This window comes from Zootoca vivipara, chromosome 7 (genome assembly GCF_965207765.1).
Source record: "Zootoca vivipara chromosome 7, rZooViv2.hap1.1, whole genome shotgun sequence".
Classification (NCBI taxonomy): domain Eukaryota; kingdom Metazoa; phylum Chordata; class Lepidosauria; order Squamata; family Lacertidae; genus Zootoca; species Zootoca vivipara.
In genome coordinates, this window is record NC_142590.1 from 51,411,636 (window position 1) to 51,630,369 (window position 218,734).

The following is a 218,734-nucleotide window of genomic DNA, read 5'->3' on the forward strand; positions in this document are numbered from 1 at the left end:
TGTGGTCCTGAACCGTTTAAGACTTTATAGGTCAAAACCTGAACTTTGAATTGGTAGCCAGAAACTAATTGGTAGCCAGTGCAGTCAGACTAGGATTGGTGTAATATGCTCAAACTGTCTTGCTCCGGTGAGCAACCTGACCGCTGAATTCTGCACTAGCTGAAGTTTCCAAACCATCTACAGAGGCAGCTCTATGTATAACACATTGCAGTAATCTAACCTTGAGGTTACCAGAGCATAGACAATAGTAATTAGGCTGATGGAAGGCACTCCAGGCCACTGAGGCCACCTGAGCCTCAAGCAACAGCAAAGGATCCAGGAGTACCCCCAAGCTGCTTCTCTGCTTCTTCAGAGGAAATGTAACCCCATCAAGAGCAGGCAATCTCCCACCCATCTGATCTAGGAAACCACCCACTAACAATGCCTCGGTCTTATCTGGATTGAGTTCCAGTTTGTTGGCTCTCATCCAGTCTGTTACTGAGGCAAGACGTGTCCAGCACTTCCACTGCCTCACCTGCAGATGTAAAGGAGAAATAGAGCTGAGTGTCATCAGCATACTGCTGACAATGTACTCCAAACCTCCGGATAACCCCACCCAGTGGTTTCATGAAGATGTTAAACAACATGGGGGATAGGATTGAGCCCTGAGGAACCCCACATTGAAGGTTCCATGGGGCTGAAAAGCATTCCCCAAGTAACACCCTCCGGGAACGACCATCCAAGTAGGGCTGGAACCACTGCAAAGCAGTGCCACCCACCCCTAGTTCGGAGAGTCGTTCCAGAAGGATACCATGGTATCGAAAGCCACTGAGAGGTCGAGAAGAATTAACAGGGACATGTTTCCCTTATTTCTCGAAAGAGGTCATCATACAGGGTGACCAAAAGCAGTTTCTGTGCCAAAATCCAGCCTAAACCCCATTAGAATCATAGAGTTGGAAGAGACCACAAGGGCCATCCAGTCCAACCCCCTGCCAAGCAGGAAACACCATCAAAGCATTCTTGACATATGCCTGTCAAGCCTCCGCTTAAAGACCTCCAAAGGAGACTCCACTACACTCCTTGGTAGCAAATTCCACTGCCGAACAGCTCTTACTGTCAGGAAGTTCTTCCTAATGTTTAGGTGGAATCTTCTTTCTTGTAGTTTGAATCCATTGCTCCGTGTCCGCTTCTCTGGAGCAGCAGGAAACAACCTTTCTCCCTCCTCTATATGACATCCTTTCATATATTTGAACATGGCTATCATATCACCCCTTAACCTTCTCTTCTCCAGGCTAAACATACCCAGCTCCCTAAGCTGTTCCTCATAAGGCATCGTTTCCAGGCCTTTGACCATTTTGGTTGCCCTCTTCTGGACACGTTCCAGCTTGTCTGTATCCTTCTTGAACTGTGGTGCCCAGAACTGGACACAGTACTCCAGGTGAGTTCTGACCAGAGCAGAATACAGTGGTACTATTACTTCCCTTGATCTAGATGCTATACTCCTATTGATGCAACCCAGAATTGCATTGGCTTTTTTAGCTGCTGCATCACACTGCTGACTCATGTCAAGTTTGTGGTCTACCAAGACTCCTAGATCCTTTTCACATGTACTGCTCTCAAGCCAGGTGTCACCCATCCTGTATTTGTGCCTTTCAATTTTTTTGCCCAAGTGTAGTAATTACATTTCTCCTTGTTAAAATTCATCTTGTTTGCTTTGGCCCAGTTGTCTAATCTATTAAGGTCATTTTGAAGTGTGATCCTGTCCTCTGGGGTATTAGCCACCCCTCCCAATTTGGTGTCATCTGCAAACTTGCTCAGGATGCCCTCAAGCCCATCATCCAAGTCATTGATAAAGATGTTGAATAAGACTGGGCCCAAGACAGAACCCTGTGGTACCCCACTAGTCACTACTCTCCAGGACCCTTTGGGTTCAGTCAGTCAGCCAGTTACAAATCCACTGAATGGCAGCATTGTCTAGCCTGCATCTTACCAGCTTCTTTACAAGAATATCATGGGGCACCTTGTCAAAGGCCTTGCTGAAATCAAGATAGGCTACATCCACAGCGTTCCCTTCATCTACCAGGCTTGTAATTCTGTCAAAAAATGAGATCAGATTAGTCTGACATGACTTATTTTTCAGAAACCCATGCTGACTTTTAGTGATCACAGCGTTTCTTTCTAGGTGCTCACAGACCGTTTGCTTAATGATCTGCTCTAGAATCTTTCCTGGTATTGATGTCAGGCTGACTGGGCGGTAATTGTTTGGGTCCTCTCTTTTCCCCTTTTTGAAAATAGGGACATTTGCCCTCCTCCAGTCTGCTGGAACTTCGCCTGTTCTCCAGGAATTTTCAAAGATTATTGCCAGTGGTTTTGAAATCACCTCTGCCAGTTCTTTTAGTACTCTTGGATGTAGTTCATCTGGCCCTGGAAACTTGAATACATCTAAACTAGCCAAGTATTCTTGTACTACCTCCTTACTTATTCTGGGCTGTGTTTCCCCTGCTGAATCATCTGCTCCATATTCTTCAGGTCGGGCATTGTTTTCTTTTTTTGGAGAAGATTGAGGCAAAGAAGGCATTGAGGAGTTCTGCCCTTTCTCTATCCCCTGTTCACATTTCACCATCTTCTCCTATAAGTGACCCCGATTGAAATGGATCCAGAAAATCATTTTCTTCCGAATAATATAGTATATGCAGAGACTGGTCTGCTAAGACAACCCAGTGAATTTATAGCAGAGGAAACATTTCAGATTTCTAAGTGTCTCCATGCACAAAAGCACATTTTAGCATACCGCTGCAACAACACAAAATATGGAATAGTCACCATGTGCCAGTTGGTTGTCAGTCATCTGCCTCTCAGTATGTAGTGAACCACAGATAATTTTAATTCTGGTTTTTGAAGTATTTCATTTGTATTTTACTGGTGTAATGGAATTTGATCTGTATTGCCATGACGTGGAGTTTACAATGTGCTGGATAAAATGAAGAACCCAATTAAAATGTTAATGTTTTTTAAAGAATGATAAAAATGGATCATACTTGGAACTACCCTTCTTCACCTGTTCAAATGTAGCACAGAGCACTGGGTGCATCTGTCTTAATTTTGGGGCTTAGGAAGGGGACAGGGGGCCCTAGGAGAACAGAAAAGGTAGGATAACAAGCAAGCTTTGAAGTCAAAAGTCTGTTTCTAAGAACAGGGTAAATGTATACCATACAAGGCAATTCTAAAGTACAGAACATCTTTAGCCATCTGGCCATAAATATTATTTCAGTTTACAATAAAAACAACATAGTTTATTTCTTCTTCTTCCACCTCAAATATAACTAGCAGGATGATACATATAGTAGATGCCCTTTTGTATAAAAGTAAACAAATAAAAATAAGATAAATAATTTCTCAGTCATAAGGGGAGTTAAAAAATGAAGTTATGGGTAATTTTCTGTTATAACAATGAAACAAGTTTATATAATAGAATTTAATGCTTGAGTTTTCTGCACATACTGTATGCACTTTTTAAAAATCCAACCACTTTTTCTAATTACCGGTACAGTATATGATTGCATAATATTTCTCCTTCCTGGAGTGGCTATGTGTGCCTCTACTACCATGGTAACTACTTTGCTTCTGATTGAGCCATATGGTGTTATTCCCCCTTTCCACGCTGATTATCATGTCTCATAATCTATTATAGCGAGTAAAGGAGTACAGAATGCTGTTTTAGGAGGACACTCTAGGAAGTTGCTTCTTTCTAAAATGGCAAAAAATGTTTACAGCTTGCAACTGCCTACAATTTTCTTTCAGCAAAGGTTTAGAATGAAATGCTAGTTAAATGTTATATATACCACCCAAAGTATACAGTAGGGGGAGCATCCGTTTGTAACCTTCTCTCGGGTGCATAGCATTTAGGTGTAGGAGGTAACTTTGAAGTGCTAAGAGCACTTTGAAACAAGCAGTTAACCACCTTCATATATGAGAAATGTACAGCCCCATAAGTACTGCACCACATGTTTTAATGTTCTGCAAGTGCTTAATTTTCCAGAGGTACTATTATTTTGAGAAGTGCAGCTGTCACGGTGATAAAGGTACCCCCAGTGGTTGTTCCTGCAATAAATTAGTAGTAAAGTGAAAATACAAAAGCACCAATGAGTGAAAGACAGAGGTGCTATGTGTCTCAGGTTCTCACATCCAGGAGACAGCCTGCCCTTAAACAGGGGTTACACCGCCCTGGAAGGAGCAGGTTCACAGTTTGGGGGTGCTCTTGGATTCAACACTTCACTGGAGGCTCAGGTGCCCTCGGTGGCTAGGAGTGCCTTTTTTCAACTCCAGCTGGTTCCCCAGCTACAACCCCTTTTGGACAGAACTAGCTTGGCCATTGTACTCCGTGCGCCAGTAACTTCTAGATTGGATAATTGCAAGGCGCTCTATGTAGGGCTACCCTTGAAGATGACTTGGAAACTTCAGCTGGTCCAAAATGCAGCAGCTAGATTACTGGCTAGGGTTCTGTTTATAACCCCTGTTTTAAAACAGCTGCACTGGTTGTCGATTTGTTTCCGAGCCCAATTCAAGGTGCTTACATTAGTGGTGAAAGCCCTAAATGACTCAGGCCCCCAATATTCGAAAGAACATATCCTTTCCTACAGATGCTCTTGAGTGCTGAGGAGGTCCTCTTGGTAGTTCCTCTACCCTCAGAGCTTCGGGGGAGTAGGGTATGACCTGGGCTTCATCCTGTTTCACAACACCTAAAACATGATAAACGAGACCGCAGATAGATGATGTCAATGCAAGTACTTATGATCTCAACTGATCCATTAGCTCAATAGCTTACAACCAACATTACAGAGCTCGGCATTCCTCCAAAGACTGCAGCTTATTTAGGAGCATTGGGTAGTATTCAGTTTTGTTCAGAGTAGACCCACTGAAATTAATGAACACGACTAAGGTCCATTAATTTTGATAGGTCTAAACTGAGTAAAGCTTAGGACCGTGAATACCATCCATTAAACTTCCCTGAACAGTCAAGTGCTGCCAAAGAAAAAACAAAAAAGGCAGGCAGGAGCTGTGCAAGCAAATTCTTAAAGAATCTTCATGCGGTAGCATGGCATTTTAGAACTGATGGCACTAAACACCTAAAAATCATCACCACAACATTCTTTCTTTCTCTGACAACCCACTTCACCTTTCCTCAACATGGTCATGATGGCTACTTGCCTGATAAACACAGAAGTGACATTCATAGACACTAAACCCATGTTGTGTCAGCAGAATGAAAAGAAGAAATGGAGCAGCAATTCCCTTACTGGAGAGAATAGAGCAGAGCCCAGGGAGAAAAAGAAAGGTATGATGAAGCTGCAGAATTGCAGCAGAGGAACAGAGAAGAGAAACAGCCCAAGACCATTGCACTTCTTCTGTGGTGATCTTTGTCATAACCCAGGTTGCTGCAGCTGCATTGCCACAAGTACATCTTACAGCCTAATTACTATCACCATATCAAAGCATTATGAATGCAAAGCTGCAGCGTCGCGGCATTTGGACAGAGCCGAGATACAGCCCAAAAAGTTGTGTGTCTCATTACCCAAACACTGCTGCAACTACTTTACCACAAGTACATCTTGCAGTGTTACTATATTATCAGCAAAAACATAAATCTAAGCTCATTACAAGGCTGCAGATTCTGTCCTTGGCTAACATTTCTAGCCAGTTGCAGCATTCAGTTCCTTGAGCACCAACTGCATTCACCTTGAATAACTTCAGTGGCTTATCTCAGGCACAGTTGCCAACCAGGTTAATGTGATAAAGGCTTTCTCCCCACACCCTTAAGACCAAGTGAAGTTTTTCCCTTGCCAAAGCTGAGGGATCAAGTGAGCTCACCAATCAGCAGTGTGTTGTGGAGGTTGTCAGCTCCTGTGGGAGAATGTTAAAACTACTGAATCATAATAAGAATTGACAATGTAAATGCAATACTTGACGGGAAGAATTGTAAGAGAGAAACAAGGGAAGTATACAACCCCTAGGGCAAAACTAAAATGGAAACACATCTTGCTTTCCCAGTTTTAAAATGTTAATTCTATGGGCTGACCAAACGGTCAGGGGTAACTTTACTTTACCTAAGGGACGTGGGTGGTACTGTGGTCTAAACCGCAGAGCCTAGGGCTTGCCAATCAGAAGGTTGGCGGTTCCAATCCCCATGATGGGGTGAGCTCCCGTTGCTCGGTCCCAGCTCCTGCCAACCTAGCAGTTCGAAAGCACGTCAAAGTGCAAGTAGATAAATAGGTACTGCTCGGGCAGGAAGGTAAACTGCATTTCCGTGCGCTACTTTGGTTCACCAGAAGCAGCTTTGTCAAGCTGGCCACATGACCCAGAAGCTGTCTGCAAATGTCAGCTCCCTTGGCCTATAAAGCGAGATGAGTGCGCAACCCCAGTCGTCCGCGACTGGACCAAACGATCAGGGGTAACTTTAACTTTACTTTACTATGGGCTGGCAAGTCTCTGGCTGCTGTTATTCAACCAGGAAGTTCATAATCAGCCCCCTATGTGCATGGATAGAAGCTACATCATCTGGTGCTCATAGTCCAAAAGAGCAGCATAGGGGAAATGCTTTTATGTTTATATAGAACACTACTTCCCAACATACCCCATGGTTTCTTTGGAGGCAAATGAGCTGTCTCTTGTTTATATAACATCACAGGCTAATTTGTGCTAGCCCAGTCACTAGATTTTTGTTTACCAGGGTTGATTCCTCACCTCCAACAGGCATTCATGGGAACTGGAAACAGATCTAATCTTTTCAGTGACCTCAATGGCGTTGGAGAATAAGACTCCATTGGCAGTGGTTTCGGAGCAGACAGCTAATGCTTTTAGCACAGATCTAACATTTCCTCATAGTGTTTTTCCCCCTTCAGTGTTTTCTATACAACTCCTTAGAAATCCTCAGGAAAAAACAAGCATTTTACAGTACTGTGCCTTTATTGCTAGTACATGGCAACAGGACAATAAAGATAGATGTAGCAAGAGGACAGAAGCACTTTGGATACCCAAATAGGGTTCTGCTGCCAAAAGAATGACTTCACTTTTCTGCAACCATTGGCAATTCACCAAAGAAATCATCCCAACAGTTTTGCTGAAATCCAGTGAATTTGTGAACCCCCTAATGATTTCTAGGCTACAGCACAGCAAAGGATTTTGGGAAGTTCTCCGCCTTATGAAAGAGCCTCAGAGATTCCTTGGCAGCTGAAAGTCAAAATTTGTCAAGTGTGGAGTAGCATGCAAAGGGCTTGTTCTTGCTACGGTAACTTGGCAACCATGGATCCTGCTTGCTCAGTCACAAATTACTTGCATTTATTAAATGGTTTAGGACCACCATGCATGAAGAACCATATCCTTCTGTTTGAACATGCTGGTCAAAAGAACATAAAAAAGTCAGCTGGATCAGGCCAGTGGCCCATCTAGTGCACCATTCTGTTCTCAGAGTGACCAACCAGATACCTGTGAGAAGCAACACAAGCAGGACCTGCGCACACAGCACACTGCCCACCTGTGATTCCCAGCAGTTGGTACCTGTATTCAGAAGTGTATTGACTCAATTGGAGGAGGTCCTGCTGTGTGTCCCAGCAAATTTGTGTAGAGATCCTTTGTCTACAACAGGGGTGGGACTTTTTTTAGCTCAAGGGCCTTATTTCTTTATGGGCAACTTTCCAGAAGACACATCATGCCAGTGGTTTACAGGGTCAGTGCCAATTATGAGTGGGGCAACAGATACAAATGGGTTGTCACATGGAAGATGGAGCAAGCTTGTTTTCTCCTGCTCTGGAAAGTAGGACCCGAACCAATGGTTTCAAGTGATAAGGAAGGAGATCCTGACTAAACACCAGGAAGAACTTTCTGACAAGATGCTGTTATGACAGTGGAATGGACTCCCTCATAATGGTGGACTCTCCCTCATCGGAGGTTTTTAAGCAAAGCTTGGATGGCCATCTGTCTTGTATGATCTAGCTGAGATTCCTGCATTGCGGACAGAGCCGTAGTGTGGGGGATGCCATGGCCCCACAATTTTGAGAGGGCGTGCAAACAGGCATGACCCCCAGGGTAGGAGAGTCGGGGGCAATACTGCTGCTCACCCTCCCTGGCTGCGAGGTGCCTCACACCCTGTGGCAAACATCCCACCTCGGCTGCTGATTGCAGGCGGTTAGACTAGATGGTCCTCTTCCAACTCTTCAGTTCTGTGATTCAATTAATTCTACATTAATAAAGTAGACAACATTTGACTCATGACCTCATCTCCCCCACCTTTCCGTTCCTTTCCATTTTAGTTTTTTGCTTGTTTGTCACAACCCTCTCCCCAAAACACAGATCTCTCCATTCGGGCAAGCATGAGGCATTGTCACAGTTCAAGGTTGCATTCCAGTCAGGCAAAAGCACCTAGGAATATGGAGCAGGGTGGGCGAGTTATGTAATCTGGGGGATGCTTGGAGGGCTGCATTTGGACTCTGGGCCTGAGATTCCCTGCCCATGATCCATGTGGCTAAGGCTGGTTCACATATAAGTGAACCATGGAATTGGACGGGACCCCAAGGGTCATTTTGTGGGGTGCCCTGGTTGCATGATATATTTAGCACTAGTACAAATGTGATACATTTGTCAATCCTTACATAAGAGTGAATTCCAGTTCTGCCTTGGCTCATATAAGGACTTTTGATGTAGAGATGCCTATATTAAGGAAACAGCTGCAGCCCCTGAAAACCTGCTGCAGAGGACGAGCCCAGAGTTAAGGTGGAGAATTCTGGAGAAAAGGGTTAGTGTCCAAACATCTTTGGCTGAGCTACCTGAGGTAATCCCATTCCACTCCAAAGTAGCAATGATCAACGTAGAAATTACAGTAGTTTCTCTCCCACTCTCCTCCTCCTCCTTGCTTGATTTATATGTGCCTGTGTGCTGGATACATGGGAAAACCTGCTTAAACTGAAAATTACCTTGGGGCACAGATCCATTAATTGTTTGACTGAGAAGTCATGCTGTAAACCACAAAGACCTTGTGGAAGTGATGCAAGGTTTGATCATTTCTCTACTCTGTTGATGGACACACGGTGATAGATTAGCAGGCTGGGCAGACAGACACACAATCCCCAACAATGGTGGCCTGAAAGCTGCATGGCATTGGTGTCTGCATCTTTCCCCTTCCTCTCCCCCCCCACCCCCGCCCCGGTGCAGTGGGGCTACTAATAGCTTGGCGGACGGGGAAACAGAAAACACAAGGGAAAGACTAACCACCCCATAGCACTGTTGCTCAGATCAAAACCAGATCCACTGTGCCCAGCTTTAAAGTTGTAAGTGGCCTCTCTACCAGGGCCGGATTTAGGTTTGATGAGCCCCTAAGCTACTGAAGGTAATGGGGCCCTTTATATGTCCAGTTGTCCTTTGTCAACAACAAATTGTCGCTGTTGTTTGTGTTGAATATATGCTATATGGTAATTTATGGACCTAACAGGTATCTAAAGCCATTTGCACTTAACAAAATATGTATTTTATCAAAGTAATTGTTGAACTTATCTTATATTTTGGAAATGTACATCCAGGGGTTTTTTCCTTTAATTTTTTTTTGGGGGGGGCCCTCCAAGAGAGTGGGGCCCTAAGCTATAGCTTGTTTAGCTTATACGGCACTGCAGTTTCTGCCCAATTCTCAACCCCACTGGAAGTGTTCGGGCAGCAGAGAGCCTCTGCTCTCTATCCAGACAACAAAGCAGGGAAGAACCAACAAGTCTTGGCACGAAAGCTGCAGCTCTGTCTGAAAAGGCATTACAGTATTCAGCCCCCCCATATACGCCATTTGCCAACCTCCTAAGTGGAATCAGATCACCCTTGATGCACCCCTCACTCTGGTTCCATAGCTTGCAGTTAACTATTCTCTCCAAAGGAACTCCTCCACGCCAGTCCTCTCAATGGCCTCCCCAGGCTTTGCTCTCCAGCTGGAAGCCGAAGCCATGCTTGGAGGAACATGCCAGGTGTCCCTTGCTGGTGAACCTGAAAAGGCTCCCTAGAGGGTGTGCGCCCTGATCGGAGACTGCCCTCATTCCTAAGGCAAATGGCATGAAGGCGTGTCAAGAGACCTGCAAAAGGGGGCGGGGAGAGGAAGGTTTGCAGAGGAAATGCAGAGTTAAAGAAAAGCAGGGAGGATGTCCATCGTTAAGGCTGGGATGGATGGATGACTTGTGGCTCTGCAGATGTTGGCCCCCAGCTGTCAGCAGTCCCAGTCAGCATGGCCAATAGCCACAAGGTGGTGAGGACTGCAGCCAAGAAAAAACTGAGGGCCACAGGCTTCCCGCTGCAGTATGAAGAGAACCACAATGCATGCTTCTGTACACTAGGTGCAGAGAAAAACAGTGCAACCATTCCTAGCTTCCCACCCCACTCCCAGCTAAGGCAGCTGAGAATGGTACCCCATATGTCAGTGTTGTAATGAGATCCAATGGTGTCTGCACATGGAATGGCTGGGGAGCAAAATATCTTGGGCCAGGTGTGGATGGTAAATGCTGCATCTACTGTTCTCTCCTTACAGTTGCAATGCCGCTATTTTGTCCTTGCTTTATCTGAGAAGCAAACCAACATGAAGTACTCAATGAGTCTAGGAGGATGAGATCAACAATATATCATCATATATACAGCTGAGGTTTTCCCTCCCAGTTAACCACAGCTAAAAATAAAGGCAATCCATTTCAAGGAATGCTCCCTGGAAAGCTTATGTGCTAGGTGTCAGCCCTCTGGTGGCACTGAAAATACTTGCACTTGCCTACGGGGAGAGTGCTGCCTCCGAAAAACTCGGCTTTCAAGTAGGGCCAGCATCACCAAGAGGATTTTGACTTTTTGAAAACCTCTCCCACTTCACACATACACACAGTATGTATGTCCCAAATTGCACCCCCTCCTAACTTATGATGGAGAGAAGTAATTAATGGGAAAGAGACCTATCAATTATTATTAGCCAGGATGGCTAAAAATAAAACTGCTGTGGGTCCCATGCAGCCCAAGGCTAACTGTGGTGTATTAGCAGTATCATCTAACATGTTCCTATTCTGATATGCATTGGTATTTACCAGGCATTCCTGTCTCCATTACTGAAAGCCGATCATTGGAATGCTAATACTGAAGTCAATACATTCCCCAGGGCAGGCAGTATGATTCCAACATTAATGCAATGTGCTATCCTACACATGTAAATTATTAGTGTGTCTCAGGCAGGAACCACTGACAATGTGCAGTTGCTTCCCCTCATATTGTATTTGCTTTTGTCCTTAACCTTTCTCTCAGGCTCTTCTTTTGTTTGAGCTTGGAGACTGTTTTTTCAAGCACAGCACACAAGGTAATGAATTGAGCAAGAACTGCTTCATAAATCACGAAGTGCTACACACACTGCAATGTTTGAAGCAGCAGCAGCAGCAGCATGCATCTACAGTGGTACCTCTACTTACGAATAACTCTACTTATGAACAGAGCTCCGCCCACCATCTTGGATGTGGTTTAAATAGGATTTTTTCTACTTACGAATTTTTAGATAGGGTTGCTTCAACTTACAATTTTTTTCTCCCAATGCATTCCTATGGGATTCGACTAAAAAAAAATTTCGACTTACGAATGTGCGTTCGGAATGCATTAAATTCGTAAGTAGAGGTACCACTGTATTTCATCTTAAGCATGCATGTATACACACACCCTTGGGAGCCGGAACCAAATATAACTCATGGCCATATGGACAGTGGAAAAGGTATATACAACTCCAAGCCAAGTCTTACAGCAAGTGCGTGCACATAACACATACTATGACCATTTACTTGGAAGTGTTCCAATGAATTCATGGGAGTTACTCCCATGAAGTGTAATGTCCTTAAGATAGCACAAAGCACTGTGAGTGGCTGGTGGGAAGTGTAGCATGGGCAGAGGTTTCCCCACCTCTGATCTGTGTGTAGGAAAGCCACCTCCTCATTTGGTGTCTTAAACTGCACTGCATTAGTGCTTTCAAGTTAGAAATTGTACCAATAAAATCTCAAAATAGTTTTGGGTTTAGTTCTTTGTGGTTGTACCTCAGTCACTCAAGTACTTTGCCTGGCTGGAATGTGTTTTTGAAATGTGACATTTGCCCGCTTAGGTTTAGGTACGTGTGTGTGTGTGTCTGCATAGAAACCTGACTTCCGTGCATGACTGCAATGTAGTTTATGGTACAAGATTAGAGTCACATCCATTGCTTTGCCCACTTTTGACTCTGCCCTCACCCACCACCTTGATTGGCATGGGACCATGAAAGGCTTCTCTGTGCAATCAATTGCAGTACCCAACTCTCATGCCTTTTCTCAAGACGTTTCTGTTAAGGGATTTTTCATTTCATTTCTCAATCAGCACATTACAATATTTTGTATTTGGATACATGCAATTCTTCCCTGAGAAAGAGCACTGTTAGTCATGGATACACAAGTGTTACAAGCACCTTCTGGGAATGACCTGTGATGGAATGAGTGAGATGTTTCCTCTTGCCTACTCCATTTTGTGACCTTTTAAACATTTTAACACTTGGAACAATTCAGCTCCAGTGCCAGTACCCTCATCTAACCATGTTGCTGTTGTCTTTAGTGTAGCAAAAACATCAAGACAAATTTCCCTATCCCAGCCCAGCAAAAAAAATACATTTTTTTGTAAACCGGGGGAAAGCAGCTGTACAGTTCCCAGTCTACAGCACTTGTGTGAGTGTCATGCACAGGTTGAAATATGGTTGGCATAAGCACTGACCAACTCTTAAGGAAAGGTCCTAAACGTACTACGTGAACAGCACAAACCTTCTTTTGCTACGCTCTAACCACCAATTGTATACCACATTAGTATTAAAAACTATTATTCTTGAACCACCTTCGTTGAGAATCAACTTATTTCCCAATTACAATTGACAATGAATACCCGAAAGGATTTACCTCTAATAAGAAAGAGCTGCAGAACAGAAAGGGATGGGGAAGATTTTATTAAATATTCCAGATGCCATTTCCCATTCTGTGCTGGGCACTTAAGAGAAGTGCATGGTCTTTTAGAGATTATGTGGTAAATAAAAACAAAACAGGTTACAGATCCTAGGCATTTAGGCAATGCTTATGACAGTAGGATTCACTATGCATTTTCATTAATATCTTCATTTTTAATTTTAAAATCTTAAAAATTCTCCATCTTTAAAGATTACGAGTTAACTCTGATACTGTGTTTGTTGTGCACTGTTTGTGACATTAAATACATAACACTGTGTAATATACATTAGCATGTAATAGAGGAAATCCCTCTACAAAACTTAACTAAATACCAATTTCAGCCCACATTTTAGTATTTTTTTCATCACTGATAGTAGCAATGAAATCCATGGTCCCACAGTCTCCAGGCTAGGAACCTGAAATATTTTTGACAAACAATAATTGCATTGCTTGAAGCAGCAGGCAGCAGTCAGAGCCTTTATTCAACCTCAACGATGGTCATTAAAATGGGCCATGGTCTTAAGGGATCAATTAAGATTACCTTAGCACCCAGTAAATATTACACTAGTTGTTTTAATGAATTATCTGCTATAATTTCCAATTAATGCATTGTATACGTATTGCCCTTTACATTGAATTGGGGAAGGAGGTTAGAGAGACTGAGCATATAAAAGGAATTGTAATTTAAGAGGAAACAAGTGCATTTGTGTGTTCACATGTTATTACAAAAGATGGTATTAAGCCATATTCCTTCCAGTGTTAAACTAGAAAGTGCTCGTGTTTTTGTAATATAATACTTGTAATTACAAACATATGTGCCCCCCCAAAAGCCACTTAGCAACTTTTTATCAACTGAACAAACTTCATAGATAGCTAAGTTTACATATGAAAATTTGAGTTAGAGCAAATACGAAGGTATATTATACAGAGTCAGACCAGTATTTTCTATTCTGGCAACAGATCTCAGATAGAGGTCTCACGGTTTGAGTTCCTTTAACTAGATGTCTCTATTATACCTGGGACTTTCTGCATACAATGCATATCCTTGATCATGTAACTATGGATCCTGCCCATAGTTGTGAACTACACAGCATCACAATTAATGTAAATCTGGGACTAGGAGTAGAATCCCAGCCTCCTGAAATCTATGGTGAAAACAGAAGCTATTCCTATCTCAAACTTGAGCAGTTGGGCAGCCATGCACATTTGCAGGCACAAAAACAGAGCAGATAAGTTGTTTACTTTCCTCACCTCTAGCAAAGGAGTTATTCATTCATTTCTTTTAATTTAATGATAGGAAAATTCCAATTATTAACAATGATTTAAAAAACCTTCCGTTAAAAGTTCTATTTCACTTCTTTCTACTCACACATCACATGGTCCATAGATCTCAATGGCCTCATAGCCGATGTGCCTCGCTGAGGACAGCAACATTAAGGATGGGGCAAGAGTTCATCTTGGGGCCATTTGACATATATGTTATTGAACTTCATGTCCCAAAATAGCAGCGCCCTGCTATACTCAAATTAGCTGCCCATTTTGAGTTTCATTTCTCAGAGGGCACACTAAAATATAATATCCAAACATGAGACAAGTGCTTGGCAGAATTCAGCTGCAGTCTGTCACTATTCAAGAAGCCATCTCTCATAATATGCATTTAACAAAAATAAAGGGGAACCAGCAAGTACAAATTAAAACATGAAAAACATTGTCAGACTGTACAAACCCTCTTTTTATACTGCTCAGTAAAGTTGACAGTTTTGCGGAGCACTGAGAATATAAAAGGCTACCTCTTGCCATGTCAAAGGGGACACAGGTGACATTTGGCAGAATGGTCCTCAGATACTTTATTTGTCACATCCTACATCACAGACAAGAAGCAATTAAAGACAATAGATAAAACATGAGGTGTAAGGGTTCAGAAATAAACTTTTCTTCAACAAATCCACGAACATTCAAATTTGAGACAATGGCCCAATTTGCCTATGGTTTAATGTGAATGAGCTCCTCCCCCACTTGACAAAACAAGCCAATCTGGCTTGCCATGTCATCCAAGTGCCTGCAGATTGATTCCCCCAAATACACAAGTGGAACCATGGTTTGTTCCTGACTTACTGCTCATGGTATATTTGAAGAGAAACAAACTACAAGCCCAGGTTCTGACAACACAACAAGCCACGCTCAGGCTTGTTTTTTGAAGCAGGGGAACTGGCACCACTGTAACTTTTGAACAATGTGCACCAGCATGCTGCTCTTCCTATTTAACTATAGCAAACAAGGCCAAAATAAATGATCCTACCCCTCTCTCTTAAAGAGTGCCAAACAAAAGCAAGCATTCCCCACTGTTGAGAGTCATGTGAGACAATAAGCTAACAAGCCTTAAGCAGCACTGGTATCCTCTAAATCAGGGTTTCCCGTATTTAGGTCTCCAGCTGTTTTTTTCAGACTACAATTCCCATCATTCCTGACCACTGGTCCTGCTAGCTAAGGATGATGGTAGTTCAAAAACAGCTGAAGACCCAAGTTTGGGAAACCCTGCCTAAATTTACAAGTAGAGGACCATGCTAGAATTGTACGGAAATTTATCCACAATTCTACCATGGAGAAACTGTTTTGATGGTAGGAGGTGTGTCTGGGTTTTGTTTTTTAAAGGTATACCCCTTCAAGGAGGTTATTTGCTTTTGCAAGTGGCTGTGATATTACACCAAGATTACTTGACTGCTCACTTGCATTATTTACTATACGTGTGAAAGACTAAAATGCCAATCGAGCTACATGGACAGTTCAACATTCATACTTAGCAAACGATCATACTGAAAAAATGTATTAATGGTTCTAATAAAATCCGTTGTCATGAGAAGTGGCAAATAGTACTCAAAAGCAGCTTCTTGGACTTCCGATTTCCCGCGGCTCGACTCCGGACGCGCCTTCAGAAGCTCTGAAACGCGCACTCACTAAAGGGCAGAAAAGGAGGGGTACTGGGCTTCAAACCCCCTCCCAAAGGGTCTCTGGAGGGTTATCCAGAGCCTGGCGATCGGCAGCAGCGTCGGGAAGGATCAAACGCCGGACTAGAAGGTGCGGTGGGAAGACACCTCCCTGGACGCCTGCCCCAGCGATCCTACCCCAGGTGAGAAAGCCTGAAAACCGGAGCGCTAAAGCGGTGGAATCTCCAAGTAGAACCCCGACCTTAAAATTGGAACTCTTTTTCAAGCGCCCCCCGGGAAACCCGCTAACATAGGGCGTACTGCGGGTTGGCGTCTTGTGGAGCTTAACCGGGAAGGTCGGGGGGGGGGGAGAGATTGAAGGAAAGAAGAAGGAGGTCGCGCCTGTAGTGCCTTGCATAATACCAAATGCAGCAAGAGTCAAAAGTGAATAATATTTTACAGCTAACAGCGCTGCAAGTGGATTAAATCCTTTTTTTCCCTCTTAAGCAAAGCAAACTAAGAACTGAAAGCAACAAAGTAACAAGCGGTGGCTGAGAGGGGAGGCGGAGGCGGAGGAGAGGCGAGGCGATACATAATATCCCAGGGGAAGCAAACGGAGTGGATATTTGACTGCTAGCAACATAATATCCCAGGGGAAGCAAATGGAGTGGATATTTGACTGATATTTGACTGCTTATGAACTCTTCATAGCTACAAACTAACCTTACCCCCCTGCCTGAGATATCTTGAACTGGCAAATTCTGGAAGGCTGAGGATGGGAAGTGAAATGCTGTGAGCTTAACCCCCCTCTCTCCGCTCCGAGACGCTGAGCTGATTTAGGAAAAGGAATGTTTGTTGACTGAATAAATTTACTCCTTCGGCAGCAGAAAAGAAAAGACAAAGCCAGGGAAATACCCTTTAAATTAAACTCTTCTAGAAGGGTATATACTGCGACATAGCTTTAAGGAACTCTGATTGAACAAAGAGATACATTGCTGAGTCATTTCTGTATTGAATTGAGAACGCCAAGAGTCACTGAGGGAAGGGAGTATCGCCATCTAGTGGGCATAGCAGAAGTGCTGCAAGACACATGTATTATTGTATCCCACTTTTTACACAACCCGGTTGGCAATAAAAGGAACTGGAAAGAGCGTTCTGGTGGATACCAGGAGGACGCGAGTCGGTGGAGACCAGAGGAAATCTGCAACCTTTGAAACAGCAACTGCAACCTATAATTTAATGGGGATTATTGGGGATTTGTTAAACAGCTGTTAATTTATAATTGCTTTTCCCCAATTAATGTACTCTTAGTATTTGGGGTCCATACATCCTGGAAATCTGACTTATCCCTCTAACTAATCTCAGATAATTTTTCCTCATCTATCTTCCTTATTTCTATTTGCTTTTCCTTATTTTTACTTATCTCCCTGCTGCCATTCAATCCCCCTTTCTGGCCTGCTGACCTCTTATACTCACCCCCCTTTACCTTTTTCTGTGGTCCTTATTTCCTATTTCCTGTAAGTCTTATCTTAGCCCTCTCCTTTTTCCTTTTCCTTTCCCCCCCTCTCTCTCTTCCCTTGCACTTTACCCATCATCTCTCCTTTCTCTCTCTCTCTCTCTCTCTTTTCCTCCTTTTTCTCTCCCCTTTTTCTTTTTCCTCTCTTTTTTTCTTCCCTTTTTTTCTTTTCTCTTTTTACTCCCTCTTTTTTATTTCTTTTACCATCACTCTTGGATTGATGATATACACTAGGTAGCAGTCCGGAACGATTGGAGGTTAGAAAGTTCTATTTGTTATTGAGACTAAAGGAAACTAAGTAGTAGACTAACCAACTTGATTGCTGCCAGAAGCATTATAGTAACAATATTGAAATATGGGAAGTAAAAAAAATCTTGCTACGGCAGCAGCAGGGAGTGCCGGTAATTCAGCTAGAAGAGGCTCAGGTATAGATAATGATGCCAACATGGATGTAAAAGAATTGATTTTAAGCCTCAAAAGAGAGTTCTCTGAGATGAAAAATGATGTGAATGAAAAGCTTGATACCTTTGGAGAAAAAATTGATGGGAACGCTAAAACGGTAGCAGAACTAACCGGGAAAATAGATGAGGTAGTGATGAAAAATTTAGAACTTACCAAAACGGTACAAGAATTAAAAGGTAAAGTAATAGGACTAGAGGAAACAGTGAGGAAGCTTCAAAATGACAACAGAGAATTGAAAAGAGAGGGGGAAAGGGTAAAAAAAGAAATGGCGGATATGAAGGAAACCCACGAGGCTGTATTGGATGCAATAGCTATGATAGAGATGCACAGAAGGGAGAAAACCTTGAGGTTCAGAGCCATACCTGAGGAACCAGATGAACAAATAAGAAAGAAAGTGACTCTAGAACTAGCAAGTTGGTTGGAAATGACTGAGCAAGAAATGGACCAACATATAGAAAGAGCATTTAGGGTGAGATCTAATGTTGCTAAGGCAAATAACTGGCCGGGAGACTGCCTTGTAACGTTCAAAACACTGGACATCAGAGACAGAATTTTACAAACTAGCAACAAAAAAAGATTGCAAATTGATGATAAGGATATAATTATCCATAAAATAATCCCGGCCAGATATTTGAAAAAACGTGACAAGTTCAAACCATATGTTGAAGCCCTTAGAGGGAAAGGTATAACCCATCGGTGGGAATTTCCAGAGGGCTTTTCGTTTTTCTTTAAAGGAAAGAGACGAAAATTTGTGCTGCCAGGAGATGCAGCAAAATATTGGAGGAAATATGCAAAATTTCTAGGAACTGTAAGAAGGCCAAGCGGAGGAGCGGAGGACCAAGACGCAGAATCTGATAATCCAATAGAGATAGAAGAAAGCTAAGAAAGAATTGAACAGATAAAAAACTTGTATTAAGACAATTTTTTTGTAATTTTTTTAATTCTGATTGTAAGTATTTCTAAATAAAGCGATGGCAGAAGGAATAATCTAAATAAATAAACAAATAAAGAGACTAACCAAAAATGAATCTAAAATTACTAACTTGGAACGTGAATGGATTAAACGATAAAACCAAAAGAAACAAGGTGGAACATCAATTAGCCAAACAAAAAATTGACGTGATCTGTTTACAAGAAACTCACGTAACTCAAAATCATGTAAGAGTTCTTTCTAATAAGAAATTAGGACGGGAATTTATATCGGCGGATAAGACCAAAAAGAGAGGAGTTGTAATCTATGCAAAAGACTATTTGGAACCCAAATTGTTATTCAATGACTCTGAAGGAAGGATTGTGATTATAGAAATAACAAGCCGGGGAGAAAAGATAATAGTAACAGGAATATACTCACCTAATAAAAGACAGAAAGAATTCTACAATATATTGGGGGAAAAATTATTAGAATACGTGGGAGAAAAGATAATCTTGCTAGGAGATTTAAATGGGGTCACATCACCAGACATGGATAGAACAAAAAAAAAGAGTAATCAGGACCCCAAACAATCCAAATTACCAAAAAACTTTAGTCAAACTATGGAAACGTTAAATTTAGAAGATGCCTGGAGGGTTAAACATCCAGCAGAAAGAGATTACACCTTTTATTCAGAACCCAACAAATCAGCCGGCAGAATTGATGCAATATGGATTCCAAAAGAATATACCTTAAGAATACAAAAAGCCGAGATACAACCTAAAACTTTATCTGATCACCACCCGGTCTTTATTGGTTTAAAAGAAGAGGAGCCCAAAGTAAGGAGGTGGAGACTAAATGAGTCTCTACTGAGTGATGAGAAAATACTAGATAAGGCAAAAAAGACTCTTCGTGAATTCTTTTCCTTCAATTTAGATCAAGGAACCTCCAGTACAATGGTATGGGACGCTGGGAAAGCAGTGATTCGAGGGTTCTTTATCAAACAAAACTCAATTTTAGTTAGACAAAAGGAAAAAAAGAAACAAACAATTTGGGAGGAAATTAGGAAAAATGAAAAAGAACTATACAAAAACCCTGAAAACGAGAAAATAAAACAAACTGTCAAACTGCTGCAATCGCAGTACTCCGCATTATTGGAGGAAGAGATCCAATGGAAAATCAAATTGATGAGGCAAAAAAATTTCGAACATGCAAATAAGCCAGGCAAGTTCTTGGCCTGGGAATTGAAAAAAAGAGAAAAAGGAAGAATTATTAATAAGATGAAAATAGGAGACAACATCACTAATAATCCTAATGAAATTGAAAAAGTTTTTCTCGACTTTTTCAAAGAATTATATAAAGAAGGGAAAGAAACTCATGAGGAAATTAATCAATACTTGGGCCGAAACAATCTGGGAAAAATCAATAGGGATCAGGTTAAAATCCTTAATGCACGGATCTCAACATTCGATATAATTCAAGCAATCAAAAAAGCCAACCCAGGAAAAACTCCAGGCCCTGATGGGTTGCCCGCAATTTATTATAAAAAAGTAGAGGAAGTTATAATAGAACCATTGAAGGAAATAATGAATAACATACTGGATGGGGGAGAAATGCCAAGAACATGGACCGAAAGTTATATTTCTTTAATACCAAAGGAAGGGGTGGATTTGACACACCCATCAAATTATCGGCCCATTTCGTTATTAAATAACGATTACAAACTATTTGCTAGCATCTTGGCAGACAGGTTGAAGAGAGTCTTGGTTACTATTATACATGAAGACCAGGCGGGCTTCCTCCCGGGGCGCTTAATGCAAAATAATATACGAAATATTGTAAATATTTTAGAGTACTTAGATATGAGAATTGACAAGCCAGGCCTTATAATTTCAGTTGACGCTGAAAAAGCGTTTGACAAGATATCATGGAAATTCATGACAGCCACCATCCAGCAAATGGAATTTGGGGAACACTTTTGTAATGCGATTCAAGCAATTTATTCTAAGCAAAAAACAAGGATACTGGTTAATAATAACATCTCGACAGAATGCGAAATAAACAAAGGAACCAGACAAGGGTGCCCCCTATCTCCTTTAATCTTTATCTTAATAATGGAAATTCTAAATAATAAAATCAGAGAAGAGAAGGAGATTAAGGGGGTAACACTCGGTAAAAGAATATATAAATTGCGAGCGTTCGCAGATGATTTAATAATTACAACGGAAAACCCCAAAGAAAGTATAACCAAGATATTAGAAATTATAGATGAATATGGGCAAGTGGCCGGCTTTAAATTAAATAGTAAAAAAACAAAGCTCATGGCTAAAAATATATCAGCGGAAGAAAGGACGGAAATTGAACAATCAACACAGTTAAAATTCTTCTCTAAAATTAAGTACCTTGGGATCTGGTTAACACCGAAAAATATTAATCTGTACCAGGACAATTATATAAAAACATGGGAACAAATAAGAAGGAACATGGAGATCTGGAGCAAATTGAAGTTGTCTTTTTGGGGACGTATCTCAGCAATTAAGATGAGTGCCTTACCGAAGCTTATGTTCTTATTCCAAAATTTACCAATCCTAGGGAACACGAAACCCTTAACAGCTTGGCAGAAAGAAATTTCGAAATTCATCTGGCAGGGAGCACGGCCAAGAATCAAACATACTCTTCTTATTGACATTCAAGAGAGGGGAGGGTTCGGCCTACCCGACCTTAAAATATATTATGAGGCCGCGTGCTTTTCATGGCTAAAGGAATGGTTTTTGCTTCAAAAAATGGATACCCTGGATTTGGAAGGATTTGATCTAAGATTTGGCTGGCACGCCTATTTGAATTATGACAAAAATAAAGTTCATAAAGGATTCACCAACCACATAATTAGAGCCTCCCTGTTCAAGGTATGGGTCAGATATAAGGACCTACTAGAACCCAAAACACCATCATGGGTCTCACCTGTGGAGGCCAAGGCGGTTAGAAGAAAGAATATGGAAGGCAATTGGAGTACCTATAGGACACTATTGGTGAATATAGAGGGGAAATTAAAATTAAGGGCGTATGAAGAGGTTAAAAACAACTTAACAAGCTGGCTAGACTACCACCAGTTAAATGAAACCTTTAAGCAAGACCAAAAGAAGGGATTTAACACCGAACCAACAAGACTGGAAAAAGACCTATTAGATAATAATAAAAAGATTATATCTAAAATGTACCGCCTCTTGCTTGACTGGGAAGTCAAGGAAGAAGCGACGAAAGAGGTCATGATAAAATGGGCCCAAGACATAGGCCGCAACATAATGCTTGACGAGTGGGAAGCCCTCTGGAAGAACAATATGAGATTTACAGTGTCGTACTCCATTAAAGAAAATATGTTTAAAATGTTTTACCGCTGGTACCTGACACCTGCCAAGCTCTCCAAAATGTATAAGAGTATATCGGATCGATGCTGGAGGTGTGGGGAAGTAAGAGGGGATTTTATGCATATGTGGTGGAGATGTCGGATGATTAAAGAATTTTGGAATGCAGTATATGAAGAATTGAAAAAAATTTTTAGGCTAAACTTTCAAAAAAAGCCAGAAGCTTTTTTGTTGGGAATTCTGAACAAGGATATACCAGTTAAGTATAAGGAGATTTTTTTATATGCCTCAGCAGCCGCTCGGCTGCTAATTGCGGGCAGGTGGAAAGGGGACATTGTCCCAACCATTAATGAGTGGCAAAATAAATTGTCAGATATGGTAAACTTAGCCCAATTAACAGACAATCTAAGGGGAACCACCAAACAGTCGTTTGCAAAAAAATGGGATGTGTTTAAGAGATATATACAAGAGAAAAACAATTATAACGTATTATCCATGGCAGCCATAGAATGACCAGCTTTGTATTAGAGATTATAAGAGTTATGGGTATGATTGGATTCATTGTGGTACAAAAGAAATTATAAGAAGATGAAGAGGAAAGTATGTACTTTGCAAAAAAAGATGAGAAGCACTATGGGAGGCGATGGGAAGTCAACATCACAATAATAGTATAAATGATTTTGTTATCTTTGTGCTTGAAGATTAATTATCATTTGAGTTAAAAAAAAAAAAAAAAAAAAAAAAAAAAAAACAAAAGCAGCTTCTTTATTACAGAGATTAAAGCATACATACCACTCCAGTGTAAAACAGGCCCACAACACTGCCATTTCTCTCTCTCTCTCTCTCTCTCTCTCACACACACACACACACGCTACCCCCCACCCCACCACCAGTGGGGTGGGGGTGTCTGGAAACAACCATATTGACAGATGAATAAAACCAGACAAAGCATTATGAAATATGCACAATATTTGATTTAAACTGTTATTTTCCCCTTTCAGGACAAGTTGCACTTTTAATGTTAGAAAACAGGTGAATTCAGTCACCACCACACAAGATTCCTGGAATTTTTCACTACAGTAATACATACTCCAATTATAATTCTTAGAGAGTAACTCATTTTAAGGAATCTGATTTCAGAATCAGCAGGAATTTGAATCAAATTTCATCAATTATCTTACTTTCATGAAAAACGACACCCAAGTTGGAAGAAGTTACGTTGCTGAGCTTGTACTTCTTGGCTCGGAAGAACAAGGTTTAGGAGGCTCATCCTCCAAATTGTGTAATGCTCAATTGCAAAAGGATTGCAACCCCCCAACTTCTTCTCTGGCTCAAATTTTAATTCAAATTTCTCTCAACTCCTGTCTTCCTAACCTGCCCACAGACATGCACACCCCAACATCCCTCTTCCCTTCAACCCTTTTTATGGTATTGATATAGGTGGCAGCAGCTAACTACAGCTTTAAGGAAAGAAAGGGAGGCATCCACCCTTCCAGTAGCCCTTGGGAAAACTCTGTACCCCAGAGCTATTTGTGGCTGTGCAGTGCACCATAGGCCAGAAAGGGGACATGAAGAATCTCTTCCCTGCCTAACTCCACAGCCCACTGCTGCTACCTGCCATACTTGCAAAGCAAGTCAGGCTGAGGGACTGATGGTTAAGTAGGAGGGAAGGGGCTGGGTAGGTGGTAGCTGAGAAGTAAGTCTGGGTATTCAGAGGGCTGGGTAAGCCTAATTTTAATAGCCTCAGAATTAACAGCTTTTTTCCAGAACACAAGCAGCTCACCAATCTCTTATTTTGTAAGTTCTGGTATAACTACTAACTAGGAGAGAATGGCACTCCATTTCTTTCTTGGCAAAATTTTAAACTAGTTAACAAAATGAGGGCTTCTTAGAAAAAAGGAGAGTTGGCGACAGAGGGATGTGATTACAAGAATATGGCTAACAACAAGTATAAAGTTTTTCAGGAAATAAGAGCTATGCTGCATCTAAAATAATGACTGTAATTTTAGGTCAAACTTTCATACAAAGTTGTTTTTTTCTATTTTCAAGAGGATCTAATGGGAGCTAATTCAAGGTTAAACCCAAAAATATTAATTAGATACATCAAAACACTCCAGCATATTCTATTTACTCTACATCACACACTTTCTAATCTATGACACTGAAACACAGAAGGGATGTCATTAGAAAATCACTATTGCGGTTTTTTTTACAACAGGATGACAGATAAAACTGCAGAGAGCCTGAAGCTGGTTTTGTCCTCCCAGCAAAGAAAATCCATCTCTCTCCATACTGGAAAAACAGCAGAGGTTGTACATTCACTCACAATGCTCCCGTGCTTCAGATTCATGAAGATTACCCAGCAGTTACTTGCAAACTTGCTGCTAAAACTAGTTTTAAGCAGCAAGACAACCCTGATTTAAGTAGGGCTGCTTCAATGCAAAAACCAACATAGACCTCACATAAATGAGGAACAATACACTAAGCACTGGCATTAAATCTGAACAAATTATTTGTAAATATGTATCAACAGATCTATCACACTGCCCATGATATACCAGCATTTGTCTGACTCAAGTGCACAAGTTCAGCAATTATTTTTGCAATCAAAGATTCAACCTCCTCTCTGCAACTGTTAAAAGACTAGAAATTTACATATAAAATAAAAGCTGGGGTTCCCAAGGTCTATGAGATGCACAGGTTAGGTGGAGGGACAGATGCAGTCTTCAGGATGTTGGATGCTCAGCCTCAATTTAAATCTAAAACTTATTGGAAGGAATAATTCTTAAGCATTTTCACCTCCCTTTTCAGCAGTACCTGAATACAGTATATAAATCTAAAAGCTTTTTGGATTTAGAGACCAAAGAAAGCTGCATTGTTATGGTAAAGCACAGTAGGAAGTCTAAATTAAGACTTCTTAATGTTAAACCGAGGATCAGTCTACCTTCTTAGTACTGTTGTGCTTGAATCTAAACATCCCATTACATACCCTATGTTAGATGCATTGTTTGCCAATGCAGAATGTTCCAGTGTGGTAATTAGAAATGCTCTGAAAAGGTGAGTTGATATGGTGACATTTTCATTTATCTTGCTAAGGAAGTTTCATGAATTGTTAATTACAGAATACCCTGAGATACTGGGAAAGCTGTAGACTTATCTCTATAGTGCATTAATAGAAGGTGAAAAGGTGAGGCTTAATAAGCTGGAGCAAGGACTGGGTTAAAATACACAACTGGTGAAGAATTCCAGACTATTTGAACCTCAGGAGCTGCATCTTCCATTTCCAGTTAAGAAGGCAAACATCAGCCACTCACTGCAGTTGCATTAACAGCATAAATCCATCCCACATTAAACTACTTTCTTGGCACAATTTATTTTTCCTGGACACCCCCCCCCCAAAAAAAAATGCTGTTAGCAAATCATTAACGATATTCTATTCTAAACTGTCAGTTTAACAGCCCTATAAAAACGTTTTAGAGTGTTTTTTTAATATAAAAGTGTGCATGCTGTAGATATTAAAACTGCAGTCACCCTTACAGGCATCTCAGTTCTCTTTCAATCTTTCATGCCTAATCTATTCAATGAGACACAAAACCCCTTAGCTGAAGGCAACAGTTTGCTATATTGGAAAGTGCCACATATAGCTTAGTAAGAGAAATTATATTGTACACTTCAAGACACTAATCAAGCCCTTTGAATTAATTTTTTATTGTTTTGTTTTTTAAGATGAAGGGCAGCGAAGTGGCGCAGCATAATTTCAGATTTTTTCTAGACATTCACGTTTAAGCCACTCATTGAATAATGCCTCTCAGCCTTCTCCTGTGTAAAAACTTTTGGCATTAGTGATCACTGGCTTCACTTTTGCCATTGTGATCCCACACTATGGAATGCTATCCCTTCACTAAAAATAGGGAACTCAAGCAAATAAACAGAATTGTATCTCAAATTTGACAGCAACTTTCCAAAGTAGAAAGTATACTTTTACTTCATGCTGCATGACTATTTCATATATTCTTATGTTGTTAAGTATATAATGGGAAGAGATAATGATAAATTAAATAAGAGTACTGCAGGTTTAATTTCACATCTTGGCTATAATCTGACATAGAAGAAGTCACCAAATACAGCAACTAGGTCCTGTCCCAAGCCAGGGATTAACTAATGCCCCTCCCCAAACCTTCCCCAGGCCCACCCCCTCCCACAACCGTTTCCAAAATCTCCCAACTAGACAACACTGTTGGCAAATCAAGACAGCATGAAACATACATCAATAGAAACAAACATGTGACATGTGCCAATGCATCAGGTTAGGTATCCTATTAAATGACACAGTTCTCCACATCAGCATTTCTGCTTGGGAGCCAGTTGTACCTTTGCCACTGAGGGATGAAGTTTACATTTGAGCATGCTCCGTGGTGCATTTACAAGTGCTGCAATGCTACAAAGGACATGGAACACCTGAAGCTTTTCCCTGGGACTTCTTTTCAGGGACGTAATGCAACTGTCCCACCATGCAGTGACACTCAAAAGTACAATCCAATGTTGTAGCACAAATTACAACATCCAGTTTAGTAGGGTGTAAGGCATGTGGACAAAAAGAGATATCAGCAGTATGCAGCAGGAAGAAGAAGAATTCCACACCAGCAGAAAGCATTGGTGGCTCGATGCTTCAGTTCACTAGTTTTTAAACTCATTTTGAATCCCTGATTCCTATTTATTGAGGCTGGAATTCATTTAGTTTCTGAGGCCGTGTGCTGTTGAGTGAGTGGTGACAAATTCCTTGCGTTTCTGTTCATTGTTAGATGATCAACATATTGACTGAATCTGTAGAAAGAACGGAGCACCAAGAATGCTTCTCAGGGTATTGTAACTTGGCCTTCTCCTCTAAGTGTCACTGTTCTAAATTTGGGTAAGGGAGTGGGGTTCAGGGAGTCAAACTGGCCCAGCCATTAGCACTGTCACAAAATAAGTTTCTTTTTAAAAAAACAAACAAAAGGCAAACAAGATTATGAAGCCCTCCTTTACAGAAGCAGCTCATTTTAAAAAAATCCCGCAAAATCAGAGTGTTAGGCTTCTCCATCTAAAAAAAGGTTACACGCATGCGCTGAGAAAGTGACCACCACACAGATCTCAACAGCACCTTACTGTACAAAATCTAAGACTTAAAAGAACTGAGCTCACATTTCAGCCTTCTTTAACTGAAAGGATAAAGAGGCCTAGCTATGGCTGGGACAACATACATAGGGGCATTTCAGAAGACAAGGCAAAGGTGAAGCTAGTAGCCTTGCCTTTCAGGTTGTCAAAACTGTGTTAATAGGGAAGGGGCACTTCATGCACAATATGTGTTTTACAAAATACATATCCAAGAAAAAGCAAGAAAACCCCACTTTGCACTAGAATGCAACACTCAAATATTTGCTCTGCCAAAGGCTGCCGCTGATGTCGTGTTTGACAAGAGGAAGCATGTGAAAGAGGCAAGAAGAGGGGAGAAAAGGAAATCCAAGTTTCAGTCTACTTTTCAAAATCTGTTTCTCTCAAAAGGCCATCTTCAGTCATCTGATGTCGGACAGTGCACTCTCCTTTGAGAATGATGTGGTCACAACAGGAGTGCCATTGTTGGCCAAACAGCCTTGCCTCCAGGTTTCAAAATATGAAGCCTGCACAGGTTTGTGATACTGCAGAACTTTTATGGCATCATCTATCTGAAACCATTTCCGTTTCCTTCCTGTAGAAAGAGAGACGGGGAAATTAGTAACACAGCAAAGCAATTAATGATTTTATATTTCCTTCTATAGATAATTTCCACAGACATATAGTATGCCTATTCCTACTGCAAATGCACTGCAACAGCACACAGTAATTCAATGGCACCTGTGATACAATGACTCACTGAATGTTCACTTCTTCAATATACAACTGTAACGATTAACTTCGCACAATACAACATTGGGGGGGGGGCATGGACTGACCTCTAGTGTGTGGGCTCAATTTTGTGTGCTAGGCTTTCCCAACCATCCCACCAGCCTCTCCCTAGAACCTCATACCCTCTCCAGGTTCTCCTTTCCCCACCTTTGAGCAGTTTCCCTCCTACCAGCAGATCAGCACACGTATGGGAGGAACACGAGAAGAGTCTGCTAGTTCAGGCCAATGTCCCATTTACTCCAGCACTGAGTTTTCACAGTGGCAACCAGATGCTTATGGGAAGCCCAAAAGCAAGGTAAGAGAATGGGATGTATATCCTTTGGTAGTGTACTTTGAGCTTTAGCCCCAGTCATCCCAATATGCAGTCCCCAATAACCAGCCCTCCAAAGGAATGTGGCGCTTGGAGGAGGAAGGTTCTTCAGTCCTACGGTACATTACAGCAGCAAATCTTTAGTTTAACAAATATTTTCCAAAATTTAAAAAACAACAACTAAGATCTCACTTGTTTCTTCTAAAGGAGAATGAGCTGGAAAACAATGCATTTCGTAAGGAAGCTCCTGAGACTAACAGAATGCAGCTGCTCACTTTTCTTAGAGAAAATCAATGGGAGAAGGAAAGTTATAGGAAAAACTGTGTATCACTGTGTGCTTGTGAATTTCATTGAGAGATATATTCATCTCTTTCCATTCTGTAAATAATTTAGGCAGCAATTCTAATCCCACTTATCTGAGAAAAAGCCCCACTGATTTCAATAGGATTTACATCTAAGTAAACAAGGTTAGGACTGTGGTTAGTTTGAAGCTGGGAAATAAATTTGGTAAGAAGCAATTTTCTAAGTAATATGCTATTCTACAAGATGTGTAATATCATACAGAAAAGTGAATCAAAACATGGGCATGAAGAAGCATCGGATGAAAAGAATAATACATTAATATGAATTTTGCAATGATTTGAGACTGCTATAGGAGGGGCAATTAGTAAATTTCCACACACACTAAACATGGACAAACTAAAATTAAAAAATCAGTGATGCTGCAAAAAATCATGGAAACAGATAGTTAAGACTCTTCCACTTCCAAAATCTGGTTTTCGCCCTCTTTGTGACTGTTCAGTTTTTTTAAATCAAATTCTCTTTGAAATCATCAGGACTAGAATTCTTTATCTGTCTTTTTTTTTTTTTACAGAAAGCTGAAATTTATAGGAGTCTGACAAGAGCTGCCAAGCCCAGAGTATTTTGGAAACTGTATACTGATGGTTGTCCTTTTCTACTTTAAACAAAATAGTACAATTCTATTTCTTACACTTTCTCTCCCCCCCCCAAACACCCCGGCCACAATCACCTACATATATAAAACAGGAGTGAGGAAAATCTTTTCAGCCTGAGAGCTGCATTTCCTCATGGGCAACCATCTAGGCCACATGCCAGTGGGAGGGGGGGGGGAGTCAGAGACAAATGTGGACAGAGAATCAAATGTGATTCTTATTATTCTTACTGTAGGCTGCATTCCAGGCACACAAAACTCAGAGGTTGTTACGCCCACCCACACCCCCACATTCATCCGGTTAAGCAACATCTACCAAGGTTCAAGAAGCCAGGCAAAAGCAGTAAAGGAAGGTGTGAAGCAGGGCTAGTGAAAAGTGTGGCCTGGGGGCGAATCCCGAGGGCCAAAAAGAAAGGGTGAGAGGACTGCAGTCCCCACACCTGATATAAAGCTGAATCTAATACAGAGAAGAGGATTCTGCTATTACAATCCTACAGAGAATCAGGAATATAGATGAATGTAAGTGTCTCACCAATATTCACAGAGTCCTCCCAGTCTTCCAATACTTCTGTGACAATAAGTACGTAAACATATGTTCTGTGTTTTCTGTCCTGGTTCTAAAAGGAGGAGCAACATTAAAGTTAGGTTCCAAGGTTCATAACACCTGCAAAACTTTATTCTTATTATTCTTATTCTTATTCTTATTCTTCTTTCAAAACCAAAAAGAAGCAAAATACACAATCAAATTCAAAATCCATATTCGTTTTCTAACATGAGCCTATTACATAAATTACCTAAATTAAAATATACATCATTACTGTAGACTTCCCTTTGCTGTATGTAAATACAACGCAGTTAGAAAATTTATGTTATATATAATGTTACAGATTCCCACATACCCCCTACTCCCCCTCACCCGTGCATGATCTCAATATTTTACTTCTTCCATCTTGATGTGCTGTTATAATTTAATAATTTTTCAACTGATTCTATTGTTCTTTTCTTGCTTACCCCTGCACGTTTTACACATTGTCTGTTAATATTTCAATTCTGAAACAATGGTTTTTCACTCCATCCAACTCTTTGATTATTCTCTGATTTGAGTGGCCTTTAATACCGGTAATTGCTGTCAATTTTGCCATTTCTACAAACTCACAGAGTTTGTTTTGCCATTCTAATAATGATGGGATTTTCTCCCCCTTCCAATTCTATGCGATCAGTATTCTGGTCGCTGCAGTAACGTAAAGCAATACATTTTTCTTGTCTCTGGGGATGTCATTAGATATTAGGGAAACATAGGGAAATTGAACGATCTGTCTCAGTGGATGCTCTACGTTTTCAAAATTCAATCATGTAATATGCATGATACCACAATGGCTGTATCTGCAAGTGAATGTAAGGCATAAGTGATGATTTGCCACAGTGGAGGGGAACCTCCAGCCCACAAGGGCTTCAAATCACACCCAACTGTCCCACACCTGACATCAAACATCATATATGACACTGGGTTATGGGGCAGGTAAAGACATTCAGTAGCCAGCTTCTGATTGTCCCTTGGTAAGTGGGACTCACTGACAGCAGTCATCAGCTGACTGGCATTGGTAGGAACCCTGTTATAATTTATCCTTCTGTAGGTAGTTTTGCATCCCTGGTCTAAAGAGTAAAAAAAAACACATATGAGAACAAACTTGAACTAGAGTTCCTTTGCAAAGCAACTTTTAATTCATGTTCACTTCACCTAGCAATAATAGGAACTACTTTCAGTGAACTTTGCCAAACCAAAGTAGCTGATTCCAAGCACTGTTTGTAGCTTACAGGGATGTGTGAACAGGGCCAATGAGAAAAGTGTTAACCAACTCCTCAAAATGCTTAAACTTACCTCAAAAATTCCTACTAATCTTCCCAATGTCCCTTTCACTCCAGCCTGTGAGAAATTCAAAGACAAGAAAGAAAGATAAGTTACAGCTCAATATTTCAGTCTGGGCCAAATTACACATGGTGTAGAAGGTCTATGACGGAAAAAGCTTATGGAAGAGCCAAAGCTTAAAAACAGCTGGGAGGGTCGGGGGAGAGGATTGGCTTCTGATAGCAGCACTAGGGTAGAGGATGTTTAATCCTTTCCTCATGTAATTTTCATGATTACAATTGCCCCCAAAGCTGCTATCCATCCCCCAGTGTTTGTGAGTTAAGCAGCTTTGAGAAGGCACATCATGAAGTGTTTAAAACCAGCAAGGGGTGGGTGAGGGAAAATTTGGGCTAGGAAAACGAGGGGTTAAAATGCACATTTACAGTTATGAGTACTGGGGCAAATTCTACAGCAGTATCCATCTCAACTCACAGATGGAACTAACAATGAGTTTTGTTCATAAAGAGTTAACAAAACCATAGCACTATTAATTGGTTAGAGATTTGTTTCAATAGAGGGACTGTTTTGAGAAGACCAAGGAAAAATAATAAGAAATTGATAAGCAGCATGAACAGCTTAGGGCCGAAGCAAGTTTTGGAGATTTACCTCTTCACAAACTTCCCGCACTGCAGCCACACTAGGCTCCTCTTCAGGCTCCATACCACCACCTGGGACAATCCATCTATCTGGATGACGACTACTGCTCACTAACAGCACCTACCGGGGGGAAAACAGAGTACTTGCATATATATATATTATTTCACTGGCTGCTCAACTTCAGAATACAATCTTGTTACAAAAGAATGCTGCTGACTGGTTGGGGGTGGGGGTTAAGTTCTTATAAGAAATCTCTCGCTTTCTTTTTTGCTAATCTTCTCTCTATACTTATGGAGTCATCATGTCCTCTTGAGTTTCATTATACACAGGCAAAGGAAAAAGCTTAAGGAACTACTGGGTGAAGTCCCGTGGTCAGAAATACTCAAAGAAAAGCAAATCCAAGAGGGATGGGAGTTTCTTAAAGGTGACATACTGAAGGCACAAAGGCAGACAATTCCAACAAGTAAGCACCTGAAGAAACTGTGTGGCTGCACATGAAGCTTACAGATGAGCTGAGATGTAAGAAGTGCATGTATAAGAAATTACTCTTGTGGTCCCTTCCAACTCTACAATTCTATGGTTCTATGGAAGAAAAAATAAATCATGGAAGAAGAGTATACATGAGTAGTCAACAGTTGCAGGCCAGAGCTCAGAATGAATTCAGTGGGGAGAAGAAGAAGAAATGCTACTCAGTGACAGAGACATGGCGGAACTGCTCAACACCTACTTTGCCTCTTTCTTCACCCCAAAGAAAAGCAGTGCCCAACCTTGTGGTAACAGAATAAACAATGCAAGAAGGGAGTTGAAGCCTGTGATTTAAAAAAAGAGGTGGTAAGGGAACACCTAGCTACTTTAAATGAATTCAAATCACCAGGCCCTGGTGAGCTGTATCTAAGGGTACTAAAGGAGCTTGTAGATCAAACAGTGTGGTGCAGCAGCAAAGCAAAAAGCTAATGCTACTCTAAGCTGCATCAAAAAAGTACAGTGTCCTGATAAAGAGAAGTAACAGTACTGCTCTATTCTGCCTTGGTCAGGCCACATCTAGAGTACTGTGTCCAGTTCTGGGCACCACAGTCTAAGAAGGATCTTGACAAGCTGGAATGTGTGCAGTATGTTGGCAACTGCAGCCTGACTCACCACTCCAAAGGGATAGACTTGTATCAGACTTCCTCGAGTGGGAATGGACCTACTGGTTATCAAGAGCAATGGGGGAGAGTTTCTCATCGACAGTGCCTGGGCAGGCTACCTGGAGTCAACATCCACCTTTCCACTGGTGGTAGACCTGAGAGTCCAACCATTTCCATAATGACCCACTATGTGAGGGCAGCAGCTGGTTGAGCACCTGGCTGAGCTGCCTTAACAAAAGGCAATACATTTTTCAAGGGGTGCACCAGGCTTCAGAAGAACTAATCTGAACAGGAAAAGCAAGTCTGTTTTGTTTTCACCTCTTGCATTCCATGTTATTAACAGACATACTATATCAAGGAACTTGAAGATACCTCCTTTTTCAAGAGGTGTTCTATGACAGTATTCTTTAAACATTAATACTCTTACTGTCACTTTTACTTCCACATTCTCCCAGTAAAATATGGTGGCAAACCTAACCCTGACTAGAGATTAAAAGCATTGAGTATCCTGCCATCCTCTGCAACTAGAAACTCCTGCTGGCACTTGGTACTCCAAACCTCTGCCACGACTCTGATGGAGTTCAACATATTATAAATGTTGAACTCTATCAGAACAATTATCAAAGTGATCAAAGACAGCTGCTCTGGGGATTTCAACATAAATTATTAAATTGACAATATGATTACAATAGATTCAGACAACCACTTCAGAATGAACCTTCCAAAAAAGTAAATCCATGTGCCAGTTCCATAGCATTTATCCTGCACACATACATATACCGTATCTTTATCCATACTGAAGATCTGGAACGAACTCACAAGAAGCCACATAATGTTGAAGGTTTCGTCCCCTTTCACATTCAGTCAAAAGCAGAAGTGAAACCTTCCAATTTCATTCTTGCAGCCGTTGAAGAGGGGAGGGCGAGAATCTGATGCTTGCACAACCACATTCTCATAACACTAAACCATGCTTTAGCATTTTTCATGAACGAGGCCTTTATGTCACCTGAGCAAAAGACATTGTTGTATTATCACTTTGACTCAAAATCCTTCAGTGGAAGAATGCACATTAATTTAGTAATTTATGCTTGTTGCACTTTTGTTTTGCTACATAAAAGTTTGGTCTTACTGACAAGTTGTGATTTGCCCTTTCTGTAGACTAATTGTCCTACGAGTGGATTGTGCCTTTACCTCTCTCTGACAGCAGGCACACTTTTTATGGTCAACAGTTTTGTATCCCACACTCTCCAGCAGAGCTTCTAAAGGAAATAAGTATATGAAACTCTTTCAAGTTAAAACAGAAAACTTGAAAAGGGGCTTCATATAATTCAGAAATTCATCCACAAATCAGAACTGCTGTTTGGAATCTGAAAAGTTCAAATTGAGCTGTGGGGTGCAAGGCATATGAGATAAATAGTGTGGTGTTAAGTAACTGCTACTGCACCAGCCCCAGGAAAGGGTCCCATGCCCTTGCACAGGCATGTTTGAATTCTACCATTCACTCCCTGTCACATATTTCATTCTGCTCCCATCCAGGATTGGAAATTAGCCAGGTGCCAGGCGCATTTTGCACCTAGCTATCAACCACTTGCAACCAAGTGAAGATGCCTGGGCCAGACTTCTCCACCATCTGGATGTGCATGCCTGGGGATCATTGGATCTGGGCTGTTTTCACACACTAATACCACATCCTGTAGAATTCTATCTGAACCCTGCCCTCTTGGAAACGCTGATTTGAACCCTCATAACAACAAAACTCCCAATCTATTTCAAATTCCAACTGAGATAATTCAGTAGCAACCCTACGAAAGAACAGATAAATAGTCTCAACATCTACAACAATTTGATAACCATGCCCACAACCCACAATATAGACACCTGCATTTGTCTGCCCTCCTCTCTTTCTTAAGTTATTTCTCTTCCTCATTTGTCAGCTCTTGCTTCATGATTTATGTTTTAGTTCTAGATAAGCTTGATAACCATTTTCAGACTTATCATTCAGCTAGAGCACCTGTCACCACCTCTTCAGAATGTGCACTAGCACAAAGTCAATAAATAATTGGATTATAACAAATAACTTTATGAAATGAGTATAAGTGTTTCCAAGATTCCCAACACTTTAAAAAATCACTTGTAAGACTATGTAACATAATAACATTATCTAAGGCAAAATACAATACAATTCTACACTGATTTATATGAAACAAATTGTACACAGGATGTTCACCTATGTATAATTAATCACTTTGCTATGGGATCCTGCAGAGAAAAGGGTAGCATGAGAGAATATCTAGTGTATATACAACTCTCTGGTACATGTTTTTGTGAGAACACAGTATAAGGAAAGCAGAAGCAGTTAAACAACTAAATGGCCAAAAAATAGGAATACTGAAGAATGCATAGAACAGAAGAGAAACTGAATTCATTGCATCCATTATCCCTGCAGAAATGGTCATATGATACACACAGCAAACTTCTTTTTTAATGTAGTGCACAGGATCTAATGAAAAAGAATCAGAAGTAACAACTCACTAAGCCTAATGGTATTCACTTGGGAGTTGTTAAATATGAATATGGTGTTATTTAAACAAAGATCACAAATTTGTCAACCTAAATCTTGTTCTAGGTAAATTCATAGAAAGCATTTAGGCCTGTAAAGCCGTCAAATTCTCATATAAGACTTACTATGGAATGCTCTAAAGCAAAATAAATTGCCTCATCAATCTTCATGAGTATCAATTTCTGGAGTATCAACAGGCATGCTGACACACATGATCCAGTTAAAACTATGGTCCGATTCTCTGGTTGCAACTAGCCATTACTTGTTGTAAAGGAGGATCCCTAGTTGGTACACAACACTAAACCAAGTTTCTTTGAAAATGAAAATGAAAATTAACTCAGCAAAAGTCTTCCTGCCCATGCAGGAAGAAGAAAGGAAGCTTGAGCTCAAAGAGGCTTGTGCACAAATTGCTAAATAATGGTTAAATGTTACATGGCCTACTCAGTTGATTTTCAAAATGATGTCCACAACATTTTCCAACATTTTCTAACTAAACTTAAGATCCAAGTGGTAAAAGAAAAATTATCTTTTTGAATAGTACACTATCCTACCCTTCCTACCACTACCACTACCACTACCACTACCCTATCCTAATAAAATCACAGTTTGTACAATGGATAATAGCATTCCCCCTTCTAAAAAGGTTGACTAATGTGGTCGGGTGTATGAGGAGGAAGCCAACCATGCAGGTATAAAGATTGCATTATATAAAGGTCCCAAGTTGCATATCAGCTCATTTGTTTGAATGCTCTCCTATGTTAAAACTCGCTTCACATAAAAGGCTGTCATGGGGAGAAGGACTCCAGCCTAGCCTTCTCATTCACTTATTTGTTCTCTTTGCAGCAAGCATTTGTTTTACTTAAGGAAGCATTCAAACATGTGACCACCTTCCTGCAATCTGAACTGACATAATCCAGGAAAAGCTACCATGCAGTATTTCTAAACCAAAGCTTGATCATTAGAATTTTAAAAAAGAATTAGATCCATTTACAGAAGATGGTGAATCAATAACTGTTAGGAGCCTGTCATCAATATTTTCACTAGTATATTCCTACTCACTCCCATGAGCATATACTGCTAAAGAGGATTTCAGCCCATAAGAAAACCTGCTGGAATAAGAAGCCTTTCTCATTTTGTTGGCTACAGTGAAAGCCTGATACAGAGGAAATCTTAACCAAACTTGTCAAAGCCTAATGCTTTATCACAATCCTGCGTCCTAACCTATAGTGTCGATATAAAAGGGGAACCCTCCAATGTCTCTTCATCTATGAGGGTCATTCAACAGTGTTCTGAAATAGGTAAAATCAATGGGGTGAGAAAAGCTTGTTGCAAAATTGATTTTCAAATTTCCATACAAGTTTAAACATACTGGTATGTGGTATTACTCAGTGGAAACCACTCAGCAGTGAAAGCAATGCTCTGAAAGCAATGCTCTAATTAAGTAATTATTCAGAAAACAGCAAGAGCATGATCAGTTAAGTTAAGCTTCTCACTTATTTCAGCTGCGGACAGTTAAGTACATTATTTTGTTTGTTATATGGTTGGAAATCAATTTTTAGCTATTTTTGAAATTTATTTGATTGTTAAGTTGCTTTGAGCCATCTTTCTGTATATAAAGCAACAAATAAATGCAATACATATTAATAAGTATGTGCTCAGCATACTGTTATTGATGATATTCCACTGTGATATCCCACTGGTGCAACACACTTTCGCCTGCACAAACAGGGCTTCCCCTTCCTCCAGAGCAGATTACGGATGCAGAAGGTAGAAGAGGATAAGGAAGTCCCAAGTTGCTTCCACCGGCATGGTGTTGGATCTCACCCAGAGTTATTTGCATAGATCATTCCCTTGAGGAATCTGCTAAATTGAAACGCTCCACAGAACAAAAATTCAAAACAGCACTTCTCTAAATCTTCAGGGGAAGTGTGAGAGGCATCCTACTGTGTATACAACTATTAAGACTGCTCAACTGACTGTGTGAGAACACAAGCAGGAATTGGATCTTAATACTCACTTCACTCCCATGACCTGTCAGCAAAGTGATCAAATGGCAGAAAGAGTGAAGGAGGGGGAGGAGCTTCTGGCAAAGTTCAATAGCAAATGACATGGGTATAGCAGAAATAAGAAGGCTTGTTTCTCGCAGTTCGTACTACTTACTGAAATAGGAAAGAAAGAGAGCACATTTGAGAAAGTGGTAAAAGCAATCTGCCAAGTCCCTCCCAACAATTTTACTAAACTCTGAGAAAAAGGGTCGTGAAATCAATTTATTTTGGGATCTCTCTTATAACACCAATTAACGATTTTACCACCTCTCTTTTTGTTTCCTTTTCTTAAAACCCATTGTGAGTTCAGGTAATGAAAAGCATTATGTATTATGGTATTATGAAAAGCAACTGAAGAACTGTCAAGAATAAAGGAAGGAGGGAAAATGAGGAAAATATAGTTTGCTTCTCTCCCTTCAGCTTAACAAGCAGGTCTTTGTATGCACGATATACACAGAATGGAAAAGGGGGCGGGTAAAGGAGTTGCTTTCCTCTTTTGTTTTTGTTTTTTAAAAAGAGCAATTGAGTTGTGTCACGTTCTTCATTCTGAAGTAATATTTAAACTGCAGAATATGCTAAAAAGCAAAATGTTCCAATTGTACTTCGGTTCTCAAAAATCATATAATAACGGGAACATGTCACTTTCTGGAAAAGCCTCAAACCTTCAACTTTCAAAGGTCTTAAAATCGGATAGAACGTTTTATGCAGCCATTTTATTACATGACAACCCCCCCCCCCAAAAAAAGCTAAGGCCATCATCTATGAGTTCTATGTTTGGGGCCACATGGAGAGAAGAGGGTGTCCATGTAGCATTGGATACAGCCCTAAACCTTTAATCCTAATCCCATTTACCTAGGAATAAGCGCCAGTGAAATCAATGGGACTTCTTTCTGAGGAGATATGGTTAGGATTGCATACTAAGAATCTGAATAGTTCCCTAGCATGGAAAAGTCTTTTGCTTAATGCTTAAAAATAAGGTACCCATATATGACGCATGTTTATTTCAAGAAAGAGAGAATTGCCAACTTCTCTGGAAGCTTGTCAAAATTAAGAACTGTTCCAGGTGAGCAAAAAGTGAAGACCTCTAAATTGGAAAAGGGTAATATTTGGACTCCTCCTTTCACGTTGTGAATGTCTCAAACACATGTACTTATGAGTAGGCAGAATAAACATTATAAAAATACTCGTGCAATTTTGCAAAAAATAAAATAAAAAATGAAGTGACATACAACAAACATATATAAATAAATACCACCAAACTGCCAGATCACAGATCAGCAGCTGTTATAAAAAAAAAGATTCCCTTCCTCTTTAACTGTCTATGTATGCTTGGCAGCATAGAAAAAATTTCAGCAAATGTCTAAAAGTTAATTCTCAGGACACTTGCCAAATCTTTATTTGAAGAACATTCCATCCAACTGGGTCAACGATACTGAAGGCTCAAGTTTGTATTATCAGATGAGCCTCACCAACTCAGGGGTAAGTAAACTTTTTGTGGGATGCTAAAAATGCAGCCACCACTTTCAGACTGTTCACATTCCAAAAGTGACTTAATACACATGCATGTGAGTGGGCAGAACACACATTATTGTAGTAAACTTTATGAACTTATTTGCAAGGAGCAATTTTTAAAAGACTGAAAGTGGACATTTGCAACAATGTAAGTTTGTGATATTTACATTTCACTAGAGATTTCCAAAGCTTTTTGTTTTCCAGTGTCTATATTAGGGAAGGATACTTTTTGACAAGAAAAGAATACTTACACCCCAGTACCATGTGTGAGGCTGAATTGAAACAACAAAGAACAAATTCCAATGAAGTTTCAGCTGACAAGTCCAGGGTGTTTTACATGAGAAGCATTATGAATTACCGTAAGACTGTTTCCATTTGGATTTTGTACTCCAGTTGTACAGTAGATACTGCTGCTTTCTAGTATTTACGCAAGCTGATTGTAACATGTGTTTTAATTTGTAGATTCCAACCATAAGATTAAAAATTGCTATAATGATAACACATTAAAATGCAGAATACTATTTGAAGTATAAGGTAATAATAGTTAATTCGTTGAGCGGAAAAAGATGGATGCTATTATTGTTCCCATGAAACTTGATCAACTTCTCATCCTCCTGACATTTTTCGGAGTACACTTACTTTCATTGGTTTCCTAACACGTTCCCTAGTACGTTTCTGAGCACAATTCAAAGTGTTGATGCTGACCTTTAAAGCCCTAAACGGCCTCAGTCCTATATACCTGAAGGAGCGTCTCCACCCCCATTGTTCAGCCAGGACACTGAGATCCAGCGCCGAGGGCCTTCTGGCGGTTCCCTCACTGCGAGAAGCAAAGCTACAGGGAACCAGGCAGAGGGCCTTCTCGGTAGTGGCGCCCACCCTGTGGAACGCCCTTCCATCCGAAGTCAGGGAGATGAACAACTACCTGACATTTAGAAAACACCTAAAGGCAGCCCTGTTTAGGGAAGTTTTTAATCTGTGATATTTTAATGTATTTTTATATTTGTTGGAAGCCGCCCAGAGTGGCAGGGGAAACCCAGCTAGATGGGCGGGGTATAAATAAAATAATAACAATAACAATAACAATAATAATAATAATAATAGCAAAAGCACTTTTCATTTCATAATTCAATAAAGTTCCAGATTCACTAAATTTTGAACAGCATGCTTTCTACCCTGATCCAACAACTGCATATTTACAACATAATTCTATGCACGATTCTTCACATGTAAACACCACTATACTTAATGGATCTTACTCCTTCAAAGCTGGGTGGGCTTTGGGAAGGTGGTGGGAAGGCTCTTGGGCCCATATAAGCATGCCACCTTCCTCCCTAGCCGGGCAGAAGCTTCCCGGGGGACTAGTCTAATACTCCATGTCCACTGACACCACTGGTTAGGATTGTTAAATTGCTGTGTTAGTGTTAGCAAAATCATGATGGTTAGTCATCAAAAATGTGTTATTGATAAACAATACTAAACTTATTAGTATTACAAATCTGGATAAAATGCAGATTTGGAAATAAAGTTATTTCAAGATCCCACACTTTAAAAACACATTTTAAATGAGTTCAGTTTGGTTAGGATTCTTCATCTCACCGTAAGATTAAGTGCTGAGAAGATTACTTTCTCTTCCCAACACTACAATGCTCAAAATAAGATTGCATTAGGGTGTATTGGAATTTATCACTTTTTTGTAATGTGCTGAGTTGTCTCAGGAACAATCCCATTTGAAAATATATAAGTATCAATGACACTTAATGGCAACACCCCCCCACCCACAATGTGATAACACAGACCTTGGACCCAGCCCAAACGCATTGCCAACCTCTCAGTTATGATATTAGTTACCCATTTCAGGCACAAATGCCCAAGAATTGTGCCTTCATTGAGCTAATTCAGGCATAACATTCCTGGCTTCATAAACGAGAAGTGGTGAACCTCTTCAAACCCATCCATTTATATCAAGAGGGGAGCGAAGTGAGTATCATTTGACCTAGCCTGGACCAGTCCTAAAGCTGATCAGTACATGTGAAAAGGATCTAGGAGTCCTGGTAGACCACAAACTTGACATGAGTCAACAGTGTGATGCAGCAGCTAAAAAAGCCAATGCAATTCTGGGCTGCATCAATAGGAGTATAGCGTCTAGATCAAGGGAAGTAATAGTACCACTGTATTCTGCTCTGGTCAGACCTCACCTGGAGTACTGTGTCCAGTTCTGGGCACCACAGTTCAAGAAGGATACTGACAAGCTGGAACATGTCCAGAGGAGGGCAACCAAAATGGTCAAATGCCTGGAAACGATGCCTTATGAGGAACGGCTTAGGGAGCTGGGTATGTTTAGCCTGGAGAAGAGAAGGTTAAGGGGTGATATGATAGCCATGTTCAAATATATAAAAGGATGTCATATAGAGGAGGGAGAAAGGTTGTTTTCTGCTGCTCCAGAGAAGTGGACACGGAGCAATGGATTCAAACTACAAGAAAGAAGATTCCACCTAAACATTAGGAAGAACTTCCTGACAGTAAGAGCTGTTCGACAATGGAATTTGCTGCCAAGAAGTGTGGTGGAGTCTCCTTCTTTGGAGGTCTTTAAGCAGAGGCTTGACAACCATATGTCAAGAATGCTTTGACGGTGTTTCCTGCTTGGCAGGGGTTTGGACTGGATGGCCCTTGTGGTCTCTTCCAACTCTATGATTTTATGATTCTATGTGAAACTCAACCCTGTTGCTGTGGTGCATAGATGCAGTTTCTACTAAGGTACATTTCCTCCTTTACCTCCTCTTTGTTTTCCTTTCATTATGTCAAACCCTTTCAAAGCTGCCCCTATTTTCAAGTTGAGACATGAACCTGACAGACCTTTATCCAAAGGTGTTGATAGCTAACCATGGTAGTGTGTCCATAATTCCATGCAGTGTCCGCCCTGTTTTATTTTGCCCCAGCGTCAAACAACCATTGTTGGTTCATGACTTACCAGTAAACCTCACAACATTAGCTTAAAATAGCTAATAACATGGACATAGCCAGGATTTGGGGGGGGGGGGTCAGAACTTTGTTAGGGTGACAGAACCAATGTGATTGGTCAGTTAGTTTAGTATTTCTATTGTTTGATCGGGGGGAGCAGCTGCCCCCCTGGCTACGCCCATGCTTCATAATCTACTTAAACATGACCCAAGGCTCCCTCAATTGTTACATTGGGCCTAGTGATGTTAAATTCTCGAGAATAATCTTTTGGAGAATATTCTTGATTAATTAGATGTGCACATTTAAAGCAGCTGTGTAGATGACACAGAATTTACGGTTGGAGAATATTCTCTGCAGAATATTCTCACCTCACATCACTAATTAAGCCATTCAACTTTCTTCTATTTCCCGCTCCCACAGAGCAGTTTCTACTCCCACTTTTCATCCCTCATGGTTTGTCTCATTCTCTGCAGAGCTCTTCCTCTTACAAGGAGAGAAAGCAATAAAAAACAACTCAATGGAATATTCTGCTCTTTGCCACAATAAGCCATCTTCCAAGAGAGCTCACTTGCCCTTCTTCCACCACCACCATTCCTGCTTTGTCCCTTAGGATTGTGTGTGTAGCACACACTTAGTCAAGCAGAAGAGGAAGCCATCTCACATGCTTACAGAAGAGGGTCATTCCTGAGGCAAAAATGGTGAAAGGAAGGTCAAGGATAATCTTAAAATACTGTGGGACACATAAAATTAGGTTGTGCACCACATGGCATGGAGGCTGCAGGTTCTCCATCCCAGGCATAAATCTATGGCTCACAAAGTTGAGAACAAGCATAGAGCCTAAGTACTCCTCCCTCTTCCTCTCACACACCAGCTTCAGAAAGGAAATCCTGTCTTAATATCCTGTTCAGTAAATGGACATTAAACCAATGTTTAGTCTCAACAGGCAACTCAGGTTTAAACAAACCAGGATCAATGTCAGCATTTGAGGGGCAAAAAGGTAAGGGAGCAGCAAAACCAATTGTATGTGTTTGCAGCCACATAAACATTGTTATGAAGCCAGAAATGTTACTGGCTCACTGAAATCCAACTTAACTGGTTTAAGCCTGTGTAGAATAGCATACCGATAGGCAGGTTTCTTAGAGAATGGCTGACCTATAGGCATAAGACATGAAAACACTTGAAGGGATATTGTTTCCTAATGTATAAAACAGTTCACCTCCAAATCATTGTGGCATTATCCAACAAGAGAAAGGAATAATGGTCACAATAGTTCTGATTTTATTTCTGTGTTTGTAAATATGAAACCCACCTTCTCCACCAAATGGTGGAAATACTGTCTAATACCCTTTTCTGTTTGGATGTGACCTGTATTTGGTTGCCTTATTAGTAATTTTTAAAATGACTACCCTTTTCTTGAAAAAGTCAGACTGGTTCATTGTTGCCTGTTTATTTTGTGTTTAGTTGAAAGTGCTGGTTCTTAACTTTATGCTGCTATATGGCTTGGGACAGACTTAGTTGGTCTCTAAGGTGCTACTGGACATTTTATTTATTTATTTTATTTATTTCGACTGCGTCAGACCAACACGGCTACCTACCTGAATTTGGGATCCCAGGATCACCTCCACTTGTACATGCATGACCATGTACTCCATTCAACATCTTAGGTCCTACTTCTGCCAATGTTTGAAACTCCCATTGTTCCACCCTGTGATCCCCGATGAAGGGTGGTATAGAAAATTTAATAATAAAAATTTCTGCTTGTCTTTCATTCTATTGGTCTGTAATCTGAAATTTTTTTATTTTAATTTTAATAATTTTCTGTAAGTCACACTGAATTTATTAAAGATAAAGTAAGATAAGAAATACTGCTTTTAATTGATTCTGTGATTTGACTTGACTTTTATTCTAGATTTTGATATGTTAATATTATTGTACTGAATTAATTGTTATTTTGCTTTGCAATTTTAATGCAGATCACTTTGGAATGTCTAAAGTAGAAAATAGCTAATAAGTGCAATAAATAATAGTACATACATGTTTTATTTAAAAATACAAGCCATATACAGACAGACACCCTGGCAGTAGAATTAAGTGCTTCTACATGCCTTAAAAAGGCAATACTCCCAATTCATTTTCCTCCTGGTGGCAATTTCTTCTAGTTACAAATATAATGAGAATGACAATACATTGGATTCAAACTAACTTCTAGTTTAACTTAGGCCCAATGAAATAAAAGGGCCTGGTTAGTTATGGCTAAATGAAATACTATTGATTTCAATTAGAATAAATTTCAGCAATCTGGATACAACACAATGAACCTAAGTAACAAATAACTAGGTAAAACTAACTTGACAGAATATTGGTGCCTTGATATCCACCAACAGCCTCTAGCAACTAGGCCCAAGCACCATATTCCCTGTGCAACCATGCCAGCTTGCAGACAGAGGAAATTACTGACCATGATCTGTTGCTCTACAAAGCCTTCCTGCAGATGGTCAGCAGAAATACTGCAAACTTTAGTCTAGATGAAGATCAGATGACTGGAGAGGTCAACAATGTCCCATAATTGCTGATTTTGGCCCAATTCCTCAGTGCAAACTGCAACAGACTACCTGAAAGTCTACCGGAGCCTATTGAAATGGCTACATTGACAACCCCAATCCGACAGAATTTAGTTAGGGAGTTCTGAGTGGTAGCAAAGAAAGCTGCTTGCTACACTGCACTATTTACTTAGGACTTCCATAAATCTTTAATTTTAATCTCACCTCAGTTATGAAGTTAGTATGTAGGTAAAGAGAAGCTGCTCTCTCACATTTAACCTCAGCTGCCTATCTGCAGTATGATGGTAACAAAATTTAACCTGCTTTAGAAAATTATTGAAAGGATTAATGACATATTACTTGCATGTTAAGTACCTCGAACACTTCAACACTATATAAATGTTACAGATTATTTAAATAAAATTTACATCTAAGATGCCATGTTGTTTAATAGGAATATCTTGATATTTAACCTAAAATATGTGTTAAAATTTAAACTGAAATAAACTGTTTAAATGCAAGTTTACCCCCTTCAATATGTGGGGAGGGGGGTGGGACTTGTCAGGATAACCAGTCTCTCAATCCCATTTTCTCTCTCACAAACCCCTCTAATGGCAATTTCTGGCAAGTAACCAGTTCCTTTTATCCCAGTTTCTTTTTATAAATCCAGAATCAAATTTCTTTCTGCCATGTCATATGATGTGCTTAACTGAGCATGGTGGTAGCAGATCACTGCCAAATCCCATGCCATGCCACGCCACACCAGTTCATGTCACCGTTCATTGTTTTAAATCTTTCATTCTGCATGCTTTCCTCATTTCTATCCCATCACAATACTGAGCTCTCTTGTCCTCTTAATTGTGCCTTGAGAAAACTATTCCTTCATTCATCCACATCATTTAAGCGACTCTAGGAATCAGGAGGTGCTCTTGATAATTTGATTTTGCCTGTTACTTTCCTACTAAAAATCATATACTTACCCTGTACCACAGTATGTTTTGCTTACTCATGCTTCTGGTTTTTAAAGACCAAGGAGGTTAGTAGCCATTCTTTTTAACAGAACAGATTATGTATATATACAGCCCAATCAATTCACATGAAACTTTATCAGCAAAAAAGTGGGTCAATATTCCCCAAAACTTGCAATCTAAACCATTTACTTGTTGCATAGCATTCTATACATGAAAAGAGCCACAACAGTTTTGTTTCAACAACTGCACACACACACAGCCTTTGATCTCTTAACCATAATTTCTAGAGACTAGCACTTCTTTGTGGCACTCCCCTTCAAGCTGCAATCCTATGTGCATGCACACTTACTTGGAAGTTAGCCCAAACTGAACACTGTGGAAGTTACCAAAACATACATGGAATTGCACATTTCCCACATAAAAGTTGTAGAGGTAAGAGTATGAAACCCTGCTCAACTGCCTAGCTTTGGCCCCTAGAAATAATTATTGCACCACCTGCCTGTCTATGTCTTGGGAGTTTAATTCTGATGCCTCTGGAGACTTAAGGTCAGACATGTAATAATTCAGCACTTCCTATGAGGACCCCCTTCGTTTACACAGGAACTTACTCTACTCTAGGAGATTAAGGTTGTCTACATTGCACACATTCTTGAGCTCCGGGAAAGATGGCCAGATACAAAAGAGAACAGCCCTCTTTCACCTTTAACAGTTATGAAGGAGAATTTCAGCAAGTGTAGCTTGTATAACTATTTAAAGGTGCAGATACCGAACGTGCAATTGGACATCTGGACTGGCCACTGGGCCCCAGGCACTAAGTGTGCAGCCAGAGCTTTTAAACAACGGAAAGCTTTGCTTTTCGGAAGTGCCACCTCCCAGCACAAAACGATTCACAGACAGGAGACAGACGCTAATGAGGGGAGTCATGTCACTTCTTGCCTAGTAACAACCGCATGTTACTCTCGGTACTAGCCACTAAGGAGGAAGCAAGCCCCTCCGTCCTCTTTCAAACTGCCGCATGCCTGCCGTCTGGGGAAGCTCTGTCTGGGGAAAGGGAGTTGTTCGCACCCTACGAATCCTTTAAGAAAAGACACCCTCCCTCCCCCTCCCCCTCCCCCTCCCCACAAGCTCCACCCATCTCCTCATCCTCTGTCCCTCTTTCAGCAGCACCATCTAGCCTCCTCCCCCATCTCCCCCCGGCTTCTTCGGAGCTTCCCGTTTGCTATCCCGCCTCCCTTACATGTCGGGTGTGCCATTGCTACCCCCCCCCGCGCACTTGCAACACTTAGGGGGCCTCTTCTTCTCGCGCCTTAATAGCCACCCAGTTCCCACCACCACTACCACCCCCATCCCGGCTCATGCTCCCCCACCTCCAGCCGCAGCCCGCCCGCTTTCCTCACTCACCTCTTCCTCGCTCTCGTCGCGGAAGCAGAGGCAAGCCGCCCGTTTCTTGTATCCGTCCCCGTCGTAGGTGCGAGTCTGGTTGGACTTGAGCTTCATCATCCTCCGCTCGGGAGAAGGGGTGGGAGGACCCACTAGGGAGGCAGCTGAGGGGTGGGGGCGAGGGACGGGTGTCGGCTCCGCGCGGGAGAGGGTCGGGATCTCCCAACCACGGGGTGAGGGGGGGGGGAAGAGGCGCGGGGACCCGCTATCCCGAAGAGTCTCTGCCTCACACACCAGCCGAGAGGGAGGGGGAAACCCTCTCCGCAGCCGCTACTCGCTCCTAATGCTACCACCCGCCGTCCGCCGCCTCGCTCCCCCTCTCAGCTCTTCCCACGTCGGCACCCCAGCTGCCGCCAGCGCTCCGGCCACCGCCGCCAACGACGACGACCGCGACGCCATCTTGGGACATGCTACGCCAACGGCGCAGAGGCAGCGGGAGGAGAAAGTCGCTGGCTGAAGCTTCTCGCCTCCGACGGGCCGCGGCGCAAGCGGCGTAGCCGAGGGTTGGGAATCGCTCGCGCGCGCGCACCCCCCCCCCTGCCCTTCGGTTCCGGACACCCGTTACAGAGCGTCGCCTCCCAGCGCGAAGGTTGCGCCTAGACTAGAGCCACACTAAGAGGAACGGTGTCGAGAGCAAGGGGGAGGGGCGCCTTTCTCCCTCCGCCGCCATCGCAGCCTTACGCAGCCTCCGCGCGCCGAAACTACACTGAGCCAGATGTCTGGCGCAACGTTTTTGCACAAGGGCTGACAGCGGCCCTGCGTAAAACGCGTAGCCCGACTGAAACAATGCCCATCTTGTATGAGGAGGAGCAGCACGCCAAAAACGTAACGGCGGAGAAGTCTTGATGCCAGGCTTGTGAGTGTGAAATGAATGAGGGAGAGGCTGAAGAAAGGGGTGTCTCCTCTCTATGTGGTGGTGGTGAATTTTTTTTATATATAAAAGTCGCCTCTTCGTTAAGCCAACGGTGTACCTACTTGGAAGCCAGGGTGCATAGTAGGTAAAACTATAGGGATTTTTTTCTCCAATAAATACTGTATTGTAGTATTTTGCCACAGTTATGGTGTGTCCCCGCCCGCCCTCGAACGAGCATGCATATAGCGAGTTCTGTCTGCAAGGTGTGCTCTGTGCGACTGTCATTGATACAGGGATGTCTATGGGCGACCAGTGGCGTGAAATGTTATTTTTAAGCTGTCTTTCTCTTCTGCCTCCCCCACCGACTATACAACTTACCAAGCGGTAAGTCACACAGAACTCAATAGAACTTGCTTCCGAGCTGACAATAATAATTTTAAGGCCTGACAAAAAACGTTTCCCCTCAGAGCAAAGTTAACTCTCTCCTGCATTTTACAACAGCAGCAGGACACAGACTCCTTTCTATTCCTAAGAAGAGAACACATGGCATTTTACCTTCCATCATCTAGGGCAGCTTTAATTACATTCAAATTGAATGAGAGACATCCTGAAGATGGAGCCACATATGCAGGGCCGCAGATGATGATCGCAAGGTCCAGGTTGGTTGTTAGGAGGAAAGGGTGGGGACAAACTGTGTTCTTCCTTACTGACATATAAAATCAAACCAGACCTCTATCGGGTTTTTTTTACATTGTCAGTAGGGAACGGTGTTGTTTTCTAAAGGATGATTTCAGCCCCTGTATTGCTTTTGACATCTTAAAGCTACAATCCTATATCCAAGGAAGCCCCACTGAACACATTGGGATATCAGAGGTTATCATGAAATGCGTAAGACTGCATTGCAGATCCCCATTCATTCCTACAGTTAGAAGAAATGGCACTTACTTTGAATTACAGCAAGCCAGCTTGTTTTAAACTCTTGCAGCCCAACAGAGCATAACAAATTGAGGTGCCTCCCTCTCTGGCATCCATCAGGACCACAGGCAAACCACCCTGTCATTTGCTTAAACATTCAGGCAAAAGCTACCCTAAGCCATGAGCGGACATAGTTAGAAGTACAATTCAGTTCTCTGTTCCAATATTGAAAACCACTATTTAGTGTGGAGTAGCTGAGTGTACAGCCAAAAGTTCACACTGTAGCAAACAGGATAACTTTGCAAGGGGTTCCTTTGCAAAGTTTCTTTAATACAGAACACTGGTTGGAAAATATCCAACACAAACTATTAAATCTCTCTGTGTAGGCCATATAACAAAGAATGAACCTGCAGATGGTTACAAGCATGGCCTAGGCATTTAAGTAGAATTTGTTTTAAAAGCAAAGGTTGATGGTCCTCACATATTAAAAAAAATGAGACGGGATTTGGTATTATTACCAGTTTGTATCTTTATTTTATTAAGATGTGCAGGTGTCATTATTATTTTCTTGCATTAGTACATCTCATCTGTCTTCCCAAAGGAGCCAAAGGCAGCAAACAAAACAGTAATAAAATAAATATTAAAAACATTGACAATGCATTTACTATTATATCTGCAAGATATTTTAAACCCTCAGTTAATAATATGAGTTATATCATCAGTAGTATTTATTTTTAAAAATTGTTAATTTTTAACAAGGTAACTCAATATATAAACAAACACATTAAAACTGGCATAAAAGAAAACCAAAGACAAATCTAAGAGAATCCTATTTTTCAAAGACAGGATTAAAACATCCCATCCACTCAAGGAGGCTACAGGTAATAATTATCTATACCACCCTTTATTTGAAAACCACAGGGCAGATTACAGTATAAAAATACAAACATACTACAAAAAAATACCCCCCCTACACACAATTTAAAAGGCCATAGATTGTTTAATAGCCAAAGACATGGAATAGGAGGAATGTTTTCGCCTGCTGTCTAAAGATGTATAATGAAGGCATCAGGCAAGCCATCCTGGGGAGAGCATTGCACAAGTGGGGAGCCACCGCAGAAAAGGCCCATTCTCGTGTTGTCACCCTCCAGACTTCTCACAGAGGAGGCACATGAAGAAGGGCCTCAGATTATTATTGCAGGGTCCAGGTCAGTTAATATGCAGAGGTGGGCCTTGAGATTTTGCAGTCCTGAAGCATTTAAGGCTTTATAGGTCAAAACCAGCACTTTGAATTGGGCCCATAAACTAACTGGTAGCCAGTGTAGTTGGGCCAGGATAAGAGCCAGGGCCGTCTTAAGCGCCCCTGGCGCCATGGTGCGTCGGATCTCTCCAGCGCCCTTCCGCCCCGTTTCCCAGCGTGGTGGGCGGGCAGGCACAGCGCAATCTCTCCGGCGCCCTCCCGCCCCGTTTCCCAGTGCGGTGGGCAGGTGGGCGCCGCGCGCAGCTGCGCAGTGGACCGGCGGGCCAGCGGGCGGGCGCAGCTCGCGCCGCCCTCCTGGTGGGCCGGCATCATGGTGCCCTGCGCCACCGGGGGTCTACGTAGAGCCGGCCCTGATAAGAGCCAAAAGGCCTGGTGAAAAGAAATGCTTTTGCCTAGCACTAAAAGCTATGTATTGATGGCACCAGGCAAGTCTCCCAGAGAGCATTCCACAAGTGGGTTACCACCACTGAAAAGTCGTATTCTCATGTTGCCACCCTATGGAGTTCCTGAGGAGGAAGCAAATGAGGAAGGTCCCAGATGATGATTGCAAGGTTCATGTTGGTTCTGGGGTACAGGCTGGTTTTGGGGAGAGGTGGTCCTTGAGTCACATAAGGCTTTATAGGTCAAAAATGTCCTCCCCAACTTAAGTGGACACAATGGCCCCATGTTAAAAGTACAGATTTTATGTACTGTCTAGCATGCAAACATATATCGCTTAATCAACAAAAGCCTCTTAAGCGGTTTACTTGAAGCAATACAAAAAAATACCTAATACCAATAAACTCAAACTTTAAAAGCAGGCAGATACATTTATCAAAATATATCACTTCCACAGATCAAAATGGGCACTTATGTGGCCAAGGCACTCCTTTGTAAACTGGTCCCAAGCTGTTGAGTTCTCTCCAAGCAAGTGTGGAAGGGGGTCTTACTGCTGTCAGTAATTGGGCTGCAGCATTGTGCAGTAAATCTAGTTCCTGGATCAAACACAAGGCTGCATTGCAGTACAGTGGTACCTCGGGTTAAGAACTTAATTCATTCCGGAGGTCCGTTCTTAACCTGAGGTACTACTTTAGCTAATGGGGCCTCCTCCTGCTGCTGTGCTGCCGCTGTGCAATTTCTGTTCTCATCCTGAAGCAAAGTTCTTTACCCGAGGTAACTATTTCTGGGTTAGCGGAGTCTGTAACCTGAAGCGTCTGTAACCCAGTCCAGTCCAACACTTGAACTACTGTGGTTAAGCTATCCCACAACTGGTGCAATTGTCATACGAGCCGAAGGCATTCCTAGCCACTAAGGCCAGCTGGGCCCCAATTGACAAAGCTGGATCCAAAAGCTGCATAACTGTTCCTTCAGGGGAAATACAACTCCATCCAGGGCAAGCGGCTGGCCACTTTCTGAATCACAGGAACCACTCTCCCGCAGCACCTTCATCCTGACAGGATTCAAGCCCACTCTGCACCCAGGCACTAGTCCAGGACCTACACAAGCTCTCTTGATTCAGATGTTATGGAGATAATAGAACTCATCATCAACATACTATGTGTCATCAACATACTGATGGCTTACAGTGAAATCCTATGTGTATCAACCCTGAAGCCCTATTTAAATAAATAAATAAATGGTATTTGCTCCTAGGTTCAGTGTATGTGAGATTGCAGCCTTTCTTTGTTGCAGGCATCCATATAAATCAGAAATAGAGATCTTCTGCCAGTCCACTGTAGACACAATGCCCAAACCTGAAGGGATTCCCATAGCATAAGAGGTAAAGGCTGTGTTTCTTCCTCCTGCCTTCATATGCTGGCACTGCATGATGCTGTTATATTAAATGGGAAGCCTGTGCATATCCTCCATTAAACCTGCTTTTACTTTTCAGTGAAGGAACAGGAGCTTGAATGTCGTGTCCCTTAACCAAGAACAGCAGGGAAGGTGAGATGGGAATGCAAGGGATACACATGGGCCTACAGTCCCCTGCAAAAGCATAACATGCAGAGGGGCTGACTACCTATGCCCTTTAAGTGTCAGTTTCTCTTGTTGACTTCATAAAGCGCAAGTTCAAAATGGGTAGCATTAATAATATCTATGTTATCTGAACAGCAGTTAACCCTGTTAGGGAAACTCAAAGAATTCTAAAGAATAAAACTACAACATCAGCCAAAACAATTACACTTATAAGTGATGACTAAAATCCTAGATAACTATATCTAGAGTGATGATACACGTGTACCCTGCAACCAAAAGGGGAAATGTAAAGTAAGAATAAACTTTTGCACTAAGAATTATATTTAGCTGACCACAATGTAAAGGCAGTGCTGCCTTTGAATGACAGCAAGACTATTTCAGGACAGCTATGTATGTTTTGCAATACTCCTGTTGTGTGCTTGTGTACATTTAAAGACTAACACATGGATTTACTTGGAAGAAAGTTCCACAATTTATGATGAGCCTTTCTCCCAATCAAGTGGGTATGGGATTGCAGCTTAATAAACTTACATTGAAGCCCTGTGGCATTTCTACACAAAACCCAGATGTATACTAAAAGACTAGTGTGATCCATTCACAACAGCAGCTGGAAGTAATAGTAATGTACAATAGGGCAATAATTGGTACCTAATAATTTATTATTTCTACCCCGCCCATCTGGCTGAGTTTCCCCAGCCACTCTGGGCGGCTTTCAACAAAAAATTAAAAACAGAATAAAACTTCAAACATTAAAAACTTCCCTAAACACATCCCCTAAATACCTTTATTAGGACCAAACACCTAAATAGGAATGATGCCCACAACCCTCATTGAGTCTGAATAGATTTACTGAAATTCAAATTCAGCAATTTCATACCAGAACTTAGCATTGAAGGAATTACAGTGGACGCTTGGGTTGCGAACGTGATCTGTGGGGGAGGCACGTTTGCAACCCGCGTCTGCACACACGCGGGTCACGATTTAGCGCTTCTGCACATGCCGAAACCCGGAAGTAACCCGTTCCGGTACGTCCGGGTTCGGCGCAGAGCACAACCCCCCAAAAACGCAACCTGAAGCAGCTGCAACCCGAGGTATGACTGTACTGAATTACAACAGCACCACCCTGGCCACCCTAAATATGCCTTCCAGTAGTTGAACATTACTATTGTGTCCATTTATTCTTTTTCAGAGAGCTTAACCTGTTTTTTGACTTGTGAGGAAAGCAAAAGGTCATTATTGGTAGATGATGTGGCATATCACACTGGAAGGCGAGTCCCTGATGGTATGACTAACGGATTTATTTTGCAAGACTGATATCAGCCTTTCCACCATATGAAACATCTTAGCAGCATACAAATAGCTTCAAACAGTAGACAATTAAAAATACAGTGGTACCTCGGATTACAAACACTTCGGGTTACAAACACTTCAGGTTAGAGACTCCACTAACCCGGAAGTAGTACCTCAGGTTAAGAACTTTACTTCAGGATGAGAACAGAAATCGCGCGGTGGCGGCATAGTGGCAGCGGGAGGCCGCATTAGCTAAAGTGGTACCTCAAGTTAAGAACAGTTTCAGGTTAAGAACGGACCTTCGGAACGAATTAAGTTCTTAACCAGAGGTACCACTCTGAGTTAAATAACAAAAAATGCCCAGCTCCTACATCAGTAGGGAACCTCAGGCTGGGTGTGGGGGGTCAGGAAATGCAGCCCTCCAGGCCTCTCTATCCGTATCTCTTCCCCAAGCTACAGCCCTGCTTCACACCCTCAGGTTTTTGGCTTGCTTGAATTTCTCCTTTAACTTTGATGTCTTGCTTGCCTGGATTGAGAATGGAAAAGGGTTTATGTAGAAGAGAATAATGTGGGCTTCAAGCTGAAAAAGGTTCCCCACCCTGACCTTATATTAAGGGAGTGTCTGTGAGAATGCTACTACCCAAAACCTGTAATTTGTACAGAATGAGCTCCCAATGTCAATCTTTTTAGCTGAAAGCTATAGGCAGTGTTCTGTCACCTTCTCTTCCAGGACTGTTCTGTTGCAGGCAAGTCCTAGGATCATCTGGCTGTCAGTCTGTTCCTTCATTTCATTGAAATTCATTTTCACTTAATTTCATTCAGCGTAGTTTTAAGAGTACTTGGGTGGGAGGAGTTCATGTTTAAGTCCTTGTCCAGAAAAGAAAAATAAATGCAGTTGGAGTGTAGAGATTGTCTTGTAGCCAAATGGATCTTGTGGTGTATTCTAGTTAGTAAAAGAAAGCAACTGAGATGTCCAGAAATTGAATTTCTTGTGTGAACTGCTGGGGAAATGAAAGTTACAAGTCCTTGTAAAATTTCTTAAAGGCCACCTTGAGGATCCAGGAGTAAAGGAAAGCCTGTTGAATACTATGAAGCCCTATGTTACCCAGGACAGGGCAGTAAACTTGGGAGGTACAAGATATCCCCTAAATTAGAAATAAGCACCAAAAACTTTTTGAAACACACTAACACATGTCCCTTTAAGGGAAAAGGGATGTGAGTCTACAAACTGAACCTACCAACAGGGTTTCAATTTAGTACTGTGACTGTTCCTGTAAATAATCTGGAAAGCTCAGTGTTGCTGTCACCAACAAAGTGATTTCCAGATTATGATTCCATTAATGGATAAGGATGCCTCTGAATTCCATCTCCAGCTGGCTTTTGGGCAAAAGGCCAGGTACCAGCTGAGGGAGAAGCATTTCCTAATGGAAAGCAGACCCAGTGCACAGGGTGGGCCCTCATCTTGTTCTGAAAATAACTGGAGATCAATGTTGTGTTGCAGGAAGTGGGGGATGTTTTCATTTGCCTCAGATCATGCTAGGTGTGGGTTTATCTAGTGCAACTCAGTAACATCCTGAGATGGGTGGAAACACTTCCTAATGGAGCATTACGCCACAGTATGCAATCCACACAATATATATTTAGCCCAATATTGATTCAGTAGACAATTCCATGAGCGCAAAAAAGCTCAAAGATTTAGAAAAAAAAATCTTAAAACCATCTGTCACTGACAAAGCAGCAAAAGAAATGCCCTCTAGACATCCATCTCATTACCTAGTACTAGAAAGCATGCCAACTTACCCTAAGCAAGAAGCACATTTTTAAAACTAGCAACACAAATGTGAAAACAGTTGCAGCTCACTGTGTATTTTGACTAGCCCTATTACAAAATGCACTGAGAAAAAACATTAAACCATGGTCGCCTGCTGATATATTTGTACTTGTTATAGCCTCTTGTTAATATTGCGTTTAATTGCAATTCAGTAATGATGCTGGAAATGAATAAAGTTTGTTGAGTTGGAGCACAACATTACTTACCAACCACAGAAAAGTTAATATGCAGAGCCATTATGCTCTGTGCAAGTTGGGTAGAGTCAAGAGCTGAATTCTGGGAAGGGGGTGTGTGTGAATCAGAGATGGGAAACCTTTTTCAAGAGCCACATTCCTTCATGGGCAACTTCTAGGGGCTACATGCCAGTGTGGACGGGGTGAACAGAAGAAGTGTGTGGGTCAAAGAAGCAGATATTCCAGCAACACAAGTCAGATTTCTACACATATGCATATTTACATTCTTCACCCAGGCAAGCAAGAGGCATGTTTAAGGACACATTCTAATCAGGCAGCTTAACATGGTCTGTGAGGGATTTGGTCTGGGAAAGTGAGGCGTGAGAGGGAAGATTCCCAATAGAAGCCTGGAGGGCTGCATATGGCCCCATGACTTCACATTTCCCACCCTGGTATATATTATTTGAATTTTGTATATTTTGTGATTTATTCTGCTTTTGCAAGTCTTGAGAAGGAACCAGGAATTATGCGGAGCAGCAGAATCCTGCCTCACCACTGGAACCTCTATCTTAGAATCACAGAGTTGGAAGAGACCACAAGGGCCATCCAGTCCAACCCCCTGCCAAGCAAGAAACACCATCAAAGCATTCCTGACATGTGGCTGACAAGCCTCTGCTTAGTCCTTTAAAAGGACAAAGCAAATTTCTTCAAGACACCAAATTCTGTACTCAATGCAGAACTGTAAATTTGTTACTGTTCTAGAACCCTGGTCATTACTCACATACTTAAGCCTATCTTCACAAGCATACGGTCCTGACACTGTCTCTCAACCTAACCTATCCTTCATGGGGTTGCTGAGAATAAAATAGGGAGGAGAAGCATGTACACCACATTGAATTTCTTGGGAGGACATGTGAAATATAAATGTTAAAATAATAGAAGGGCTGAGAGCATGGTCTTCAGAGATCTCATTCTGCCTTAACACATTATACCAGTGATGGGCAACCTTTTGAGCTTGGTGTGTCAAAATTCGCCAAAAAACCTGAGCATAACCCCGGGTGGTGTGTCACTTCCGAGAAAAAAAACCCCATAATTTCACGATATTTGTAGTTTAAATAACAAAAATGTACAATTGTTTCCCCTTAAAAAAAGGAAAAAGGGGAGGGCCGCGTGTCACCGAAAATGGCTATGCATGTCAGTGCTGACACGCGTGTCATAGGTTCACCATCACTGCATTATACAGAAGTCACACCAAAAAGGAAAGCTGGGGATTTCCAATGTCTCCAGACTTCTAAAGAGCCCAGAACAAAGTAACACCTATAAGTAGGATATTACCACCACACTCTGCAAAAAGCAGGTCATTAGCACCAATGGTATCATGGTTCTCGAGATATAAGCAAGAAGCATGTGAAGGACTGCCCAGTACAGTCATACCTCGTGTTGCATTACGTTCATGTTGTGTCTTTTCAGCTTGCGAACGCGGCAAACCCAGAAGTGTAGACTTCCGGGTTTCGCCGCGTGTGTGTGTGCGCAGAATCGCTCTATCGCACTCCACACTTGCTCAGAAGCGCCGCTCTAGTTGCGGACTTTTCAGGGTGCAAACGGCACCCTGGAACAGATCATATCCACAACTAGAGGAACCACTGTATTAGACACTAGACCAATTTCCCCCAGCTTTACAACAGCAAACACTCTTCAATGCAAAATGGGTCTTAAATAGTAAGAGCCAAACATGGCTGGCATGCTAAATGCAGTAACTCAGCTAGACTCATTTTATATTTTAAAAAAACATACCCTACTTTCACATTGTTCAGCATCTACTGGTGAAACTATACATTGCCTAGATCTTTGGCAACTTTAAGAACTGCATTCTATAGTACCTTACCCTTCCAATTCATAAATAGAAAAGGTTTCATATATTTGCTGGTGACTTTTTCTTCCAGTTCTCTCCAAATGGTTGTTACTAGCAAATGCTTGGTCCACTGGGTCACTATCTCAGTTTCAGTTCTCCATCAGTAAAGTGGAAATTGTGACCCTTTGTGGAGTTTAATAGATGGAACCAAGCCTCGGGGACAGGAGGGACTATAGTTCCAACAACCACCAACTACAAATACATCCCAATACTGTAGCAAAGCTCTTTATGCTTGGTTAATTGAATCACAAGCTTGCTAAATGTAACAGCCTGTCCTGTTAATCAAAGCCTTATGATGCACAACTATGATTACATTGACTGCTAGTGGCACATCAATCCTCAAAGTTGTGAACTATGCAAGCCCGAAATTTAAGGCCAGAACAAATTGCATGTAAAATTTCCATTCATACTGCGTAACTTAATATAATTTCAGGAGGCAAGATGATGATGATTGCATCTAGATGCAAATAGGATAACATGGAGACTTCAGTTAGATGGCGAACATAATCAGGGAAGAATGGTCATAAGATAAGGAAGATAAGTTTTCCAACAGTTAATGCTTTATCCCTCTGACATCAAGAAATCCTTTCCCAATTTTCTTCAAGTTAGGAGTCTTAGCAAGAGCCACAAGGATTTGCTATCTGTCTTTTAAAGTAAATAGTCAAGATACCACATGATGTCATCTTACACATCATTCCTATTATGTTTTGGGGGGTTTATCCTCCATATTTTAAAACAAGCAATATTTCACCCATTAAGCTTCATAATTAAATGATTCAAAGATACAAAGTGCATTTTTCACCTATTTATTATACACAAGATGCAACCAAACAGCAACAGATTTCTACTGAGGTGGTTGACCACGTCCACGCCCAAATCCACCTCTCTGTAAATTAAAAAAAGAAAAAGAAAACATTATCAGTGCACCCACAACAACTACTACACCACATTTCATTCATTGGCATGATTCATCACTGCCTCGTCTCACTGCTAAAAATAACAGAAGTTACCTGAATTCTAAGATAGGCAAAATGGGGGGGAAAGTGCAACAAAACATCATTTATATGGACAAGAAGGCCATTCAAAGGCACTTATCTAGAAAGCAAGGGCCAGAGAGCATGCAGGTGAAAAGCAGGCAAACTGTAGCTCACACACAAGTTCAATTATTCTAGTCAATGAGAGCCTAGATCAAGTGTTATCAAAATCTCTACACCAAATTACACAAGCATAGCAATGCATTTAAACTATCAAGTAGCTGAAAAACACCAGCATTTATCTGGCAAGGCATGCATACTGCATAGGGATCAATTTGCCATAAATAAAATTGTGTTAGGTCAGGAAATAAAGAGCTTACAACGTGCAATGTGACAATGTAAAAAACCAACAAACGAAAAACATTGGGAGAAAGTTAGGTAGCTCAAAATTAATACGATTTACACTGGCAACATTTTGCTATCATTAAATATGTTACTTGCAAAAATAGGCAGCAACTGTCCCCAGCAAGAGAGATTCTCACATGGGAAGACACCTGCACTTACTGCCCATGAATATTTGGCTCCCCATTTCTATCTGTATTGGTGACCCCAAACTAGCCAGATGCAAATTTCAATGGAATGGGGACATGTGCCCGCTTTTGGGTTATTATGTGGGACTAGCTGCCCATGACTACAGTTTGCTGTTTTAGAATTCATATTGGACTGACTCAGAAGATAGCTTTATTAGCATGTGCCATCCATATTATTACCCCAGCAATATAAACAGAAGCCTGAAATACAGTGGGACCTCGACTTCTTTTTCCGCTCATAACTCAAAAACGTCGGATGTCGAGGTCCCATTGTACATGTAACTGTGCCTGCAATACTGTTGCCAACTCAACAAGGAAGATATGAAAGTGTCTGATTTTGGTCAGAGGCGCTTACATGTTCTTTTAAGCATTTGCATAAAATTAAAAGGCTCCAATTGGCCACCTCATGAGAAGGGGACGACAGAGGACGAGATGGTTGGACAGTGTTCTCGAAGCTACCAACATGAGTCTGACCAAACTGCGGGAGTGCTTGGCATGCTCTGGTCCATTGGGTCACGAAGAGGCGGACACGAGTAAACAACAACAACAAAATATTCTATATATACTTACAAACTGAAATTCAGTAGCTGACCCAGCTCCAGCCTCTGCCTTCTTGTCAGCACCAGCTGAGAAGAAAAAACACTCCACATTATTCAAGACAAGGAGTACCACGTAGAGACATATCTATAATCTTTGAAAGCATTTTTATAGTACAGTGGTACCTCGGCTTACAAACACTTTAGGTTACATACACTTCAGGTTACAAACTCCGCTAACCCAGAAATAGTAACTCAGGTTAAGAACTTTGCTTCAGGATGAGAACAGAAATCGTGCTCCAGCAGTGCGGCAGCAGCAGGAGGCCCCATTAGCTAAAGTGGTGCTTCAGGTTAACAACAGTTTCAGGTTAAGAACGGACCTCCGGAACGAATTAAGTTCTTAACCAGAGCTACCACTGTATCAGAATGCTAACAGTCACGGTATTATTTAGGCACACGTTACTTATGCAAGTTGATTGCATATATACAATATTCCTGCCCTACGAATGCTCTTGCCCTGGCAGCATCCCTTTCCTACTCTGGGAAGCTTGACAAGCCCAGCCAACCTTCCCACCAGTTTAGAATATAAGCACAGGGGAATTGTACCATTATGCCACACTTCACTTTTTATCTTGGCACAACTCCAAAGCACAACTGGAGGGATTATCGCAAAAGCCCAGGATTAGGGCTGTGTTGCACTACCCTGCTCATGCGCTCATATTCAGAGACTCTGCAACTCCCAATAGGGGAGGGTTCCTAGCTACCAGCAACCACGTTTTGGCTGGTTCCCAAGGCCAGCCAATACATGCTGTATTTCCTCCAAACTTCAATACAATCTCATTTTAAATAAATGAAAAGCTAGATGAATGGTACAAGAAAACAATGGCAGAGACCAGTTAACCTCTTGTTTTAAACACTTACGAGGAGCAGCACTGCGTCTGTAGGTGTCCCTGTCAGCCTCTCCCCGTGTAAGGCGAGCAGGACGCTCACCCTCCAAACCTGAAAAGGTAAAAACAGGACAAATCAATCAAGAAGCTTTCAGCTTAACAGTCACAGGGTTTTAAGTTGTTCTTCAAAAATGTATATATTATTTAAAATTACATCAGTAGTATTTATTAACCACATTGTGTACCAGTGTGTTGATGAAACGTTTTTATTACAAGGTAAAGGACTTCAAACACACCAAATACATTTCTCCCTTGAAAAGTGCTATTTTTTCAACAGTTCAGGTGAAAGCTAATCCATTTGGACCACTCTTAACCATTTTGAACCTTTTTTTAAAAAAAATCCTCTTTCAATTCAATGGAGGTCTATGCTTCAAACTACCAAAACATGCAAGTCACCAGGTAGACTTGAGCAACACAATTTGGCAACTCATTGCACTACTAAAGGCTACAACTCAGAATGAAATGAGATGTACTAGGAAGAAGGTGGATAAAACCAGAACAACCACCTTCACCATGATCTAAGCCAGGGGTAGGCAGCCTAAGGCCTGGGGGCCGGATGCAGCCCAATCACCCTCTCAATCCAGCCCACAGACGGTCCAGGAATCAGCGTGTTTTTACATGAGTAGAATGTGTCCTTTTATTTAAAATGCATCTCTGGGTTATTTGTGGGGCATAGGAATTCGTTCATGATTTTTTTCAAAATAGTATGGCCCCCTACATGGTCTGAGGGACGGTGGGCCAGCCCACGGATGAAAAAGGTTGCTGTCCCCTGATCTAAGCATTATTTGAGGCATGAGCAACCGTCCCTGCCCTCAACATGTGGGCCTGAATTCATGGTAGTGTTGAATGCTAACCTTACAGTTTATTCCCTATTTGTAAGGTAAGTTGATACACACAAAGCACTTGTCACAAAGCAGGCAGTACATAGCTACCTCCCCTGTACATTTAAAACCAGGCTAGATATTCATCTATTGGGAATCGGTAATGGTCAAAATTCTGTACATGGTTGGGCTTACAGCTGGATGAATCTGAAAACAGATCCAAGAGACCTCTGCTATTGTGATAAATGAATCTATAGCAGCAACACTCCTCTAATAACTGAATGCACTATCAAATATGTAAAGGTAAAGGGACCCCAGACCATTAGGTCCAGTCGTGACCGACTCTGGGGTTATGGTGCTCATCTCACGTTATTGACCGAGGGATCCGGCGTACAGCTTCCAGGTCATATGGCCAGCATGACAAAGCCGCTTCTGGCAAACCAGAGCAGCACACGGATACGCCATTTACCTTCCCGCTGTAGCAGTACCTATTTATCTACTCGCACTTTGACGTGCTTTCGAACTGCTAGGTTGGCAGGATCAAATATGTAAGAATCACCTAATCAAGTAAAGTTGTTCCTTGGTACTTAAGACGTTTTGGCTCCCAAGCGCCGCAAACCCGGTAGTGTTCCAGTTTGCAAACGTTCTTTAGAACCCGAACGTCCAACAGTGCTTCCACGACTTCTGATTGGCTGCAGGAGCTTCCTGCTGCCAATCAGAAGCTGCTCTTTGGTTTCCGAACGTTTTGGAAGTCGAACAGAAGTCCGGAACGGAGTCTGTTCGACTTCCAAGGTACGACTGTATACAACTGCCTGTAAGCTTATTCATTTGATACAAGTCAATGTGAGAGTGCAAAACATGTGTAAAAACCATAGGAAATCAATTCAAAAAGAACTCTGCTGAATGTGTCACGGTTCAAAACTGTACATGGCCTTGATGTGTTAAGTTTAAATTATTTTCTCTTCAAGGCAAAACAAAAGTTAGCAGTCTGACCAGTATCATTCTTATGACAGTGCTTTTATAACCAAAGAGACCTTTTAGGACTCATTCACCTGGACAACCTAGAGGTAAATTAAGCTAGAAACATTTCATTAAAATGTAGTTTTCTAAGATACCTCTAAGATACCATGTCTCCAATAGATTCACACCTACAAGGATAATGAAACACCTCCATTTCCAGCCCAGAAATGTATTTGGCTAAGTCAAACTTCTTAACACCAAGCTCCCCTTAATAAAATATAGCTGTAGAAATGAATAGGGGTAAGGAGTCTTAGTTAGCAAAAAGAAATGAATGCAATAAACTGTTCGTTCCTGCACTGCAGGGGATTGGATTAGATGGCCCTTGGGGTCCCTCCCAACTCAATAATTCTGATTCCTAAAGTCAATGGCCTAGTAATTTGTACAAGTTGAATTCATAGCACCTGCAACCTATCTATCAGACATTTGCCCTTCTGTAACAGTGCATTCATACAGCCGAAGGCACACCCCAGCAAAAATACTTAAATGTTTGTGTCCTAGTCTTAGAGTTAAGAGGACTTTGTGAGAATCATGTTAACAAATCCAAGGGCTTTTGCCCAAATGTAATTCTTGCTTTATCCAAGGAAAGCAATTCTGGACACTACGTCAACATCAAATGCAGGCAAGTAATGGGAATTAAAGCTTACCTTTTGGCCGGGGTCGTCCAGTTTCAGGACGACTGCGACGCAAGGTGGCAGGCACAATTTCAGGCGGCAGATGGAGATAGTCCCTCAAGTACTGGATGCCCTCATTGGTCAAATACCAGTAGAAATGCCTCCATGCAAACTGCTCCTTTACGTAACCACGAGATTTCAGCGACTAAGAAGATGTAAGTCTAGTTATAATTATTGTTAATACTTATTTGTTCACAACAATTCTTAATAACTTTAACAACTTTCTAAATCTTGAACTCTACATGCAAACATTAGTGGCCAAAGGCGGGAGGAAGCTCATCGTCAGGGATGGGGAGAGTGGAACGGATCGTCGCCAGTTTTAAAAGATGGATTATATTGTATAATGAGATTGCAGATGTTTATGTGTTCTGCAAAATATGGGAAGTATTTGGTATTCCCTTTCTTCCTACCACCATGTTAATAAAACTGTTAGGGCTCTTTAGGCTTCGCTACCTTACTAGCCAACCTTTCAACCTTTTCAGATCCAGAACTCACTCTTAATTCCAACTGGCAACATGGGACCCAATTTAAAATTATTTACTGCAAATATCTTTCAGGGAGGTGAAAGTTGCACTTCCTGCACTCACTTCTTCTATGCAACTATTAGAAGCACAGAAGCCTTGACCTAGAATAGATTGTTTAGAGGTTTTTTTAAAAAAAGATGAACAACATACAGAAAATGTTGGTGATGGTACCACTGGTGCAACTCACTTAGGGTCAGGGTGCAACATACCAATTGAAAGCCAGTGCCTTACCTGCATTGCTTTCATGACGTGGAGGTTGGGCACATTTTTGTCTGCCAGTTCTGGGTGTTTAGGCATATGAACATCTTTCTTAGCTACCATCACTCCCTCCTTAAAAAGGAGTTCGTAGATGGCAATGCGGTTTTTTTTAGGCATCAACATCTGCAGGAAAATATAGATTAAATTTTAAAGAGCTGCCCCCTTTTCAGTTCAAAGTTAACACACACACACACACACACACACACACACCAGGTTTTCTCAAGAAAATGGTACAAAGCAATCCAGTACATTATTTTACTGTTCTGTTGGAAGCTGAAGAGTATGAAAGAAAAGGTGCATACTAAGCTTACATTAAAATGTTGTAGATCTCAATTTTAAGCAACGCTAGACAAGACCTGTCATAGCAAACTGCCTTATACCAAATCAGACTTTGTCCATTTAGCCCAGTAGCATAATCTCTTAAGTGTCTCAGGAAGTAACCCTATTCATCAGAAAGTATTGTCTCTATTCATCATCTACCACCCGATTCTTTAAAATATTGATATGAAATATCTTCCTTTAAAGCACTAAAGCGGCCTCTCAGCACTCCCCGGTTTGCTTCTTTGCAGAACACGTTCAGAGACACACAACTTCCATTTTACGATAGGCTTATTATATACCATGCACGTGCTCCGCGAGGGCTAAAGCTAGTGTTAAGTCTCCCAAGCCCACACGTACTCCTACTTCAACTCTAGGGGAGCCGCGGCCTGGCTTAAACTGCCGCCTTCCAACCGGGCACCCAATCCCCGCCCCGCATCCATGCCCCGTTTTCTATCTCCGACTCCCCTCCGGCCAAAACGAGCCTGGCAGGGAGGAAGAGCAGAGCGCCCAGGCTTAGCAAAATGAGGAGCGGGGCCGACCAGGCGCAGGATGGGGGCGATGCGGGGAAGATGGGGCGGCCAGAGCAAGGCCTTACCGTGGCGGCGGCAAGAGGCTCGAACGCTGGAAAGGAAGGAGCATGCGCAGCGCGAGCACTTCCTCCCTCAGAAGGACCCTTGCGTTTAAAGAGGTGACTACGGCGCTGCCCGAGAGTTCCGTTCTCTGTGTCCCTGTTCAACTATCGTGGACCCGGAAATAGGGAAAGTGTCTGATTAGAAATACTAGTCTAATCGCTTCTCTGGGAAGCCATAATTATAGCTGTCTCTGATGTTACTTTATTTTCTTGTGAAAGTTCCTTTTTAAAAAACCATAAATATACAATGAAGACCCAAAACTGTAATAAGTAACTATGTCTCTAATTAACCTGTTGTGTACACTTCTTTATTTCATACATTACCTACCGGTAGCAAAAGACAGCTAGGCCTAGCATTTGCTGCATTAAAGCAGTCTTGGGAATAAGGAAGTACTGGGGCTTGAATCAATTTTGTGCTCCCTTTTTTAAAGGGAAATTCCCTTATGCTGAATAGGCTTCCTCGTGAGAAAAGGGAAAACTTGGCAGCTATGAATCTGAGTGCTGCTGAGGCCTTTTCTATATTGATGTATTCGTGGGGCAAATTAATTACAACGTTGCATTCATACACTGTTGCCTTTCAATTGGACTCCTGCAGTTGCACACTTGATAGATAGGGGCTGCCTTTGAAGACCATTCAGAAACTTGTAACTGGCACAATATGTCACCCTCCCATTCCTGACAGGTGCCAGGTGGTCAAAGCATACTACACCTATCTTGGTCAGCTGCACTGGTTGCCAGCACGTTTCCAGGGCCACACCACTGGTATGTGGCCCTTGGGAATGGAATGTGATCCTCAGGCTGAAATAACCGGTAGGTTTTTCACCACTGGCCTAGGATTGCCATATTTCAAAAAGTCAAAATCCGGACACAAGGGCGAGGGGAGAAGTTTTTGAGCTATTTTTAAGTAAATTCGCCAAAATCTACTCTTCCTACGTGGGTTGCCATACGTCTGGATTTTCCCAGACATTTAAGTGTTTTCCACCCAGGCACTTTTTCCGACGGCCGGATCCCGGCAATGTTTGGGAAATTCCAGACGCATGGCAAACCTAGATTATCATCATCATTAAATGTCATTTAATAATGCCAGCCTACCTGTACCTCAAAATCTCCATCAGAGAGTCTGCTTAGAAGTCTTATCCCATGTATCCTGTCAGTCAGCTGAAGGCCTATTTTTCCCATGGCACTCTTGATGGGCTAAACTGAGCACCTTTGGGAGCAAGGGTGGGGTGTCAATTTAATAAATAAAAAAAACCCCCAAAAGCTGGGGTCATAAATGGGCTGCTAGGCTGAAGCCATCTGAATTTTTATTGCTACAGTTTCATTGTTTGGCAATGGATTTTAGGGTTAGCCTTATTATAAATGAATATTTTAAATGAATTTATATTGTGTTTGGTTTTGTATTTGCATTTATGTTATGAGATGCTTTGTGAAGCATGTGCTTAAAAAGTGGGCTATAAATCATTTAAAGAAAGAAGTAACGGAAGGGTTGCTGTGCTATATTACACAAGGAAAAAATGCAAGATGCAGGGCATGCAGAGGGCTGGGCTGCGCAAGTAAACACAGAATGCAACGGTAATTGTCTACAAGGGGGTTTATGCAGAGTCTATGCCTGCACTGTACATCTGCATGAGATCCTGCATTCCTACAAGGGTCAACATTTTGAATTGAAGGAATTCAATAATTCTGTGTAAAGCTTATAACATAAAAAATACTGACCATTCACAATAGCAATAGTTGGTGATATCCCAAGCATCTTTGCTATATTATTTAACGCTGGTAGGGGGAGAGGTGACTCTTTCTTGATTTCCTAATCTAATTCAACGATTTTACCCTGGAGTGAAGTCTTTGAAATTCTCTTCTCATCCCTAGGTTTAAATATCTGTTATGTGGCCTGTAGCTGTAGTTGCTGGTGAGTAGCTATTCAGATAAAGTAGCTGTGTCAATGAAGAACAGGTTTCCCTTGAAAATATTTGACTTCATAATCGAGTTCTTATGGAGATGCCATGGTGAAATTGTTTGGTATGATTGTTCAAATACCAAATAAGGAAATAAGTGTGAAATAAGTGTGAAAAAGTGTGAAAATGCTTTTCTATATGTAAAGATTAAACAAAAGTTCCTTTTCTCCCTCGGGGGTATGGGAAACTTTCATAAACTATGGTCCTGCCCACAGAAGACCAGAAGGGGGCAGTGTAATTATTAAAATAAACTAGGTTCCTGAACTTTTCACCAAGGCGGGCCTTAAAGGATTCTTAGAAAGTGATGTAGAAACAAAATATCCTCCCTCTTTCTACTGGCCCACTCTTACACTTGTGTCATGCTTCACTGAGCTAAAATAGTCACTGAGTACTCCCCCCCCCCATTGTTAAGAAATGCAATGGATAAAAATACAGATGTTTTCTGCAAATAGTACAAGCTAAGGAAGGGAAATTGGTGCAGGGTCCTGATCCAGTTCAGGCACACATTCTGGATCAGGGCCCCATGACTGCTTTTTATTCAAAATAAAAGTGGCTGGTTTAAAAGCATGCTTTTTAAAAAGTGTGAATCATTTTAGTTTCAAAGAATATCACACAGTATTTTCTTTTTGGCCCCTGGCAGCTGTGCTGTGGGATGCCGCAGGACGCCATCTTTTCCTCGATGCTATGTGACATGTATATGAAATCATTGGGCGCTGTCATTAGGAGATTTTGTGCAAGGTGTCATCAGCATGATGGTGATATCCAGCTTTATTTCTATGTAACACTTGAATTAGGAGAAGCCATTCAAGCCCTAGGCCAGGGGCTGGATGAGGACCAACAAACTGATTCTGAATTCTGGCAAGCCACAGGTATTGCAGGTGAGCAGTACCCAAGTCTGTATAATTGGTCAATCACTTGCTTTGGAAGGGGGTCATACTCCCTCTGATTTTAAACACGGGTCTCTCCCAGCCCTACCTGGGCAGGCCAGGAATTGAATCTGGGGTCTCCTACATACAAATTATGTATTTTACCATTGAGCTATGGTTCATTCCCAAACTCTCAGACTACTTTAGAAATGCATGCTTAGGGCATGTCGCAGCATTGCGTTGCGTGGTTAAGCAGCGCTCTGAGTCAGAATACTAGTAGTCACTCACAAGCATGCCCAAGGCCAGTCCCTAAGCCAACTGTTGCAAGTTCAGACAGATATGAAGGATCAGCATGGGTGGCAAAGCTACTGTAATGCCTCACATAGTGGTGGTACCTCTAAACTTCCACAGTGTGGAGTATTCTCTAGGTTCACTGGCTATGCAGGTTCACTGGCTATTCACTGGCTATGCAGTTACTGAAGGAATTTAGAACTACCATCATTATTCAGTCGGCCTTTACTCTTGCTGTCTGAGCTGATCCTGCCAGGCCATCTGGACTAAGAGCAATCAGCGCAGGAGCTGGAACCTTCAATGTGGGTTGTCTGACTTGTAATCTGATTCAGAATGCTGATCCCTGCAAAATGCTATATATAGAAGCGACCATTTTTTGAGGTACTTCCAGTTGCGCTTCCTGATTCAGCACTATCCTTACTGCTGGGAGCCACATCTTCAAGTGCCCTTCCTTTGCCTCAGGGAACTTCCAGATTGTCTCTATTTTGGGGTGGCGTTCAATCGCATACTGCCAAATTCAGATTGTGCAGTTCAGATTAATTTTGGTTTTCTTGTGCAACAAACCTTCCTCCTCCACCCCCACCCCCAAAGTGACAGGAAAATGTACTGGGAAGTGCAGGATTAGGATAGCAAATGCTTGATGCACTCTTGCAGGCATCCCCAAACTGCGGCCCTCCAGATGTTTTGGCCTACAACTCCCATGATCCCTAGCTAACAGGACCAGTGGTCAGGGATGATGGGAATTGTAGTCCAAAACACCTGGAGGGCCGAAGTTTGGGGATTCCTGCACTATTGCATAACCTCCTTGCAAACAAATCAGAATAAATGCTTACTAAATAGCCAGCATCATTCAACCTCCCCATAAACAAATAGATCGAGGAAGAAGACACAGCAAAGAGATTGTCTGGAAGTGACCTTTGAGGGTAGGACACAGGTAGGGTTGGTTGGATTCTAGGGCACCCACAGAGTTCATTTTCTGCCCCAGATTGTTTTGGAGGAGATTCTTCTGTCTGCACACAAGGCCCTTGGGTAGACAGAACCCCACTGCTTTCAGCCTAGACAGGAACTGCTCAAGCATCGTGTCAAAAGGAGAGGCAACTGTGGAGAGGCGGGTGCCATTTGACTTTAATGGCAAATGAGTCAGCCGCTCTCATGCAGAAAGGCTGCAGTAATGTGGATGTCACAGCAAGACACTCCTGCAGAGTAGGCAGGTCATTTCCATCAAGATCAGAAGCTGTATCTGACAAGTTAAGTACTGTAAGTTTGTTCCCGTTTGGAGGAACTTAGTTGGGTGACTGTAAAGAGTGCAGGAAATGTTATAGAGCAAACCACCTTTCTACCTTTGATTAAATCAGGATCAAATCTCCTCAACTCCCACCTAGTCAATGCTTTGACTTGCCCCAGGAAATATCAGGCTGTCATTTGGTTTGGTTTGGTTGTTTGTTTTTGCAATTTAACCATTTTCTCATGACACAAAAGAGAACAAAGTCAGAAGCAAACATTTTTGAGATGATGTGACCTTTCCATGGGTGTAGCCAGGGAGCAGCTGCCTTCCCCCAAATAAATAAAAATACCTAACAATCTGACCAATTGCATCACAGAAAGCTCGCTTCTGCCCCCTCCCATAAATCTTGCGCCCCCCAACATATGCCTATGTTTGGGGCAGTAAGTAAATGTTAACATTATGCCATAGCATTGTTTAGAAGGAAAGCTGTTTCTTCAGTCCGTTTGTCCTGGATTCAGGAAATTATCTTTCCTTCATTTGGAAGTTAGGCTTTTTTGTTGTTTCAGTTACATAACAAATTCCTTTGGCTGCAGTGCAATTATTCCACATCTACAGCAGCAGCAGCAGCAGTATACATGAGAAGAAAATATTGGCCAGTCAAAGCCCGAGACATATTCCCTGGAGTTCAGGACTATTCTGGGCTGACTGTGTCAAGCAAGAAAGAAAAACTGCAGACAGAAATGTACATGAGCAGTGTCACACTACCTTTCTTACATTCCACTGCATACCACAAAGCATCACTGCTTTGTGATTTTTAGTTTGTCCTAATAAAAGCACTAGGATACCTTTCCAGTTTGGCTTGTATCAAGTGTAACACATTGCCACAAGAGGGCAAACTAGCGGCCTGATTCTCTCACATCAGGTTTTCGTCAATGGAGTTCAGTTTCTTTTGTTTAATAATTACAACATTCTTTCTAAAACTGTATACTACAGAATCCATCTTTGCATGTACTGCTACCCAGATTGTACATACTGCAAGTCAGGTAATCCAAGGATTATTTCCTGCATTACTCATATCTTTTTATTTGCGGAGTTTTCCAAACAAGTTTAGAATGTCTGTTGTTGTTTAGTCGTTTAGTCGTGTCCGACTCTTCATGACCCCATGGACCATAGAATGTCTAGCAGCAGTGATATTTATTCTACTTTAATGTTATTTTTATACAGTACAAGCTGTTTCAGTATAATGCACATGGGGAAAACATAGTTTGTTTGTTTTTTTAAGGAAACAAGCAGAGCCACAATGCCTGCTTCCAGACAGGTGACAATGACTTAGCTCCAGTCATTGCTCTTCAGCTGCAAGCTACAAGCAGAATTGCAACTGGCTATCCACATTATCTAGAGTAGTTCTGGGGAAGCTGTGTTCCCCAGAAGGTGTTGTTGGACTCCCAACTCCTATTGGCCCCAGCAAGCATAGCCAACGGCCATGGATGATGGGAATTGGAGTTAGGCAACACCTGGAGGGCCCCATCTTCCCTGTGCCTGGTCTATAGTATCATGCCTCTTTTGTGTGTACATCCTGCTATCTTCTGTCCATACCAGTGGGTGTGACATAGATGCTTTGGTTGGTAGCTCTTTGAAGCTCAGCACCCATCCACTATAACTGTTCTGATGGGTACCATTTTATGACCCCTATTCATTTTTTAAAATAAATTGTTTAATCATTGGTCAAATAGTTTTCCAGCGGCTCCCCACCCCCTTAATTGAGATAATATTCCTTTCAGCCCACACAGGGGCTAAATATGTGATTGACATCAGGTCTGCTTTGGCTCTGAGAATCTGGTGGTGGTGGTGGGAACTCTTGAAGTAACAAGGAAGGAAGAATGAGAAAGGGGAGAAGAAAGGAGAAAGAGTGGAGGGAAGTAGAAAGGAAAATGGGAGGTGGAAGAAAGGGACAAATTTGCAAAAGGCTGGATAAAACGACACAATGACAAGTATGAAAGGGGGGGTGAAGAAATGGGAAATAGGGGGATCCCAGGAAAGGGAGAGCACTTACACCCCATGATCTTATTTCTTGCTTTCTCTGCAGTAATGTTTTCACCTTGTGCTGTCAGCGAGTCATTACTCACAGCCTGGCCACCGATTGGCTGGCTAAAAATGCCTCTCTAATCTCTGGGCTGATCTTTACCCCCCCCTCCTCCCCATCTGCTGTGACCTTCCTTCCAATGTGTACAGGCAGAGAAAGAAAGGGAAGAATCCAGTATACAGTACAGTAGTTGCTTTGCCAGGCAAACTGGCATCCTAAACTGAAAGTGAGCCAGGCAGGCCAGACTGCTATCAACCTGACGGGCACTGGGACCTCGCTTATCTGGCTGCATCTGATGGTCTCTACAACCACCCCAGAAAGGTAGGCGCGTGAGGGATTCTCCCGTCCCTTAAGAGCATCTTTATTGTGTCATCTGGGGGGTTGTACTCACATTACAGCAGGCTGTTCCATCAGCCAGGTGGTCCATGGCATGAGACTACATTTGTTGGGATGGAGCCAGCCTTGGCAGGGTTGTACGTGGCTTTTAGTATGCTGGCAGCCAATCTGCTAGGCTGATCTGAAGGTGCGGGCGTTAGGCCTGTAATGTTCCCATGAGACAAGCTGGCATCAGGTGACTGTTGAGAACCGTAGAACAGCATAAGGTCCTGTTTCTAATTGCTGTGCTGCCGTCATTCCATTCATGCTCACAAAAGACACAGACTCTCATGAGGCATTCTCACAAGGGGTAGCACCACTTTGTGTAAGGATCCACCTTTGGTTATTATGGCAGGGTTTTTGTTTTGGGTGGTTTCCGCCTCCCAACAGTTCAAATTACCTGCAATGGCTCTCATTTCACCACTTCAGTTCAATAGCTCCCTCCCAGCATAAGCAAAGCCCAGAGGATTCATTAGATGCTATCCAGGTAGACAGAGAAGCTGCATCACTTATTATACAAAAGCTGGTGGCTAGGAATGAGGTTGATGGATGTGTTGTGTCTGAGAGGTGCTGGGTAGTCTCTAGCTGAGTTCTTATGCACAGTTGTTATAGATGTGTCATGTCATATTTCTTGTGTATGCTGCAACATGGACATTGATGGCACTATACAAATAAAACCGAAACCCAGAATATATTCAACACATGATAGAGAAATATGGTGTGCCTGTGATCTAGAACTCTATCGGTGTAATACCCAGACACCAAGCAGCATTTAGTGTACCATCTTGGTTGCAACTGTGATTTGCTGTCCCTGACTGGAAACATAAACACAAAGCTGGCACCATCTTAAGATCAGCTGTTGCGTCTCTGATAAGCGCTGATCCATAAGCTCTACAGAATCTATCTGGGTCTCCTTGGTTTTAGCTTTATACCTTTTTACACTGCCAGCTGTTTCTAAGGCAGCCATGCAGGAGAGGAAGCAGATTAGTGGGAAATGATTAGCCTAGGAGGGTGTTTTCCAGGTCTCCACTAGCATAGTCTTCCAAGGAAGACTGCGCAGTTATCCATTAGCACAGTCTTTTCTGTCTCTGCTCCAATGTACATGAAAAACCCCTCCCACCTGAACATCAACAATTGGAAAAGGCATAGAGAAACACCGCTACTTCAGTCCTGCATGACCAGAACAAACAAGAGAGCAAATTTATGCAGGTCTACTCAGGAAAGTGTGTATAGATAGGATTGCAGCCTAAGAGACTGATAAGCTCAAATTTTAGAATGGAAAATTATATCTGCACTTGGCTGGAATAGTTCAGAGATTGGGGCAGAATCACATTTTAATATTAATAAAGTTATAAACAAAAGGCTCGTGTGTTGTCTGGAAATATACCAGGGAGCCACATTTGAACTTGGCTTTCTGATGCAAAGTACACAAGGTTACTATGCTATAACAGCTGTAGCATTTGAGGTGGCCTTGAATGAAAACTAACTTTGTCAATGTAGATTCATCTTACCATTACTTAGAGAGTAGTTTAGTGACTCTCTTAAAACAGTTCAGTTTTCCGAGTATCAAGAGATGCCCACACTTGCTGCTAGAAGACACTGCTTTTCCAGAGAGAGCAAAGTTTTTGATAGCGATGCCTTCTGTTCCTTTCATTCCATCTTGTTCCTGCTAAGAAACTCTTCAAAATGTTAATCTCTTTAGTGGTATATGTACAATCAGCGCATCTCCCTGAATCATTAATTGTCAGTGCGATCCCTTGCATGTATACTCAGAAGTAAACCTCAGTGATGTTTACTCCTGGGTAAATGTATAAAGGATTGGAGCCTTAGATACCCATGACCTCAACCACTCCTGGATCCAGTGCCAGGCTATTTTGTGCCCTAGGCAAGGCCAGCTACTTGCCTGCACATACCGGCACCTCCCAAAATTGCTAACTTCGATTTTCAAAGAGATGTCTTTTAGAAAAAACAACAAGCACAAAACTTGAAACTTGAAACTGCTAAATTTATTTTAAATTGCAAGAATAATACAAAAATATTTTATTATTTTTCTCAAATACAAAAGAAAATGTTTTAACACACAAATCATTTTGAGTAATTTTGTGAACTGTGATGTTAAAATTTAAGTTCCTTAAGAGTTTCAATTTCAGGCATATCAAAATCTCACTTTGCATGCCTTTTCTTTTGCAAATGTTGTCACCAATTCCTTCAGGTCAAGAGCTGATGCTTAGGCATGTTCAACTGATATAGTTGCCAAAGCCAACTAGTCTCTTTTGCAGTGTATGCCAGTTTTTATAAGTTTGAGCTTTGAGAAACTGTGTGCATCACTTGCCGCTGACACTGGAAATGTGAGGATCCCTAGAGCAACAGAAACATTAGGCACATCACTCAGCAGTTTTTGTTGTGGTGGTATAGACTTCGGATTCTTTGAGTTATAAGTTCACAGCACAGACCTTCAGCATCAATATTGTGCATCAATGATTTTTCAAAATTCTTGCAGGCCTTAAGTACATACATCTTCAATAGATTTTTTTGTTGATACTGTATATTTCATACAGGAAGCCAAATTGGGAATTCTATTGTTGTAGCTGTCAGACTCTCTCTTCAACAGCTTGTATGGCCACATAGTAGAAACTAACTTTGAACCTCTGATTTGCATCTTGTGGCGCCTCTTCATGGGCCTCAAACTCAAACTGCTGTTTTTTTCTCCTTTTTCTAACTTGTTCTTTCTCAGAGTTTGGTAGTACAGTACTGTATTTCCAGCTGCTTTGCAGTATCTTATAAGATAGAACAAAAACTAATCTACGGAATATGAAATTGTGCCCCTGAAAGGCCAATGTTGTGACCCTCTGAGATCTGCACCCTAGGCAACTATGTACTGTAATTGGCCCAATGATAGCACTAGCCCTGGCTGGGCCCAGTGTCATCTAGGGCCCTTGCTGGCATTCCAGAGAAACACTCAGGCTGCTTCTTCTCCTTTTTGCACCCAAGGCATGTGTATTTTTTTTTTATGATAATGTTTTTCAGGGGCTTGTGTCTCTAACCCAATCTGCTTCCTCCTGGTTTGAACAATGAAATAAAAAAATTATGGGGACTGGTAATTTTCGTACCTGTTTAGCTGAGCCCACTAACAGTTTTATAAAGTTATATAAGTGATATTATAATGCAACGTTTTATTTTCAAGCAGTATCTCTTTTTCTGCTGCCTTGATTCCATACAAATACATGCAGGTTCTGAATCGCGAAAAAATATTTGTTTTGCTATTATGATTCTGCTTCTGCCTAAAACTTCACAATGCTACTGTCTAACATCAGACTGTGATAAGTGGACATTTATGGACTTAATTATTGTAGGGGCCAATAGGCTTTTAGTCAGCTCACAAGGCAGCTTGCCTGAGTGCAACTCCTTGAGGTGTCCTCAGGCCAAGAATCTGTGGAAGTGAGGGTTACCTTTTGTAAAAGCTGATGAACCTAGATCATATTTTGTGTCATTTTGGTCAAACACAGGAGAAGCATTACTGTGGGCAGATAACTCCATTATGATACGGTACTTATTTACGGTACATTCATTCATTAAGAATATTTCTAAACCACGTTTCAGCTCTAAACAAGGCAGCTCTAAACACACAGAGGAAAAAAATAAAATTATTAAACGCATTTTAGCAAAGATTAAGAGCAAAGATCAGATACATAGAGAACAGAGAAATTAAACACTATATTCAAATTGAACACAATTAAAAGCCTTATGAAAAAGAAACATTTTACTGCCCACTTAAAAACCACCAGGGATGGGGCTAATCTAAATTTCTTTTGGTACTGGGGTGCTGATAGAGAGGAAACCCTATCTCAAGTTCCAATCAACTGCACCACTTGTTTTAGATCAAGGATGGGAAACCTGTTGCTCTCTAGATTTTGTTGGATTCCAACTTTCATCCACCCCAGCCATCAGGGCCAATGGTTAGAGGTGATGGGAACTGTAGGGCAACAACATATGGGCAGCCATAGGTTCCCCATCCCTGATTTAGATGAAGAAGGATCTATAAATATATAAGGATATATCTGCAGAAGCGACACATACTGGGGGTTCCAATTAGGCATTTGTGTATTTCAGGGGTCAGCAACCTTTTTCAGCCATGGGCCGGTCCACCGTCTCTCAGACCATGTGGTGGGCCGGACTATATTTTTTTGGGGGGGGGGGGATGAACGAATTCCTATGCCCCACAAATAACCCAGAGATGCATTTTAATTAAAAGCACACATTCTACTCATGTAAAAACACGCTGATTCCCAGACCGTCTGTGGGCCGGATTGAGAAGGCGATTGGGCTGCATCCGGCCCACGGGCCTTAGGTTGCCTACCCCTGGTGTATCTGGATCACTTCAGATTTTGAAAAGTTAGCAGGGCCGTCTTAAGCAGGTCGGGCGCCCGGGCGCCGTGGTGCGCAGATCGCTCCGGCGCCCCCGCCCCGTTTCTTCCCGCGGCTGGTGAGCAGGCGCAGTGTGCAGCATGGTTTTCGCGCGGCTTTGCTGCGCAGTGCCCCCCCCGCCAACCCGGCGCCCTGCGCCACCCAGCCTACCCCTAGAGCCGGCCCTGAGAGTTAGTACAAGTTCAGCTCATAATAAACTCCAAGAGTAGTTTATAAAACAGGGCCTGGCTAGATGGACTTAATTGGAAACTGGAGAAAACATGCTATTTGGGTTTTGACCTGAACCCAGCTTGCCATTAAGCAGTTTTAGGCAAAGGATGGAGAAGTTCCCAATCTGTTTCTAGTTCAAAGCGTTCAGGAAATATCAGCAGGCATTACTCTCTGTCACCTCCGTTGGCAGGGAGATTAACAGTCTTGGCCAGGGTTCACGTGAGCAACTGGTGTAAACTGATATCCCCAATTGGAGTTCAGCACTGTGTCAGCCTCATACGCATGAGCATCTCTTGTCTAGATTCCCCTGCCTCTCTTGAACATAGATTCTTATTTGGCTAAGGCTCTAACAGGGCAATCCGTTGTTCGCCATTGTTAAGCTCCAGGCAGCAGCCTTTATCACAGCCCCACCCTGGGGGAATTACTTCCAGATATAATATCCCCAGGCTGTGGCTCTAAGCCTGTCACCTGCTATTGTCCCACAAATTGATAAAATTGATAACACACACTCACAGGTTCTAGTTACAGCTTTCAGAAGCATCCACCTACAGTATGTGCTGGGAGTAGAGCTGTCAAGAAACCATTAGCACCTATGCCTGGAGGGCAACTACCCTTTTTCACATCCTCGATGCTACAGCCTTTTACCTTGTCTGGCTACGTGCAGCAGAAATGCAAGGGCAGCTGTTGAGCTCTCATAGTGCACCAGTAAAAAGGCACAGCTGTGCAAGCTGGTCTTGTTCTCTGTGCAACTGGAAGTAGTGCTAGCAAAATTTTCACATTGCATTTATTGTATGGTTTTATGTATTACTATTGTAAACCGTTCTGATTTTTTTTAAATGAATAGTGTGGTACAAATATTTTAATTAATAAACTGTTTTTTCTTTATCCAGACAGCTTAATTAGGGCATTACTTATCTGATCTCACAGGGCAATTCCCAGCTGTTAGTCTGTTTCAGCATGTAGAAATATAAATGCACTAACAAACATCTAAAATGTATTTATCCCAAGTGGCTCTGGATGTGGCTATCAGGAAGGAGCCCTCCCTACTCCTAGGACTAACCAAATCTGGTGAGTGACACTGTAGGTTTTTTAGTAGTAAAGGTAAAGGTAAATGACCCCTGGACGGTGAAGTCCAGTCAAAGGAGACTATGGGGTGTGGTGCTCCGCTTTCAAGCCAAGGGAGCTGGCATTTGTCCACAGACAACTTTCTGGGTCATGTGGCCAGCATGTCTAATTGCTTCTGGTGCAACAGAACACCGTGACGGAAGACAGAGTGCAGAGAAACGCTGTTTACCTTCCCACCGCAGCGGTACCTCTTTATCTACTTGGATTGGTGTGCTTTTGAACTGCTAGGGTAGCAGAAGCAGAGCAACGGGAGTTCACCCGTTTTTAGTAGTAACACTTGTTATTGCCTATATCTCTAAATTGGCCAAGGCGGGTGGCGCTGTGGGTTAAACCACAGAACCTAGGTCTTGCCGATCAGAAGGTCGGTGGTTCGAATCCCCGCAATGGGGTGAGCTCCTGTTGCTCGGTCCCAGCTCCTGCCAACCTAGCAGTTCGAAAGCACATCAAAGTACAAGTAGATAAATAGGTACCACTACAGCGGGAAGCTAAACGGCTTTTCTGTGTGCTGCTCTGGTTCACCAGAAGCTGCTTTGTCATGCTGGCCACATGACCTGGAAGCTCCCTCAGCCAATAACGCGAGATGAGTGCCGCAACCCCAGTCGGTTACGACTGGACCTAGTGGTCAGGGGTCCCTTTATGTTTACTGCCTCACATAAATCAGACACTCCATTCCATATTAATGTTTAATTTTAGTTTATGCAACAGCCTTCAACAGACATCCTGGTGGATGGGAGATGGGGGCATTGTTTCCTACTTGTTAACAGCAATTAAAACACTGGCTATTCAAACTAGGACTCCTTGTGGCATAAAGGGATTATTTCTATCAAACAAATTGGTCAGCACTACTGCGGCTACCATTCTTGACTTACTCATTTGCTTACTCTTTTCTGAATGGGGCTTTGAATGAACAAATGTGGAGCTGATGTGGAAGATCCTGCCATGGAATTCAGAACCACCTTCTCTCTCTCAGATTGATGCCCTGGTCTGCTAAGTATGGCAGTTATGCCATAGGTATTTCATTTCTGACCCTCTCCGAGAATGGCTATACTGTACCACAAATTTCCTTTAGTTTCCTCAATCTCAAATGAGCTGCATTTATGCCACATCTAGCAAAATACTTGGTTTATTGTTCGTTATTGGTGCTTCATACACTTATTTCAGTAACTGATTTTAGGTATCTCCTGTTAAGAAGCACCCAAGTTTCTTATAAAACATGTAATATAAAAAATGGCTGGCCTTCTCCAAACAATTGTCTAAATATACATTCCTTCTGCGCCAGCAGCCACAGATGAATTCTTTTTCCTCAGTATCTGCTGCCGTCACACCTCCCTTGCAAATTGTAGCTGCAAGTACTTTGATAACTGGATTAAGGAGAACCTAGCCTGCTCACACTGCGGCTCCTCTCGGTGGCTTTTGTGTCCTCTGTGGAAATGCTAATTCAAACATTTCTACAGCAGCTCTCCCAAAGTCTCTGACAGCAGATTGATGCCAGGGGATGCTTAGCCTTCTTCCTCCTTCTATTTCTCGTCCCATTTAATAAAAGAAGAACAATGAGCAGCATACAATACTGTGGTGCATCAGCAGTCCTCTGTGGTGCCCACAGAAATAGGTTCTGCAGGGAAAATATGTGACGGCTAAAAGCTAAGGAAACATAGGGGTTAGCGCAGGTTTCTTCACAAGCAAGCACAGGAGGTTTCTGACACTGTTGATTAACAATGTGAATTTCAGTGTTAGCAGTGCACAAGCAGGGAATGAGTCGGACCAATAATCTACATCTGGCCTGAACAACTGTGACCTGAGTGGGAGTGGTGAGTGGTGAGTGGTGTGGCTTGGGAAGGCGGTATGACCTGTGAAGGGGGCATGGCCTAGGGAGAGTCCCAAGGGCCACACAGAGAAAACTGGAGGGGCGTATTTTGCTGCTCGGCTTGAGGTTCCCAACCCTTGTTGGATATGGTGCAAAGTTTGAGGGAAATAAGCATCTTAAACCTCAATGCCCCTACAGCTTGGAGCATGGCTCAGGAAGTTTTGCACAAGGGATTAAAAACAGAAGTGATGTGCAGATAGCTAGGTTGTGAATAATCTGATTATTTTGGGAATAATATGATCTACAGAGGTCAGGTGGTAACTGTAAGGGTGAACTGTGCTCAGGCATGATGGTGCGTTCCCTTTTCTAAATTGGGCTCACTTTTTTCTGCAAGCACCTGCCACGGCTGGCCAAGCCATGATCAGATCCTCTTCAGCAACTTTCCCTTGGCCTTGCTTCCTCAAAATGAAGCAGTGATTAATAGGCTGCTAGTACTGATGAAACTGCTCAGAGAGCCAGGATGGATTTAATCGTAAAAGGATTCTGAATCGCTGGCAATTGGATTCTGTTGTACGTTAAGGGTAGCTATTGATTTACTACACACGGGGGCAGATGGCAAGGGAATAATTTCTTTTTCTGAAAGAGACAGATGTGAATAGACCACGAGGCAGTGAAACTATTTGCAATTTGAACTGAATTCCAGCCTATTGCACATAGTCCCCCTACCCTCTGTGGAACAGTGATTGTTGGCCCTTGGTGCTCTTTAGCTCATTCTTAACAGCAAACTAGTTCCATGTGTCATAACACCCTCCTTTCCACAATGTTGGCGCCTTTTCTCATATCAAGAGTGGGGAACCTGTGGTCCTCCAGATGTTGTAGAGCTCAACTCCCATGAGCCTCAGCCAGCATGCCCAATGGTCAGTGATGCCTTTTTAAATTAAGAAAATGGGGGGGGTTGCATTGATAGCTGTTGATAATGTTAGTGCTTTAAGGAGGATTGCATTACTGTAAAGATGTAGATATAGGTAACAGATAATAGGCAAAAATGGTGTAAGGGCTTTCTAGGTACATAGATAAAATGGTAGAAAATAACACCCCATTGCCAAAAAGAACAGTTTCAAGTACACAAAAAGCAGAGTTCCTGACTGAAGCATATAGTAATTGAAAAGCATTTAAACAAAATTTAATGGACATGTTACCCAGGACATATAAAGCATACATGTTCAAAGATGGAGTGTGCAGAATTGGGAACTATGGCCTTGACAGTTTCTTGAAAGCAGGTGCAGGTACCCTGCGTGCATATAGCCATAGATCCCTGTAAGGGGGACTCCCTACAGGGAGCCAGCCCTCATCATCCTAACGTCCACCTCATCAAGAACAGAGAGCACCAGTGGTTCTGAAGCAGCCAGAGGGGGAGGGGGAGACTCAAGAGGGAGAGAAATCAGAGTGAAGGACAATGGGAAAGCTCAGAGGCGGAGGGAGGCAGGCAGACGCTTGGGAATACTGCAGAGCCAGGGAACCGACTGCTGAGGGAGGAAACTGAAAGGGCATTGCTCCTTCCGGTGCCAGAAATGAGGAGAGCACTGCAACACAGGTCAAGGGGGCGGCGTTTTGGGGTGCCCAGACTACTTTGCTGGCGTAGGAACAAACGTACACCATTGCCGGATTCTGATTCGGGATGAGAGGTCATGTTTTTAAGCTGTCTCTACACTGTAAATAATTAGCACAATAAACGTCTTTAAAGACAAACTGGACTCAAGCAGAGTTACTCTAGAGTAGCCATGACGACCCTCTGACAATCCCCATTCTCATCTTTTGCTAGATGAAGGACTGGGCAATATCTGGTTTTTAACATTGTGAGATATCACCAACTAAACATTGTGATACCAATATATCACAATGTCTGAAATAAGGATAGGCATTGGTTGGCTTCATGATTTTTGCCTGCCTGCTCTTGCAATTCACTGCCCCCTGCAGGAGGCAGGGGAGAACTGAGCTGGCAGAGTTAATGGGGCTGCAGGAATTGAGAGAAACACTGGCTGGCTTAACGGATTTTCCCACGGGATTTCTGCATCTCACACACACCCCATGATTCACAACATATTGCCAGGTCAAAAAATATGAAACTGATATCACAATATGGACTTCAAACCAGTTTTGGATGATATACTGATATATCGCCCTAGCTAGATGCACAGCAATCAAAGGATGGGACCAGTAACACATACATTGAAGCATAGCCAGCCATCACGATCCTGATCTCTCTACATGGGGTTAGTCTGCACATGAAGGATATTGTGAAAACTGGACCTCAGTGAGACAAGCAAATCCAATTCAAATGCTAGACTGTGTTTCGACTAAGAGAAGGAGGACAAGATTCTGTACTATTAGTAGGTGTATACAGGATAATTTCAACAGGTGCAGTTTTTCACACCTGCATGATGAAAGAGGACTTGACAAAATGCTCTCCACAATTCCTTCTTTTACACCAGATTTAGCTTTTTTTTTTTTTGGCCAAAGGACCACATTGAGAATTGGCCTACCCTCCAGGGCTTTATACCAGAGGTGGGCATGGGGAAAGTGGCCAACACACTCATCAGCACATTGGAGAAAATGCAATCTCCAATGAAATAAGCCATTTTAAAATGAGAAGGACTTGCAGAAACACAGCCTGAACTCGTCATTGCCTGCACTTTGCCCAGCCTCTCTCGCCAATGCCAAGTGGATGCAAAATGCTAGCATGATAGCCTGGCAGGGATTTTGCGCTGCTCATTGACACAAAGGTAGCTCTACATGCCACAAATCTCCAGAACTGGGCCCTGTCTAAATTAACAGCATGGCTGGGATCTTGGGAAAGCAGCAAGTCCCTTTTCCCGGCCTCACAAACAGCATCTTCCACAAAGCTCCTTGCAGCTTGCCAGAAAAATTGAGCCCTTCATGTCAGAGACCATGCCCCTTCCCTGGAAAGAGTTCTGGAGGATGCCTGAAGGGCTGGAAATTAGCAAACAAAAGGTGGATTGTTTTGGTGGAAAGAAGCTGGGTTTCTGATGCCACCTGCACAATGACACAGCCTTTCACAACGATTTGCTTTCTGAGCAAGCAACTGCAGAGGGCCCAATTATTCTGTGATTCTAATTAAGGACACAAATAGCGTAGCGTCTGCATTTTCCCAGGAAGTGGGGACGGGTATCTGAAACAGGCAACTAGCTGAGTGCATCTCTTGTCTGAAGGTGGAAGGGACTATGGGAAGCACAGAGGCAACAGCCAAAAGCTTCCAGCTGCTTCTACAATATGGCACAACAACAGGCCACAGATGACTCGAGAAAGCAGACATGAGATAGGATGGGAAGGTCCCATTATGGCATATCCAGCATCAGTCCTGCCTTGAAGCACAGTGAAACCACCTACTTCAGGCAGCACCTTGAAATGAAGGCAGGAATTGGTTTCTGAATGGTGCAGCAAACCTTTAACAGAGATGGCCTTAGGGGTGTGCAAGTGCACCATTTGGGATTTTCATCAGGCAGCAACAAGTCTTGAGCCAATGTGTGATGTTGCTTTGGTCCCTATGTAGATGGCAGTAGCATAATTGTACCAGTGATTGAACCAGTCCACCATTTAAATTCCCTACTTTGGCTCTGGGTCAGAGCTGTGAAGCTGTACGGCATCCTATCATAATATAATTAATTGCACATGAACATGAAGTGGATGCAAAATTTGCCCACATGTGAAGAAGAGAACTTGTGCAAAGAAGGAATAGGCCAAAACTAAACAGGGCATGGAATATTATGTATATTTATCCTGATTGTTACAAGAAGGAGAATTTGCCCCTCCAGTATATTTTCTTCCATTAGTGGAAAAGCAGCTTGCGCAACAATTTTGAGCAGATAAAAATGGTTGTGCCAGGGGTGGGGATTCTGCCATTCCTTCCCTTGAACTCATAGGAACTCATAGCATCTCATACCCATCTCCAATTTTTAAAAAAAAGTTGGGAGAAAGATATAAAAGGACTGCAATCCTATGCCCATTTATCTGGGAGTAGGTTCCGCTGAACTTAAGGAAGCTTACTTTTAAGTCAAAATATATAGATTGTACTGTATGAGTCTATTTATTTCCTCTGTTCCCTTCTGCTAGCTAATGAAAGTCAACTGAACTGCAGGAGAAAAAGCTTTGCATACTGAGAAATTGATGGAAATGTTACAATTGCAGTGTTGTTTATGGTGATGGGAGAGGAACAGCAATGAAGCATAACACAGCTATTTTTAAAACCTGTTTCACACACAACATTTGGGCTTGGACCTGAAAAAGCCAAGTGTGAATGAGCATGTAGCCACATGCTGTTAGATTTGCAGAGTCATCTCTCAAAAATGGCTCTTAACAGAGTAAGACTGCTTTTATTAACACATCTGTATGGCACCTGAATAATGGGGCTCTTATCTAAGCCAGTAGTTTACAGATGTTACGTTTGCCTGCATGGTAATGTCAGATCCTCTTGTCAGATATGTCCCAAAGGTGCTGGTTTTACACATGTAGGAATTATCCAGATCTGAAAAGCAAACCAGCATGCTCAAATAAAAATCTTGTCTATGAAAAGCCAGGTAGCAATAACAACAGCAGCAGCAGCAGCAGCAGCAATAATTCTCATTTTTTAAACCGTTTAACCATGGGGAAGCACAACTCTCTCATTCTCTTGTACTGGTTAATTCATCTGTAACTTAAACTGGCACAAGGGATTCAGTCTAGCGTATGCACATACAGCAGTTATACCAATACCTGTTTTGTGCAATTCTCTACTGTACCAGAGGAAGCTTCCCCCTACCCCTCTTCTCTGAAAAGTAGAGCTTTGTATTATTCCTTCCTTCCATGGGGTATATTCTTATCTCCTGCCTGGCCCCAGTGGATAAAAAAACTTTACCTTCAGGCAACGTTGGCCTATCTCAAAATGGGAAATCCGGTGAGAGAGCTTCTCTATGAGATCTTCAGGAGGCTTTTGATGAAAAAAGGGAAGGAACCATATGCCAGAGAAATGAAGGAAAGAAAAAAGAAACATCAGAAGTAACAAAGGGGATTTTAGTTTAGCAAGGTGCAGAAGGAATGGAAGGCAGAGATGAGCTATCAAAGGTAAAGCCATTTCTCACTTCTATTCCTAGCCTGTAAGTGAATTATTGTCTGTCTGTGCCTACACTCCCTCTCCTGCTGAAATGGGGAATCTGGGAAGCAAGAAGCCAGATGAAGGGTGCTGAAGACAGAGAGCCCTACTGTGCTTCATTAGGAAGTCAAATGTGCTCTTTAGAAGAAAGATGAGAGGCTGTCTGAGACAGGGATAAAGCCACAAGGGACCTGGTTTACGTTCTCAGAGCAACTTGATCCTAGCTCTCCTGAACAACAGAACAACCCTCCTTAGGCAAACGGCATCATTATTGCAACTGCTTCTAAGGACTGGCCTGTTGGCAGCTCTAACAGCTTCTAAGGATGTGCCTGTTACCGGTAGTAGCTTTAGATTTCCTCTAATCTCTTATTATCTAGCTGTACAGAAGTATGGGAGAATTTGTTAAAGTACCACTAAGGACATTGGCTTCCTCAAGGAAAGCACCATTCTCCGATAGACCCCAGCTGTGATATTCCAGATTAATCTTTCCATTTGTGCAACACAGCTAATTCAATGGGGACACTAAGTCTGGGGTTTTTTAATTCAAGGATGCAAGTTGTTTTTCTGCTTCAGGTGTTGTTTAACATTAAGAAAAATCACTTGGGTCAAAGCTGTGTTACCCATCAGGAGATCACATTTCTTGACACTGTCTGGCATTGTGAATCGTCTTGTATGCCTCCATTATGTGTTGAGATTGTGGCTCACCACTAACTTCTAGCCTAAGACACATTGTGGAGGGTTTTCAAATAAGCAATGGCCATACATCTGGAGCATTCACAAGACTGAACACCATGTCCAACATTCAAGCTGCGACCTACATGTTAAAAAGGTTGTATGAACTAGCCCTTGTGGCTTCTCTCTGTCCCAGTGGCACATTTTGGAAACTGGGCCAATACAACTTTCTTATCTTACATAATGCTGCAAAGAGATGCTGAGCTTTGTGGAAAGTTATGCAATGCATGCAGATCCCCCCCCCCCCGCTTTCCTTAAATAATTCCTGTTTGCTGCACTGGGCCTTTTATTGGAGGGGATAAATTTTCTGTGGTGGAGAAGGCTTGGTTGTGGGAAAGCCAGGTATAGATCTTCACTTGGCTATGATGCTGATTGGGTGGACTTTGGCAAGACACTTGAAAGAAAGCAGTGAGATCAAGGACAGAGTGGGGGTGGATACAGTAGGTCATAGCTGCCAAGTTTTCCCTTTTCTCGCGAGGAAGCCTATTCAGCATAAGGGAATTTCCCTTAAAAAAAGGGAGAACTTGGCAGCTATGGTAGGTAGAAACAGCTAAGTACAAAATAAGACAAAAACATTGCAGATTTCCAGATAAACACTTCATCCAAGTTCAGCACAGGCCTTTGATTTTTTTTTTTTTGTACAATAGCTTGGGTTGCACTGTGGAGTGGGGAGTATAATCCACTTGTCACTGAACAGATTTTAACAAGTACAGGCATTCCCTGCATAGACAGCAAGTCACATTTTAGCTTTAGTACAAGTCTCACAAGTTCTCTAGCATTTTATCCCATCTCCATATAACGGACGCTTATGGGGAGAGAGCGGGGAGAGACAGACAATGCAGGGCAGAATAGATTCAGAGGATTTGCCCCTATCTTTTTTTAAAGCCCAAACCACTTTCTCTTCACCTAGACATGGAAATTAAAATTGACTAGCCCCCCTGCTATATTATGAAGTGCCTAGTGCCTACTAAATCAGGTAGGCACTTCATAACATTGGCTATTTGCAGGAAGAAGAATGCCTTTGCTCACTTGTTACAAAGCAGTAACTCAAGTACCAACAGTTGACAAAATTGCAGGGCTCCATTGAGGGGGCTGAATAGATGGCTTTACTCGAGCTTGTTGCTTTTTAAATGACTGGATTGAGCAGTCATGCACATGATTTGTACAGCTGAGGGGCACACAGCCTCTAATGCTTCTTTTTAAAAAGACAGAAAAATTTGGGGCAGAGGAGTTGTATCATGCACTAGTGATGTCACAGGCACTATTCGAGTAGGGGCATGTGGTGCTCACCTAGCCATATTCCACAAAGTACTCATAACAGCAATGGATGGCATACTGGCTAGAAAAGCACTTTTTTAATGGAGCAAAATACTGCAATCACTAAAAATTGGGTATTTAGGGGCCATCTGGTTACCAGCTACTGGACCTTGCAAGAGCTGAAATTTTCTTCAGCTTATTACCGCACCACTTTAAAACCACTCTGGTCCTCCAGGGACAGCAGTTACTGTCAGTCTTCTCACACATGCAAAAACTTCCCTCCCTCTAGGAGTTGTTGTTTGTTTACAGGTAATTGGTTAGCATAGAGGAATGTCAATGAACTGACATTGCTGCTGTGATGAGGCTGCAGTAGGTGCACCTGGTAGACTGCTTCATCTTTGTCTTGCTCTGGAGAGCACTTTTTAAGAGGCACTTTACCTAGGGCAGGTATGGGGATCCAACTGTGACCCTACTTCCAAGTCTACTGCAAGTCAGTCCTCCTGTCCCGTTGACAAACACACACCCCACTTGAGCCTGGATTCCTGCAGGAAAATCTTAAAAGAGCTGCTGATACTCTTAGTGCAGGAAAAGAAACGTAGAAAACATTCCAGAAATAGGTTCCATAAGTAGATGCTGCTTCTGCAGTGGTCTACAAGAATGGTACATCTTGTATTACCTAACTGCACAAGCAAACCCAAAGACTTTGCTAGGCTAGGGAGACCATGTTGTTAGGGTAAAGGTAAAGGGATCCCTGACTGTTAGGTCCAGTCGCTGACGACTCTGGAGTTGCAGCGCTCATCTCACTTTACTGGCTGAGGGAGCCGGCATACAGCTTCCGGATCATGTGGCCAGCATGACTAAGCCGCTTCTGGCGAAACCAGAGCAGCGCACGGAAACACCATTTACCCTCCTGCTGGAGTGGTACCTATTTATCTACTTGCACTTTGACGTGCTTTTGAACTGCTAGGTTGGCAGGAGCAGGGACCGAGCAATGGAAGCTCACCCCATCACGGGGATTCAAATCGCCGACCTTCTCATCGGCAAGCCCTAGGCTCTGTGGTTTAACCATTAGGGTAGTCCATGAAAATGCATGGGTGGTCATCTCTCCAATGTTAGGGTTCCACTTTTGATGGCTTCATCTATTATCCTTTGTGGCATTACCAAGGATTTTGTGATGCATTAGTGCAGTTAGGTAATTTTAGCTTGGTCCTCATTGTCTTACGGGGGAAGGGTGTTCTTTCGATGGTAATTTGTTTTACTTCACTTCAGAAGTGAAGTTAAACTATGCAACTCGCTCCTCCCACAATGTGCAGCAATGACCACCAATTGGGATGGCTCTAAGAAGAGCGAGAAACACCAGTTCCAAGAATCTTTAGGTATGCTTGGCCATAATGTCCATGCCTTCAGGCAGTTTGCCTCTTGATACCATTTGCTGGGAACCACAAGGGGGGAGAATGCTGTTGAGGACAGGACAGGACATTGGAAGAGATGGGCCTTTGGCTGGATCCAACAGGACTCAAGTTTTCCTTAACGTGAGGCAGCCCTGTGGCATCTGAGGGTCCTCTGTTCATTCTGCTGCGTGGTGGGACCGTCTCCCTAAGTAGGTCTTCCACCCCGAAGTCCTGCCCTGAGGGACAGCAGAATGGCTGGAGCATGCACAGACCTCAAATTGTTCAGGAGACGTCTCCTCGGGAAGGCCTCGATATTTACCGTCTTGCAGCCTGCTGCGCACAGATAGTCCCTCGCGAGCAAGCTCGTGTGTCCTTACATGTATCACTTGAGGGAGCACCACACGTGTCGCACGCTTGCCTGTAGTCACGCGCACTTGCGTGTGTCAGCAGAACCCGGCGTTGCGCGCGGGGGGCGGGGTTGAGAAAAGAAGCAGGTGCGGGAGGCGGGTTTAGCGCGTTCTACTGCCACCCGCGCGCGGGAGGAACATTCCGCCGAGGCGAGAGCCCGCGCGCAGTGCGCCTGGACAGGCCGTGCATGCATATATGTGTGTGCGTGCGGTTTTGTCTGCGCGCGCGCAACCCGGGTGGTGGGAGGGAGCGCGGCTGGAGAGAGTGTGTGTGTGTTGGTGGGGAAGAGTCGGCGCTCGCAGGCAGGATGCGCTGAGCATTACCCAGTTGCCATAGAAACCAGCAGAAGGAGGTGGGCGGCCGGTCGAGGAGGGAGGGGTGGGGAGGGGGAGCGATTTGCCCGCAGTCGTCGCGAAGCTGCTGCTGGAGTCGGAGCTTCGCCAGAGGAAGCAAACCTCGCGCGCTTGCCGCGGTTCAGGTGGGAGAGGAATTTGAACTCCCTTTCATCCCCTGCCCTCCTGTGCGCGCGCGCGCTCACGAACACACATACAGTACACAGCTGTGGCTCCTCAGCCTTTCGCGAGGGGTCTTGCAAGGAAGCCTTCTCGGACAGTCTGCTAAGCTTCCCGCGTTAAGCAGCGGCCGGAACTGCGCAGGTAAGCCCTCGTCTCTTATGTCGGGGTGTGTGGTTGTGTGTGGGGGGAAGAGAATTATCGGGGTTCATATTTTGCACCTCCAATTCTTTTCCTCCTCCGCCCCCCCCCCCGCCAGCCCTGCAGCATCGAAGCGGGGACGGTGGGATTGGAAGCAAAGGTCCATCAGTTTCTGAGTGCAGCTGGAAAAGAGGCTGGGGGTGGGCACCATAGCTGCCAAGTTTTCCCTTTTCTCGCGAGGAAGCCTATTCAGCATAAGGGAAAATCCCTTTAAAAAAGGGATAACTTGGCAGCTATGGTGGGCACACAGCCCCACCGTGGAACCTTTCCGGGGGGGCAGGGGGCTGGAAGGGGCAGTCCCTGGGCTGGGCTTCATCTGTTTAGTTGAGCTTCGGTAGAAGCTTGTCCCGTGCATCTCTGGATCTCTCCCCTACTTCCCTTTTTTCTTGGTTTTTTTTTTCCCCTGTTGGGGTTGTACCTGACGAGATGTGGGTTGCACTACATGCAGTGGGAAGAAGAAGTGCACTACTGTGACAAGAGCCTGCGTTGGGGCTGAATTGTGGGGCAAAGCAGCTGGCAGTTCCACAAGCACCTGGTGGGTGGGTGGGTGAAAATGATACCAGGATGAGCAAAGGACTCTTAGCTGAACTGACATGTGGCTGGGTCCCCACCTTGATTGATGCCCCTTGCTGCAGGGCAGTCTGCCTCGGGACACAGGGGTGAACTAGATGATCCCACTGGGTACTTTCCAGCCATGGCACATTCTGCAGTTGTACTGACCTTTCATACTTAGACTGTCTGCACCATTTTCATTTAAGGAAGAATTGCACTGTTCCTTGAACGACAACAACAATTCTATGTGATGCAGCAGCAAAAAAAGATCATGTTATTCTAGGCTACATCAACAGAAGTATAATATCCAGGTCAAGGGAAATAATAGTCCCACACTATTCTGCCTTGGTCAGACCACACCTGGAGTACTGGGTCCATTTCTGGGCGCCACAGTTTAAGAAGGATATTGACAAGCTGGAACGTGTGCAGAGGAGGGCAACCAAGATGATCAGGAGTCTGGAAATCAAGCCTTATGGGGAATGGTTGAGGGAGTTAGGTATGTTTAGCCTGGGATATATCTATATATTATATCTGTCTTGGATGCTTTAGTTGAGATTCCTGCATTGCAGGGGGTTGGACTAGATGACCATTGGGACCCCATCCAACACTGTGATTCTGTGATCATCATTAATATTATGGGATTGCAAGACAGGTTCATTTGCCTCCTCCACCAGGGGTGCCAAAGGTTCTCAAAGAGGGGGAGGGTATTTCTTGGCCTCTTCAAGGAAGGAATGCTGGAACCATTTGGGGCAAAGGGAAGGACCATGATCCCTAACTCCATTTGGGATGCCTTCAGACCTCTGATCAAATATAGCCAGCCTTTTTTTAAAAAAAAATTGTCATCTCCAGGCCAAGCTAATGGGCAATGGTAGCAGGGTAGGCCAAGGTTTCCATCTTTTAGGATCCATTACATTATTCCTTCCATTTCCAATACTGCAAGGGCATTCCTCATGATTACAGGAAGAGAGAAGCTAGATCTGGAAAGAGGAACCAATGTGATGCACAAATGCCTACAATCTGCTTTATGCTGAATTATTTCTTTTAGCTATCTTCATCCTGCTCAATTTAAGCCATGCCCTATCACCCCCTCCTCATAGCAGAATGAATTGTTCTTGATAGGGGCAGGGAGGAATACGAAGATTAAAGTAAACAGATGAGCTATGCCTCTTTCCTGTAGGTCTGCTGTGGGAACTCTCTTCTGTGACTGAGGAGAAACCAGGTCTAAGGTGATATAGTTGGTGTGGGGCTTATAGCCCTAGATATGTAACCTGAGAGCAAAGATACCCTGTCTATCCTTATGTCTTCTTGCTGGGCAGAGTAACTCAGTCATCAGGTGCAGTGGTTTTTAGACATGACTTGAAATCATTGTGGTTATGTTCTGTCTGCCAGTCTAATAACACATAAAATCAGAGGTTCTTCATTGCATGCAGGCATGTTAAGAGTGAGAGGCTGTACTTCATGGGATTGGTGCATGACCTGTTCACCATGGACAGGGAGTCAATATGGCAGCACAATCCCATTGCCATCATTTCCCCAAATGGTCATGTGAATTGGCCCTTGGATGGTTTGTAGCATTCTTCTAGATTTACTTACCTTCAGTCACCCACTGCAATCACAGAAGCCTGCCACTCAATTTCCCCCTTTATGAAAACTTGCATCAATTTCCTGAAGCCATGATAGAAACCAAGTACTTCACTATCCTTAATACATCCCAAACATCCAGTTTTCAGCATAATACCATCTGATTTTGCCTTTATCTTTGCTTGCATTCTACAGAGTATCCAGTTCTTCTGTGACTCTCTTCTGCATCAAATCCAAATTACATGCTCCTTCATACCCTATCAAGCAAACCCCTTTTATATTACCGATGCATTTTCTCAACAACCTATTGTGGCAAACTGCTATCCCATTTTGATCCAGTCTGTAAGACTTTATAAAACAGACAAGGGTAGAAGTGGCACAGGTGCAAATTGGAACTGAATCCAATAGTATTTTATGGCACAAGTGGCAGCCTCAGGACCTCTTTGCATCACATAGCCTCTAAATTCATTCTTCTCTAAGTCCCATATTTGAATAAAGTTGACAGTCTCCGTGCTCTATCTAATAATTTGTCATGTCACTGTCTACTTTCATTTGCCTAGAGATACCTAAATATCTCCATTGCCTTGTTTCTGGAATATCTGTAAGCTCCTCTAGGCAGGGACCTGATATATCATCTAGTTTATCCTGTAGAACTTCATGTACATTTGGAGACTAGGACAGAAAACAGAGGCTGTGAAAATTTGAAGATGATTCTTGATTGCTGGTTCTTAGATAATATTATTCCCATCTCCAAAGGAGAGAAATTGCAAGCATGGAGGCAACCATTATCACGAGGCATGTGCAAAGCTGCTTCCTGTCATTGGCATGCTTCCAAGTGCTGCAGCAAGTATATATGCAAGTACAGATTCCAGCAAGATCACAGTGCATCCTTGGCATTTTGATTTTAAAGGATGCATGGCAATAAGTTAAAGGCTGAAGTGTTTTTAGAGCAAGCTTCAGCCTGAGGTCTTGTATGCACTAAACAAGACCTGCCATCACGGAAGCAGTCACCTGGAACACGGATGCAATGACTACACTTGCTTGTGAAGCCCTCATAGTCCCTGCCCAAGTGCCATGGTTCACTAGCTGCTGCGAGGGCCTGGATGACACTTGTTTAGACAGCAAAACTAGCCTCCCTTAACTGTTAGGTAGATGTATTTTGTTAAATAAGTAAGCAACATAAAAAGGAATCAGATTCTGTACCCGGTCTGCAAACCACAACTGTTTGCATAAGGCTTTTCGAGCATTTCAGCAGAATTTGATTATCCATTCCCTACCCTAGAAGGAAGGAGAAACGCGGGGGGGGGGGGAAGAGATTTAGTGGAAGGCAGAAGGTGTTGCACCATGCTTCCATTAAATCCATTCATAACAGATGCTAAGAATCAAAGGTTCCCTTTTTAGAAGGCAAATCATTATTTTCTTTCAAAATTGTAAGGTTGTTGGGTGTGGGTTGTTGATTATCCTCTTCCCATTTTGAAATTTTTGATGTTTTTTCTCCTACTAACATCTATCACTGCCAAGCACCAAAAGGAAAACACAAAATTATGACAGTTGGACACCTTCCCGTTGTTGGCTGGTGGCATCCAAGGGCATTGTTTTCTAGATGTCAGATTTGCAAGAAAGTATAACACATCTCTATATACTCTTTTTTTAATCTGAAGGCTGCTCAATCCTTGCTCTGGATTGACTTTCTTAATAAGGGTGTTCTAATGTATTAGATCCTTATTTGATGAGAAAGATGATAAAATTTAATATTCCAAGAGTTCAGAGTGCTTCAAAATCTAGCTGTAATCCTTACAACAAGCCTGTAAAATAAGTCACTCTTGTTGCCCCCAATATTGTAGAGAGAGATTGGCTGGCCTAAGGCAGCCTAGTGAGTTCACAGCAGAGGTGAACTGAAAACTGGCAACTTTCTGCTACAATAGTTCATAACGATAATAATGAAAAAGGGGAAAAAAAGGAAAACCAAGTACAGTGGTACCTCGGGTTACAAATGCTTTGGGTTACAAACACTTCAGGTTACAAACTCCTCTAACCCGGATGTACTACCCCGGGTTGAGAACTTTGCCTCAGGATGAGAATGGAAATTGCTCGCCGGCGGCAGCAGGAGGCCCCATTAGCGAAAGCACACCTCAGGTTAAGAACATTTTCAGGTTAAGAACGGACCTCCGGAACGAATTAAGTTCGTAACCCAAGGTACCACTGTACATATAACAAGCGCTGTGAAAACTCTGCAATTCTATGCTAGTGTAGAATTCAACATCCTGTTACTAATATGAAACAAAAATCTGGAAAGGTTGCGAGCAATGCCTGATGACATCCCAGGAGACTGAAGAGGCTTAGTAGCCATTTTCAGCCACAGGCAGACCTGACTTCAGTGCCCTGCATAGCATTTTGTCCTTCCTCATGACCTGCCGAAGCTGATTGACTTCTGCAAAGCAAGCATGTATACTGTATGCAAATATGGTTGGCAGGCATTACTGTTAGAGATTGCAGAATATGGCTTTTCTTGGCATAGGGCTTGAGCTACCTTGGTGCAGGAGTTTTATTTTATATATAAATATAATTTGGAAGTATAAAGAAGGCCCACCCCTGCTTGTTTTATAGCTTTGCATAGCATAGCAATTCTAATGGAGTTTAAAAACAAACTAACACAATCAGTTATATTAATCTTTAGCAGACGACAAGGTATTTCCATTGCATAATGTTTTAAACAAGACCTGAGGAACAAAGCTATGCACTGACTTCAGTGAGACTTACTCCCAGGTAAATGTACAGTGGTGCCTCGCAAGACTAATTTAATTCGTTCTGTGAGTCAATTCGTTTTGCAAAAAATTCGTCTTGCGAATCCCATAGGAATGCATTGATTATTTTTTTTCCCATAGGAATGCATTAATTGAATTTCAACGCATTCCATTGGGAAACAGCGATTTGCTAGGCGAGTTTTTCACAAAATGAATTCGTCTTGCGAGGCAACCTCCGATCGCAAAACCCATTCGTCTAGCGAAAAATTCGTCTAGCAGGGCATTTGTCTAGCAAGGTACCACTGTATTGTTACATCCCACCCCTATCTCAAAGTGGTGTGTGACTCCAGGGGTTCCAGCTGCTTACCCAGGTTTTGTGTTTCCATTGGAAATGAGGCACAGCGGAGACTGCAGTGTCTTTATGAAATATGGTTTATTTACACATGATTACAACCTGTGTCTAGATCAGGCACCCCCAAACTTCGGCCCTCCAGATGTTTTGGACTACAATTCCCATAATCATGACCACTGGTCCTGTTAGCTAGGGATCATGGGAGTTGTAGGCCAAAACATCTGGAGGGCCGCAGTTTGGGGATGCCTGGTCTAGATGGAGAGAGTTTCCAGCATTCACATCACAAGACAGTCCTTTGTTCCTTTTCTATGAGCAGCAAACACAGATCTCCAAAGAGAGGAAGCCATGCTACCTGTGCCCCCTGCGTTATGACTTCTTCTCTTTAGCCCCACATGACTTTCTGTCCACTTCCTCCTCCTCCTTCCCAGAACCACTTGCAGAAACAACTCCTCCCTCTTCTGCATACAGCAACACCCACTGTAAGCCTGGCAGCCTTCCCCTCCATGCTGGGCAACGAGTCTTATGGTTTGCAGCTGGCTAACATTTATCAAACAGATGAAGCCATTATCAGTCTTTTGGGTCTTCAGTGGCCCACCCCCAGTGAGCCATCACAAGGCTGGCCTCATGAGGAAGCTAGCTGGTGTTATTTCCAGCGCTTGCTAAATTCATGAATTTGTAGGTTTTCTCAAATTCTAAACCTTTACTGAATCTAGAGGTTTGGCGGGGCCTTGCCCCTCCCCAATTTATAACATATGTTAAGTTGCAGCCTTAAGCTGCAACCATTTTTTCTTTTCTTTTAAAGAGGGTTGTAAAAAAAACCGGGACTTCTTTGCTTTGGCAGCAAGTTTTATAAATGCTTAGAGAGCCAGTGTGGTGTCAAAGATAGAGGCTTGAACCAGGAAGAGCAAGGTTCATATCCCTGTTCAGACAAGAAGCAAACCTGGTTGATCTTGGGCCAGTTGCAATCTCTCAGCCTAAGCTACATTTTAGGCTTGTGGTGAGGATGAAAGAATAGGAACACAATGCATACCATCCTGAGCGCCTTGGAGTGTTAGTGGGATAAAAAATGCCATAATGAATAAACATGTAGGAAGGATCCTGAAGCCAGCTCCATATTTAAAACACATTTCTAATGGGAACCAGGCAGAGGGCCTTCTTGATAGTGGCGCCCGCCCTGTGGAACGCCCTTCCATAAGATGTCAAGGAAATAAACAACTATCTGACTTTTTAGAAGACATCTGAAGGCAGCCCTGTTTAAGGAAGTTTTTAATGTTTGAAGTTTTATTCTGTTTTCAATGTTCTGTTGAAAGCCACCCAGAGTGGCTGGGGAACTACCCAGCCAGATGGGTGGGGTAGAAATAAATAAATAAATAAATAAATAAATAAATAAATATTATTTTATTTTGAGGGTTCTCCAGGTGGTAGCAAACCACAGTCTGTTCCTCTCTTCTAGGTAGAAACTGGGGCAAACCACACTTTATTTTAATCCCACTTTCCTTCCTTCCTTTTTTTTTTTAAAAAAAGGTGTGCTTAATCATGCCGCTTTTAATTTGAAGAAAAAGCAGCTTAGTTTTTCTGCTGATGACCCCCTACTGTTTGCTGCACTTAGAGTACATAGCACTGATTGTGGTGGTGATTTTGGGCAGAGAACTAGCGCATGTCCTGATTCCAGATCAGGAGTGCGGTGCTGGACCAGGGCCACGCATGGTTGCTTTTGCTTGGAAATAAAAGTGGCAATGTTAGGCATAGTGTTATTGGGTTGGGGGGTTGGTTTGGATTATATCGTTGGGTCCCAACCAAGTGTGTGATCTTGTATCTGTAGGTGTGTAGTAGAAGAGAGTGCTGATCTTATTAAACCAGCCTCTTTGTTAAGGCAGTGGGCCTGCTCAAGTCTGTTAGGCATCCATTCTGAAGAGCTGGTCAAGTGCAGATGTGAAGCCGTTTCAGGAGGGGATAAGTCCCTTCCCCCACATCCTGGCTAGAAGCCACATCATCTTGTAGGTAGGAAAACAGTAGCCCAAGGGCTGGTCTTCATTTAGTCTTGTCTAAAAGACACAAGAGGCTGAATTTGCTCTGTGCTGAATCCAAGGCTTTGGGAACCCCCCTAGAAATCTAGTGAGGGAGCAATGTCTGTTAATGCTATGAGCCATTCCATCCCATGCTCAGGTTGTATATATGTGTAAATAAAACTGTGGTAGGAATTTGGGACTGATGGTCTGAGGAAGGGGGTGTCAGACCTCCTTAGCATAGCTGTCAAGTTTTCCCTTTTCTCACGAGGAAGCCAATTCAGCATAAGGGAATTTCCCTTTTAAAAAAGGGAGAACTTGACAGCTATGCTCCTTAGTTACCCAGGCAGACAGAACTGCAAGGCAAGCAGAAGTCAGACCTCGGAGGGAGATCAAGGTGTGAGTGCCAGCACTCACCATGGAGTTGTTACAGTAAGTGCCACACTTTTAACTAGTGCTTTTCTTCTAGAAAAAAAGGGTGCTGGTTCTGTGTACCCTTGAGTACCCCCAGAAAAAAAAGCCCTGAGAGGAAGTATTGTTGCTTGCCACTCCAAACTCCTAGTGGTGCAAGATTCCAGCGGTTCAAGGCACTTTGTCAGGGTTCACACTTCCTTTTGGAAATGAGGCACAGCAGACACAGTGGTGTCTTTATGATATATGGCTTATTTACACATATATACAACCTGAGCCTACGATGGAGAGGTTCACACCACAAAGGGGTCTTGTTTCTTCCACAGCTACAGCCTCAGATTCAAACAGAAATCAAACACTGCTCTCAAACTTTGCTCTGACTCTCCAGCTTGCTACTTTACCTCTACATAACATCACTCCCACTTTCAGCTCTCATCTCAGGCCTTGTCCCTATCTCTGAGTTAGTTTGCCATCTCGCACAAAGCCCCCTTTCCTTGGTTCCCTTAATGGCCCATCACCCAGGCAATCACCTCAGCATAGGAAGCTAGCCCGGGTTATTTTTTTAACACTTGCTGGATCCAGGGGTAAAAGGATATTGCATGTAATCCACTTCCTCCCCACAAACTCATAACAGTATAAAGCCTCTATAGAGCCTTGTATTGTTCTCCATTAAATTGTAGAAGTATAGTGGTCTATAAGATCATTTTTCTATATAATAGTATATTTTTTCTAAGACTATTTGGTTGGGAAAAATGGACTTCTGTTAAAATCAGACAGGAATTAATCATCTTTATTGCAATTAAAAGCAAGCGAGAGAGAGAACAAAGGAACTTATCCTCCTTCATAGCTGCCAAGTTTTCCCTTTTCTCGCGAGGAAGCCTATTCAGCATAAGGGAAAATCCCTTAAAAAAAGGGATAACTTGGCAGCTATGTCCTCCTTATCTGAACATTGCCTCTGTGATAGTTTTTTCCTACAAATCATCTAGATGTCCCTAGTAATTAAGAGAACCATAATTTGGCTCAGATCGTCCTTCCCAAAAGCCCCCGTCACCAACTGTATCTGCTGCAACACTACTTATGAGAGACAAACTGGTACAAAATAGGAACAAGATGCCAGTTTGTAATCTGTAGAAATTCTGTGCAAATCCGTATGTTTAGCAGTAGTTTAAGAAGAAACAAAAGTAGTATTGCACCCTCCAAACAGAAGGTTTCAATCAGAATAGCTTTTAATTTCTGTGTTTACTAGAGAGAAAACAATATGGGTCTGTGGGGGGTGTATCCTGTACTCTGTGTGTATGTGCTGAAAGCTAAGCTTTCTTCGGAAAGCAGCTTTTTTGTAATAAATATACATGTGGGTTTCTGACAGGCTGTCTTTAAACGGTTGAAATTCATGTTTCGAGACATAAAAGGTTATCTTTTAAGTGTAAGAAGCTGTGTTTCACAAGGAAGAAACAGAAAAAAACCTAGCAGCATTCTAAAAGCATTTGGCTCTTTGAAATATTATTGTGTTTTAGCCTGAGCAGTTAACAAAATCCAGCTAATCAACAAGAGTTATTTGTGTCAAAATGAGCCCCTAGAGGTCCTGGTGTGCCATACAATATTCATGTTACTAATAAGAACCTGTCTTAAAGTGCTTCCAATCAAGACAGTCAGGGAAGAAAAATACCCTAATTTTATAGAGAATCAAAATAGAGATTGAAGGTTGGGTGCGCAAAGAGCCAGTATATAAAAAAATGTAGGCCATCATTTATTCTTCAGCCTCATATCATTTGCCCAGTATCATTGAGAACCCTTGCACCAGCTCCAGGATAAGAACCTGACTACACAATTTCTAGCAGGCCTAAAACGAAATCCCATCTCTGTGTTGGATTTACTTCATTGGGTTTAATTCATTGGCATGTGGTCTTAGAAGCTGCGTTCACAAGCCCAGTTTTGAGAAGTATTTTTTACCAGGGCCTGAAGAAATCAGAAAATGACTGCTTGACAATTGTTGTTGCTGTAGGATAGCAGCAACACGCTACCCTGCTGTTGGGGTGGGACATAGCCTGTCCAGGACACCCAAGTTGTATAGAGCACACATGCACAATAGTATCTTAGTGCTAAGGGTTGTGCTTAATTTTCTATGGCAAGGTTGAGGAACCTGTGGACCTCCAGATGTTGAACTACAAACCCCATCATTCCTGGCCCAGAATTGGAGTCCAACAAAATCTGGAGAGTCACTCATTCATCTTGGATTATACTACCAACATTTCTATTTAATGCAGCTAGTGTGCTTCACTGGGTTCAAGACCAGAAATCGTGGGCAAGGTCTCTCAGCATCATTTTCTACATAAAATGGAAATCATTTCAAAGGATTGTTGAGATGTGGAAATGTTCGATCATTTATTTTTATTTTTTTGCAGCTGAAATTCAGGACAAATCAATAGGGACCTCTTCACATATCCATGGGAGGCAAATTAGTTAATTTACAGTACATTGCTGCTTTATTTTTTTAATGGCAAATATTTAGAGAGCCACCTATGTTTGCTTGTTCCTGTGAATAACTTGGGGATTTGTGTGTGTGTGTGTGTTTTCTGTTACATAATCCTGCTTCTTCAACAACAACACACTGGGAATGTTCACATGTATATTTACCCTGCCAGAATCCTCCTCTCCTGCCATGGAGCCAGTCACCTGCAGATTTCCTATAACACACCTATCAGTCCTTTGCTACTGATATTTTGTGATACTGATAGGTGTGATATTGGTAAGCTTGTTACATAAAATGACACCAAATGGTAGGCTTCCTCCCACATATGCCTATATGCATAGTGACAGGAATCACACATACCGGTATATAAAGCTGTAGATTTTAGATGATGTGTGAACACTGACCTTATGCAGGTATTCTAAATCCCTCACCCAATAAGGGGGAACAGGGACCAGTTTTGCCTCCCACTCTGTTGCCATCTCCATTGGAGAGATAGCTTCTAAGCAGTAGAGCCTGCTCTGCTCATATAGGCTCCCCACAGGATTTAGAACCCTGGAAGACCAGAGCTCTAAATTGTGCAGGGAGCCTACAGGAGCAGAAAAGGCTGCCTGCAGCAAAAGTTATCCCTCCAGCTCATCCTCATTGCTTGAGGGGTTTAGAATCTCTGAGCTGGGCTCTCCTCTCCCATCAATCTAATTTTCTTAGGTGGAAGATGGAGCCAGCTATTTCTGCTTTTAGTATTCTGACCAAATATCTAAATCAAGGGGATATACTTTCTGATGAAGTAATCAAGGCGATTTACCTTTCAAAATAATGCCTACCTATCTAAAAGGGGGCAGATGGTGACAGCAGTCACGAAATTAAAAGACGCCTGCTTCTTGGGAGAAAAGCAATGACAAACCTAGACAGCATCTTAAAAAGCAGAGACATCACCTTGCCCACAAAGGTCCGTATAGTTAAAGCTATGGTTTTCCCAGTAGTGATGTATGGAAGTGAGAGCTGGACCATAAAGAAGGCTGATCGCCGAAGAATTGATGCTTTTGAATTATGGTGCTGGGGGAGACTCTTGAGAGTCCCATGGACTGCAAGTAGATCAAACCTATCCATTCTGAAGGAAATCGGCCCTGAGTGCTCACTGGAAGGACAGATCGTGAAGCTGAGGCTCCAATACTTTGGCCACCTCATGAGAAGAGAAGAATCCTTGGAAAAGACCCTGATGTTGGGAAAGATTGAGGGCACTAGGAGAAGGGGACGACAGAGGACAAGATGGTTGGACAGTGTTCTCGAAGCTACGAACATGAGTTTGACCAAACTGCGGGAGGCAGTGCAAGACAGGAGTGCCTGGCGTGCTATGGTCCATGGGGTCACGAAGAGTCGGACACGACTAAACGACTAAACAACAACAAAATCTAAAAGGAGAGAGTAGAGGAAAAAATAAGCAAATGTATAATGACAGAACCAGAGATAAGGCAACACTACTACTCATTCTCAGAGGTCATTAGAAATTTCCAAAAAGTTTAAAGCAGGGAGTAAATGAAAATCCATGCAATGATTGGCCATAGGAGATAGCATGGAGGCAATTAATTCATCAGCAAACAAGGCATATCTTGCTATGCTAATGAGAATTTAGCAGTAGGAAGCAGCATTAAGATTTAGGGCTGCAATCCCACAGCCACTAAGCCCCCCCCCCCGAATTCAGTGGGACATATTTCTGGGTAAAACGTAGAATTGTGCTGGAAAAGTTTAATGTGAAGGAAGCATGTTATTGTCTAGTTTTCTGTAACCTGTTTTGCAACTGCCATGCATGCCCACCCCTCCCACACATTTAACCATTCTCAAGACAGAAATTTGCTTTAGCTTCTTTAAAATTGGTATTTAATTGCTACATATCTGTTGAACATGAGTGGTCTCATTCCCTTTAGGATGGAATTGGACCTGTGTTTCTCTTGTACTTCTAATGCAGGAGCTAGGAGCATGCTCAGAGGGGAATAAGCACCTTCCTTAGAATAGGTATCTTCCCTCTAGCCAGCCATGTGGATCCAGACTGTTGCTTTTGCTGCTCTTGCTGTGCCCCCTTAAATCAAGGAGCTCCAGTCCCTTGACTTCCTTCTGCTGCTTCTTTAGCACAACCTGCCCTTTGCCCTTAGTAAAGCCCCAAGACTGCTAAAAGGTTAATGGTAGCTGTTGAGTCCCACTGATTTCAGAGAACAGACCTCTCAGCTGAATTTGGTAGCTGCTTCTGTAGCTGTCACAGGATGCTTCAGTCGTATCACTTACCAGGCACTAGAAACTGAAATAAGACACTAGTGACATGAGGCTATTCCAATTCCACACTGTGACCACAGACAAAACACATCTGAAAGAATTCTATGGGATCTCACAGGTTAGTTCTACATCTGACAACATATGTTTTATGTTTCGCGCGGGGATGGGGGAGCATAAAAACTGAGAATCAGCTGTGAGATACAGTTTGACTTTCAGGCATATTAAATCCTTGTTATTTGGTGGCCTTTGCTATTGATGACAATAAACTTGGGGCAGACCAAATGTTCTCCTCCAAGAGGGGAAGGATAGACGCATTGAAATTAATGGACCTATCTTAGTCATATTCATTAATTTCAGCAGGTCTACTTGAAATAATACCACCCTTAGTCTCTCTTCCATCAAAACATGGAAAGCAACTCAGTGGCTATTCACATTTTTCTTGTTCAGTGCCATGATCCATTCAAGGGGCACTAATTTGCTTGTAGAGGAAGTTTCCCTGCCATACTCTATCTACTCAATTGACTTTTGGTCCCAGCCATGCATATATTCCACCCCTCTCAAAAGAGTAAGTGAAACTGAGTGCTGGACCAGACTATCTTAATGGAATAGAAATAGGCCTATTTGCGGCTAGGGATTGAGTATCAGATATTTAGTCTATGCCAGTTTCACATATGTTCATTCATAACTCCATTCTATCCTGTTTCTACATTATACTGCACATTTTCTTAACATCTACATGAAAATCCATTTTTGCATAGATATATTTGCTCATGTTTTGTATTTCTAGATACATTTTATCCTACATCTGGAGAAGTGCAAAATCCAAACAGTAACTATGTCCCAAGTCAATGTCAACATAGTAAATGAGTGAAGCCAGGCATATACATTCCTCTTTACCCAGGCCTTTGCTGATTAAACAATCTATATAGACTTTTAAATGTGCCCAGGGGATATGTTTTATTTTGTTTGTTATTTTGTTGTTATGTTACATATTTTGTGTTTTTAGATAGTAAACCATCCTGTGATCTTTGGATGAAGGATGGTATATAAATTTAATAATCAAATAATAATAAATAATCCAAATCTGTGCATCAGTCTGGGGGGTACAGATCAGGTCTGTTTGTATTGGAATTTTTTGGGGGGAATCCTTAAGAATCCCTATTGCAACTGCACCACAAAGCACAGAGTGCTGAGAATCTAAAATTGCATTTTTATAAAATGCCTGGCTCTCGTATATGAAGAGAAAAATGCCAATTTTCATAATCCAAAAAGTAGATGGGTGCTTTATATCCCCAAATTATGTAGCATTTCTATGCAACAAGGCCCAGAGTAGCTAGCAATATAAGTGAGATTCCAGTATACAGTACATGAAAAAACCCTATTAAATATAAAATACAATATAAAACCCAGGTGGGGACCCAGGTGGCGCTGTGGTTAAACCACTGAGCCTAGGGCTTGCTGATCAGAAGGTCGGCGGTTCGAATCCCTGTGACAGGGTGAGCTCCCGTTGCTTGGTCCCAGCTCCTGCCAACCTAGCAGTTCGAAAGCACGTCAAAATGCAAGTAGATAAATAGGAACCGCTACAGCGGGAAGGTAAACGGCGTTTCCATGTGCTGCTCTGGTTTGCCAGAAGCGGCTTAGTCATGCTGGCCACATGACCTGGAAGCTATACGCCGGCTCCCTCGGCCAATAATGCGAGATGAGCGCGCAACCCCAGAGTCGGTCACGACTGGACCTAATGGTCAGGGGTCCCTTTACCTTTTACAATATAAAACAAGCCAAGTAGGTGTTTTTTTTAATAGTTAGGAGCATATGTGCTGCAGTGGTGAGAGATGATTCACCAGCCAAAATTCTGCCCTACATAACTATTAAAATGTGGTCCCATAAGTGTGGACCTGCTCACATCCTTTCTGTAACCAGGTCTGAATTCCTCAGTAATTGGTGCAGCTGATACACTAGCCTAAGCTGGGCAAAGGTACTGCTCACCACTGCTGTCATCTAGATGTTAGGCTGAAACTATGGACCTGACTTTTCAAAGCAAGTACAAACCCATCCCAAACACGTTAAATCCCCCTTCCAGAATATGTTTCTGAACTTATTTGTCTTCTCTGGATTGAGCCTCAGTTTGTTTGCCCTCATCTAGCCCATTACCAGTTAACCCAGAGGTAGTGAACCTGGAGGCCTCAGCCTGGCTAGTCGCCAGGGGTGACAGAGTTATAGTCCAACAACCTCTGGAGGGCTACAGGTCCTCCCTTCACTTTAGCCATACAACCCTTCACTTTAGCCATACAACAACATACATATCCTTTTCCTGGGAATATATACTTGCCTTCCAGACAACCAAGTGGGTTCAGACTGTTCATTTTCTTGCTATGGCTGTGCTCCCTTAAACCAATCAAGAAGCGAGTCCCTTAGCATTTTTAAAGCTCTGCCTTAACTTAACAACCTGCACTTTGCCCTTAGCAAAGCCCCAAGTCTGCTAAAAGGTTAACAGCAGTTGAATTCTGCTGATTTGAGAACAGAGCCCTGGTGAGCAAAGACAATGTCACATTATGCCAGAAATGACATCTCCCACTGCATTCTTTGCAGCTGCCTTGGGGATCTTGAGCAGGGATCTGATATGACTTAAGTGCCAGAGATTCCCCCCACCCACCCACCCCTTTCTTCCCTCTTGCAGAGCACCTCTCCTCTGCATCTCTCGCAGACTCTGACACCCCTGGAATGGGTGAGTCACCCTATGTGCAGCATAGACAACACAAAGGTTCTCCAGTCAGAACATATTTCAGTGGGGGGCATTATATGAGGCATAGCCGTACCTACTGACAGGAAGGTAATGCTGGGTTAATTTAAAATGATCAGAACCAAAGGAGAAGCAGCAGTGGAGCAGGCATTTCCCCCCTCAGTTCTCAGAATCCCTACCCCCACCCCATATAAATTTACTCTCCTCTAAAAGGCACTTTGAGATCCTACGCAGTATGTTAACTAGACTCCTCTAAATTGTGCCTTCTCTTAGCTACACGTGCAAGCTCCTCGCATAGCCTGCAGTGCCTTTGTGACTCAGGAATGCCAAACCTGGCAAAGTAGATGCATTCTAAAGACAGCCGCATGTATTACGGTAGGAAGCTTCCTGTCAAAGACTATTAAACCCAGTGTTATCTGCTCAGGATGACAGTGGCTGTCCAGGGTCTTTCACATCACTTGCTCTCTGGTTCCTTTTTATCTGAAGGTGTCTGGAACTGAACCTGGGACCTGCATTCGAAGCGTGTGCTGTATAATTAGCTGTGGTTCCTCCTCAGCACATCTACCACATGTGTGTGCCCCATTCAACTATAAAAGCAAGGTGCCCCCCGCCTCATTCTGCATAGAAAATGTAGACCCTTACTGTCGCCTCTCTAGAGTCTGTTGCTTCAAACTTGGCTCACCTCCTGGGTGATAAGTGGATAATCATTTTCCCACCAGTTCTTGCTAGTTACCTGCATATTATTTGAGGGGTGTTGATGCCTTGGGGCAAGTCATTCTGATTTCAAGGATTAGAAGTATTTCTCCAGAGCTTCCCAATCCATATGATCCACATGCAAGAGCAGGAGCGTCACTCTGTGCTGGTCTGTACCCACTGGCGGAGGAAGGGGGTGCAGGGGGTGCGTTCCACCCCAGATGTCATCCCTGGGGGGGGGGTGACATCGGCGTGGTGCCCCCCTAGGATGCTTGCTGCGGCGCCCTCATGGGATGCTCACTGGTGTTCCCCATGTTTGCTGCCCCGCCCCTGTGGGACGCTCGCCCCACCCCTGTGGGATGCTCACCTCGCCCCACCCCCGGGTGCACAGCATGTGCGTCGCTCCGGGTGCCGGAGCAGCTAACTCCGCCTCTGTCTGTGCCTGGAGTCCACAAGGCTCACTTTCCTTGGTATGTGTGAAGGTGTCCCAGAAGTAAAAGCATCTGACTTCCCACACTCAGTTGGAAGCATAGAAAATGGATATTTCATAGGGGCTTGGGAGGTCATCAAACCCCTTGCTCATTGTAGGATTTATCATGCAGGATGCACAGCTTACCTCACAGATGACCACCCAGCTTTTGCTTAAATGTCTCCAGTGAAGGAGAGCTCACCTCATCCTGAGGTTGCCTGTTCTGCAGGTTTAACCAAAAGGACGTTTCTCTGCTTCCACCCAAGCCCTGCCCTCTGAAGCAATAGAGAACAAGTCCATTCCATCTTCTGCATGACAGTCCTTCTGATATTTGGAGACAGCTATCAGGCCTCTCTTTAAATTTCTGTTCTCCAGCTTGAGTGAGATAATTTCATATTTCCTAGTACAGTTAAGCAGCACTTGAAAGTTCCCCTAACAGTACATCTAAGCTACGTATGTACATGTTCTCGTACCAGTTTAGCTTTCGCAGCTTCCCATTAAAGAAATAAAAATAAAATTCTGGGAACCGTAATTTGGTGAGGATACCAAGTAACAGAGGGCTCTAAGCACAGATCTGTAAGCTCCCAATTCATAGAGTTACAATTCCTATGATTACCAAGCAAGAAGAGCATTACTGATTACTGCAAGAAGAGCATCTGCTGCATAGGAATTGACATAACAAAAGAGGATAAAACTCTGCCATCTTTGCATAAATGCATCTCCTCGCAAGAGGACAGACTTGTGTTAGGCCATATACATATGATGGAGATGCTCTTTCTGCTACTGGCCAAATCCTTTTTGTATCTCAGTGGGAAACCCTCTGCCTTTAGGGTAGCTCAGCATCCTAACCCATCACCTCTGATTTCATCAAACCTCTCAGATTCTGTGGGGGGCAGGGATCCTACCCTATATTTGACAGGGAGCCCCAGGGGTCATTTCCTTAATGGCAGATGGGATTTGTGCTTGATTAAATGCTTCCGATCTGTAATGGGTGAGAGGGACGGGTGGGGAGGAGCAAGGAAGAAGACCACATCATTCCAACATGCAGCTGTTTTGTTGTCCCTCCCTCTAGTGCTGGTTACTGAAGAAGGAATCAATGAAGAGAGAGAATGAGAGTTTATGGCTCCCATCCGGGCTTCCTTCAAGCAGACACTGATCCCCATAAGAGGGAGAAATGCAGGAGGGGCTGATCTGGCATCATCATACATGTGCCCCATTCTAGAATATCTGGTGACAGGAAAGATCAGAATAAGATTGTGTATGGATCTAACAGTTGGACTAGCTAAAGGATCTCTTCCCATTCTATTGCATGTACATGTATGCATACAGTATATGCATATTTGTTTTCTCTTAAACATGGGAGGTAGAATCATTCATATTATGGCACTGGTAAAGGTAAAGGTAAAGGGGCCCCTGACCATCAGGCCCAGTCGTGTCTGACTCTGGGGTTGCGGCGCTCATCTCGCTCTATAGGCCAAGGGAGCCAGCGTTTGTCCGCAGACAGCTTCCGGGTCATGTGGCCAGCATGACAAAGCTGCTTCTGGCGAACCAGAGTAGCGCACGGAAACGCTGTTTACCTTCCCGCTGGAGCGGTTCCTATTTATCTACTTGCACTTTGATGTGCTTTCGAACTGCTAGGTGGGCAGGAGCTGGGACCGAGCAACGGGAGCTCACCCCGTTATGGGCGTAGGCAGGGGGGGCAGGAGGGGGCAGCTGCCCCCCCCAGAAGCAAAAAATTAATGTATTTTACAGACCATAACCAGCACTTTTCCCCTCCAAAAACTGAAGTGGAAAGGGCTTTGCTTTAGCAAGAGCAGCTAAGTCTCCGCTTGCTGGGGGGGGGGGCGGACACACAGCTGTAACAAAAACACATCAAATAAATAAAGCAAAGTGGCAACCAGTAGTTAAGCAGTTAAGACAATGGAGCAGATATCCCCAGGCAAGTTTCGATAGCTGACCAATTCACCCTATTGTTCTTGAGTGGGAGTTGTTAATGAGCATTCAGGAATCACATTAAGAGTTCTATTGACGATTTAATGAGGGTGCAGAGGATTCAATTTGACTAAGGTGGCTCTGCAAGGCTAAAAGGAAGTGAATAAGAAAAGGGGGGGCTGTAGCTTTGACAGACACAGTGATGTTTATAAAAAGCACAGGTGTTCCAGCCTGCCCCTCCTCCTGCATCTGTATACTGTAAATCAGGGGTGGCCACCTCCCAAGAGACTCTGATCTACTCACAGTTAAAAACTGGGAGTGATCTACCCCCCTTTTGGGGGGTTCAGGTCAAAGCTGTTGAGTTTTTTTAAGGAAGGGAAGCCCTGTTTTTTGGGATTTAGGTCAAACTTGTTGAGCTTCTTTTAGGAGGGAGGGAGGCCCATTTTTGTTTAGGGCTTCAGGTCATAGTTCAACTTTTTTTTAGGGAGGAGGAAAATTTTGGGTGAGCTTTTTTTAGGGGTGCCAGTGACCTACCAGTGATCTACCACAGACATCCAGTGATCTACCTGTTGGACGTGCCTGCTGTAAATCAAGCAGAGAGAAAGCTGCTTACAAGACTCCTCTTGCTGCAGAGTTCCAGCATCACAGCGTCACCCAGAGGCACCCAAAAATATGAGTTATCCCTCTCTCTATTTCTTCCTTCCTTCCCTCCCTCTTCCATCCTTAATAAAATACTGGGGGGGGGGCAGATAAGTCCCACATAGAAAGCCCATCAACATGGGGGGGTGACTCTTTCAAATACGGCATTTACCAGTAATTGGGGGGGGGAGGGGAGAGGCACCTAGGCCTCTAGGAGTTGACTGCTATGCCTAGGAGTAGGACAATTCAAGAAAGCAGAATGATGCATATGCTATGGTAATATATCAATAGAATCATAGAATTGTAGTCGGAAGGGACCACAAGGGTCATCTAGTCCAACCCCCTGCAATGCAGGAATTTTTTCCTAAGGTGGGGCTTGTACCCACGCCATGGTTGAAATATTATGCTGATATGCAGCAACGCCTTGGAGCCGTCGTGGCTGCGGCCGTGCCTTGCCTCGCCCTCGCCCGCGCTGCCACCCCCTCTCGCCTGCCCAACCCTCCCATCCTCTCCAGCCAAGCAGGGTAGCTGCCAACGCTGCCAGCCCCAGAAGCACAAGGTGGCCGCTGCCGCCGCCGCCACAATGTCATTGGGTCTACTGGCCCTGTAGCCCCGCCCACATTCCCACTTCGTGGCCCCTCCCCTCCCGTGCCTTGGCCCCGCCCCTGAACGACCATGGCTTGCCCCCCCCTAGTTTTGATCCTGGCTACGCCCCTGCACCCCGTTGCAGGGATTCGAACCGCTGACCTTCTGATCAGCAAGCCCTAGACTCTGCGGTTTAACCCACAGCGCCACCTGGGTCCCATATTATGGCACTGGAGCAACCACAACTGGCACAGAATCCATATACCAGAGCCTCAAATAAATGAGACAGATGGGGGTATATTAAGGTATCGCAAAGTGCAGGGCAAAGCAGGAGGAACACTACAAATATATTTGCCCCAGTATCATCCTTGCTGTGTGATAGTGGATGCATCGTTGAGAACTTGAAAGGCATATTTTCTACATAGCTGTCAAGTTTTCCCTTTTCTCACAAGGAAGCCTATTCAGCATAAGGGAATTTCTCTTAAAAAAAGGGAGAACTTGACAGCTATGATTCTCTCTTGTATTCACATAAAAAAAACGCAGTGCTGTGTTGGCAGAGGCAGGCTGCTCAGCAAAGGCATTTCTTCATCTCCCATCTACCCCTCGTCCCACTGATCTATTCACATAAATAAGGGAGCATTCATAATAGCTTTGGGATATATCAAAGGAATAATTGATGCAGTTTTCGCCACATCTGACATAGAAGTTTACTCTTTAGTGACCTCAGCTTTTGTTGCAGGAAAGTGTGCCCCATTGAAGAGGACGTCCTTTCCCTGCCATGTTTTGTGTAATGTCTAAATAGATACCATGTGGAACAATGCTGGTTCCCCTTAGGAGTAGATTCACTATCTGGGAAGAGCATTTAGAATCCTCCTGGAAGGCTGCATCAACAGTAGTCACAGACACAGCTATCCTCCATGAATTTGCCTATTTTCCTCTTGAAACCTTTTAGCTAGTGGTTTCATCATGCTTTGCAAAAGTTAATTTTATAAGTTACGTATTGTGTGGAGGAGCTGCTGACTGCCACATCAAGAGGTAAATTTTGAGGCCCTGCCCTCCTCCTTACCAGAAAAACTACTCATGAGTAAATAGGGATTTCTATCATCTCTTAGGAAATGTGAAAAGGTTTTTGTTAGTTGGTTGGTTTAAAAGCCTTCATGAAAAATTGTCAGCATTTTAGTGTGCATTTCCCCCCAATACACCCATTTTTGTATGCATTTGACTAATATACTGTACACATATTTTGCAAGCAATTTCCCATGTGGAATGCACTTTTGGGTGTTATTTTCACAAATACATGCATTTCTATGGACACATTTTCCTATTGAATGCATTTTTGTACGCATTGTTTGGCTGGAGAGCTGGATCACAAAATTCAGAGACGTGCAAATTATAAAGGATAACTGTGCACGTACCATTTCAAGAAGTGTGAGTTAGGTAGTCCCTTATTAAAATGCCAAGAAAATTAAATTTCTCCCCAGCCCTATGAGTAAACATCCTATTCTCCCACTTCACACAGCAGGTAATTCTGTCGCTTTGTTTTGATTGCATAAACTTTGCACCTGCGAATAAGAATGCTGTAGGAGGAGAAGGGACAAGAAGGAATAGCCTGTTTCTAATCCCAGCAAGGAATCCTATTGTGCAAACATGCCGTAAATGGTCAGATGTATCCCTCCATGCTACCCATTGTACTTGGAGCTGTAGGAGGCAACTCTGGGATGTGGGGGAGCATAATTTATTCTGTGCTTGCAAGATTGTCTGAGATAGGGAGGAGGGATGTATACCCCTTCAGGATGGTGATTGGCTGATACAGTTTTTACTGCATCACAAGGGCCTGTTGTGCTTTCAGTTTCTGCCTGCGCCTGCCAGAGTGTGTTCTATCAGTTTTATCTCCGATTAGAGCACTTCTGAAGCACTCAGTCAGCATTATTTTTTCTGTGATTAATAACCTTTCCCTAGAGCAGTCTATTTTGATGGGCTTGATTATGTTGTCTGCTAGATTGTGCCCGGCAGGCTACGGGAGCAGCAAGGAGGCAGTGGAATCTAACCCACTTTGGGAAGAGATGAAAGAGGAGCCATGTAAGCATATATCTTTCAAGAGAAGACTAACGTCTTAACGTTAGTTCTCTGTAGGCTGGCGTTTCTCATTAGTACCACTATTTCCCATTTAGATGTTTGAGTTTCTTTGGAGCCTACTGTCCCATCCAGAGAATTTCAATCCTAGTTTATCATCTCCAGATTGCAGCCTTCCAAATACAATCTTAAAGAGGCAAGCATTTTCATGCTTATCTGAGAGTACCTGCATTTTCCTTCTTCAGAGGGAGACATGGGGTACTCTGGCCCTGTTCTAGCACTAGATTGCAAGGCTTCAGACAGCCAGGTGAGGAAACTGGTGTATTTGTAAGCTTATCATTGACATATCCAATGGATTGCCTGGGCTGGAGCCATTCTAAAATGTTGCTAGCTGGCTGAGGACTCTTCCAGGGAAAGTTAGCGATGATTCATACACGCCTGTACATGACTTGATAATATAAGAGCAATTGGGCATATTCCTGCTAAATAAATTAGTCCCGATTTAGCAGTAGCAGCTTGGTAATGGTACAAATGTAATGGGAGAGGAGGGAAATCGCAGTTGTGCATGTGCGTGTGGCAAGTTCCTATTCTAATTGCCCTAGTTTTTGCTATGTAGGATACAAGTCAATGGAGTGGTTAAATTATTGACTAGATTAGCTGGCAAAACAGTTTCTGGTATAGTCAGTGTCATTTTTAAAGGAAAATTTTAAGAGTAAGCTAATGTTCTTAAATGAAGGAACATTGCTGAGGAAGATGGAGCCTTGTATTGCTGCTGCTGCTTTCCTTTACAAAGGCTGTTTCTATGGATAGATGCTGATTCTGTCATATACATAATATTAATTATTGTAGCCACATAACATAAATAAAGTATTTATGTACTAAATACATAAAGTATTATGTATTTAGGCACTGGTAAAATAATCGCCCATGGATAGCTTGAAGTGCTACAGAAATATGCAAAATGAATGGGTCAGGGAATGACAATGTTTGTGTCTCATGAACAGCCTCAACTCTACAATACTGCTTCTAATTCTTCAAAATCTATACATAACCTTTCCTTTTGCTTATTGCCTGATGGCTCTCCTGAACATGTGAAAACCCTCAAGTAAAAATTATTGTGCTTAAGGTGATCTCAATATGAAAGATATTTCTGCTATGCTTGGTCTAATATTTTATCTGTGGTGGCAGCTTTCAAACAAGCAAATCATACTCAGATGTTGTGCTTCACTAAGTGATGATCAAACGCCTGTGAACTCACCTTTAGTAGTGAACTGTGTTGGGTATGTGGACAGGCAATAAAGTTAAGGAACCTGTGATGCTGTGTGTTTGAAATTAAGAAATGAGCAAGTGTATCAATTCTCTCCATGAAGATTATGTGCAAGAGCAAAGAAAGGTGCTAAAAATGTCATGTGGAAAACCAGTTGGTGTTATAGATAGAGCAGATGGCCACAGTGCTACACACCTGAGCTAAGCTGGATCTGTCCCAGCATTGCAGTAGAAGGAGCAGACCAAGATTTCCCTCTGGATTAGATCATGATTGCACTTCTTTGTACAGCTTGCCACACTTACCCATTTGCACAGTTCAGATAATAACGCAGTAGAGCTTTTGTTATCCACACAAAGGTCATATCTGTATTACTTCTTTTTCTTTAAAAATTATTTTATTGGTTTTCAATTTTTTACAACAACAACAATAACATGTTACTTGCTTACAAAGGGACAAGAGTGTAGGTTTTAGGGAGTACAATCCAGTAATGGGATGCCACTATACACCTAATTCCAGCAGTGCGGGTTACTTAGAGAAGTGCCTCACTAATCATTCTAACGCAAGGACAATTTCATAGGGGCAGAGGCAGTACTTTAAATACCTTGGTTCTAAACCAGGTTAAACCAGCACCTTGAATTATTGTGAGGAGCTAATTGGAAGCCAATGGGGCTTTTTCAACACTGGCAAAATATGAGCTATATAACCAATGGCAGACAAACAAATAAAAATTTTAAAATAACTTCAGTGTATTGCAGAAGTCAGTCCTGGATGTTAGTAGAACATGGAAAACTGTGGGAAGGCTGTCTCTGTCCAGAAGGAGCCAGATTTGATGCATGAACCTCTGCTCCATACAGGTGCTTTGTGCCGCTGGCGAAACCTGCACCTCTAACATAAGGACTGTATCTACCAACACCCAAAAATGAGAAACGTGACATTTGAGGGGGTATACAACAATACAACATGCTTCGGAACACAATGAGCCTCACTTCCCAGGTCAGATGGACCACCCACCTACGGAATCTCCATCCTGTCTGAACATAAGAAAAGCCTGTTGGATTAGGCTAGTGGCCCATCTAATCCGGCACCCTGTCCTCACAGTGACTGACCAGATGCCTGCGGAAAGTCCATAGGCAGGACCTGAGCGCAACAGCACTTTCCCCTCCTGCAGTTTCCAGCAACTAGTATTCAGAAGCATACTGCTTCCAACAACAAAATGAGCTTCAGTTTAATAGCCCTCACCCCATCCATTACCAGCTCCAAGCACTTGGTTCAGCTCTTCCACTGTCGACAAAACTGAAACAATATAGCTAGATATGATAAGTGGCTACTTATTCCAAATCTCCGGATGACATCACTCGTCACTGCATGTATTATGTGCACCTTCCGCCTACCATGGCCTGCTTGCTTCGTATTGGCTCTTCCAAAAAAATCTTCCTTGGAAACAATTGCTGCTGCCACCTCCCCACAGAGGAACCCAGCAGTTCTCCTCCAGCAGTATCTGCTGTCGCACTGCGACTTGACAGAGCCTGGGTCATGTTTCCCTCAAGGATAAGCTGGCGAAGAATGCTGCCTACAATGTCTCATCAGCCTCAGAAACACAGGCCGTCAGTTTGAATAAAAATCCGCTCTATTTGCACCTCCTGCCATGTGGATAAATAGTTCATGGAAATGGGGGGGCAGAGAGTCTATAAAGCAACCTGATGTTTTGGATTGCAGCTCCCATCAGCCCCAGCCAGCATGCCAACTGTCAGGGATGATGTGAGTTGTAGTACAAAACATCTGGAGGACACCCAGTTGTAGAAAACTGGTGTTAAGACCCAGTTATTCCCCTAAGAGCTGTCCAGCATAAGCACTTCGTTGATAGAGGAATCCCTCCTATGTGACTGTACTCTTAGATGTAGGCATTTTGGGATGTCTGTCTTAAGAGGCATCTCTCTGCACACACGCACACGCACACACACGCACGCACACACACACACATCAAGGACAAATTTATGTGTGCTGCCAATGAAGCACTGTGAGGGGGGGGCAAGGGAATAACTCCTTTACTGTTTTTGCTTTCATTTTTAAGAAGTCTTTCCCACCACCAAATCCTTTATCTCACAGTGTTGCCTCTTGGATTATACAACATAATAAAAGAGAGGGTTGTCATCAAACACACTGGTGCAAAGTGGAGTTTCATAGAAGTTGTGCTTATCCACAGAAGCCTCCACAGCCCCATTGTGTTTCAGAATGTGCTCCCCTTCAGGATAATATATTTTCTAAAAATAAAAATCATTAAAATTATTGCAGGAGTCTACCCTTGCACACATTTTTGTAAACACTAAATGCAACAATAGCAACAATGCTAATCTTATTATTTGCTTACTGGATTTCTTACCTGCCCTTTATTGTAAGACCCCAGGCAGATTCACATCTCTTCACATCTTGTTCATGAATAGATATAAAAAATCCTCTTTCCAATCTACCAGAGGCTTCTGAAAATGTTTTTGACAAGACTATATAACAAATGGTAATAGTAAAAACAAATGAATGAATGAATTAGAAAGCACCAGTGTGCCCCATATTGTGCTATAGAGAATTAACGATCTGTAATATATTGCCCTTGTCTTGGAAAGGAATACACTTTATTAGCAAGTTTGCAGGTTGGCAGGAGTTTCAGGACAGACAGAAGGTAGTACTGGTATAACCTCTTCATGTAGGTGCATAGCTAACCTGCGGAAATGGCCACAACTTAACAATGACTTGCAAAGCCTTTAAAAGGCTTTGACAGGTTAATGGAGGATAGGGCAATCATATCAGTGGCTACTAATCATGGTGGCTATATGCTACACCCAGGTTCAGAGGTAGCTGGAGAACAATAGTGGTAGAGGACCATTGTTGCCTACATGTTCTGCTTGAGGGTATCTGCTTGGCCTCTGTGGGAAGCAGGATGCTAGACTAAGTAGGCCTTTCAAGTTTCCATATAAGATGTTCTCAGAACAAGGGAGCCCTCCATTTCATACACTGTGGATTGGTTCTTCCCTGTAGCTTAACTACTGTTGCCATTATTATTGCTGTGTGTCATTTTCCAAGGGGAGGGAAATCATTCAAAAATCTGTTTTTAAAAACCCAGTATTATACTGATCAGATCTAGCAACAACGAAATTATTCTACTTGGCATTATTGCCAAAAAGAAAAAAGAAGAGCAAAAAACAGCCTGTCCTAACTGCACGTAGAAGACTCTCCTGACCTACATATAAACCCTCCCACCTGTTATCAGTAATTCTACTTGTTTATTGCTTTTTTACCCCACCCTTCCATCACAGAGCAGCTCAGAGCAGCCCACAGTGTCCGTCCCCCCTTTTATTTTATCCTTACAACAACCCTGTGAAGTAGCTGAGGCTGAGAGCTAATGGCTGGCCAAAGATCATCCAATGAGATTCATAGTTGAGTGGGATTTGAACCAGAGTCGTCTCAGTCTTGGTCTGGTACTATAACCATTCCACCACACTGATTTCATTAATATCATAAGGTCTAGCTCTTCATTTAACCCTGTATGTATAATTGTCAACACTCTGATCAGCTATCTTTGCCCCTAATTCCAGAAAAAGGTTGTTTCATAAGTTTCAAAACACTGTAGTACAGGAAAGCACAGGTCTGAGAACACACTATTCTTAGCCTTCCCTTCATCATTTATGGTCCTTCCCACCACTTTAAATATAATCTCAGAAGTACCAGGTGCAAATGAAACAATAAAAACACCTTTTCCCCTCTTGCCAATCAGCTGTGTTGCCTCTTTTCACTGCAGTGAGCTGATGTGGAGTGGTTTGAAAGGGCTGTACAATGTGACTCTGCTTGTGCTTCTAATGTGCAAGTGTCAAAGAGGATTTCACATGAAATTCATAGCTTCTCAGGATTGTTCTTCAGAAAAGAAAGAAATTCCCCAAACAGAAGAACAGATATGAGAACAAATTGTTCACTTTTAAATCCAGATCCACTCAACATTTCAACAACATCTTGTAGTAAGAGGAATTGATGGAAGCTCAGCTCAAACTTATGCAGTTGTGTCATAGAAGCAGCAATACACAGTACCTGTTTATGGACCATTCCAGAGTTGTTGGGTTTTTGATTTTTTTCGTTTGGCAGGTGTTTTCTGTAACATGTCGTTGATGCAGTAATAGTGCATTAGTGGTGGATTTATACTTGACTGTCCGTACATCGTTCCACCCAGTGCTTTTTTTTCTTTAAAAAATGTTTAGGGGTACAGTACTCTCATTTTCCCACTCATATTGAAATACTGCCCCTCAGTGAGGCCAAACTTAGATTCACAAAATGTTTAGCAGTATGCCTACCTTTGCACCGCCCCCCCCCCCGAAAAAAAAAGCACTGGTTTCCCCTTTCTGGTTGTTCTGTAATGCTTTCCTAATGTTACCACATTAGTGCCCTCTGGAGGGTCACCCTTGTGCTGCAGCACAACAGAAATGGGACACAAAATAAACTGGGAATATATACTGGTAGTTGCAGGATTTCAGCAGGAAGTTACAGGAAGTGCACTGATGTGAAACAATTCGGTACTGTATGTGTTATGTACTAAGCTTGGACCCTAGACCAATAGGCAAGTAGGATCCTAGAATGCAACAACTGATTGGCTTGCAGGAGAAGACCAATCAGGCTCCAGGAAGAAGTTAATCAGCCTATTAGGCTGGTAGGATCATAGAATGCAACAACTGATTGGCCTCCTGGAAAAGACCAATCAGGCTCCAGGAGGGAAGCAGAATCAGGCAATCAGACGGGACTCATTGTGTAAATAATTGTATATAAAAGCCTGAGGTTTTTGGGGGGGATATTTCATTCACTGTTTTACAAGCTGCAATAAAGAGCATGAAGTCACTACAGGACTCCGAGTATATTTCAGTATGTGCACCCTGAAACTTTTGCGGGCATAAACTGTATTGAAAGTAGGATCATGCATAGCCTCTCTGATCCCATCATGATAACAAATCACCCTGAATGGATTTTTAAAAGGATACCTGTGTATACACTACACATTTGAAGCATATTTCCCCATTTCAAATAATTATGAACATGGTAGTTCACCTCTCACAGAGTTAGAATCCCCCAAAGCCCTTAACAAACTACAGTGCCCAGAATTATTTGATAGAACAATGTGCTCTAAAGGTATAGTTTGCACATACAGTGTTGTTCTTCATCTGCAGTTCTCTCTCCCAGTGGGTTACCTCGCGGTATTCATAAGCAGGATTCCAAAGTATAAATGGTTTCTCTCAGTTACAAACTATTGAGCATATAGCATCTCTTGCTGTTGACACAAGTGCTTTATTTTTGGAAAGTCAAGATGGTGCATTTAGAAGCCTAGAGTCAAAATGGCTCTGCTGTGAACAGTTGAATTTTATACTTTGTTTTGCCCGTGTTTTCAGATCATCTGGAAAGTCTGTCTTGAGGGCAACCCAGGAGAAATAACAGGGCTAGCAAAATTAGATGATGATCGATCACTCCGGCCATGACTCTATCCCACTGTTTCACAATGGATTGCTTCAGCAGCCATGAACTACAGCAGGGGTGTCAAACTCAAATTCATCGGGGGCCACATCAGCAGTTTGGTCACCCTCAAAGGGCCGGTTGTATATGTAGGACTATGTGTCCACTCTTTATTATCATAAATTATTGTCACTGCATTCAATTATTACTGTTTTTTGTAATAATGTAAGTAATAACTAACATAGTCAGAATAATGGCAAGTAGATATTCAAATGTACAATTATTGTACAATTTATTGAAAAATGATTTTTGGTAACTGCACTGGGTGGTGGAGGCTCGCTAGGGTTTCATGCAGGAGCTTTGCAGAGCTACTGGTACCTGGAGATGCTGGGGTCCTTCTGCATGCAGGACAGATGTTCTGCCAGTGAGCCACCCCCCTTCTCCAAAGGGACTGGCTGAGGTTGACTCACTGGAGCTGTTCTCCTGGTTCCAGGGTTTAAGGGCCAGAAGTATAAAGCAGCATCCTATGTTTCTGAGGAGAGGGAGAGGGAGAGGGAGTGGAGGAAGGAAGGAAGGAAGAAAAGAGGGAGTGGGAGGGAGAGAGGAAGGAAGGAAAGAGGGGAGAGAAAGAAGAGTAGGAAAGAAGGAAGGGAATAAAGAAGGAAAGAAAAAGAAAGAGGGAGAGAAGACAGAGATAAAGAATGAAGGAAGGAGAGGGAAAGAAAGAATAAGAATGAGGGAGAGGAAGAAAGATGGGAAGGACGGAAGGAAGGAAGTAAGGAAGAAAGAAAGAAAAGAGGGAGCAGGAGGGAGAGAGGAAGGAAAGAGGGGAGAGAAAGAAGAGTAGGAAAGAAGGAAGGGAATAAAAAAGGAAAGAAAAAGAAAGAGGGAGAGAAGACAGAGATAAAGAAGGAAGGAAGGAGAGGGAAAGAAAGAATAAGAACGAGAGAGAGGAAGAAAGAAAGGGAAGGGGGGGGTCGCCGCCTTGATTCAGCGCCAGAAAAGAGCGCGAAGGAACCCAGGGGCAAAAAGCATTTCCCGTGCAGCTTGAGGCAGCGGGTGTCCGTTTTAGGAGACGTGCGTAAAGCCTCAGAGTTGCACGTTCTTGAGGCTGAGCCGCTGCTGAGCTCACGTTCATGAGGCTGAGCCGCGGCAGGAGGAGGAGGAGATGAGGCAAGAGGAGGAGAAGGCGGCGGCTTGCCAGGTCGGTGCCCGGCAGCGCCGCACGGAGAGTCCCGAGCCTCTGGGACGCAGCAGTGCTCTGTAGCACTTTGAATCCTCCTGCTCCTCCACGCGGCGCTGCTGGGTGCTTTGTCTGTGCTTCAGAAGCAGCAGCAGCAGCCGTTTCCAGGCGCCAAGCCGTGACAGGAGGAGGAGGATTCAAAGTGCTACAGAGCACTGCTGCGTCACAGAGGCTTGGGACTCTCCGTGCGGCGCTGCTGGGCGCTGACCTGACAAGCTGCCTCCTCCTTCTCCTGCTGTGGGTCGGGGTGCTCCACGCAGCGCTGCTCCCCAGGCCCCAGCTGTTTGTCGGCGCTTTGTCGGCGCGGCGCTTCAGCAGCAAGGTCCCGCTGCTGGGTCCCGCTGGCTGGGGCGCTCGGCGGGCCACATGACGAGGTCAGGCGGGCCGGATTTGGCCCCCGGGCCTTGTGTTTGACACCCGTGAACTACAGTTTGATGGTGGAATGGTCTCCCTTGGAAGGTGGTAGGCTCCTTCATTGAAAATTTTAAAGCAGAGGTTGGATAGTCGTCTGTCATTGGATGCTTTAGTTAAGATACCTGCATTGCAGGGGGTTGAATTAGATGACCCTCGGGGGTCCCTTCCAACTCTCTACAAGTCATGCAAATTCAAGATCCATTTTAATTCAACTGGCTCCAGCTTCTAGCCAGGCCCTATGAAAAAGCCGTGTGTGTGTGTGTGTGTGTGTGTGTGTGTGTGTGTGTGTGTGTGTAATCATGTTCTATCCTTTCTCTCTCTCCTGGGGGTACAGGAGACTGACCTGGGGAGCAGGGAGAGAAGTGACCTGATTGCCACAGCACTCTCTCAAAATTCCAAATATGTTTGCAGGCCCCAAAAGGTTGGCGGCCCTAGGCTATACACTTTGAGTGTGCACTGAGCAAGCTATGGCAGCGAAAGAGCATGTATGAGCTTTAGTGCAGTTTTGCTGCTTCAGCTATATACAGCCCAATCTTACGGGTTGTATATTAGCTTGTTATGCATTTTTAGCAAGTGCACAAAACCCATCTTTTCACATATTAATAACTGCACAAATGCTTGAATTCTGTGGACCACGTGTGCGTTGTTCTCATTGATTTGCGCTGCAGAGCCCTGAACTTCATGACTACACTAACGATGCAATCATCCTTGCTTTACGCGATGTGGGTGTTTGGAAGTGCAGGCACATGTGCAGTATGGAGTATGGCAAGTCATTAGCAAGCCCTTTCACTGCCTTTGTATCCAGATTACAAGAAGAAATGGAAAATATCCAGTCCCCCCCCCCTGGCTGAATGGAAGAGGTGACTGCCTACTGAAAAGCCCCCAAAGTGAGCAGGCTTTAATCACACCTCTCTTGATACCCCTTCAAGGAGCAATGCCAGAGTAGACAAAGAGTAAAGAGGGAGCCTGGAATAGGCTATTCAGTAACCAGTTGCAGAGCAGGACTGGCAGCAAAAATCTTCTCCAGTGTTCACCTTTGTTATCTTTGCCTGGTCAAATATATAAAAAAAATCAAAAAATGTTTGGTATATTTTATTCTGCCCAGCCACCCTGGAACTTTGTTCGTTTGTTTGCTTGCTTGCTTGCTTGCTTGCTTTTACCTAGAGCTACCAAGGTGCATGGTGCTTTACTGAATAAAAGAGGAAATATCCCTTCCCCAAGGAGCTTACAATATAACTTCAAGCCAACAGAGCAAGGGAGTAGAAGTGGAAACAGTGGTAAATGGCAACACAGAGCCGGCCCACCCATGAGGCGAGGTGCCCGCCCCACCGCTTCTGACACCACTGGAATGCCCTCCCCCCTCACTGAGTTTTAGCGAGAGGGAAGTGTTTTGGTGTGTGGTGTTGACACTCATCTTCTCTGCAAGATGCTGTCTTCAGATGAAATGAAAAATTGCCTGGGGTGGGGAACTGCTATGTAAGAGGCCAGTTGGTTTACATCGCAGAGAGAGTCTTGACATAGAAGGGAAACTTGGGATCCTCTTACAGCATAGCTTTCCTTTGAAGTATTTTTTCAGGTCAATGTTAGGGTTACTGCAGGGCATGATAAATGACTGCGATTGAGGTCAAAGCATGTGCGCGCACACGCACAAACACAATACCACCAGTGTAAGGAATACAAGGCGGTACTAGGCCTCTGTCCTCCAGCTGTTTCATCTTGTGGCTGTACCAGTTCTCCTTGCCTTCTCCTCTGCTGACAGTGACGAAGCCATATTTTCGGTGGCTTTCTGAAATGCTACCTGCCCTCTGCAAGCTGTTTGCTGTCTCAGCAGCTGTTTATTGATTAGTGGACTGATTTAGGCACTTGGCCAGAAGCAGCCTCACTTGTCTGGCTGCTGGCTAAGGTTGGCTCCTTGTTCCAAGACCCAGAAAAACCACACTTTTGTATTTTTGCATGCAAGTATCGTTTGGCATCGTGAGCTTAAGCAGCAGCACCTCTGATAGCTGCCTGACCCCACTGCAGCATTTCTTGGCTTTAACAGCGGAGCAGATAGCTGTCTCATGAGGAACCAATGGAGGCTTTCAAGTGTGGATTAATTTATGCAAATAATTAAAGTATTGAGTCATAGTTTATGTATACACGCATTTCTTTTCCACACATTTTGTAAGTCAAATGTGTTAACCAACCGAATACTAAAACCCAGCAAGAATGACAGTGCTGTTTCCATAGCTGCTGCTGCAGCAGCAGCAACAGCAAAAAACCTACCCACTCTCTCTTATTACAATGCCATTTTAGTTTTATCTTAACCCCTCCCATAGGTTATTGGGGGGGGGTTGAAGGGAATTTAAATCCAAATACATAGACTCATTTAGCATATATCATTTATTTACCAGACACCAGGCAAGAGAAAAGTATGATCACTATGGTACAGATTGCAGCCTTATGCTGAAACTGCAGGTGCTGGGATGGCTCACCGTGTTCAGATTCGGGATGCACCTAGGCTGAGACTCCTTTCATTCATTGCAAGTGCAGATGACACCAAGGAAAAGCTGTTTGTGTGAAGCAGCACCCACATGTTCCAGGCATGCCTCAAGAATGTTCACATAGAAGGAGGACCTGCCGGCTTGGCTAATGCCAACCTATGTGGTTGTTGCGCCACACAAATGGCTTACCTTTCAGAGTGGTGCGGTATGATGCCACAGGAGCAACTACAGCAGAAACATACAGATCAGGCCTGAGAGAGCTTTTCAGATTTTTGCTATACTAGTTCAGAGCCCCCAGCACCCAGTGTAGAATAGTCAGACAGTATCCCCACCAACTTCAGTCCACTCCTGTGAGGCTTCTGCAGGGCTATCTTCCTCTGCCACTGCCTTCCCTTGCTCTGAGAAAGGACCTTAAAGCGATTCTACATTTTTACCGGAGTTTAAAGAGAATATCTAGTCACCGCAGGCAGTGCAGCCCTTCAGGCAATCTCCCAGCCACCTCATCACAATGTATTGCTCTGAGGAAGGACCCCTACTTCCAACAAGAAGGAGGAAGAGCGGTAGCTCCTGTGCTCCAGTGAGGAAAAGAGAGAGGAAGGAGAGAGATGTGGCAGCACTGCTGCTGCCACTACCACCACCAGCATGGAGGGGGAGTGGGGCAGAAGACAGAGAAGAGGAGGAGGAGGAGGAGGAGCAGGGGTGGCTCTCTGTACCTCAGGTGGCACAGGCTCTTGTGCCCTGTCCTGAAGTGCAGCTGGTCTGAGAAGTTCACTTGTGTCAGAACCAACAAAAGTGCTGACTGTCACCAGATAAGCCTACATGAGCCCAACATTGATGGAGGGGCCCACCAGGCAGTATTTTGCCCAGGGCTTAGTCAAACCTGGAGCTGGACCCTTCAATGAATCCTCCACTTTTTTTCCAAAACAGGCAGGTCCGTTCAGTAGTCTGGCTCAAGCAATGCACTAATTTGCAAATGAGATTTTAAAAAAGCTGCAAGCTGTTAAGTGATTCAGCCTATTTATATCCTTCCAGAAATAAAACAAAACCTTCTACCTCAAGATCCTATCACATATGTACAGTCTCGTGAGTCATGAAATGAATTTGTTTCATGACTCAAGAGATGTGAAACAATTCTATTTCATGTGTTGTGAGAGTTTACATACGTGGTAGGATTGCTGAGTAGGAGGTCAGTGGGTCTGTATTACAAACCTGCGCCTTGTCTTCTGGATCTGCAGCACTCCTCCCCACATAGTCCAGCAGATGTTCAGGTTAGCAGTTCAACTCCTGGCACAGGGAAGGGGCAGAGCCAACCACTATCATATGAGCTTGAAGGGTTGATTTTATGAGCCCTGAAATACATGGCATGTTGAATGGTACCTATTACTTATCAAAGATTAATTGGCAATGGACATTAAGATTCAGTGACAGTTTCCACAAGGTCCTAATGACAACTAATGACAGGAAAGGACACAAAACTGCCTACAACTGATCAGTTAATAAATAAATCATCTTCAAGATTGGCAAAGAGAATTTATCTTAATACATTTGATATTGAGGTTACTCCTCTTCATTCTCTTCCCACTAAATACTTTTCTTACAGACATTTTTGCACTGCAAGTTCACCCACCCTACATTGACCGTCACCCAGTGGTAGCCTTGGTTTGAAGACCCTGCTTTTCCAGATCACTCCCTTCAGCTGCTGTGATGGGACTCCACTGCATTCAAAGTTGATTGCCAAGGTTGTGATGTATAGTCCACCACTCCAGGGCCATGGAGAAGATATTTGCTACCCCTAGTTCAGGGTATCAACCTGGTCCCCGCCAGGTGCTTTGGATTAAAACCAATCTCAGCCCAGCTAGCATAACCAATATTCAGGGATAATGGGAATTGTGGAATCTCCTTTTCTCTATCATTCGCTTCAATCAATCTATTACAGTCAATCACCTGTATTTTCTTTCTCGTCATCTCTGTCTCCCCTAGTGTTGTCCTACTCTTCCCTCACCTCTGATTCCTCCTGTTTCCTTACTTGCCATGAAATTTTCTTGCTCAACACATGCAGCTCATGAGCAGCTTTCAAGGGCTGCTAAAATGTAATGTTTTTCTTATGCCTGTTCACAATCCTGATATGCTGATGCTTTGGTACCATCTTTGAGGCTTTGTTCTTTTTCACTGCATGATCTCACCAATCAGGAATCATGTAATGAACATCACAGTGCCACATAATGAATCACATGACATCCTTTGTTCTAATTGCAGTTGTGGGGTGGACATTGTACTGGGGTTTCCTAGGTACTGGTAATTTTGTTCCCTACTAGTGTTTCCTAGCAAGATTTTGGCCCTGATCCAGCTCTAGTCATAAGTAGCTAATGGTCAGGGATGGGTATTTACATGCAAACTGAAATGCTCATTCCATTGAAAAGGGTGCCATGTGCATTGACTCCCTCTATGGTTTGACATATATTTAGATGTCCACCTTCATTGCGTTAACTTTTGACTGGATCCGCATTCAGTTGAGCATCCAAATACACATTCCTCCCATGGGAGTAACCAGGATTTTTGTTGGGGGGGGACAGGCCTTTTGTTAGGGGGGCATAACCTCACTTTGCTAGGTATTTTTATTGGTTATGGGGGGCAGCTGCCCTCCTTGCCCCCCACCGTTGGCTATGCCTGTGATTCCTCCCACATTCTGCCCCAAGTATTGAATGTAGGTGCAATTAGATTGGGAGAGGGGGAATTTTCCCAGGTGCCTTGGCGACAGGAATGTCTCCCTCCTCCCTCCGCACAACCCCTACAACCTTGCAAAGTTGAGGGAGCACATTTCACAGCAGTCCAAAACATGTTCCCACTCTTGTGTTTTGGCCTTGGCACTATCTTATACAGAGCATGCCTGTAGAATATGAGTAGCCATTTTCAGTTAAACGTGGGAGTAGGGACGGCATCTGGCTGTGATGATACATGCTGCAATTGTCATCCTCCTCCACCAGGTGACAGCTGAGGCAGGTGGATAAACAGAATCCCAAAATGCGGAATGAACATGTTCACACAGTACAGATGGTGCCATGCTGTGTATGTGTAGGGTAGTGGGCATTAGCAGCATGTGGCAGGTATAAATTTAGCCTGTGGCAGCCAGCAATTACAGAGGGGTTGGGAAATTAAACTATTTTTTTCTTTAGGAGACTTAAATTTCCTGAATAGAAGAGGGGAAGGGGAAAGTTGGAAAATCAGAAGCCCTGCCGTGTGTGCTTGTATACTGTGTAAGATTACCTGTGTGTGCATAGCGCATAGCGTTTCCGTGCACTCTGGTTTCCGTCACTGTGTTCTGTTGCGCCAGAAGCAGTTTAGTCATGCTGGGTCACATGACCCAGGAAGCTTTCTGTGGACAAATGCTGGCTCCCTCAGCCTGAAAGCGAGATAAGCGCCGCAACTCCATAGTCTCCTTTGACTGGACTTAACCGTCCAGGGGTCCTTTACCTTTTTACCTTTACCTTATGTGTGCATAGCAGAGCATGGTGTAATGGTACAGATATGCTGCTATTTCCATGTTCGTATTTCAAAATCACAGGGAGGCAATTCTGTAATTTTTGCAGCAATGCTATTAATACCTTTCATTTCTTAGGAAACCTTTTGAATTCTGATTCTGCTAATAAGAAAGTGTGTAGGTCTGTGTGGATCCTCAAGAGTAATATAACACTTCTCACATGAGCAAATCTATCATATGCTGCCCTGGTTTTATTTATAGTTAATGAGGCTTTACTGGTCTATATACATGTGCATTTTTCTATGTGCTTGTTAATGCGTCTTTGTATGCACACATGTTGTGGAATATATATCTCTGTGAGATGCCACACCTTGGAACGCTTGCTGAGTTTATATCCCAGCTGTCCACATTGCTTTGTTTGTTTATTACTTTGAACCCAGCTGTGCTCTGGGAGCTACAGCTGCCTCAATATGTTCTACATTGCCATGTGTGCATGTGCTGCATTGGCAGTTGCTGGCATTTACATGTGCAGACATGCATTGCCAAGTAAGTCTCACTCTCTGTGCACTTACACACAAAGCTATGCCCCTGTGTCAACATGCAAGGGGACACCGGGAGACGTTTATTTATAAGACAAGCTTGGATTGGTAGGTTCCTGAGTTATATCACTAAATCCCTTCCAGGCACTGTTAGTTCCACTGCAGTGAGCTCTTAAAGCCAGCCTTTGCAACAAGCTCAGAAGCTCCTGTAACCATTTCAGCACAGAATCCAGAAGGCTGGAGCCTTATGCCAGTCAGGTCTGCCGTACGAAAGGCCCTCCCCCCTACCCCCCCCCAAAGAAAATAAATAGTGCTCCTGCTGCAGATATAAAGTAATAGTGCTGTGCATTAATGGATGATATTCCATGCCAGCTCAGAGCATTTGTCATTACCTATTTGGTCAAGAGGTGCTGCACCTGCTTTTGGCTACCAAACTATTGGCTCAATAAATGGACCCTTCATCACCTGCATAGTACCTTAGGACTGTTCCCAAGACTGCAGCCAGCAGTCAGTGTTAAAGGCTGATTGCCACTGCTCTAGAATCTGCATGGGTTGGCATTTCCTTTCCAAGCACTGCTTCTGTCCTCATTTTTTTCCGGCCAGGATCTCTGCCTGTGCTGTTTTGCCATTTCTAAAGAGGCTCATGAAAAAAAAGTTGATTTCTGGGTTGAACAGAACGATTTAAGCAAGCATCACATTCCTTCAGAAAGAGGCTTCACTTTCCTTTAAAAAGGTTTTTCAGTATCTTGTTCCACATTTTCAAGGGAAATAATGGAGACATGGGCTTGTTTCACCACACACAGGGAGAACTATCACTGTCTCTGATAAATCATATGGCCTCTTTAGCCTGATACAGCTTTCTGGAAGTGGTTTTAATGTACATAGTAAGCACTGTTCTGGAACATGTTGCGGCATTTGTTCAGACCGGTTCCTTGAGCAAAATCTACCCCCAAAAATTAACTGAGAATGTCTTAATCACAACAAAAATAATTGTGCTAATCTAGACTCAAATGTGAAGGGACCCAGGTGGCGCTGTGGGTTAAACCACAGAGTCTAGGGCTTGCTGATCAGAAGGTCGGCAGTTCGAATCCCTGCAACGGGGTGGGCTCCTGTTGCTCGGTCCCAGCTCCTGCCCACCTAGCAGTTCGCAAGCACGTCAAAATGCAAGTACTGTAGATAAATAGGAACTGCTACAGCGGGAAGGTAAACGGCGTTTCCATGTGCTGCTCTGGTTTGCCAGAAGCGGCTTTGTCATGCTGGCCACATGACCTGGAAGCTATACGCCAGTTCCTTCGGCCAATAATGCGAGATGAGCCCGCAACCCCAGAGTCGGTCACGACTGGACCTAATGGTGAGGGGTCCCTTTACCTTTACCTTTACCGGCGGGAAGGTAAACAGCGTTTCCATGCACTGCTCTGCTTTGCCAGAAGCAGCTTTGTCATGCTGGCCACATGACCTGGAAGCTGTCTGTGGACAAACGCCGGCTCCCTCGGCCTATAGAGTGAGATGAGCGCCGCAACCCCAGAGTTGGACACGACTGGACCTGATGGTCAGGGGCTCCTTTACCCTTTACCTTTAGACTCAAATGTAGTCTGATTCTACATGTCTGCAAAGTATATTGCATAAACATTAACACAAACTGTAATTAGACCCTGCAGAGGTCAGGGATTCTGTAAGTTTCAAAGCTGTGCAGAAGACAGTTTTAGCAATTGTAGCTGCCCTGCTATAATTTTACAAGAATTAGGAACCTCCAGACTGTCACTGCTTTCCAGTAATGATTCAGGTGCACACCGGAACATTAGGTTTGTGCAGTTCAAGTAGATTAAAGCACCCTCATGCCCTAGGGCCACAAATCCACTTTTTTTTGCTGTTAGGAAAATAATGGGGGAATGAATGAATTGTTAACAGGCATATGTGTAAACATCCTGTAAATAAATCAAGGTAAATGCACATTGCCATATAAGCACCCCATAAACAATTCAGACTGGACATAGGCTATCCATGGCATAAGCTTTGTGCAGGGGCACAGAGAAGGCATCTGCTGAAATGCCTTCTTCTGCCCAACAATTAAAACTGTAGAAGACTTGCCCATCTATTTAAACCTGGCCATCTTACACATAGGTGAGCTGAGGGCACTGACTGAGATACCTCCCTTCCCATGCCAGCCCCCCCTCTCTCTATCTCCACGTGTGTACGTATGTGTGTTCTACAACAACAAAAGAACAAAGTTATTTACAAAAAGCACCATTATTATATGTCCAAATTTCACACACTGGCATAGGTAGAGAGTTAGATGTAACCTTTTCAGTAACAGCACTCTACTCCTTTGGATGATGATGAAGGGTTAAGTTGTAGTCGTTTAGTCGTGTCCGACTCTTCGTGACCCCATGGACCATAGCATGCCAGGCACTCCTGTCTTTCACTGCCTCCCACAGCTTGGTCAAACTCATGTTCGTAGCTTCGAGAACACTGTCCAACCATCTCGTCCTCTGTTGTCCCCTTCTCCTTGTGCCTTCAGTCTTTCCCAACATCAGGGTCTTTTCCAGGGAGTCTTCTCTTCTCATGAGGTAGCCAAAGTATTGTAGCCTCAGCTTCAGGATCTGTCCTTCCAGTGAGCACTCAGGGCTGATTTCCTTCAGAATGGATAGGTTTGATCTTCTTGCAGTCCATGGGACTCTCAAGAGTCTCCTCCAGCACCATAATTCAAAAGCATCAATTCTTCAGCGATCAGCCTTCTTTATGGTCCAGCTCTCATTTCCATACATCACTAATGGGAAAACATAGCTTTAACTATACAGACCTTTGTCGGCAAGTTGATGTCTCTGCTTTTTAAGATGCTGTCTAGGTTTGTCATTGCTTTTCTCCCAAGAAGCAGGTGTCTTTTAATTTCGGGACTGCTGTCATCATCTGCAGTGATCATGGAAGGGTTAAGTAGCTTGGCCTTTTCACATTTCTCTGAAGATCAGTACAGATTAGGTTGAAATGTCTCTAGAGATGCCTTTCCCATTGTGGTGCCTTCTTGATTATTTGGACTGCAACTCCCACCAGCCCCAGCCTGCATGGAAGGCCCCACATTGGGGAAGGCTGTTGTAGAGCTTGTTTCCCATGAACCCCATCACCTGACATGGAACAGAACAGACCATCCTAGTTTAGAGAAGGCAAGAAGACATGCATCAATAAATCTCGGTCATGGTATGATCCCCATCCTAAGCATAGCATTCCCTTTTTGAAGGTGTTTTGCCTTACCGTGTGACCTGATAGTGGTTCATTCCTGACTGACAGCAGACACATCATTCCTGATGTTGTATAATGTACCCTTAGACTTGAGCAGGGCTTTGAAGAGTGATGTTTTTATGAAGTCTATAGAATAGACAGGAATATATGTGTCCTAATAAGATGGTAATGCGATGGGGGGAGGGTCCAATCTATCTAAGCTGTGGTGTACATTATCTCCCCCAAACATTTCTCTCTCCCTCCAAGGACTGGAGAAGATGCTTTCCAATTCCAAACACTTTCTCTCTGAATTTAATTCCTCTCTGGATTTATTGCAGACAGGGGGCAGAGAAGGCAGACTGGGTTTGCGAAGGGAAAGGCAGACAGAACTGAGACACAGCAGAAGGGTAGGGCATGCTTTGGTTTCCTAAGGGAGCAATGGAAGTACTGTACTGTATCCTTGTATTCCCAGCTTCTTCATTTCCACTAAGCCCCTTCTTGCCCCTCATGCATCCCTGCGTGGCCCCCATTGTTTGCTTGAGAGATGGGCAAGGGACACTTAATATCTGTGACCATCTGTTCATGAGAGCATTCATGTTGACAGCAATCGCTAGCCAAATGGGAGGCCTTCCATAGCAGCCACCTCACAGAGCTTGTTTGCAGAGTCACTAACCTAGCCTGGGATGACAACATTTTAATAGGCTGTAGTAAATTCAAAGAGCCACAAAATGACCAATGACTCTTGCCTTGCCATCTCTAGCAAGCTTTATAATTTGTATCCTGGGAGGACGGGAAGGGTACTGAAGTAATAATAATCCTGAGTATAGGAAAAGAGAATCTAGCCTTGTTTACTTCCATAGGCTGCTGCATGGGACAGAAACACCACTGGGATCAGCTTGTCAAACTTCAGCATATTCTGCATTGCACTGCCATTAGTGCAGATAAAGAGAGGAAGCTCCTATCTGCTTCAAGTGCTGTGTGTTGTGGGCCTGGTATTTGTTTATTTGTGATTTGGCAATACCACTAAAAATTCAAGGAAATGGGTACATTGTAACTTGAAGGATGCACCTTGAAGGATGGAGGGCTGCAGGAATGTTAATTTTGCTCTAACAAGAAGCCATTTCTTCCTGCAAAGGAACCCTGAAATGTAGTGCTTATCAAGGACAAGACCTGGAATGGCTTCCACACCTGGAATGGAAGGGGCGGGTGCCATCTTGCTCTTTGCCTCAGGTGGCAAAATGTCTTGGGCCAGCCATGGTTCCTTTCAAAGTTTGCATGATCTTTCTTCTCATCTTTTCTTATCCCTTGCAGTGCATGAGGTCTGCAGAGTGGCTGAACATTTTGCCATAAACTCCAAGGGCCACAAACCATGTCAGGCTCCTATGATGAGTCTGCGGCATCTGCTGAGGAAATAACTGACAGTTTCTGGGAGGTAAGAGTCCCCTCGGCACAAACCACATACATATATTCTGAAGAAACACTGGCTGAGGAGGGAGGCAGCATAATACAGTCCCTCCAAGGTCCAACCAAAGCTTCCCTCATGCAAATGAGATTCCTGATTGGTGGTCCTGATTGACTTTTGAACCCAAGGTTCTAGAGAAGGGAAGCCATGCATTGCCATAGGCTTTCAACAGCAGTGCAATGGATTTTTGCAGAAGAAAAGGGTAGAAGATGGAGAGAACCTTCTGGATAAAAGCAGTGTTGATCATATACAGTTTGCTCTTCTGATGCTTTTCCTTCTAGAAGATGTTGTCCCCACAACTTAGGCACCTTCTTAATACTTAATTTCTAAAGCAAAAGTTTCCAGAGCTCACGAGCTTCTGGAAGCCATGCTTCTACCCTGGAACCTCTACCTTCTAATCTAACTAGTTGTGGTTACTCACTGGTTAAAAAGGGGCACATTTTGCTGACATGGCTGGCACCTGCAGAGTGGGCCCCTTATTCTGCATTGTGGGGGGGGGGTTGCAGTCAAAGGGGGGGAAAGTGACCTTGCTAGTTGTATTAGTGTGAGAGGAATTAGTGATCCGATGGAATAGGATCATCCATCTGACCAGTCCAGTTCAGTCAGCTTTGCTTGTCTTCAGTAGAGTAAATCTAATTGGCTAGTTAGCACTGTGCCATCATCACATTCACTAAATGACCTCTGATTCACTGATATCATGTAGGGTAGCAGTGAAGAACATCTGGCCCACAGACCTTATTGGCCTTCTCCATTTGGCCAAACCAGGCCATTTTGGCCAAGCCATACCCTCCTGACATCAGGTGTAGGGTAGGTAAAGATGCAGCTGGGGCAAAGGGGTTTTTCAGACGGTGCTGATCAGCAGGTTGGCAACACTTGCAAAGCCCCATGCACATCGCTTTTCAAGCACAGACAACCAGCTGATTGTTGGTGCTTGCAAAAGCTCGGTGCACTGCACTTTGCAAGCAGTGATCTGCTGACTTGCATGGCACTGTATGTGGCTCCTTGCAAGCCCCCCAAAGCAGCTGATCATGGGGACTGCAAAGAGCTGTACAGGGGGCTGTGCTAGCATAAATAATCATCGGATTAGCCCCACCCACATGTCAAACTTGTGGCTCACGTTGGGTTGGAGAGATAAGAATCTGTTATTCTTTCTGCTCTCCTGGTTGCTCAGAGCCAGGCTGGCCTCCAGGACTATCTTTGGGACTACAGCTAGTCACTCGTACCATGCAGCTGTTCATGTGTCTGGCAGGTAGGGAACTACAAACGGACGGTGAAACGGATTGATGATGGATATCGGCTGTGCAATGACCTGATGAACTGTGTCCAAGAGCGGGCCAAGATCGAGAAGGCATATTCCCAGCAGCTGATTGATTGGTCCAAACGGTGGAGGCAGCTAATAGAGAAAGGTATTTCTCCTCCATACTGGGGTGGGGCAGAATGGGGGGAGCAGGTGGGAAATGGAAGAAACAGGAGCAGCAATTTGCAAGGTGGCATCAGTCCTTCCTCCCCACCCTCTGCGTAATGTAGAGGAAGAATGTTTCTCCAGGAATTATTTTAGATTAGTTTCATCTAATAGTAAAAGCTATGCTGGGGCTCTGTGAACAAGGCATGGGCCTTCCCAGAGTATTAGTTATTTATTCAGAAATTTATTGTTTCCAAGTACACATTTGGCCCAAGAAGTTTTCAATAAACAGATAAATTAGAATAGTAATGCACAACAAAGCCCAACATATTAAGCTATTCATAAAATGAGTCAGATCAGCTAAAACCTCATGAGCTTTGTAAGCACAACAAGAGTTTTAAAAATCTCACTTCTTTCTTGCAGCCTGATGAAATGCATGTTTACAAAGATGCAGGCCCTACTGTGTCCAGCAGGACGTACTCCCAAATAAGTGTGCATACAATCACAGTCCATGGTTGATGCATATTAGTGCAGACCCATCGGCTATGCTATTTGGAGTGGGTGGGGCTGTTGCTGAGTCCAGCGGCTCCTGGAGGTCCACAGGTTTCTCACCCCCTGCTCTAAGAACTAGAGCGCCTAGATATTGTTCAAGGCTCTTGTCACTATGTACTTCTCGGTTCTCTGCCACAGTGTTCCAACCAGCAAACTGGCAAAGGTTACAGCCCCTTGATAGATTGTGAGTTCATTATGTGTGTGGCCTGCAAGGGAGGAACAGGGTCTTATTTCAGGATGCCAATGGTCACCCCAGCCTTGCTGGTGCTCTCGGTACATAGGCCCACAGTACGGCAGTTTGGAGAAAGCGTGGATGGCCATAATGACAGAGGCGGACAAGGTGAGCGAGCTGCATCAGGAAGTGAAGAATAGCTTGTTGAACGACGACTTCGAGAAGGTGAAGAACTGGCAGAAGGATGCCTTCCACAAACAGATCATGGGAGGCTTCAAGGAGGCCAAGGAAGCAGAGGATGGTTTTCGGAAAGCACAGAAACCCTGGGCCAAGAAGATGAAGGAGGTAGGAAGGGCTGGAGGAGGAGAAAAGGGCAGAGTGACTCATGAGTTCAATCATTTTATGGAGGAAAGGAACCCAACAGCTTCCTTGGGCTGTGGTTGAGAGAGCATCCTCATCCCATTTTAGCCACAGAACCCTAAAGTGGGATGTGGGCAGGAGCCTGTTTTATCTTAAGAGAATCAAGTCATACCTGCAGGATAATAGAAAGATCACCATGTGTGGCACAAAAAAGGATCCTGTTGCCTATGTATCCAATGTCTGTAGAGCCCTACCTTCATGGTTTAGTTTATACTTTCATAGACCTAGATGGGTCTCCGTGTGGCTGAGGGACATCCTCATTCATACACGCGCACGCACACACACGCACACACACACACACACACACACACACACACCCTTAGGAAGTAAGAAGTATTCGCCAGTTCTCTAGTAATCTACATATAGCTGTGAACCACATAATTTGACTTTGCAGAACCTGATTAATTCTGAAAACCAGAGCTTTCATTGTAACAAGAAAACTCAAGTTTCTAGTCTTCATGGTTACAGAGAAAGCATTGCTATGTACTTGTGCAGTTTACTACAGTAGCCAAATTGGGTTTCTAAGCACAGAGTTTGGATTTTTTGAAAGCATGGGCAATGGGCTTTATGAAGGGTGGGTGGAATTGTAATGGAGAGGAATTCTTTGTTTCAGGCAAAAGTGAGCATTTCTGGCCTCAATCTTATTGCAGCAGTTTCATAAGAAACAGGGGATAGGAATGTTGTACTGGGCCTCAGCAGTCACCCTTTCCTTCTTTCTCAACTCAAACCAGCTGGAAACAGCCAAGAAAGCGTATCACCTGGCATGCAAAGAGGAGAAGCTCGCCATGACCCGAGAAGCCAACAGTAAAGCTGAGCAGTCCATCACTCCAGATCAGCAAAAGAAGCTGCAAGACAAAGTGGAAAAATGCAAGCAGGATGTGCAAAAGGTAGGAGTGACCACCAAGGATATAGACAAATTGACACACATGGATATTTCTCCCTTTGAACATCTGAGAAACGCAACCATCTTCACATGTAGATAAAGGCTCAGACAAACAAAAGTAACAAATGCACGCACAATGTTTTACAGTATGTGCATGCACACTCTTACACAAACATGAACAACCTTCTAATACATTCACTTCCTCATCCTTACACAAAAGGCCCTTTATCATCCTTGCCCCTCTGCATGCCTGCCCCCCCATCTGTTGTGCTCACATCCATATTCTCTTATCGTTTTGTTTCTCTCCTACAGCACAGTTCACACCATTCTCACATGCATCCACTCATGTACATCCTACTCATCTTTACACATGCATTCTTTTTCTTGCTCACATGATCCAGGTGTAATTGAGTCATGCAAGTCTGCTTTGCCCCTGCTTGCCCTTTTTCCTCCCTGGTCATCGGCACTGCAACATTCTCAGTAGCACCCAGGGATGGGGGAACCAGTAGAGTTGGGAAGAAGTCCATACTCCTACTTCCAATGTGCCTTGGCTTTGAGGAAAGCTTTACATTTGCTTTGGTCCCCTGTAGCTGACTTACAAAATTTTCACTTGCTAACACAGGAGAAGCCTGCAGCAATGATCTTGCCCAGTGTTTCTCAACCAGTGTGCCTCCAGATGTTTTGGGACTACAACTCCCATCATTCCTGACCACTGGTCTTGCTAGCTAGGGATGATGGGAGTTGTAGTCTCAAAACATCTGGAGGCACACTGGTTGAGAAACACTGGGCAAGATCATTGGTTTCTCTTCACCAACAATTCACTTCCTACCTCGCTGCTGCTTTTATGGCACTAAGGCCGTGAAAAATAGTGTGGGCAATGATACCCTCTGCCCTGTGCAGCATCTGTCAGTCTCTCTCCTGCCTCTCCCCACTACTGTGAGGTGAATCTGGTGACCTACTTGCTGCTACACAGGAGCTGGAAAAATAATTCCTCCATAATGCCTTACTGCCCCAGAGCTGGTAATGCAGTTCTGGGCACTGGGCAGGATTCACCTAACGATCCCCATCAGCAGCTTTCCTTGCCTCTCCTTCTTGCTGTATCCCCTAAAATTGGCTTGGGGGTGGGGAAGAACCACCAGAACAGCATGCAGGAGGAGAGGATGGGGGGGGGTTGTTCCATTGCTTCCTTGATATCCACTGTCTTTGGTTTCTTTCATGTTTATGAAACATATACTGTACACCAGGCACCCCCAAACTGTGGCCCTCCAGATGTTTTGGCCTACAACTCCCATGATCCCAAGCTAACAGGACCAGTGGTCGGGGATGATGGGAATTGTAGTCCAAAACATCTGGAGGGCCGAAGTTTGGGGATGCCTGCTGTACACTATCTGAACCTCTTTATCAGGTCTTGATACAAGTTCATGCATGGCTCTTGAGCAGTCCATAGTGAACTTGGGACTTCTGTTCCCATTCATTTCTGTATTGTGTTTCATCAACAACATTTATTCTTTTCTGAAGCAATGCCACAGAGCCTTCCAGAAGTCTTCTCTATAGATGGCTGCAGCTGACTTAAATTAGTTTTAATTCAGCGCTACTCTGAAATAAACCTAGGCAGTCAAAACCTATGTAGGTACATATTGAAAACAGTGGAGCTAGATGTGTTTAAGCACACTGAATATCCAGCCCAGAAAGCCTGCCTAGGCAGGTCTTGCTGTGGGAACAGGGTGCTGTTCTTAGTAACTGGATCTTAATCTGAGTCCCCCTTTTGTGTACACAGACCCAGGACAAGTATGAAAAGGTGGTGGATGAGCTTAGTAAGTGTACCCCACAGTACATGGAAAGTATGGAGCAGGTCTTTGAGCAATGCCAGCAATTCGAAGAGAAGAGACTCATCTTCTTGAAGGAGGTGCTGTTGGACATCAAGCGGCACCTGAACCTGGCGGAGAACAACAGGTATCATATTTTCCCGCAGTTGCTTCCAGGTAACCTGTTTATTGAGCATTCATCCCGATTTGCTTGCACAAGGTTTGCTGGGAGGTTAGACAGTGTTGGCTATTTATTGTGCATTCATTCTGATGTGCTTGTGGAGAGATTATATGACATTGCAGCAAGCAATGGTCGCCCCACACTTTCCAGTGTGTTTTTCTGTTACTTTCCTTATCACAAAAAGTCTGACTTTGAGGGGGAAAGAGGTTTCTTGTGCAAGAGCATCAAATCAACTTTTAACTGGGTAGCATGAATTTGCTAGAGTGTGCTTGAATCCCACCTGAAAATAGCAGCAATCTGGAAGTGCCCTGAAACTTTGAAACAGACCTGTAGAAAATGTCAACAACTCTTTAAAACATTCTCTGCTGCTGTGCTTTAGCACAAAAAGAAATCTAGAGCTCCTAAATGTTCTGCATGCAGCATTTGGGAGAGCCTCACTTCTTGAGGGCCTAGTGAAACAGATTTATAGGAAAACAGAACAGAAAAATGCAGAAATAAGGTGACAGAGCAATGCAAGGCTTTGGAAGGACCCTGATCTGTTTTGGGGAGGTTATTAATACTTCAACTTGGGGGCGGGGAGTCCCCTAAAAGAATAACCCCAATTCCCCTTGTTATTCAGCCTCCTCACAGAGCTGTGTAACACCAATCTCAACCTGCTGCACATGTAGATCCAGCCATAGAAGGAAGCTGAAGAGAGAAGAGTTGCCATTCTCATTAACAAGCTTCTAGTATATCTTTTAGGGCAGCAAGGGGACATTCAGTGGCAGAAGCAAATTAATTCACAGTCCCCAGACAGCCAGTGCAATGTCTGAGCAGATGTGTGGCGCATTAGCAGCAGCAGTGTTTATTTTTCAAGTACCAGAAGCATGCCTGGTTATTTTATACGTATAGGCCTACACAAAATTTGAACTGTATTATTGTGGGGGAGATGGGTAATGTGTAATTTAGTAAATTCTCCATCCACAGTTGGGGAATATGTGTGTGTGTGTGAAAGAGATCTCAGGCTGCCTTGGGGGGATGGGGGGGGACACAAAAACATTTGATATATTATAGGTATTGTTTAGAGCTGAGGCCTCCAAGGCTGGGAGAGATGGCTCTCAGCATCCCAAAATCTGTAACTGCAGATGAGGTGACAGTGAGTGTGTGTGTTACTGTGCAAACCTGGAGCCTACCAAATGGTGGCTGCTGTGGGTTTCAAATCTTGAGAGCCACCCTAAACTAGGAGGAGGCCTAGTGGAGCTCATAAAAACATTGGGATATTTTTCCTTTCAGAAATTCTATACAGTGGTACCTCAGTTTACGAACTTAATCCGTTCCGGAGGTCCGTTCTTAAACTGAAACCATTCTTAAACCGAGGTGTGCTTTCCCTAATGAGGCCTCATGCCGCCAGTGCCCTTCCACCATTCGGCTTCCATTCTTAGACCAAGGTAAAGTTCACAAACCGGGACACTACTTCCAGTTTTGTGGAGTTTGTAAACTGAATAGTTCTTAAACAGGGCTGTTCTTAAACTGAAGTACCACTGTATTAGCTAATGCAGCTCCCAGCAACAAGCAACAAGTCCAAAGGTTCTCCCTGCTGTAGGAGCTGTAGCTGGAAATCTAAGAAGGTTGAAAGCTTGAGCCAGGGCTGTCTAAATAATTGTCATAAGCACAAAGTATGTTTCTATCTGCATCTTGTGGATGCATTGGTGGACAAAATGCCTATCATAAGACCACTGCAAGGAAAAAGTTAGTTTGGATTGCACAATCCTGAAACTAAAGGTCATAAATGTGTCAGAAGCTAAATTGATTGATTGATTGATTGAAAACACTTCTACACTGCTTAATAATTCAGAATTTCAAAGCAGTACACAAAAAATATAAAATCCTATATGCAGTAATACAGTTTTCTCCATCTCCACAATGGCCAACATAATATACCAACCAATATCAATGATAATGATAACGATAATGATTATTATTGATTTATTTATACCCTGTCCATCTGGGGTGTACTCTGTACTACTCTGGGCAGCTCCCAACAGCATAATAATAATAATAATAATAATAATAATAATAATAATGTGATAAAACATCAAACATTAAAAACTTCCCTAAACAGGGACTACTTGGATGAACAGGAAAGGCTTCAGAATCTGCCAAAAACATATAGCGGTGATATGATACACCCAGAGGATAGCTCCTCAAAGACAGTAGGAATAAGCCCCAAATAAAGAAGGTATCCCAAATAAAAATGAGCCATCATTGCTTGAAGGTGAAGAACTTGAAAGGAAAATGGGCTGTCCTTGGAGATAGATATTTTACAATCTTGCTTAAACAGCCAGATTTTTTGGTAAGGATGCTCAGACACCTCTATAATGAATCACAGATGGCATAGCAGCAAAGTCACACTGCCATCCTCCTTGCACTTCAAAGCCAGTGCTGGTCCAATTTATGTGTGCTGCTTGCGCCCCCTTGTGCTTACTTAGAACAATCTGAGTGCTCAGGTTTCCTTGGTTATAGATGATGAGCGCAAGAGGCTGCCTTGGCTCAACATGGACTACACCGGCAAGCAGCAACTCTCCAGGGTTTCACAGATAGAGAGGAGCCTTTCCTAGCCGTATCTTAAGATGCTAAGGATTGAACTTGGGAGCTTTTGTATGAAAAGCATGTGCAACAGCCCTTCCCCAGCTGCTGCTTTTGCCACATTACTCATGCTTAGTATTGAGAGAAGTGTGTTTGCTTGTATGTCTGTTTGAAACAAGCAGTTATGCTAAGGTGTACCGTGAGCTGGAGCAGACCATCCGCACTGCCGATGCGCAAGAAGACCTACGGTGGTTCCGCAACACTAGTGGCCCAGGAATGCCCATGAACTGGCCTCAGGTAGAGGTAAGAAGCTGTCCTCTTACGCCGAAACCAGAGGTGGCTGCAATTCTGTAGCTCAGTATAATCTACACCAGGGTTTCCCAAACTTGGGCCTCTAGCTGTTTTTTGGACTGCAATTCCCATCATCCCTGACCAGTGGTCCTGCTAGCTAGGGATGGTGGGAGTTGTAGTCCAACAACAGCTGGAGACCCAAGTTTGGGAAACCTTGATCTACACTGACTAGAAGAGTCTTTATGGGATTTCAAACAGAGTTGTCTCCCATGCCTAACTGGAGATGCAGTTGATTGAACTTGGGACCTTCTGCATGCAAACAGGTTCTCTACCACTGAGCTGTGACCCTTCACTTTATGTCAGGTAGGCTGTAGCCTGCAGATTCAACAGCTGCTAGCCTCAGTTGGTCTCTTGAGCTTTGATATTCAGAGAAGCAATTTGCCACTGAATGCTAGCTGCTGAGGAGCAAGAGCAGGAGAAGACTACTGCCTTCGTGCCCTGCTTTGGGGGTTCCCAGAGGCACCCAGTGGGGCCACTGTGGCAGAAAGGAAGGCAAGAGGAAACAGGGCCCTTCTTATGACTAGAACTGGGGGTTAGAAGAGCAGTGTGACGCTGCTCCTGTTAAGAAATCAATGGCACATTTCCTTGGCTGCAGGAGTGGAACCCAGATGCAGCAGCACAACCAGTAGCAAGGAAAGAGAAACCTCCAAAAAAGACTGAAACAAGCAACGCATCCAATTCCAGTGGGGGTGGGGAGGCAGCAGCACAAGCTGGGGACCGTGGCAGGTGAGTATGCCAAAAAATCCTGGGAACTGGAGGCCATAGAGTGCCGCTGTGCTTAGCCATCTCCGGGGGCTTTGTGCTATAGTATCGGTTCTCATGGTGCCCTATTGCATTGCCAGCGTGAGCAGCTATGATCGTAGCCAAGCCTACGCTGCCGAGTGGTCAGATGACGAGGGCGGCAACACCTTCAACTCCAGCGAAGCCAATGGTGGTGCCAACTCCTTCGAGGAAGAGCCAGCTGCGAAAGGCGTGCGCGTACGAGCTCTGTATGACTATGACGGGCAGGAGCAGGACGAGCTGAGTTTCAAAGCAGGTATGTCGTAAGATTTGCTAAGTGGTGATGGCTGAGATGAACAGATGACAGATTGCTGCCTGGGCTAGTGCTGTTTCACAGATACTGGCCACAACCTCCTTGTTGTCTATGCTCTAGTAACCTCAAGGTTAGATTACTGCAATGCGTTATACGTAGGGCTGCCTCTGAAGACTGTTCAGAAACTTCAGCTAGTGCTGAATTGAGTGGCCAGGTTGCTCACTGGACAAGACAGGTTGAGCACATTACACCAATCCTGGTCCAACAGCACTGGCTACCAATTCATTTCCAGGCCCAATTCAAAGTGCTGGTTTTGACCTATGAAGCCTTAAACGGCTCAGGACCGCCTCTTCCCATATGAACCTCCCCAGACCCTGAGGCCCTTCTTCGTGTGGCTCCTCCTCAAGAGGTCTGAAGGGTGGGAACACACGAGAATGGGCCTTCTCTGCAGTGGCTCCCCTTCTGTGGAATGCTCTCCCCAGGGAAGTTCACATGGCGACTTCATTATACACCTTTAGGCACCATGCAAAACCCTTCCTCTTTATTCTGTATTTTTATACCATTATTTTATCCTGTGAACTGCCCTGAGACCTGCAGGTATAGGGCGGTATGCAAATTTAATTGGTGGTGATGGTGGTGAAAACATAGATGTTCCTGCAGCTTGTACATATGTGCTCTCACCTTAAGTTCCCCAGAAGTGATGCCAGGTTTGGGAAGGCTCCAGACAATATACTTTCTGTAGGGTCCCATTACCCCGACCTTTCATACCACCACCTGTTACCTTGGCCTCCCCTCCCTCCCTGCCACTGTTGTTCCCCTTTTTGTGTTTGGAGGACTCCCTGGTCCTGAATGGGGTAACTGTGTCCCTGAAGGACCAGGTACGCAGCCTGGGAGTCATTTTGGACTCACAGCTGTCCATGGAGGCACAGGTTAATTCTGTGTCCAGGGCATCAGCTCCATCTGGTACGCAGGCTGAGACCCTACCTGCCGGCGGACTGTCTTGCCAGAGTGGTGCATGCTCTGGTTATCTCCTGCTTGGATTACTGCAATGCGCTCTACGTGGGACTACCTTTGAAGGTGACCCAGAAACTACAACTAATCCAGAATGCAGCAGGTAGACTGGTGATTGGGAGCCGTCGGGACCACATAACACCAGTCCTGAGAGATCTACACTGGCTCCCAGTATGTTTCTGAGCACAATTCAAAGTGTTGGTGTTGACCTTTAAAGCCCTAAACGGCCTTGGTGCTGTATACCTGAAGGAGCGCCTCCACCCCCACCGTTCAGCCCCTCCACCCCCACTGAGATCCAGCACCGAGGGCCTTCTGGCAGTTCCCTCATTGTGAGAAGTGAGGTTACAGGGAACCAGAAAGAGGGCCTTCTCGGTAGTGGCACCTGCCCTGTGGAACGCCCTTCTGTCAGATGTCAAGGAAATAAGCAGCTATCCTAATTTTAAAAGACATCTGAAGGCAGCCTTGTTTAGGGAAGCTTTTAATATTTAATGCTGATTTAATTGGGAGCCGCCCAGAGTGGCCGGGGAGACTCAGCCAGATGGGCGGGGTATAAATAAATTATTATTATTATTATTATTATTATTATTATTATTATTATTATTATATATTTTAATGTAAAACAGCCTTGGGAGACTGAGGGCTTATCCACACTACCTTTTGTGCTGCCCTTCCTAGGCACAGGTCCAGGATTTCTAGGTCTGTGTCTCAGTGGGGTTTGTGGGGGGGGGGCGCGCGCGCCTGTGCCCCACTGCTTTTCCCAAGAAAACTTGCTGTCAACCCTGAATCGGAACAAATGGCTATCGGGTTTTCCATGGATTTCAAACTGTTCCAATTCAGCATTAAAATGCAAGTTTTCCCAGCGAAAGTGGGGAGACCAAAAACAACAACCTGCTCTGACACAGACCTAGAAATCCTGGACCTGTGCTTAGAAAGCGCAACACAAAACAAAATGTGGATGTGCTCTGAGAATTTGAGGATAGCAGAAGGATGGGGACCTTCAGGCTTTTCCCCGCAAACCTTTTTCCTGCTTGAAATCATGCAGCCCATTGTTTTTCCCTGCACAGAATTGCAACAGGTTAAATATGTGCTGAAAGCAGCTAGTGTGAGAGATTTGGAGCAGAAAAGTGGGCAGTTGGGAAAACACCGCCGTCCTTTGATGCCATTTGCCCTTTACTGCGATAGATTGACAAGGAGCCGCCAATTTCAAATTTCTTCTTCTTCTTCTAGGTGATGAATTAACCAAATTAGGTGAAGAAGACGAACAAGGCTGGTGCAAAGGGCGTCTGGACAACGGGCAACTGGGTCTTTATCCAGCTAACTATGTGGAGTCTATCTAGTTTTATCGTGTTCTCCTCACTGCTGTCAGAAAAACAAACCAACCCGCTGTCATCGCCTATCTCTCTATTCCAGCCAAGTAGCCATTTTGCCGTCCCGTCACCCACTCAGCACAATTAGAAATATCCAAACATATTTTCCGACCGATCTTATTTTTTTAATAGACATTTCTGAAGAGTATTTTGTGATCGCTTTAATCTTTTTATTTTCTTCCCTTCTGTTTGAGATAATGAGATACGAAAAGGTCAACACTGTCTCTGGAGGGCTTCCTTAATAAGTGAAAGTCAGGACCTCAAGTCCTTAAAACCTGACCAACAAGGCTTCTGATTGGTTGGTTTTTAAGGCTAATGAATTTGTGATCTACCCTGCAATTGGCCTGAACAATTCTGAAATCCCTGGCACTTCTGCTGCTGGGGCCATTAAATCCACTTCACCCTATCTGAATAGACTGAACAAGTAAAAAATAAGGAGGATTTGTTATTTGATTTGTTATTCCTGCCCATTTCCCTTCTGCGTTTTCTTTCTTGCCTATTCCCGTTTTGAAAAGCAACAAGACAGCTGCTCTTTGTCTTCTGCAAAAAGCCTCAGTCAGCGTTCTTGCACAGTAATATTCTACTAGTCAACCGATCATCCTGAGCCATTGCATTTGCTGGAATTATTGTATGCATATGCTATTTAAATCAAAGGGTTCGCCATGCAGAGCCCCAAGATCCCATTTCCCCCATATATTTGGAGCATGATAAGGCTTCTCCTGCTGACTGGAGACATACTGAAACTTTGAGCTCAAGATGAACACCCTATGCAATTAATTCAAGTGTACCTCACTTGCTCCTTTCTCCCAGTTTCTTTTGCAGAACTTGGGCTCCATTACTGGGAACCTGATCAGTTAGGGGTGGAGCAAATCCATCCCTTTAATTCAAAAACAACACAGATTTCTGTGCTGTTTCCATTCTGAGAGTATCTATTGAAGCAGGAAAACAATGAGATGCAAGCCTGTGATAGCTAATTTAGGCTGCCTGCATAATCAGACAGACCACCAGGCACTCTTTGACAGATAAATTCATTGTTGTGCTATGGTCCAAAAACCTTTCCTGAAAGTGGTGATTTGCCGCAGTTTTCATTCTTAAACAAGATTGCCCATTCAGTTGCTACAGGATGCCTTTGGAAACATATACTTGATTGGAATCCAAGCCTTTAGCTATCGAGAATATATCAACAACTGCCCAGATGTTGACTGGAAATTTCATAGTGTGAACAGGGTTAAGTTCTCCAAAGTGAGGTGGGAGGCTGCATCTCTGTATCAATTGGGGTGGGAAAACCTACGTAGTTAATGATTAAGGAAACAGGAAGTTGTCAGTGTGATGTCATGCAACATATGACGTAGAAGGAATTCAGCAGATGAGATGTGTGACTGGTAATAGATGCCAGCCGGGAAGAAGTATCCTTAAAGTATTGGAAAGTCCGGTTGGATTTCTGTGCACATTGTAATATTAGCAGCAGATGTGTCTGATTTGGTGCATTGATTTTGAACAGTTTGGAGCCATGGAAGTAGTCAGATGACTCAAGGATAGCAGAAAAGATAACCCAGACTGCGGAGAAAAGTTTGTTCTAAAGTGAGGTGCTGTGTCCCTTTTTCAGGCAGTATAAGAAGATTGCTAAAAGGAATATTTGTGATGGAATCCCAGATAAAGCGCCAAATCCATGTTGAAGCTCCGTCCTGTTTGGGAAAAGCATTTGTTCCACAGAAGTAGAAGGAAGGAGTTTGAGGGCTGGCCAGGATGCGTCAGCCAAAGTGTTAGCCCTTCAGCTCTTTGAGCTGAGGACAGTGTGGATGGATGCCTAGAGTTTAGATTAAATGTAATCCCAAACACATAAAGGTCCACGTCAGCAGTGAAATTGTGTTTGGCTTGCTTCAGCCTCCAGAAGTATTCTGTGTTCATACTGGAAACGAGAAATTAGTTGGTTGGGATAGCTATGTACCAGATAGATTAAGGAAACTGGTAAGAAGTTAGCATGCCCCTAGACCAGGGGTGGAGAATGTGAGACCCAAGTACCAAACCTTCCAGGCCTCTCTGTCTGTCCCTCAGAACTCTCCTCAGACCACACACCCTCCCTGGCCCTGCTTTTCACTGAGTATTTTTCCCTGGCTGGAGTGTGCCCTTGAACTCCTAGTGTCTCCTGCTTATGGAGGATAAAATTGGTGTGCATAGAAACTAGCCTACTGTACAAAGGTAAACTCTACATTTGTCACTCCACCCACTTTTACCTGTGGCATGCGACCCTCGGAAAGTTGTCCAGAAAGAATGCAGACTTCAGGCATGAATGAGTCCCCCACCTGCATTCTAGATCAAAGGGAAGTGAAATTTTCCTACCTTTCCCCATCCAAATCCCTCACAGTTGGCACAAGAGAACCACCTATCTAGAGCTGAAGAAGCTACCATAGGAGAAATTAGCATAGGATGACAGTTTTTTCAGTCACCCCTCTGTTTGGCCAAAGATATCATTGAACTGGGATCCAAACTTGTTTATTATTCAGGAACCCTTCTGTGCCAGTAAATGAGGATCCTTCATTATTTTTAAGTTCTCTAACATGCTTAATAAATTGAATCTTCTAGCAAGCCTTTGTCCTGTCTGAGAACAGGACATGAGTTTGAGCCCTACAAGGATCAATAAAGAAACAATATATTTTGTACCACCTACATATTGCTTAACTGACTTTGGATGTATTCCTGCTAGCATAGGTGAGGCCGCCCTTTCTCTATAGGTGATTTGGTGTAAAATTCATCAATAGAAAGTCACAGAGTAGATCCAAGCATTTCAGTGGAAATTTCTCCAATCAGAGTAACTAATTTCTGGTATTCAATGGGGAAAAAATTATTGGATGGAAGACCAGCACTAAATGCTGATCTGAATCGGCCATTCCAACACAAAGGATGAAGAAGCAAATACCAGTTGGTTCCATGAATGGAATGAACTTTGGTACATGGAAAGAAAGTTGCACACAGAGGAGTCCTTCTGCAAACAGAGCTATTCACAAAGTGATTGTGTGTGATGCAATATAAATCGGGAATCGATATGTCAAGCATAATTACAGCATTTGATCTAAAGGGAAGCAAAATTGTTGCTGGTGACATTTGTGGAAAAGTAGGATTAGATGAGATTAAGGGGAGGAAGCAAATTTGATTTGATTATCTTTAAGAATATCTTTGTCCAAAAAAATCTCTCAAATGTAAAGACATTCCTTCAAATCTGTTTATTCATGAATTGTTCAATTGTTGATTTTTTAAATAGCTCTGGCCAGATAGGCTTTTAAGAAGTTGTATTTTCTTCTCCAAAAGTTAGGAAGCTGAAATAATCACAATTCATTTCTGTATTCTTATCTTCTCAGGCTTCCTTACCTTGGGAAAATTCTTGCCCTTTACTCAAATACATGGGTTCCTTGCAGCCTTTTTTTTAATCTGAGAAACTAGATTAGCTAATGGCAAAGTAGATTAGAGTGAAGTCTCAGCAGTTCTTTTCTCAATTTCTCTTCTCCATGGTAGCACAGTGTACATGGTGCATATCATCAATGCTGCACATCACCTGGGCTTGACCCATCTTTGGTTGACATATTTCAAACTGATAGAATCTGATGTTTCCATCATCCAGCTACCTCCCATTCCTAATTTGTTCATTTCGCATATCTCACCTCAGAGAGTGCTCTGTTTGCTTCTGTTTACCAGAAGGCTCCTTGTTTCATGTCTGCTTATAGTACACTTTTATTAACATTCCTCTTCCAAAGTGTGCTCGCCTACATTGGATTCATCCAGCTGGGGACCCACAGATGCTTATAGCTATTGTAACTTAGCTAGTCTATATATGAGTCTTCAAATCTTTCCTTGAATGCCCCCAGTCATCCCCTTCTACAGCTATCCCCTTCCCCAGGTTTCTTTACATAGAGCCGCCATCCTTCCTCCTCCACTGCAACCTGTTTATCTTACAAATTATTGGAGCCAGTGAACCAAGTGTTGTTTCTGAACAAAACATGCTGCATACTGGATAACATAGACAATATTTTTCCGACCTTCAACTTTTGTTTTGTTTTGTTAGGTTAAGAAAAACTTTGAAGAATGCTGTTGTCTCAGCAATGCACCTGTGTTTTTTTTGTACATTGATTGTGTAATTTAAAACAAAAAGGTATATATATATATATAATAAATATATATATATATTGTGACTGTATTACTGTGTATACAAAAATGATAACTGATCTATGTAAATGTTATATGGATTTTAATTCTTGTTTGATTCTCGTACTCTTTAACATCTCCTGATGTAGGTGTAGCTGTCATGTTTACAAGATGAGCTTCATGCTGAGGTTGATCAGGTCACTGGGGTGGAAGGTGAACAAGGAGTAGTTCTGACTCCTAGATTAGTGACTAGCTGATGCTGCACTTCCGACTTAAATTAGATTTCTCTCCCAGTTCAAACTCAAGACTTAATTTGAACTCCAGCCCAAGCCTGATACTAAGAGCAAGCCACTGACGTGCACGCCGTCTGACAGCTGGATAATGTGGCTCAAGGTTTGACAAAGCCCTGCTTTCTTTTCGTTATGCTCAGAAAGTTCTGAATATGCCCCATTCTTGTTCTAACAGTTAAAGCTGATCTTTGGTGAGGGTAGCAAGAGTTTTCACATGAGGCACTATTCCCTAAGTTGTCTCACTCTGCATAATAAGCATTGCATTTGGACTTCCCTGACTGCTGAGCGAGAGTCAGAAGATACAAATGGGGAAAACCAATGGATGTGCTTTGCTAATGGTACAGGACAAGGAAGAGTTAACAAAAGCCTTGATTCTGGTGCGAGTTAAGCCTCTGCAGTCACCATCCCTGCACTATCACCCTCAAGGTATCAAAAAATAATGCTAGCATGACCTAGGAGCCCTCATCCCAGTTCTTAAAGAGAAGAAAGCAGAGATTTGCTTGTTAAGAGAGCCATTTACTGACATTGGAAGGGCTGATTCTCATGCCCATCTCTGGAACAGTAGCTGTATTAGTTCTGAGGCCGTCAATGGCACACATAGAGGCAGATGGATAAAGGCAGGCACATACAGGATTCTCTGTGCATTAACTTTTAGCATGCCGACCTCTTGGGAGTAGCTTTTTCAGCACTTTCAAAAGGACCCTAAAAGTCAATGCAATTCTTTCGTTTGCCTACCTCCATGTAATGAAATGAGGTGCCCGAATCACAGTCTGCCAAGTGGCTACCCTCCTGGAAGTGCTCTTGAGAATTAGCAGTAAGGTTTCTGTAATTGTGTGGGCCAAGGGGCCGCATAGTGAATGCTGGATCCAAAGAAAAGCTATGGTCCTTTTGTCTACTCCAGGGGTTGTCAACCTGGACCCTACCGCCCACTAGTGGGCATTTCAGGATTCTAGGTGGGTGGTAGGGGCTTCTATGGCACAAGCTAAATCCTCCTTCCATCGAGCACTGGTGGGCGGTCAGGAAATTTTACTGTCAAGAAAGATGCATTAGTGGGTGGTAGGTATAAAAAGGTTGACTATCCCTGGTCTACTCCTTCTGATTAAAGCCCCGGGGGACTGGGGGAGATTGTTAACTGTCAGCAAAGCTACATACTAACAGATGGAGAGTAATGTATCTGTGTCATGCCAGTCTGCCTCTTCTTCCATAAAGAGCAAAAACTATACTTAAGAAAAACAATAATAAAAGGATTATTTTATTCATGCACAGTGTGTTTAGCTTTGTTGCTGTTGGCAGAGATTCTAAGGAGGGTTCAGGTTTTATGACACAGGAAACGGAAACTCAACATGGGTTGACAACATGCAACAGAAAATAGTGCTCCTGTGCCTTTAACAGATACCTCTAGCAGGAATTCAGCAGGTGGAGTTGGGTTCCTCAAGTGCTATAGGATGGGCAAAGCTGTATCTGCTGTTAAAGGTACAGGAGCCCTTTATCACATGCAGATTTCACAGCTGCATTAACTGACAGAGCACATTAGGCAATCTGAGTTTTGTTTAACATTTTATTTTTAGAGCACTTATCTTCCAGGAAGCAACTATTACCTAGTGATGTCTTTCCTCAGCACTGTGCTACAGCTAGGTATTTACACTCCCAACAGGTACTGTACGTCCTTAGGACCCATAGTGCCCACATGAATAGACGCATATCCTCAAGAAGCAACAACCCCCTTGCACACTCTAAAATAAATCACCACCACCAACCTCTTCTGCTACAAGCATCATAATTTATTGCAATGTGGTGAGGAAAGAAGGTGCTTTTGTTATGCCACACAATAACGACACAGTTCCATCTTCTTTAAGCATTTATCATAATTGCCTGCAGCTATTTTTTTTGCCAGATGCTTGCTTGCTCTCCTCCCATTATGCACTGCAAGGATGTGGTTGACTCTCCCAATCTGTACATTTCCATTTTACAAACGGCAGCAACATCTATATTGTATACTGTACCTCCACTATAAAGAAATTAAGCGTGGCATTCAACTTATATGCAATAGGCCTGATGAAATGAATAAATATGGCTATGTTCAATCCATTAATTTCAGTGGGAGTTCTCTGAATCAAACATAGTGAATACCACCCAAAATGGGCACATTTGATTGTTTGATTTCTATAAAAAGATCCCACCTGCTAATCAAATATTAATTTGTCCACAAAGGCAAAGAAAAGGCAGTTGCCATTACAGCTATTGGAAATTGGTTTTTAAGTATGTATTTTTTATATGGGTTAGTAATTTCATAAAGACCTTTGTCTCTAAATCCTCCATTTCAGCTATGAGCTGTCAAGACACACAAATGTAAAAGAAAATCATTTTGAACACAAATTAGTCAAAGGCTGAACAAAATGCACATTAAAGATCATAGGAGTGGTGGAAAGCTGCACCCTCGATTTTGCAAAGTAGGCTCAAAACAATTTGCAGAGAACCCCACTGACAAGGGCAACCCAGACTCTTGCACTCATCCCCCAAAATGATTCTTTGACAAGCCCCATTACTCACCTACTATTGTGGCTCAGCGACTTACAGTTGTGGGAGAGTCACTCGGCATCCTTCAGAGCCAACTCATACTGACTTCTGCTCCATAGTGAACTGAATTAACTCGTCCTGTTCTGAAAACCTGAATATCAAACTCTGAGGCAACTATATGAGGCCACTGCTAAAATGAAGACTTGTCCCCTCCACCCAAGCCCACGGAAAATTAAGGTGGGTTTGCTGTGTCTCAAACCAATGTGAAGAGAATTCTGTGAATGAAATGACTGGGCTAACTCTGAGATGAATTAGCAAGGGTGCAACTTGACCTTTTTAATTGCTGTCTGTTGTGCAGCTCTTAAAAGGCGCAGGAGCCCTTCCAGAAAGGTGGGTGACAACTGCAACAATTTGGTCAGGCAGTTTCAAATAACATTTGGCAAAGAATTGGTCTTGCACCTTGAGAAGGCACTTGACTTCAAAGACTGTCTACACAAACTAATAATTTGCACTAATATTCTGAACACACACACACACAAAGGTAATTTAAGCTACTATGCATTATTCAGTACAGTAAACAGATTCCCTTGAACCCATTCTGGTACCCTTGTACCCATTTATTCTGGTACCCTTGTGCCCATTTATTACACAAGTCCCAATGTTGTATATGTTCTGTGGTATTAAGAGGAACCTCAGTCTTTCTTCTATTCTTTGGTGGCCCTGACAGATTTTTTTCAACAAGGTCTGGTGATTTTGCCAGGATGTCTGCAAGTGAAACAGAAGAATTCTTAGTGTGGGGTAGAGGAAGGACCACACACATGCAACTATTCCCCCACAACCTCTCACTTGGCAGTGAGAGGTGAATAGTGTGCATGGCACGTCCATCTTTGCCTTGCTGCTGTCCATCCATCAGAGTTACAAAGTGCGCGCAGTTGGCTTAATTTGGCACAGGCGATTTTGCAGGCAGGGAACTGAGAGCATCTGAGTGACAAGAGAGTGATTCATGGAAAGCCACCCTGTGAGACTGGGAGCTGCTCTCTAATTCCCAGCATTAGTTCCTGAACCGCAACAAAAAAAACAAAAACAAAAAGCCAGCATCATATTTTCAGAAAGTCAACAGCAAAGGCCCTACGGCTTTGTCCGTTCTTGGGATGCTTGCCATCCCCCAGGGATCAGCATCACACCGCCTTATATTACTGCCAGCAGCACCATGAGATCCTAGTGGCAGCACTGCTTTTCTCAGCTAAGCTTTACCCAAATGCTAAGCCAGTTGGCCCCTGTAAGCAGGCAGGTGCCACAGTGTTCTAACCTTGGGTCAGCATGAGCTCTGCCAGAAAAGGACTGTACACGATCCTATTGTCTTTCCTCTCAATCCAGGCTCATTCACACACTGGGAATGGGTGACTCTGTCCTTCTCCTAACAATACCCCAAACAGTCACCATTCTTATGCATTGACTATATGAGAAAGTGGCTGGCCCATTAATACCATACTTGGGTAGACTTTCTGAGCGGTTCCCTTGAGATAGGATTATACTCTCTTCTTAATAGTAGAGTTATCTCCCGCTTGGACTACTGCAATGCGCTCTACATGGGGCTACCTTTGAAAGTGACCTGGAAACTACAGCTAATCCAGAATGCGGCAGCTAGACTGGTGACTGGGAGCGGCCGCCGAGACCACGTAACACTGGTCTTGAAAGATCTACATTGGCTCCCAGTACGTTTCCGAGCACAGTGTTGGTGCTGACCTTTAAAGCCCTAAATGGCCTCGGTCCAGTATACCTGAAGGAGCGTCTCCACCCCCATCGTTCTGCCCGGACACTGAGGTCCAGTACCGAGGGCCTTCTGGCGGTTCCCTCATTGCGAGAAGACAAGTTGCAGGGAACCAGGCAGAGGGCCTTCTCGGTAGTGGCGCCCGCCCTGTGGAACGCCCTCCCATCAGATGTCAAAGAGAAAAACAGCAGAATTGGGGCATTCAGACAACTTAGAAGTTTGCACTGTAGCATGACAGAATATGGAACAATACAGCACTGATTATTAGGCTATAAGGTCCTTCCCAAATGCATTTATTGCAAGATCTGACTCGTTTATGAGCGACTTTGAGAGATTTGCTCCCTAGTTTGCATTTAGCAAAGTTGCAACAAACAAACAAACCCCACCCTTTGCTTTTATGCCTACCATATTCTACCAATGACTTCAATGGAAAGGAAGCAACACCTGCTGGTTAGTCGAGTCTCTCTGTACTGTTACCCTTCCTCCTCCTCTTGACTTCCCATAAGCATGCAGCTGGATATATAGAGATACTGTATAGATAATATGTTTAGATAAATGTACGGAAAGGAAAAATTTCCTATATGCAAACCTGTGAACCCCAAAATGAAGCATACATACTTCATACATTTCACAGCAATTACTTCTCTTTGCTGTTTTACTTTGACAATAATAGTTTATTTGTTTCCCTGTTCTCAAGTAACAAACAGGGGTCTCATGATTATTTGGAAGTTCAGCAGACAAATCCAATGGGCTCCTGCCCCTTGTCCAACCCCTGACTTCATCTGCATTTTAAAATTGTTATGTTGCAGAGGTTAAGGGGTACCATGCTTCCAGAAGTCCTCCAGCTCATAATGTAGTCCGTGTTTCTGAATTTGTTCTTCAGACAGGGTGTACAAACTGGTAGACCAGGCGTTGGGAGATGTCTGGTTTCCTGATGATCCCCTTCTTATAATATTGCCGGATGGAGCGACTCAGCTTGTCATAGTTCATAGCAGGCCGGTTCTTCCGGATTCCCCATAAACGAGCCACCTGGGCGGAATCTTCGATCTTGAATATACCTAGAAAGTAAATATGAGAAGCAGCAAGGCCAATTAAAGCATTTGTTTTCACCCAAATCTATTTGCAATCTAACCGTAATCAACTTCCAGGCACTGTAACAATATTTTGAATCGGAAGAGTGTCTAATTGAAAATATAGTTTGTTTAACAGACAGCCATTAGCATCAGGCTGTAGTAAAGGAGGCAAAACTCTGTTGGTGTGATTGAGAGACCCATGTCTTTTGGCACCTACTCCCCCTGAGCTTTTCCGCCCCAGCTGGTTATTATAAGGACTTGAACCTAAGAGCTTGGCAGGATTCCATTCTGAGCTCATTATGACATGTATGCAGGATATAAAAACAATCACTCATTAATAATAATTATTATTATTATCAGCCCCATACTTCTCTAACCCTGGCTCCAGCTGCCACATCAGATGTTGGTCAGAGACAGATCTTGTAGCTGAGTTTGCATATTTCCTCCTCCCTTCCAATCTATTTTTCTTTAGTGTCGTATCTGTTTAGACTCTAAGCCCGAGTATAGGGCTGTCTTTTTCAGTGATCTGTAAGTGGTATTCGAGGACTTTTTAGCTGCAGCATGGGCTTCAAAAAATACTTTTAAATAAATAAGCAGCAGCAGAAAAGAAGCTTTCAATGACCTCATAAGCACCAAATACTGCAAGAGAGCTTCATGGCAATAGGTCACATATCACTTAGATATGGAGAGGCACAATAGTAACCTTACATATATGAATCATGAGCAATGGAGGTCAGAGTTTTCACGCCAATGGTTTAATATGCCTGGACATTAGAACTACCACCATAAAAATATCTCTGAGTTTATGATTGCATGAATTAAACCTGGAGATGAAGGCTTATGCCCCTAAGTCAGGAGGTGGCACTGAAATTTCAAGAAGGAATCAACAACACTCACCTTTTTCCTTATTAAGCCAGCGAATGAAACGTCCATAGTTATGGGGTTTCAGAAGAAGCTCTTTCAGAAATTGCCATAGGTGAATGGGTTGGCCAGAGCAGGATGAGTCCACCTCACTGTCTGTCCAGTTCTCTTCACTTCCTATAGTAAGAAAGAACCAGACCCAGTTAATGATCAGAAAACCCAAATTACCATGGCCAAGAATGCTTTTGCCCAGCTTGGGCTGATGTGCCAGCTATACCCATTCCTAGAGAGGGCAGATTAGATTCCTACAATGCATTTAGCACAGGGCTGCCTTTGAAAAATGCCCAGCAATTTCACCCAATAGAGAATGTGGCAGGCAGCTAGCCCTGTGACTGGGGCTAATGGTTGGGAGCAAGTGACTCCTTTCGCAAGAGCTACACTGGCTTCCTGTTTATTTCCATAATGAATTCAAAATGCTGATTGATACATTTAAAGCACTACATGGCTTAGAATCAAGCTGTCCAAATGATCACCTCCTCCCGTATCAGCCTGTCTGCCCATAAATACCCAAAGGTAAAGGCTCTGCTTTCCATCCTACTAACACCTCAGCTACATTTAGCCGAGATACAAGAGAGAGCCTTCTCTGTTGTTGCAGTGTTGGAAGATTCAGGACAGGTTTTTAAAAGTACTTATTCACACAGCACATAGTTAAACTATTTGACTTTTAGAAGACATCTAAAGGCAGCCCTGTATAGGGAAGTTTTTAATGTTTGTTGTCTTACTGTGTTTTAATTGGTTGGAAGCCACCCAGAGTGACTGGGATAACCCAGTTAGGTGGGCGGCATATCTATCTATCTATCTATCTATCTATCTATCTATCTATCTATCTATCTATCTATCTATCTATCTCACTCCCACAGGAAGCAGTGATGGGCACTAACTTGGATAGCTTGGAAAGAGGAATAGACAAATTTATAGAGGGGATGGCTATTGATGGCTACAAGCCATGATGGCTAGACGCCTCTATAGTTGGTGGCAACCATGCTTCTGAATACAGTCAAATCTTGGTTTTTGAACGTCTGGGCTGCCGAATGTTTCGGAAACTGAATGCTGAAAAACTGGAAGTGAATGCTTCCATTTCCAAATGCACCTCAGAAGTCGAACAGCTTCCGAGGTGCATTTCTCAATTTTCCCCATTGAACTTTCTGACAGCCCTTTGATCCTCAGTTTTCGAACGTTTCAGAAGTGGAACGGACTTCCGGAACGGATTATATTTGAAAACCGAGGTTCCACTATACCAGTTGCTTCTGAAACTACAGAAAGGGAGAGGGCTCTTGTGCTCGAATCTAGCTTGCTGGTTTCCCACAGACATCTGGTCAGTCACTGTGAGAACAGGATGCTGAACTAATGGGTCACTGGCCTGATCCAGCATGCTCTTCTTACATCTACCTAGACTGTAGAACAGCCTTCCCTTCCTGGTGCCCTCTGGATACTTTGGCCTACAACTCCAGTCACATGTTTATAAGCTGCCTTGAGCACTTTTGTGGAAAGGTGGGGTACAACTATTTTAATTCTAATTTTAAAAATCACCCCAAAAGAATGGAGGTACCCTGTTTCTCATATTTTAAGACATACCCATAAAATAAGCCATAGCAGGATTTTTAAGCATTCAAGGAATATAAGCCATACCCCGAAAATAAGACATAGTGATAGGCGCAGCAGCAATGCCGGCCGCGGCAGGAGGAGGAGGAAAAAAATAAGACATCCCTTGAAAATAAGCCATAGTGTGTTTTTTGAGGAAAAAAATAAATATAAGACGTGTCTTATAATATGAGAAACACGGTATACATTTCCTCTTTTTGCCCAACAGCAAGAAGACAACAGAATAAGCAGAACAGAAACTGGCATCTGCTACAAGTCGTACTGCAATTCATTTGTTTAGTGGCTAAAAACACCACTTGGTTTCCTGAACCTCTTTATCTGCACCCCAATCGCTTCCCAGCTGTTTCTACTCTCCTCCCTACACCATTCATTCATTCATTCATTCATTCATTTACTGCTTGCTTTGGTTACATGCGGAAAGGGTGAGCTCACCACAGTAATGCATCTCTCCAGGGGCAGCTTTCTCCTTCATCCAGGCAGCTGGAAAGCAAGCACAAATGTCACAGGATGGTCCAGTGGTCTGGCCATTGCACTCTGATGGGCCCAGTTTCCCCACACTCGAGGATCTCAAGGAAACCACTTGCTCATAGATTTGGAAAACCCCAGTTTCCTGCTGTGTGACAGGCCTATCCACCCTACATCATTTCCACTATTGATTGCCTAACACAGAATTAATTGAACCGAAAGACTTGCTGTTCCATCAGGCTGAATGCTGGCACAATTTCAGTGAACGTGGCCATAAGCCAATGGTATAAAAAGTTCCATCAACATAAATTATTTCCCTTTCCCTGTAAAGGCAGCATTGGTTTGCAGGAATAATTTCCCAGGTAGCAATAGGAGATTGCTAAGAGGTTTTTTTTAAAAAAAGTTCTGCTTTTTAGCTGTAATATTTTCCCCAGCTCAGTCTCTAGATACCTGACTTCCAGATGTCCAGATGAGCATGCAAGACATCCCCACATGCTGGGGATCGCTGACGGAACTGCTCCTCAGACATGGCACACAGGTCCTTCCCACCGAGATCCTGGAATGATTTCCCAATCTGGGGGAGCCTGTATTGGTGTTCTGTCCACAAGATCCACTTCTGGACATTTCCTGGACTCCAATCTGCTGGGTCTATAAGGGAAACAAAGAGATATATTTTTTTAAAAAATAGTTTGTATTGTCTTAAGTATAATTCATCAACAAAGAAAATGCACAAAGCATTCCAGAGGGCCAGCATTAGCAGGGGAGAGTTTCCCCATGTTCTGGTTTGTCCACAACTCTCAAAGGTATATGTGTGGGGAAACTCCCCATGCTTGAAATGAAATTTATTCCAGACCTAACACATTTTGGAGTGTTCCTGTGGGACACTACTAATATGCCAATGACATAATAAGGAATTGAACCATGAGAATAAAATATAAACACATTCTCCGTGTCTCACACTGAAAGAATATGAAACAAAATGATCATTCTGCTTTAAAAAAAAATCTACAAAAAGTCAAATTGCCTCATTTGCCAATGCATAGTGACAGAGAGTTCTTTATCCCATGCCTTCTGTTACAACTTTTGCTGTATGGTTTTTTAAAAAATCTCCAGCAAATACCTCTGATGCCAGTGTGTGATCTCCAAGCTGCCATTTTTCATGGTATAGCATTTGTTTATATCAGACAGAGACCCAGGCTACATACACAGATGACACTACTTCCACTACCGGTTTGGGGAAATTGCATACATGTGTTAGCCACAATCAATATCTATCCTGTTGTTTCTTACAAAACATTGCATTTTGATGCATTTTCTCCTAAACCGCCTTTGAATCAAATTGAGAAGAAGAACCACAGTTCAAGAGCCACTGGGGTGGTAGAAGTAAAGACAAAAAATCAGTACTGATAGTTGTAATGGTGTATTCATGTCATAATGTGTGGTGCCAGCTCTAATGTCTTTCCTTATACCTCCAAGACAGCAGGAAACAAAATCAAAGAAGTCTTCTGCAAGTCACTCAGGAGTTCTATGTGGGTGAACAACAATGCTAATTCCAGGGCAAGTGGGAAAAGTACCAAGACACTGGTGCCTAGAATAGCACACTCAGCAGATATGGGGCACAATATTCTGATAAACATTCTCACATCCATTCTCAGAGACTTCTCTGATCCTCCTCATATGGAGGGAGGGGACATTGACGAATCAAGGGGAAGGGGAAGGAAGCCATGCTGCTGCATAATAAGCCTGTGGCTTCATAAGGTCTCGAAGGGTTTATCCCGAATGGTTAATGAATACAAACCCCATCTTGCTTCATGTTTTTTCCAGTTGACAGCACCCATTTCAGGAGACACCAAACTGTTGGACCAGCCCAGTATCTTTCCCCTTGGCCCAAGCTTTTTGAGCTTGTAGTTTTTCATAGTGTGAAACTACATTCCCCTCTGCAGCTAACTGTAATCAGAAGCATGGATGAATCCCTGTTCTTTCTGTTTTAAAAACAAACCGCAGAATCAAACGGGAAATGAGATCCTGCATATTTTGCAGAATTGGGGGTGGGGTGGGTCACAGAATATTTTAGATCATAAATTCTTAGTGTTTAGAATTTGACATCCAATGTCGAGATAAAGAAGTACACAACTTTTAGAAGACATGTGAAGGCAGCTCACTATTGGGAAGTTTTTAATGTTTGACGCTTTATATGTCCTGGAACCTGCCCAGAGTGGCTGAGGAAACTATTATTATTATTATTATTATTATTATTATTATTATTATTATTCACAACCACTGTATTCTGTTCCCTGTTTCATGGGCTAAAGGGCAACATTTGGAACTACAGAAGTCAACAGAGTTTTCACAGATTTCAAATGATTAAACAGAGCGGGTCCTGCATAGGCTATTCTACACAATATAATAATAATTATATGTATGTATATATATATATATATATATATATATATATATATATATATATATATATATATATATATATTTACCCTGCCCATCAGGCTGAGTTTCCCCAGCCACTCTGAGCAGTTTCCAACAGAACAGAACATTAAAATGCAATAATCTATTAAACATTCAAAGCTTCCCTAAACAGGGCTGCCTTCAGATGTTTTCTAAAAGTCTGGTAGTTGTTTTTCTCTTTGACATCTGGTGGGCAGGGGCATAGGAAGATAAGGGTGATGGGGGCGGGCCACCACGAGTGGCGCGATCCCAGGGGCGCCATCAAGGCTGCCCACCCCGCCCCAAAACACGCACCCCGCCCCAAAACACACACCCCGCCCCTGTGCACGGCGTGCCCCACCCCAAAACGCATGCAAGGTGGCGTCATGCTTGCGGGTGACGTGACACCCCTCGCTGGCCCGCCCCTCGCCTCCGTCCAGGGAGAGCGTGTGCCGCAGCAGGGAGAGAGCGCATTGGCTGAGCAAGCCCCTGCAGCGCCTAGCGAGGTCTTCGCTGGGCGGCTGCCGGGACCAGCTTGCTGCCTCAGCCGATACGCGCTCTTCCTTCCTGCTGCCGCGCTCTCTCCCTGGGTGTAGTTGAGGGGTGGGCTAGTGAGGCAACGCTTGTGACGCCCCTCGCTGGCCTGCCCCTCGACTCCATCCAGGGAGAGCACGCATTGGCCGAGGGAGCAAGGCGGTCCCGGCAGCCGCCCGGTGAAAACCTCACTAGGCGCTGCAGGGCTTGCTCAGCAACGCATGCTCTCTCCCTGGACAGAGGCGAGGGGCGGGCCAGCGAGGGGCGCCACACCCACGCATTGTGACATCACAACACTGCGGAGTGGTGCCCCGCCCCCGGGGGTGCCCCCGCTTTGACGCCTCGGGTGCCAAAGCGGCTAGCAATGCCCCTGCTGGTGGGAGGGCGTTCCACAGGGCGGGTGCCACTATCGAGAAGGCCCTCTGCCTGGTTCCCTATAGCTTGGCTTCTCGTAGTGAGGGAACCGCCAGAAGGCCCTCGGCGCTGGACCTCAGTGTCCGGGCAGAACGATGGGGGTGGAGACGCTCCATATCACATGAAGAATGCTTTCAGGCCCCCTTGTTACAGAGGTTGAAAGCAAGGAGGTAGAAAAGCTGAGGCAGATTCAGGGAAGTGTGGCCAGTGCAACTGCAGGGGGCGTCACAACTATACCGGAAGGCAAGAGGCAGGGCGCCAGTGAAATTTGAGACCCCCAAAGTCTGCCACTGAGGGAAGGGCCTATTCAGTACATTCTCATGCCAACCCCAATGCAGTTTTGACTCATGCCCACTGTGGCAACTCTATCCAATAGCCACATTGCACCATCAGCATACAGTACATGGTACCTTTCACAGGCAACATAAGCACTGGTCTGCGACTAGCATGGGACCCGCTAATGTTAAGCAAGCAATATTGACTTCTGCCTATGAATTTCCGTCATTGCATAGAAATCAACTCAGCAGGAGCCACCCCATCGCCCTCTGCTGCGTAAACATTTCCCCTGGGTGGGCTAATAGGCCTTCCTAGATAGGCCTCCCAAACAGTAAAAGAAGAGGATGCTCTCTAGGTACTCACCTGCAGCAATATTGAGAAGCTTGCAAGCTGTTTCAATGTCCTTGAGCACTTCACCCACCACCATACTCTGCACTTGCTCCAGGGAGTGTTCTTCCAAGTGAAGACTGGCTTGGTAGTCCATATCAGGTGTAAGGCTCAAACCTTGACTGTCAATGATAGGGCACTGCTCGGGTTCTTTAGGTACTTCTGCCCTGCCGCCTTGGCTGCTGGGCTGCTGGCTTTCGCCCAGACCCTTCGGAACCCAGTTGCTGTCGTCTGGGTAGAGCATATCAAAGTACTGCAAGCAGAAGGTGGGGAGGGTTTGCTCGGGTGTGGCAGGAGGGCTAGGACTGTCAAGGGACCTCCAACTCTGGCTGTCAGGGTCTTGGGCAACAGGCAGTTTCTCGAGACCAGAATACAGCAAAGGATCTTGAAGGGTGACCCGGCTGCGCGGCAGAGCAGTCAAACCTTGGTCAGCACTGCCCATCACTCTACACAGGTTTGTCTCCAGATCTGTCATCGAAGAGAGGGAGAAGGAAGGAAGGGTGGGGCATAGAAACCCACACGCCAGTTAGAAGGGATGGTTTGACAGTAATTTCTGCATTTCTGCCCAGTGATCAGGCACAATGGAGGAGAGCTAAGCCTGTTAACAGGAAAGAAACCACCAAAGAGTCACTCTGTGGCCAAAGAGACCTCTAGATGAAAATAGGTTAAATAGCTCTTCATGAGCCCAGGCAACTTCCCTTCTGGGTCATTTGGCAATAAGAGGGCAGGGGAAGGAATTCTGTCAGTAAGGGCAAAGGGATAATCAAATGCAGAAGAGAGAGTTGCCCATGGTCAGGATCAGATAATATCTTTATGGTGAGCAACAGAAAATCTCTTTCTACTTTCCTGAGGGTGAGAGAGGAGGGACCAAAACCTTTAAGATGCCGAACCCATCAAAGGGTACTTGTCAACACATGGCAAAAAAAAAAATCATAGATGGGCTCAAACCACATTTGGTGCTGGAGTTTGAAAGTTCAGTCTGGTGTTTTATTTTGTTTTATGGTATGATAAACTTGCGTCCGTATTCCTGTTTGTCACCCTTAGTCTGCACGTTGCCTCTCAAAGGAGCACCTTTGTTGCAGAGCCAGCTTATTTCTATGTATTCAAATCTACTCCAGTGGGGAGGCTTCCTTACAATTTGTTTGTTTCATAAAATTTATAGACTGCTTGATTGTTAAAAAGAAAAAGCCCTCAAAGCAGTTTACAAAGGATAAAACAGTAAAATCAAGAAACAATTGCAATCCTACTTTAAAACATACAACAATTAAAGAACTAAAACAGATTAAAATTACCTCAACTTTCTAAGCATCTTAGTAGTTTATTGACGTGTGTGTGTGTGTGTTTAAAAGAGAAATCAGATGTGATCATGTAAAATGCTATTGACAGAGGGGCTGGGGCATGCCCATGTGAACCTTTACATCAGGCATCCCCAAACTTTGGCCCTCCAGATGTTTTGGACTACAATTCCCATCATCCCTGACCACTGGTCCTCTTAGCTAGGGATCATGGGAGTTGTAGGCCAAAACATCTGGAGGGCCGCAGTTTGGGGATGCCTGCTTTACATGTTTAGGGGTCAAAACAAAATCTGTGATGTCTACTTCACCCAGATGAAGGGAAACTCCTGCTTATGTGAACATTTACACATCTTAAATTGCCCAGTGACTAGAACTGTGGCTAAACTAACATTTTGAAATGCCAGTGGGGTGTAACACACAGCTGACAGCCCTGCAAGCAAAGCTTGGATGCTCATATGGTACAGAGACCAGAGTCTCATACTGTCTTCTTCTGGCCAGAGTGGATGCACATAGGGGAAGCTAGAGTTTGACTTTGAACCTAAACACACCTACCTGAAACAGGCTATTTATTTCCAAATAGACATGCACTAAGTTCCAAGAATCAAGGTTTTGGTGAGAGGGCAGAATGGGCATGCCCTGAGGCACGCTTGGCACAGGCAAGTATCTTTCAAATATTAGAAGTGCAAATCTGAGACTAGCTAAACAAACCAGAATCTTATATAAAGTGCATGGCAGCAGAGATAATGGAACCCAAATCTCCTAAATCTCAGTCACTGCAGTATCCACATTTGGCCTGGCACAATCTCCCTCAAAGAAGTGTCCTATACACAAGTTCACCATGAACCCAGGGAGACAGGTGACATCCGATGGATTATATATCCACAAACATTTCAGCCCTGAAATCAGGACCTGAATGAACTTTCTTTTATTTTAATCTGTGCTTTAAAACATCGCACCCATCTGTCTTTGGTACAGGGAGGCCTGGCCTCAACACAGAAAGGGATGAGCCTGCTGGATTTCCATGGCAACCTTGGGAACTGTCACAAACCAAACAGAAATCCTGACTGTTCCCTGAGGCTTTAAAGGTGGGAGGGGAAAGAATCACTCTGAAATGAGAGTGTGGTTAAAAGGCTTCTGTTGAGGCTAGGATATCCAAATGTGTCTGGAGTCTATAGCTTTACAAGGCCTCTTCTTTTTATTGGTATTGCCACACAACCCTCCCCGTCCTCAAATTGTACTACCTATACTCTCTGTCAAGGAACTCTAGAATTTTCATGCGGCATTTCAGAAATTGTCACTCAGTGAGCACAGCAATGAGCAAACCCAATCATATAGCAATGATCCGAACAAAAGTAGCATACATTAATTTTATTTGTTTGTATTAAAGCCAACAATGTGTATACTGCTTTTAATCCCTGTCATTTCTAAGCAGCACACAGGACTGCTAAAAACGAGTAAAACATGAGTTCAAACTATCAAGCCACAAATTTTCAACCACCCCATGCCAACCAGAAACTATTATCAATTTCATGTCAGCAAAATAAGGATGAATGGCTTTATTGTTAGAGAGGTAGGAATATTGGTATGAGGAAGGGCACTGGTTCATTGCCTTCATGCCATGACTTATATAGCATCTGGGCATTTGGGTATAGCATTTTGGGCCACCTTTCCGATTCCTGGGAATCACAGCTCACATTTAAAAACAGCAGCAAAGGAATCTCTCCAGCTTGCTGCAGCCTTCTTTGAGCCAAATAAAGGTGCCCTTTGTGTAAGGGTTTTATTTGCAGAAGTGTTCTGTACAGTACGTTACTATCTTTGCTCACTTCAGTGTGCCAAAAAAATTCATTTCCGTACTGCTGTTTCTAGCAGGTTTCTGCCCAAGGGCTGGACCCATATTTGCTCCCCAACATGAATACTATATTGTAAATAAGATATAATTAAATGTCACCACTTGCTGCAAGCCAGAGACCCATTAGTGGCCAATGAAAGACAAGTGGAAGAGGGTATCTTACTGTTTGATTTGTTCTGAAAGCAAACCAGGCATGCAGGTTCCTGCTACTTATCACACAGAGTGGTCCAACATCTCTAATTTACAGCTGCAGATATTTCCTAATTATCTCTGGGAGGGATAATTAAGTGATATTAAAAACGCATGCGGATCTGCACAGCTACAGCTAAAGACAAGATATGTTACAGATTTAGATAGTGGGGCACTGAGGAGGTAAAATGGTTTTCCAGCGGTGACACAAACACATGAACTGTGGAGCTCTTTAAAATAAGAATAATAAATAACTGCATGAGTTGCTGACCTCCTTTGATCACTATTAAATCCTATCTCTTACATTGCATGCTATAATTGGAAAACTAAAATCATAGCTGGAATTAATACCCATAGCTATATATAAAAAAAAATTCAAGAAAACTTTAGCATTTGATCATTTTTTTTAAAAAAAACTGGAATGGTGCTTGTACTAATCAAAGCACAATGTAAAAGGCTGGCATTTCAAAAGCCGTATCTCTGTCGTAGATCTGTGAAAGTTTGGCTCTTTTTGCAGAAAAAGCAAATAAAAGAACAACTTAACCTAAGCAAAGCAAGCAGTCCGTTCCTTCCTTGCACAGGCAGTACAAGTTGGTTTCAACTCAGACTTGCTGGCACAGAGTAATTTCTAATGGGCAGGTAATTCAAACACAGTGCTGACAAATCAGGCACAGATGCTCAAGGAATTGTTCAACTCAAAGGCTTCCATTAAAATAGAAGACTGTGACCTTTGGAGAGCTCCCGGTGAAAATACAAACTGCTGACAATATATTTAGCCACATAGGAAGCTGCCTTATACCATTTATACTACAGGTGAAACTTGGGAAATTAGAATGTTGTCGAAAAGTGCATTTATTTCAGTAATTCAACTTATTTTTTCTTTTCTTTTTTATTTTTACAAATGCTTTCTTTTGGTAATTCCACAGTAATAAAACAAATAGTTACAATAATACAAAAATAAACATCGCTATTACATTTCATTAATTACATTCCATTTATAATTGACCCGCCTAACGACAAATAATTACAATTACAACAAATAAAGGCTTGATGTATCTTGCTTTGCATGTCATGCATCTATCTCACATATTGGTTTCACCTTTTAAGTTGCATTACTGAAATAAATGCACTTTTCGACGATATTCTAATTTTCTGAGTTTAACCTGTACATTTAGCCCAGTGTTACTACTCTAGTTGGTAGGAGCTCTCCAGGGGCTCAGGCAGTTCTTTCTTTCCCCATTACTTGCTACCTGAATGTTTTAACTAGACGCAGTGATGGGCAACCTTTTGAGCTTGGTGTGTCAAAATTTGCCAAAAAACGAGCATAACTCGGGTGGTGTGTCACTTCGAGAAAAAACCATAATTTTGTGAAATTTATAGTTTAAATAACAAAAATGTATAATTGTAATATATAACTGTATTTAATAAACCAAAAACTAACCAAACCAAACCAAAATGGATGTCTCTGCTGCATTCACATGGGAACATGTACAATTGCTCACAAATGTTGCAACAAATAAACATCCTCATCATCACCAGAAGACTAATAAGGGACTCAAGGGTCTAAGTTCTCTCAAGTACATCACACTTGAATCATCCCGTCTTCTGCAAGCACTCCAGCTTGCCAGGCAGAATGATACCTCCTCTCCTCCCCTGTGTGCTGTTTTGGGGATCTTCCTGATCCCCTTCCCCCGCAGCCATTTTTTGAGGTGTGGGGGCACACAGAGGGAGAAGAGCAGGGAAAACCCCACAGCACAAGTGGAAGTCATTGTGCAGGGCTTCCACTGATGGGGCCAGTTAGGTGGATCCTGCCTATAGTCTCTATCAGAGGCTGAGCACAAGACTGAAAGGCTGTATCTAACTCAGGAAAGATATTCCTATAGAATTTCCTCAGATTACATTGGTTTTCAAACAGACTGCATTCTGTGGGTTGATCTGTGAATAGATTATGCAGGTTGCATAAGGCAAAATATGATATAGGTAGGGTCATATTTTTGCCCCTTCAACCATGTAATTATTTTATCCCGCAAAGGCCATGGATCTTTTCCTGTTAAATACTGTGAAGTCTGACTCTCCACAGGTCAGGGACAACACCAGCTGTTCAGAAAACTGCTTTTGGGGAGCAGGTGGGAATAATGCTTCTGATACTAGGAATCCCCACAGAGTGCTTCTGCCTCTAGGTTACCCATAGAGATGTTGCCCAGCTCCAAACCTCTACCGGTAGTTTATTTGCTCTGGATTAAATTAAGGCCCCGAGAAATCAGCCCTAAATCCAGCCCCCATGTGGCTTCCGACACAAAAGAGAATCTGGTAACAGCTTGCAAGGCCCTTTATTGGAAGCCCTCTGCCGAATTATGACGGTGGGGGGTTGCTTGGAAGTGGGATTAGATCATACTCCTGCCTAGACCACAAGCAAAGGAGATAATGAAGTAGATAGCATGCCAGGCATTTTGATGGCTTGACGTCAGCAGAGCTGCAGCTGCCTTTTGGCCTCTCCCTGTCGCCTGCATGCGCAGGCTCTCCACGTCCTGGTCGGGAAAACATGGGACCAGACACCACCACCTTCCCATCAGCATTTCAAGCAGTGCACACTGACACAGAAAAGACGCTTGCATTCTACATGTAAAAGTTACTAGGTTTTATGTGGGGTGTTGCAGAATTACTTTCCCAATTGCACACCCCACTCTTGGTAGCACATCCCAATTGCCACCTAATCTGCAGGGCTTGTGCCTGGCTTCTTATGCCAGATGTAGTTTGTTTCTGCAGTGTTCCCCACCTGCCTTGTATGGGATGGATGGGGCTAGTGCAGGCATCCCCAAACTGCGCCCCTCCAGATGTTTTGGCCTACAACTCCCATGATCCCTAGCTAAGAGGACCAGTAGTTCAAAACATCTGGAATTGTAGTTCAAAACATCTGGAGGGCCGAAGTTTGGGGATGCCTGGGCTAGTGGAACAACAATATTTATATTTCAGACCACTGAAACCTCGTTTCTTGTCAGGTGGAAGGGATGAACCTCATTCTCTACAGCAGGGGTGGGGCGCCCTATGCCCTAAATGCACCCCTCTCCAGACTTCTCAAGCTGACCCATGGGCCTCTTCACTGGGCCTGCTTCACACCTTCCTTGTGTGCTTTTGCCTGGCTGGAATGGGCCCTTGAACTCTGATAATTATTCTCCACTGATAATGTGACCCTTGGCCTGTAAAAGTCCCTCCCCCCCCCAACCCTGCTCTAAAGCAGTCTTCACCAACCTGCTGCCTTCCATATGTTGCTGGACTACAACTCCCATCAGCCCCAGCCAGCACACTGATGGGAGTTGTGGTCCAACAATGTCCGGAGGGCAAGAGGTTGGTGAAGGCTGCTTTAAAGTAACGGTAGCCAACTTACGACACCTGTGAATATCCCAAGCAGCTGGTAGCTTATGGCATCCCTGGATACTAGGGCTTGCTGGCTTGGTTGCAGCACAGAGCTGGAACTGCACTCCTGTCTGTTCTACCCAGACTTCCCTGCTCCACAGCTTGCCAGACCAGAGGCAAAACACACACCAAGGTCCCAAAGAGGCACCATCAAACATTTCAGACTTGACTTCTAGGAACCTGCAGGCCATGGTTGATGTTGTGGACTACAACTCCCATGGGATATATCTAGCACTGCTGGTGGGCACAGGTTGACGAAGGCTGCCTTAGACTGTGGAAGCAAAAGGCCCGAGTGATCTTCTGACAAAATGTGCTGTACTTTAAGGGTGGGGACCTTTGTTTGGCTTTCTCTGGCTTTGGCACAGAGGCTACCTGCTGCCTTTATGTTTATGGGATAGGTGGGGAACTGTTTACATGGAGAAGCTGCTCTAAAAAAGAAGTGGATTCACTGCGACAGCAAGCCAGGGAAATAGCAACTGTACAAAGAAAGGAAAGGAAAGCTAGTTTTTCCTCTCACGATCCTCTTTCCATCCCTTAATTAAAACATCAAATCCACAGCTTTTGATCAGTTACGAAGTTCTTCCTTCTTTCCATGATTCTAACTAGGAATCTGAGCTCCTTGCTTCTTTAGGCACATTATATACATCCACACTGCAATTTCACCCTCTTTTTTTCCACCAGTGAACCTTTTTAACCTAGTGGTTAAAAAAAAATCACTCTCCTTAATTTTCTCCCCAAAGCTCATTAAATGTTCGGTAACTGGTCTCTGTTTCATATTTCTATTATTTATCTTCTGTGAGGGACAGGGGATATCGCGAAGTCCCTCCCCTCCTGAGTTCAAGCCCGTCCCCGAGCAAAGGGGAAAGCAGGGAGAGTTCCGATTCCAGTGGGGAAGCAGGAAGTCGTGTCCGAGGCTCAGGCAAGGTAGAGGAGCCAGGGTCCCAGGTGGGACAGGAAGGGGCAAGCAAGGGGGGAAGACCCATCCCCCCAACTCCAGAATTACGCAGGAAGAGGAGGGGCAAGAGGATGGGTCTGCCAAAGCTTTTGTGTTGGAGAAAGACGCGCCAAAAGCCATTAGGAGGTTCTGAAACCGACTGACCACATCACTCCGTGTAAATAGCAATGACTTGAGCACTGTAAATACGCAGCACCAATAAAAGAATAAAATGCAGAGCTGCGTGGCGTCGTTACTCTGAAGTAGTCCACTCCGGCCACCGTGACAGCAACCTCCTAATCATTTTTGGGCTACTTTGGAGTTGCCGGGATGAGCGTGTCAGAGGCGGAGAAGTGGCGGCAGATCGCGGAGCAAGCCCAGCTAGAACTGCAGCAGCTGTCGCTGCAGGCGCAGGGAGAATTGAAGGCAGCTAAAGAGGAGACTAAGAAGGTCCAGGACGACCGGCTACAACTTGCGGAACAGGTGAGAGAGCTTCAGGAAAAAGAGCAGCAATTAAGGGCGGTGGCGGTAGACCTCCAAAACAAGCTGGATGCAGAGAAAAACAAGGCGGGAGGGGCACCCCAAGTCCAAGTGCTGCCAGGAAGGAGAGCTGGGACCCTAGTTAGCAAGTTCAATGGAGACCCGAAGGAATTTCAAGGCTTTGAGACTGAGATTGTGTATGCTCTTGAGCTGCACCACGATGAGTTCCCTGATGATGAGCACAGAGTAGCGTTTATTGTGGAGCACCTTACCGGGGCAGCCAGGGAGTGGCTAAGACCGTTAATTGCAACAAGGAATCCTTGCATGAAGAATGTCAAACTATTTCTAGAAGGTTTGAAAACGATGTATTCGTCCGATAGTCATATGGACCAGACTAAGGAGGAACTTCATAATTTACGCCAAGGAAATATGACAGTTCGCGCGTATTGGGCGAAATTCACCATGCTGGTGCACAGATTGGGGTGGGAACTGGGGTCCCCCCCAATGCAAGCGGCGTTCTACTTGGGGTTGCATGAGGAGGTGAAGGATGAGCTCTCGAGAGGTCCAAAGCCCAGTGATATGGATCAGCTGAGCAAAGCGGCTCTGGCGGTGGGGGTGAGACAGGAATCCCGGTGGAGCGACAAACAAGCAACGCGCGCAAAGCGGGCTTGGTTCCCACGGTCGCAGGAGAAACCACTCCCCCAACAACCCTTTCAAGCCACGCCTGGGGCCAGCCAGGACCAGGAACCCATGCAGATTGATAGCGCGCGCGCGCGGGCTTTTCAAACCCCAGCGGCGCCAAGACGCAAGGAGGGAAAGGGCGGGAATTGCTTTCTCTGCAACTCCCCCCAGCATCTCGTCAGAGACTGCCCACATCGCAGGGAGTGGCAAGGAAGGGCGGGAACGGTGGTGCCCCCCCCACTGACGCAGCACCACAGCAGGGAAACGGGAAAGCCTGGCTGCAGGAGACAAGGGGCAGCAGCCAGGCACAGTCAGCAGACAACAGCCCCAGCCCACCCACCCGCACAGAGAGGAGCAGAGCCAGCCCACCCCTCCCGGAGCAGGAGTGGTTCTAGAAGTCACGCTAACGCTCCCAAATGGCTATCCCCTGACAGTCCTTGCCTTAATTGACAGTGGTGCCTCAGCGAACTTCTTCTCGAGAAACTTTGCAGAAGAGCACCAGATCCAGCTTCTGCAGCTGGATTTTCCCCTTCACGTGGCAACCATTGACGGCAGAGAGCTGCTGGGGGGGGCCATCACTCATCAACCCCCCCCCATGAGAATGACGGTGGGAAGGCACTCAGAGACACTGGCATTCAACGTCACCACCATCTCAGACCCCCCCATCGTCTTGGGCATGAGCTGGCTGGCGCGCCACGACCCCTCCATCAGTTGGCACCAGAGATGCATCACTTTTGGATCGGACTTTTGCCTGGAACATTGCATGCAGCACCAACCAGGGGAGGGGCCTCCGATAGCCACGGTGGCCACCATGCACGTCAAAGGGGGTGAGGCGATACCCAAGCCGTACTGGGACCTGCAGGAGGTCTTCAGCGAAGCGGAGTCCGACCACCTACCCCCACACAGGCCTTTTGACTGCCAGATCAACCTGGTGCCAGGGGCAACTATACCCCCAGCCAAGCTGTACGCCATGTCAGACCAGGAACTGGAGGATCTGCGCGCTTTCATCGACAAGAACCTCAAGAGGGGGTTCATCAGAGAAAGCAAGGCAGCAGGGGGCAGCCCGGTCTTCTGGGTGGACAAGAAAGACACGCAACAGCGCCGCCTGGTGGTGGATTTTAGACGGCTGAATTCGGTGACAGAGCCAGTGGCTTTCCCCATGCCCAGAGTGGATGATCTCCTGACAGCAGCACGCAGGGGCAAGATTTTCACCAAGCTAGACCTGAGGGGGGCGTACAACTTGATCAGGATCCGGGAAGGCGATGAATGGAAGACCACGATGTTCACGCCTCTGGGCTCTTTTGAATATCTGGTGATGCCCTTCGGGTTGCAAGGGGGCTCAGCCTGCTTCCAGGCCTTCATGCACCACGTCCTGGGGTCCCTCCTCTTCAAGAACTGCCTGGTCTTTCTGGATGACATCCTTATCTATTCCAATGACCCAGTGCAGCATGTGAAAGATGTCAGGGAAGTGTTGCAGCGCCTGAAGGAGAACCACCTGTATGTGAAGCTGGAGAAGTGCAAGTTTCACACCAAGGAGGTGGACTTCCTGGGCTACAAGCTGTCAGACAAGGGGCTGGCGATGGACAAGGACAAGGTGCAGGCCATCCTGGACTGGCACAGCCCCAGGACGCGCAAAGATGCCCAACGCCTACTAGGCTTCGCCAACTTCTACAGGAAGTTCATCAAGAACTTCTCTCGCGTTACGGCTCCCATCACTGACTGCCTGAGAGGCAAGCAGAAGTTCAGGTGGACACCAGAGGCGCAAGCAGCGTTCGAAAGCCTCAAGAGGGTGTTCGCCTCGGACCAGAACCTGTTCCACGTGGTCCAGGACGCGCCCCTACGCATTGAGACAGATGCTTCTGAGAAAGCTGTGGGCGCCATTTTGTTGCAACTGGACACCAACAGGGAGTGGAGACCCTGTGCCTTCTTCTCCAGGAAGTTGACACAGCCCGAGCGCAACTACACCGTGTTTGACAAAGAACTTCTTGCGATCCACGCTGCGTTCAAACATTGGAGACACTTCCTGGTGGGCGCCAAGCACCCCATCCAGGTGTGCACAGACCACAAGAACCTGGAGTTCTGGAGAACTGCCAGGGTGCTCAACCAGCGGCAGATACGGTGGGCAGAGTTCTTCTCGAACTTCAACTTCTCCATACACTACATCCCGGGAGAGCAGAACGTCAGGGCGGATGCCCTCTCCCGCAAGCCAGAGTACATGGAGGAGGAGGAGCCACCAGCCCCAAGGCACATTTTCCCCCCGTCGGCATGGTCCTGCGGAGCAGCAGTGGTGAGCGAGGCAGAACTCACAGCACTGACGGCAGCGGATGACTTTGCCAACCGCATCTTCAGAGAACTGAGAGGGGGGAGGGAGCAGGCAAAAGACTTTGCAGAACGCAGAGGGCTGCTTTTCTACAAGGGGGCACTGTACCTGCCCACCACCCAGCTCAGACGTACGGTCCTCAAACAGATGCACGACAACCCAACGGCGGGGCATTTTGGAAGGGACAAGACCACTCACCTAGTCATGAGACACTTCTGGTGGCCAGGGGTGAGGGAAGATGTTCGAGACTATGTACGGGGCTGTGACACCTGCCAGCGGGCAAAGGTGGTCAGAGCAGCGCCACCAGGGTTGCTGGAGCCCTTAGCCACGCCACACAGGCCGTGGGAAGTGCTGTCCATGGACTTCATCACAGATCTGCCTTCTTCCCGGGGTAAGACCGCAGTGTTGGTGGTGGTGGACCTCATGTCCAAAATGTGCCACTTTATACCGTGTGCCAGGGCAGTCTCTGCAGAAGAGACAGCCAAACTGTTTGTTGATCACGTTTTCAGACTGCATGGATTACCTTTAAGGGTTATTTCGGATCGTGGCCGCCAATTTGTTTCCAGGTTCTGGCGGCGGCTCATGAACCTCCTGCAGGTGGAGGTCAGCTTGTCGACGGCTAGACACCCGCAGACCAACGGACAAGCGGAGAGGGTCAACGCCATTCTGCAGCAGTACCTGAGATGCTACGTCAGCCAGAGGCAAACGGACTGGGTGGATCGCCTGCCACTAGCTGAATTTGCCTACAACAATGCAGTGCACGTCTCCACAGGGGTGTCGCCCTTTAAGGCCAATTACGGGCGCGACCTCAGATCTTTCCCAGAGAGGGAGGGGGAGGAGGAGGAGGAGGGCCCACAGGCTGAGGATTGGGCAGAGGAACTGGAGACGGTGCACCAGCAGCTCAGAGAACACTTGGAGAGGGCCAAGGAAGCGTACAAAAAGGGGGCAGATCGCCACAGGCGACTAGGGGAGGTCATCAGGGTGGGGGACAAGGTGTGGTTGTCCTCGGAGGGCCTTCCCACCAGAGGGAGGTGCAAAAAGCGGGCACCCAAAAGGCTGGGCCCCTTCACGGTCACGCAACAGGTCAACCCGGTGGCATACAGGCTGGCACTGCCAGAGGACATGAGGGTGCATCCAGTGTTTCATAGATCGCTGCTGTCGCCGTACAGGGAAAGCAGCAGGCTCCGAGACAGCGAACAAACCCCCGAGGGAGGGGGGGAGAGGGAAGGCAGGGAGCAACTCAATGAGGCCACGGCCATCCTGGATTCAAGGTGGGGGGTGGGGGGACTGGAGTACCTCATGGCATGGGAGGATGCTCCACCGTCCCAGAATGAATGGGTCCCAGCCACTCAGATACAGGAGGAATTCTTGGTGGAAGAATTTCACGCCCTCTTTCCCCACAGACCCAAGCCCTGGCACATGGAAAGGGAGGGGGAGGAGGAGGAGGCACGGGAGAGCAGCTCACCATGGCGCTGGGAAGCGGAGTTTGAGGAACCAGAGGATGAGGTATGGGTGTCACCGAGATCCACCCAGTCAGAGGAAGGAGCAGATTGGCAGAACGTTTTTACCCCCACCAGCTCTGACGCCACGGACTTTTTGGGATTCCCGTCCGCCCAGGCGGAAGGGGGGGGCTCGCAGGACTGGGGGGAGGTATTCACACCAACGGGCTCGGAGAGCACTGAGTTCTTAGGCTTCCAGTCGTCACCGACACATGGGGGGGGCCTGGGGAGGGGTGAAGGAGAGCTTGGGAGGGGGGTGGATGTGAGGGACAGGGGATATCGCGAAGTCCCTCCCCTCCTGAGTTCAAGCCCGTCCCCGAGCAAAGGGGAAAGCAGGGAGAGTTCCGATTCCAGTGGGGAAGCAGGAAGTCGTGTCCGAGGCTCAGGCAAGGTAGAGGAGCCAGGGTCCCAGGTGGGACAGGAAGGGGCAAGCAAGGGGGGAAGACCCATCCCCCCAACTCCAGAATTACGCAGGAAGAGGAGGGGCAAGAGGATGGGTCTGCCAAAGCTTTTGTGTTGGAGAAAGACGCGCCAAAAGCCATTAGGAGGTTCTGAAACCGACTGACCACATCACTCCGTGTAAATAGCAATGACTTGAGCACTGTAAATACGCAGCACCAATAAAAGAATAAAATGCAGAGCTGCGTGGCGTCGTTACTCTGAAGTAGTCCACTCCGGCCACCGTGACATCTTCTCAAACATTTCCCCTCTATCACCTCACTTTTCTACACACTTGAGCCCACGTTTCCTACATCATTATAATTCATTTCAAATATTTAAGAAGGACCCAATGCGCTTTGAATCTGCAGCTCCATGCTACAGGTAGCCACTGGAGTTTTATTTCTTCTCAGTGCTCTTATTAATTTTTCAAAGGCAGAGACAGTCTAATTGATTGGGGCTTAAGCAAACAGTGGTTCCTCATTTTCAGCCCCAGCACCTTGGAGAGAGCTTGAGACTAAAGCTAAACCCTTTAACACAGGCATCCCCAAACTGCGGCCCTCCAGATGTTTTGGCCTACAACTCCCATGATCCCTAGCTAACAGGACCAGTGGTCGTGGAAGATGGGAATTGTAGTCCAAAACAAACCATGTTGATTAGCAATTTTGGGGTTTGGGCTCAAATTTTGTATATCAAATTATCTCAAAGGAAAGGAAACTATGGCTTAACATGTGCCAAAATTACCTGGCTTAATGCAATCTTGGCATAGCCGGGCTCTGCTTGACAGACTCCCATGGCCCATTTTGCAATGGAATTGCATCAACATGGAGTTTGGTACTGACATGGGGTTTGCAGAATTCAACACCCTGAGAATCACAACTTTGATTTCAAAACACATTTGTAGTCCATATGACTTGTAAAGCTAGAGCCAGTGCCTGGATTGGAGACTGCCCAGGAATCACATGTAACCCCCTTCCGTGATGGAAGAAAGGCAGGCTATAAATGCACCAAATAAATATTGTGTCAATAAAAACAGCAGCCTTAGGGTGGGTGGTTGTAGCACAGGAATAATGGGCTACCCCTCTTCCCTGAGAAGTTTGGTCCCAATCCTGGCTGCCTCTTTCACCACACCTATTTCACAAGTCAAAAACGATCACACGTCACATTATTTGCATAACTTGCAGTTTGGCCCTCAGGCACCTGGCAAGGCAGAGCCACACCTTAAGACATGCAACAGATTTGAAATGGCACAGGGAGTGAGTCAGGTCAGAATCAACAAAACTCGAAGGCTCAAGGGTGGGCTGTCTTAATCTATTGCTAAATGTGGACTATTGCACCCATATAATTCCCCACCCCATAGGGCATGTCATTTTAGGGGATGAAACTTAATTTTTGCAAATTTTTTCAGTCAGGGGTTTAAAAAAAATATGTTTTTCAGTGTGAGGAATTCAAATATGCTATTAGTTTTGTTACTGGCCAACATTTAGCTTGGTAAGTCTACGTTTGATGAAGAAGTACATGAACTGTTTTTGGAAAACCAAATAATTTTAATTTTACCTTCTGAAAGGTTGGTTAATGTCACCACTCAGACTTCCATATTCTCTTCAAGGGCAGCACCAGATTAAGCACTAGACCAGGCATCCCCAAACTGCGGCCCTCCAGATGTTTTGGCCTACAACTCCCATGATCCCTAGCTAACAGGACCAGAGGTCGGGGAAGATGGGAATTGTAGTCCAAAACATCTGGAGGGCCGAAGTTTGGGGGTGCCTGCACTAGACCATTATAAAGGTTGGAAGGCATAGATACGTGTACCAAAGCCTCTCCTCACCCAAAAGGGCTCAGCAGAGGCTGTTGGTAATATGGAGCCCTGGCTACCAGCATTACCTGCTTATATGGAAGAAAGGAAGGTCTAAAAATACTATCGTTCTGGACCTGTTCAGAAAGGTAAATAATCACCCCGCCTACCACAGGTCACAAAGACCCTTCTGGAGCCCTGGGATTCCCATTCAGCAATCTATCCATCTCCTTCTGAATTCTGTTCGTCTGGCGTCTAAATCTATCTTACTTTCAGTAACCATTTGCATTTAGGTCTGGACAACATTTTCTAATGTCATCATGGAACCCAGCTTTGGCTAACTGTTCTTTTTTGCTGCTGACCTTCACCTATGTTGAGAGCAGGGAATAAAGCCTGCTCTAGACAATGAGCCTATTAATTAAACTTAATTCTTCAGGCAAATAGGTTGGTTTAGGATGAATTCCACAGCAGAGCTCTTAGTAAACATATGCAAATCGATAGCACTCTTTATACCATAGCAGAGGAGAAAGGAGCTCAGATAGCATATATGAGTGCTACATCTGTATTTTCAGTCTTTTGGTGACACAAAACCTGGTGATGTTTCTTGGGATTTTCTTACCTTAATTTAAACTAAAGCTGGGCACTGTTCCACCCACTTGTCATCTGTCACACTTTAGGTTCTGCTTTCAGTGATGTCGAACTCGCTGCTGCTCTTTTTTTTTAATACAGCTTTTTGTTGTTTTACTGATTTGCTTTTATTGTATTTTAATTTTTTCTTCTATTTCTGTAAAAGCAGTCTAGAGAACACCGCTTTAGATGACATACTGACTCTGTAAATAAAATTAATCCAGACTGCAAGCCTGTGTGTGGTCTTTACAATGTGAGAGAAACAGAGAAGTTGGACTAGCCTGAAAAAGGATCATAGGTCTACTTTTATTTTATTTTTAAAATTAAGACTGCCCTGCAGCTGTGCTTCCAGGGCACCTCGTTCAAAAATAAAGACAGAATAAGAAAGCAAATGCAAATCCAAAAATATAAATGAAAGTCACAGCAATAGCTAAAAACTATTCAAACTTTAAACTATTCAAGCATCTCTTTATCCTGGAATTTGACACTTAAGCATGGATAGTTTTAGGAGTATAAGTTGTTTTAAATTGTTTTAACGTTGTATTTAATTGTTGTAGCCCACCCTGGGATCTTAAAAATTTGACTCTGGAATCAAAAATTTGATTCTGACTTTACACACAGCTAGGAAAGAGATAGTCAATGTGTTGGCACCCTCCAGATATTGTTGGACTACAATTCCCATCAGCCCCAGCCACCATGGTCAGTGGTTAGAGATGATGGGAGTTGTAGTGCACGACATCTGGAAGGCACCACATTGCCTGCCACTGATGTTCACCAGTCCAAATATGGAGTTGAGATTACAGACTAGACCTTTCCTATGGGTTCCAATGGTGGTGGTTCCTCACACAGATTACAGAACTCTGAGGGCTTCTTCATATGTGATAATTTTCCCTACAAAGAGATAATTTCATTTTAAGGGGGGAATATACAATCATGTATATGTGTACCTCTGTATGCAGCACACACCAGTTCTCAGATTCAATTGCATTCAGGTATACAACAGGCATAGGCAACCTTCGTTCTCCAGATGTTTTGGAACTACAACTCCCATGATCCCTAGCTAACAGGGCCAGTGATCAGGGATCATGGGAGTTGTAGTTCCAAAACATCTGGAGAGCCAAGGGTGCCTATGCATGGGTATACAACATATCTAGATCAATAGACAGATCAGCATAGCAGCCCTGTCAATCATCAACTTGGCAAAACTCTCAGCTCAATATTTTATCACATTTCCTTCCCCAGAGCGTTTTGTCAGCTGCTTCCAGCAGGATACAGAGCCTACCTCCCACCAGGCCTAATATCTTAATACCAGATTTAACCATTGTTTCTTGAGCAATTGAAACCCATTGATCAGAACATCAGAACGAGTGTGGCTGTTCCCACTGCCCGTGCTTGGAATTAGTATCATCAAGAATGCCTACTAACTCATTCTAATATGATGAAAGGAGCTGACAGATTTGGTCCCTGCCTGGGCACCTTCCAACACTATGGCATTAGGTACTACACAACAGGAAAAGCAAACCAAGTAGAAGAACCACCTGGGTTCCAAGCACTTAGAGACAAAAGTTATCAAAGTTCAGCTGGTTGGGTTGTTTGCTTTGCCTGCCAGCCAGCTGGTGGGGAGGAGAAGTCAATTAGATGCCTTTTATTGGCTTATCAAATTGGTCATGAAACATACTTTGCTACACTAGAGCCAAGTGAAGTTAAGAAACTGGGAAATGGAGATAGCCAGCCTAGGCTGTCAAAATCCCTAGTTATCATCTCTGGAAAGTCCATATTTCTGCAAGGACATTTTAATGGGACTAGATTTCCAGAGCGAGTGTTTGGGATTGTCAGGATGGTGTGGGTTGCCCTTAACTCGGCAGTCAATTTAAAAGACTTATGCTTACCCTTTTAGGATTGGGTTCAGCTCAGGCTCAACATCAAAAAGGAGAACATTGTTTTGGTTGTCAGGTGGTTTCAAATGCAAAGCTTCCCAAAATAAAATTGCTGCTATTTATTTACTTCACGCCAATGGCGTGTAAAGATTTAGGAACACAGAGATATTTTTGTATCTCATTATATTCCCACTGTTTTATCAAATTCAATATTTTCTAGGCCAATAGGCCAATAATATTCAGTGCTGAGATGTGAGTAGAACGATCCATCGATTCTGATACATTTTCCACCCTGTGCACTTCTAAGAGTCTGAAAACTTCAACTCACAACCCAAATGTTGCACTGCAAGAAAGCGTCATTTCATTGTCACTGTGAATGGCGCCTACCACAGATCAGAATTTCTCACAATTTTGTTTGACACCATGTAGAGAGAATGATTAATTCAATCTGACCCACCCACCCCAATATTTCAAGAGCAGAGCCACAGACGTCCTTGAGAACTGTCCCTGGTTCTGATCCACACCTTTTCAGAGAAAGCTCAATGAGTTCTATTTGTAACCTGCGGGTCTAGGTCTGCTGCCTGATGGAATAGCACTCCTCCATGGGTCACATAGAAAGCCATCCACATCTGATTTGCTTCTCCGGATGGCAAGGCAACCCATACTTCACAGCAGTCACTTATCAACCATGCAAGTGGATTTTCTAATTAGGTAGATGCAATACTTTTGTTGGCCTAGCACAAGGGTGGTTAACCCATGGCCCTCCAGATGTTGCTGAACTACAACTCCCATCAGCCATAGCTAACATGACCAATGGTCAGGGACAATGGAAGATAAGTTCAGCAGCCACACGTTAACCACCCCTGACCTAATGTCTTAGCTTCCTTGCCAATACTTCAGGTTCAATTTGCTTGCAATTCCTGAAAGAACTTTCAAGAATGGATTTTATAAGCTTGTGGCAGCTCAGCAATGGAGAGAATCCCTCCCACTAATATACTGCACTACTTTCCCTCAACATTCACCTTTTAAAGATAGGTGGCAGTATTGCCCCCATTTTGCAGGTGGGAAACGGAGAAGATAGAGGCTGGAGCACCTTGGATTATGAATTCTTATTCATACTTCACCAAAGACTCAAATGGTTGTGTTTTTTTTAAAAAATATATATCCAGATTTAATGTCTCTTCAACTCCATAAACTAATGGATGGATCACCACAGCACTGCCACAGAAGATGTTAATCATTGTGCACAGCATCCTACCTGTGCAAACTGCAGTTGCTACATGTTTGCCACATTCGTTTTGACAGCAACAGTTGCTTACCCTGATATTTATTCTAGTACCAATACAGTGTGAACTACACTAAACCATATTGCAATGTCTCACTGTACTATACCGTATTGCAGTTCATCAATGTTTTATATTGCACATTATATTTCATGCTCAAAATTACATAAGGACACCTCAACAGCAAATGGTGCTGTACTGTGCTAATATAAGGAAGAACCACATTGTATTGATACAAATTCCAACTTTGTCTCCCAACAACTCTGAATGGGGTAACACACAAGATTATTCACTGACCCAATTGTGTCCTCCCTTACTCACTGTTATGTTTCCTCTAAAAGGAGCTTTTAATATGCAGAATGCTTCTGTCAGACTTCTCTTTGCTAATATGCTTTATGGAGGAGTCCTTATTAAGATGCCCATTTTACAGATGAAGAACGTGGTTGAGAAAAACTACTCAATGTAACCATGGCTGCTCACGGATTTAAGCTCTGATCTCCAACATTTCCCACCAATGAGAAAAAGAGAGAAATGCTCTGGTGCCACAAAAGCTTTTACTGGCAGTGTGTCAAATTTATTCTTAACACAAAGCCTACAAAGTAAATGGAGTTCTTACCTGGAAAGAAGTAAACATCTTTTTCTATTGTTAATAAATCAAAGAGCGATGTTGCAGTCAAAAGTTTCTGGGAGCACCCTTTCATATATTCTCACCTTTATTATCTCTCCCCAGCACTTCATCCTTAATCCTCAGTTCATCAACCACTCTCCCTCCAAGGAAATTCCCTAAATTAGCCATTTCCAACAAATTGTCACTAGGTGTTAAGAGGAAAGATCAGGTTGTCAGTTCTTCCATCCACATTTAGATCGGACAGAAGCGTAAGTGGAAAACCAATATCCATGCAACTGTTTACCTGGAGACACTGCAGAGATGCATGGGTAATGGCGCCCCCTATTCTGAGCTGGCTTTGATGTTCCTATTCCTTTGCGAACAGGTCTTCATGTCCCAGGGTCAGATTGCCCTCTCTCCACCTGCAACTCTATTCATTCCCACTGCTCAGGTGGGAATAGTGCGGGGAGTGGTCTGGCTACCAGCAGGACTCAAACCTGAGCATGTCCCAGCTGAGCAGCAGAGCTTGATGTTCCCCTCAAAATGGTGAGAAGCCCCTGCTTATAAATCCCTCTTCCCTCTCCTGGGAAGTTGCTTGCCTGACAAGGAATCCTGCATCTTTGAGAAATAGTTGTGAAGGGATTTGGCAGGTGAGGTGTCATTTGTGTTTCACTAACCAAGCATAACCACAAAGGGGGAAAAACAAACCAACATAATGTCAATTTGCCTTTGGCCCTGGGGCAGGGGAACTGGGGAGAGCAACTTGAAGAGGCTACCGTACTGGTTTGTGGTGAGGGGGATAAGAATGAAAGATGAAGAATGGCCTTCTGTAGTTACGTCTTGGCCACCAATCACCACCAAATTAGTTTTAAGTCACGGCTGCTGAATTCCGTTTCACATGTACTTAAAACTACTTCAGTGAATCATTAGAATTGTTAATAGATTGAGGAGCGTGTGGAGTGTTAGCGGAGTAGTAGTACATTGTGCTCCTTCTGGGGTAGTTAGTCCACCTTTGGTCCCTACTCAGCCCTCACCTGTGGCTCCTAGGTGCTGTCAGCAGCCACACTCCAGGAACGGCTTTGACTGGTCAGCCAAACCTGGTGAGGTTTGGGTAACAGATGGGTCTTAAACCCTTGGTGAGTTAGGGACTTCCCCTGCATGCGAAGACAAGCTCCAGCAGATTGAGTGGACGAGACCAGTTGTGGGGCCAAGAAGGCGGGTTTCTTGCATATGCTGTAGAGGGAAGTGAGGGATAGATGGGGCTCATCTACTTGGGAAAGTAGCCCATCTAGGAGAAGGAAAACTCGGATCCTAAACATTTGCAAGACATCTTCGAGAGATAACCCTACACAAATCCAGAGTGGAGTTCCTAAGACGGTTGGATGACCCCTTCCAGCAACTTCTGCAGGCAAGCTGGTGCCAAGCATATTGCTCTGCTTTCCTTTGGACCCCATTAGTGGGGCCAAGAGGGGGTTCTTTTTGTCTGGGCAGCCCAAGATTTCCATACACACTGCCCTGGTTTGTGCCCCAGGAAGGTCACTTCAGTGCTGCTAACACAGCAGTTTGACTTCAACCCCCCCCCGTATACTCCATTCTCTCTTGAGACAAGACGGATGCCAACAACCAGTCATCATAGTTACATGCCAGTTATTTATAAGATCTACACTATGCTACACTACACTGCTTTCCTTTAGATGCAGCACATTTGACCCTCCCAAGCCACAGAGCTCCTGCCGTGAACCCCAGTAATCTACACAGTGCACTGTGGAAATGCTGAAGTCAGTCCACCTAGCACAGCAGAAAATGGCAGAAAAATCTCTTGTGCAGGAATGTATTCCTTCCCCCCACAGCCACCACCCCCAGCACTGGTATGGCTTCTGATGCTTCTAGTTTTGAGTTCATGCACCAAACCAGGAATGCACTAAGTTGCCAGGTGGACAAGCACAGTAATCGAGTCCACACACAAGCATGTAGCACTTGATGGCTTTAACATCAAGCAATGGTTTAATGTGTAGAATGGCTGTCGCAGATCGAATACAGGGATGACTAACCTCGGGGAACATTTTCAAAGGCATAGTTGTGTTGCAACAGCAAAACAGTAGTTGCAGGACAACTTATGTATTTTCTCAGGTTGCTGAAAAGCCCTTAGATTGCAAGGAAGAGAAAAATTGCAAACACTCAGCCAACTGGCATCTGGTGACAAAGAATGGACTGTTCATGTAAGGGGAAGCCAAAAGGAAAATCTTAAAAATCATAGCTCGCTTAGAACAAGACATACATATACATTACTTCAGACAGAGATATAGCATTGGGTTTTTTGAAAGAGTGGAGAGGCTTGCTTCTGACATGTATCGGTTAAAAATGTTCACACTTACCCTTTAGGTTAGCAGAGAAGTGTCAACTATCAGTGGCAGCATCGATCCAGTAAAGTTGTAAGGAAAATGCTCTTGTCAATCTGAAATGCCCCCACTGGGCATGGAGGACTCAAAGAAAAGAGGATGGGGGCTTGGTTAAGGCAACCAAACAGCTGAGGTTGATGTTTCTTCTTGCATCAGAATCAAATGACTATTCGCAACAGGGCCATGTACTTAAAGACACATCAAACCTCCTGGGGTGGAAGAGACAACCCAAAGCATCTGCCACAGGATGTGGGATGCATACAGGCCACCAGACTGTTCAGAGCAGCTCAGTGGCAGGGGCTGAATATGTAAAGAAATGCATTCAGATAACAGGCACCTAACTCTAGTTATGTACCAGGGATAGCCCCGCAGCTGAACTGAACACTAGGAATGCAATGTGTTCAGGAAAAGCTTCCTTTGCCCATTATATCTAATTCCTTCCTTATTTACCTGAACAAACAAGTTGTGTGCTTACCTCAGTTGGAGGTGTTTAAATATCCCAGCCTACAGTTAACCCTTGAATATGTGAAAATCCCACGTACAAGTCAAACAAACAAATCCTCTTACCCCAGCAATTTGCCCTCTCTTGCCTCTATGTTTAAATCATTCAAAACTCCAGCTGGACCAACAACCCTTTGTGCCCAACGCATCCAGAGAGAGAGAGAGAGCCTGCAGAGAGACACTGCCTGCAGGCTAGCTTTAAAATCTCCTCGTGTATATATGCACTACGAGGCAAACTCAATGGCATGTCATAAGAACATAAGAAGGGCCTGCCTGATCAGGCCAATAGCCCATCTAGTCCAGCATACACATGCCTGTGGGAAACCTGCAGGCAGGTGCTGAGCACAAGAGCATTCTCCCCTCCTGCAGTTTTCAGCAACTGGAATTCAGAAGTGTTACTGCCTCCAACCATGGAGGCAGAGCATAGCCATCATGTAGGCAGGGTCCCACACTACAGAAACTAGGAGGCAGGTTATAATGATGCATAGCAACCTAAGGCAAACCTGGTGGTTCAGGCCAATGGCCCATCTAGTTCAGCACCCTGTTCTCACAGAAGGAATGCCTGTGGGAAACCTGCAAAAGGAGTTGTCATCCAAAATAGGTGGAGGGCACCAGGTTGGCAAAGGCTATTGGGCAAGTCCAACTATGGCACAGAATCCCTCGAGCTGTAAAAGGGATGCAGTTGTTTGACCTGTGTGTGCATATATATATGAACACTATGAAATCTAAAAGGAAACAAAGCCACAAATTCCTGCATATAACTTTGTGCACGAAGGCTAGGGGCAAATATGGACATCAGTGCAAATAATAATTATGCAAGGTATGAACAACACTGTAATCCCCCTGTATATGCATGCACACATAATCATATATTCTGTGATTATTATACGTGCATAGTTCTACTATCCTCCTTAGATGAACTTTTTGGGGGGTGTCAAGATTAATATCCTGTCTTCTTGCCAAAGCCTTAGGATAACTAACAACATCAGCAAAAAGAGGGAGGGAAAACAATAACTAAAAAAAAGCAGGGAACAAAATTTATTTTTTTTAAAAAAGCTGAGAAAAATCTGTTTTCAAAGGAACAGTACATACTCTGTCAAGCACCTGGCAGATAATGAAGAAACAAAAACAACAACAACGGGAGCATCTGATCAGCTTAACTGAGAAGGGAGTTCCCTTGTTGGGCACCACTGCAGAAAAGGCCTTGTAGCCTCAGACAGAGGCAGCAGCTCTAGTACGGTATATATATATATATTTGTACACATTAGTTGGCTGGAGAACAGCATTGCAAAATTCAGAAACACAAAGTGCCTGAGTTTTGGTTCACATACTGTTTCGGATAGAGTGGATCTTGTAGGCTTGGTTATAAATGTGAACTAAATCAAATTTATTCCCCATTCCTAGTTGAGAATGGTTTTCTGGTACTTTTTCAGCTTCTCTAGAGTATCAGAGGTTCAACATCCATTAGAGCAGAAGCAAATGGAAAGGAGGTCAGGGAAATAGATAGCTTCTAGTACAAAAGGGGGGGTTAAATAGTTGGGTTTGTTTAGCCAGGAGGGGAAATGGCTGCAGGGGAGGAAGTGACAGAGGTTTATAAAACAATGAGTGACAAGGAGAAAATATGAAAACAAATGATTCATTCTCAAAATGGAACTCTCTGTGTCTCCAGCGCTGAGTTTTTAATCTGTGTTTAATCGGTGGAGGAGGTGGTAGCAAGGGAGCAAAGACGAGCCAGCCAGACAAACACAGGGAGGAAGAAGCTTCTTCTTCCCACCCCTCCACTCCCTCCCAATGCCCAGGCAGTCCTAAGACAAATGAGAAAGCAAACAAGAAAAAGTGGAAAGGTGGGGGGACAAAAACTGCCCAGAAGTCCTCAGGTGGTTGTGCTCTCCTCTCAGCGTCTGAATAAAAGCTCATACTTGCAGCTTCCCAGCCTGCCCTCTCCTCAAGTGCTGTGCCTCATGGGAGCCGCCATCTTAGTGCAGCAGCTGTTTCATACATGGGCTGGAGCAGCATCATCAGCACCACCTGCAGGAAGGCTGCACTTTTAATATGAGCACTGCAGGAGGAAATCCAGCAGGTGAAGCTGTCGTGACCAGGACTTGTAAGTAAGAACGTTTGTGAGGGTATTTAGTGGGGAAGTTTGAAGGGGAAGCCTAGAGTGCTGTCACACAGTGTACGTAGGACCAAGAGACATGGACAGGGAGCGAGCTGCTGCAGTGACGTGCAACACCTGTGCTATGTTTGTCTTCCTGCCTGAGATCATGCAAAACTACACCTGCGCCAAGGGGAAGCTGGTTGCCTTCCTGAAAGAGAAGGTACAGCAACTTGGGGCCCGCCAATCCACACTTCGAGCTGTCGGACAAGATGAGGAAATTCTCACTAGAGTGGATTGTCTTGGAAAGGAGACGCAGGCAGGGTGTTCCTAGGGAGAAGAAATCACTCAATGCAGGAAGTGAACCCCTGGAGGAATGTGACGCAAAAAAGCAGGACTGTCAGGAGCCCTGCTATGTCTCTAGAGCTCAGAGGTTGGATGGCCATCTGTCCTGTATGCTTTAGGTTAGATTCCTGCATTGCAGGGAGTTGTACTAGAAGACCCCCAGGGGCCTTTCCATCTCTACAATTCTATGATATACATTAACATTAAGACAAAATGGATCAACATGAAGAGTGATACGTGTTCCAACACTTAGCCCCATGACTTAATCATTAGAGGTTACTGAGGTGACTTCTAGCATAAAGGTTTTGTTTTAAAGAACTAGGTACAAAGACGGATGAGATGGACTGCATTGATGGCCAATACCTATGTTCTCTAGGACCACCCCTTCCACACTCAAAGACAGCAGATCTCTGGTCATAAGATGCTGAGATCAAACAACAGAAACTGGATATCACCTTCTGTGATAGACAGGCCCTGGGTCTGCCTCCTGGTGACCCAACAACCAGTGAGAGTTGGTCAGTCAGGAGAGAGAGGAATTTAAGTTAGATGCTGACATCTAAGTTTATAAATTTCTCAGAGGCACTTGGCTGACCTCGGCTGAAAGGCAGAATGTGGAGCTGGATGGACAATTGATTCAACTTGATATGGAAATCCTTATGAATTATAGCCAATTACATTCCACTCAGAATTGACCTTTTGAAGTTGATGGAAATAAGTTAGTTGTGTCCATTGGATATGACACTATGCTTCTGCTTTTATTTCCTCCGTTAACTGCATTCCTTGGTTTCTCATTTTCTACAGCCCCTCTACACAGATGGTAGAGTCCAAGTGCAGACAGGTAAAATCAGATCCTGCTATATCACTAGGAACAGATTTCCTGAACTGTCAGGCAAGATCATCCTTTCTGTTTTCTGGTAACATGGCAGATCCTCTGTGTTCCTCAAGAAGAGCAGAATCTGCGGGTTCCATTTTTTAAAACAACAACAACAGTGTAGTACTAAGTAAATGCTGCTTTGTTATCAGAGAGGAAATGGCAATCTCTTGTTTGCTTTAGAATGTTAAAGTGCCACTTAGCAGTCCAAGACATTACAGAAAAACTCCTTTGCCATCAGCAGTTCAGGCTGTGGTTGATCCAGAGGGGAAAGGTCCCCATTTCCTTCACTAGTCTCTTTGCAATGGAAAGCCACAAGACTGATAAGCACACAATCAAAACACTGTTTTGCTTCTAAAATTAAAGGATGCCTACACATTAAAGTTTCACAAGCACTGGCATAAGCACTCCATGTACATTCCCATGCTATCAATAACTTAGAGGGGTTTAAGTCTCTCTTTTGAAATACTGTATATCAAAGTTATCTTATCGTGGTGGAACAGTTTTCTCTAGATTGCCTCATTTGCCACCGCGGGTGGCTTTTTTCTTTTCTCATTTTGAGGAGTACTTTATAATCCAAGTCAGGTTTTACACACGTGGCAGGAGGTAGGGATGGGACTCTGGTGTGCTAGAGCCAAGTAACTCTTCTAACTCAAGTGTTAGAAGAGCAGCCTGCACTTCTAGCGATGTTCAGTGGAAAACAAGTGCCCTGCATCCATTCCAATTGGCTTCTCCTCTTCTCCTTGTATGAACTGGCAGCACCTGATCCTTCATGGCAGACTCACAAACTGCAAGACAGAGTTGCTCTTTCACTGGTCCCATCTGCCTGTGTAAGAACCTAAACAGCTTTCCTCGGCCCAGCAAGGAATCACGTTGTGCAGCTCATCTTCCCACTAGGACAGTGGTTCCCAACAGGTGGTCCGCGGACCCCCAGGGGTCCGCGAGCTATGCCAGAGGGGTCCGCAAGATGCTATTAGAATAAAAAATATATTAAATATATTTTGTATGATAACAGATTTTTTGTTTTGGCCGCTTCCTGCATGAGCAGAGTCTAGCGTAAAACTAGTAATAGATAGAGGCAGTAGTTCTGCTGTATGCTGTTAGGTGGTGCTTTACAAACACTACTGTTTTGCAAAGAGGCAGCGCACGCATTCTACTAATGCTCACCTCCCCAAGATGCTTTGTGCGCGTCAGCTTCATTTGTGCGCTACTGCGCAGATACCCTGTCTTCTCCATTCCCCTCCCTCCTCCCTGGCGCGCGCTGCCTCTTTGCAAAACAGTAGTGTTTGTAAACAAAGCGTTGTTTTTCGCGGAAGCTACAGTTCGCGTAGTTAAAAATGGACCGTTGGTTAAAAAGTGGTTCGCTAAAACGACAAAGGCCTACAGATGAAGAGGAAGAACTGTAAAAAATGTATAAATATAAAATATAAAAAGACTCTTAATTTGGCTCTCACTTTTTAATTTTAGGATTAGGAATTAATGGGGGTCCTTCTCACAATAGCGGCTCGATGAGGGGTCCTCGAGAAAATTTTGTTGGGAACCCCTGCACTAGGAAAGGTGAACAAAGGGATATATTTTGGGATTAACTTAGTTCATAGAAATACTCATCCTCTAAACCAGGGATGGGGAACCTGTTGCCCTCTAGGTATTGTTGGTCTACAACTCACATTATCCTTGACAATTGGTCATGGTGACCGGAGCTGATGTGAGCTGGAGTCCAACAACATCTGGAGGGGCACAGGTTCCCCATCCTTGTCCCAAACAAACCACACTGGGGTCTTTTTGATGAAGGCTGGTATACGAATTACATAAACAAACAAAGAGTATATCATATTTTGGTTTTCTCAGCATGTTACATATCTAGGTGTTATGTTTGAGACTTCTTTTTTTGGCTTACATTCATGCACTGCTTAAAGTTTGGTTCTCTCTATGTGTTAAAAACTGGGTTGTGTTGTTTTTTAAATCTACTGACTACTAAAAATCTTATCCCAGTGCTTATTTTATCACGTTCTGATATGACTTGTTTTGCTTATTGGTCTTCAAGTCTCTCAGTGTAAATTATTATCTCGATTCTCAACTCTTCTTGCTCATCGTTTTCTTTCTTTCTAGCCATGATGACTATGTTCTAACACTGTATGTACTGGAAGTCACACATCATGGAGAATTGCTGTGGCACTCATGTCCTGCTTATGGACTTCCTATAGTCATCTAGTTGGCCTCTGTGAGAATAGGTTGCTGCACTGGATGGGCATGGGCCAGTGACCTGATTCAGCAGGGTCATGTTATGTGTTTTTCGAGCTGTTTGAAGCAACTGGTGGTTGCTACTTCACATATGCCAGAGGGAAGCATACTTCTGTTCTTTGTGATGTTCCCGTTTTCCCATTCTCTGTGCTTCCTTTTTCCATCAAAGGCATGCCCGTATGTCCTCCCAACCCTTCATGGTAGAAAAAGATGCTGACATCCTTTTAAGAGGAGTCCCATGCCTTTCAGTCCTTAAAGACCAGCCATTCACATGCATCAAAGAGCTTGCTTCTTCTTTTTTACCAAAAGAGAAAAAAGGACCGTTAATCAAGTACCGTAAGTTGATTTCAACCCATCTAATTCAGCAAAAAGGCGATGCTGCAAAGGTCTGTGCAAAGCTACCAGTAGAGATAGATCAAAAGCCACCTACATTCAGAGGTAATCAGCAGAAAGAAAATTGCCGGGAGGCTACTACCATCTCTAGTATTCTCAACTGGAGTGAATTTTATGTAAGAACTTGGAAGCAGCACTCTGAGCATGTCTCGGCTCCTCCACCTGTAACCTGTCTAAGCAAAGATAACTTTATCATAGTTTATGAATAGAAATGCAGGAGTGTCTTTAAATGTGGAAACTTAAGATATGGCATAATGGGAGAAATCTACCACATAAAATAAACAACCTGACAGCCTTCATTAATTGCTGCTGGAAGGTTTCCTGCAGTTGCTAACATAGCGCAGCTTGGAAGCAAAGATGAGGCAGCAGGAGAAATGCATGTGCTGGATAAGGTTACTTAGCTCTGGAAGCCACTGGGATCTACAGAGTTAGGGCCCCTGCAGACTGGTGGGTGTACTCTGCAACATGTCACTGGCACAAAAATAGTGCACCATCCACTCATTATTTTTCTTTGTTAGGTGCTAGGTGCTATTAGGGGCTGCGGTGTTGGTTGGGGTTTTTCGTTGGGGGAGTTGTTGCTGTTGTTGCTATTTTTTGCATCTTTAATTTAGACTTTGTTGCGGAAATTGTTCGGTTTGGTTTTGTATTTTATGTATTGTTGATAACTACTGTTGTTATGTTGTAGTTATGCATTTTTTCATGTTTTAAGCCACCTTGAGCATGCTTGGAACAGTGGAATACAAATAAAGTTATGTGTATATGTATGTTTTTAATTATATTATTTATTGCACTTCTTAGTGCACTTTTTTATATATATAAACAAAAAGTAACTCAAAGCAACTTTCAAAAAAAGTAGCACATAAATCAAAGCCAACATGAAACTAAAACAGAGTGAAACCTTAAAACGCAACATTGTTCAGCAGTGTTTCCCATGGTTACTGCATTAGTGCAATCTGGAGAGTCACTCTTGTGCTATAGCACAACAAAAGCAGGAGAACACCCCTACCCTCACCCCCTGGATCATTTGTGGTATAAAAAGTTACAGAATTTTGGCAGGAAGCCGCAGGACACACACCAATTTGAAACAAAGCAGAATGTCTGCCACTCCACCTGAAACCTTTGCTGAGGCAAAGTGGGATTGAAAGTGGGATACCATGTAATTGTCTCTACACCATCATGAGCACAAATTATTATAAATGCACAATAAAAAGGACATCTAGAGGTGCCCTCAGTGTTTTCCTAAAAGTTATCTAGCAAAGGGAAACACATGCCGAGTTGCTATTAGCTGTTGTATCAATGGAAGCAATTATACTATTCCTTTTCAGTAGTGTTTAAATGTCTGCAAATTGTTGAACACATCTTCTCTACTATATTCTCTATCCAAAAGTGCCCAGCATCTTCAAAAACACCTTTTTACACTGAAGTAGAAGCCCATTTCTCAATGAAGTATCTTGGACACCTACACCCAATTCATGCAGCTGAGCTTTACAAATGGATTTTTATTTATTTGTTGGATGTCTTCCTCTTCCAGTAAGGAGCACAGAAAGTAAAGGACAAAACAAGAACTGAAAGAATATAATAACAAGATTCTCAACTGACTATAACAGCAGCATTCAGAAACTTAAAATATCAACATATCAAAACTAACAAAAGTCTTTAAAATTCGTTTTTTGCACAATCCATCCAAAGTTAAAAACTTACATTGATTTCAGTTAAGTAATTAATTTCATTGATATTAATGGGATCCCAAAGTGCTTATCTTTGGATACAAACACCCTAAAGCACTGCCAGTCTCCTAAAATTGTGCAGGAAGTAAAAAAAGATCAATCACAATTTGGATTCCATTGCAAGCAAGAGAAGTGCTACTCTCCAGCTCTTGTTCATTTGGCAAAAAACTGTTGACACCCTAGGTAGAATGTGCTCAGGTTTAGAGCTCCAATGGAACACAGTAGCACTGGCAGAGACCATCTTAGGAAAGATGAATCTGACAGAGAGCTGGCCTATCTTCCCCATGAAAGCATTCCTTCTGCAAACACCCCTGACCTAATAGGAGACAGAGCAGAAGAATCTTTGTGTGTGAAAAGTACACAGAGCAAATGCTTATTACAATAAGGGTCCAGGGCCAGGTTGCGTTTCCAGGGTTTAAAAATATTCAGTTCCACTGCAATTTAATTAATCCCAGGAGACTGTTTACTTTCTCTTTGTGCCTGAAGGGGAACTGTAGCAAAAGGGTTTACAGCGCATCAATTCAAATGCTGCTCTGGGAATCTGCCAACCTACTGTAACCTCACAGTGAGACCAGAAAGGCTGAATTTGTGCTAACTCTGGGACTAGGGTATAAGACAGACTGCAGTTGGTTTCCCTCTAAGAATTATTTTTGTAATGCTACAGTTAATTGGGTGTGATGTACCTAGGGTCCTTTGGAGAGCCCTTACCCAGCCACCTCTGGGGATCATAGAATTCAATCTGGTTGTATAAGCTTTACCACTAGGCCTAGATGCACCCTACAATAACACACTAATGAAAAGCTTTCACACCTACTGAGTTAGACCAGTATTGTATTTTTTTGAAGGGGGGATCTAACTGGGGTATCAAGTTGCCAGGTTCCAACATCTGTGCACGTAACTCCCTTAGAGGGTCATCACACACTTTTCCTGTTACTCAATTAAGAGGCCCAAAGCAGTAGCACAGGTTGAGATTAGGTACAGATTTCACCCAGTCAGAACACACCAGTTGTCAATTACCAAAGAACAAATACATATTGGCTCTAATAATTCATAATACTTGCCTAGCATGTATAAGAGGCAGATAGATCATACCACGTGTGATACAGAGGAGGCAACAACTGAGTCGGGAATGAAAAGTACCTATTGGCCTTCCTGACAAAGGATGTAGCCTGGAGCTCCAGCTGAAGACCAGAAGCAATCAGCAGATGATTAAAGTTCCTTTTAGTTTTTCCCCACACATGAAGAACACAACTCAGGGTGAATTAGGTTATGTCTTTCTAGGACCTTCCCTAATGTTTGTATATATTGGGTAATGGGGAATCAAGTCATCCCGAGGCTACAACATCCACTTTTCCTCTCAAAAAAGGAAGGATGAAGAAAGGCTGGAATCTGACTACAAAACAAGATCATAACTGACCTAAAAAGGATATATCTAATCCATTGTATCCAAACCCTTTGTGGCCACTTGGGTAACACCACAATTCTATGGGTCAGTTTTATTTTGACCTGATAAATATCTGTTGATATAGTTCTAGGCCAGGGGTAGGGAACCTCAGCCCCAGGGGCCAAATGAATCCCCTGAATTTTCTCTAGTCCTCTCTGCTTCAGAGCTTTTGTTTCTTTTGCCAGGTGGAATAGCCAGGTGGTAGCCAACGACTGCTGGAACCTGTTAATGGAGTTCATGCAAAGCTTCATGGGAAGTCACACTCTTGAAATCCCTGCTGTGTTTGGCAAGAAGCATGACAACATCTACAGCTCGACTGGCACAATGGTCCGGTACGTGGAACTCTTCAACAAGATCCGCAAGTAGCAGCAGGTGCCTGTCACAGGAATCAGATGAGGAAAGCCTTGTAAGGCCTTACTTCACGGGAGCAGTCACTTTGCTGAATAGTTGGTTGAAATTGCAGTTCCATCCCAGTAGTCCAGATTGCAATTGTCAGCGCCGTCTTAAGCGCCCCTGTCGCCATGGTGCGCCGGATCTCTCCGGTGCCCTTCTGCCCCGTTTCCCAGCGCGGTGGGCGGGTGGGTGCGGCGCTGCTGCGCGGCCGGCGGGCGGGCAGGCACAGCGCGATCTCTCCAGCGCCCTCCCGCCCCGTTTCCCAGCGTGGTGGGCAGGTGGGCGCCGCGCACAGCTGCGCAGCGGACCGGCCGGCCAGCGGGCGGGCGCAGCTCGCAGCGCCCTCCTGGCGGGCCGGCGCCATGGTGCCCTGCGCCACCGGGGGTCTACGACGAGCCGGCCCTGGCAATCGTTTCCCATTAGAGCAGGCATCCCCAAACTTCGGCCCTCCAAATGTTTTGGACTACAATTCCCATCTTCCCCGACCACTGGTCCTGTTAGCTAGGGATCATGGGAGTTGTAGGCCAAAACATCTGGAGGGCCACAGTTTGGGGATGCCTGCATTAGAGTGAACTGTGTGTCATGCACATCTCTGTGCCCAACAGCTTGCCATCACAATTATCCTGCATTGCAGGGAGTTGGATTAGATTACCCTTGGGGTTCACTTCTAACTCTACAATTCTAAGATATTCTACTGTACTCTGTGATACCCCAGCACCTGCCTCCTGAGGCAGCTTTCTCACTAAAATGCTGTAAACATAAAGATTTTTCCAGGGTAAGGAGGGACAGGTTGAAAATTGCTTGTTCTTTGTGCGAGGGAGAAAACCACCTAGTACAAACATGGCTTAAAGGGATAATAGATGGATAATAAGAGTGTTGATGCATTACCCCAGGGATGGCCAACATGTGAACCTTCAGATAATGATGAACTGCATCATCCCACACACTTGGCCATGCAGGCTAAAGCAGGATGAGAGTTGTAGTTCAACCACAGGTTAGCAGCAACACATGGGTTGAGTGAAAATGCCATGTTTGAGCCTCTTGGATTTCCTTTGCATTTTCAGGTTCTTCTGCTCCAAACAGCAGGTGACATAACAGGCTCTCTCACATACGCAACCTAATGAATGAGAAAGCCCAGCATTTCACAACCACAGATATTCCACAACTGCCATTCAAACCAGATCTTGTTACATAGGCAAAACAGAGGAATTCAAAGAACAGGGCACAGCACCAGAAAATAAAATAAAATAACACTACAAACAATAAAAGGGAAAATAAAGGATCTTTCCCCCTCTTGTCCTTTCTGGAAACTGATTGGGTTGGGTTCAATGGCTCTTCCCATGAGATCATGGCGGCAGAGGGTAAGAAAATAAATGACTTGGTCTAAAGGAATCTCCCTGCCCTTCCAGCTCACCTCAGTTTCACCACAAGGACAATAGACATTTACCTTATGGTAGCCTGTAATAAAACCATTCAGGGTTATGGATGTCATCAAATAAACCACAGCCACATAATCCTTGACTGTCTTCTCTCTAACATCAGGTGGAATTTCCTAGACTTAATCATGCTTTGTGAGTCACACAAAGGTAAAGTACCGGTAATACTCTTTAGCAGAAATGACACTGAAGCCTAGAACTTCCGGAGCAAAGGACCACTGGACCACATTTATATCCAAATTTTTCTACACGTCAGATGTATGGAGCTTTCATTTATGTACATCAAATGACCCCTTTACAATGTAAACACAACACAACACGCTTCTTTGTTTTAATTCAGTTTACACTCTATTCCTAGGATGGCTGTGGATAAGGACTTGCCAGATCTGGGCCACCTTGTTTAAACACACTGTGCTCAGCACTACATGTGCAAAGGTATACAGGTAAGGAGAGTTTCTGGCAACAGTACAAAAGATAAGATGCCCCTGTGGCTGCAGATTCCTCTTTTCACATTTCCCTTCATTGCATTGGAAGAAGTTGCTTGGAGCAAAACTTTTCATGCTTTATTTAAAAGGTAAGAACTTTATTAAACAAGCTAAGCATTGGACATGCCTGCTTGTACTGTAGTTTGGACACACCCACTTGGTTCTTGGAGGGTTGGGCAGATAAGAATCTGACCCTCAGACTCAAAAATGTTCCCCAACTCTGCTTATTATACAAGGGGAACCAAGATTTGCAACACTCATACTAATGCTGCTTGGATGTTAAGTGCTCATCTAAAGCTTCCCAAGCAAGTGAAATCTCCATTAGCACAACTAGTAGCTTTAACTAACTTTAAGGCAACTTCATGAGGCATTTCCCCCACGCCATAGGAAAAACATGGGCATTCTTACAGTATGCAGTATGGCATGCTTGTTTCTGCAAGTGTTTTTACAACTTGGATTCCATATGAAGCAGTCCTCAAGCAGCAAAGCCAATCATTGGCCAGTGCCACAAACGGCAGCCATATAGAGAAACCTGAGCAAAAAGCTGCACAAATCTGCTCTTGATCACATTGGTCAGCGTGCTCACTAAGCTCCATCTGCATAAGAACTTCCCCACTCATAACAGACAACAGGGAAGTTCATATGCAGGTGGAACTCAGCACACTGGGTGCACACATATAAGAAACACTTACAACGAACATCTTGGAGAACTCTATGCATGCACTAAGCATGCAAGCACCATGTAAAAGAGATGAAGCCCCAACACGTTTGGATTGCAAAAGTGCCCTCCCTTTCAGTACAACTTATTTCCATGCTGTGTTGTTAGTATCAAGGCTTTCGTTCGAACAGCCACTTCAAGCAGTAGGACTTTGAAACACTGAACAAATCCTTGTTTTCTAGGACTCCCCAGGAAAATTTGAAATAAATCTGTAACCAACAAAACTGCAATGGATAAATCCCACAAAGGGGACTGGGGAAAATGTGTTTACTACTCAGAGCTTGAAGAGTGATAGCCAGCCCAGCACCTTAACTATCACTCACTTTGTGAACCTAGACAGGTTATGTTTCGTTAGATGGGCTTGACTGACATTTGTGTATATTGATGGGTCTTGATAGCACTTTTGTTGGAGACGGATGTTTTTCTTAGTGCACACAAAATGCACTGACTTGCATGAGAGAAAACTACTACTAGAGAAGGGCAAAGCTTTATAAACAGAGTTATACAAATCCAGTGCTCCATAGCTGCCAGAGATTAGAGTTCTATAGGTATCACTTCCGCACTGTTGCAATTTGTAAATGTCACATGGCCTGCTCTTTTTGTTTCTTTGGTTCTTTGGCAAGTCACTGAGCATTAGTGATGTAAAGTCATCAAGGTTTGCAATGCTTTTGCAATGGTCTAGCCACAAGATCTGATTATGTTTCCAAACTGGCACAGGCAGCAGGAAAATCAGGTCCTGAGCTTCCTCTACCTGAGCACTTATTGCATGACATTCACTTGCCTCGGAATTATTAGAGCTTTTGTAACATCCAATAGGGGCAGCCTTCTCCAGGAGGTGGAAATACTATTACAGCATCAACACATTATGACGCAGCAGTAAATGAGGAGCTGATCGCATTACCACCTGGTTGCACTGTGTCAGCCTAGCCCCCTGTGGCCTAATGTCCAACTTTTAAGCATTACCTAAAGCATCACCTGTATAACCCCCTACATTTGTTAATAAAAGATGCAAAGAAATAAGCATACCCAACAGTATATAATTTATTATTACCAGCTCTGGCCATGGCTGTCTAACAACAGGGAGGATGCTGCTCCCAGCAGGGCCTGAGAATAGGAACACAAGGATGCAGGAAGCTGGCTTGTACCGAGCCAGGCCACTGGCCCATCTAGCTTGTGTGGTCTCATATAGTTACTGGCAGCCACTCTCCAGTGTTTCAGACAGGTGACATTCCCAGTCCAACCAGGAGATGTTGGGGATTGAACCTGGGACCTTCTGCATGCAGAACAGTTGCTCTTCCACTAAGCTATGGCCCTTCCCCAATGTTTAGGCCCCTTTGGTGTGGACTACATTAATGCAAACCAAAGGCTCATTTCTGCTTTTCATGTACCTAGACAGCACAGGCCCAAGCAGTTCTGTGTTTGCCCCACAGCCTTCCCCTGAAAAGCACATTGTTTATCACTGAATGGAACAAAAGGCAAATGTGAAAAACCTGATTGTCGTTTGGTCTGATTTGACAGTAAGCCATGAGTTTCCCTGGGGGAAAGGAGGCAGGCAAATGGAGATGTGGATGAGCCCAAGGTGCTTGGGAAAGCTAGTGAAGCATGTCACTTTTTGTTTTATGAATTTCTGAGAAATCTACCTTTGGGCCACACATAGACTTCAGGCAAAGTTTGGAACTAAACTTTGATCTTCTAAATCAGGAATAGGCAACCTTGGCTCTCCAGATTTTTTGGAACTACAACTCCCACTGGCCTGACCACTGGCCCTGTTAGCTAGGGATCATGGGAGCTGTAGTTTCAAAACATCTGGAGAGCCATGATTGCCTATGCCTGTTCTAAATTATGGTCCACAGATGTCCTCCTCCTCTTTCATCCCTTCCAGCTGTTCTTATCTACCAGGAGCAGTCCTTATTGTCTTGTCCATGTGTCCAATAAATCCCTATGTCTGCTTTGCTTTGTGTCATCTTGTGAGGGTTATCATTCTTTGGGGTTCAGCTTCCTCCCTCAGACATGGAACATACCGGTAGATGCAACACTTCCAGTTTCAAAACATATGCACGACTGCTAAGGCACCATGCAATGCACAGCCCTCCATGAGACATACTGTAGATACAGATGTATATTTTGAATTGTTGGAAAGAGATTGCTAGTCAAATCTGTTTATAATATATCTTTGACCAAAAGAGCAAAACACCCTACTGGCTTTTAAACTGGTGGAAGACTGGCAATTGGAGAGTAAATGAATGTAGCAGACTGAAGGTGGAAGAGACTCTTCTGAAGTACGGTATGTAAAAGCATAGTGATCCTTGGTATGAGAAGTAAGGTGTTACATGTATGTCTCTGTTTTTGCTTATGAAATTTTGGAAGTTTATATGAAAGCCATTGATCTGTTTTAATCTGCTCCAACAGCAAATGCAGGACAATTTAGTGAGTCAATCTCCCATAAGCCATATGTTATTAATAGATTCTAGTTCTGCAGCTTCTCAGTCCAACAATCCACAGATTACGTTATAATTTAGTTCCCTTAAAGTCAGAGGTGTAATAACCAAGGAGACTGAAATATTCTCCTAATTACTTGATGTTTTCATTTTTATGTCTACTTTATGTTCATTCATTCCCTAATGCTCAAATCATCCTGTTTTGCTTATATAACAGGAAGATAGGCATATATAGCAGGCAACTAATAGTGTTGCGGATGTTATTCAATCCAGTAATATTATTGCTAGAGTAGTTGAAGAAAGAGATCTGGCAGTAGGGTTTACTTTGCTAGCTCATGTGCATGTTGTGTAGTCTGTGTGGTCACTGCTAAAATATCTGGCCTAAATCTTCATTTGAAGGCTTTCATTATTTCCCGGAGCTGGTTGCAAATCAGAACAGTTTACATTAAAAGAAAAAGGTTTCAATGGCTGTGTCATATAAGATTTTGCCAAAGCAAAGTCTCAGAAAATGTTTTCTTCCTCTCAGATCCATGGTTTGAAATTGCAATAGCTAGAGTAGGGTCCATTTCCATTTATTACCACTGGCTGCTCTCTCTTCCATAGGTCTGTGGTGTTGACGCACCTGTGGCTTCTAAATGCTGTCGATCTCCAACTCCCAGCATGGCCAATGACCAGGGATTGTGATATAGTATCCTATATGTACAGCCTTCTCCAACTTAGAGCCCTCCAGATGTCTTGGACTACAACTCCCATCATCCCAGACCACAGACTATGTTAGCTGGAGCTGATGGGCATTAGGAGTCCAACAACATACGGAGGGCTCCAGGATGAGGAGGGCCGTGGTACAGTTTAGTATAGTATAGCATATTATGTAGTATAGCATGCTTGGTTGGAGCTGCAGCAAAAGTTCCCCATCTCTACATTATGGGAAAGTAAAGTGACTGGATGCACAAAAGAAAATGAAAAATTAAAGGGATCACAATTCAAGCATTGAAGAGGCAATTGTCTCTCCATCTGAAGCATTATCACAACCTGCAGACCTTGCTCAACATGCAGGCCAGTCCGATCCATGTTTACTTGTAAATAAGTCTCACAGTTTTCATTTAGGGCTTACTCCTAGGTCAAGGGTCCCCAAACTAAGGCCCGGGAGCCGGATGCGGCCCAATCACCTTCTAAATCCGGCCCGCGGATGGTCCGGGAATCAGCATGTTTTTACATGAATAGAATGTGTCCTTTTATTTAAAATGCATCTCTGGGTTATTTGTGGGGCATAGGAATTCATTCATATTTCTTTCCAAAATATAGTCCGGCCCCCCACAAGGTCTGAGGGACAGTGGACTGCCCCCCTGCTTAAAACGTTTGCTGACCCCTGTCCTAGGTAAAAATGCCTAGGACTGCAGCCTTTGCGATACAGAAGAGTTGGGGAAAATGTCCTAAGACTAGTTTGTTGATTTTAAAGACAAGTCAGACTATTATCATATCTAATTTGACTCACTTAATTACACAAACTTGAAATGTCACCCAATTCCACCTGGCTCTATAACCGATAATGACAGCTCCATTTGGGATTTTGCCAGATTGAGGACAAGGCGAGTCCCAATAAATGCTTTCCTCATCTCAGCTTCCTGTTCGAAATGGGAAAAGATAGATTAGAAGTGCCTCCCATTTATTATCATCTGATGTTCCATCTGCCATATGCTGTCATAAAAGCTGTTTGTTGGGGGGGGGGTGTTAGGTATGCCAGAAGTTGTGAGGGGCAACAGCCTAGTAGTGGGACCATGCTGATATGTTACTATGGGTTCTTCCTTGTATATACAAAGAGGTGCCTTCCTTAGCTAAGAACTTTTAAACCAGCTTCAATCTTTACGTGCATCTAGTTCCAATGTGCACTCTTACAAAGCTCATTCATTGTCTCTCCCTCTCTCTATCGTAATGAAGGTTAAAGAGCAACATGGAATAGTCATGTTAAAGCCCTTGCAGATGCCTTCTGCAAGGTGAGTAACCTAAGCACATAGGAACTTGTCCAGCTCTGGTGGGGGAAGGGGCAGAACCTCAGTTAAGTATTTTTATTGATTTTTTTATATATAATTTGGGGGGCAGCTGCCTCCTTATCCCCCCTTGGCTTTGCCCATGGCTCACATGTTGACTTGCTGTGTCAAAAAGTCAGCCACTCACAAGACCAGCAGCTCCTCCGTAATGAAGATACATCTTGTTTTGCTTAAGTACAATTCTCTTATTAAATATCCATGTTGTAGCAGTGGCCTAAGAAAAGCAAGACTGCTTGGCTTTCGGAAAAACGGCTAAGGTGACACACATTAGAATCTATTCATGTTAGGGCTACGTATTTTCAATATTACAACTTTGAAAAAGCAGCCAACAATTAATCTACGGAAGAAAATCTGGATCTAGAAGCAGCCTCATGCTGCAAACCTGTCCTTTAGAGGGTGGCATACACCTGCATCCAGAACAACTTGATCACCCTTATCTAGTAAAACATCTGTCCAAAGTATTTTTGTCTAGTTTAGTTTGACCTTCCGTTTATCAGCCCTCATCTTGCCCATTATTGACACAACTAGGCACTTGTTCAGAATATTCACTGCTATGGATGAGTAAGAAATTCTATTCAGTTTGAATTTAAAGATGAACCTGCTTCAGTCATAATTTTTAAAACAATACATGAACTGAAACGCAATCATCCTTCAAAATTTGCAGTTCTCTTGAATCTTGTGATGTAGTTCTCCAGCCAAGTAATGTATACAGAAATGTAGACACCAAGTGAAAGTCTGCATGAAAATTCATGTATTAGTGAAATTAACGTACAGTACTCAAATGCATTATTTTAGGCAAAATTGTTTTTGTAATAGATATTAGACATGATTGCATACTAGGAGAAATTTCCATTGCCATTTAAAGCTTCCTCCCTCCCATTTAACTTAATGAAGTCCAGGGTTACCTAACCTTACCACAGATCGCCCCTCCTCTGGATTTAGGGTAGGAATCCTTTTCAGTTGTCTAACTTACACAAGAGTATTAACTATGGCAGCTTTCGGCATTTCGTGCTGCACTTTGTATGGCAAAATTCATACTTTAAATGCTGAAGAATGTTCATGAGGACTTTTCTAAAAATGCAACTTGATGCGGAGAACTGAGGGAAACCAAAACGGACTCATTTATCCACTGCTCTTACCTGACTCTAGTGATGGAAGATAAATTCATTTGGGGTAGCATTTTAATGTGAACCTACCTAATTTCATAACAATACGCAAACTGAAACAAAATATTTGCACTTCTCTACATTTTGTGATTTGGTTCTCCAACAGAGAATGTGTATAGAAATGTATATATTATAAAAGTGTGCATAAAGTATCAGTGACAATAACTTATAAAGTGCATTGCATGATTAGAGAAAACTGCTTACAAGCAATGTGCATATAAGGAGAAATTTTTACTTAAAAGCTGATAATTTTTTTATGGGGACTTTAAAAAATAAAAATAAAAAACTGATGTGGAAATGTGGAGAACTAAAAGTTTGGAAAAATGAGAAATTGAAACAAAAATTGGTGGATTCATGCATCCCTGGCCCCAAACTGTTCAGGGCTTAAAATGTTAGTACTCAAGCATTCCCTCATGCGTTCCTCATAGCAGTCTCTTAAAGACCAACACATGTGTTGTGGCACAAGCTTAGTCTCTGAGGTGCCAAAATACTCTTCCTGCCCCATTATTCATTTTTATTCTTTTGCAAAAGGATACCATGGCTGCCCCTGTGGAATCTGTATAGGAAGCTGCCCAGGCTGAGGGTGCGGTTCGTTCAGGTAATCCCTTAATTCACAATCGGAGGGATAAACACCTTCCCCACCCACAAGTTAAAGAGGGATATTCTTGAGAAGGCTTCCCACAGCAGGAAGGCAAAAAGAGAGAGAAGGTACTTGTGGGGAGAAGTCAGCTAAGTTCCCATGTGCTGCAATGCAACTGCACCATTTCATGTGGTTTCATAGCAGCTATCTAGTCATGGGGAACTAATTTCAATAAATGAGAAGAAAGGTTGTTCACACAGGTACACTGGTGAGCAAAACGCAAGAAACCTACTCTTTCTGAGCACACCAGTTTCTCACATACGGTCAACACCTCTCCCCCAATTCCTTGTTTGGAGTCCTAGTTATAAAGGTGTCAGGGACTGGGCAGAGGAGAATGGTAGAGACTGCATTGCCATCCTGACCCTTCCAGGGAGGAGGAAGAGGAAGACAGTATAGATTTACAACCGTGGTTTATGGGAGGTCACAGGTCAGAGGCAGATGAGGGGAAAAGTCAGGAAATAATGGGAGAGGAGGAGGCAGAACCAGGCCCCCCATCTCCCAGAACCCGGCGAGCTGTAAAAGTAGGAGAGAAAAGACCTCAAAGACTGAGGTCAAGTAGCAGCACCCATAGAAGTGATGAATGAGGAAGTGGGGGAGATTCACTTGGGTTCTATAGTTTCTCTCTCTAATAATGAAATAAAAAAGGACAGTAAGAAACTTTTCCGTGTCTTTATACTTTCCTGGGCAACCAGCTGGGAGCCGCTGACAGCATCCTGACAAAAGGAAAACATATGATGTTGTAATGATCATCCACAGAGGATTTTTTTATTTTAAAAAATTGCAGGGTAGTCCTATGCCAGGCATAGGCAAGCTCGGCCCTCCAGATATTTTGGGACTACAACTCCCATCATCCCTATCTAACAGGACCAATGGTCAGGGATGATGGGAATTGTAGTCCCAAAACATATGGAGGGCCAAGTTTGCCTATGCCTGTCTTATGCAAAGGCTGACACATGTGTAAGTGCTGGGGACATCAGTCCAACACCACCTCAACAGCAACAATCAAGCTGTTGTGTGATTATCCGGTGAGTAACTAGGACTCACTTAGGGTTCCGGTGGAGACAATATGGCTCCTGCATTTTGAGTGGGTTTTCCTCGCCAAAGAAAAGGGCCACCAAGTTCTACCGCACATGCACATTGCAAGAACCTATCTGAGCACACATGCAGAGAAGAGTGGACATGTAAATAATATTTATTATTTGCCTGGGGAAGCCATTTTTAAGAGGGATTTTTGCCATACAAAGTGCAGCATGAAATGCCGAAAGCTGCCATGGTTAGTACTTATATGTAAGTTAGACAACTGAAAAGGATTCCTACCCTAAATCAGGAAGAGGAGTGATCTGTGTAAGGTTAGGTAACCCTGGACTTCATTAAGTTAAATGGGAGGGTGGGAGGGAGGGAGGGAGGGAGCTTTAAATGGCAATGGATATTTCTGCACTTCTTGTCAAAATGTTGTATGTCAGCCTGCTGTGTTTGGGGAGCCTCCTCCTCATTCTGCTGCCTGGGGCCCTGGACTTCCATCCCACAGTCCTGCCATGATGGAACTGCGTCCTAACTTTTGCCATGTGTCAAGCTGTGCTGTGGTTCCTGTACAATCGTGTGAAATACGCACAGCAGTGAGAACTGCCACACTCAATCAAAACACATTGTTGTGCGACTTCAATCTCTCTGGCCTTGCCTTTCCAACTCCCATCAGAAGAGGGTCATATATGGGGCAGCCTGCCCTTGTCCATCCCACACCCCTCAGCCATAGGTTATTCTCCTCCAGTTGTTCCCAGGCATACACACCCAGCCAGGTGAAACCAACAGTGACACTTGCCAAAGGAGGGCATGTTGTCTTTTCACACAGCAGCCAGTGTGGAGTCCCACACCGCACAGAGCCTGACTCACTGCTCCTTCAGTTCCCACACTACTTGCCCTGGAGAAATGCAAATTTGGTTCTACATGCAAATGATCCTCTGGCAAGACCATTTTTTTCAGTCTCTCTGTCTGTATGTGTGTGTGTGAGAGAGAGTGTGTGTGTGTGAGTGCATGTGTGTCAGAGAATGAGGACAGGGAAGTGTTAGAGGGTTACCTAGGGGTCTTGAGCACTAGACCTTTTGCACTGAGCCCTGGATCTCCTGCCTGTTTTTCCCTTAAAAATAAAATGTATTACTTTGTGTATAGGGCTGCTGGGCATGCTGCAAAGCACAGCATTGATAAGGTCCTATTCACACACCATCTTAATTTGCTCAGAGACCTCAAGTTGCATCTATACATATAGATGCAATTTATAGAAATTTGCATCATGGTCCTGTTGCCTGAGTGATTTAAGGTGATATCCATCCAGCAAGATGAATTATTTGTTCTAATACCACTTTGAACTCCTCCTGCTTTTCTGTACCAATATCATCATTAGCTCTTTACCTCATTCACTGCCTAAAAATAATGTGCAGCCTTGCTAAAAACTTGTGTATTCTAATTAGCGCTGGAGACAAAACTGAATAACTACTAGACACAACCTGAAAGGGGTTTGGAACAAGGTTCATCACAAGAATGACATGACCAGGTTTTTCTGCAAACCCCTCCCCTCACTTTTGCTCAGCATCTAGCTTGATGAAGAGTTCTGAAGAACTCAAAAGATTTGGTGCCATATACTATGATCCCATGTGGGTATTTGCATTTTTCAGAACACCATGACTTTCTAGAAGGATGGGGCTATTCCTCAATTTTCAGTAACAGTTCTGGATAGTTTGCAGATATTGCCAAATGTCATCTGCAGCTGATATGGGTAGCCCATGAACCTCCAGATGATGTTCAACTACAACTCCCATCACACCTGACCAGTGGCAAATGTCAACTGGGGCTGATGGGAACTGGGGTCCAGCAACACCCAAGAGGGCCACACTTTTCCCATTCCTGCTCTGTAGGGAGCTGCTGTCACTGCTTCAATCATTTCCAAGGAAATAGAACATCCTCTTATTTACACATTGCTACACCCCTGCAGCATTTGACAATAGATACTACCAGCATGGCAAAGGGGTGGGGGTGGGGGTGGGATAGAATACAAACCATGTAGCATTTGTCATATTAGGCCAGAAGGTAAATAAGGAAAATATGAGGGGCTGAATGTTACCACAGATGAGTGATGGATGAGTCAGACACCTATGTGTTCTCTTCCTAATTTGGCTCAGGGCCCTATTTGCTATCCAAGGTTGTAAAAACCCCTCCCCACCTCTCTCTCACATGCAGAATGTTCCCCTGCTTCTATTTCTTACCCTAAAGTACATTGGGAAGTTTTTGCAATACAGTACATTGTTCTGAGCTTCTCACAAGTAAGTGGGATAGGAGACCCTGTAACAAAAATAAATAGTAGCAGTTTTAAAAACTAAGCCTGTTTTTAAAATAATGGAGAAATGTGTCACATGCCTATAGTTGTACGGTTAGCAGTGAGCTTTTGTTTTATTGTATTACGTTTTTACCTTGGCTGTTCTTCCAAGGAGCTCAGAGCAGGGTACTTGGTTCTTTGCTCCCTGCATCTCTGCTTTTATCCTCACAAGACTGTGATGATTGTTAGGCGAGATAGTGGCCTGCTCAGGATGACGTGGGAAGTTCTGTGGTTGAGTAGAGAAGAGTTCAACCCAGCTCTGATGTAAATTCAGGACTCTAGTTCCTATACCACATTGGCTCTCTCCCTTGCTTCCCAATAGGCTCCCCTCAACCAACCAACCAACTCGAGCCAGTTCCCACTGCATCAGTGAATGTATTGTTATAAGTTTATAAGTGCTAGAATTTAAGTAAGGTTTGAGGTGTCAAAAGCTAGTCTCCTATGTGAGGTGATAGCTAGACCCATGTGTGTATTTGACATGTGTATTTCTAAGCCACCAGAAATGAGCATGTGTTAATGGCTAAGTAAGGCAAACTGGTGCTTCCTGTGATATGGTAAAAACTAATTAAGTCAGACTAATCCCTCTGGAAGTGGTAAGGTAAAGGTAAAGGACCCCGGACAGTTAAGTCCAGTTGCAGACGACTCTAGGGTTGCGGCGCTCATCTTGCTTTACAGGCCGAGGGAGCGGGCATTTGTCTGCAGACAGTTTTTCTGGGTCATGTGGCCAGCATGACTAAGCTGCTTCTGGCGCAACAGAACACCAAAACCAGAGCAGCGCACGGAAATGCCATTTACCTTGCTGCCGGAGCGGTACCTATTTATCTACTTGCACTGGTGTGCTTTCGAACTGCTAGGTTGGCAGGAGCTGCGACCGAGCAATGGGAGCTTACCCCGTCATGGGGATTCGAACCGCCGACCTTCTGATCGGCAAGCCCAAGAGGCCCAGTGGTTTAGACCACAGCGCCACCCGCGTAATGGGCTGTTAATACAGAACAGGATCAAAGGACTGGGGCCTCTGCCCAGGTTAGAAAAAGGGCAGCGTTGGGTTAGCAAAGTTAGGGGCAAACTGTGATCTATGAAGAGAAGCTGCAGAGCAAGGATGACGCTGTGCAGAAGAAGCAAGAAGAACCCCTCCATGGTAGGCTCAGGTTGTATATATGTGTAAATAAACCATATATCATAAAGACACCACAGTCTCCGCTGTGTTTTATTGTCCAAAAGGAAACACAGACCTGGTGTAAAGTATGCCTGGAACTTCCTGGAATCTCATACTCCTTGGAGATTGGAGATGGTGTGTAACAGTATATTGTCAGCATTATGTGCCAAGGTGCATTAATGTTGTGTGCTTATTATAGCAAAATCCTAACTGCAACCCACTTTAGGAAAGGGGCGTGGTCATGTGTCCTACTTCACAGAGGACTACTTGAAGGCATACCTGGTCAAATCCAGTTGAAAGATTTAGAAAAATCCTATGGAGGGAGAAGGAAGAGTTGGAGGTTGCCCAGCAACAGGGAGCAACTGCTAGCAGACTGAGCGGGCACCTGATTACAGTCTTCCCCACTATAGAGAGATGTTTTGTGTTTCTATTCAAATTATAGTAATTGCATCTAAATTTGCACTTGTGCATATAAATTAGCATATGTACATTTGTGCAAATGTGTGTGTTTGCATGTTGTGATGCACTTTCTTTTTTTCTGGTGATGCCTAAACAGCCACCCAACTGGGAAGATACTCCAAACTAACAACCTGGATCTGGTTTCCAGGGCCTTCTATCTACATCTTCTGATGGCTCAGAACTGCTCTCCACTTTAGCCTCTCTGGCTTCTACCATGTAATTCTGCCAGCTGCGTAGGTGAGGCCAAACGGAGATGTACAGGTATCTTGCAAGTTCCAGCTCCCACCCTACTTGCTGCAATACCAGCAAACACATTTACTTCCTCTCCGACTCTTTGGCTTATTCATTTTTTCAGTTAACGTTGGAAGGGCAAAGGCCCCATAAGGTTTTAAACTTTCATTTCTACTGGTGGATTCCAGGGCAGTAAAATGTTTGCTCTGTCAACACAAACCTAATCCCAAGACTACAAACTCTATTAAAATAGAATGAAAGATGAGATTGCCCTTTAAACACAGCTAAGAATCTTGTTATAAAGAGCGCCCTTCAGAACAACAGCTTGATATTGCAAGTTTTGTGCAATGCTTCAAAGTCATGTGAACTTGATACAGTTTATAGGCTCCTTGAGCACTACCTGGATGAAAGTATTCGTCCAGATTCTGGATTTTTAAAATCACACAAAGAACATAAAGTAAAGAAATATATGTGGGTGGTAAGCAACAGCCACTAGAGGAAAGACTCAGAGGAATTAGAACAATCATTTTCCACATATATATAAGAAAATCTGGGACAACCTTTCTTATTTTGAGAAATGCTAGTGAGCTCTCCATAGAAACTCAGAAATAGTGGGGGGGAATATCAAAGCATTCAAGAATTCTCTTCTATGTAGTATGAAATATACAGAAAAGCACTCCACAACAGCATTATTATTATTATTATTTGCACCCCACCTTTCCTGCAATTTGGCAGTACATAGTTTTCCTCCTTTCCATGTTATCTTCACAACAGCTCTATGAAGTAGGTTATGTCACTGAAGAAGCCTCTTTACAAGAAATGCTATGGGACCCTTTGTTCAAAAGCTGTTTGAGGAAACACATCAAACTAGCACTTCTCTAAGAGGATGGGGACAGTCCTACTGATGTCACTAAGATGCCCCTGTGCCATTTGCTGCCTGCCATTTACCAGTTTAGTGACTGGAAGCTGCCTTTCAACTGCAAATAGTATCAGCATGAACGTTTGCGTTAATAGCAGAACATATGTTGCTTAGTTACATTTGCAGCAAATCCATTACCTAGAAACAGCATTATATAAAAAAACACCAGTGCTAGTTTGTAAAGACTCTAATCAGACTAAAAACACACAGTCAGTATGAGCTAAAAATAGTGATTTTCAAAAAGAAGTGTTCAAGAGAAGCTCACCAAGCTATTCACTGGAGAGATACCACATTTAGGGACTCTTCCCTTCAAATTAAAGTATTCTCCATGGGGACAGAAACCAAGAAGTAAATTCAACAAATGAAGATGCAAGTGTTGCATTTACTAATGCTAAGGGTTGGTCAGCATTCTGGAATGGGTGTGTGGAACCTCTCCTGCCCTCTTGCAATCTGTATCTAGCATCTTTCAGACTCCAAGTGCATTATTGTTTTTTGTAAACCACTTTGAGGGTTTTTTCTGCAATCAAGTGGTGTATAAATTTTATGAAACAAATAAAGAGACATTGCAGGGTGGGTTGAATCATGGTGACAAGCTCTGCTCCCTGCCGTATGTGCATTATTCACCACACATCTGACTTTGCTTTTTACAGAGTTCTCAACTGCATGCAGAGTTGGCACATGTGTGCAAACAAAATACACATATGACATGGGGTAGGGTTTGCAACCATGATCCTGCTCCCTTCCATGCATAACCATGGGTAACCAGCCTCATATAATCACATAGCTGCCAAGTTATCCCTTTTTTTAAGGGAAATTCCCTTATGCTGAATAGGCTTCCTCGTGAGAAAAGGGAAAACTTGGCAGCTATGTATAATCAACATGCACAAAGGGGTTAACATCATAGAGTAAGCTCCTGCCAGGCTTAGCTAGGTCACCCCCCTCACCTTGAGAGGAAGATACTGTAAGCCTATTGTTGTACCTTGCTCTACCTGAGAAGCTCAGCGTGCAAAGAGGTCTGAGCTGGTTGCTCCAAGTTCAGATTGCATGGCTTTAACAAGCCTCTCTTGAGTTCCTATACCAATAATTTAGAACAGGGGTCCCCAGACTTACCGGGCTTCGGGCCGGTGCCCGTCGCGCCGACCGCGCGGCGGGCCGGAGGGCAGGGGAGTGCGCGCGCAGCGGGCCGGAGGGCGGGGGAGTGCGCGCCCGTGCGCATGCGCACACACACACGGTCGGAAAAAATCGCCGAAAATTGCTTGTGCGCATGCGTATGGGCCTCCCCCGACCCGGAAGTTCATCGGAAATGTCCTCTTCTGGGTCGGGAGAGGCCCATACGCGTGCGCACAAAGGATTTTCGGCGTTTTTTTGCCGATTTTGAAGACCGCCGCCGCGCCACGCGCTGTAAGAGCGGGCGGCGGCAGCGGGCGGCGGGGGTCGTCGCGGGCCAGATTGGGAGGCCAATTGGGCCGCATCTGGCCCGGGGGCCGTAGTCTGGGGACCCCCTGATTTAGAACTTTCACCACTGTAACTAAGCCAAGTTTTACTGCTTGTTTTTTTTCCCTGACTGTTGTAGAAAAGCACATGAACCTGACCTTTGGAGTTTGTAAGCAAACCATTTTTAAGTTACCAAATATGTGGTCTCTTTATCAAAAAGCTTGGTAATCTCCACATGCTCCCTTTTGTGGCTAGTGTAATTATTTTCTCTCTCTTAAATAAAGGAAGAGATTTCATTATGCTATTTAACAAATTTTGGACAAATGTGGGGACTATCTACCATTTTTAAAAGCCTTCTACACCAAAAGCATTTTAGAAAGAGAGAGTGTGTTAAGCTGCTAATTGAGCACTCCTGTCTCCCCAAAGTCTTCTATATGCACTTCAAAAAGTAAGCTACTGGTAGTTGATGTTGTAATGAAGCCTCCAAATAATGAAGATGCCTGGAGAAGAAAACTGAGCTCTGCTAGAAATGGAGCACCAAGAGGGAAGGATGATGAACAGATGAAAACTTAGCCAACTCCTCCATGAAAAATCTGACTCCTCTTCTCTGCCTCATATTTGGATCATGTCAGCCACCCCATTTAATAATCTGTGAAGCCTGAAGGCTGGAAAGAAGTGAGTATTGAAACTTACATTATGTCTAGATTGGGGTTACTGAACCCAATGCAATTAGTAATTGTGTGAATTACTTTTTAAAAGTAAATTGCAGGTGCAATGAAAATACCCTCTTGGGATTCTGATAACAGTGTACATGTGGAGTTAGAGATCCCTTATACCCACCCAGGCCAGGGCCCCACGCTCAATTGCACATGCCATTTCCTTTTTAAAAAGCTATCCACACCATTGCTACTTCTGTGAATGGTGTCAGGTGAAGTTTACTCATCATTTTAATTGCCAATCCAGGCCAGCCATTCCACTCAGTGCAGTCAATGAGATAACAAGCCCCACATGCCCAGGACAACCCCTATTCACCCCTTCCTTGTGTAGTCTGTTTTTTACTGCTTTTCCTGCATTTGTACAAACAAGGTTACTGAACCTGCCCTTTGGCAAGAAAAGAGTTAGTTCTTAAACAAAGTTATAAAAAGCCATCATCACATCAGTTCACTCTGTCTCACAAGCAAACTCTGCTCTACATACGTATTGTTGGGAGCAGCAATTGCTTGCTTCTGTGGTTGTGCTTCAAAATAAACTTCACACCTGCCTATTTGTTCAGCTCCACATGTGAACTTGGTTGTGATGAAAGGCGCTGGATTGACAGCCCTGGGGAAGAGAAGCCATCTTGACACAGAAAGAAAAACAGCTCAAGGAGGCTTTTCTCTACTATGCAGCTTCAGTTAGAGCAGGCATTCCCAAACTGCGGCCCTCCAGATGTTTTGGCCTACAACTCCCATGATCCCTAGCTTAGAGGACCAGTGATTGGGGAAGCTGGGAATTGTAGTCCAAAACATCTGGAGGGCGGAGGTTTCGGGATGCCTGAGTTAGAGCATGTGGAGAATTTGGCCTAAAGCAGAGGAGCAGGCCTGTTCTCTCATTAGATCACCAATACGTTGACCAAAAGCTACTAATCAAATCAGGATTCTTAAAATACAAAACAAGAGATACGGAGAAAAACAATGGAGCATATTAACAGCAGCAATTCTACAGTGCTCTAGACACTGCAGTGAAATGATAGAATATCAGTAATAAACAATTCTCATTCTGTGTAGAAATCCAATTCCAATTATCTTCCGTGAAAGAGAAATGAGTAATATTCCTTCAAGCAATTCAGTTTTCACTCCTCAGGGCACAAGAATGAAGATTGGTTATTTGAAGACTCATTTGAGAACACCAGGGTATATACATGTTTCAAGTAGCTCATGGGTAAGGTCAGCAATTGGAGGTGAACTGGATGTGAGGAATGAGAGTTTAAGATCACAAGAGCACTAGGGTAACTTGCCTGCCAAGAGAACTATTCAGAGAGGCAGCTTACAAACACATCTGACAAGGATAACAACATTACTTTTGTGAGTTTCAATGCAATGGTGATACTTGGTTATACTGGGTTTATTTTAATTCCCATAGCCTAATTTCCTTTGATTTGACAATATAATTTCAGTAGCCCAGCTTGATACAATTCTAAGGGTGCAATCCAATGCACACTTATTTGGGAGTAAGGCCCATTAAACTCAATGGACCTTAATTCTTAATTTATTTTGCGCTGCAAATGCCAGACCGGGGGGGGGGGTCTAAGTTTGTTTGGAGAGAGATTTCTGTAAATGAATAAATACAGCCAAGAGTGCTCATGTTATGAGATGTCCATTCTGTGTCCAATCCAGAAATCAGCTACTGAAATGCATGATTTTAGTACAGGACGTACAATGCTCCCAACCCCTATTGATCAAACAAGTGGTTACAGGTCACATTAACTATGAAAGATGCAAAAAGCATGTTCAGCTAACTGTGGTGTGTAAACAAGGCTGCAACTGAGAGAAAAGTCAGTGTGACACATGCTTGGAGTCAATCAGTAGAATGCTAATTACCTTGACAAGCAGAAAGGAACTAATTGTGACAATGATTGTGGGGCATTATCGTATACCTAATTTGGAACCAGGGATCTACCAAAAAAAGTAATATTTGAGCACTTTTGTGTCTTTCTTCTCATAATTTTGTATTGCATGATCTATCTTCTTAGTCAACATTAGTTTCTTTACTTGTTCCCTTTCACCAGGTTTAGTTAGTCATCTCACTTAGGGCCTATGGAGGAGAAACTCAGAACTGTGAAGTCACACTAGGAAAAAGGGCTCCAATGCGTTCAACAGGGTGAAGTCAGGGGCGTATGAAGGGGGGGCAGAGGGGGCAGGCCACCCCAGGGACCACTCTGGGGGGGTGACAAGATGGCCTGCTGCCCCCCAGCTGTAGAGTGGCCGAGGGTGCACACGCAGTTAGAATGGGTGGAGGAGAAGCCATGCCTCTTAAAAGTAGAATAAATGTGTGGTGTGCCTTGGACCTTGCGTATTTTGGTGACATAAATAAATACAGTGGTACCTTGATTTAAGAACAGCTTAGTTTATGCACAGCTTGGATTAAGAATGCTGCAAACCCGGAAGTAGGTGTTTTGATTTGTGGACTTTGCCTTGGAAGCAGAACATGTTCTGCTTCCTGTTGAGTGTGTTCCATTTGTAAATTGAGTCCCCCGCTGCTATGGGAAAGCACGCCTTGGTTTAAGAACTCTTTGGTTTAAGAACGGACTTCTGGAACGGATTAAGTTCGTAAACCAAGGTACCACTGTACAAAGAATGGTTGATTGCAATGAACTTGTCTAAAAGTCCAGGTTTTCCCAAGCAGAGAAGGGGGATATATGGATGCTTTCGATGTGAAGCCAAGAGTTCAACAAAGACCTGCTTCTGATCTAAAGACATTTTCTTGGTTTGTGGTTGGTTTTGTATCCAAAGTACCTCAGTTTCAGGAACACTATGTGTGTGCTGTCTTAAGAACTATTCTCTCTCCCCCCCCCCCCCAAAAAAATATGAAAACAGGTTATTTTACATATGGATTAAACAAGCTGATTAATTTTCACTGGAAAACTTTTTGAACTTTTAATCATTTTAGGCTTGACGTCACAGCCCAGCCTGCAGCTGTCAGAATTATTGAGGAAACCAGGCCATGGTAAACAGAGTAAAGAAGGGAAATAAGGCAGATTAGATAACAAGGAAGTGTTTTATTGTTGTGCTCGGAGACACACCACACCTGCAGGTCTTCCAGGCGCGATAGGAAAAGTTTTGTGATACTTTTGAGAAAGATCTTGTTTTCCGTTGCAGCCACTTGGTGTAACTACTGGTGGCAAATTTTCATGCTTTATTCCAACTAGCAAATAGCTTTTGTGACAGGCTTAAGGGTGGAAAAGCTCCATCTCTCTTCACTCAAATCTAGAACCCAGGAGTCACTACTGGCTGTTTACAAGAGTGTACAAACAGGTATAGCAAGACTGCAGTGATCCTAGTATGGGATATTTTGCCTTAGCAACAACCTCAAAGAAAACTTGGAATGAGTGGATTGATGCATCCATTCCAAGGATGTCAATTAGATGCTCCATGACATTATTCGTATAGCAAGGACAGAAGCCTCATGAAGCTACCTAGGTTTGAAGATCTTCAGGAAAGATTCTTTCCTATGTCCTGCTAGCATCTATATCCTGCTCGTGGGAGAGATGCGAGAGGACCTTCTTGGTGATTGTACCTTTGCAACTCTCCCCAGAGCAGTGCCGACTTAACTTTCTCTCTATGAGCTTCCTTCCATCAGCAGATGAAAACCTTCCTGTTTAGACAAGCTTTTTGCCCATTGCAGTATTTTTTGGTGTTGCTGACTTTTAGCCTTTTAGCCGTCTGCTATTTTAATATCTTACCATAGGTTTTATCAGCTCATGTTTTCAATGAGTAGTTGTGACCCATGTTTCTTTTACATTTTGTTTTATATACAGTACTAGCTGACCCGGCCACGCATTGCTGTGGTTCTTTCCTGTGATACCCCCTCCCCAATCTGTCCCGATCCATGATGTATCCTGCCCCTCCTCCCTCCACTCTGGCTCATCCCTGTGTTTCGGTAGGATACCCTTTCCTCTGTTGTCCCTGGGGAGTGTTGGCCCCTCCCCCATGTATCTCCATACCTTGGCCCCCACCCTTGGAGAAGGAACTGTTAGGTTCTGGGTTCTATTTCCCAGCATGCACTTTTGTCTGAGCCCTGATAAACTAGGCATGCTGCACCAATTCCAAATTTAATAATTTTCATGTCTTTTGCTTTAGTGAGTTTTAGTGGCTTCTGTACGAGAGCCCTGCTTTGTTTAAACAGTCAGGTGGACCCTGGCAGCTCTTAGTTCTTCCAGTGCCTGTAATAGATAACATGAATGGGAAATGGGATTGCTGGCAACTGCTGCTAACTGGCAATTAACAGTCTCGGTTGCTTAACTGGCTGATCAACAGAAAACTTGGCTTGGCAAGTTGATGGGAAACACAGTGTAATGCAGGACTTACTCGTTCTAGCGAGCCATCCTCTGTTCACAAATTTTTAGAGATTCATGCAGCTTAAAAGGAGGAAAGGTTGGACCTAAGCCCATGACAAGTGTCCCCCTGTGAAAGGCATCCCAGAAGCAAAGTACAGTGGTACCTCTGGTTAAGAACTTAATTCGTTCCGGAGGTCCGTTCTTAACCTGAAACTGTTCTTAACCTGAAGCACCACTTTAGCTAATGGGGCCTCCTGCTGCCGCCGCGCCGCTTGAGCATGATTTCTGTTCTCATCCTGAAGCAAAGTTCTTAACCTGAGGTACTATTTCTGGGTTAGCGGAGTTTGTAACCTGAAGTGTTTGTAACCTGAAGCGTTTGTAACCCAAGGTACCACTGTAATCTGGATAGAGACATGTCCTGGCAAATGCCACAACATCCAATTCTACAAACAGATGAAGCCGTAGACCCACAGTGTTTCCACGCTATTCAACAACATACTGGCAAATTCAGGTTGCACAATTTAAGTGGATTTAGAGCTCTTCCACAACAAACCCACTTTTAAAAAAGGGAGAGGAGTAGCTGGAGTTAACAGAATATGTAATGGTTTGATATTTTTCTGTAACTTTCCAAACCTACAATGTTTGTAAATTTATTCCATTGCTTCTTTGAGTAGGAAATATCCTGAAGTTCTTTCTTTTCATATGTAGTATATCACCCTAAGAACCAACATAACATTTCAGCATTTACCAAAACAGAAATCCCGTGCTTTTTTCTGGGGGTACGCATACCCCTAAACATTTTGTGAATCTAAGTTTGGCCTCACTAAGGGGCACTATTTCAATATGAGTAGGAAAATGAGAGTACCTCTAAACATTCTTTTTAGGGGAAAAAAAAGCACTGCAGAAATCCTAGTATACGTCCCAATAAACCTCTTTCATAGTAACAGCATTCAGCTTCCTAAAGACAATCTGCAAATGTATCCAACTCCCTCTGGTGGTTCTTTAAATACCTGCTGATATATAAATTCTTTAGTACACTGTTCAGTGGTTAAATAAATCTTTCTCTCGCTTCGCATCAGGAAACACAAACTGCTTTGTCCACCAGACCAGCCACATTAAAAATGGCATACCAGATTACAGCTACAGTACATATTTGGGGGGGGGGGGTGCAGATGTCATCACCATGTTGACTGTCTCTCAGGAGACAATGGAGGAGTGAAGTCAAACATTGGGGTGAAGTCAAACCGTTGGAAGTTTACAGCGCCTGCTGAGGCTGTAGAGACCAATACAGGAGAGACATGTTTTGTTGCAGCTGGGGCAGATGAAGGTTGTGCTGCTGCAGATGCACCATGGCATTTATTCTCTCTGCGCTCCTCCCAGTGGTCATTTCTCCTCTGGTCACTGCTTTGGATACATGACCTGATTGTCTGTCTCCAGGCCCTGTGGTTGTCTGCAAGGGATTCCCACACAGTGGGGTTGATGTTGCCAGCTTTCATGTCACATTTGCAGACATACAGTGATACAATGGTTTTCAAACGTCTCCGTTGACTAACATTTCGGTTTTTGAATGTAGTATACCCGGAAGTAAATGCTTTGGTTTTCAAGCTTGCCTCAGAAGTCGAACATGCCATGCAGCTTCCATATTGAGTTTTCTGTACTGAGTTTTCCATATTGAGCCTTCTGTACTGAGTTTTCAGTTTTCGAATGTTTCAGAACATGAATGGTCTTTTGGAACGGATTACATTTGAAAACCGAGGTACCAATGTATTTGTAATGCAAAGTTGGTCGGCCAATGGGCCTGGTGCTTGAAGCCAGCTCCCTGTAGAGCACATTCTTGGGGATCCTACCAGCTTCCTTCTGTGGGCATGACCAATGCAATGTAGACATCACTGAGACAGGAGTATCAGCATGCTGGGAATGTGAGCTTGGGAGAGCACATCTTTGTTTGAGACTCTGTATTGCCATGTGAGGCCCGAAATCATCACCAGCAAGAAGATACCACACAATGCTTAAGAACAATCAGATAAGTAGATGACCATTAAGTCACAATGAAGGAATCATTTGAGGGGGGGGAACCTAACGGGAGTCAACATTCTGCAAAAATACAAACTGGTAGTAAAACTACGTACTCAACATAGTATATTTTTCCAATCCAGATGTAATATCTTTATGCATTTTCTTGTAATTTTTCATTTGGTTAATGCAAATAGGTATAATACAAACTTGTTTTCAGCTAACATCAAAATATTCTGTTCAACATGTCTTGCTTGCTGTTTAAGAAGCTATATCAAACACATTGTAGTTCAAAAACAGAGTTGCTGTCTTCCCAGCTACAAACTTCACATGGTGCTGTTTTTAAGTATAGCCTCAATTCCACAGCAATAACCATGAGCTTTAAAATTTACAGTGGGATTTGAGACAACAGCTTGAAATTGCATGCCTTTATGATGGAGTCAAGGCCACACAATCTATTGCTGGAGCGGTAGTGATTAAAGGTATCAGATCTGTCTGTGTGCCATTTGCCCCTCCACCCTCCAAGATGACATTTCTAAAAAGCATTAAAAATAATAATGCAATGTTTCAATCCAAGCAAAACAAATTTATTGTTGTCCTCAAGTAAAGAATTATGCTGGCCACTGCCGTGACAGGACAGGGACTAGGGCTGTTTGCTCAGGTTAACCTTGCAAATAAAGACCATGATAAGGTTAGCATTTTTAAAAAAATGAAATAGGGTGTTGAACATGGTGTGTGTGTGTGTGTGTGTGTGTGTGTGTGTTGGGGGAAAGGCATTACAGAGAGCAGGAAGACCTACGCATAAAGAAACAGATAGCACAGAGGGGCAGAGAAACTGCTCATCTGAGGTTACTTGCAATATGCTGTTCCAATTGGAAGCAAGAATATTCTGTGGTTAAACAGTCTCTTAGAGCCAGATGTATGCCATTGGACTTGTGGGCCCTTGTGGATGGGCAAGTTTCAGGCATAACACATCATTAGGAAGTCTAGAAACTGAAGATGGTGCAGTGACCACAGGACAACATGAAGTACATTTCTCACTGTGCCTCAATGGGTGGAGTGACTTGGTCTTTCATAAATAAAGCAAACTGGGATCCCAGCAATGTAAATATTTATTGTTGCCTGGAGCACATAACCGGCCCACAGCGCAATGCTCCTAGCCAGGTCTATTCAGAAGCAAGGCCTATTGAATTCAATGGGGCTTCCTCCCAGGTAAGTGGAGCTGGGGTTGCAGCCTTAGTTCACCAATGGTTTTGTCTTTTGTAGCCAAGCTTACTTCCAGAGTCATAAACACAGTAATAGATATTTATGGATGAGGCAATTGTCTTTCCCTTGGGCCCAGTTCCCTTCATCTCTTGAAATGCTCCCTTTTCTATCTTAATTCACTGTATCATTCCTCTTACAATCTTACAAATGCAATAAGGGTATGTTTAGAGTTTAAATAATTTACTTATTAACTGGATTCCTTTCAGCTCCTTGCTTCATTCAATGAAGTATGCACGAATCAGATCAGACACAGTAAGCAGCCATGGAGGAAAAAGCATATACAATAACCGCCAACTTTCAGTGCATGGCCCAGAATCAGCTACATCACAGGATTTTATCAGTGGTTTGAATTTGTTTTGTGCCTTCTCTGTGGCACTTCACATACTTAAAGGGCAATGGTCAGAGTTAATTTTTTCAGGGATGAATTTCAGAAGAACCTTCATCAGAGTATTGGATCTCATTAACTTACATAATTCCTCCATTTGGGAGAAGGGCACAAGCAGCTGCTTCTTACCTTGCTTGCAGTCTTACCACAGGAGGATGTATGCAGTCACATAGGAAGCAGATAATTGGCCCTATCAAGCCAGGCCACTAACCTGCCCTGAGACCTTTGTTGAAGGGCAGGTAGTAAAGCAAACAACATAGGCTTTTTCTATCAACTCTTGACAAGACTGATCAAAATAGCTTTTCAATTTACTTAGGTTGCAGAAAACACACATTTACATTGTGCCTGGCTTGTTGATTTAGTGGCAGAATTAGTGCCTCGGGTGCGAGGGATCCTGTGTTCAAGTTCCAGTTGAGCCCCTGAGGTGGAGGAAAGGCAGGCCATACCTTTAGAAATTTTGAGAAATGCTAAAGTTCTGTGGTAGGGCACTTTTTCTTTTTAATGCAAAAGGTCCCAGGTTCAATCCTCAGCATTTTTAGTAGGGCTTCAAAAGGCTTCTGTCTGAAACCCTGAAGAGCTGATACCAGACAGTGAGCAGAGACAATAGTGAGGAAGACATACCACTGGTGTGCAACCTGCAGACCCAGAGGCGCCATGGGGGGAAGTGAGGGCACTCCCAAAATTTTCAAGAAGGGGGCTGGCCCCCCTCAATATTCTGCTGTGACATGCAATATTTTGCAGTGCTTTCACACAACCCCATGCTGCACTTCTAAGTCCTGACAGTCCCATGTTTCAAGGTATGGTGTCACCTTACATCACTATGTCATGTGACTGGCAGGTTGGTGACCTCACCTACCTGTCAAATTCATCCCTCTAGAGGTGGAAAAAGGAGGATCTGGTCTGCCAAAAAGAAGATTGCCTGCCCCAAATGTAGAGGAGGTTAAAAAACTTCTTTGGCCATGAAGTTTAGTGAGTGACCTTAGTGTCTTGCCTTATCTCAGTCTAGTCTACTTGACAGAGTAGAAAGGGCATACATAGTAAACCATGTTGCCCGTAGAGAAGTTCCTTAAATTATAATACTACTTGCAGCAGCTACTATGATGCACTTCTTGTAGGTCAGCTAGGAGGATCAAATGACCCACGGGTGTCTGTGGGCTTCTTTGTTGTGGAAATCTGTTCCATTCCAACATTTCAGGGAGTATATGGAGTTTAAATAAGCTAACCCTTGCTCTACTCAACAATGTTCCTAATAATGATTCTTGTAGAACTCACCTTTACCCAGAAGACTTTTTGAGTCTAGGAAAAGCATCCTGACTACTTAAGAACAGCAGAGACCTCAGCAATTCAACCAGTACCATTCTACCTAGACTGGGACAGTTCAGAAGGGGTGAAGTTGCTTTTGAATGCTCTTCTATAAGGTTTCATTCACATGAAGAACCAGGACATTAGGAGGACAAGAGGCACTAGCCTGGTTTCCACTCTGACCCAACAAATTTCCATATGCATTATATTCCATATGTATATGTATGTGTTCCATACGTCCAAGTGGTACAATGCTGGGAACAATGCACCACATGCTCTCTGAATACTTAAGACTGGTTTTTGAAAATAAGCAACAAATTCATAAGATACTTCAACATTTAAAATGCTTGTGCGCACACACAAACACCTTCTATCTCGACCTGCAGAAATAGGGCTCCTCTACAATAGCTACTGGGAATGTATCCTGTTCAGTTATCAGAGCTGCACAGTCCAGGTTGTCTTGAAAGAGGAACCTTGCTTTTGAACGGTTCTTATCTGTAATTACCATCTAAAGCAAGCCTCAATTTTATAGATCAGTGCTTTTAAAAAATATTATTGAAGTTGTAGGATGCATAAGCTTTGCTTATGGATCAATGTTCTGGATTTTGGCACAACCTAGGAACAGATATACAGGCCAGCTACATTAAATTTCTTCCTCTCCATGGGTGGCATCAATCATTAAGTTGCTTGAAGCGGAAAACTGAATGAACCATATTTTGATATTTAAATTTTCTCAGGTGTTTGCAAAAGTTCTTACATTGTTCAACTCTACAACTATTTGACTTGGCTTCCGACTGCTGCACCACACCCATGGCATATACCACGTAAAAAGTCATGGCACATTGCTTCATTTATAATGAGTGCATCATAATGATGGCACAATTTATTTGCTTGCTTCAAAGATAGCATTATAATGAAGGTGTGAGCTGATTGCCTTGCCTTGATGAGCTCCTGACAGGTCTCAACCCCAATGGCAAACAACCTCAAAAGTAAACAACAAGTAGATGTGAAGGAAGAGAAAGCAGAAATCTCAAACAATCCAACCACCACACATTTAAAATACATTTGGGAGGGATATCAGTTCCCTGACAAAATAGCCAAATCTGTTGTTGTTTAGTCGTTTAGTCGTGTCCGACTCTTCGTGACCCCATGGACCATAGCACGCCAGGCACTCCTGTCTTGCACTGCCTCCCGCAGTTTGGTCAAACTCATGTTCGTAGCTTCGAGAACACTGTCCAACCATCTCGTCCTCTGTCGTCCCCTTCTCCTAGTGCCCTCCATCTTTCCCAACATCAGGGTCTTTTCCAAGGATTCTTCTCTTCTCATGAGGTGGCCAAAGTATTGGAGCCTCAGCTTCACGATCTGTCCTTCCAGGGAGCACTCAGGGCTGATTTCCTTAAGAATGGATAGGTTTGATCTTCTAGCAGTCCATGGGACTCTCAAGAGTCTCCTCCAGCACCATAATTCAAAAGCATCAATTCTTCGACGATCAGCCTTCTTTATGGTCCAGCTCTCACTTCCATACATCACTACTGGGAAAACCATAGCTTTAACTATACGGACCTTTGTCGGCAAAGTGATGTCTCTGCTTTTTAAGATGCTGTCTAGGTTTGTCATTGCTTTTCTCCCAAGAAGCAGGCGTCTTTTAATTTCGTGAAATCTAGGCGATTGTAAAAAAATTACTTTTTATAATAGGAAGGTAGGCTGAGTGAGGCTGCTGAATTATCCATCTCAGTACTATCTATCAGGGGTCAGCAAACGTTTTCAGCAGGAGGCCGGTCCACTGTCCGTACCCCTTGTGGGGGGCCGACTATATTTTGGGGAAAAATATAAACGAATTCCTATGCCCCACAAATAACCCAGAGATGCATTTTAAATAAAAGGACACATTCTACTCATGTAAAAACATGCTGATTCCCAGACCGTCCATGGGCCGGATTGAGAAGGCGATTGGGCCGCATCCGGCCCCCAGGCCTTAGTTTGGAGACCCCAGATCTACATCATCTGTTCCCAGGCTTCCCTCTCAGCAGACCACTTGAGAATGGCTAAGGGTCTTGGCAGAGCACTTAAAGATATTTCTGTATGTCATAGCAATTCTAATTCCATAGAATTCACATTGCAATACAATAAAATACAATATATGAAATGAAAGCAATAAAACACAATTAAAAATCAGTGTGCATACTCAGTGTGAGGAGTAAAAATCCACACACCACGTGAAGAAAGCTCATGGACCACTGGTAGTTCATTGGCAACAGTTTGGGAAACCTATTCTTCAGTGATTGCCAATGTCTCTCTGGGGCTTCAGGTAAGGGTCTATCTCTCACCTCTACCTGGAGATGCTAGGGATCAGGCATTAGATCTGAAGGGTTACAGCCCTTCCCCAATGATCACATTATGTATACTA

General features: G+C 43.7%; 4 protein-coding genes across 11 annotated transcripts; 1 reads left to right on the top strand and 3 right to left on the bottom strand.

The window, feature by feature from the left end:
* Window positions 1–3,250: 3,250 nt before the first annotated feature.
* NUDT3 (nudix hydrolase 3) lies at window positions 3,251–47,402 on the bottom strand. Of its 2 annotated transcripts, none has more exons than XM_088674190.1 (5): window positions 46,947–47,402; window positions 31,842–31,952; window positions 31,209–31,253; window positions 29,862–29,946; window positions 3,251–4,718 (listed from the first exon to the last, which is right to left on the bottom strand). In XM_088674190.1, the coding sequence occupies exons 1-5, from the start codon at window positions 47,043–47,045 to the stop codon at window positions 4,579–4,581; spliced, it is 480 nt and encodes a 159-aa protein (XP_088530316.1). In that variant the 5' UTR covers window positions 47,046–47,402; the 3' UTR covers window positions 3,251–4,578. The 2 variants fall into 2 exon arrangements, with proteins under 2 accessions (XP_088530316.1, XP_034978489.1); XM_035122598.3 differs by lacking the exon at window positions 3,251–4,718 and adding an exon at window positions 23,097–27,870.
* A 10,564-nt stretch (window positions 47,403–57,966) lies between these two features.
* RPS10 (ribosomal protein S10) lies at window positions 57,967–64,468 on the bottom strand. The gene is made up of 6 exons (XM_035122601.3): window positions 64,434–64,468; window positions 63,491–63,640; window positions 62,709–62,880; window positions 60,198–60,275; window positions 59,311–59,366; window positions 57,967–58,062 (listed from the first exon to the last, which is right to left on the bottom strand). The coding sequence occupies exons 2-6, from the start codon at window positions 63,638–63,640 to the stop codon at window positions 58,021–58,023; spliced, it is 498 nt and encodes a 165-aa protein (XP_034978492.1). The 5' UTR covers window positions 64,434–64,468; the 3' UTR covers window positions 57,967–58,020.
* Window positions 64,469–87,947: 23,479 nt separating this feature from the next.
* PACSIN1 (protein kinase C and casein kinase substrate in neurons 1) lies at window positions 87,948–145,651 on the top strand. 2 transcript variants are annotated; one of them, XM_088674198.1, is made up of 10 exons: window positions 87,948–88,418; window positions 129,414–129,534; window positions 130,814–130,970; window positions 131,800–132,035; window positions 132,842–132,997; window positions 134,771–134,946; window positions 137,727–137,847; window positions 138,491–138,621; window positions 138,738–138,931; window positions 141,167–145,651. In XM_088674198.1, the coding sequence occupies exons 2-10, from the start codon at window positions 129,472–129,474 to the stop codon at window positions 141,274–141,276; spliced, it is 1,344 nt and encodes a 447-aa protein (XP_088530324.1). In that variant the 5' UTR covers window positions 87,948–88,418; window positions 129,414–129,471; the 3' UTR covers window positions 141,277–145,651. The 2 variants fall into 2 exon arrangements, with proteins under 2 accessions (XP_088530324.1, XP_034979872.2); XM_035123981.3 differs by having other exon boundaries at window positions 88,129–88,418; window positions 137,724–137,847.
* Window positions 145,652–147,493: 1,842 nt separating this feature from the next.
* SPDEF (SAM pointed domain containing ETS transcription factor) lies at window positions 147,494–180,507 on the bottom strand. 6 transcript variants are annotated; one of them, XM_088674200.1, is made up of 7 exons: window positions 180,387–180,507; window positions 179,796–179,903; window positions 158,109–158,600; window positions 154,533–154,730; window positions 154,050–154,097; window positions 151,992–152,132; window positions 147,494–151,079 (listed from the first exon to the last, which is right to left on the bottom strand). In XM_088674200.1, exons 3-7 carry the CDS (start codon window positions 158,572–158,574, stop codon window positions 150,901–150,903), a joined length of 1,032 nt encoding a protein of 343 aa, XP_088530326.1. In that variant the 5' UTR covers window positions 158,575–158,600; window positions 179,796–179,903; window positions 180,387–180,507; the 3' UTR covers window positions 147,494–150,900. The 6 variants fall into 6 exon arrangements, with proteins under 6 accessions (XP_088530326.1, XP_088530327.1, XP_034979833.1 ...); XM_088674201.1 differs by lacking the exons at window positions 179,796–179,903; window positions 180,387–180,507 and adding exons at window positions 174,464–174,544; window positions 177,430–177,678; XM_035123942.3 differs by lacking the exon at window positions 180,387–180,507 and having other exon boundaries at window positions 179,796–180,307.
* Window positions 180,508–218,734: the final 38,227 nt, after the last annotated feature.

What these genes read in the sequence shown, in the direction of transcription:
- NUDT3 (XM_035122598.3), bottom strand. Translation starts at nt 47,045, where the DNA reads ATGATGAAGCTCAAGTCCAACCAGACTCGCACCTACGACGGGGACGGA. An exon ending in TGCGGGAAGTTTGTGAAGAG is followed by an intron (nt 31,254 to 31,841) that starts GTAAATCTCCAA and finishes AATTTCTCACAG; the next exon opens with GCTGGAGTGAAAGGGACATT. An exon ending in GGAGGACTCTGTGAATATTG is followed by an intron (nt 27,871 to 29,861) that starts GTGAGACACTTA and finishes CTCTTTCTACAG; the next exon opens with GAAGGAAACGGAAATGGTTT.
- RPS10 (XM_035122601.3), bottom strand. Translation starts at nt 63,640, where the DNA reads ATGTTGATGCCTAAAAAAAACCGCATTGCCATCTACGAACTCCTTTTT. An exon ending in CAGACGCAGTGCTGCTCCTC is followed by an intron (nt 59,367 to 60,197) that starts GTAAGTGTTTAA and finishes TTTTCTTCTCAG; the next exon opens with CTGGTGCTGACAAGAAGGCA. An exon ending in CAGCTACTGAATTTCAGTTT is followed by an intron (nt 58,063 to 59,310) that starts GTAAGTATATAT and finishes TTTAATTTACAG; the next exon opens with AGAGGTGGATTTGGGCGTGG.
- PACSIN1 (XM_035123981.3), top strand. Translation starts at nt 129,472, where the DNA reads ATGTCAGGCTCCTATGATGAGTCTGCGGCATCTGCTGAGGAAATAACT. An exon ending in TGAACTGGCCTCAGGTAGAG is followed by an intron (nt 137,848 to 138,490) that starts GTAAGAAGCTGT and finishes CCTTGGCTGCAG; the next exon opens with GAGTGGAACCCAGATGCAGC. An exon ending in CAAGCTGGGGACCGTGGCAG is followed by an intron (nt 138,622 to 138,737) that starts GTGAGTATGCCA and finishes TTGCATTGCCAG; the next exon opens with CGTGAGCAGCTATGATCGTA.
- SPDEF (XM_088674199.1), bottom strand. Translation starts at nt 177,609, where the DNA reads ATGGCTAATTTAGGGAATTTCCTTGGAGGGAGAGTGGTTGATGAACTG. An exon ending in GCTGGGGAGAGATAATAAAG is followed by an intron (nt 158,601 to 177,524) that starts GTGAGAATATAT and finishes CTTCGATGACAG; the next exon opens with ATCTGGAGACAAACCTGTGT. An exon ending in CTGGCTTAATAAGGAAAAAG is followed by an intron (nt 151,080 to 151,991) that starts GTGAGTGTTGTT and finishes TTTACTTTCTAG; the next exon opens with GTATATTCAAGATCGAAGAT.